This window comes from Plectropomus leopardus, chromosome 14 (genome assembly GCF_026936395.1).
Source record: "Plectropomus leopardus strain MGB_pleo_1.0 chromosome 14, ASM2693639v1, whole genome shotgun sequence".
NCBI classification, from domain to species: domain Eukaryota; kingdom Metazoa; phylum Chordata; class Actinopteri; order Perciformes; family Serranidae; genus Plectropomus; species Plectropomus leopardus.
Genome location: NC_142189.1, coordinates 21,394,495 through 21,628,502, shown reverse-complemented (window position 1 = coordinate 21,628,502; position 234,008 = coordinate 21,394,495). Strand labels below are relative to the sequence as shown.

Below are 234,008 nucleotides of genomic sequence, written 5' to 3'. Positions count from 1 at the left end.
GTGTGTGTGTGTGTGTGTGTGTGTGTGTGTGTGTGTGTGTGTGTGTGTGTGTGTGTGTGTGTGTTTGTGTAGCCTGTCCTCTTTCCAGATTTCCATGGTGGAGAGCAGGTGTGTAGTTACACCTGGAGTTGCCATATTCTGCATACATGTTCCACAATTTATCTATACATTTGTCATCCTTCTAAAATGTAATTTTACTATGTTGTTTTTTCTGTATGCACAACATCTATTGCATGTCCATCCATCTGGGGACAGGGACCCCTCCTTTGTTGCTCTTCCTGTGATTTTGTCCATATTTTCCCCATTAATGTTTTTGTTTTTTGGGGGTTACTTATTATTTTAATCAATGGGCAAATTTGTCATTTACAATATTCATCAACGGATGATTGACTGTATTATTTATTTGTGTGTCCTCCTACCCCGGATGGAGCCCAGCCTGTATGGGTTTACAAGACACTAGACAAGAACAACCAGTGACCAGTCATAACTACACTACACTACACACTATAAACTTTCACAAATTGAAAAAGAAAACATGTAAAAGCATTGCATGTTCAGTTCCAACCTGTGGTCTCTCCCACATTTCCTACAGCTGTCCTGTCAATAAAAGGTGAAAAATGCCCAAAAAGTCAAAAGTAATCTAAAGTCAATAACAAAAACATCTTATTGTGATGGATACAATAGGTTTCCATGTATTTTTAATATTTTTGCAAAGGCAAAAATCTCCTCATGAAAAAGCCAGCACAATATGCAGATAACCAAATCAAATCGGGGTTCCTTGAGTGATTTTTTTTTTTTTTTTCAAACAAATTATCCCTCAACGCACTTTGGGACAATGGAACACAAAATCACCACCAAGATGATAAAAAAAAAGACAAACGCTGCTCTTTAGGAGTACTTTTTTTATCCAATTGACAGTGTTAATGTACCAGTTCTTTAAAAAAAAATATCTTGACTATTTTGTCCCATTTGCTCTTCTTGCTTTCACTGTCTCCTTCATTTTTTTAAGTACGCATTTTGTTATGTTTATATAATTTTTCTGCAGCTGTAGGAGCATGGAACAGTCAGTAAGGAGAACGCATGTCCACGCCTGCCTCTGTGCAGCTGATCTTGCATTCACACAACTACTGAAGGTCAAAACAGATGAAGTGGTACATTATAAAGTAGTTTCCAAAAAAGTGCCATACACTGAGACTTTAATGAAGTCGAAAATAGGAAAAGAAAGTCTTAAGTAGAATTGCAAGTACTGTTTTATACTTGCAATTCTACTTGCAATTTTTCTTTCTCTTTGGTTACATCCTCTCGATTTTGAGTTGCAGCTTTTTCATCTCTCATGTCTCAAGGCGTCTTTATATTTGTCAGCCTTACTGCAATTTATAAATTATAATTTCTACAGCTCCTAAAAGCCATATCAGTCTGGGATGGTGGCTTGTACCTGAATTCACTTCATCGCTGTCCTCCAAATCAACACTGCTGCTACTGTTTCATTTATGTTGCGTATATATCAGTGCCAGCCTCCACCGACTCTACATTTTGACATATAAGAAGAAGCATTTTTGTGTCTAGTACAAAACAGAGAAGGTCTGGCTTGCAGTCTGTGTGAGTGACACTTTCCTCACGCAGCACAACACCACAGCACTCAAGGGAGGCCTGTGGCAGAGCCGCAGCCCCAGCTCTGAGCTGTGTTTTTGGGCAGTGCAGCTCGGCTCAGGTGAGGGATGGTTGTCAGGTGAGCACCACACTGGGCCAAACCTCGGTCTCACTGCGTGGCGCTGTGTATTGCAGCTGGCCAAAAGACAGACTGTGAGCCCTGGCTGTCAACATCTGCTCCAGAGACTGTACCATCTGCCCGAGGCCCGGGGGGAGCATCCCTCCCGTCTCAGACCAGCTGCAGAGCCCCAGACGTGGACCTGAGCAGTCCTGCAGAGGCAGAGAACACGGCCAAGACGCAGTCAGAGCTGCTGTGTGCTGGAACATTTGTCACACACATTTAGCTGTGTTTTATCTGTAGGGTGTGATCACAGTGAGGTTTAAATAAACAAAATAGAGCTTCTTTACAATCTTTCACTGTTTATTGATGGTAAAGGGAGAGTAAAGGGACAGCCCACTGATGTAGCAATTGCAGCTTTAAGGAACTCAAAGTCATATATGCTGGATAGTAAAAACATCCAGACAGATATGGCAAATTTTACTAAAACTGAATTTTAATGCAAGATAAAGTCATCAGGGAGAAAAAAAAAAGGAATGAAGATAAGGAAGAGCATAATGAGGCACAAACAGACTAAAAAGGACATCACTGGGAAAACACAATCCATAGGTGCACATGGGCACAGATATGCAAAGACCTCATCCCCTCCCCTGCACATGGGTAAAAAAAAAAAACCCAAACAGATTTTGTACTTGTTTAGCCTTTTTCTGTTGTTTTTTTTGTGTTTTTTGTGAGTGTTTTGTGTCTCTTGGTGGTCATTTTATGTGTAGTCACTGTGTGTCTCCTTGTTTTGTGTGTGTTGTCATTTTGTGTCTCTTTGAGGAATCTTTTTCTTTCGGTTTTGTGTCTCTTTGTGGTTGTTTTTCCTCTTTGTAGTTTTTTTGTGGCTTTGTAGCCATTTTGAATCAGTTTTTTTGTGTGTCTCTTTGTAGTCTGTTTGTATCTTTTTGGAAATTTGTGTCCCCTTTAAATTATTTCTTATCTGTTGTGGTCATTTGTGTCTCTTTGTAGTCATTTTAAATCATTTTGGTCATTTTGTGTCTCTTTGTAGTGTTTTTTTTTAATTATTTTTTGTTTGTTTTGTGTGTCTTTGTAGTAATTTTCAGTCTCTTTTTGGTCATTTTGTGTCTCTATTAAGTCATTATGTGAATTTTTTGTTGTTTGTGTGTCTTTGAAGTCATTGTGAGTCTCTTTGATTGTTTGAGTCTCTTTTTAGTTATTTTGAGTCGCAGGCCGTGCCTGTGCCCAGCAGGCTTGCTCAGTAATCCATCCATGCATATGCAGTAAAAAAAGATGAAAAAGATGCAAACGTATTTTTTAGAGTCAAATACTCTTCTCAAAATTGTAATTCCTGTAAATTAACTGTGGGAATGTGTAGACACAGTTATCAGTATTTCACAGTACAGTTTATTCAGCCAAGGATGACATTCATTTGTTATTTCTTGAGTTCGTCTTCAAGGGCAGAGCTGCAAGATGTCACAAAACTCTACAGTCTACACAGCTTTTTGTTAAGACCTTTTATTTCATCAATTTGAAAGAAACAAGTAAAAACAGTGTACAAAGTTTATATTATTTGTTTACTAAAGCTGGTGTCCTCAGTCTCAGGAATATGGGAGGGCAGGTACAAAAAGAGTTTGAAATAAAAAATAAAAAGTATAAAATGAATTTCCCTATTTTCAGGTGACAGCAAAAAAGGTGAGCGTGCATAGGAATAAGTAACAATCAAAAACTGAACAAAAAAGTTTGCAAACGATTGAAGTGAAAACAATATCATAAAAACCATTACATTCAATAAGGTATGCACTTTTGAAAAAATGATTATCTGTAATCTTTAAAAAAAAAAAAAATACTGAAGCACTTTTCAAAACTTCGTAGTACACTTTGAATTAAGAGTCTCCGTTAAGCCTCAGCTGTCTGTAAAAGGGGTGTAATCATTCAAACAAGCATTTCTTGTTTTATGAGTAGCCACAATATTTGAATTTACATATTAAAGAAGCTAATTTTGTCTTTACCAACCACATAGTACAAATAAGAGTCCAAATACAATCATTTTGGGGGCATCAAAGTGCATATCATTGGCACAGTTAAACTCATTTTAGTCAATGCTGGTCTCATATAAATAACTCAGAAGCTCATGAAAAGGACAGAAGTCCCCTAAAGTAGCAAATCAAAGATGACTCTTTGTGTGTGTTTCCCCTGAAGCCCAGTTTGTTTGCAAAGTATTCCTAAAGAAGTGTATTGTTAAAGTGACCTCATTGAGGCTGCAGTGAATGCACTGGGTGGAAAACACCCAATACTGTACTGTACATGGAGGAAAAACCCAGAGGAGAGAAGAGTTTCTGATGGGTCAGCAGTGAGTGACCCTGATCAGAGGGAAACCAGGTGGTGTCTGCAGCACAGCATCAAGATAAGAAGGCATCAGGAACTATAAGCACTTACTTCAGGGGGGAGCTATTTATTATCCTGAACAGGAAACTGGGGGTCTCTCAGTGACTCTGAGGTGCAAACAGTTAAGAGGAGGCTAGCTTTTACCTTTAATGATTAATCGCTCTGCATTTTTTGCTGCCATTCCTCAAATCAGACTGTATTGCACAATTGATTCATCAGACTCATTGTGGTGTAGCATGATTTTAAAGACCTATTGATGTCAGTTTTGCATCAGGAATCGTAGAAAAGTGATAAAAATCCTCTCCAGAAGCTGGTACTTCAGTCTCGGGAGAATTAGCCATGTGTTAAAACAGGTTATGTATGCAGAAAGATTGACTTTATTTGATACATTCACTTTTGAAGCCAAAAAAATGTCTTGATGTCTGAATGGTATTTGAATTGTTCAGAAGTCTTATTAGAGAGAAAAACATGTATTTATCACCCACTCAACAAACAACACACTCTCTGCTCACGTGATGTTTTTGGTCCAAAGTTCGCCTATATCTATTTGAAATGGTTGATTCATATTCAGTTGTATATTCTCAATACAAAATTCACACCAGTGGCCTAATTTGTGCATAACATAACTACATTTCCTCGTTCATTATGGTGTATGGATGCCTGCTCAGTATACAACATAACAACAAGGAGATGCAGGGTAGTGTTAACTCTGTTTCTCTCCGTGGTCAGTCTTCAAAGGCCTCACAGAACAACCACAGTTATCTTTGTTTTGTCTTGAATTTCCTCCTTCCTGGAAAAAACACAACTTGCGCATTGGAAATGTTACATCCACCAACGGCATCTGCAGACAATGCTGGGAGGATGGGGCTGTGGCCCCGGTCTTTTGAGAGTGCAGTCGGGTGGGGTGAGGGGAGATGGTGGGACCAGAGGAATGTACGAGAGTCGTTTAGGCCGTCCCACTGGCGGAGTAGGAGAACTGGGGGAAGTGGGGTCTCCGCTCACTGTCGAATGACTCCATACTGTCATCTGTGGATAGAGGGCAAAAAACTGCTTATTTAGTCTAGAACTTGGGAGCGATATGACAATACATACCGGGAGAGGATAATATCGATTTGTGTGCTGTCAGAGATTTTACCTCACCACTTATATCTGTGTATCTCCCCTTTAAAGCTACAGTTGGTAACTTTTGTAAAAAATAACTTTTTGTCATATTTGTAAAAACTGTCATTATGTTCTTGAAGAGGTACGACTTCTTTCATCTTTTAAAAGCACCAGGTTTTTAACCTCATGACATCAAAACATTCATTCAAAAATTATAACTTCATTTGATTTTGTCGATATCACCCAGTCCCATTAATCTTATATACTGTTGATGTATTATCTTATTATTTTTCTTACATGGTGTCTACTGCCCATTTACACACTGGCTGTAATTCACATGCATTTAATGACTCAGTGAAGCGTGATACTTTTAATGGCACTGGCTCTCCAGAAGAGGGGAGACTTTGTACACTGCTTTCATTGCTCTCATTGATAAACTCCCCAAAAACTGACTCAGTCTTCACACCAAAAACACAGCTCAAAATTCTGTACAGATGAAAATACTCAAGATAGCTCTTCTGACTGAATTAATTTGTTCTGGTTGATTCATACAAGCTGTTGTTTGCAAGAGCTTACATGTTTATACAAAATTGAAAATGAAAGGAGACTGTGACAACCATTTCAGGGTTTTCACATGAAAACTAATTCAGAAACCAATTCTTTAAAGGATCAGTAATTCAGAAACCTTTGGCAAAAAAAAAAGTCTGCTTTCATCTTGAGTGAATTGAAAGTGTAATTCTAGGGGAAATTTATTATACAGGATAGGTGGCAATCCATCTTCTTTTCTAAAGATCACATAAGCCTTACTGTTACCTTCAAACACTGATGTTCGACAGTAAGGAGCAGTCTTATCATTTTAAGTTGCGTTTTACCACATAATCGATGTTGTGCAAAGTATATTGGATGTGTGAGTGTGTTAAGTTTTGTGCTACCTTGTCCGGGTGGCGTAATAGTGATGGTCTGTGCTGTGAACTCCTCGTCAAAATATCGTGTGTCCGTCTCCGAGGTAACTTGGGGCTTAAACGGCGGGACCAGCTGTTGGAGAGCAGAGGAGACAAACATATCAGCACATCAGCGGCGTCAGTCAGTTTGTAACAGTTGTCCTCTTGATGACAATCTTCATCTTTTCTAGACGGTGGTGCTTCAGCTGACGTAACTTTATTGATCCCTGAGGGGATGTGATGTTTATCTGAGCTGGGTGTCCTTTCAGTGATGACAGTCTTAAGAAAATGAGGGAGAAAGAAAGCAACATGAACATTTGAATAACTGACCTTCTTCTCATAAACGTCTTGCCACTCAATTCCAGCGAAGAACTTGTGCTGCATGATTTCCTTGGCATCGTCAGGCCCTCCACCTAACCTGAAAGACAGGGACGCAAGAACGAATCATTTTGCGTTATGACACAAAATAATCAATATGGTCAGCTGATAATTTTGTTGTTACTTCTGATACATCCAATTCCTCTCTATATTTATTACACAGCATTGGAAGAAGTATTCTGATACAAATAAAAGTCCTGCATTGAGTCATTTTACTTTGGTAAAAGTAAGGAAGCATTATAAGTAATAAGTATTTTAACTATTAAAAGTAAAAGTATCCAATGCAGAAAAATCCATTATTTAAAAGAATATAAAAACAGCCAAAAAGCTAAAGATTTTATTTTAAAAAAAACACAAAAAAATAGAACTAAAAAATAAGGAAAAGAAAAAGTCCACATAACTCGATATTTTAAGAAAAATATAGATTTAAAAAAATATTTAATTAAAAACTTTAAAATATTTTAAAAAAGGAAAAAAAAATACCCACAACACTCAAAATTCTAAAATAAATAAAGAAACTCAGAAATAATAAAGCAAGAAAAAGACTTCAATGTTTACCAAATAGTTGGCAATTAATTGTATGTCAACCGACTGACGGATTAATCAAGTAATTGCGACTGTACTTGTATAAACTGTTTGGTAATTTAATTTCTAACAAATATATTTCCTAAACTCTTCTTATGTTTTTACACAACAATCTTCATCTGTAAAGTAACTAAAGTGTTCAGGTAAATGTAGTGAAGTAAAAAGGACAATATAAAATGCAGTGGAGGTATAAAAATATAAAGTGACATGAAAAGAAAATACCTCAAACTTGCAGTTAAGTACAGAAATTGAGTAAAGTAAAGTTATATTCAGCCACTGGTATCAGAAATCTGTTTTTGCATCATAAACAATGTGATGATTTCCATTTTGAGATTCACTGATGAGGAAGACACAAAGGCTCCTCACCTCTGCATTGGTTCTTTTTTGAGAAGGCCAGAGAGCAGCGAGCGCGCCTCGGGGCCGAGCGTCCGAGGAAAGCGGATGTCTTCCATGAGAATGAGCTCGAACAGCTTCTCGTGGTCCTGGTTATAAAAAGGCAGTCTGCCGCACATCATCTCGTACATCACCACCCCCAGACCCCACCAGTCCACAGCACGGCCATAGTCGTTGTCTTCTAGCACCTTGGGGATGAGGAGGGGTTAAAAGTTTATTTAATGCAGCTGTTGGGAAGCATAGTGTGTAGGTATTACATTCTCTCATATGACAACATTACTGTCTTATAATACAGTAAAAAATACATCTCATCTACCTTTTGTCACAGAGTATTTATTTAACAAGCCAAAAAAAATGTTTAGCTGCTACCGTTTTATGGCTATAGTTTAGAGTTCAAGCAACCAAATTGTGTTTGGACATCAGAGGGCTGTGAAGACAGCACCTCTTTAGGCTGTACATACAGACCCTAAACCAACTGTCCCCCCATCACCCCACCCCCACCAAAATCACCTGCTCTCCCCCCTGGTCTGGGCTTTTGAGGCAGCTCCAGCCAGCACTGACTCACATCTCACATTAGGAGCAAGGATAGAGTTTCCCCTGGAGCCCTGCATATTTAATCACCACAGGGCCTTCCACACACACACACACACACGCACAGATCAACAAGCTGCAGAGGTGTGGGTCGCTTAAATAAGCAAATGTGTGGCAACAAACACAGACCAGTCCTACAAACAAACTGCTCAATGAACACAAGCAGAGAGGGGGAAATATTTAGCCTTATTATTTCCATAGGATGACTTCTCTCGACAGTTCTTAATGAGACAAACTCCTCCAGTGTTGTGCTCGCTGAACAGCGCAACCTGTTGCATGACTAATGTGCTGCTGAGCAGAGTTGTTCCAAGGTCTCTGGGGACATGTACTGGATTCTACCTCGCCAGGCGGATGTTGAAGGTGAAATCAAGACAAGGAGAACAGTCTGTTCTCTTAAACCTGGAGCAGCGTGATGCTGGGCGACTCAAACCTAAGAATAGAAACTTTGGTTAAAAGACGTGGGCGAATTAATAGTTTTAGATATGGACACAACAGTCCACAGGCCGAGAGAGAGAGGGTCCCGGAAAACAGATGGACGGATGTGTCCGTAAAAGGAACAAAACTACTGTGTGTTTGTGGGTGCACGCGCACGCAGCAGCCCATGTGTCTGTGGGCACTCCGCCTGGCGCTGCGGTGAGTGGTGAGCATCAAGGAGGAGGACTGGGAGGGCAGGGGGAGTAACGTGAAGCCGGTGTGGGGCTAGGATTACTGGGCCGTCTCTATTTCCAGCGCCGCTGTCGTGTGATTCACACCGTGCGACAGCTGGGCCCGCAGCTGCCCCATATATGTAGAAGAGCGCCACAGCTGTGAAGCTGCCAGGAGAGCAGGAGCCAAGCTCATCCCTCATATACGTAACCAGGACTGCCTGCCCGCCTGCCTGCTTGGGCCCCAGCCCCAAACTAATACTGTTACACTGCCCCAAAGGAGCACAGACAGAGGGAGGAGAGAGCAGATAGAAGCACAAACACTTGCTGCTGCTCTGGAGCTCCACTCTGTATACTGCACTTTTTTGCTCACAAAAAAACTTCTGAACGGACACGCATTTATCTTCCAAGCTTGTGAATCTACATCAGTTTCAGCGGCGAGATTAAACCTGTCCAGATATTCCCTAAAAGCTGAATCCCTCAGCCAATAATGATTTTCTTCTTGTAACTACTTAATAAAAGTGACATAGTGATTTTGTCCCACACCTTACTCCAGAGACAAACTGGTCAGGCAGATTGGGTCTTTCTTCCCCCCTCTGCTCTGGGTGGAATATTCCCAGACGTTACAGCATTCCTGTGCAGCACACACAACAAGGTCATTGTTTACTGCAGAACAACCTGTAACACTGCCTGGCCCGCACTCCATAGAGACACTCGCCAGCGACCCTGTTGCCATGGCAACGCCCCCTGATGTCTCCCTGCTCTCCGCTGCCGAGGCTGGAGCTGTCATACATTGTGCTGCTCAGTGAAGGAGTGAAGTGGACTAGATGGAGTTTAGGACGGACAGGTGTTTGGGCTCTATAAAAAGGTTTATAGAAGTATAGAAAATAAACATTTTTGTATGCTTTTCCAGGTGTGACGGGGTAAATATTCAGACACTATCCTAGCCCTTTGTCTCGACAGTTAGAGGCAGATTTGGTCTGACTGATGAAACTAACAGATATGTGTTCCTGTAAGGCAACCTAGCCTGAAGCATTGTGGGATAGCTGTGCCCAGGTCAGTCGAGGCATCCAGGGTAGCGTGGCTCCTCTGGTGCCACAACAGCTGTAGCCAATGTGGTCTTTTCTTTTCTTTTTTTTTTTTTTTTCCAGGGGCGGAAGCTCACGTTTCCTGAGATGCTGCCAGCCAATCCCCCCTCCTCCACCCACAACCAGAAAATTCCAAATGGAGGCTAAAAACAACGATACGACAACTGTGTCAACACGGACACCCTTCTCCCGGAAAACATTTTTACGGCAACAGGCAAGGGGGCTAGAGCAAACACTCATGTACTTACTCACACACACACAAAACGCCAACGCTCACAATGCAAGATCAGGTTACACAGCCCACTCCAACACTTGTCATACCTGCACGCAACAGGGAGTAGCCACACCCCTCCCCATACAGCAAATATGAGAGCAGGCTGCCCTGCCCTGGGCACACTCACACTCATTAACTTAGAGACTTCAGCTGGAGATTAGACAGGCATTTTGGGACAGCTGCCCTTCCTTCCACATGCTTCTCATCCACTGATATTCAACAACACACCACACATTTCTGTTTGGTATCCTCTCATGTTGTGTATGACAGGACTAACATTCATTTTTGGCCTACATATCGTGCTATTCTTTATCTACTCAAAATGATCAAATTTTATTTTTGTAAATGAAGTCACACTACAGCCATGAATGTAATGAGCTCACAATAAAAAAAAACACTGAAGGCAAATAAATATATCAAATGCACATGCTTCCTTCAGGGGCAAACAGGGTCACTGGATGGTTTTATCTCAAACAATTCAAAGTCCTCCACTATCATTAAAAAATACTGTTCATCCCACATCACAGTTTCAGAAACTTTAAAGGTGTTCTGGCAGCTCTGAAGTGACCTGACCGATTACATCATGTTTGTTTTTCCTTTAATTTGATCTATCTGCATGTGCCTACATAAAACTGATCGTGTTGCAAGAGGGCAGACTGAATCACTGTAGTGGTTACCTCAGGTGCTAGGTACTCTGGCGTCCCACAGAAAGTTTTCATGGTGGCCCCGTCTTTGATCCCCTCCTTACACAGGCCAAAATCTGTGATCTTTATGTGTCCGTCTTTGTCCAGCATAAGGTTTTCCAGCTGAGGAAGGAACAGAAGTAAGACAGATATAATAATTCTGGAAGGTGATGGGAATATGAGTTCAGAAATGTACAAAAAATACAGAGAATAGATCATGATGATTGTTTGGGTAATTGTTAAAAAACATTTAAAAAGTACAGATGAAACAATAAGCTACATCAGACTTTATCAAGAGCATGGTCTTTTAGCTGCGGGGCTCATTTAATACAGGCGAGATTGACAGGGTTAATCCGTGGTTAAAGGCGTATTTTAAAAGATCGATCTCAGATCTTATGAATCAATATCAGGTCATTCATTCAAATGAATCGATTCTTTTAACCCGGCTCTAATGCTTACTGTTTTCCTTTGTGGTTTTAATCTTTTTTTAAATGAATGAATGAATTGGTTGCCTAATCCACTGTGGTATTTTTATGTGCTGCTATGGTTACGCAGCAGCACATAATATCTTTAAATAAACCAGCTTACTTAATTTTGATTTTTAAAGGTTTACTCTACAGAACTGTTAGTAACTATTTGTAAACACATTCGCCAGTGAAAGTGCAAATAAAAGCCAACCCCAGATTCACTCTTCTATGGCGTTTTGCCTCACTATATTTGCATTCTTTGGCACCATGTCACTTGGATGTCTGCTGCATACGGTCTGGCATCTGGTCACTACCTTTTTAAAAAGCTCTGATCTCACCTGAGTGCTGTGGGGGTACGTGCCCATAAACATCCCGAACACAGAAAATAAGAAAATTCAGGCATAGGGCCTAGTCTCTGCAGAAAAAAAATACCACCACACACTTCTAGTGGGTCATAACAGATGATTTAGAGGGATTTCTTCTGTATGAGTCTTTAAATTGTGTTTTTTCTAGTGGAGAGGAGGCATGTAACTATGAATGTCACGAATAAACGATGAAAAAGGCCGATATGAAAGAACTGGTTCTTTCAGTATTTATCACATATTTTTTTTCAACATGCTAACTCTTTCACCACAGACAAACTTTTTTTGCAGAAGTTGAAAATTCCGCTAAACACAGGCAGGTGGAAGCATATGCAGTGGTTACATGCAAATTGACCTTAAGGATGTGCATCATGCAGTGTCATGAATTGAGGCTGCCGGGCCTTTTAATATCAGTGTGTCCTCCCTCCCTTTCTGTCTCTCTCTCCCTCAGTTAAAGTCACCTGGCAGCTGTAGCTCACACGTGGCCAGCAGCGCCTGGCCAGAGTCAGCACATCCTCCAATCCTGCTACCCTGGCATTTTCAGGAGAACCCTAGCAGGCTGGGAGCCTGCCTCATAAACCCAAGGGAGAGAGGGAGGGAAGGAGGGAAGAAGGGAGGGAGGGAGGGAGTGCTGTGCTGACCTGGCTGCTATAGTTTTATCAGCTGGAAGTAGTAGGGCTACATATGCCCACTGCAACACCGATAACCCCCACAGCCCTCCTGACACCCAAACATGTCCAATAAGTCTGTAGCATCCATCTCTGCTCACATCTTTAGAGAGTTTTGTTTTAAAAAAGAAGCTGCTAAGTCATCGCTGTGTCTTTATTATTTATGATGATAGACATTTTCTCTTTCTTAAGTAATAGTGCTGTTGTGCCACAATACAGAATCATGTCAATCAAGCACCCAGTGCCCAAAAATCACCCACTGAGAGCGCTGTGTGCATGCTATAACGGGAGACGGTGGCGATGTGTTCAAAGAGGGACTGTTGGTTTATTTCTGTCTAGCTGCAGTAAGCTTACGGACCGAGCCTCCCTCCAGCTGCAGTGAGGTCTGGAGACCGATCTGGGGGAGGCAGATCAATAAGGCCTGGCCACTGCCACTGCTCTGGATGGAGGCAAACCCTATTTATATCCTGCCAGGGGAGAAAGGAAGGGAAGGGGGGAAAAGGAGAAAGACAGAAGAGAGGCCGACAGCAAGGATGAGAGACAGCGAGGATGTGTCTCCAAACCTACCTTTAGATCACGATAGACCACGTTCCTTTCAGCATGCAGGTAGTCCAGCGCTGACACTATCTCTGCACCGTAGAACCGTGCCCGCTCCTCTGAGAATACACGGTCTCTTGACAGATGGAAGAAAAGCTGAGGGGAAACAGCAGAGATTGACAGTGAGAAGGCAGAGGACAGATGAAGAGTTGTTTAGTTCAGGGAAAACAGGAACTTTCTTCAAACATATTTGGATTCAGATGCAGGTGCAGATTTAGTGTTAAAATGGTTTACCTCACCACCGTTTGCATACTCCATAACAAAGCACAAGCGGTCATGTGTCTGGAAAGAGTATTTCAGTCCCTGCAGACAGAGAACAACATGCTCAAAGCAGAACTGGGGGATGTTTTCAGCTAATTCAAGAGGAAGCTGGTATTTAAACAGCTGATTGTAACATAAAACATCTCAATGCAAATTGCACCTTTGACCCTTCAGTTATATTTTTAAACATAAAAGTCTGATGAAAGAGGTTTTTTTTTAAAAAAGGCATCATGTATCCAGTGAGTCTTTTCAACAACTGCTGTGTGGCAAACATTGGTCCCATTCATTACACTGAGCACATCACATTATGTGTTGCCTCCACCCACCACTTAGGCCGAACATTTTGGAGGAGCTTTTCAAAACAACCCACCTCAGACTTACAGAGAAAGAGTTAACTGATAAAAAAGGGAACGTCCAGCGTTGCTATAAAAGGCCCAGCTCGACTGCAGCCTTTGTGAGACCAGCTCTTCAAAACATTCCTGGTATAGCTGCGCCTTTTTTTTCTGAATGGATGCTGCTGGGTTGTATTGAAAAGGCTCCAGAGGATCTCTGCGAGTTAAAATAAGGTTTGGTTTAGGTATATGGAGGGGCTCCTTACTGTCAAGAACGGATGCTTTGAATTCTGGAGGACTCTGTTCTCTGTGAGTGTGTGTGCCACTTCATCCTGAAAAAAAAAGCCACAAAGAGTGTTTGTGTAACTCTTACAATGGCTAACCATTTAGGTATCAGTCATTGCTCCGCTGCCCTCCTTGCCAGCATCTCTCCTCCCCTTTTCTTGCTCATTGGCATCCACTCACTTTTGCTACGATCACCTCCTTCTTTAGGATCTTCATGGCATAGTAGCGTCCTGTGGCCTTCTCCTTTACCAGGATAACTTTGCCAAAAGTGCCTTTTCCCAGGAGTTTGAGGTATTCAAAGTCGTGCATAGTCTGGAGAGCAAGAGGAGAGAAAGTGGCGTCTGGTTACAAACAGAAGCATTAACAAACTCATGCTCTAACTACCCGGGGCACACAATCCCACTGACAACAACACAGAAGCATTTAGAGCACCATTTCAACGGCCATGCAATTTCCACTCCTCTAATGGTTTGGCCTATATGTGGTTGTGTCTCAGTTAACCTCTGACCCCGGCGCTAAGGAGAATGTTGAAAATGGTTGTGTGGGGGACATCCAATCCGGCGGCCTTGGACCTTTATGTCATGACACGTGGGGGTTGTGAAACCTGGTGGACATACTATCTGGTGCTAAGCCACCCACGGCTGATGTTAGGAAAGTAGAAAGTAGCTGGGGAGAGGCGAAGATGGTGGGCTAAAGTGGTGTAAGTGCAAATAAGGCAAAGCTGGATCTAAGAGCAAAGTAATGGTCAACTTGGAAGACGGGCTGGTGTTCAGTATCCTTTTTTTCCACTTAGGAAGGTTCTGAATCGAGTGAAATGACCCTGAAGTATTTAAGTGGAACTTAAGGTGACCAGGCAGTTGCGGTCAAGGCCCCTCAGCTCTGGATCTTCCTGCTTAAGGGTCTGAAGCAGAATCAGTGACATCTTTTAAATCACTTCTTAAACCTATCTTTTTTTAAAAAAAGATTTAGCAAACTTTTATTTTCAACATGTTTTATTGGATTATTATTATTGTTTTAATCTTTTATTATCATTGGGTATTCTATTCTTTTATCTTTTATTTTTGTGTTTGATTTTATTTCCCTCAGTGCAGTCTCCAAGCCCGTTAACTGCCGACATCACTCATCTGTTTTATTGTTGTTGTTTTTTTATTGTTCTTTTTTCCTTTATTCCATTTACTTTTTATATTACTTAAATTAGCTGATTTTATTTGCTTAAGCCCTGAAATATTATAAATCCTTGTTCAACCTTGTGAAGTACTTTGTAACTTTAAAGTTTTTATTATTGTTGTTGTTGTTGTTGTTGTTGTTGTTGTTACTATAATAACAATAATAATAAGAAGAAGAGCTGGTCAAATTGTCTAAATGCTAAGGAAAGGTACTTTAATGTTTCTCATCTCCTTTAACACGGGATACTGTGGACAATCCTTTACAAAGACAGGACATAATGCTGTCCCACATAATGCTGTCGGCAGCAACATTTATAGCAAAGCACCATTCAGTTATTCATGACAACATGTTTTGCCTATCTTGGATACATTTAACAATTATTTTTAATTCAATCATACTAATTAGGATTCATGTAGCTCAGTGGTTCTCAAACAGTCAGGCCAAAAAAAGTTCACCCAGGGAGGCCCACCCCACAGTTTGAGAACCACTGACGTGGATAAATATGAGTGGACAGGAGTGTGTGTGATCCATTCTCAATATGACAACCACTTCTGTTCACTTTTGTGACTGGTAGCCTAAATATTGTTTTGTAATTTCTATTTAAACTTTGGCAATGACGTCATATTTTTCACTGGCCGGGTTGTTCACATTTATATATCCTGCATGAAACAACACGGTTAGAAAAACCAGGATGAAGTATCAAAGATTTCATTTGTCCATCTTAAAAATAATGGAGGTGAAGTCCGATTCTGTTATAACTGCATATGCAGGCCAGGATTTACTCAGGGTGGGAAGAAATAAAGGTGGTTGACTTAATAGTCTATGGCAGGGGTCGGCAACCCTTCCTTCCAAAAGAGCCATTTTTGGGCAAAAAAATCTATCTGAAGCCACAAAACATAATTGAGCCTTTTAATACAGGAAACAGCCTATTTAATCTAATTTAGCCTTTCAGCTAACTACTAATAGGTCTTAATGAGCATACATTTATGCTTTACGATGAGGCGGCTCCTCTGCAAGTAACTATTTAAGATTATAGTGAACTCAAACTTTTAAGCATTGGCAGGGAAAGCAAACAAATGAGTCGCTGCAATAATAAATTCTCAATTTTACTCCGACTATTTCCGTTTTTGTCTTCGGAATCCAGCCTCGCTAGGGAGACTCAAGACAAGCCACCTCTATTGAGGATTGGCAAAATTTAGAGAAAAGGACGCCAGGTTGTAGATGTATGATTCAAATGTTAGTTAACAAATGTTATAACAATTCTTATTTGGTGTATAGGAGGTATTATTGTAGGCCTAAAACAATAAAAAGTGAAAGTTGTAAAATGTAAAAATATATCTTCTTTTTTTCTTGTCAAAGCCACAAGGAGCCACTGAAGAGAGGTTTAAGAACTGCATGTGGCTCCTGGGCTGCAGGTCGCCCACCTCTGGCCTATGGTTGTGTGTCAATGAAAGGACAGCTGAGAGAAGAAGATACACAGCAGAGTGTAAAATGGGCCGTACCACTTTCTGTCTGGGTTTGGTCAGGTACACCTCCATGTCCATGGGGTCAGGAGAAGAGTCCATCATCTCCTCCTCTTGTTTCTGCAGGCCTTCAGCCACTGCTTGGATGGCTTTAGTCCATTCTTCCCTGAGGGAGGCACAGGCAGCAGAAAGATTACATCAGCCCATTTACAGACATGCAAGCCCAGCAGCCCAATCATGTAATTGTCTTCTTATCAACAGGAAGGCAATTTCAAGTGTGAGTTCTGCCAATAGCCAGTGGACCTTGTTCAAGTGCATAAAAATGATTAAATGTGTATGTTTGTGTGTGCTTCTACATGTTAGAAAAACAGTTGTTAAGCAGCTTTCTAGCAACAGGGGCAAAATTCTCTATATGCAAATGATTTGTGTTTTACTGCTCTATGAGCAGAGAGGTGTGTGCTTCTCGCTTGCCTCTCCTCGGGGGTCTCCACGTGGAAGGTGCGCTCGATGACAGTGGTCCACTGCAGGCAGCGGATGATAAATGTGTTGGGCTTGGGCCGTTCCGTCTTCATCAGCTGGCACTCTGACCACAGCCAGGGAGGAAGGGAGGGAGGGAGCCGCCGAGAAGGGCCGGCGTGTCGGGGAGCAGAGGGGAGAGACAGACCCACAGTTATAGCCATTTATCTTTATCGCCACCCTAACAGACACTGTCGGCCAATTTGGAAAAGAACAGGTGCACTTTGGTGGAGGAAAACAGCTCCGATCCTTAACTTGTCAGCCACCTAAAAACTTTTATTTGCAGGCAACCCGATAGCAGAGTGGTTAGAGCTAATACCACATCGGCACACATGCCTTGAGTAGCAAGTCCCCGGTTTGATTCCCGGCTGGTCAGGCCATTAAACCATGTTATTCCCCTACTCTCTTTCTCCACTTTGCCTATTTCAACAACTATCACTTTTAAATAAAGACAGAAAAGTATCCCTAAAAAATCAGATATAACAGCCCTCCAGGATGCTGCAATGTAGTGATCACTACAGTTAAGGCAAAGTCAACCAATCCTTGTGAAATTCTGTGCTATTTTGCAATTTTGCCAAATCACTCAAATTTTTCCTCAAATTTGCCCAATCAGTTGCCCGTGAGTCACCAAATTCACATCCTTGTTTCTGCTTCCGAACATCTCACATTTACATCTACAAAAAAAATGGTAGAGACGTGCCAGGCAAATTCCTAATGTTCTACACAAACGCAGGGTAGACTTTTTTGCCAAGCGCGCTACGTTGTGTCAGAATACAAGTTAAAGTCAGTGACTGACAAACACTTTCCTACTGCAAAACACAACCGGAGAATCACTAAAATGCACAGGCCAAACAGATCACCATGGTAGAGGCTGTGTAATATATTTTACAAAGTGGTTTACTTTATTTACTTTATTTTACAAAGCTGTGCTTGGCTCTTTTCGTGACCAGTTGTGTCCTAGCACGCTTCTGTGATAAAGAAAATAGTTGAAAATGTAAAAGTCTTGAATAAAATATTTCAACTTTTTCAGCCTTTTTGGTAAGTCTCTTATAACACAGAGAGCAGTGTGGTTTTATTCTAATTGGACCCAGTTACCTTTGTTAAATAATTAATTATACAAAAAGAAGAAAAAATATACTATTTTTGCAATTTTAACATGCTTGCGCCATGTTATTGCAAAAAAAAAAGTCTAAAAGCAACGCAGCATGCATCGTAGCATTTTAGGTTGACAATCCCCCCAAAAAGCCTGATAATCCAGGAGGGACTGTTGTAGTTTCTGATAATTAGAAAATGTTTGGCGTGTACAAGTTTTACTTATTCTTATCAAAGACTTACTAAAAAGCAAATCATCACATCCTTTCCCTCTGTTGAACTCCATTCTCACACTTTCGCAGCAAATAGTTGTCTTGTAAGCAGTTTGCAAAACAATTACTCACAACAGTCTAATAACTGAATTTGAAAAAGCAGAGATTTCCATCTGCACCTCCCTCACATTAACATCTGTTCCCAAATGAAACATGTCAGCAAATATGTCAGAACGTGACACAAAATGGCCTCTGCCTGATAGATGGAGGACAGGGGAGTGGACCACCACTGAGATCCAACATGGCTCCATCAGGCTGAATATGTAATCCAGCTGCAGCAGCCCCGTCAGCAGCAGCGCACCATGTGTCCTCTGCGGTGGGGTCGCAGTGGTGACAAAAAGCAAAGCCACCGCTGATGGAGACGGAGCCTCAGAGCGGCGCCCAGATAAATACTTGAAATCAGGCGGCTAATAGCCACGATAACTCAAGAGTGTCGGAGAGGAAACATTTTGTTAAACAAACAGTATGCTGTCTAATTGCTGTGTTCAGTCATCTGCACAGCTTATCGCAGCAACTTTTCTCTGATGTGAAGATAGAGTGGGCTGGGCTGCTTTGGGCATTTTGTTGTTGTGCTTTTCTGTCACAGCATAAAAAGCAGGAGTTTGGGGGAGACACACACAGAGAAGAAGAACGGCATCCGATGTATTAATGTCAGGAGCCAGACATCTTGTGTGCACGTTGACAGAGCTTTGCTTTGCCCTGGAGCGGTGCCCCTATTGAAGGAAACTTGCAGTGAAGCTGTTGAGGAGATACTACAGCCAATTTGGTAATGTCTCTATTCATAATCATTTAAAATGACTTACAGTAATTAAGGGATATTTTGTTAGAATATCAGACAGGATTTACTTTCATTCTTTTACCTCATATACACCTCGACAAGCTGTTATAAACAGTTTCTTCCTGTTAATGATTACTATTCAGGGTGGACAGGGAAGATATGTAAAAATCATCTATTTGAACACATTTGTTACAACAACGCAAGTAAAACAAGAAAAGCAGCAAACAAAAAAAGGGGTAAAACAAGCTGCCAAGAAACAGAGGGGAAAAAATGCAGTGGTTTCTCTGAAGCAGATACTCACGTGCGACAGAGAAGTTATTTAAGGGGGTTTCCAGCTGGTCAACATCTTGCGGTCGCTCTTTGTAGCCAATGAATGTACCATCACTCTTCAGGAGAAAATACCTCGGCCTCCAGGTCTTGATGTATTCTCCTGATATGAGAAAGAGATTGAAAAGGGTCGCTGAGTTACAGGAGACGAGATAAAAACAACATGCGAAAGTGTCATAGGGAGTTTCAGAGGGTTTCTGCTCACGGACAAACCTTAAATGAAACATTCTCAAAATGCTGAGCCATGCACAACCGTTTTGTTTACATTGTGGTTTCATGATTAATGACAAAACAGTCCTTTCTCTCTTGGTTTTAATTCCCAGAGGTGCAACTCATTTCCTGCAATCTAATTACTATGCTGTTCACCAGTGCTCCCTAAAATGACCACCTTGTCACCGTCTTTCTCTTACTGTAGGTCAGCTGCAGGACAAATGGTGGTTTTAGTAGGAGTCAGGACCCTTTCCCCCTGTCCCGTCTGTCCCCTTTCCAGCAGTCACTGGCAACGTAGACTCAGGGAACATTCAAACTATCCAAAAACTGTCCCATCCTCCCACTGTGTTTGTGCATTGTAAAACCAGTGTGATGATTCTCTCTTGACCAATCAACAGACTGCAGCGTTACGAGCACCACCTTTTAGTATCGGATCAGAGTGCTAGCTAATAAAATGGGACAGAATGCAACAGTTCTAATGAAAACAAAAAAATAACCATTGTACTGTGTAACGAAATTAAGAAAAATGATCCAGACTTTAAAATAAAAAGTACAAAAATAAATGCAGCAGAAACAGAGATGGGTAAAACCCAGCACGCACATTATTCACAATTCCACTTGACCTTCAAGGCCATCAGTTGGAGATTTGGGTACGTTTTAGTAGTTGCAGCTAATGTAGCCTCAATCTGCTTTTTTTTTTTAAATGATGATTTGATATATGTGACATTTTAAAACAAATACATGAAAGGTCACATACACTTATTAAAATGCCAAAGATTACACAATAAAGTTAATTTTTTTTTCATTGTGGTCGTGGCTTCAAGAAGATGGTGTTCTTTGGATAAAGAACTTCAAATTCTCAGATTTTAATTTATTTTTTTAATTGATTTTTTTTTTTCAAACTTGTAGTTTTCAGCCTCAACCAACTCTTACTCATTGTCAAACTACATTAATTGAGGAAATTTATCAAATTTTGTGCAGCTAACTCAGTAGCGTGAGTTCCCTTTTACATTTACAGCTTTTGGCATCTATATTTTAGTTCACTATTTTATGAACCACAACCACTCTTCTGTCTCTTTCCCATCAATCACTTTCTAACACCAGCATCATGTTTGCCAAAGCCTCAATTCGATTTTCAAATAAAACTTTCCACAATTCCAATTTTCTGGACAACACCCATAACCTCAAGCCATGCGTGTGCATCCCATTCACTTAGACACACCAGCATCACACAAATGAATCTCTCGTAGGCAGACAAAACTCAATTTATTCCGGTGATGCTTCAGGAAATGTCGTGCCAGATGTTGTGCAGACGGGGAAAAAAATAGCTTACATACCATAACAAGGCAGCAGCACACAGTGGAGAGGGACTTGAATATTTATACAGGAAAAGTGTAATTTATTTTTAATTACGGAGCCGCATATTAACCCCATGCAGAGCTGTAGCAAGCTGTCCTTAATTGCCCCATTTCCTCCAACACAGAAGTGTGGTGTGTGTGAGAGAGGGAGAGAGGGTGTGTGTGTCTGTAAGGGAGAGGTAGGAGATCTGTCAATATGAGCTTCTGTTACTCTCCTTTAAACACACATATGAAACTGATAACATATCATGTATGAGACATTGCAGACCAAACAGCAGCTCGTCATGACTCCTCTGTATAATGTACCTTCTTATAAAATATTTAAGGAGAAGACAAGAATTTACAACACTGGCTGAATGTCACGTTTCCAGATTTGTCACTTCTGACACCTCAAAATTATGAACTTCCTCTCCCCACTTCTTTTCTACATTTGAGAATGTGATAACATGAGGAGCAAAGTCTAATAGGACGTTTTCCATATGGCTTTTCTCTGTCAACATTGAAGGTTAGGAGGAAAGGAACAGGACACTTTAGAAAAGCACATTCTAGTTGACAACATACAGCAGGGTGAAGCTTTACAGGGTTGTACCGAATGTCATTTTTTAACATTCAAATCTTCTATTTAGATGTTAAAGCTTCAAATGTATAGCCCCTTTCACACATGCACTATAAACCTGAAATTATCAAGACATTACAGGAGGAGCTGTATGTGAGAACGCAAATGTCAGAATAAGTTGGATCAGACATTAAACAGACTTTATCCTGTCTGCTTCTTTCAGAGTTTGTGTAATATCCGACTGAGCGTGTCATTGTCCAGAGAATTCATAGCAAGAGAGAGGATGTGGTGATGATGCTTCTATCATGTGGCTCACGCAGAACTGGAAGAAAAAAAAACATCCAAGGATAAAGAAGAAGGGTCATTTACACGAAAGACGATAATGAAAATGTCTGAAGAGATGATGAAATTTGGAAACTTCTGACGGTAAAGGCTGGATCTGAAACTAACAAATTTCAGGAGGGGCAAGTGACACTGTGCTGTGAAAGACTGGTAATTCGATGCAAGCATCCTTGAGCAAGATACTGAACCCAAAATAGCTCCTGATGGCTGGTCAATTGTTGTGCAAGTGTGTGAGAAGGGTTACTGAGTGGCAGGTGGCACCTTGTACGGTAGCCTCGGCCAACAATGTGTGTGAATGTGTGTGTGAATATGACATATAGTGGAAAAGCGCTTTGAGTCTTCCGAATACTAGGACTTACTTACTTAATACCAAATTACAAACTGGCTACATGACCACGGTGTAATTGGCGTCATGTCCTGCATCCTGCACGCTCTACCCAGGCACCACCCCTCACATAAACCAAAAGAAAAATATGTCCAGTGGGTGAGAATACTTCTGACGTGTGAAAGGGAAACTCCTTAAATCTCCAAACTTGATTCTTCGCACTTGGTCCGGAGTTCACATAAGAAAATGATATTTTGATAATTTAAGGTGCTGATAGATTGCTGCTAGATCACCCAGTTAATACAAATGCATGCCTCCTTTTTGTGCGGCAAGCAGGAAAGCAAACAGGGACTGCAGGGATAATATTTTTGAAAAGCTGAACACCAACAAATATGGAATGAAGCAGTTACACTCTGTCAGATAAAAACATTTAGCTAATTATGGAAATGATTACATCTTTTTTTGGTCTTGGACAATACTCTGGAGTTATCGGAAATGTTTGGATCCCACAGGTCAATCACATAATCCTGCGCTGCCACCGCTGGAATCTGGGCTAATTCTAAAAAGAGCATAATACTTATAATATTAAAATAGCATATCCTTTTCTGCAACTGTGCATAAATAGCCAGTTTAAACAGAATAAAAAGCCATGCAAAAAAAATCTGAAAGAAAACAAAAACTCAACATTTTGAATGAAGCTTCATGCCTTGTAAAGCGGCTGTCTGTACATCAAGCCACCCATACCAGAGCAAACAAACAAGAGTAAAAGCACCTGAATTACTGCAACTGGCAAGGTGGTGGCACCAGCCACCACTGTAGAGGGAACATCTGCCCCAGAGCACAACATACTTTACTCTTCAGTCGACGAGCAGATGTCCAATACGTTATTACATTTTTCATCACAGCACAGGAGGAGATTTTTCATCTGGTTTCTGCAGAGTAAGTGTTTTCACACCAAACACAGCTCATTGAGAAATTAGCTAACTGAAGTCTTTGTCAGCCGTCAGATTGCCACTCTCTCCACCTCCCAACAAAGCTGCTTGCACTGGAGGTGCTGTCCTAATTAAAACACACATCGGCAGGAATCCGTTTGGTGGATTTCCCTCGTGCCTGTTTCAATGTAACACAATTACTGTGATGAGTCGTTTGTCTGATTTTAAACTACGAGCCTCACCAATCAACTTCCACATCAGTCACCTACACGTGCACACTGGCCTCCAGAGAATCCACGTGAATCGTGTTATTCATCACAAGCCCTCAGAATACTTCTTTACTTCAGCATAAAATCAAAGCACAGAAAAGGTGCCATTTAAGAGTACATGTAGCCATACAAATATGAGCTGTTACTGTTCAACACAGACATAAGTTGCCAAAATCTTTCAGACTATGGCCAGAATGTCTCCTGAGCCTTTTCGTACCGATCCTTGTTTTCCTCAGCTGGGCCCCAGCTGGTGCCTCGTTCTGTGGTCAGGTTTTGGCTGACCCATATCCCCCTGCTATAGTCCATGCCAGCCCACAGTGGGGACAGTATGTGCACAATGCAGAGACACCATAATGAGCCCCCTACCTGACACCATGACACCAGATGAAGGTACATGCTTGTTTGAGCGTTAAAGACTAAACTTTCAGTTTAGAAGTTTTGCTTTGGCAGCAGGAATGCAGCAAATCACTTCCAGACTGAGTGAACACCTTAAATACATCATAGCGTTCAGATCCCAATGGCCAGAGACAGGTGTTTATGTGTACGCATGTATGTGCTTGTGTGTAAATACATTTGTGTGTGTACACTGATCTGTGAGCAGTGAAAGGTATTTGTGTGTTCACAGATTAGAGCAACATCCAGTTTGGAAGGCTCTGAGCTTTTCCTGCCAGCTCCGCTGACGCACAGCACCCACCAGAAGTAGCATGGGTGGTCATACGTGACGCAGCAGCGCATGGCATGGCGTGTGTCAGCTTGACATTCCCTTGCGCTGAGGTGGCCTCGGTCACATGGATGTCGGGAAGATGACAGTGCCGGCTCACTGTCCTCAGACACTAGAAGCTTTAAACAACTGTCACTTTCTTGAATTATGCAACTGTGAAATGAGGGAAATTATGACAAGTCTGCAGAGTCACTGGGGCGAGGCCACACAAAGAGGTAAACAAGCTCATGTAGAAATGTGACACTCAAGGTCTAAACTGTTGTGATGTTAATGAAATGGTTAGTGTGATAGTGTAACTGCAAAAACTGTTTGAAAAGGACAGTTCCTCCTAAAATCAAAACAGAATGTTTGAGATTTCGGCCACAGAGATCTGAGATGAGCTTTCTCTCAAACATAATGGAACTGGATGGTACTCAGCTTGTGGTCCTCAAAGTGCCAAAAACATAAATTTGAAAAACTTAGCAGCAATGTCACAACAGGTAAGAGTAAAAATATGATGATATGACTGATTTTGGTGTGAACTGTCCCTTTAAATTACCCTTATGAATGTAAAACAGCAAAATCCTATGTGTGAGGGGTTTTTTTTTCATCTTTCACAAAGCCTGTCACAGAGATGCAGCACTATGAGATGAAGTAACTCTACATCTGCGATGCACATCCTCAACAAGAACACGCTCTTTCTAGACAGGAGGACACTGCAACTTCCTCGTCTGGGACCACAAACCAGGTCACATGACAAGTGTGGAAGCAGCTACATCCGGTTGTCTGTGTGTGTGTCTCCGACACTCTGCAGCCAAACCCCCCACAAACAGTCTGCACTCAGAGAATAGACAACAAAGATGACCCTTGTCAGCTTCCTATTTATACCCATTTCCTCTTCTACTTTTATTCAGTTCTACTTTCCACACTGTGGCCTTTCTTGAGCACTGACATGACAAGAAAGTGAAACTGACAGCTATTTGGAGAGTAAATGTGGAAACAGCATTATTTTATGGTATAGCTGTAATATAAACCAGCAAATAAATCAAGACTAATCTATGTTCACTGACTAAATACTAACCCTGCTCTCAAGATTTTAAATGTCTCGACTTCAGTGCATTGTAGAGTAAACCCCAATTACATCCTGTGTACAATGAGAGACACGGTGCAGACTGCTGACAAAAGACAATGGGCCTCGTAACAACACAGGACAGCCTTCTGCTTTTAAGTCAGTTCATCATTTCTGATGTAAACTAAACCCTTTTTGATGTCAACGTGTTCTCCAAAAACAGGAAACTGGCCAACAGACATACTGGCCACAACCTAGATAAGATAAAACCTGCTTCAAGTGTCAGGTCCAACTGTAACTGCAGAGACACACTTAACTGTGAGGAAATCCTCTAACGATCTGTGTCCCAGAATCAAAGTTTTTCTAATAAAAGTCAAGTGTGACAGCAGACATGTGGCTGAACTCAACCAAATTAGGGGAAGGATTTGACACCAGATGAGAGATGAGAGAACTGGAGGGGATGAGAAAGCTACGCAGTGTGCAAAGAGTTGTGCTGAGCGGAGTGGTAGTGAGACAGATCACTACATATGTTCCTCACATATGTAGGACTGTGAGTGGGGGGTGTGAGCTCAACTGAAGTGTGTATGAGCCATGCGCACTGTGTGTGTGTGCCTTTGTGTGTGCATGGGAGGAGCTGTCAGGGCCTGATAGAGTGTCTTTACATGACAAGCAGCTGCTGAGGTCTGGGATGCGCGCTGGGCAAAGTGGAAAATAATGAACGGAGAACCGCTGCCAAACACAACAGAATTCATCTTTATTTGCCAACTGCTGCATGGCCCTGTATGTGGACAGCTCCAGCCTGCCACTGCCACGCCCTCTATACCCCAAACACAAACACACACACACACAAAACAAGGTAGGGCTACAGCTGTACATGGTGGAACGTCTTCTTCTTGTATGCTCATGCATGTGTGTTACCAATCATAAGCACTGAGTGCCTTTGCGTACCAGTTTGTGGTTTGAAAAAGTGCCCCAAGATAGTTTGCCTTAAAGCAATGTGAACCTTTATCAAGGAAATCTTTAAAAATTTAATCAAAGGACCTTTTCTTTTTTAAAGATATTTTTGGGGTTTTTTTGCCTTTATTGGGCAGGATAGATATCTCGTGAAAGGGGGAGAAAGAAGGGATGACATGCAGCTAAGGGCTGAGGCAGAACCTGCAGCCGCTGCAGCGAGGACACAGCCTCTGTACATGGGGCGCCCGCTCTCCCAACTGAGCCACTGGATGCCGCTCAAAGGACGTTTTTTACACTGCCTGTTTAAGGCGGGAACATCATGGCACTATGCAGCCTCGCCATTCAGTATATAAGGTACAATTGCAAAGGAAAAGATCAGCCGCAGTTAAACACAGACAGTAAATGATTGTTTTTGCCATTTTATGCCATTTTTATAGTTTAGAAAGCGCGGGCACATATGTTTTATGTCTCACTAGAGGCCGATGCCGCTGTGTTTGACACCACACCCATCATGCCTCTTTTAATTCTGCGATGCTGGCATGCTGTCTAAAATCACACACTGGAGTGGAATGATGAAGCCCTTGTTTTGTCCAAAGGAGGCACAAAAAAGGGACTTCTTAGCGGCCCTATAGCGCAATCTCTGTGAAAAAGGGCTGAAGTGATTCGCACTATTCCAGATGCTGAGATAATCACAAGAACTCGCAGCTTCACAAATCTCAAGGTTTCACCTGACTCCTCAAGGTCTCAAGGATTTAAATTTACATTCATGTTTTCTTTTTGCTTTAAAACCATTTGCAAGTTAACTTGGCTTAAGACTCCCTGACAGAAAGGGCAGCCAGACAGGCTCATTGAGGGGTCAATAAATAAAAGGAAAAAATGTGGAAGGCTTTAGACAGAAGGGGGAGAGAGAGAGTGACAGAGGTTAGTGGCTGTTTCCGAGGAGCGTCCTGTTCTGTCCGTCTCTACGTGACAACGACAGGAATGTTGAGGTCCCAGCTGCTGTGGCTTGTTGGCTTTTAATAAGACACATCATGCAGCATTCATCGTGTGGCCCCCAAAAGGGGAGGCCACAGTGTCCTAACAATGTGTCCAAACTAACAGCTTTGCTGCACGTCATCACTTTATCTCCCCTCTTGTATTCCTTGTCTTTCTGCTTTGAAGGATTTTAATAAAATTTCAAGAACAATAATTGAAAAAGAGAGGCCCACCTTAGTCATCTGGCACTAAATAAACTCTGCACACACACACTCACACGACATGTGGTCCAATGTAAGAACACACACACACAGTGAGACGAACCAAGAGAGGGTCACACAAAATGCGCCTCTCAGTGCCCACACCCAGTGGTTGGACTTCCTGAGGGGGCTGCTGTTGGGTTTTGTCCCCGTCTGGCCATTCATGGCTTGGGGATGGGAGGAAGGGAGCCAGTGGTAACTGCATGAACTGTGCATGTGTATGTGTTTGAGTGGTGAGAATCGGATGAGAAGGGGGGGTAGGCGGAGGTTGAGGATTAGGGAATTAGAACTCCAAAGCGAGGGAGGAGGGGGGAGTGGGCTGCGCCTTTTGTTGGTTTTTCCTCAGCCGCCCCCGCCATCCCTTCGGCCCTTTTCTGCCGGGTTCTGCCTGTAGGCTGCAGCTGCGGCCTGCCACCCTGTGCCCTGCATCTCAATGAGCCACGGGCCGCCCGCTCCAGAGGAGAGGGGGCTCCCTGATGCAGGGTCACCACTGAGCCCCAGCAACCACAAACTCCGCCCCGCACCATCCGCTGCTCTGAGCCGCAGAGCTCTGAGCTGGGCTCCTCGTGCTGCCCGCACACCAATCTACCCATTTGCCCCTCTCGCTGTGACCATATAAGGGAGCACCAGACTCACATGCCATCCTAAACTGTCCAGGAGTTTGGACTCTTACATCCCCCCCCCCTTCTCTTTATGTCTTCCTGACATCCCCCTTCTCTCCGAACCTCTTTTGTTGGCCCCTCTCGCTCCCATGCAGCTGGATGGGGTACTCCATTGCCAGGGCTTGGCATCAGCATCAACAGGTTGCAGGGAAGGGCCACCCTGGCCTCCAATGTAGCCCTCTCTGTCTCGTCCCCCTATCCCTCTCTCTTTCTCTCTGTCACTGTGGTTGCCGCTGCTACCCCAACAGGAAAAAAAAAGCAAGGGGGGTGGTGGGGGGGTGTGATGGAGGCTGCCCCTCTTTCTCACGCTCGTAAGAAAGCCCTCACTTCTTCTCCGTGGTGAGTGACACCTGCTGATTACCATAGAGACACTGTGGGAAGTTCCCCCCTGCCACACTGGGGCTGAGATTTGCCCCCTCTCCCTGGGTAAACAAGCAGTCCATGGATTAGTTAACTGGGTTACTGCATGGCAAACAAATAAACACACATTATTTAGAGCAAATTAGTGCCAATGAACTCTCAATGACCAGTGTAAGATCAAAGACCCCTAAACAACGGATCTGTGGATCCATTTTTTCTGACAGGTAGTGTCCAGCTGTGGAAAACTGTCAAGTCCAACTTGCATCTAAAAGTGCAATAAACCAACGAATAACTTGTAAAATATGTTGAGAGTAAGACAGCAAGCTGATGTAGAGGATATGTGGACATTTCCGAGCATACAGTCAATTCTTAGTCTTCAGACAGCTGAGCATCCCCTTTATCTCTCTGTCTCCCCAGCCCTCCCTAAACTGGAGAGAGGTGCCAGTGATGTGATTGATGTTGGAGACTGGGAGCTTTGCGCTGGTCCATAGCTGCTTCCGCCATGGGTCTGGGTTGTCAGCAGGGTCATTATCCTAGCAACAGGATGGTGGGGCTGTGAGTGAGGAGTGTGCACTGGAAGTGGGGGAGGACCAAGAGTGGGTGAGCTGGTGGGGGCGGACAGAGGCAGAGAGAAAAGAGGGGAGTTAATAGCAACAAGGAGAAGAGGAAGAATGTGGGTGTAAGAAAGGAAGAGAACAAGAGGAAGGACAGTTAGGAGGAAAGCTAGGAAACAGCGGAGACAAAAAGGGGAAGAGAGCAACGGCAGAGCGCCACAGTTGTGGCGAGCAGGCGGACTCTGCACACCAAAGTAAGCACACAGCAGGCTTGCCGTGAGAGGAGGCGAGCAGTGAAGGTGCCACCTCCCTCAGCCTCCTGGTTCCCCCCAACATGCCAGCCAGCCTGTCTGCCGACAGCTGCACCCCAGTAATTTACTTCTCTCCACCACATTTAGCAGGAAGACTGCTTCCCATTACGCAGAGCAGGGGGTCCGTGCTGACGGCCAGACACCCGGCCAGAGCACTGGTTTCCTGGTGTGACACCCTCTGCTGCTGGACTCTGCCTACAGGGGCCCCATCTCTAGATCTGCCTGGCACTTCCACTGCTGGTGATCATCTGGCTGGTGTCTGAATATCTAATCATCAAAGTGGAGTCAGAGTTCTGACTCTGTGGTAAAGTTATATGTAAAAGGTTTTTATAAAGTAATCATTTCTACATTTATTATATTATATATAGTTTCGGTCAAACCACTACATTGACCATCATCACAAAAATATTACTCAGTTTTCTCCCGACAAAAATCCCTTTTATGTCTCACTTAGCATCGATGGTTTGCTTTGCACACATATTGCCCTTTTACAATTTTTTACTGGTTAGAGTAAATATTGTAGGTAAACTCAAGTTTCAACATTGCTGCTCCTAATTTTTGAATAAAGAATGCGTTAACTGTATGTCTAGACCAAAAGAACATTAAAAATCTTATTTTTTAAGTGTCTCTAATTGAGAATTAATGCATAAATGATCAAAATCATTCCACTGCTGTACTCTGCAAATTGCTGACGAAACTTACTACTACTACTAACTAAACTAACTTACGCAGTCACATTCGTAAATTTCATGAGCAGAGCACTGCATAATTTTGTTTCAAATTAAAGTAACTGTATTACTGTGACATATTATCCACATACTTGGAAATGACAAACATTTCGGAATCTACTCAAAAAGGACTTAGTAATTTTATGAGCACTCAAGACTTGTTTATGTGCAAAAGCTCCACAATATTGGGGAAAATATCAGCAAACTGGATGAGCAATTGCTCCATTTCTGCAGAACGTAATGTGTGTGTTTGTGTGTGCTGCAGCAGCAGTGTGTGGCCCATGACAGCCATAATGAGGGGATGTGTAGGAGCTTGGGCGAGCCCAGCAGCAAAGCTGGCAGCCAGTCAAAGTCCTGAGACAGTCAGCATTGCAGCATCATGAGACATTCTTAATCAGGTGGGCCTGCTCCTTTGAAGAGCATTTAACTGTGCAGGAAACACCACATTCCCTTACTGAGATCACTAATGCAGAGAGAAAGCTAAAACAAATGTGGAAAATGCTGGCTGACTTGTTTGAACGCCTGCTCACCAGATGCACAAGGCACAGATATTCAAATGACGAAAAAATGTTTCATCTACACCGACTGCAGTGTCTGGTGTTTGAAAAAACTCATGCATGCCCCCCCTCCTCTCATTCCCACTCTGTGTCTCATGCACTCTCCTGGACCACCAACAAGGTCTCGCTTGGAGGAGCGGCTCATGGGTGTCCTTCAGCCGCATGACCGGCAAAGGAGCCAATCAGCTGATGAGCTCCAAACCAAACCGCGAGAGGGTCTCTGTGGCATGTCGCACACAACATCCATCCACTCTCCTGAGGCCGACTGGGTCACTGAGCAATGTTCTGGGAACATCACAAAGACGCTGCTCAACTTCTGTCTCTCTCTCTCTGTCTGCCTGCCCCTTTATGTTTCCCTCGCTATCAGTACTGGTGTGCCCTCTGCCTTTCCTCCTACTCCCCCCACCCCTCCTCTCATGAGCCGGAGCCAGCTGAGCGTGCTACACAAATCCAACAGTTGTTGCGGCCTTCGTTAGCCTAACGAAGGGGCCGGCTCTTTATACTTGTCAGGGAGCAAATGAGTCAAACAAACAAGGGCCAGGGAAGAGGGGAGGACAAGCGAGCGCTGTTCTGTTGAGCTTCACTGGGTTCTTGGCCGCAGCACTTCCCTGGAAACTAGGGAACCCACAATCTGCCTCTTTGATGTCTGATGATGCTCTGGCTTTGATGGAAACTTTGGAAAAACACACTTGCAAAAAGAAATAACATGCTGCTCGGTCTCTGTGGCCACTAGAGGCCGTAGGCACATTCAAAGTGTGTGGGTGCACTCTGTGAAGGATCTAAAAGGGAAGTACCATTTGGGGACGCATAACAACTGGTTATGATAGTAACAACAAAGTTACAGTGTTTTTGCAAGCCTGTACTTGCGATGCGGTCTGTGCATAAGGGCACCGGGTAATGTCCTGCTGGCTGTGTAACTTCTGAATAAATATGCTTCACACTGTCCATACACTCACTCACACATTTGCATATGCATGTCCAGACATACGTACACACTACTCAGCTGCTTTGTCTTGCATTCCAAAACTGTCCTTCCAAAACAGACAACCAAGATTACAGTCACAACAACAGATCCCAGGCCACAATCCAGACACATTACTGCAGCACAAGGCTTATGGAGAAAGTATGAAGGTGTGTCCTTCAGAATGAGATCATTTCACTGAGCGCAGCAGCCTGTCTGGAACAAATGCACAGAGCAACTCCAAGGCTGAGAATCTGCAGCTCTAATGACAGATTAGCTCTACTGGGGGGTTTACAGGGAACTAAGGCACAATTGCTTCTTGCTCCACTTTCATCCAGTAGCCTCCACACAGTTTACACGTGCAAGCTGAACATGACTAATCACACAGGAATCAAAGAGTGAGAGTGAGTGACATGGATGTGTTCAGCTGACCTGCTGGAGCTGCTGTGCTCTGTGCATGTGACTAGCCCACAGTGAAATCCATTCACCATGTAGCACCATTAAAGAGGCATTACACTTTGAGCGTACCTACTTTTGTTAAGTCCAGTGCGAATTTGGAGCTAGACCGCGTCCACAGAACACACACAAAATGTTGATGGAAATATGGAGGGCTATCTTTTGTAAAACATTAAATTGGTGTTTTGAGTGCACACATGGGAGTAATGAGCATGCTGAACGCACTTGGAAGCCATTTATTATTACGCCCACATGGAGATGTGAGTCACTTGGGTGGCGCCACCGCACAAAAAAAGCTCCGCTCAAGGTGCAACATGGGATGATAGTGGCTGAGTGGGGGCTGCCTGGCTGAGGTGATGGACAGCAAGACAGGGCTACGGCAGGTTCACCTTCTGTGCAGTGGCTCTGGGGCAACGACTGCATGACAGTGACGCGACACGAAAAGCCTTCCTGTCAAGGAGGCAGGTGGACGCCCTCCAATCAAAACACAGAGGCTCTGGGTGACATTTTGCAGGACACAGCTGCTGGGCTGCGACAGCATGCCAACTCACTATTCCTGAAGGGTGTTTGTTTAGTGTGTGTGTGTGTGTGTGCATGTGTGTGTGTAACAACTAGAAGGGTGTCACTGCTATAATGCTGTGTGTGTGTGTGTGTGTGTGTGTGTGTGTGTGTGTGTGTGTGTGTGTGTGTGTGTGTGTGAGAGAGAGAGAGTACACTTCTACCACACAAGTTGACTGTTTTTCTACCAGTCACTATTTGACTACTCTTGTAGTTATATTTTACACTGGCACTCTGTCAGATTTTTACAGTCTTATCAGCACCGCAAACGGGATGGGAAAAATGTACCTGTGCAATTTTTTTGACACAAACAGTAACGGTGTATAATGATGCTAAATATTTTAAAATTATTTGATTAAGAAAGCAGTCTTCTGAGTACCTTTGCATGTTCATATTGCTGCAAAATCCAGGGTTTCCTACACATTCACATATTTGTGGCAACATGCCACAAAAAAAAGTGTTTTTGGAGCTGGACCGTTCATTGGGGGGGTTCAAAATATATATACCATTCGGTTATTTACTGCACCAGACTCAGAGCACAGTGTGTATTCTGGGCACAGATGGAGCAGCAGAACGTCAGGTCTATCAAAATTGAAACTTAACCTTTCATTCTTCTAGGCCTAAAAGTATGCTTACACTCGCAGCAGGTGCTCCTATCATCCATTGATCTGAACACATGGACAGATCAATTTTCCCCCCTGTGAGTCACAAAGTGCTGTGGAGGAGAAGAGGAGCTCATGGAGAGCTCCACCTGAGCTGCCTTTACGGACCCGCAAAAACCTCTGAATTTAAAGAGTGGACACAGAATGATAAAAAAGGACAAATACACATATGAAAGAAACAAAAAAAATGCTGCTGTCAACACCATCGTCAACTACCACCACACTACACTCCGATTCCATGGGAAAACACTGAAATCAGTGTACAATCCACATGGAAAAGGTATATTTCAATTGCAGCTTAGAAATTCACTATATTGGCCACCATATTGGGAATCAGTGAGTTTTTCTGCTTTAAAATCTGTATCGGTTTTAAAAAATGTCATATCCGTTGGGCTCGAATAGGGAAAGGGACAAACGGCAGAGATAAATGAATATACAAAGTTACAGAACGAATGACACTTGAGCTCAAACATTTGACTGTCACGCCTAACTAAAGTAATTTTACATGTTCACTTCCAGAGAAAGGAAATTCCTGTTCTCCTTTTTTCCCTGAAGGGAGACAACAACCCAGTTTTCCCCTAAAGCTTTTGACACGTATTGGAAACCTCATAAATTACATGAATTTGATTTATAGATTTTTTATGGAGAGCTGTAGGCTATCTGAGACTGTGGCTTTGATAAAACTATATTTTTGTTAACTACTTCCAAACTCTGTAGTACTGGTCTATACGGCAACAAACCTTGTGCAAATGAAACACTTATAGCACCCAAACATTTTATCCTTTCGCTGGCTGGAATGACCAGGGTGTGTCTGCCTGAGACCAGCTGAGCCGAACCAGGCTGACCCTGTCCTAAAACAGCAGCCCGTTATGCTCTTAGGCCAAGCCTTGAGGAGGGGGAGCGTGGGCTAACACACCACAGCGGCACACTGTTCCCTCCAAAGAGTCCCAGGAACTCTCCCAGTGACCTGCTCCCATCACCTTATCCCCTGACTCAGAGTCTTGGTTTCCCCTTTTCCAGTAAAAGCACGGTTCCTTGGCACAGGGCCTGGGAGCCTTCAGTGGTTTTGGAGAAGTTCCTTATCCTATTTTGCCCCTGGCTGGTGGTGGTACAGGCGGTGGTGGCGGAGTGGGCTCCGTGAGGCAGCCGCAGTTTGAAGGCAGAGTTAGTATGCACACATAAAGCTGCTCAAAGCCAGCAGGTATGTGAGGAATGCCTCTTCGTCCAAACAACAGGACTCACGCCCGACACAGAGCCATGCCACGCCACACAGCACTGTCAGAGCAGCTAAGTGGGGCCCGCTGGGGACTCTGCGACTGGGCGGATCTTTACATTTGATATGGCGTAATGCCTTTTTAAACAGTGCTCAATCACCTTGCGTGCCTCATCATCATCATTTCTGCAGCATTTAGAAAACAAATCATGAACTACTGTAAACTCTTGCTGGTCCAAGTTCTTTAGGAATGAAAGTGATGGGGATTTAAGAATTATCTGGACTGACAGAGTAAAAATATACATTTTTAAAGTGTATAAAATGTATGCACCAAAACACAAAGTAGTTTATGATTAACAAGAAACCTGTGTTTATGTATCCCATGAAACCAAACGTGTCTTTTGCAGTTTAAATTCACTTCCATGTATCAACAAGGGATTTTAAAATATTTGCATAACTAACATATTTTAGGCTCTTTGCAAAGTTAGAGTATGAGGTGATCATAATTATACGAAATATTAACTGAATTGTAAGAGATACAAAAAAAACAAAACAATAGCACATACAGTAAATAGGAAGGTGCATAAAGGCAGTAAAGTAAAGATAAAGTAAGATAATCATCTTATTTCACTTTGCTCTCAAGCACAACAAAAGCTCAAGTGCAGTTACATTTTAAAACAATCTAAAATAAAATGCTTTAAAACTGATATCAAATCAAACTTTATCTGTGTATTTACCTCTTTTATGCAGCCACCCCTCCTTGACAATCACCACATTGGTCATGTTGGTGGGCAGGGTGGAGGATCCAGGTTTCCCACAGGGAGAGACACAGCTTTGTTTCCCAAGTTTCCTTCACTCAGTTCTGTGCAGGGGCCTGGAGACGAGGTCCTGGGGTTTACAGCTGCCTTCTCAATGGTGGTTACCTATTAGGTGAAGAAGAGTAAAAATTAGCCCCATATTGAGGTGAAAGATTTTTTTCCACTTGTCTGAATATTAACCCTCAGGTCAACATAGTAGAAGAGAGGCAGTGGAATCGAGAGGATCCAAGTGTTTTATGGCCCAGTTAGTGGAGGATATGCTAAAACCACAGTGCAGTCCCATTCTCATGTGGAACCTGCAACACTGCAAGGTTCAAATATCTGTGTTGGGCCGTGGTTTTTGGCATTCACAATGACGACTCCCCGCTATTGGAAAATTCCATACTGTTCACACACAACCATTCCTGATAGATTTTTCTACTCACAACCAGAACGGCAGTGAATTTTTAAAAAATGACAAGTAATTTCTCTCATAGGCTGCTTAAATGAAGGATTTTAAAACGTATTTTGCAGTTGCACAGGCTGTTTATCCTAAATATTTAGCCAACAGTATGTTTTAGATCCTATTCAATTACATGTGCCCCTGATTATTATGTAACTTTATTCATTTTGCAAGATTTTTGTACTGTAAGCAGAGGAAAGTTCAAAATTCAAGGGGTCTCATTAAGCAGTGTGATGAGCATTATGTTTTTGTTTGTGCTGAGCATACTGTGGGATATGAATTTCTAAGGGAGGCGTCAGAGATTATTATCCCACTTGAAGATTTGCATTTTGGCTAAAACTTGGCCTGACTTGATGATGGACTTAAATGCCCTAAAATCAAAATGATTTTCCAACATCTCAGTTCTAACAGGTCATTTTCTTAGGTCTCCATTGCCTGTGCTCACCAAAGTGAAGTTCAACATGAGCGTGGAATATGCTTAATTAGTCATTAAAGTCTCTATATTATATATTTCTGATCATTTTGCACCAACAAAGAAAAAAACTTAAGAACCCAGTAGGGCTGTACCGAATAGTTTAAAGCTTTGTTGTCAAAATTTATTGGGGAAAAAGGGTGTCAACATTTCCAAAAAATCCCAGCAAAATATCTTACTTCTATCCATATTTGTGGGTGTATAGCCTTTCAAAAATATTATTTTCACTGCAGTCAAAAAAGAGATTGCTCTCTCACTTGCTGCAAATAAAGGGAGACACACACCTGTATTAGCAGGCTGGTCTAACAGCAACAACCAGACACATCAAGGTAATCGACCACAAACAATAAATACTGAGAAGAAAAAGTTCACATGAACATTAAAAAATGTTTTTCCATCTCCTAGTGGTTGAAATTTACATTGTTTTCTTACTAAAAGTAATCTATACTGAATTTCAGTGAAATAATTAAATGTGAAATCCATTACAGATTTGCCACCCCTGCAGTGAGTTTCCTCAAAAACCAGAAAATCCCTGTATGTGTGTGGCATTATTCAACCTGATTTAAAAACACAACACAGTTCACATACAAATATCAAATTGAATGATGAAGACTGTGATGATGATCATGTGATGTTATCAAACATTCAAGAACAGCTAATGCTAACAACAACAGCTAATAATTGTGTTGACTTTTTGTCATCCAATTTAAGTATTCAGTGGCTAATAAAAAAAAAGGGAATTTCCAAACAGTACAACTCCATGACAACTAGCCAAACAACATCAAATAAAAAGACTGTGTGACGTGATCAAAAGCTCCAGAACAACGATTAAATTGACTTTAAGATAAGATGGTTTTGTAAACTGTTAAACAAGTGCAATGATTTTACATCAGCAGACTAAATCTGCAGTGGCTACTAAAAAAAGGATTATCCCAACCACACAACAACTCCATATAATAATGATGATCATGTGATAAAATCAAAAGCTCCAAAACAGCTACTAAATGGACCTTGACTTGAGGTTGTTCTGTTAATAAAATAAATACGCTGTGAGGTGAAAGTGCACTGAATCTCTGAGTGTTTTTATTCACACTAGACCTGTGGTGGACGCATTACGGAAACTAAGTATGTACTGGCGAGGCAAACTGCCAGGCTAATGTTTACAACAACATGGGCTCCTCCTCCTCCTCCTCCTCCTCACACATTAAACAGGCATTTTAAAAAAATGGTGTCATATTTACATAGTCAAATATGTGAAAAGATCTCCAGAGAGATGTCGGGGTAAAGTGCAGCATAAAAAACAAAAACAGGTAAAAAATATCAAACTACTTCAATAATCTTACCTGTTCAAACTGAAGTCAAAAAGTATGATGGGATGAGACTGCACTGACAGTAAAAAGATACACCAAACGGGGCTGAATTCCACCACAGACTTATCGGTTATTCATCAAAGGCACACACACCAAACTCCTGCAGGCTATCATAACCAAAACACTTGACCTTTTGATTCATTCAGTAATTCTTTATGATATAAAGACAGCTTTGAATGCAGGGCAGAAGCAAAAGAATGATCAATTGCAATGCTTGTTCACACAAATGTCACATACTGCACCAGGCGATCTCTGACCATCAACTGAAATCAATTTTGCCTGCTGCAGCTCTGTCAGAGTAAGGCCATCAAAAGAGAGCTCTGTTTGAGTGGCCTCATCCAGCTTACTGGTGGGGACAACAACAGGAAGTGGATGTGACTATTGACAGACTTCGAGTCATATCAGTACAGCCCCAGGCTCGAGTACGTCTGTCAGTGAATGTGCGATCAACACGCCTTTTACTGCCATTCTTCTCGCTCCCATCAATGAGCAAAAGCGAGTTTGTGAGAGCACAGTTTATTTTTGCTCAGTGTTTTTGTTTATTGCACTGGGGTTGTGGTGCTTGTGTCACACAGTCGATGCTTGGAGAATCTTGGAGAGGGATTTGAAAAAGCACACTGAGTGCTATTCAAACTAGGGATCACACAAACCGTTGGATCTCTCCGGCATCTTAGTGTGTACTCTGTGACACAGGCGCGCACACATTATATACACATTGGGATACATCACACAAACAAACTTGAGCGCACACACCACAGCCAAAAAAGCAACACATGCACAAGACCGGCTCTGGAGCCACAACAGAGCGCTGCTGTTTTAATGGGAGCGACCTGTTGCTACTGCGGCCTGTGTGGAAAAGCTGGGCTGCTGCCAGCGCTGCAGCCAGCAGCCACTGAATGAACCCAGTACCCTGACAGCGGGTCACATGGTCCTCAGGCCTCTGGGCCACCGCCTGCCTGCTTGCCTGCCTGCCCTGCTGTCAGTGCGCCTTTCAATCATTCATCTTTCTGGCTCCGGCACCGGGGGCCATCCCATTCAATGCAAATCACCCTCATGCTGCAAAGATGCCACACACCGAGCCTGTCACTGGGCCACAGAGGACAGTCCTGTGTGTTTACGGCAGGAAGCAGAAAATCAGGCCAACATCACCGCACTACTTCCTTCATCACAGATCGATAGATACAAGTCTGTTTTTGCTCTATTTTCTGCTGCCGCTCGGGTAAACAAGAGAGTCTGCAGCTGGTTTACAAAGACAGAACGTTACAGTCAAATACTTAAAATGAAACAACGAAATGAGAACATCAGATATGCTCACCTGGAAAACAGTCCCTGAGGCAACACTTGGTTTGTGTTCAAATGGCACAGTGGAACCAGCAATAGTGAGATCTACTGTGCCAAGTTCCTCTTTCAAGTTCCCTGAAAACACTAATGATAAGAGTATTGTGGGTAGGTGTAGCTGAAACCACAGCTACTGTAATCTTGAAAACTAAGAAGACTCACTACTTTAATCCTGTGATGACATGAACAGCAACCTCTTTATGACTCATGTTGAAAATTGACTGATTTCCATGGTGTTGAGACAGGCCATGAACTAGTATTGATGGATCGCAAGGCGAGACATACTCAAATATAGAATCTACACCAGAAAGTCCTGGCGTCTTTAGTTTGCTTCAAATTAAATGTTGAATGTGAGCAACTAGTAAACAAGTTTACTGAAGCAACAAGTATGTTAGGCTTCAGTGTTCTCAGTGTCGTGACACAGACAGAGAAGAGTACCACTACCGTCATGTGATGCTGACGGTGGGCGACCATCGTTAGAAGCGTATCCTTCTCAGAGATGATAAATCTAAACTCCTGTGGCGCAGGCACAATAAGTCTGCCTGTATACAGGGGCAAAATTTCAAATAACATTCCTCAGATTCTGCATGCAACTGGTGGCACATTTGCGTCAATGGGGCTGCAAAAGGGGACTGGGTGGGAGGTGACTGGTATTTTCTAAATAGAACAGGGACAAGTAGTCACTGGCTTGCATCACTACGCCAGCTTGTTGCGTCTTCCCCAGTCACATGCCCAGTCCCCCTGCGTACACACAGTGGACAGACGCAGTCTCGTGTCTCATGACTGGTAAAATCATTTTGACACTAAAGGCATAACAGGGACCGCACGCCTGGGGTCAATATTCTCTTTGCAGACTGTACATGCATGTTCAAAGAAGTAAACAGACCATTAGTAAAGTGAGGTTTGTCTCAAGTTGGACATGCAAGTCTTGCATCTTTCTTGTCTATTTTACGTGTGCTGCTCAGATGTGAGGCTGACAATAGAAGTAACAATGATTTAGTTAAGAAATGTATAACTGTTACCATTGTAGGTGGGATGATAACAGTGAGAACAGAAAAACCCACATGCATTTTGCAATTGCACTGATTACAAAGGAGGAAAATAAGAGTGCAATAGCTTACATTTATGACTTCCCTGATGTTTAAAATGTGGACCTAAATGTCCTCAGGAAGACAGTACATGGTGGCATCTAGCCACAACAAAGATGTACTACTTTGTATCCCTGAACGTGAATGCATCAACTGAACAGCAACAAGCTAGCAGAGCTAACGACCAACTGTACAACTGTCTGGCCATAAATTTCCCCCTCAAACAAGTAAACAAACGCAGTGGTAGTCCATAACAATGAATGAGCTGCTCTCTTGTTGAGCTCATTTGTTTTCATTTGCCTCCTGGGCCGTAAAGTACAAGCGAAAACAACTTTCTCTGAGAGGTGAACCGTTTAAAGTAACATGACTGCAGATATTTTGGCCTGAGGGCTGTGTCTCAAAAGTGGTCATTGTCAGGAAAAAAAATGAATGGCTAACTGAAGAGAGACTCGCTGTTGTTTGTAGAAAAATAACAACGCATTATTTACTACTTGTAAGCGCTTGGCTGTACGGCTAAACAACTTGTGCGGCGGAGTGAAGTCAGGAAAGTACCTCATTTCAGGTTTGCATTTAGCGATAGAAAGGATATGGGGCCTAGCAGGGCAGCTTGGGTGAGAATAACCGCATCCCATGTAAGTACAATGGGGACCTACCCTGTCTAGCTGTCGACCTCTTGTAGTTAACCATGCGAAGGAAAGGCGGACATTTACCTGGGCAGGAATTCAACAATGTGTCCGTCTCATTATTGTGAGCTGTTTCGGCGGTATATTAAGTTGATAAGTCCTTCAACAATCTGGACAAAAGTGCTCTCATTTACTCCGTTTCTTTGCCTTTCTTCCACTACACCTCCCAAACGCGCTGTCTGCAATGCCTCTGTGGCAGCCCGCTCTCCCGGGTCCTAGCGCCGCCCGCTTTATGAGGCTGTCAGCCGGCCCATTGAAAACCCCTGCCTGCACCGTTTCTATAGGGGCGTATTAGGGTCTGCATGGCCTCGATGAACTCTGTGATGTTTTATCTGTGCCGCTGGTTTCCAAAATAGGGTGCTGGGACCCACGGAAACCCGTGTAAGGTTTCCAGAAGATCCTTCGTACAATGGAGCATAATCTGGTTATCACTTCCTGAAACAACTGCACGAGATAATTTCGTAGACTGTACTAAAATGACTGTACCAGGGCTGACAGAGTCAGGGACTTCCTCTAAATTACTTCTTAAAAAACAATTTTTATAGACTTGCTTTTATGTGATGTCGTCTTTTTATTTAGTCTGTATTTTTTTGTCTTTTTTTATTGCTTTTATTTATTTATTTTTTAAATCTGTTTTACCTTTTAAATTCATGTTTTATCTCTTCTTCCCCTTTTATTTGTATGGGTTTTTTTTTTTGTTTTGTTTTGGGTTTTTTTTCTGTTATTGTTTCTGTTGTTGTTTTTGGTCTGTTTCATTGTATAATTTTATACAGACATAATAATAATAATAATAGCAATATCAATAATAATAATAACATAATTTATAATCATAATTTAGAGTATATAATAATGTAATAATAATCATTTGTCCCCTGATTTTAATTTTATTTGAACTCTACCCTATTTTACATTTTTAATTCATATTTTATCTCTTTTATTTCCTTTTATCTGTGGTTTTTATGTGCTTTTATTGTTTCTGTTTTTGTTGTTCTTGATCTATTTCTTTGTATTTTTCTATATTGACATTATGCATCCTGCATCTTGCATTATTTGTCCTCTGGTTGTAGTTTTATTCTAACTCTACCCTAGTTTCTTCTCGCATGTGTTCAATAGGACTGTTTGGCTCTCTGTTGTTTTATTGCTGTCTGTGTATCCAATTTCTGCTTTGCTTTGTTTGTTTGTCTCTGTTTTCAAAGGTGTTATATAAATAAAGTTATTATTATTAAAATAGCATGTACAAGACTGACTTTTTCAGTGTTGCATTATGTACCTGAAAGCCATACTTGAGTAAGAAGTATGGTAAAAAACCAAATTGCATATCAGAAAATTACTTTTAATAGAAATTAAAGTCACCTGTTATAATTTTAGGCTGCTTGAGTAAAAGTCTTAGATGTTTTCTTCTTATATTATTTTTTAAATTATTTTTATAGTCTTCTATTGCATTTATTCTTACATTTTCTAAAACTTTATTCATAGTGCTTAAACTACCTATCAATATCTGCCTGTTTTATTTATTCCTTTTATTTGCTTTATTCTTGTGGACCTTTTGTTCATTTTATTTATTATTTTCTGTCCCTGCCTTTGCTTTGTCTGCAAAGCATTTTGTAAACAACTGTTTTTAAAGGTGCTATATAAATAAAGGTATCTGATGTTTACTGTGCTTAAGTATCAAAAGTAATTTATGATATTAAATGTACTTAAGTATTGAAAGTAAACGTACAAGTAAATGCTGGTAATTTAAAAAAAAAAGCAAGAGCAGAATTTTGAGAATTATGAAATGTATATCTTCATAACATAGATCTAAGCAGTATACTGTAAGCATGGATGTGTTTCTACTGTCCTTGTGTTTCTTTTTCAGTTCTCAAGCAGCCATAAATCAGCTACCAGAGGCCTGCTATATGTGGAGACACTTGATTTGATACAATTTCAGTAGTAATGCTAAAAAAAAAATCTTTTACTCTGCATTGCTTAGAGGTGAAAAGGCCTATTGACATTTCCGATAAAAGGTACATCAGCCATGAGGTAAAGTTCAGATTCAAACGTAACCTTTAGATTTCTTACTTTGTGGCCAGGGGTAAATCCTAGTGAATGTATTTTTACGACCATTCTTGCTTCCCTTTTTATTGCACCTGAGCACATTAGTTTTCCCCTGGTGAAGACTGAACAGGTTTTTTTTGTGGCACTTTCCACCACATCACATAATCTTCATCAGTGGATGGAGTGAGATCATAACTGAGCATGCATGTAAGCAGATCCATCTCCTTGATAAATTCAGCCACCAATGAATATTGCATGAAAGTGCTACAAAAAAAAAGCTAGTAAGGGGACCTTGTATTGACATTGTTTTGTCAAAGTAATAATTCCAGGGTCAAGACTGTACTCTTGCACTTATTATTTAGGCGGACTAGAGCTATGGCTACTGGGGCTCCAGCCCTAAATGTTTTCTCAAAAGCCCCTAATCTTTAAGGGTTTTAGAAATACCTACAGCTTTGTGTCATTTGGATAATTAAATATGCCCATTTTGTTTATCCCACTGTCTATTATTACTGAGTAAATTTTGGCCAAACAGAAAAAAGTACTGAAGACCATATTTACTTGGCATTGTTGGGGATGCTTGGTTTGTGATTAGATCAGCCCAGATTATTATGGGATGGATTCAAATGTTGCAGATTTTTTCATCTGAAACAGTTTCTTAACTTTACAGCAGTAGTGTAACAAAAATATCAAGATTAGTAATGCTGTTTAAGCCAAATTCCTACCCTACATTAGTCTTCCTAAACACCCGTTGTGTTATGGTTTTACAATGATAAAGTAAACTGAAGAACAAAGATACAAAATGTAGGCTCTACAGGATGATTTTTTGTTGTTGTCGGCAACTATCGTGTTTTTCCCAAATGATACAGATTTTGAGACAATGCAGATAAAGTTGGAGGGCTTTGGAGGTACTCTTGGGTTAAAAATGTGAAAATAATTGTAAAAAAAAGGGCTAAACCAAGGCACTCTTCTTATGATAAAAGCTTTTAAAAAAAATCTTTTAAAAAATCTCCCGCTTTGGGCAGAGCCCCAGATGTTTGCAGCATCTTGCTCCACCCCTGGACATCGCATGTGTCCTGATGAAAATGCAAAAGAAAAATGGAAAAGCATTAAGATGTATCTTTGAGGTTATTATAACCCTGCTTTTTGCTTTTTTTATGCCAAATTATTTTTTTTAGATAAACAGTCATCTACAGCTCCAACAAAGTGTCTGCTGGGGAGGTAAGAGTTAAAGTGTGGGACAGGTACAGACAGGCCAGCTCAGTCAGGCTTAAAAGAAGTCAGGGTTCCTCTGTATCAAACGAAGCCCTCATATGACTGTCTATTTTTAAAATCACATTAAATGCCGAAAAAAAACATTATTAAAACATTTTATAACCTTGCTCTATATACAGTTATACTGTATCTGTGATCTTTTTACTCTCTTTCGAGGACACATTAAGTATCTTTACATGTGTGAGGACACCGTCTTTATCAGATTTGGCACAAGTGCAGTGAACCAAAAGTGTTTGTGAAATAAAAATGCAAGACAATGCTTTTGAAAGGTTGCGCAATGCCTGATAAATAATATGGCAAGAGCAGGATAGCAGGGACAGCTGCCAGCGTTCCCTCCGTGATGAAAAACTTATTGGCCTCTGCCCTCCGTCTCTCAGCCTCCTCTGTTGTCATTTCCCCTCTTTGTCACTTACACTGTAATGTGTTTCTCACTGCTACTATGTGTCAGCCTTGCCAAGCTGTTCCTGTCATACAAACAGAGCTGAGTGAGGGTATCCCATATTTTCTGCTGCTGTTATTGAGTGCTGCCCTCCTCCTCCTCCTCCTCCTCCTCCTCCTGCGACTCCTCTCCCTCCTCCTCCTTGGCTGTCTCTGGTCCAGTGATGGGAATGCCTACTCTGTTGTTTTGGAGGTTCAAAGAAAAAGTTGCAAGATCAAAGAGTCAAAGTGAGTTAATAATCCCTTTCCTGTCAGAGACTCATCTGATCTCTTTTCTTGTCTGCTTTGCAGGATCTGGCCAGAGAGTATAACAAACACAACAGAACTTAATGGGCTGTTGAAGGAGAATAGATAACATGCGGCAGCAACAATTAGACACAGAAGGGCAGGAGGGCCATAATAGGGAGGAGGTGGTGGGAGGTCTGACCAATGCGCTATCTCCCAGCAACTGCAGAGCAATGTTACTACAACAGTCACATTATTTTCCAGGATGTATTATCCACCTGTTATGCAGATTTGCCTGCAGCACCAAAGATTTCAAGTTCAGAAAGTTTGTTGCATTGCACAAGAGATTTCCTTGCTGTTTTCCAAGTTTGCCATATAAAAGAAAACCTCAACTCAAGACAAGTAGGGGTGGGGGAAAAAAACTGATAAACCATAGTACCATGATTTATTGTGTGGCAATATTGTATCAATACACAGATGACAATAGTATTGATTTATTATTGCATAAATTTTTTATATTGAAAATACAATTTAAACTTTTGGTAGCTTACTGGAATACTAATCAATAATAAAATCAGCTGCTTTTGTTGTCCAATAGAAACGTTTTGCTGAAATAAAATGACTGAAGTGAGATGAGCAGACTAAAAATTGTTATCTTTCGAATAAAAACAGATGTAGACAGTTTTTTTTCCTTAATTTGAAATTTAACCCTTTGAAAGCAGAGCAGATTTGTTTGAGTTCTTTCAGAAACATGTGGAGAAGTCCTAAACTTTCAAGGATACCAACTCTGTTATGCTGAATTTTGTGAAAATTTGTATAAAAGGATGTTCATGACATCAAGGTTGTTTCTACTCAGTGGAATGGTGCAGCTGAAAAAAAACATAGTTGGGTTTAAATATTAAGAGTTGATACACAGTGCAATAAGACAGTGTGCAATACTCAGATTTTTCCAACATGGGAAATGGAAAAGTTGTATGTAAAGAGGTTTTAAGGATGCATCACAAGCATCCTCAGACTTACATCTCCAACTCAGCTCAAGCCCACCCCTATGGTGAGACTTTGGTCCAGCGGGGAGAGTGATGTGGTTCAACTGTGGCTGGATGGCTGGCTGGTTGGCCGGTCAGGCTACACTGGAATGTGGGGTCTTTTGTTTGTCTGAGAGAGGAGTGGGTCAGGGGGAGAATGCCATTGATGATTGCAGAGAGGAAGAATGAACCTCCAGGAAGTGTTCTCTCTCTCTCTCTATCCCCGCTCCCCCACTCTCCCACTCTCATTCTCTCTCCCTCTCTGTCTCTATCTTTTTCTGTGTGTGAGAACCTTCACCGTGCCGAGCCTCTCTCTCTGAGGCCACGGTCCCCAGGCACAACCACTGCTTTGTCTTGCCCCTGTGAACACACACCCCTCCTCTACTGGGAGCCCACGTTTGCCAGGGAAACACAGGGCCACTGCTCCTATTCTTATCCACATCGCTGCTCCTGCATGGATGGTGTGTGTGTGTGTGTGTGTGTGTGTGTGTGTGTGTGTGTGAGTGAGTGTGAGTGCTGAATGGTAAATTGTTTCTCATCTGATGCTTCTGTATAAACATTTGGTTTTGTCAGAGGTAAGATCATTTTGTGTCTTGCGCTCAGCTTTTAACCCAAATAAAGAGAGTTTTTATTTAGAGAGCATGACACTGTCTTGCTTATGATCATCTGGACATGACCAGAGTGCAGATATCCACCCTCTGCAGCAGTAACAGCCAGACTAAAAATGGAATAAAGCAGTAAGTGGATAAGAATCTAGCCGGTGGGCCCCTTCCGACCAGTGGCTGCCGCCTCCCGTCACATTGCTCATTCCCCTCTGTGTCAGAAGGCTGTGAGGAGCTGCAAATGGCCCTTTCAAAACACACGGCAGCTGGAACACAGGGCAAAGGTGACTGAAGCAGTTGGGGGAGCACAGGGAGGGACAGGAGGGGGGGCACGAGATGAGCAGCTGCAACCTCAAGCTCCTGTTTCTCCACTGTGCCACCATCTCTAGCTTTAACAATTACAGAACACACTCCAGTGACTGTTTTTTTTTTTTGATAGTGCCTGATAGTCGAAAAATTCAAATGTAGCCAACATACATCAGCATCATTCAGACAATTTAGGCTAAAAAAGTCAGAGCCAAGACCTGGTGTGGTCTGAGAAAACAAAAGGCGCTGGGTGGTGTGGTGCCAGGGAATTCCACAACCCAAAGCAGGATTAGAGAGAACAGCACTTAAAAGTCCCCAATAGTCCACTGACCCTCCAAATGAACAAAGCATGATTTATAATTCTTTCTATCAGTTGGATGCTTTTACATTTATCAAATCTTTGTGACAAAACACTGTTTCTTTAGTTCACATAAAAAAGGCAACATTTTGGGAAGCTTGTGAAGAAAAATGTACATTCTGGATTTGAACTTTTACAAAAAGGCATTAAATGGTCAAAAGAGACATAAAATGACCTCAAAGATATAGAAAAGAGACACAAAATGATGAAAGAAAAAGACACAAAATTACTTCAAAGAGAAAGAAAATGAATACAAAAAGCCAGAAATGACCAAAAAAGACACAAAATTACCACTGAGACAAAAAAATGAACACAAAAGACCCCAAAAGACCGAAAGAGGCATAAAATTATCATAGACACAAAATAACCAAAAGGGACACAATATTACTACAAAGACATGCAAAGAAACCTCAAAGAGACAAAACCACAAAAAGATGCATAACGCCATCCAAGAGATGACAAAAAAACAAAAGAGAGACAACACCACCACAAAGTGCATGTCTTGCTCCTATCCATGAGGTGGTGGAGCCTCTAGCATATCTGTGCCCTGGGACCCGTGGTTTAATAAACCGCCCATGGACAGAAAAAAAGCGCAAACTGTGCATCAGATAACACATTTAATACAGCTTTTAATGATTAGACTGCAACGCCATATCTTACAAAAACAGATTCCTAAAAGTCCAAAACTATGTTGTCAGTTACTCTATTTGTTCATTCCTCCAGGTTGCCTTACTTCCGGTTCCCTCCACACTGAAAGCTCCCCCAGTTCACGGGACAGGTGTTTTATTAAGACAGCCAATTGATGTTCCCAGTGTACTCTGCTACTTGCTGCCGCTGTGTGAATTCACGGAGTAGTACAGAAGTTATTGTGGGGCCGCGCGCTATCGCGAGACTTGTGCCATTATCAACCTGCTTGACACACAGCAGCGCTGAGTGCAGCCTGCCTTGCCAGGGTCGGACTGAAGCTCAAGAAACGACAAGGAGAAGCGAACATCTGGCCGCACATCATGAAAGGACGTCGGGGCTGATAGGAAACAACACGACAAAGCGGGAGGAAATCAATGTAAGTGCAGTCTTTTGGTGCTTTGGAAACGGAGGAAGCGAAAGTTAAAGAGTGTCCCCCCTCGCCGCTTCGTTCAGCGCAGTTGTGAGTTCCTCTGCTGTTTAAAAGGCTCCTAGCAATGCGTTTCCCAACACGGACATGGAGCTCGGTTTACTGCGCCCTTGGCTCCCCCGTATCCTCTTTACACTTTTCTTTCTCTTATCAAAATTGTGCGCGCGTAATCATACTCGTGCACATTCTTCTCGGCGGCATCAAAGTTTAATATCCATAGTTTTTTCTCATTCGCTTTTAAATCACCCAATTTAAACAAATATTTCACAGTTGTGCGCGTGTGTTTGACGAGTGCGTAAAAGGGACAGAAAGCGTTTTTCTCCTCCGCGGTTGCTTTTTTTGGTGATAAATCGCCCGATTAAAAAGTTCTAAATCCCGTGTTATCTTGTGACACTTAGAAATATACCTCTCTCTTCTTTATTTTACAAGTTGTGCGTGTAGTTTGGACTGCGTAGCCCCAGAGTTAACATATGGCATAAAGGGGAGCACAGCTGGAGGTAGCGTTTCCATTGCGGTGATGTCAGAGCAGCTGACTCCACAGCTTGCAGTGTAATTAGCAAACAGAGCACCAGTTTACTCACTCTGCACTGGTCTTATTTTTTTCACGTTAGCCTCCTTCCTCCCACCCCCCTGACGGACGACTGCTATCATTCCCGGTCCCGGTTGCTTGTTCTGTAAACACCGCTGGGTTTTTTGTGTGTGTGTGCGATCGGAAACGCGCTTGTGCGTCACTTCTTTTCGCAAAATTTGGAAGCTCAAGAAGTACAGCTACACACCGGAATACTTTGGAGAATTTGGATCCGTTTACAGCGGGATACATGGGTGGGTGAGCGCAGCGTAGCGTATCCTGCACCACTGGAAAGAATGTAGGATTTATGTTCTCAAGTTGGATGAAGTTATTGAGGTTGAGGTGGATTTAATCTGTCTGAATAAAGTTTTCTATTTTGGATTTTATATTAACTATACTCACGGTTTAAGGTCTAGTGTGTTTGCTCATACTTTTAAAATAATTTGCGTATTTTAGCTCAAGTTATTCCGCACATTTTCTCTGCTTTTGGTGACTCCGTGTGTGCCTCTGATACGCAGCGCCACTGTGCCCTCTAAATGGCTTCATTCGTTTATCCAGTATCCTGTTTTTCCTGTTTTTCATCAGGTTATGAAGGAAGAATGGAGTTCCCAGACCATAGCCGCCAGTTGCTGCAGTGTCTGAGTCAGCAGCGTCACCAAGGTTTCCTCTGTGACTGCACTGTTCTTGTCGGGGAGGCTCGATTCAAAGCGCACAGAGCCGTGCTGGCCTCCTGCAGCATGTACTTCCATCTCTTCTACAGGGACCAGCTGGACAAAAGGGACGTTGTGCATCTCAACAGTGACATTGTGACAGCCCCGGCTTTCAGTCTGCTCCTTGAATTTATGTATGAGGGGAAGTTGGAATTCAGCTCTCTCCCGGTGGAGGATGTCCTGGCAGCAGCCAGTTACCTCCACATGTATGATATAGTGAAAGTGTGTAAAGGCAAGCTTAAAGATAAGGAGCTCTCCTCTCTGGATGAAAAGATGAGCGAGGGTTTGGGACTCAGCTGTCTGGACAGGGAAAATTCCTCAGACGGCGAGCTGCACAGTAAGCAGCTCATCCGGCGACAGCCCCAGACACAGTCTCAGGGGCTTCACAGGGCCCCCCCAGCGGAAGAGTTTGACATGGACAACAGCGAAGTCAGGCTGGCTGTCACAGATTGTGATAGGTCTGTGCGGAGCAGGCAGAAGGCAAACGGTCACTCTGGCAGGTCCCCGGACCTTGTAGGTGTCAATTATTTGTCAGCAGAGGCCGAGCCCTGCGTCCAAACAGCTGGAAAAACAAAAGCTGATGTCAGTAGTTCCACCGTATCGCTGTCCCAGAGGTCCCGGGCTTCAGATGACATGGACTGTGCACTGGATTTGTCTTTCAAGCCTCTGTCTAGCAGAGATCCCTTACACCCCTCCTACGTCTCTGGACAGCTGGCCCTCGACAGCCAGCAGCAGGGCACTGAGCCACTTGTTAAAGACGAACACGACTTGCTGTCAGAGCAGGAGGACAGTGAGCCGATGAGCCCTGAGAGCCAGCGCTTTGGGAATAGTGCCAGGAGCTCAGTGGTGACAGGGTTCGCTGCCCTCTTCCCAGGCAACAACGGCTCCACAGCCGCCCTGCTCTCCCAGGAGGAGGACCTGATGGACGAGGAGGGGGAGGCCTGCAGAGGGAGGGAGGGCGCCCCGGGCAGGGAGGTAGAGGAGAGGAGGGGGAGGCTGCTGGGGGACAGCGAAGAGGAGGAGGAGGACGACTTGGCCTCTTCAGACATCTCCACCTCCAGCGGGGTGCTCCTGCCCCCGGGGCAACAGGTGTGCGTGTGCCCCCTCTGCAGCAAAGTCTTCCCCAGCCCCCACGTGCTGCAACTGCACCTCAGCTCACACTTCCGCGAGAAGGACGGCGCCCGCTCCAAGTTGTCCCCCGACGGCTCGGTCCCCACCTGCATGCAGTGCAACAAGACCTTCTCCTGCATGTACACCCTTAAGCGCCATGAGCGCACACACTCTGGCGAGAAGCCATACACCTGTGGCCAGTGTGGCAAGAGCTTCCAGTACTCCCATAACTTAAGTCGGCACGCTGTAGTTCACACACGTGAGAAGCCTCACGCTTGTAAGTGGTGCGAGAGGCGCTTCACCCAATCTGGGGACCTCTACCGCCACATCAGGAAGTTTCACTGTGGCCTTGTCAAGACTCTCGCCATTGGATAAAACTCCTCTCACCAGTGCCATGTCATTAGACAGAATGTCTCTCCACACACCGAATACTACTACTGAACACTTCGCCCGTTAGTACACACATGTTGGCAGTTTGTCGGAGACTTATCTTTTTTGGATTCTACCCCATGTGGCATTTCGCGAGTTAAAGATGTAGCAAAACTGGAGCTGCTGTCTGCACCAGACTGTGTCACAGGCATACCATGATGGTCAGAGGCAGACAGGTGAAGGTGCAGCAAAGGCTGTTAGGATAAACACGGGTGCTGTAAAAAAAAACAAAAAAAAAAACAAGCTGGATCTGTGTGGACGAAGGTGAACAAATCAGATGATGCACTTGTTTGTTTCTGTCTCGTTTGTGTCAATCTGTTGAGTTTATTTGAGGAGCATATTTGCTGAAAGAAAAGTTTGCACCCTGTGGGCAAATGGGTGATCGCTATTGCTAACATATGTTAATACAATCGTCAGAGTGAGACTTTTATTTGTGCACATGCGAGATCAGAACCGTCCGTGAGTAGCAATATATGATTTTTTTTTTAACTCCTACATTATTATTATTTATTTTGGGGGGATTTGTTTAGTCCTTAACAAGTAAACTGTCATAAGGCAGCAAAACTAATGAAGTCTGACTACTGGAAGTATAATTTCTTTTTTCTTTTAAATGGAAGTAGAATCTGTGGTTGAAATGAAGTTGGTTACAGTTTTATGTTGGAGGCAAGCAGACCATCAAATCATCTTATTTCTTTTCTGCCTCGGGGTGAGTTAGCAGCTGTTTAATGTAAGATAGCACATATCGATGGGATGGCCTTCTGATTTTAAAAAGAAGTCGAATAGCGAGGAGAGGAGGAGGAGGGATGGAGAGTTAAGCCTGTAACACTGGTGCCTACTGAAATTCTTAAAACTTCACCTCGTGTACTTACTTAAACAAGAATGAGATAAATCACGATGCCTTCTTGTGAAATTCAGTGAGTTTTCAGGCCTTTAAAAAAAGAAAAACTGGATTACACTCCACATACCAGGTGGTAACAAAGGCACTCTTGAACGCCAACTGATCCACGAGTGTCCTTAATTAAATAATTAAGAAGAATGTAATAAAAGTACTTAAATCAAGGTCTCTAAATTACCTTGTTATTTCCTTGTATGGCATTAAAAGTGCACTGACACGGTGTTGACAGCAAACCTTATCAGGCAGGGAGGGAGACAGGTGGATATCGTTGTTGGTGCCATTCAGCTAAATCTACTGACTTTTCTTTCTTTAAATTAACCTTTCTCACATTATCATATCTTACTGTACGTGTGTATTGTTACTACTGATGAAGCTGGAGCCTTTAGTGATGCTGTCCTTGAAAGAATCATTTTTTGGGAGGGGCAGGAAATCTTTCTGTCTCTTCACATAGATCTGGATTCTTAGCCAGGGGGCGTAGCACTAAAACGCTCTCGATATTTTGTCTAATCTGTCCTGAGAAGACTTGATCAGAATTTATTTATTAGTTTGGTTCAGGGTTTACTTTAGGGGTACTTCTTGTTTCTATAAGCTTGAAAGATGCTGCGTCTTGCCTAGCGATCTTGGTACTCATTAACCGGTATTGGGGCTGTCTGTTCATTTCTGTGCAAATCCAGTTACTGTAATTGTATTTTTAATATACCGTGTTAGAAACCTCTGCGGAGTATTCAAGATTTGTCACATGGAACATAGAGAAGCACTTGTTTTTAGCATGCATATAGTTTCAACACTATTGTCTAGGCTGCTATTTCTTACTATATGTATATTTAATGTAAATATATATTCTATTTATCAGACTGTTTTGTTTTTTTTTTTTTTTTTTTTTCCATGTTATGACACGTGTGAGATGGAGGGAGTCAGGTGTCTTATTAAGGCTGCAGGTCTCTTAAAGTGTCACGTCTTCCCCAGGGGGAGTTTGGTCCGTTCTTCATATTCAAAACTCTAATCAGAACAGCTAATACCGCTCCGACTGCTGTTCCGCCACAGGAAACAGTTGTTCACAAGCACAGCCACACTGATACGGCATTGGCTACCTATAGAAAGGAGACAATACAGGCATTGTCCCCCCCTCCACCACCACCCACCCACCAAATCCCAGGTAGTTCTCAAGGGATCATTGTGTATCTCTCCAGTAGCTATGTGAAGAAAAAGCAGCGCAAGTCTCTCTTTGCACTTTTCTGTATTGAATGGAGCCATTGGAATGTGAGAAATGTATTTAGCAAAGGGAGACCAAGGACACTGTAAACAGGTGTATTGTTTTAAGGCATCAAAGAACAGCAACCCCTCCCCCCAATCCCAGCATGCAGTAGATAAACGCTTCATTGTTGAGGACACACCATGGTGATTTGCTTGCACATCTGTCAAGAGAATATCATAATTATCGGAGCATTGTTTTCCAAGTGCTAAAAATTTGTTGAGACTGAAAATATGTCTGGCAACTGTGACGACACAGGTGAAAAGCAGGTGCTGACTACCTATCCATTTCAGCGTAATGCACCCGAAGGTGTTTTGTTTTGTTTTGACTTTTTTTATGTTTATCACCAAGACTTTTCAGGACACAGAAATGAATTCACATGTGATTTCTCAGCATTTGCAATGGGCTGTCGGCATCTCTAACGGAGATGGTGGCAAACAAGTCAAAGCATTTTTTGCAGAATTACTGCAATTTGTTTTCGTTCTGACCTGCAGTCAGTGAAGGGGCTCGAATGATGCTCGTGTGTAATATTTGTTACAAGAAATGTTCACAAATGCCGTTCACATGCCCTGAATTCACTCTGGTTAGACATATGCCACATACATAGCTGTTGTGTAGAGTTAATAATGTACATTTCAATCAGCACACACAGGAATGTAGGTTTTGTCACTTTCAGTTTTTTTAAAGGAGCATTTCTTATGTGGTGCAAATTAAATCACTCGATTCTCTAATGTACATGTGTACAGAGGTAGAAAAACTAACGATATGTGAAGATTTCTTCCTTTTTATTGTTTGCAGTCTTTATTTATACCTCCAGGATGATCACCAAATGTGCCTTGTAGACACACAAATAGGTGTTGCATCTGGAGAAGCCCTTTTTCTATATTGTACATTTTTTTGCCCTCGACTGCGGTGGTAAAGTTCACATCACAGCGACACAACTGTTGTTCCTGTTTTGTCAAAAATGTTAAATCAGACAAAAAAAGTCCATTTATTTTTGCTGCTTTGCCAGAGATTACATTTGAGATTTATTTGAACATTTTTTGTTTATGTGCATAAATCTGTTTTGGACGTGAAGACAAGCATTCTTTCGTGGCTTTTAGTAGCCAATACTACTGGGAACTTCCAGTCTGTTCCTTTAGTTAATGTCACTGTTGAATGTGAAACACTGAGATTTTTGATTGTTGACTTCTATGGAAACAGTGCTACTCTTGATCGAGGGCTATGTTTGCCTGCAACTCATGCTGTATGATCTCTAAGTCTAAAAAAAAATGACTTTACCGATACTGGAATTTTGTCCTCTGCAGGTTACAACTGTGAAATTGTGTATAATCATGAGAAATATTTATTATTGCATTTGCTTCTTGTGCAACATTTGACTGTCTCGGTTTCAATTTGGTTAAAAAAAAAAAGCTTCTAAATGTCAAAATCTTTTTAATAGAATTTGTAGAAGTGCCATTAGAATTTAATATAATTTTTTAATAAGAAAGGTATATTTTATAGTAATCAATGCTTCAGTGTTAGTGGTGTAGAGATTAGAGGACAATCTTTATGCAGAAATTGACATTGCTTAGATATTGAGGCAATTTACTTTTGATCTATAACTGTATGTGCATTTTCTTTACGCTTTTTTTGGAGTGTGCTTGTGTGCGTGTGCTGTGGAAATGTGACAATCTTGATTTAGGTCTTTCTTAAGATTATGCATAGAATTAAATGGGACAACTTTCTCTCTTTGTGTGGATTTTATTCATTTACTAATCACACTAGTCTCAATATCAGACAAAACACTGCAGAAGATGAGCCTCTAGTAAGAAACGTCAAACTCTAACGCACTAACAACAAAAGAACATTGTAGAGGAGCCCTCGTCTGACTCGCAGCAGCAACAGTCAGCCAGATAGTGTGTGTGTGTGTGGGCAGCGCTGCAATGTGTACAGAGACAACAGAAAGTGATAATACTGCTGGTCTTACAGGCCCTGTCCCTCTGAAACCATAAACTCAGCTCAAGGACGGAGCAATTTCAAGATGGGCTCCTATTGTTTCTGACCTGTTGCCAATACGCTCCAAAAGAGATAAACATGTGATAACAAAGCTAGTTGACTTTGTTCTGTACTTATTACTAAACTTGGATCACATGTGCTGAACACACACACATTTGGAAGCGGGAGCGTAGGTTTCATTTTAACATTTGAGGGGACACATATAAAAATGGGAGGTTTAGGGGTCCTCCACTAGAAAATTTTGAGTGCCAAACACTTAATTTCCTGCATTCTGGTGATTTGTTTTTTTAAACAGAGGTGGATAAAGTATTACTAATACCACGTTGTGAAAATACTGCTACAAGTAAGAATCCTACATTGAAAATGTTACTTAAGTAAAAAGAATAATCAGGAGCAATCACTTAAAGTATTAAAAGTGAAGCCCCCCCCTCCCCCCATGCATATTTTGCATCCCCCCTCAAAATCCACGCCTATGTTTGGAAGTAAACAAACCTATCAAATATATGTGTCTACTCCAGGGATTTCATGCCAGTTCACCGGACACTTTCAATGGCAAGAACTTTTAATTATTTCCCCGCTGCACCATGAAAGAAATCCAGCTGCTCTGCTACGTGATCCCAATGGGGATGTGCTCGGGTTCCCACCACCCTCCCCCCAAACCCAACTCACCCACTCTGGGAACTCCATATAGACAAGGGCCGCATCCAACTGCCCCTGCCCCCATCTATCCTACCTCCACCCCCACAGCCCCCAAAACCACGGCCCCAAACCTCGGCCTCATCCCACCACTCTATTGTGTGCGTGGGTAGTAGCTCAGCCAGGCTATTGTCTGGCCCAGCTCCCCAGCACGTACTTTATGCACAAACAGACGACACAGCGGCGCTAGCCAGGCAGCTCCAACATAAAGAAAACAATGTCCTCCCAAGATCATTCATAAACACCCTGAACAGCCTCGGCCAGCTCACAGTAAATAAGGGCCCTCTGCAATGCTGCGGCCACCTCGCACTGTAAACATCCACAGCGGCAGGCCTCAGAGCGCTCGCTGGCACCAACATCTCACATCTGCCTAACGGGACCCAGGGCTTAGACTGCCTGGTGTGTGTGCTTTTCTTATAGACCCAAACCTTCACATGGAAAGTCGGGGCCATGTGATAGGGCTTAGCTGCAGGGTGACGAGCTCGGATATGTGCGGTGTAACTCGATGGTGTAATAAAACATTCCTCTCCGAGGCTCAAAGCCGGGCTCATTTGGCCGTTGAGTGGTCTTGTGTGTTTGTGTGTGTGTGTTTAGAGGTACTTGAGAGAAGTTGAGAGGAAAGTTGTAAGTGTCCACCACCTCAACAAGGCCAGCGGTGGGAGCCCTTGACCTCTGAAGGGACGGACTGCCAGGGACAGCTGGTGTGGCCTGTGTTTATTTATTTATTTCTTAACAAAAGACAGGTGGTCACACTTGAAAAGGGCACACAAACACAGTCACACATGCGCTTGTGTACAGACAATGCGCACACACACACACACACACACACGCATGGGTAGTTTTCTTTTGCTCTTTATTCGTATGAACACACATGCATATGGTTATCATCCACTTAATTTGTGGGGAGGAATTCATTTTACTTTTAGGAAATCCAAATGCACCCAAGAAATGAGAACAATTGAATTCCCAATTAATAATGTAACTGTAAATAAGGGACCATTTTTGCCAAGTCGAAATCAACATTTGAAGCAAAACAAGTTCGACGCAATCTAAAGCTGCAATCTGAGCTGTATATACCACACATCAGTTGCTGCAAGTGCATAAATACATATCAACTAGTGCTCTCACACTGGGTTTGCCTTTTTTGGAGTGGCTCTCCCTGACAGTGCCAAGACAGTGTGTCCTTGGTCCACTGTACAGCTGTCACTTACTCACACTCGTTGACGCATATTTATAGCAGCAGCATCACTGGGCTCGACGCTCGCCGCACTCAGACCACAGCTGGTCCCCACAAGAATGGGTGAAAGACAAAGCCACGTGCTCCCGCTGGCCGACTGCAGTTGGTCCTGTCTGGAGCGCCGTGGGTGATTATGTTGCCCCCTCTTCTCCTCACAGACACCCAGCCCTATCCATACATGCACCAGAGAGGAAGATGAGGACCACTGGTGGTTGGGGGGGCAGCACACAGTGACCTTTTTTTCTTCTTTAAGTATCACGGATGGGGATGTGCTGAAAACCTTGACAGCTGCACTTTGTTGTTTTTGAAGGTACATAAACACATAATTATGGGGTTAACAGAGAGCAGGGAGGGGAGAGGAGCTTTAGCATCCTTCCCTTTAATAAGTCAACACTGAATATGGGAAATGTTTTGGACGACAGACAGGCAAGTCGCCTCTAAACGACTCTGTATTGATCTTTATTTGGAGTCCAAGTTTTTTTTATGGACTCCTAATTTTTCAGATTTGGAAGAGATACAATACAGCCACTACTGCCAGTATCACCAAAATGATTTCCAATAAGTATTGAGGCATTAGATGAGATTGAAGTAAAAAGAAACAAGTTTTCAACCCAACCCACTTCGAATTTCCAAGTGGTATTATTGTTGGCATCGCTGTCACAAAGACAAAAGGATCGATTCTTGTTCCTTGGAGCCTGACAACAACCAACATCACAGGACAGACTGCAGTTTGTTTTCCGTAGTTACTTCAATTGTGTCACCGTCCACCATCTCTGCCACTGAGGATAGTAATGGCAAAAAACTTACATTACCAGCTGCCAAACAACATCCTTAGACATTGATATCTGGTTAAACTTCGATTGTGATGTTGGGTGACCCAAATTCAAAGTCAAGACAAAATCATTCGCCAATGTCAATTTGATGTAGAATGTTAAAGATGGATGACGTTGATATTTTGTTAGTTTTAAGTTGCTTTGTTGACCAGAATCTAAGGTCTTCCAAATGTCTTGTGCCAATGTCATCTTGACTTAGAATATCAACATGTAGTCATAAAGTATGAAGAACAAACCGTCTGAAAAATCTCATAATGTTAACGCCTGCACAATGTAAAATTTCTAATGTTGTTAGACATTTAAAACATCGCCAACACGATTTTTATTCCAACCCAAATTTAATGTCTGTCTGATGTAAGAGTCCAATGTCTTTATGATTTCATACTAATGTCTGGTGTCAGGTGGGTTGATACTCTTTGGGAACTGGGGATATAGCTACTGGGGGAAAAAAAACAGAAGAGTACTATCCTCTTCTTGTTTGTTTAGGCAGTAGCTGAGGCACTTAAATCAAGCCCTCGTTTTCACAGGAGAATGTACCTGCAAACAGGGGGCAGCTGTCCAATAACTGGAAGGTTGGTGGATCGATCCCCAACTCCCTCTGTCAATATACGGAATTATTTTTGGGCAAGATACTAAACCCCAAATTCCTCCCGATGGCTGTTCCATTGGTGTATGATTGTTTATGATTGGTAAACAGAGTAGTGGATGGCACCTTGTATGACGTGTGTGTGAATGTGACTTGTAGTGTGAAAGAACTATGAGTGGTCAAAACAACTACAAACAGGGTTATACAAGTGCACTTTAGGATAAGTTAAAGCACAAAACGTGTCTATTTCCACTTTAAATTGAGGTGAGTCATGATATTGTGGTCTTTGCGTCCTTTTCTCGACTGTCAGGCATAACATTACTCCCTTTGTTCTGGATAAAAGGGTATCAAAGGGAGGTCTGATGCAATGATGGATCACAGGAAATTGGCTGAGATAACTGGATAATGAAGTGTCTTTTTGATGGTCCAAACAGGGCTTTGAATATTTAAGAGTTGCGTTGACTCATTATTCCTAACTGTGTTACTCAGCTGGTGAAGACAAACTCATCACCCAGGTCAGAAAGGAGCAGAGGGATGCTCGCTCTGACACTGGAGGGGGCGACTAATAGTTTCTTTCTCTTTTGTAACTGTAACTGTACATGTGCACACATACAAAATGTTTCATTCAGCAAAACTTTACATTCACAGTGAGTTTAAAAGTACAAGTTTAGCTCTGCCTCAACAAAGAAAGTCATCATTAGGCTGCACATCTTAGAGTTCTGGATGTCAACTTGACAATATTTATTCATTAATTAGCACAATACACAGTCGGAAATGTTATGGATTCATCTTTGATTTTACATATTTTAAAGGAATATGTCGGCCACAAAATGTCCATTTGTAAATCAAAAAGTCATGCCGTATTACCTTAAATTTTTAAAGAAAATGTTTGTCTCGCAGGCCTCCATGGAAAAGGGTGAACAAACTGATTTATCCATGTTTAACTACAGTAAAGCTATATCAAAACATCTTTACAAACTCTTACACAACTCATCCAGTTTAATCCAAGTCTCATTTATGAAGTTGTATGCTCAGTACTTCATAAGCACAAGCATTTTACTAAAAGACCTAAGCATTGGAGTCTGGCTTTAAGAAGAGCATAGATAACTTCCACTTCAGGTCGGTTTTAAATAGTGAGGATCTGGCAAAAATGCATGTGTGTTGGAAAACTGAGCAAACTGGATAAATGAAACTTGGATTACACTGCACACGTTGTGCAACAGTTTTTGAAAAGACCTTTTGATGTAGTTTGTTGTTGTTAAATTTGGAACCCCATTTAGTTTAATTCACGAAGAATGTTTGCCTTATTTTGATTCTGTTCACATTGGAGACATTTGAGAAAAACAGTCACACACAGTACACAAACTGTCGTTTTATGGGTGAAATATTCCTTTAATTAAAAACACATTCCTACTCTTGAGAAACGGTAAATAATGAATATATTAATTATATATATATTTTTTTTTTCTTGATAAATAACTTTACTTCATAAACCTATTATCAAACGGTACCTGACTAAATGTCTCAGCCCTGTAAAACAGAATTATTACAATTAATTTGCTCACAACACATCCTCCAGCTTTAGAGTTTTGGACATTTATGGTGGTTTCCATCTTTTATCTTCAATAAAAGCAAATAAAAAATGGCATGCAAACTCAAAAATATATCTTCCGCACAAGTGTTTTATGTCCACCTCTCAGTTCCTTATAGCCTTATCAAGAAATGTGCAGACAACTTGACGCCTTGCCTGCCAGCAGCTGTCTGTTCATTCAGCCAGAAATCAAGCAGTGCCCTCGAACACCAACTGCAGAGCTCCCCAAAGACTGGAGCCACAACTGGCCTGCTGAGCAGGGGATGTGACTCAACGGCTCATAGGCGCACTTGCAATAAGCTCCAGGAAGTGCACTCATCCAAGCTAATATCTATAACACCATGTCATGTGATTGATTTCAATAAAGCAGTGTTCAGGACTTCTGCCACCAAGAACAATTACTCACAGTGTACAATACCTGACCCTGAAACCAGTCATCATCAGCGACGAGCCTGAGCCAAAGAGAAAGTGATGACTGCACCTCAAGGTCATGTCCAGAGGGGATAATTGTAGCCAAACTGTCTGCTGCAGAAGCCCTGGTTCTCTTCAACTTCTCCTTGTTTTAATAAATACATTTGAGAGCAGATTCTCAAGGTCAGCCCAGGAAGGCTGGATTGGAATTTCATTTTCATTGCCAAGTCAAGACAAAACTTCAACTAAAAGGCTGAAAATGTGCTTCTTTAGCATAGTGAGATAAATGTATTCATCCGATAAGGGAGCAGGGTTTCAGTATTACCCTGAATGTGGCCCAACCTGAAAGGAACTCATCTCTCAGCCGAGTCCTTGAAGTGTGCTGCCACCTGCTGATGTATCCGCAACACTTGAAGTAACCTTTTGGCTAATTGGCTGATTTTCATTCAGACACCGAGTCCTGCATTATTCAACACTTATGTTACTGGACCCCTTAATTGTTCAAAATACATAATGACTGTAGTAAAGATGCACTGAAGAGATCTGAACATTTAACTGTTTACAAAAGAGTTCAAGTTTATTTCAGTTACTTTTGGGATGCAATACATATATACATGAAAACATTTGGATCACATAAAAAAAAAAAATCACAGGTATAAAATGCAGTCTTAGTAATATCATGTAAGGCAACTACATATATTCAAGCATAAACTTCTGATTCCTCCAAGAGTTCCTTCACGTTGAGCAGCTGCAGCACAGTACTTCGTCATATTGCCCACTGTAGCTGTGGAACAAAGAGAAAATATCACATTACAATTATTTAGCAAACAGTTAAAAACACATCTTTTATTGATTTGACGCATATTGTGAGCAGTTTGTGTTTCAGAGTCTTATCTGAGGCGTGACCTGGTTATTGAATCACCAACTCTGAATAATGCTGCATTCACATGAAATCAGGGAGATGGTAGATGGCAAACCAAACATCATCAAGGCCCGCACAGAAAACTGGCAGTACAACAAAAGACGGCATTGCCATTCAAAGTCAAAGAATTTTAACTTTTTTCCATCCCAGGCACAGTTTGGGTTGGCTGCAGATTTCCTTGATGCAGCAAAGATTATACAAAGCTCAAGAAACAGGAAAAAAAATACAAGCACACCATGTTTTAAGGACTGGATTGATCTCCTGAATGCTGAAGACTCATATGAGTTACTGCTTGCCAAAGGAGGATTGAGAGTCAAGATTCATTGAAATGTTTGGTTGTTTCAGAAGATTTATTGATAGAAAGCCACAGAAGTATGTCAGGTGGAGTGTTGTGTGCTGTTGGGAGTGGAGGTGGGGTCTTTTAATTGTCATGCTGTGCTGTTGTTTTTTTGTTTCTGTTTGTTTTGTGGATTTTGTTGCCTGCAGACTACTGCATGAAAGCTTGTTTTGTACTATGTTGCGGGCTGTTTGAGAAAAATGGAAAAAAAAAATGAAATGATGAAAATGAACTTTGACATTCTCTGCAATCAAATTTATAACCGGGTGTCGCATAACTCTTGTGCACAAGGGGAAAACTGGGCAATTACTAGTCATTACTAGAAAAAATACTTAATATAATAAAGACAAACTAATCCAGTCTATTTGATCCCATTCTTTGTAAACAACATGTCATCACCATTGCAACATATCGTGATGCATGCTGCGTTTTACCCTCCTGCCACACTGTCTGACTTTGTTTGTTTAATGTGTTGTCCATGTGCCATCTATCGGCTGTGTGATTGCATGTGAACGCAGCATAATGGCTGACCTCTTCTAACACCTTAGCAACCGCCACAAAACATGATGCGCAAAGCCAACAAGGTCTATAAACACAAACATGTTGCACTCCAGAACTCTCAGATCAGACACTGGTCTCCTAACTGTGCCCATAATAACTAGTAAATCTGGTGAGGGCGCCCTACTTTATGTCATTTTGTGTGTAAAGCACATTGAGGTTACATTGTATGAAATGTGCTATATAAATAAAGTTGACTTGACCACTGCAAAGCTTGCGTTTAATGGAATGGTGAACCTTTAGTGAACGAGGCTTATATTTCAAGCAATGATGATGGAAAACTATCCTGCACATTTTCACATGAATAACTTAAGAGAAACTATTCTCTAACAGATTGCCTGTCGGATAAAAATAAATCTTGTACCAAAGCCTGCTCCAAGAAGTTTGAGTTCTTTAAAGCATCAAATACTCACCCCCTGTTGACTTGAAAGGTGGCTGCAAAAGTGCGTAGTTGCTTCTTCATACTCGAAAGATGAATAAGCAGCTTTCCTTCCTTTTTTCCATTGCTTTCTGGTGTACTAACATCCAGCAAATTCACTTTTAGAGCTCTGTTTGCAACTTAGTGGCATTCCAGCCAAAACTGATTAAAAACCACACAAAGTTTAGGGTTGAGCCGGGTCATGGTTTTGGCTTGTCTACGGGTTTATTCACGCACCAAAGCCGATTTTCTTTTTGTCAAATGCAATAAATCTACAGGAGTTTTTTGGGCCAGTGGCATTGATGCACACAACCCTACAGTACTGCAGTCTGTACTCAGTCTGCACCCACAGTACGAGCACAGGAAGAATGCCTTTAACAGAACAGATGAGAAACAGCTTGCACCCCACACCTTGTATAAACATGTCTTTAATCCTGAAGCTAGTGATTTTCCAAGTGACACCTAATTAACCTCAACGTGCACAGTCTCTCAGTTTAAAGGGGTCTAATGATACTTTGAAGCTGGCACGACTAGAAAAAAAAAAAGAAGAATAAGAAAAAACACTGCAGCTGGATCGCAGCAAGGGATGCAATGAACTGTCTTTACAGCCCTATTTTCCTGCCCACACTTGCTGAATACAGGTATTGCATTTTAATGAGTCACAACATTAATGCATGTGTGGAAGAGGCATGGCTTTGCAGACACGCCTAATTATTCAAATTTAAACTATAGAAATTTTAAGTTGTATCTATTTTAAGTGACAAATAAAAAAATGCCACTGTCACAATTAGCCGTTTATGAGGAGAACCAATTATAACAAAGTAGATCCTGCTGGTTCGCTTTAAACGTGGACTTACTCTATGATGGTGCAGACAGAGCAGCAGAGGCTGGAGCAGCTGGAGCACTGTCGGGTACAGGAGGAACAGGCGAGACGGTCACATTGAGAGCATGGTGTTCTGGACCCCTGGCTCTTCTGACACACACAGCAGCCTGCAGGAGCTGCTGGTGCACCTACACATAAAGCACACATACATCCCGAAAAAGAAAAGTGACCAAACGGAGCATCCAAATCTGTTACAACTCTGACATCTGCTGGTGAAAAGCATGAAATGAACTACACATTAGATTTTGGAATCCGAAGTGGCTCCTTGTACTCTGGCCCATTTTTTAAGTGTTTCCTTGTGGAATTTTATACTAAAAATACTATAAAGGTACCCACTTGATTTTTCTAACTCAGCCTGGCGAAGCCTTGTTACAGCTTAAGCTGATTTTTTTTAACAGGGTAAAAGATCTGTGGATCTGTGTTTTGTACACCTTCACTTAAAATGAACTGCTTTAGGAAGGGATCGCCCCGGGACCAGTACAGACAGGAGGAATGATTACGGTGATGTTTAACTCTTCCAATGTACGTTAGGTGTAATGAATGCCACTTGAGTGTCAACATGGTGACATCACACTCCCGCTTTTGGGAGTGACCTTTACTTTGGCTAAAGGGAAACAATTGAGCCATTTTCTTTCTTTTTTCTTTTTTAATAGATTATTTTTATTAGCTTTTATGGTCTTTATAGCCATGACAGCTATAGCGGAGAGGGAGCAAGAGAGAGCGAATGACCTGCAGCAAAGGGCCGAGGACGAAATCGAACCCGTTGCTGCTGCGGCAAAGACATAGCCTTTATACATGGGGCACCTACTCTACCAGGCCAGATACTGGGCGCTCCGATTAAGCTATTTTCACTAGATTCGTGTTGTAAACCTCTTTTTGGATGCTGAAACCTTGACATGTATTGCAACATCTGCCCACAAACTACAGCTGCGATATGGAGATTTTTGTCTGGTGTTCACCTATTTACTTGACCGGCTCCCCGCAGACCAACTGTATCTCTACCCTGGGTATGTGAGTATTGTACTAAAATAGATTTGAAAATGTGAACCTGTATATTATGTTAAATCTGCCACATGAATCAAATCAAAGAATCACAGCAAAATAACAAATTGAAGGTTTGGCGGAGACATATGAAACCATTTGCCAGTTATCTAGAAGAAGATTTAAAAAACCCACTTTATCAAGGTCATTCATAGATGTTAGTTTCTCATTTGAGCAGTTCATTTCATATGCAAAAGCTTTAGATGTTCATTCAATAATGGTTCCTTGTAATCCAATGTGGGACGGGCTAAATGATTTGTCGCGACACAAAAATAATGAATTAATATGCTAAGTATATTTGTGATGATCTTGGTCGAACTTGTACTCTAAACTGCGGTTTAACAATATCTGTCCTTGTTGAGCTACAGGATTTCCACTCTGTCAGCTGTTTGACAGTAAATACAATCTTTACTCTACACGGTTGACTATTTTAATATGAATATTCATGTGGACCTCTGAATGCACCCTCAGGTTTGAACTTTGTAAGGTCTTGATTGAAAATAAGCAGGTTAAACAAGTGAGTAAACAAGTACTCCAAAAAATCTACTTCCACAGGTTGTGTCAGAGTACTTTAGAGGACTAAGCTATTGCTCTTACATCAGCAGATGTCACTGTTCTCACATGTTTGGACTTTGTTTACTATTTTAGTGTCAACCCTACTGGGGCTTTCTGTCTCAGTGACTACCATTTAGCCTGTCACAGACTGTAGGAGTTGCCCAAATCTAGTCTGGGGGTTAGGATAAGCTAATGTACTGTGATACCTTACAGAGGACAATAATAAGAAATAAATGGGTGAAAAGACTGGCTACTGTCTTCAGTCAATTGTTGAAGAAGGTGCATGCATGGCAACTGGTGCTTAGGAAACATAGTAGAGATCGGGGATGTAAGGATACATCGATTTGCGTCCAAGTGCACCTCCTTCCTAAACATTTAACAGCTGTCTAGCAGCAGGCACATAATGAGAAGCATAAAAAAATACAAAGTATAACTAATTATATTGTGGCTTTGTGATATTTGCAAATATATTGTCAGAGATATCAATATAATATAGTGTCATATTGAAACTTGTGATTTATCCCCACAATTAAGATACTGTTTTACATATTAGAATATATTTTTCATGCTGAGCCTTTCGGTGTCGCCATTTCTGTGTGCTCAAAATCTATCTAAACTGTAGTCATCCTTTCAGTAGTTCAGACTCACCTGGTGCAGGGTTAGCTCTTGTCAGTCTCCCATCATGTCCAATCAGTGTCTGTCCTCTCAGCAGTGTCTGGTTGCTTACAGGTGTATCAGGTTGTCCAGTTTGCTGCGGGTCGGTGCATCTCTCCTCTCCAGTCCATATTTTGCCCATCACAGCTTTCGCACCGTTGAAGAGCAAGTTCTTTGTCTTTTCTATGAGGTAAAATAGAGCCAAAAGTGAAATCACACGTGACTAAGTCAGCTGACCGCCCCGGGGCGCCCGAGAAACTAGTGTTTACGAGACATCGAAACCAATCAGACAGCATTTTATCAACATCATTGTAGCTCAGAGGACAACTGTCACTACTGGCAAATAGACCATGAATACATATCTCATTTAACAATCGCTAAACTCTTGTTTTGCACGTGACAACAATAAACCCTTTAAGTTTTGATGTAAGCAGGATCCACTAAAGAGCTCACATTAGCTGTACACGACTAATTATTAAAAGAACATCGACAAAGGCACCAAAAGTGACAAATGCGACTGTTTTTAGGTTGTATACGTGAGTCTTAACCGACCGCTACGCAGACAAAACAACCAGCAAATGGGCGCATCGACGAAGCTAGCATTAGCTAACACCATAACGCAATGATATAACGGGTCCTTACCGTAGATTTCTTGCCTGTATTTGTTCCCAAACACGCCGTAATTGTTCAGTTCCCGTTGTCCGACGTGTATTTTGTACTGAGAGGAGAAGGTTTCCGGGAAAGGACAAGCTCGTTTCGGCATTTTCTCAACGAAAAAAGTCCCGCCGTGTTATTACGGACCTCCACACTTCTTGCTTGTTGCGGGAAAATTGTAGCGAGACAGCAACGAGCCAATCACATTCATCCTTTATTGCCACGTGAGAGCTCAGAGCCAATCCCACAGCGGCGCTGCTGTCACGTGATTTTTGTTTCCACATTTACCTCGTCCTCACCGTGCTGCCTTCAAGGGCTGCACGATTTTTTTCATTTTGTGTTTACATTTCAACCTGTGAGAACGTGAAACACTTGAGTAAAAGTACACACATTAACATCACAACAACAAATCCGTGGTGGAGGGAGTATTCAGAAACTTTACTTAAGTAAAAGTAGCTACTATTATCACACTGTAAAAAATACTCTGTTACAAAAAACATGCATTGAAAATTATACTTAAGTAAAACTAAGTATAATCAGGAACGTGTACTTAAAGTATCAAAGTACCAAAAGTACCAAATCCAGAAAAAACACCCCCAAAAAACATATTATTCAATATAAATTAAATGTTTATCAAATATACTTACCAATTATTTTTTTGTTAAAAACAGCAAATTGATTAATAAAAAATCACTAGTTTCAGGTGTACTTGTACTTGTGCGCAGTTTAAATTTCAACAAAGCCTCATGCATTTCTTATTGAAAAATCTTAATTTGTAAAGGCACTAGTAACTAAATCTTTCAGATAAATATAGTAAAGTAAGAAGTATTTTCCTCTGGAATGTAGTGGAATAGAAGTATAATGTGGCATGAAAAGAACAGACTCAAGTAAATTACAAGTAACTGAAATTCATACTCATGTACAGTACTTAAGTAAATGTACATAGTTACACTGCACTACTGCAACCAATGACAGGATGAAGAACTTCTCCAGATGTGTGAAATTCCAAATGCTCGCCTCTCTTTCCATCATATTGATGATGACTTAAGCAAGCAGATTAAGTTTTTTTTTCTCTTGATTCATTGACTTAAAGTTATCATTAATCCAAATACACACAACTCTAAACAGTTTATGGACAATTGCATCAGTCATTTATATTTTCATTAATCTGTTAACTTTTATTTGAAAACATTTGTGCTGGTATAATGACACATATACCTTATAATTAAATCTAATAGCCTATAAAAATGACAAGAATATTTAACTGCAAAAAACCCCAAAACATACCCATCACTGCTCAAAGGTGACATACATGTTTTATTTATTAAGTAATGGGGAGAAAATCTGTTTAGATGATGAAAAGATGCCACGTCGTCTGTGATTCCATCAAGAGGAGATAAAGGTGTCCGTCTAGAACATCTGGATCATGCACTCTCTGGACTTTCCAACACCAACCCACTTGACTAAAAAGAGACAAACACAAATAGAAAGATAAGAAAAGTGTACAAAACTGCAGCAGTCACAACTATCCAGCCTAGGAAGGATTGTTTTGTTTTTGTTTTTGTTTTTTGAATTAATAGTGCCACCTAATGGATATCATGAAGTTTGTGCATTACTATTTATTTTGATTTGGAGGCCTTCAGGAAACATGTCGACTGTGTACTCTGCAAAGTAAAGATATGTAAGTTTCGTTTGTGTCAGACATACTGGGAACTCCAATGTGGTTCTCAATGAAGCGGATGTAGTTTTGTGCCTTGGCTGGGAGGTCGTTCCACTTCCTGGCTGCAGATGTGTCCGTCTTCCAACCAGGGAAGGTCTCATACTCAACCTCCACTTTGTGTAAAACGTCCATGTTAGCTGTTAATGAAATAAATCAATTATTACTTATCAATGTTATCCATCATCTAACAAAGCAGACAACTTTACAAAGTCTTCTTCTACATAGCGTTTCTTCTGCTAAATCACCTGGGAAATGGGGAATTCTCTTTCCGTTGAGTTTGTATGCGACTCCCACTTTAATTTCATCCAGCACATCCAGAATGTCGAGTTTTGTCAAAGCAATGCTGTAGGGAAGGTAACATCGGAGAACTTTTTAACATGTGCTGTTTAGAGCATGATTTATGATGGTGGAGGGGTGAAGAGTACGTTTGTAGGGTAAATGTGTGTCAATAGTCAAACATAACCACAAAAGAGCTGATGATTTGTTTAAAATGTTGTAATCACTCACGCGGTGAAACCATTAATCATATGAGCGTATCTGACGATGACAAGATCCAACCAGCCGCAACGTCGCTTCCTTCCTGTGGTTACACCGACTTCATGACCCCTTGTCTGCAGCAGCTCTCCTACTGGCTATAGTCAACAGGAAAAAAAGTTACTTTATTATTTTAGATTATTAGACGCCTGACTTTAAAGGGACAATCACCCTAAAATCACAAGTTATATTTTACCTCTTCCCTGTAGTGCTATTTAATATTAATATTGTTTTGGTGTGAGTTGTTGATGAGATATTGGCTTTAAGTTGCCTGCCTTCTCTCTGATCAATTTAACTAGATGGCACTCGGCTCAAAGCCCCAAACATGCATTAAGAAATCTCAACAGCAATGGCTCCTTCCAAGAATAGCAACCCGGCTACTCAAGGTGATCTGCAGACCTGGTTGTGAGCAGTTATGTGCAGGTTCTTTCAATGGAACTACAACCGCCAACTGAATCACCGTGCAGAAGGAAGTGTACATCTACTGCTAGTTCACTTAGCTCCATTGAATTAGATAAAATTACAATTCAGCTGAGGAGTATGGCATTTAGCCTAAGTTTACATCTCAAGCTGTCACGAGCACAAGCCTCTTGTCCATAAGAAGATGCACTCTTCCTTTTTTTATATCGAACTACACGCATCAGTTGTATCACAGGTGCAGAAGGAACCATGCATCTACTCAGGAACAAGAGGCTTGTGACACACTTCCAAGGTCTGTGTATAATCTTAAGTAACCAGGTCAGGATTTCTGGAAAGAGACACTGCTGTTGAGTTTTTCAGTTGTGGCTACTCATTTTTTGGTGCTTTGAGCAACACAAGCTGAGTGCCATTAAGTTCCTTTATATTCAAGAGAAGGCAGACATCTTTGTGGCTGATATCTCCAACCCTTTGTACTCAGACCAAAACAATTTAAACTGATAAATAGCATTATGGGTTGAGAGGAAAATCTGCTTTTTTGATTTTAAATAACATCAGGCATTTTATAATTCTCCAAGAAACTAAAAACTGAAATCAGTACACTTACAACACAGCTGAATACAATAAAATATCACATGGACTGGGGGAAGGGGGGTAAAGTTTTAACATCTTGACCTATGTCCCTATGCCCAGCTCCCGTGACAAGTAACATAACCCCGTCTAACACAGTAAATATATCCCGAACCCAGACTCTGGCCCTAAATTTATCCCTGTGAACATGTGACCTGCATAAGAGGTAAAGAGTATTTGAGCCAGTCTCTCACAAAATTTGACAGCTGCACTCGGCCAGAGAACACCCACTACTCCCCCGCCCCCCTGCCCTGCCGCCTGTGTGTCAGCCACATGATCACAAACAAACTGTACATGTCAAGCTCAATATCAGCGAGTTACATAACATGTCATGTGTTTCCTCTTCATACAATATGAAGGCTAAGAAAGCATGTGACATCACAGAGTCTACATGTCCCAGTAATCTTACTCATTTTTTAAAGTAACTCTTACATTCAGTTGTTCTGTAGGAAAGGCTCCGATTCCCACTCTGGTGGTGTAGGCCTTAGATACACCAAAAACATCACCAATATTCAGCGGAGGGATGCCGAGACCAGTGCACGCCCCGCCCACAGTGCAGTTTGATGATGTCACAAAAGGATATGTGCCTAAAGAGAAGATTTTCATATGTATCCATAGCATTGACTCCATCCCAGATCCTCCAAAATCACAGAACAAAATAAATATTATCACTAATAACCTTACCAAAGTCAATGTCGAGCAGAGCAGCATTGGCCCCTTCAACCAAAATCTTCTTTGGAGATCCATGAAGAGCTTCATACATGTAATAGACCCCGTCTCTCACCATCGGCCGCAATCTCTCAGCGTATTCCTGCATGATACAAGGAACACAAAAGATGAGTTGTGTTGCAACAATGCATCACTTCTGTAATTTCATCAATGTGCACCTTGAGTTTTCTCAGTTGGTCGTCAACGTCAACTGTCAAGGATGGATACATGGACTGATACTGGTGGACAAGGTTCTTGAATCTGAAAGAAAAAAATGAATTATGCCACAATTGCACATAATGATATTTGTGTTTGGCATGTTCCCACAATCCTTACTTCAAAGAAAAGTCCTTAAAGTCACCCAGGAGGTCACATACACGTAGGCCGGTGCGAGATGCCTTGCTGGAGTACGCAGGTCCAATGCCCTTCTTGGTTGTTCCAATGCTTATATTTTGGCACACAAAGAGAAAGATGTAACATAATGTATAAGATTAAAGTAGATTTTTAGTAAATGTCCTTACTTTTTTCCCTCTTGTGCTTGTCTCTCAGTTTCCTGTAAGCCATCCACAACCTGGTGGAAATCAAACACTGCAGAGAGACAGAAAGCAACTCAACCTTCACAATCTTTTGCTTATTTGAATGGTCAGACTATAATCAGTAATATATACTGTACATACCAAGGTGGGCTCTGTCTGAGACAATTAGTCTCTTCTCCCAGCCTTTCAGACCTGATCAGGAAATACAAATATGTGAGTATATGTACATGAATGTACACTAGCGCATGATGTGTGATTTTCTTAAAATACCTTTTTTATCATTTTTATCGCCCTCTTCAAACAAGCCGGGTAGATGTATAACCACTCCATTGCCTACAAGAGCAGAGGAAGATCAATATGTTGACTCACTTATAGTCTTATTAAACATGTGGCCTCTATAGAGCTGAATATTGAAGCAAATACCAATGAGCGATATGCTTTTGGTGTTGATGATTCCACTGGGGAGAAGGTGGAAGTCGTACTCTTTGCCATCCACAACCACCGTGTGTCCTGCATTGTTGCCCCCCTGTAAACCAAAGCAGGGTACATATATGTATACTGTCAAGTTTGAATGACAATGCAGTTAGATCCAGTATGGCGTGAACACCCAGGACCACCACATAAGACTCAGCCACATGCACACGTCTCCTCTGATTTTTGTGAGACAGCGATAAGCCACCCTCTTCCCGATTTCCAGCACCTATTTTAACAGACTTGGCTGGTGCTGGTGGACCCTCCGCTCCATTCCCTGCTGGTTAAATCCTGGCCTTCTCACATATCAAGCCACCCTGAGAATGTGACCTCTCTCTAGCCGGTGGGTGGGGCTCTCAAGCCTCCAGAACACAGGGTGCTAGTCCTGTCAGTGGAGCAAGTAGGACAACAAGTATAACACAGCAACTGCTGGCAGGCTTCACTGTGTGTGCTCGGTGTTGGTGTGACCTCTGGTTGTGTGTCCTGTGTGAGTGGACAGACACTGACCTGTCTGGACTTGTTTTTATTAGGATTTTTAATGCATTTTAAATTCAGTCTCTTTGAATGAGTGAGTCAGAGCAACCTCACCCTATAACTTTACAAGAATTAACAGAGAAATCATGCTTATAAATTGCACATGCACATGCTAGAATGATAGACATTTGGCATCTGCAAAATGTTTTGAAATTTGAGTTTAATAGCCTCAATTCCCCCGATGCAGCATTTAAATCATTGACTGCACCCCGATGAAACCACAGCACATGCCAAATGCGGTTTATTGTAAAAGCCAATAAGGTTTCCCAGCTAATAAATATTCCGTTAAGTATCGAAGAGGTTAAGTGTTTCCACTCTGAGCACCTGTTGCGCTTTAACACGCTGCCAGTTATTGACAGATCCCATTTTGAATTCAGAAGAAAAATGGCATTCAGCAACAACACATAGACACACCCCTGTGACAGCTCATCTGAAATCACGATTCCAAAGCATTTACCTGACATCTGCACACAATGTCCGCGTCAGTCGCCAGCAAGTCGACGACTTTCCCTTTGCCCTCGTCTCCCCACTGCGCGCCGAGCACCACCGTCACTTTGTTCCCCGCGTCGTTGCGCGATCGCTTCTGTCCAGCCGCGGCGGGTTGATTCATGTTTTTGTGGTCTTTTGCCGTCCAGGTGAGCGACATGATGGTGCTGGCTTTAGCCTGCCCGTCTCAAGAAGACTAAGCCGTCTCCCAAGAGTGGCATTGCCATATCTGTAACTCCATAGCCGATGATGTCAGAGCCAGACGCACAGGAGTGCGTGACTTGTCTCCAAGGCTGTTAAAGCAGCGAGAAAATAGCCTTTACACAGCGATCACAGCGATGAATGAAGGTACATTCACCTATTAAAGCCTATTATAACATTTATTCACTGTAGCTTGCATCATTCTATTTGATTATTCTTGCCTCGCCATCGGTGTGAGTAAAAACAAACGGCTGAACAGTAAATTCACGTTTATTAAAATATATCTAACATTAAAAGTTACAATCCATTATATGCTGCCCCTTATATTTCCTGTTAGAGCTCTGGGTAATATATAAAGAAATTAAGACATGACATTTAAGCACTTTTGTTTTGATGAGTTAAATATCTTGCACCAACAACACTGCATCTTTCCTTCTAAAGGTGCTGTAAATATAGCAAAAACACATTCACTGCATATTACAACAATTATACAAAACATATAAAGCACATTCAACTTTTTTTTTGGAATAGTTTCTGAATCCAAATCACTCATATACACAAAAACTAATTTACATAAAGTGACAAGTTGGCATTCACACGGTGTGAAGATCCCAGCCTTAGATGTGTTTACTCTTCTTCAACAAATCATTGCAAAAGGAAGACTTCTGCATCCTCTTGGAGGAGTCAGTGCTCACGCAGGCTCACAAAGTAAAATAGTCCTTCCAGTTCACAACTCCATGTGTAAAATTAACACGTTCTTTTTCCTCTTGATTTCCTTTTTCTGGAGTCACCTACGGAAACAAAGACTAAAATGAATAGATGGAATCAAATTATATCTCAATAAAAATACTTTAATGCCTTTTATACTTCTATTTACAAAACTTTGACTGCACTTGGCAGAGATTTATTCACATGGTTGTCTGACAAACATAAATACAATGGCTTTAAAATCTTAAAAGATTATTTTTTAGTGGTAAAAACATTTTTAATGCATCACATACAGCATCTCTCATCAAAATCAGATCAAAAAAGCACAGTTTACAGGAAGCACACGAGACTGCGTTAGTAGATTAACAAAGGTCCCAGCTGCAGATTCGGGAATGGACAAGAAAATATGGAAGGAGAGACACAAAAGTGACGGCTTTCATGAAATAACTCAAGTCCATGATGACTTCACAATGACGTCACAAACTGCAAGGCTGTTTGAGATCACAAAGCTGTGATGTTAAATCACATGATCAGCTGATTAAAAGAGGATTAATTGCTGTACATAATGGTACTTTTAGGGTTAGTTTTCCCCAAGTTTGACTGACATTAGAATCACCTCAAGACATACAAGTTAAGATTTTGGCCTGATGATAACTGAATTGGAAAAGTGTTAAAGAGAGCAAAGGTTAAAAGCTGGACAACAGAGACAAATGAAATCCAAATTCCAGTTAGACCGACAAATGACGTGTTATTTGGGACAAAGCTTCGACGGTGATTGAGCTCATTAGGATGATGTTCCTGCTTACAGTTTGCCATCCCATCGATTTGACCTACCTCACTGCAACACACAGCCTTTTTTATGTTTAGTGTGTCCTTTCCCATTGTTACCTTGTGTTTCAAAGAGTCAGAAACAGAGCATTCAAACAAAACTGTCCAGAGTCAAATCCATTCACAATATTAAATCTGCAAATCAAGTGCTGCAAACTGCATCCAAACTCTTTAATAAAAATGCATGTCAAGCTAAAAAAATACTTATGAACACACACTTAAAAAGCCCATACATAAAATATAAAATGTTAACTGCAATAAAAACAAAGCAAATAAAGATTTCCCTTTCAGACATGTCAAATGACTAGCATACCAAACATGTTCTTTATTGAGGTTAATGGATAGATTACCTTGGTTACTCTTCTTTTTGCTTCTTTTAAAGAGACTCTGCTGTTTCTTTGGTTCAGGCTTATGGGATGGAGGCACTGCTTCAGACACAGATGGCAGATCTTCAGATTGCAATCCATCTGGAACGTCGCACCCCTTGATGCTCTCGTCGACTGTAGTCACGACCGTTTTTACAATAACGCATTTCCGCTCTTCTTTACCTTTCTCTGGTTCTGCAGTCTCTTCTAAATGGCTTATTTTATTACTAGTTTCAGCTTTTCCATCTCCCGTTATATTGCTTTCGCTACTCTGTGTCACATTGTCTGTGTTAGGTAAAGGGCATTCCGTGATCTGGACATTCACACTAATGTCTGCTGGCTCCACTGGCGTCAGCTTCTCTGATTCCAGGCTGGGAGTGCACTCTAACGCCACCTCTAGCAGGTCAGAATCGGAGAGGGAAGATGGGCTGAAGACACTGGTCTCGGTGGAATCCATTGAAAAGCCGTTTGTGGGGAGACATGGCTGATGTTCCGCTTCAACCTGAGGCTGAGGTTGTGTCGTATCTAAAGGTGGCACTGTGGGTTTCTGTGGGCGTTGCCCATCCTGCAGCGATGTAGGTCTTTCCAGGGGTGTCTGGATTGCCATGGCTGGTTCTCCTGGGAGTTCCTTGGGAGGTGGAGCTGTGCCGTCTTGCACCACACTCTGCGGAGCTGGTGGAGTCTCTTCTGATGGACTGATGAAGCCGTTCATTTTGTCTGCGCTGGGCTGGTGACCCTCTTTCTGAGGTTTGGTGGGAGCGGATATGGTGACTGGCTCTGCGGCTTCTTCGTCTACAGGCTTCACACTTTTTTCTGAGGATGATAAGAGGGTTGTATTGATGGTGAAGGTATGCTTGGTAAACGAATACTTCACTCCCCAAAATAACCATTTCTATATCAATCACTCAACCTGTGTTACGTTAAATTAGTGAAGAAAACTTTTTGTCGCATGCCTCCAGTAAACAGAGAATCCAAGAATGGAGAATTCCAGTGAAAGGGGTCAATGTTTAGGAACAGCAAAACAATGTAAAAGCATCCCTTTACAAACTTATGCAGCCTAATCCAAGTCTCATTTAACCAGTCATTTGCTCAGTCCTTCCAAAACAGACATCCTAACAAACAGGGAACCCAACGGCGAGCAAAACTTAATCTCCGCTTTCTTCAAAGCCAGACTCCATTGACAAAAAGTCATTTTAAACACAGGAGCAGCTGGTTCATGATTGCTTCGATCAGTAAATTAGGTTTGTTAATGTATGACAATGGAGTTTTTACAAGTTAGTTCGGATTCACCAAAGTCACACAATAACACAAACAAACCACAGATCGGGGCAGTGGTAGACCAGCAGCTCCTGCGTTCAGCGAGGTAAAATTACTGTTTTACTTTCCATTCAGTTTCCCATCGTTAAGGACCGTCTGTTTGGGAAGTACCGAGCATACGACTGGATAAATGAGTCTCGCAAGAATGTGAAAAAAGATGTTTTTTTGATGTAGTTCAGCTGTAAACTTCGCGGTAAACTTCGATCCCTATAACTTCAAATCATCAAGAATTTTCTTACTATTTGGGAGTCGTAGTTCAGCGGAGACATACAAGAGTAACTGATTTACACAAAGGTCATTTGTAGGTTGAGGTATTCCTCTACGGCTGATGCTTTCATTGAAATGGGGTGATGTTTCGCAGTGAGCAAAGCTACACGAAATAACGCACCATGCAAACAAATGTAAATGTCGCTCGACACAGCAACTACACACTGAAGCTAGCTTAGCAAGGTGGAAGCTGTTTAAGCACACATAAAATAGCCTAAAAAAAGCAGCAAGGCTGTGCTGTGGCTTGCACTGAAGCGGCTCTGGGGTGGAGCTACGTACTGCGGATGGAGGCCACAGTCTATTGTCCTTACCAGATGGGCAGGTATCCCTATGCTTTTCACTAGAAGGGGGGCTTTCCGAATCGCACCTTGGCCTGGTCTTTCTTAGGCTGAAACCTTTCCTGATATCCGCTAGGAGGTGGTCGATGATGCAGCCGTCATTCTGTGGCACAAAGCCTTTCTTGACTGGTAACAAAGAAGTAAAAAGCGAGGTTGAAACACATGTTATTCAAATGACATCTTAGGTAGTAATTTGTAGTTCACAGTAATAGAAAAAAGAAAAAGAAGACAGAAAGGGCTGTTCTCAACTTACTGATTTTTCCATTCTCTCCCTTCTGTCTCTTGGACTCCTCTTCTGCCAGCTGCTTCTTCCTCTTCTCAGCCTTGGCTGCCTGCTCTCTTCTGGTTTTGTTTTCCTGTTATCATGAAAGTAAGGATGTCACTCACTGCCAAGTACAGTGTGTATGTAGCAATTTGTCTTTGTATAATTTGAGCAGAGGCATATTAACATTCCAGTTTTTTCACAGTAAATTGATACTTGTGTTCCAAAGGAAACTCTTCCCACGGACTCAAGACGAAGACGCAACTATGCACTGTGTGTATACACTAGTACACAGTATGTCCATGCACAAACACTACAAACACTCAAAAACTTACACAATATAAACGTACAGTGTGAAAAAGCCTCCAAATGTATATCACAAAAACACTCATTTAATGACTAAGGGGCCCTGACAAACCGAGCTGACTGTCAGCTGTCAGTCAAAGTCGCTGAGCATCTGTGCCCTAGTTTTTGGAGTGGGTCCCGCACTGTTGGCACTAGTCTTCTCTTCTTGGCTGATTTTCAGCCATTTCGGGGTCAGAGATGGCTGTCGGTAAATTAAATTAGTCTGATTGGTAGTTAAACTCAGTGCACAAAAAGAGATACAGAAGGAAAGCAAACAAACAATTAAAGTCAAGAGGATGTGAGATCAGAACGCACTTGTTATATTAGGTGAGACATATATATATATATATACATATTTAAGCCACTGAGATCTTAAGCAGTAACAATTTGCAACTCTTTGTGTTATTGTTTATGAGCTCACAGTAAATATAATTTGTTATTTCAACATAAAGATGTGTGCAAACTGGCTTACTAGTGTTTTTAAATCCAACATTCCTCCAGTTTTCCTTTTTGAATGACGAATACAGACTACTGCCACCTGCTGATATGGAGTTATTTACTCTTAACGAAGGCACAGAATGTATGTGTTGGTTGGCTGTAGTCTTTGAAGTGTGTTCGAGTGCAACTTTTTGGCTGAGACACAGGCAACGGAACAGTTGGCCTTTGTTATCACTAGTTATTTGATGTTGGCTTGGTGTGTTTGGGCCTTAACATCCACACAGTATCCTCACTGACCTTCAGCGCCTTGATGAACAGTCCTCGGAAAGTCTTGATAGTTCCAAAGAGTTCCTCGAGCGACAGCTGATTGGAGTCTTCACATAAGTAGACAGCTAGCTCGCCCTTCTTCTTGTCCATCGCTGTAAACCTTTCACATAAAGCTTGACATGCCTCCAGACTTTCCTGTAGCAAAGAAAACAGATAGATTTGGATCCAGCATCGAAAACATTATTGTGTTATTAAATTTTGGCTCAATTTGTAGACAAAACAGAGATGATCATCTTACCTCAAGAACCTTTGCGTATTGCTCCTTGACCTCTTCCACAGAATTGGAGACCTTCTTGGTCGTGTCATTCAGTCGTTTTAGTAAGGCACTGGCTTCCGACTGAATAGAGTCCAGATTAACTCTGAGGACAAAATTTGAAACCATTTCTTACAAGTATACCACAAATCCACTTAGGTCTAATTTAAAAAGGAATGAGCTAAAGTAGATGTGAAAGCTTTGTATACCCCGCTGCTTTTTCACAGATCTCTATGTCATCTGGCAGCGTCAGCAGCTCCGGGTGGTTCGCCTCTGCTTCCTTTGCAAAACAAGCCATGCAGTGGGCAATTAAACAGATTCATAACAGAGAGAAAAAAGAAGTTATGGCAGCTGTGAGCTACTCTGTGTACCTCCAGGATGTGATGAAGCAACGTGATGCGGCTCTTGTTGGCCTTGGTCTCAGTAAGCTTGAGCAGAGAGCTGATCTTGAACCCCTCGGCGTTCCCTGTGTGACTTCCCTGGAAGTAGACCGATGATTAAAAATGCAAGCTCTGTCTAAATGTCATCTGAACGTTATATATACATGAGAAAGAAGAGGTTCTTACATAGTTGAGAAAATTCCCTACGTCAAGGATGAGCCGGCAGAAACTGGGCATGAGCGTGCTTGTTCTGAGAGCTGAGAGATTTGTGACGTGCGGTTAATTTGATTATCTTGAGACAGAATGACAACAGCATGCATGTGAATAAAGATGAGGGCCCATGTTTACTTACACTGGCAGGCCTCCTCCACCAGCCCAACTTTAGGTTTGAGCATATCCAGCACTGATGAAGTCTCTTCACACAGCAACATGCACTCAATCCTCAACTGATAACTGGGGGAAATAAGCCAGAATTCAAAGTAAATAAAGAGCCAAGTATGGGAATATCAAGCATGCAACACTCACATAATTAACACTTAGAAATAGGAAAAAGTTACCATGGCACAGTGAGTAGGGAGGTGTAGAACCGGTCGACATTTGCCAACTTGTCTTTTTCTCCTTGGAAGGACTTCAAATTTTCAATCTACATGAAAGTACAAGAAAGTGACTCAGTATTTTCCGTTTAAAAACGGGCTCTTAATAACAGATACTTGTGCAGACAAGTCTCTAGGTAAGCATGGGGATTTATTTAAGAATACACACCTCATGCTTCTCTGGTAGGAGCTTAAGAAGCTGTTTGAGCACTTCTACATCAAACTTGGTACGGTCCCCATTCTGAATCATGGCTACAAAATCCTCATTTTTGCTGGGCAGAGAATGTGAAAAATATTGAGCTGGAAAATAACAAAATACTAAATAACTATTTAAAAAAGCCATCAGAAACAATGTGTAACATCTTACCATTTGAACTGCTTTAGGAATATGTTCAAATTCAAGTTTTTCTTTGGATCAATAAATGTAATCTGTGGAACAAAGAAGTTAGAGAGGCATATTGATTATTCAGCTTTGATAATCAGTGTGTGTTTATGTTGAGTGCTGCAGCTCTGAGGAGCCGTGTTGTGCGTTGACCAAGAACACCTCTTTAGGCTCCTTCTTGACAGGAGCAGCTGCCCCCTTGTCTTTGTGCTCGGTCACCGGGAGACAGAACAGCTGCTCGATACTACTGTAGTCCGGCTCCCGAGGAGGAGGCTCTTTCTGAACCGAGGCCCACATGGAGTGACCATCTGTGTGTGCGCAGGAAGAGAGGAACCTGTCATGAGCTCATGTGGCTCCACATTTTGTATTAACATCTTACCACAGCAAAAGTCTAGGTAATCCTCTGCAACACCCACATTAAATAACACCTAAATGTGGAATAATGGTTTGGTTCAAATCAATTATCCATCTTGATAAATTATTCTCTACACAGACGCCTACTGCTAATGTCAGCACTCACATTTTCCATAATTCTGTTCTATTCAAACATATAAAAGGGCCTGAAGGGGTGACTAATATCTTGAATGATGGAGGGAAAACTTTCTTGAAAAAGTGATTGAGCATATTTAAAGTCGGCTTGACACTTTTGTGATTAGTTTCAGCCAGGGCATGCTGCCTTCATAACATAAATGACAGATTGAAAGTGAAATAATTTGAGCTTTCACAAGGATGCTGCACCCACTCACCAGTAACAGAGCGCAGTTTCTGCCAGTTGAGCTTTTTCATCCTCAAGGTGGGACATCGGTTGGTCTTCATGGGTGCAGCGTACCCCAGCACTTGGCTACTCTGAGCCATGATCATGCCTGGGGGAGGGGGAGGTGGAGGTGGCATGCCAGGTAACGGAGGTGGTGGTGGAGGACCACCACCCATCCCTGGCAGGGGTGGCGGGGGAGGAATGCCTGGACCACCGGGCAGTGGTGGTGGAGGTGGCGGAGGAGGAATGCCTGGACCACCGGGCAGTGGTGGTGGAGGTGGCGGAGGAGGAATGCCTGGACCGCCGGGCAGTGGTGGTGGTGGTGGTATTCCAGGCAAGGGAGGAGGCGGTGGGGGTCCACCAAACCCTCCTGGTAATGGTGGAGGAGGAGGAGGAGGTGGGGGTGGAGGTGGTGGTGGGCACTTATTAGGAGTCATACTAGGGGGCAGGGGAGGAGGTGGGGGCGCAGGGGGAGGAGCAGGAGAGGCACACAGTGGCTTCTGAGAGGCTGTTACGCTTTTGTCTTTGTCCTGATGATCCAGATCAGTCTGCACAGCCTTATCCACTTTCACGAGCTGCCCGTCCACTTCATGACGACCTTCACAGCTCTTTCCTTTGGAGAACATCAGCCGCTGCATGATCTTCTCACTGGACTCTATCTGAGCTGCAGCACAAACCCAAACAAAAACATACACATGAACCCCCAATCACTAAAACTAAACCAATAAATCGTTAAAACAAAAGCTTTCAGCGACTCTGTCAACAACTGCCTCTATGATCTGTTTTCCTGGATAATCACTCCCCTTCACTGAGTCACAGAGGAGGCCATTAGCCTCTCCATTAGCCTCTCCAGAGAGTCGACCTAAAGAGAATATATTGCTGCTTCAGGGATGACTCACAGTCCTGGGCCAGCAGTATGGCTCTGTTAGTGATGGCCTCCAACGCTAGCCAGATATCAGAGCGGCCTGGTCCCAGCACCAACAATGTCTGCAGGATGGACAGCAGCTGGAGAGAGGCTGGAGAGCTGCTCACCTGCATGCACAAATCAAGAGGGCTGGTCACATTTACATACCTAAGTCTTACAATTTGTGCCATCACCATAAAAACTACAAGAAACTTACATTTGAATCAAAAAGACAATAGGCCTCATTCACTAATATGTGCGTGGAAATGTTCTTTCCAAATAAGTGAGTGTGCAAAATTACCATCACATTCAAACATGAGGCACTGGCCAGTTTTGTTCTTACCACTCTGCATATGTTAGTGAATCAGAATCATTCTAAACTGATAGGTGTGTGCCTGCTATTTGCACTCAGCGTGCTCCCATTTCTCTGTGTAAGGAAATATGTCCCAGCCCAATCTGCTGTTTCCTACTCTAATGTCCCTACAGCCAGGAGACGGACGGTGGACAAGACTTGAATCGGGTGAGAGCGATGTGTCCAATGATAGCTGCAGCGAAATTTGTTTTGGCAGTCAATTCGTCACTCTCTTCAAATGTGTCACGTCAGTCTCTCAAGATACACTCCCTCATGAACGCACAGGCTGCATATCTCCCAGCAAGGCTAGATATCTAAACACCATGCAGGTAGATCAAGAGTCTTTTATATTAATGAGTTGGCTAACATTTAATATTAGAAACATATGTACAATTTCATGGCAATGGAAACTGTAACATTTCAATAAGAAGTCTCATATGCTCCACTGTAAGCTGAGTTTTTATAGTTACAGATTTTAATGATGAGAATAATTAGTGAGGCTAAAAGGTTGTCAATTTTATTGTTATTCTGGCCAACACATCAGTAAATTTTTGTGTGTGCATACACATGGTCTGAGGCATATCATTTTTTTTTTGCAGAGTACAAACAAATTCAGGTGAAAAAATATTGATAAATCCAGGATTTGTTTTAGGCACTGTTTGTGATTGAGGCCCAATAAGAGGTATTTTACAGTTTTAAAACGTTTATTCATTCTGTCTCCTTTTTACGGCACTGTCTTAGCTATTTGTAGCAGATGCTAAAGACAGCAGGACAGTCAGCTCGTACCTTGTTAAATAGTGTAGTGAAAACCTCCAGGTGATCACTCATGTCGATGCCCCCGTAGAGCCGCAGCAACTCCTCCTCATCTTCAGCCATTGCCTCTTCAAAAGCTTCACATTGAATAATCAAGTCCTCATCTTCCTGTTCCCTGCACACGCACACGCACACGCACACACACACACACACACACACACACACACACACACGCACACGCACACGCACACACACACACACGTGCGCACACACACACACACACACATACACACACACACACAAAGATTACTGGTGGGGATACTTTGTCACATTCAAATGCCATTTTCAATTTTTTTTAAAAGCAATGACAAGAGCGTCAAATTACTGTCATTAACGGACTCAAATTGCAAATGTCCTTTCCTAAAAGCACCGTTTTACCTTCAATAATCGCAGACTTCAAAATGATCTCTAAAACTTGAACTCAATGGCGTGTAAATATGTTGCATAAAATCTGTAAGAGGCTGACGAAATCAAATGTGGACAACAGAAGGAGGACTTACCTTAACTTTGGCAGAATATCAAGTAACTGGAGCCCTGCAAGACGGCAATAAAACACAGGCCTGGGTATCACTGCACTCAATTTGAAGTTTTTCAAGACAATTTATCTCCAACATGTGTCACACACCTCTCAACAGTGGCATATAATAGTTTTGGGGAGAATTTGGCAGGAAGTCACAGGTGAGCAATCACACAAGAGGAGTGGCCAAACAAATGGCTGATTGGTCCAAGGTGGTGGGTGGCATCTTAAAGAATTGAGGAGGGTTTATATAGCTGCAAATATGACATATTTGTCAAAGTGCTTAATAGGATTGGTTCATAGGAAAAGCCTCAGTCCAAGATTAATCCTGTTTTTGTCCAGTATATGCTGGGACAGACTCCACAGGACATAAAGAAGAAAAACCCATCACAGAAAATGCATGGATTGACAGTGAGTTTCATTCAAAAGATTTTTATCAAAACCACACAAGGTCAGTGTGATTTAATCAATGTAAATGTGATAAGATTTCCTGTGAACTAAAACTTTTAATAGTCACTAGTTGTGGTGTAAAAAGCATGAATAGACAATGCTTTATACACTTGAGGTTTACTCAGTTCTCAGGCGTTTTGTCAAAGTGAGAATGAGGCCATTCGACCTATTCTTAGACAGACCTGGTGACAGAGATATTTGTAATAGAGCTCCTGCTGATGGCCCGTTTTCCCATCTGCCGTCACTTTCATCACAAAGGGGACACGCTGTTGCAGTCTACCACAGTTTGACCTTACTCATGATGGGACTCTAGGCGCCTGATTGATCTTTAAAATAGGAGCCGAATGGGAGAACCTACCGATAAACTGCTTTCTCATCTTATCTCTCTGCCTGAGGTCATCTGTGCCGAAGATGAGAGCGTTGATGACACTGAGAAGTGTGACCATGTAAGGGACGTTATCTGTGGCCTGTAGCTCGTTCATGATCACACTGAAGCGATACTGTTGCGTCTTCACACCCTGAAGAGGAAATCAAAGACTGTGTAAGACATCAACTTCACTGAGGAACACTCCACAGAATTATGATGCTTCTGCATGCAACCAACCACTAGAGGGCATTGTTAAGGGTATAAACATTGAGAGTGATGATGTAGGATCATGAGAAGTAAACCAGGTAACAATTTTCCAAAATATGTGACTTTTCTCTTGTCATGTTCATTTTCTTGCCTTGTAGTGATCCAGGGCATCCAGGGCCAGGGAGTGACCATCTGCAGAGAACACGCTGAGGGCAGCAAGCAGCTCAAACACCTGCTTCTTCACCATGGTGTTGGAAGTGTCCAAGGCTGTGAAGCATCATGATTACACACATCAACACAGGTCGAATTCTCATATTTTCCATCCATTTCTCTCAAAGCAAAAGCCCCTATCTTGTCCCTTTTCTCTTGCATGTAGACCAAAGCAGGATGCTTTGTTTCACTGCCTTTTATGTTACTTAACTTGAACTTTGCCCTCTGGGGATGTTGTTGTTCTGTAGATAAACGTGTGTGTGTGTGTGTGTATGTGTGTGTGTGTGTGTGTGTGTGTGTGTGTGTGTATGTGTGTGTGTGTGTGAATGTGGGAAATCCAATATTCACAACTTACTGTGATGCTACATTTTTAAGGATGTGTCCCCAAGCAGCCCTTAATGACTCATCACTGTGCATAAAGTCGAATACATGACTGGAAAATTCAGCTCTGCACAGTGAGTCACAGAGAGTTATGACCAGTTTAACAAAAACATTACAAGTGTTACATAATACGGAGAAATGGGTGCAATAAATGTGGCAATTTTTTCACAAAATGAAAGGTATAGTCAACCTTGGGAGAGCTTCCGAATGTATCCTTCGTTCTCTATAATGAAGTGGATCCCTGCAGAGGAGTTCATGACTGCCCGCACGCAGCTGACACAGGTGAGCTGCAGGAGGGCATCTGCAATGCGAGAGCATCCTCGCCCAGAGAGTCGGTCCAGAGCCTCCAGGAGGAGATCCAACCCACTCAGCTCCAAAAACTGGACCATCCATGTCTGGTCGCTGCCCTCCAGGCGACGCTTTAGCCCCGAGTAATTGACCACGGTGGGAACTTGCAGCAGTCTGATGCACAGCTCTGGGTCTGCGCTCTCCAGGTTGGCCTCCTGCTGGGAATCCGAGTCCTGCGAGGAGCCCAGGCGACCCCTCACTGCCGCCCACTTCTTTTTCCCATCTGACTTCCCTGACATAATGGCTGTGGAGGACAGAAGGGAAACAAGTTCACAGTTTTGTCACAACTTTTAGCTATTATTTTTTTCAGAAAAAAAAATTCTGTTAGCTTTGGACTACAGATGGCAGTCTGTTTGCATTGATATCCAGTGATATGTCCAGTACACAATGTCGCCATTGCTATCCAGACAAGAGGAAACAGGCCAAAACAAGGCCTTATCAGAAAGGAAAGCAGAATAGGAAATGATAGCTCTGCACTTTTGTGGATGCGCAAAAGATATGTCAGCAGTCCAGTCACCACCAGCTCTGCCAAACATTCCTACATAATCCTGCTTGAAAGAGAAGAGGCTCGTTGTCAGTTCGTCAAAACTCTCTTCAAAGCCGGGCTCAACCTTGTCTGGACTGTGTGTATCGCAATTTGCTGTAAAAATAAATGTATTTTCAAGATAATTACCGGGATGTAAACATTGGAAAACATGCACAAGGCGCGCTTGTGAACAGCTAGAAGTAAACAACTGCAGGAGGGACATTCCACAACATTATACCAACATATTTGACACTGACATGAATGCGCACATTGATCCCAAAAGTGCCCTTTTCTGGCATAACCTCAGAGCAAAGCCCTCTCTTTTTACCATTCTGTCTCACCCCCAAGCTTCTAAAAACTACCTACTGAAATGCATTTTGCTAGTATAAACATGATCCCACAATCTAATAAAACCATCAGGATAAGGGCTAGGGCCAAAAAAGGGTATTTCTTTCTCCGCGAGTCTAAAAATACTTTGTCTCTGTGCTGAAGTTGTGATATTTGGTAGTTCACAATAAAGGCACAAGCATGAGTGGTTCCTCTGTCTCCTGTTGTTGATTCCACACTTGGCAAACATAAGATATACAGATGAGACATTGAGTGATGAGCATGAACAAACACAAAGCTGTGTAAGACGGCCATTCACAGAGCCAGCGTGAAAGGAATTGTGGCTTTCTAGTCCTTTATTTTACCATCCAGACAATGTAAGGCCCCACTCTTGCTTCTTTTTTGTTTCATTTTGGTTCTACACATAAGGAGCTCAGTTAACTAAATGTTAGTCAAATCCAATTTTGTATCTCTCTCCTCTCAAAAGGTAATTCACAGAAGTAATGACTTGTGAAAAATCCGACAAATTGGATTTCTGTTCACTCTGCACAGTCAAGGTGAAATGACGCTTTTTTTTTCTCTCACATACTCTGGCGAGGCATTTGTCAGCTCTGACTGCAGCATTTTAGTCCCACTGCCAGTGTGCGAGTGTTACCGTGGCAGCGAGCAGACAGACAATGGTGTTTTACAATGGGCTTTCTCAGTACTCTTCAAAGAGCTGTGTTCATTAGCCATAAAATGGATGGAATGATCCCTGCCTCCCTTTCAGACCATCAGGAGTTATGCCCAGCAAGCGGGTTAAACACTTTCTGATTCAGGAGGACATTTGGTGTTTGTGTTCGGTGTGAGCGAGGAACAAAAGTTGCAAGTTGACGCCTGCAATTTGGAGAATTTTCACAGTCATGGTCACTTGTGAAACTAATGGGGTTCCATTGGAAAGCACTGAGAGTTTTGTTTTATGGATTCACATCCTGCAAAGCCATTGTTGTAACTTAAGACACTTCAGAGGAAATACTTTGTGTAAGAGCGTGACTCCCCCTGTATGGCTCAGGAACTTTTCATAGGGAAGGAAAGGACTTCCCAGGACAGGAAACTTGGCCCAGAGATAAACACGTGGGTGTGACAGCTCATGTTCCTCTTTTGAAATTTTAGTTTCATTTCTACTGATGATCATTTCACCCCACAAAAAAAAGAGGAATATTCTGTTCCTGTGGAAATGTCTGGGTTACATGTGAAACAGTGTCAAAGATGGACTGTAACGGAAAACATCTGCACATTCTTTTGGGCACTCCTCAAATATAAGCAACTTTCCTTTCGCCGACCTTGTCTGCCAGGTCTCCCACATGTACCGCTAATAGCAGGCTGAATCACTGCACACAGGACAAACCCACTCATCTGTCCTCTGGATAAACCGCCCACACGGCAGCCCACTGCCACTGAACAGCATCAACACTTCTCAATGCGCAGAAACATCTCCTCTGATTAATTTCCTGTGAGACATATGCACGGCTTGCTTGCCTGATTAATTTTTTTTCTACAAATGCAGTAATAAATGAGTCAATAAACGAATACATTTGAGGACATTAGACAAATCTCATGGACCAGTTTGCACATTTGTCTCTCTTCTCACTTTGTTTTCTTCTACTGAAATACCAGATATTGCTGGGGGATAAAAGATGGGAATTATACAATTAAATTCTACCTTTTGAGAACTGAAATGGTGAGAGTGGATTTCATGATTAAACATAGAACATTATGCTGCTTGGAGATTGCATAATTACAGATAGTTACTGAAGCTTTTTCAAATGCTATAAAGTCTTCTACAGCATTCACAGAGCAATTATTACAAAACAGAACATCTGGTAGCCATCTAAATGATATCCAAACCGCCTCTCTTCCACTGTACTATTTAAGGGAGTGACCAACATGCCTGCAAAGTCTACAAACACATCCTGTAGTTACAAATGTATCTTGTATTTATAGTTTCATGTATTCCCAGAATGTCTACAGATTTCTCCAGCACTTGTCAGACTGATTTAACATCTGCACAGTAATTTAAAAAATGGGAGTGACAGTCCGTATGTTGCAACAAACAGCCTTAAAACTGGAAACCCCAGTTCAAGTGGATTTTGGCAACACAGCTTCTTTTCCCTCACTGCCGTTTTCCTCATTTTGCTGTCCGAGGCAAGGAGGTTTAGAGGGAACAGCCACCTCCAGGATGTTTCGACAAGAGTGTGATACCAGAATACAACTACACGTTAGCCATTCTGCATCATGCACAGCCCATTATGGTGCACCAAAGACCTGAAATAGCGACATAAACGGTGCAACATCAATACTTTGCGCTGCGAATTTCCCCTCACATACCAGAGGACATAACGGGACTGGTCACCTTACTGTGGCGAGTAAAAGACAGCAGAAAACGATAAAGCGTGTTACTGTTGCTGAGACAAATGTCACATATTAATGCCCTGTTGCATCGTTACAGATCACCTATGAGCTCTAACACCTTACCTGGTATTATTCCATAAATATGAAGACACTTGAAGAACCGCCTCCTTTGCTGTGTTTCAGATGGGAGAGCACTTTGCAGTCATCCGGACAACCCTTTATTCTGGCAGAAAATGAAACGTGGACTAAAAGAAATCGGCACTGTGTGGCAGGTCAGACCCTGTGTGGTTTGCGGATGGCACCGTTTTCAAATCGCCTCTGAGCTTTCACTCACTTGTGAAAGACTGATAGCCTCAAAACCATAGTCAAGACAGCAACGACCCTGAGGTAACACATCCGGTAAATACTTTCAGAATAAAGACTATGACGGGTATGCATTTCACAACTGCCTGTTTGCAGTTTAGCTTTGAAGTGTTTTACTCGAAGAAAACTGCAAATATCCAACCGCTAAATACAGCAAACTCCAAAGATTGTCGCTATAATAAAACTGAACAGAGTTTAAAAAATAATAATAATAATAATACAACTAAGCTACCTGCCAAGTTAGTTAATGTCCCTTTATGATAAAAAAAAGTGTCACTAATAATATATCTGGTCCTCAAAATAAATAAAATAAACTAAAAAAAACTCCAAAGACTGTGGTTGAGATAAAATTCACCCTAAAATATAATGCAATAACTTGAGTTGGATCATCATTGATGTACAAAGTTACCGTGGTTTCAAGAAAAGCTAACCGTTGCTAGCTGTCTGTCAAATTAGTGACATTGTCCTTTTATAAATCAAGAGATGAAACAAAGTGCTACTAGTTATCTATCAACTAAAAATAAAAAAGTCCACAAAAGAAATATAACGGTCTTCCGCCTAAGAACAAAATTAGCCCTGCACAAGCTAAATTAAATTTAGAATGTAATGTAGCATAACATTAGTCTCTCACAACTAACATCAATATGGCAAACTAAACAGTAAACTAATCACATACAAATTCATTTGGCACCTCAAATTAATGTAGGTGATAAAATAAATTAATGAAAAACAACCAAACATACGCAAAAACAAAGCAAATAACAAAGATTGTGATTACAATAAATACCCCCAACTAGCTACAGAAGTTTAGCTAGGCTAAAATCAAAACGTTCAACTAAATATCACCAGTTATCAATCAAGTAAACTAAAAAATAGTCCACAAACAAAAAAAAAAGGTTTTCCACATAACATATAGCTAAATTAGCCCAACAAAACCTTAATTAAAAGTTATCTGGAATGGTGCCACACATTAGCCTCCAACAGCTAACATTAGTATGGCTAACTAAGCAGTAAACCACAATAAAACTCATTTAACGCCTCAAATTACACAAAAAATACACACACAAAAAAGTATTATTGATGGAATACCTACAGAAAATGCCCCAATGCAGTATTTGGATCCTAGATTTACGCATAATGTGTCTCTGTTCACATCGGCTTTCTTCTCATTTTGCCAACAAAATAGCAACAATGTCAGTTAAACTGCAGCTGCCATGGAACTAAGGGGTTACCAATGACAACAGATCATTAAACTGAAAATAATCGAGGAACAACTTAATTTTGTTTTTTGAAAAATCTTGATATTTATAATAATAATAATAAATAAATAAATAAATAAAAATAATAGTAATGATTATTTAATATTGATAATAATAAAAAATAAATCTATTTATTGTTTCATTTATTTATTTTGTTAGATTTTGCATATTCACACTCAAAGGTCTTTCTATGGTCAGTAGTTTATTTTGAAGTCACATCAGTTGCCTGATTTCCTGTCTTATCCTCCTGCTGTTCTCTAACTTGAAGCTGTTTGTGATGCTGAATGCAGCCAGTTGTTGTGGGCCCTCCTCCCACACTTCCCATCCTATCATCTGGATCTGACCTCAGGCAGACAGTCCCTGCTGGAGGAAAATTATCTTGGATTCCCTGATTCTTCTAGTCAGTCGTTCTGCGACTCCCGACTGTACAAGATGCCTGTCGCAGTAACAGAGTCTACAGTCTATTATACTCTTGAGTTAATTTGGTTTCTTCTGATAATGCAGACACTATGTCCAACCTTGAGGGTGTCTGACTATCCCGAGGAGCCTTGTGGGACAATGGAACATGCTCCAGCATTTCTAGTCATAACATCAGACTTTCAGATCTGTAGCCTATTATGTAAACCTATAAGCCTATTACCTAAATCCCAAATTATCCTTTGAATGATTTAAATCAGGATCCAGAATCCAGGTATAATCTGGAGAAACCCAGACATAGGCCTAATCTTTCCACTATGATTTGTTTACAGGCTTCAAGGGTTTGGATCACAAAATCTTCCACAATTTTGATACACTACTTTAAAAAAAAGAAAAAAAGAAATACAGGATAAGACAGCATAAGTCAACCTGTGGCATATACAGTACCAACAAAGCATGGAGAAAATAATTCAGCCATTCCTTATTTATCTTTGATTTAAGAATCCAAGTATGCCTTAATGGAAAATGACTAAGGAACAAAAGCAACACAAAGTTCATGAACTTAAAAAACTGTCCTGCGTGTGTTTGCATTTCAGGGATCAAGGATAATGTGATTATTGTGACTTTTAATTATTTGGCTTTTTGTATTTCTCTTAGCACTGTTTGTATAGTTCTGCAAAATATAAAGACATCATAAACTTTTTATTAAGTATCTGCATAACACAACTATTATTGTCAGCATGACAACACTGAGTTTTGTTTGGCTGCAGATTTTTTCGTTGAGAAATTGTTTATCATCCCCCCTGTGACTCGAGGCCATTTAGCTTGCTAGAGTTTCACTGCCTCAGAGAACAGAAACTTTACTATAATTGTAATGTCGCGCTGCTTTAGGTCCCCTGAGCCAAAGTGTCATAAATGTAAGAGGTTTTGTTAATCTATAGGAAAATGGGGCTTCTATCGGGAGACCACATTAGAAGCATCGAGTTACAAAGTCAAAGATTATGCAGGGTGGCTGCATGCCCAGCCTGTCACTTTGAAAACAATGGCTACACATAAGACTGCTTTGTTTAAACAGAGCAACAAAAGCTATTGAGCAAATATCATGCACTCATTACAGTCCACAGCTCTGTTGCTAAACTTGTTGAACGGGATCGTGAAACCTAGTTGGAATCAATCTCTCAATAGTTAAAAGTCAACATCATTTACACTTTTGGTTATGTTTACATGTATACACAGGTGATTTTCAACCATTAACCTACAAGTCCTGCTGTGAAACCTTTTACCATATGGACCTCTTACACAAGGGTGTGGCAGGAATTATAGGGTTTAGTTCTACTGTATTTGTGAGGTCAAATGACCACAAGGGACAGAACATACTAACCAGTTTGTGAAGAGTTTACCTTGTAATATGTAGCAAGGGTATATATTTTGGTTCAACATTCGAAGGTACAGGTATGAAATGGAGGTTGTGGGGGTCCTCCGACAGAAATCTTTTAGTGTCAAACACTAAATTTCCTTTAATGTTTAAGCAGCAATATGAATATTTTCTGCATCAATTTCTAAATGCACAATTCTAATTCAAAGGGATGTTCCCCCCTGAAATCTACACGTGTGGCATTTAGATTTTTCATACAGTAACCTTTAATTTACCTACTGTATTTTACATGTATTTATTTATTTATTTTTTTGAGCATCGAATATCACCAGCATCTTCACTTTATGGTGTAAATTCACAATTTGTAATATTCAGGGGTAAATGTCCTCTGTGTTTCCCCTCCGTCTTTAATTTGCCTATGACATTTTACAAGAGAAATGCTCTGTGACGTGTCAGGACATGTTCTTGACATGGATCCCACTGTCTACGGGAAATGCTGCAACAGAGGCTTATCACGTAACTGCAGACATATCCATATCCTGTAAACAAAAACAGCAGATCATCTCTCTTTTGGAAATTTTATTAGTGTTAATAAACAAAAATGAATTCAATACAAATGGTATAAATTTTGTCCCAAGGACCCTTTTGTGAGATACCAGATGCTGATTTGCATTTTGGGTGAGACTGGGCAGCTGTTTGTTCACCAGTGCAGTGTAGTAGCATAGTAACAGTGGTGAAAGATGCTCTTGGCAGAAAAGCAGATTCTTTAATATTTTGTGAATGTTCCTGTCTTCAAGTCAAAGAATGATTTTTTTTTAAATTATAATTCAACTAGCACTGCTCATCTTACTGGCTATCCCCAAGTGCCCATTAAAGACCCCTCAAGAGTCTATGGATCCAAATTTGGACTGGCACAGTCACAAGAATAAATGTTGGTATTGTATGTTCCTGCAAATGACTGATATGTAACATTTGTATGTTTCATATGTAACAGATGTGTTGAAACTTTATGTTTTTTTTTATGTTGAATTGTACACCACACTGACCTCAACCTGTATATAACCCAGAGTAGCCATTATAATTCAACAACAACACAAATGAAATGATCTTTAACAGTAGCTCTGAGTTTTCAGTTTACTTTTGCAGTTTATACAAGATGTTGTCAGCTTTAATTAGTAAGTACATCTGGAGGCTTAAGCAGATTTCACCATGCCTGAAATGTAAACAAAGGTGGAGCCTGGCTGCCAAAAATAACAAAGGTGTAAGCTGTATTAATATTTATTGAACAACGTGTCTGATCCATTGACAGGAAAGAACTTCAGATATTTTTATGGATACAATGTTTCTGTAACATAAGTTGTCCACCAGAGAGAGCTCTGTTGAATACAACAAACTAATACACCCACAGACAGGGATGCACTTGAGTTGGCAGTGTGCATTGCAACTGAGCAGATCAGTTCATCAGCCTATTCAAATATTAAATGTCACAACTTTTTTATATAAAGATTTGACAGAGCATGGGTTCATGTGAAAAAATTAAAAATAAATCAAGGCCGATTCATCATTTTGGCCTGCTGTTCTTTTTAACTCCCAATTGTAAATATCTGATACAGCCTAAAAATCCAAAGCGTGATGATGCTGTAAAAAGTTTGACATATCACAGTTAACCCTTTAAAACCTGGAGCAACATCACTTTCCTTGTGCTTTTACATACCTTTCACAAGTATGCAAACCTCGAGCAAATTGATGCAATTTCTTTCAAGTACATGGGAATAGGGGAATGAGCAACTTGGTAACACAAGTTTCACAAGTTGCAAGAAGTAGGAATATTTAGGAAATTATTCTAAAAAGGCTATGGGGGGAAAAGCTAGGGAAAACTATATTCAAATAATTTTCATAATTCATAAATCATTTAAAAATGTTACAAAATTATTCTAATTTTAAAATACTTCTTCAAATTTGTGTTTTTTTTTAACTCTCTTTTATTGCTATGAAATCAATTTGCTCAGGTTTTATAAAGTAAATGAACAGACAAATACTTGATTAAAAACAAAATGCAGATCTACAAATGGATCCATTCATCTCTTGCCACCAATATAGCTCAAACGTAAATAGCTGAAAATGCTTTTTGATTCAGTGACTGATGAATTATGTGTAAAACAATTTCACACCTGAGATGAAATTGCCTGCAGTGAAACATGACATGCCTGATTTCTCTGATCTCCCTTGTTAGCATCTCACAGACACTACAAATCGACTTAAAAAAGGGTTAAGATATATTAAACCTATTTTCGATGTAAATACTATGGTAAAAACGCTCATTCTTTATGATAACAACTGCGACAGTTGAGCCGAGCGGCAACAAAAACTTCATTTCCCAGGTTGCAGTGCACATCCTAGTTGAAAGGTCGATTACGTCAAACGCATGCTGCCTGGAACAGGACGACAACAAACCGCTTAAATAGCCAAACGCTGACATTGCATTTACATTTGTCACTTTTCTGTGTTGTTAGTGTAGCTCCCTGTTGGCAGAAATGTCCGGAAAGGCCAAGGACATCCTACAGATGGATCTGTATGGTTTACTCGGTATTGAAAGCACCGCTACGCCAAAAGAGGTGTGTAAATAAGCTAGCCGTTAAGCTAGTTAGCTAGACAAATAGCCGTTACTTTTCAAGCGCACTACTGGCTGACAGTATGTTGTTTTGACAGACAGTTTATCCGAGTGTTAAATAATGTTTAATGTGAAAAAAGCAGTTGTGTTTGCACAAGGAGAGGCTGATTTTGTGTGGCAATTATGCTTTCAAACAAGAGACTATGTTAGCTTGGTATCATTCATCTTGTTTAAACTTGTGTTTTTGCAATGTGTATGCGTGCATAATATCATAACACAAGAAGTCTTTGTTGTCTATCAAGAGAAGCACCATGTAAGTAAACCAAAGGACTGATATTGTAGGTCCAGTGAGAGCCTCAGGTAGCAAGAAACACCGGGCTAATGACTGATTCGCAATGGTGTGATTTACTGACAAGGCCACTGGGTGGCAACGTTGCATTAGTTTAGTCTGTGGTATCTCATGCCTTTGAATGAGAGTGGATGTAAATTTTAGGGCTGAAACAAATTTTAATTATCAGTTATTCTGCCAGGTATTTTCCCAAATAACTGATTAATCGTTTGGTTCATGCAATACTTAATTAGGTGAACAATCTTAGTCACAGTTTTGCACAGCTCAGTGAGATGTCATTAACCTGTATGATTCATATGACAAAAAATCCAAACCCCAAAGATATTCAACTTACAATAAAACAGTGAAAAGAGGGAAACAATCACAGTGGATGATTTAGTAATACTTCATGCATAGCATTTTATTTAAAATATCACTTTAAACAATTAATTGTTTATCACCATGGTTGCCAATTTTCTATATACAGATTAATATACTAATTGTGTCACCTTTTATACATTCAAAAAAGAATCATTATTAAATAACTTTATGGTTTTGAGTCTACTAAGTCTACAAATTCTTCATCTAAAACTAAACCAAAGCATCAGATCACGTTTGGGCTAAGCTTGGAGTGGTAATGTGATTACACCTAATAAGGCCTGCACAATGCTGTATGACTATGGACAGCGTGTTTACAAAAGAATGCATCTGTTTGCTTACCTCAGCATACTACAAACAGAATTTTTCCTGAATTACGCTTTGTGCCTGCATGGATTTTGAATCAACTCCTCTACATGTCATTTCCCAGCCCAGAGCGGTTCACCGTGATGTCCTGAACCCTGCCTTTTCCCTACGACCATCTCTTTACTCACAGTTTCCAGCATCTAGAATCCACAAGCCCAAGGGAACTTAAAATTATAGCCAAAACGAGGGAAGTTAATTTCTTAATTGGATTTCAAAGTCCTGGCCTCCCGAGAGGATTATCCTAGAGGAAGTAAGCGGTTGTGGCTTGGGAAGAATTGAGAATCCAAAATGCAGAAGGCTGGTTTTGTGAGGTCTGCTGATGTTCAAGAGTGATAGTGAGGGTGGTGTGTGTGTGTGTGTGTGTGTAAGGAATTGAGTCTGGGGGGGCTCAATAATCAATCAAGTGTGTGAAGACCGATGTCATCAGAAGGACTACTTACCCACTGCTCCACCACCATCATCATGCATGTTATTTATCACAGAGGGAGGCGAAGAAGCTCATCCCAGAGCCTGTTTGTGTGGGCTTAGCCACAGCTTGTAAAACATTGCCTTGCCTTGGGAATTTGCCTTCTGCATCTCCTCCTGGTTCTATTTAGCATCTCTTTCTGTTATCACTGCTATTGACCCTCTTCTGGGCTGGGCTGGGCTGGGCTGGCTGGTAAATGCCGTGGAAACTGGCATGTGAGAGTCTATGATTTAATGACGATGGATGACTGGGGTTTGCTTTATCCTTGTAGTGCTGAGGGAGGCTGTTGCTGAAGGCAAACCATCATTTAAAGAGTTCATGCATATCAGCAGGGCTTGGATAATAATTGCCTTGGTGTGTGTGTTTTACCTACCACAGATTGCTTGGTGAGACAATGTCAACAGCAAAGACCACACAAAATATCTTGTGGTTTATTCAGTTACTCAAATTGTAGTGTACCTGGTGTGTTGCAGTATATGCAGTTACTACATGCCTGGATAATTTACTTCCATACAAAGCATCCGGACAGGACAGGTGATTGCATTACATTGTAGTAGTGTGTTGTAGAGCCATTGCTCTCAGTTTCTTCTTTGAGCATCTAATTGGTCTGGGCAGTAAGATTAACCCTTTGAAACCTGGAGCGACATCACTTTTCTTGTACTGCATTCAGATGCCTTTCACAAGTATTTAAACCTTCAAACCCCCAGGTAAATTAGTTCAATTTCTTTAGAAAAATAAGGCAATGAACAACTTGGCAACTAATTTTGTGCTACATTTTGGGTAATTCCGTCTTTGCTGATTGCCTTCTTCACGTTTTTTAAAGAAATCAAGCCAATTAGCTCAGATTTCAAAGAGTTAAAGGTATACTATGCAGAATTGTCCTGTGCTGAAAAACCGCGTATATGGCAAGGCAAAACACATAGCTTTCACTTTCGCTGGTGATACTGTAACAAACAGTAGCAATGCACCAATTTTGAAATTCTGGGTGATACCAATGTTTAAAATAACAATCTGGCCGATAGCCAGTGTTTTGTGTTGTTGGTGTTGTTGTTTATTTTGTTTTTATTGTTATTTATTCCCCCCTTAGTGCCAGGAAAACAAAGAAATCTTTATCTAAAAAAGGTTACTTGTGGTCACCAGCTTCTAAAAGCTAACGTGAACTAAGTTTCAACACGGATTTGATGTTCACCGTGTAGCATTATCAGGGAAACATTAGGGTACATCCCCAGGTGCATTGACAGAGACCTTACTAACGAAACAAAAAAAACCCTAATAGTGTCCTTTGGTCCCAACGGCGACAGAATACCATTAGTCTCAAGCCCTGCTTTTTAGCCATCACAAAATTGATGTGACACAGTGGAAAACATTGGCCATTGCCATTGTGAATGTCATCTTCTATGGCGACAGGCTGATGACACTCTACAAGGCAGATATTGACTGATATCAATGTGCGGCCAATAAATCGGTGCATCCCTAACAAACAGTAGCTGACATTTCGTGAATAGTGTACTGTTAAGATTATTATTTAATTCTACGATGCACGGGGGCACATCATCAGTGATGTGCAGAACTTTCATCAGATAGCATGCCTCAGGCAGATGATTTATATTCAATGCACTGATCTGAGTTCAACAGTTATACAATTATTATTGACTGATCGATTGATTAGCAAATCTCTTGACATGTTATGCAAACAAAACACATTTAAAAAACAAAAGTACACTGAGCTTGGAATCATTAATTTGGTCAACAAAATTTTGTAAACTGATCACATCTTGATACCATTCCATGAAAAGTTAATATTGTTCAGTACTGAATTAATGCTGAGTTTGTTTGGATGTTTGGCGGGGTTCACAAACACACGGGCACATGGAAAGTTCATCACAATATCTCACTGTTTCTCTTCATTACATCCAGTTTTTCTCCTTTCTTTTCAGTCTCTTTTTCTCTGTGTGGTCATGTCCTCTTTGCCCATGTCCTTACCCCTCTTCTTCCTCTCCCCCGTTGCGCCTCTTATTATTTTCCTCCAGCTGATAATGTCCCGTAAATAGCAGAGCGTTGTAATTACGGAGGATGGGCCCATGGCAGATCAGGCAGCTAATCAGCCACACAGGCTTGGGGCCCTACAAGGGCTGTGCCGAAGCTGCACTAGGACCAGTTTGTCAACTATAATTGGCACCAAAGACTGGTCTAATGAGGACAAGATGTGGACATGCAGTTAAGACTGTGGCAGACAGGGATCATGGAGGCACAGAGAGGCTGTTTTTAGCCAGACCCTAACCATTAGGCTACTGTTGGCCTGCTGCTGCATGATCAGAGTCTTTCCTTGATTTCTTGGTTCCTCCTCCACAAATTCAAGTGTGTGAAAAAAAATAAAATTTCTGCAATTCAGCTTGTCCAGCATATGAGACAAGAAAAACAGGCATGTAACCATATAGAGTCATTTGAATTGCAGGAGATGGAAGACGCAGCAGCATTAAATACTAACATTTAGCTCATCAGTAAGCACAACGGACAGCAGTTGGTTTCAGACCAGGAGTCCTTCTGGTTTTCTCTTCAAGTGGTCTCATATTGATATAGGAGCCAATCCTGAAAGGTCATGGTGGTCTGCACAAAGATAATTGCGACAGTAATTGACAGGATTAGTCTCGGGTTAGTCCGGATTACGAAGATGCCACTCTCGATCTGAGAGCTCTTATCCACACATGTGCTAACCTCTTCAAAAGCTGGCCTGCTTAGGCGTCTATTTTGTAGGACCAAAGAGCTTCAGGGTCTTCCAGCATCAATTAAGGCTTGCGTGTTACGGCATCGATGGGAATAATCATGTATTATTTAACAAAACAGCACTGGAGGAGCAGTAGATAGAGAGAAGATATTTTGAAGGATGCTAGATGGATGCTAGAGGGACTGAAAAGAAAAAGAAAGAGGAGGAGACGGAGAGAAAAGCAGGTTGGATAATTAGTTGAAATGCAGAGAAGTATGTATGTTATTTACATCTTTAACTGAACTCAGTGAGACAAAGGTGATGACGTGCCACATGGCTGCTCTCCGCCAGAACAGTATCAATGATGACAGGTTGTGCTTGTCAAACAGCTCAGCTGGCCAGACTTTTGCCCTGACAATGAGAAACATCTGCTGTGTTTACAGCAAATGTGGAGATGTGTTTATCTTGTCAGCTGGCTGCAGGTGATGATGAACATGAGAAGTAGTATAGTACGAGAAGAAGTGGAGTGAGTGTGAACTGAGGACACTGCATGAGCTTTTAAAGGACTATAGCAGTGAATTTGCGGGTTTTAGCCCCCTTTATTTCAAATCACACATACTTAACTTTACAGCTGCAAACTGTTTTACTCAGGTTTTTGAAAACGTAAGTTTTTTTCCTGCTATTCTAGGCATCCATTGGTATAACACTTTCAAAACCTGCGTGTCTGTATAATGCATTACAGTGAACAGGTGCAGGTTTTTTCCAAATGACATTATTGTTGTGTGAATGCTGTGTCAGTGAGGTAATGTCTTAAACTGCATTACCACACTGATACCACTGACCAAAAATAATACAGACTTGTTCGCTCTGATGAACTAAACAACTCACGTGAGATAAATTTAGCATCATGTGGAAATTAGCACAAATCAGTAGCTGCTTGAAGCAGAAGGCAAAACAAACAAAAATAATGAATGTAATACTAGGGGATACCTCAATTTGGATCAGTGTATTGATTCAGTGATCAACGATCGAGTATCATAGATGCAAAATGAAACCATTGATATACCACATATCACCATTTCCATCCAAACACACCTCCATCCTCAACAACAGAACAGTGCTAGCAGCCTAGCACAAGGCAGATAAGTGAAAGTGACCAGCAGACAATGAAGATATCTACTGATATCATCTCATTTTGATCTCAGGCCCCTGGCTTAAATCAAAATCTTTTTTGTGTCAGACTTTGTCATAGCAGAAAAGTGGTATTGTTGCCCGAGGAACTGACATGATATTTTATGGAAATGAAACTTGTGTTTAACACTCCTATCAAAAACTGTCACCTGAAAAACTCAAAAACTAAACACTGATAGGGCTGTGTAAGACAGGGAGTTCCCCAACTTCTATCACTACCTTTACATTTCTCAGAACGATGTCTTTTATAGTGACGAGCTAAAATAAAAACTTTTAAATTAAAGTCCAACTAATTTGTTAATCAATTAATTGGTTTGAGAAAAAATGTATACTGTGGTTCCATCTTATTAAATGTGATTATTTTCTGGTTTCCTTACTGATCTATGATAGTAAACTGAATATCTTTGGGTTGTGGACAAAACAAGACATGTGAGGACGTCATCATTTTTAGACTGAACAACTACTCAATTAATCGAGAAATAATCAACAGATAAATAGAAAATGAAAATAAGCTTAGTAAGACGGTCAGTTAATTGTAAGCCTAATCATTGCCTTCTTACCTTTTCGCTTCATCTTGAACCATGAAGGGAACAGCATTGCCTTCCTTTTGTACCTGTGTATTGACGAGTGAAAATACATTTGAAGTTGACGTGGAATTTTCATTTCCTTTAGTGTACCTTACCAAAAGTCGGAGAAAATTGGACAAAGCTATAATAGCGAGCACAGAGAAAAAGAAACGGGAGAAACAGACGGAGAGAGGCTAAAAAGGGGAAGTAGGCTTAGGCCTCACTAAGCATATGTGTTTGGCTCAAGTCCACGGCTCTGTGTGTCAGTCTCAATCTGTAAGAAGCCTCTGTGTGCCAAGCAGCAAGACTAAATACTTCTTAATGATGTCTAGTCTCTCAGAGCTCTCTCAGTGAACCAAGATCTCATTTACTATTGGAAAAAAAATAGATGTTGATGACCAAGAGAGAGAACACAGGACTTGTGACATTTAGGAGCCCTTGAGCCACGATAAGCTGCAGAGAGTTCACTGGAGTCTTAGCTTCTGGACTCCAGGCATCCAGCCTAATGTGCCTAAGTTGACTGTCATGGAGACTCATTGAGGTTGCCGTTAAAAAAGGCTTGGACACTGATGGATTACACCATTCTGCTCAGTTCCCTCAGAGTTTAGTTTCCCCCCCCAGTAAAGTCAGCGCTGTATGTTTTGGCGTGCATTCTAGAGATAAAATTGTGCAAAACAACACACAGGGAAACATTGCGCATGCCAGAGGACAAGGCGTCCAATGCAAACGCTTCCCAGACATGAAGAAAGGAGCTCCCAAATTCTGTGGCCCGTAGCATACTGGCAGCACACTGATTTGCGCAAAGGGGTGTATGTGAAAACACGCAGAGCGTTGGCATGGCTGATTAGAGTGGTGAGAAAGTGTATGTCAGTGTGTGTGCTTGTGTCAGAGCATAGATATAGTGGGGATTTATGTGCCAAATCCTTAGCATGCAATGCATATATATGAGCGTCCGTTTTGAGACTTCAGCGGAGCACTCTACAGCCCCCTCTGGTCTCCGCGGAAAGTTTTCCTGCTTCCCTTGTTTCTCCAGAGGAGCAGTGATCTAATGAAAACCACCTTGTCATTAACTGGTCCCTAGAAGGACCAATGAATGGTTAACATTCCAAGCAATGACCCAGAGTTAAAAAATCAGCTATAACTAAAACCTCATATGACATTACAATACTCCAAAGTATTGTTTTGTTTTTCCACTTTGGTTCTCTGAACCCCCCAAAAGTTTTGGCTACCTGCCTAAGATATTAATGGCGGCCTTCTCAGATTTGTTATAGACAATGGCACTCTGTTTGTGTATGTTATTGTAACAGTTTTTTTTTATGTTTAAATAAAGATGGACTAATACTAGGCTGCAACTCAGGCCACATTTATCTTGCACACTGGCAGCGGGCCTGAGAATAGTTTGGAATTCTTGTGCGGGTAATTCGCTGCGGAGTATGTGCCGAGGTGGTTAGATTCCATTAACAACATGTCAAAAGGACACGAAGCAGAGGATCAGCTCAGGTGTTGATTTGATCCAAACAATACAATCCCCGATTTTTATTTAAATGCAGACCACATTTCACCCCCAGTGCTTTCATGTCAGCCTGTTACCATTTGTGCCATTATTTCAATGGGACCATCGTTTTTTTATTCAGACTTTGGTTTTCTGGGCCAAGGACGGCAGGATAAAGATAATTGGTACTGAGAGTAAGAATTGACTTGGCCAAAATCTGTGCTTAAGTGGATGATTCGTTCTCTTTGTGTCCTAATCAACATTTTCCACTCTACATAACTCTAGGGGTTCTTCTGTTTTTCTCCTAGATCAAGAAAGCTTATCGGCAGAAAGCTTTGACATGCCATCCAGACAAGAACCCAGACAACCCGAAAGCAGGTGAGTGAGCCAGCTAACGTGTTTATCTGTTTGTTTCTTCTCACGTTCTCCCCATTCTGAGCCACACATCTCCCATAGATGCCTAGTAGAACTGGAACAAGATTAATTATTTGTGAAAACAAGATAGCGGTGTGCTTGAGGGCTGTTTGTCATATGAAAGTCGAGAAGGAAATAAGTTACTTCCCATTTCTGTGCGAAATCATTCTATTATCACTTGTGGAGGCGTGCGATGTTTAGCGTCACCTCTCATTGGGTATGGTCCATTCATGTGCGATGGTGCGCCACTCAACACGTAACAGTGAGGGCTGGGAAAGCTGTTTAGATGGATTGAAATCTGTCAGACAGTGGCAGCAACCACATAACTGTTAGCTGACAAAACAAGCAACGTCGGTCTACAGGACAAAAGCCACGTTAGCATTCCTGGTTGACAAATAAATGCATGATTGGACAGTAATGTTTACAATATGATTTTATTTAAGCCCGAATGGGATTCAGCAGTTTGCTATTTTATCAATTTCTCTTGGCTTTTTTGTATTTGTATTGGACATATGGTCGTAGTAATGTATACGCCGTTCTTGATGCTCAAGTTTAGCGGTGGATCCCGCGTATCTGTTGGCTACGATATCTGTCAAATGGTGTGCAGACTCCATATACTTGGTGCGCTGCAGGCGTAAGCTGGTGTGCTAATGGTGGGCACCCAGTGTGATCCACTGCTGTTACCCACCTGCATTCACTTAACACATACTTCTCTGCATTTCAGATAAACTAAACTAAGTTTATAAATTATTTGCTTGGTTCTCGTTCCTTCCATGCACCCTGATGAGGACCAAGTGTCGAAACCAGTTGGTATTTTTATACAAATACTCATGTTCTGAATAAAGACTTTTAAACCCAATTCAGCTTTCTTTATGCAATTTCTGCATTGTTTTCTGAAGACTTAGAGGCAATCGTTTGACTGAGTGGCCATCAAGCTCCAGAACGAAAAAGTTAAAAAAAAAAAAAAATCTCTGGAGTCGCGCTCTCAGCAAGTTGTACCCTGTCAGACAGCCCAGCCACATCACTCTGTAGGAAGTCCAACCAGCGCCTGTCTCTCCCGCCAGCTTTTTAGCCAGAGAGGACCAGCCAAACACCAGCAGCACCACCATCACCACCAGCATTTCCACACTCCATCCCTCTTTGGCTTGAGTCCTTTTGCGGCCTGTCGCCAACCAGCATGTCAACAATTAGACCAGGAAATCTCAGTGTAGCTTTTTGTCGAAATGGGGGAAAAAAAAGGCACCTTGGACAAAAGACTGGTCATGAGGCATGTTTTCAAGTGAGGTTTATGTGGTTGCTGGATGGTTCAGACAATTCCTGATTATGTCAGGAAAAAAAAAACTGGGAAATTGGTCGGGTTTTCAGGGGGTTGAGAGGGATAATACAAAAGCAGGGGGTCGGTTTCCCAGAAATGGAAAAGAAGTGGTTTGGAGGGCCTCAACACTTGAACCCGCACATGGACAGACTCTGTCTCTATCGCACGAGAGCGGAGCAAGTCTTGGGATTTGCTGCTCCTCAGGGGAAAGTTGTATGCATGTAAGAGGTGACTTGGGGGTCATGATTCCTCACTGACTGAAGACAACCCCCCAAACTATTCCCTCACTTTCCTCAACCCCCCATGTTGTGACACTCTGAGCTGCCTAGTGGGCATGGCAGGTCTCTCCCAGTTGGATTTCATTCCAGCCCATTATATGCGTGTAGGTAACCTGAGCGCCTCTGCTGGCAGCATGATCTCCAGAGCCTCCTGTTAGTGTGCACTGCCAGTCCCCACAGGGAGTAACAGTATCGGTCTGTTAGGCCTCCCATCAGTGAATGATTAAGCCTGGCTAGTATAGTGCAGTAGTGTGGCGGTTGTATGACGGAGAATGGGATTGTGGTCTCCCTCTGTACTCCCTCTGTGTGTGTGTGTGTGTGTGTGTGTGTGTGTGTGTGTGTGTGTGTGTGTGTGTGTGTGTGTGTGTGTGTGTGTGTGTGTGTGTGTGATGACAACTGGGGAGGTGGAGTCTTGCGTGGTAGTGGTGATTGTGGCCATGGCCCCTCGAGGTGCTCTAATGGAAGATAGATGGAGAGGCCAAGAGTTTGTGTGGGAATGCACATCTGTGTCACTGGAGGAAACCGGTTTCGTGAGGCTTATGGCACCTTTTTAAAGCATAAAAGATAAAAGGCCTCAGTAGGTTTCAGCCCGGTGTCTCAGATATCATGCTGAGCACATAATGCCTCGTTTGGCATAAGCCTCCTCCTACATGTCATGTTTCCCTTTATGTCACATTACCTTCTTTTCTATCTCTTCTGTATTCATTTTATGCTGATCTATGCTATTTGGGATAATTGAGCAATTCAGAGTAGAAATCTGGGGTTTCAGGAAGTGTTAAACACTACTGTTACTGCCCCCATACAACTAACTCTAGCTCACCTGTTGCCAAACAGTAACACAAAGCACTGTAGCCCAGCTAGCCACCTCAAATTAGCTAAGCCTAGCGAAGAGCTATATACTATGGGTCGGAATTTAAGCAATTTTTATTGCAGCAAAATGTATCTATCAGACTGGAAAAAAAGCTATCCATATTATTCTAGTAGGTTATTAAAGGTTAAATTTTTGTTTACAATATTGATAATTTATTTGGGCTAAAAAAAAGACAATTGCCATCTTTGTATTGATACAATATTGCTACAAAAATGTTGGGATACAAGGTACAACGTAGATTTATCAGTCATTTTTTAAACAGTCCAAAAAATGAAATTAAAATTTGTCCTTGATCCTTTTGGAGTTGAAGGAGGAGTTGAGGAGTCTCACAGCCTGGGGAATGAAGCTGCTCTGTAGTCTGATGGTATGGCAGCCGATACCGTTTGTCTTTTTACAGATGGCAGCTGGGAGAACAGACTGTAGCTGGGGTGGCTGCTGTTTTTCAGTATCTTTAAGGCTCTGTGCACCTCATTGCACTGATGTTATGATGCTCTGTAGATGGCTACCAGTGATGTTCTGGGCAGTTTCAATCACCTGCTGTAGATGATGCGATACTATGCTGTATTCATTTTATTTCCCAACCCTACTACATACCATCATCACCATCATCATAATCTGTAATAATGTTCAGTGTTAGCATTTTCTTTGCCGACAGTGGGAATAATTACATGAACACTGTCAACATGTGCTTTTGTATGCCAATGCCAACCAGCTGGTCTCACACACCCCGCAACTCCTTGCAGCTCTGAAAACATTGGTGCAAATTTATCCAGTAGGTCTTATTTGGTAAAAGAAGTAAAATTATCTGAAATCTACACAATTATTGTCACACTTGAAAAATAATAATGCATACTGACAGTTTAATTTTTAGCTTAAAAAATGTTTTTTGGCAGGTAAGTGATAGTAAAGCTGGTGACACTCAGCAAATTAATTACACTTCTACTCTAAAATGGAAGTTTACAAAATGTTCAGATAAAGGAAAATGTCAATTAGGTGCCAAAGGTCAATTTGGGCACCCAGTAACAGCAATTTCACAGTTTCCTCTCTCTCGTCCCTCTCTTTCAGCTGAGCTCTTCCACCAGCTGTCCCAGGCTCTTGAGGTGCTAACTGATGCTGCTGCCAAGGTACATCCACTGATGCCTCTCAGCCTGTCATACGTGCAGATACACACTCTTGCACACACTCATGAGTCATCATCCTGGTGTTTGATATTGTTTTCAGGCTGCCTATGACAAGATTTGCGCTGCCAAGAAGCAAGCAGAAGAAAGAAACCGGAAGCTAGATGACAGGAGAAAGAAAATTAAGCTTGGTGAGTTTATCTAAAATCATACAGCATCTCAAGGCTCCTGGTTTATTGATTTTTATTTTTAGGTTTTGTTTGTATTGGTATTGTAAAGGGTTATATCAAAATCATTTTTTGTTGTATACAGTAATCCAGAATTTATACAACATCAGCTAAAATTAGTTTTTAAAGTGATGAATTGTCTAGTATAGAATTAAACAAGAGCAGCTGTTAAAAAATCTATTTATATAGCACACGTCTGTTTTCTTGTTGAAAAGAGATTCGCTTTGAGTATATGAAGGACATATCGATTGTGTGTGTGTTTTTGTTGCTTTTACAGACTTGGAGACCAGAGAGCAACAAGCCGAAGCTCAGAGCCAGGAGGAGGTGCAAATCACTAGAACACTTGAAGAAGAGGTACGATAATTTATAGAAACCATATGAGAGATGACACTGCACCAAACATTGACCAGAGAAGATGTTAAAAAAATAAAAATAAAAATTTTCACTGTGCTACAGGCCTCAGCAGTGTACTGGGAACAAGGTATCCCAGTGCATCCAGGAAACTCTGAGGCACACCCAGGTGCTTCTACTCTGTTTTTTGTCAAATATTCCCGTCTAATTGGGTTGAAATCTTCCAAAAACTTGGGTCAGGAACAAAGGCTCTATCTGAGAGCAGCCTTTTTTTCACTGCCATATCATAATTATCAGTAAACCTATTAGGTGATATTGCATGACTTGATGCACTTTGTTCAGGAAGCCAATGATAAATAAAAATGGTGTGTGTGCTTCCAAGGTGAGTCACGGCATGTGCTCAATGTGTTTAATGCATGTAAATGTCTGTGGCCTTGGGGGGAGGAGGTAACCAGCAGGTGGCACTGTTCCATTTCTGTCTCATCTCAAGGGGTTATAATTTTAACTGAAAAAAATAAGGTGGTCTGCACACTCTCCTGAAAACACAGAATATCAGAAAGAGTGCCGAGAAAGCTATTAATGACATCAGTGCTCAGTAAGATGCACAGATGCATAATTTGCTGTCACTCAAAACCAGCATGTCTGTTGTGCACATTACTGTATTGTATGTGTCTGTTTCTACCAGATAGCCCGTTTGAGGGAAGAGGGGTCCAGGCAGCTTGAGGAGGAACAGAGGATCATCAGAGAGCAGATACAGAGAGAACGGGAAGCCCAGCAGCAGCAGAGAGGAGGCCACACTCACAGAAGTATGTCCACTTCCAAGATTTAACCCAGTCCAATCTGCTCAAGTTCAGGGTAAAGGGAACTAGGCTTATTGTCAAAATGTATTCTTGTTATTCCTATTGTCTTAGTCATTCCAAAAAAAATGATTAACATGAACAACTTTCTCTCAAGTTCAAAAACTTTAGTGCCAAAATTCAAATGTATGATATAATCAAGCAAAAAGACCATTCCATAGACCATAAATGGGGAAAGATGTTATAGATGTCCAGATGGAGGGCAAAGACTACCAGCAGTGCACAAATACTTATCATTTGCACTGTTTATCGACCAAATTAGGCAAGAACAAGGGCGAAGGGAGAAGTAATAAGAAACACCTCAATGAGAAAGAGCGGCAGGTCTGAACCTCTGTTTTCAGTCTGGAGGGGTGTAGTAAAGTAATATCAAGTGTTAGCATTTTGTGACTTAAGTTTGATACAATTACGGTAGAAGGTAGAAAATAGTAGCTAAAGTTAGCCAGCATTAGCTAGTAATGTTAACCTGACGGCAGTGCATCCATACATAGAGTTGAAATATACAACAGTTATACCCCAATGCACTCACTCAACAACAAGCATTACCACGCTGGGCAAATTTGTCAAGTCGTGGGAAAAATCACTTGGTTTGTTGATTGCATCCAACATGAGTTTCAATCCTCTGACGATACCCACAATCTGCAGGTTCATTTCCAATTATAGCAGGGTGGTGATTTATCACCTCCTGCCCTTCATCCGACATTTGTGCATCTAATAGTCACATGATTACAAACAAGCAAAAAAGCTTACTTGGGCATAAAAAAGAAAACCGGAGCAGCTTCAGACTTTATACTTGATGCCATCACAAGTCTGAAACTTACTTCTCTGCTTTCTGGCTTTGAGAGAGAGTAGCTCATGATCACAAATATTGATTGAACTTTTCTCGGCTATGGAAATAATTTATTGTAATTCTTAATTCAGGCGGCATTGCCCTTTAAACATACCAGTTCTCCCTGGATAAATCCAGTTTGATCGAGTGAAGCGCTTTTACTGTCCTGAAAGCCTCAGCTGAGTGAACCCCCTGTCTTTCCCAACCATCATACTGTCAGTCCAACCACAACAGTCACCAGGCTCGCTGTGGTTCACCAAATATTATTCACATAAGAAACAATAACAATAACTGAATGTATGTTTGAATAAATGTTTTGCACTTTGAAGAGCTTCTATTTTAGTTTCTTGGCAGTAAGACAACTTGGCAAGATAACATAGGAATGCCAAGCACCACGTACACACATATTTGTCCATCAAACTTTTAATCTCTTGATCATATTTTAAAGCTTTAGTGTCTCCATGCTGCAGACATAAAAAGTAAGAGTCTTGTAAAATAAGGCTATAGAAGTGTGGGTATTTAAGGGAAGTACTGATTCTTGGCCCTGGACTAGACCCCTTTTTGTGGCTGGACAATTACTCATGCATAGTCAGCACGTCTTTTGAGTCTCTTCCATTCGCAGGGAGTCAGCCCTCCATTGGATCAGCGCTCTGTCTGTTCCATCTTGAGATGCACTCAGTGGATCATCAGACTGTTGCAAGCATACATTTACCATGTGACAGCCAATTTAAAATTACTGTCCATCTGCATGAGGCACCTCAGCTGCTGTCCTAAACGCCACATTTCCTTCCTCAACAAAACAATTGTGTCCTTGTCTTTTTGCTTCATTGTTTCATCTTCTCCTATTGTGTTTTTTTTTTTCTCAGACCCAGGAGTGGAGAGATGTTCACAGAGTAGCGTGACCCCCAAATTAAAGGTAAGGCTTGCAACTATTGGCTTTTAATCAAGGGGTGAGCCTGAGAACAGAGGTCGGGACAAGGGTTGCAGTTCTTGTAGAATTAAGCAGGAAGATGGAAAAGAGGAGCTGCTCCATCTGAGCGAAAGTGCAGGCAGAACCTCAGTGGGGACTTTGATAGAACTTTAAACATTTGTAATTCATTATTTGGAGACCACATACGCTGTCTCACCACTGAGTGCACAGGCTGTTCTTACGCCCATTCCTCCAGAGTAGGCCCGACGTCGTCAGGAGACCTGTCACTAAGCCAAGAGAGGGCTTATTATATTTCCTCCTGGAAACTGCCTAGCCTGTGCATATTAACGGACACTGGGGATGTTAGCTAATGTGTTTAGACATTAAATCTGGTTTTAAAATTTGATAGCCATCTAGTGCAGCAGTGTACTCCCCGACATTTGTGTATTCAGCTAGAAAAACAAACAGCCGAAAGATTGACAGTATCACGGGTCACGTTCAAGGACATGGGAACATGACTGCATAAAGCTATCTCAGAGGCTGTTGGCTCTCGTCATGTTGACGATTAAAAATAAAAATCTCTGTTGTAATTGCATCCTTTTTTTTTTAATTAATGTATTTCTTGTGTTGTCTCTAGACTCAGATTGAGAACAGTATTTACTCTTTGGTTTTACCTTTCCAGTAGAAGTAATCATTTGTTTTAAACCGATTAAAAAAGCCCCTTTATTCAAGATTTAACCTGATTTTTCCACAATAAACAAATCTCTGGGACTATTAGACAGCTGATGGCCAGCACAATTATTGACTGTGATGTGGACTGTTGCAATAAATCTGACATCAGTTATTCCTTCACGGTCCTGTGTGTTGGATTTAGGGAAATATATTGGCAGAAATTGAACATACAATTATAAGTATGCTTTCTTTAGTGTATAATCAGTAACAACCTCCTGAACAGTGAGGGAATTCTAACTGGGAGAAGTTTCAGCTAGTTGCAATCTGCAGTCCTCACCATGAGACACCACTAAATCCCCTTAAATCTTACACACTTTACTTTTTAAACAAAGTTCAGTGATAGTAAAAATTTCGATAGTTCTTTGAGATTTTACTTTCATTCTAGACTTTATTCCTCGAAGATATTCTGAAATCTAGTTTTAGCGAAGCATCAATACAGAAAGAGCCAGTTGGTCTGGTTCCACTAATATTTTTCCTTTCCTTATATTTGTTCAAACTAGGAGCACGAGAGTGTTGTGGGCTAAAACCGCAGACATCACATCATGCAAATACTTTAACATCTTATTTGAAGATTAATGGGTAAGAAGGTTATCAGCGGGTGCAGGAGACTGCTCTTGGAAGGAGAATGTACATTTTTGACCGTAATTGTTGGTAAAAGAGGCTGTGTAGACATGGAAATTCCCAGAAATCCTGTTTCTTTGACAGGGAGCAGAATGCTGGAGCTGAGTCAACACTTAGTGCTTGCCATTTATAATTCTACTTTAAGCAGTTAGTGTGATATTGGCTGGACTCTGCTGTTCTTTGAACATGGATATGAGAAGTTGCACAATATCTTTTTTCAGAGTACGGGAACAAGAATCAGCATTTAGCAACAGGACTCAAAGCAAGTGAAAAATGTGATAAATGATCTTTTTTGTGGAAGATGTTCTTTGGAGCTGTTCAGCTCTTATGCAGAAAATGTTTTTTGGTAATATCTAAAACAGCATTTACACTGTGCAGTATGGCAAGCATTAAGACTTATGTAAAGACATAGAAATACTGTTACACAAGAAAATGCTTTAGACACAGTTCAAACATAAGCATAGCACATCTTTTTGCCTATGTCAGAGTATTAGGCGACTTGCTTTGGATTACTTAGTCTTTAATGGGTCTGGTGTTTTCCTTTATTCTGTGGAGTTTGAGTTAAGCAGGTGAGTCACCATGTATTCTGTGGTCCAGGGCTTCGCATGTTCATTTTCACCCACTTTAGCTGCCCAGCACTCTTGGTATGAATGGAAATTGACTGCAGGTCTCACAGGTGGTGCTTGAAATTTGTTCCAAGAGTTTAACAATGTCTCTCCGTAACTCCAGTCTATGTTGATGGTTATGGTAATCTGCATGTTATCATAGCCAAGCCTACCTGGCACACTGTGTCACCCCATCAGCTGAGTTTAATCAATTGTTCTCTAATGATTGGACATCATCATGTGCTCCTTAAATTTCAAAGGTCCTCATGACTAATATAGGTCTCTCCTTTCTGTCTCCTTTCTCATTCCAGTTAAAGTGGAAGTGTAAAAAAGATGACGGCACAAATGGAGGCTACTCTCAGGACATTCTTTTCGGACTTCTACAAAAGGTACACGTCCTTAAAAACATGATTTCACACTGTTACAAGACTAATGATTTATACAGCAGAGTGGTATGCAGTTGGCTACAATTGGCAACCTCAATGCTGCCACTCAATCCTTCAAACTGCGTCTTTAAAGGGGGGCTATGCCAATTTTCAGCATTCATACATGCTAGTCCTATGGTCTTTACAGTCCAAAAATATTATGAAACATGGAGAGCTCTCTCCCAAATTCAAAAGTAAGAGTACTGAAACTCAAATTTGTCGGCATTAAGTCTGGAGGTATTCCATAGACAATGAATAGAGTGCTCCAGGGTTATTTCCTGTAGGCTAACGCAGAAGTTAGCGTGGTTCCCTCATCAAAAAGCCTATGGGATTTTTCCATTAGATTTTAGGTTAATGCAGAAAATAAGCTCTGTGACAAACAAATGTTTATGATAATTAAAAGTTTCGTTCAACAATGTAACCTTCACAAATGAACACCACTTTTATGATTTTAAGGCCTAAATGCAATCATTAGAAATAAAAGCTAATGTTAGGCTATAAACAAACCACATTATGGCCGAATGACTTAATGTCACCACCACAGCAAGGCTGTAAAGCCGTACTCGGCGTGATGATGTTCTGTAGTCTCATTTAGCAACTTGTGTGGTATTTGCTGGTGTATTTAATGTTGTAGAGCAAAATGTGAAAGTCCCTTACTGTTGTTTAAACCACAGACCTTAATTCAGGCACCTAATACAAAACCCTTTAAAAAACTAATTGACCCTGAGACACGGGAACAGGGAGTGCTAAAATGCTAAATCATTTTCAGGTTTGAGACTCATTCCTGGAGCATCCTATTGGTAAAGATGCTCTAGATGACACTTAGAGCAGCCAGGGGAATGTTCTGAGAACACTACAATAGAAAAAAAAGCTTATCTGGATATAAAAAAAGAAATTGAACACTCTGTGGGTCCACGAAATCAGGCCTCCATTCATTGACTGTGGAGCAGTTACACACTTATACCCTATGACATCACAAATTTGAGACTTACTTCTCTGGTTTCTGGCTTTGAGAGAGAGTAGCTGAAGTAAAAGAATTTTGATTAAACCAGTTTAGGCCACAGAAATAACATATTGGAATTTTTCTTTGGGTGGTGTTCCCCTTTAACTTGGCTTGTCTTTAGGTCGCTGTCTTTTCACATAACAGAGTAACAGTGGGGCATGATTTTGGGTTGAGGAATGTACTAAAATGTTCCTTGAGGCTACCGAGGTAGCTTTCCCTTCAATATGTCTGTATTAGGACATTGCAGGCAATGTTGTAAATTAACGAGCAGGACTGCTTTACAGGAATTTTGCATCGATGTGATGATTTAATAAGTGAGGTATTTAATTGACTGGATTAACCAGAAACAGACATTTCCATCTAAGTCTTTAATCAATTTGTTGTTTCATAATGAAATCATTTCAACATATGAGGATATATAGTGCTATTACTAAAATTGCATATATTGTATAACGATAGAACCCTGTTTATCCTTGCCATCCCAAAATAGAGCTTCACTGTAACAGACTTGCCTGCAGAGTCCAGCCATATTTGAGGTCTGGATGACATCAGCGTTGTAGATTGTTTTATTCTTCCCCTTAAACAAGGCCCATTAAGTTTTGTTGCAGTGAAAGTGCTGAGGGCAATGTTGTAGTGCCCTTTTAAAGCCATGCACGCCATTGTTTGTGGCCCTCTTACCAGGTGATTAAGCAGTGCCAAGGGAGGCATCAGGAAATGTGCTCTTCTCATGCAACCCAGTACCACTTTATGCCCTGATCCGTCACAAGGGCTTTGGTGGGGCATAGGTTGGCCTGAAATGAGGATAGGGCAAGTGTCACTGACGTCAAGCCACCCGCAAAAAGGCGTATGAATTTCTCCTCTGCACGAACTCAATCAATATGCCTCCAGGCAGGAGAGCTGTGTTGTAATACAGACTGTGGAAAAAAAGTGTTGATCCTTTTTAAAAATTCCTCAGCAAGGGGAATACATTTTTAGGAAACGATTTTGTTTGAGATGGCAAGCTCCGATGAGTGACAGTTAATGGTTTGGGCAAGTTGAAATAGCCACCGCTGTGTGGGAAAGTATGGTATGTGTATACTTGTGCATGCGTACGTGTGCGGACTTGCGTACTTTGGCCGCCTAAAATAATACATCTTCTTTTAAGGAGGGAAAAAATATGTTAAGATATTTATATTCTCTGAAACAGAGGCCTTTTGAGAGTCTCCTTTGTCACTGTTGGCTTGCTCCAGAGTGTCCTTCGTAGACTTTAGCATTCCTGGACTTCCTGTTCCCAGAAAGCTACATTTTCACAGGATGAGGTTCTCTGAGGCCACGTCCATCCTTTTCTTTGCTCCCAAGCCCCTGCTTTAGGCGGGGAGAGGTTACAGTGTGGGTAGTATGTGTAGATAAACTGTGGTAAGCTTCCCTCCATCTTAGTAGTGCCTAGATATTCCTTTTCTGTGGCAAAACTCTTTAAATTGATGATTATATGTCATTTGGCAGAGTATCAGCGGCTGTTGCTCAAACTTCAGGCTGTACTTCTGAATTTTCCGCCACCTGTGGCGTCAACAGCACAAACAAAGAGTATACAGCTGATCAAGAGTTACCTGCCCCTCTTTTTTTTCTCTTAAACTCTCCGCAAAATTTGATCAAATGGTAAAAAGTGCAGTGCTCATCAAATATAAATCAAGACTATGTCACTGCATCGCCTGTTTGTTTCCTAAAATGCATCCAGAAACACATTTAAATATCATGTTTGGCTGTAATAGTGAGAGTTTGTGAACTGGAATTGGGCGCCACACAGTGAAAATGGAGGCCGAATAAACGGAGATCAAATGGCAAAACTAAGCAGCGCTGATCAAATATAAAGTATGATTCTGTTCCTGTGTTTCTCAGCTCAGAAACATGTTTAAGCTTACCGTTAAAGTGTAATATGAGATCGCTGTCGTTGTTTCACATGGACCAGTCTACAGTACATCACCCATCTGGTAAGGCGTGATGCATTCTGGTAGTTGTAGGTTTTCCACCTCTTGAGCAAAAGTGTCCCTTTTTGTTTTCTCTGGTCACGATTTGAAAAGTATTTGCCTTTTTTACAGCAGAGATGGCCTAGTTTTATGTGAGGATTCTCTTTATATCAGTGAAATACTTCATTAATGACAAAAGGCCTCAGTTGTACATACAAACCTAGAGGAATAAAAAAAAAAACAAAAAACTTTGCTCTGCTAATGGCTGTCTTCAATAGTGATCCGGTTTTTGTCTCCCCTGCTAAGATGTGTTTCTATCCTTCCTTTTCCCTCAGACAGAGATCAGAGAATATCAGAAAAGTTCTTTGCCCTGCTCCCCCTTTTGGCCAACATTTTGTCCCTGTTCTGATTTGTGGCAGAGTTGGATGACAGCCACATCTAATTTCAGCTTTCATGCCAAAAAAATATTGTTTATCAGATGTTGTCATTTCAAAAGGAGTAGCTAAAACAATCCAGTATTGCATCTTGTCTCTTTTAGGAAGCCACAGAGGTCTCACTTTTGTACATGATGTTCTCTGCAGTATTACTGGCTCAGTCCCAAACATACGAACCCTATCATTAGAGATTAGCTTTAATAACCAAACACATATTGAATCCTAACTTTTATTCCAGGAGTCTGTTATAGTCACCCGTGTTTTCAGTTCTTCAGTCTGCATATGCTTTGTGTTTTCATGGTTATGTTTTGCGCTGTGAAAGGAAATACTAATTTGAATGTTCTGCATCTCTCCTCTTCCTCAACTTTTCTTTTATTCTCCCGTTTCTTACCTCCAGTATGGGGACGTCTTGAATGTGATTGTATCGGGGAAGAAGAGAGGAAGCGCTGTGGTCGAATTTGCAACTGTGAGAGCAGCTGTAAGTACCTAACTCTGCCCGGGCCAGTGTCCTCAAAATCTTTGCCACAGCAGACATTTGCATGCAACCACATTTGTTTACCACTCACTTGCCTCGAAGTCTCAGGTCACCTGCTGAGTTTGATTATTACCAATAATGACACCTGTCATACGCTCACCAGCCTCAGGAAGAGTTTCGGCAACCTAAACCAATGTTTTAGTTATTCTTTAGTGTAGAGATCTCTGAGCTGATGGGAACCACTGGACGGAAGGGCTCGAGCCGCTTCATTGTTCCACACTGTCTGGATCCTCAGGCCCTTTGTCGTGATGGTGTACTTTGTTTTGTTGTGGTTTCTTCACCACAACGTGTGGTTTTCCTCCGGAGAAAATGTCTGCCAGTCTACAGGGATCTGGGCACAGGTTCTGCGGTCTCTGCCTGCCCATCTCCAGCTCCCAGCTCTTGCTCTGGGAGTTGGCCCAGTTACAATCCACCTTTGTCCTTGTCTACATGTGTTTCTCATATTTATATAATACCCAGGTGTAAGATAAATACAACACATTTTACAGCTTTCAGGAAAAAGAGAATGTTTTTTGTTGTTCTAATAAAATATTGGTAGAGAAACCATTAAAAGATCCACTCACAGAGTATTTTGTGTTTTTAGGAGCTGGCAGTTAAAAATGAGAGTGGCCTGAGTGAAAACCCCTTGAAGATTTCGTGGCTCGAAGGACAGCCTGAGGTTAAATCCCCAGCATCTCAACCTGGCCTGTTCATGTCTTCACAGGTACCACTATAACCCAAAAATGCATTTTTGTAATTCCCTCCCTCTCTCATAAAGCAGCTCTATGTTACAGAATCTTCCCACGTACACAGCTTCCAACACAAATACTGTTGCCTAAACACGGTCCCACAAAGAGAAGTATGTAAACCTTCTGAGGTTTTATTTTCGTATCAGTGGTGCAGATATTACCCCAGTGCATGCACTCCCCCCGTCTGGTCGAGAACAATGTGTTTGGTTAAATGGGCCTCGGTTTATTTGCTTTGGAGTGGCGAGGCGCTGGCCCGACACTGGCCCAGGCCCCTGGTCGGCCACTCATTAACAAGCCTGACCTGGAAGACCCCAGGAATGCTGCACTTCGCATGGCAGGAGGAGCAGCATGCGATAATGGTAGCTTGGCATGTGAGACTGGCTAAATGCCCCGCATTGGTGCCAACTTACCCTGTGTCTCTATATTGCTATTGCTGATATTGAAAATTCTATGTTTTTCACTATTGAGATTTGAGGAATGTGGACAGTGTTGGAAAGTACATTTACTCAAGTACTGTACTTAAGCATGAATTTAAGGTACTTGTACTTTGCTTGAGTGTTTTCTTTTCATGCTACTTTATACTTTTACTCCACTACATTTCAGAAGAAACATTGTACTTTTTACTACAGTACACTTTATGGGACAGCTTTAGTTACTTAACAGATTACAATTTTTGCATAAAACATAAGAAGGGTTTATAAATTAATATATTTTGTCATAAATTAATTTACCAAACAATTTATACAAGTGCAGCTGCAACAGGCAGTTGATTAATCAATCAGTGGATTTAAAGAAAATGAAATAGTAAATATTTGAATAAGCATTTAAGTCTTTTTCTATTTTTTTTAATATAATTTGGAGTTTTGGGGTGGGTTTTTTTCTTTTTTTGTTGCCTACTTAGTAATTGTGAATTCGGGGACGTTTTTTTGAATTATTTTTTAATAAATTTTAGTTTTGGTTGTTTCTTCTATATTTTAAAGAAAAAAAAGATTTTAAGTTTTTTTGATACAGGTTTTTTTAAGGTTTGTCTGCATTGGGTACTTTTACTTTTAATACTTTCAGTATATATATAACAATACTTACTCTATTTAAGTACGATTTTCAATGCAAGACCTTTACTTGTAACAGAGTATTTTGATAGTTTGTATAATACTTTTACTTGAGTAAGGGGTCTAAATACTTCTTTCACCACTGAATGTGGATTTACTTTCTGCAGGCCAAATATTTTGCTTCACAAAACCAAAATGTTTTTTGAGAAAGACCATTTCAAAACATATTTCCCCTTCGATGGGTTGCCTCTTGCGATTTGGAAATCACAGTAGTACTGCAGTCTTTTTTGCACATCTAATATTTTGTCTTTCACTACCAGCCCACATGTAGACACCAAAGGCACATTAACTCCCTTCCTGTCCAGGGATAATCTCATTTCAGCTGTGTCCTCTGAGAATCTACAAGGTTGTTCTTTCTTGTCATTAGATTAGCATGAAGTAATGTCTTTTAGCCCCTCTGTGTCCGTTTTACTTCCCTCATGTTGTGATCTTCACCTGTGAGGGATTGCAGATCAGTAGACTCTCTGCGTCTACTTATCCATGTCTCTAGAGCTGCTGCTGAACTGGGTTTCAACCCAGTGCGATGTCTGTGACCCCCCTTGTCAAGGCTAGCATGTGAGACTCAGCCTGCACACTGGGACTTGTCATGCTAATCTCTTTAAATATTATTATGGTAACCCGGTTTGCTTTACAGATATCCAAAGCTGATTGCTTCATCTTTTCGCTATCTTTGTCCTGCACCCGAGAATAAAAACATCACTATGGCCAGTCAGTTTTCGCATAAGCCCTCAGCATGAATACCTCGCACTAAAAAGGCCCCACATGACATAATGGACGAACTAGTGTAGATATTAGTAATGTTATTCCACATCTGGCCTTGGGGTCAGATGGACATGGGGGGCATTTGAGAAAGAGAGATGGAGGTAATAAGAAGCTAGAGCTTTGGAGGTCCTTCTCCCCAGACTCAATCTGAAATATTAAAATCAGATTCCTCTGCTGTCGTCTACACCTCCTCTCCCCCCGCCGCCGCCGCCGCAACCCCACACCAGCCAGCTGCAATCACATAGGAGCAGCTTGGGTGAGGACTTGCTTCTTTAACCTCATCAATCCAAACATAGTGCTCAGAGAGTCAGGGTCTCACTACAGGGAGCTCAGAGACACAGACGTATGACTTCAGCCTCAGCTTCAGTTCCAGCTCTGCTGCGCTTACTAAATGAATCTGGGGCCAGTGTTAAGGCCTAATGCAGAGAGGGGGCCACAAATCCCCCTTGAAGACCCCCCTCGGGGTCTGCAGACCTTGAACATTACTAACTATACCATGATGTGTTAGATTTTCACTGCTCTCACAGAGAGACACTGAGGAGACCTGTTTCACTGTTGGCTCTGTTTTTGTTCCGCTTGTCCAGAAAGCAGATATGACATGATTTATAACAGCTCTGTGTCACCTAGTTTTACTCACCATGGATATTAAACATTTCAAAATAGGGAAGGATCACATCTTCCACACTGTGTGGATTGCTCCCCCTGCTCCTGACTTAATTCAGACCCCTCTTTTGGGAAATGATCTAGTTTCATCTCCAAACTGTTCTTTGTTGTGTCTTTACCATTTGACATAATAAACTGACATAGTGAGAGATTATGAAATTGGCATTTTGATTAATCCTTTAAAACCTGCAGCGAGATCACTTATTTTATGCTTCTCTGAGATGGCTTTCACAAGTATTAAAACTTTTGAACGCAGAGCACACTGATGTCTTTCAAAACATGGGAAAAAAGGCAATTAGCAGCTTGGTAAGAAATGTTCTAAAAATTCCATGAAAGTAGTAGATGTAGGATTTTTTTTTTAAAGAGAGGAAAGGTGAAGTGTCCTTCTATTTCTTTAATTTAATTTTTTTTTTTATTTTAATTTTTTGATTTCTTCTTTTGTTGGGTTAACGAAAGGGTTAAAAATTGCTTAAGTAATTCTCATTATCACACATCACTCATCATTTCTTTTAGCATTCGATCGTATACTGTACAGTTGCAAATCTCAATGAATTCTGAATGGGGCCTGACTGAACTTAAAGTAAAGATAATAAACAGTTGTTTATTATGGTCTGTGTGCTAACAGAAACAGCGCAGGCCTCGAATACTGTACATTTAAGTGCAGTGTTTCATGCAAGCTGTGAATGGCTGTTGCATCATGTGCGGCCGGTTTCACAGAGTCATGTCTAATGATTTATATCTCTCCTTCCAGACTGTCTCGGATATGGATTCACTATCTAACCATTTGCTTTGTCTCTGCTTGACATAATGTTAATGTCTCCGGAGATGTGATGCCATCATTAATCACTCTGCCCTGAGTTTGTGGTTTATTGCGTAGTTTAGCACACCATACTATTTAACATGAATCTATCGTAAAGGATTTGAATTTGAGCTTCTTACGCCTGCTTCTTCCATCTAGAGCTGGAGAGCCATCGCAGGCTTGTCACGACACAAACCAGATGCAGCAGATCAGCTATTCTGGGATTGTTTTTCCAGCCCGCCGGTTTGCTAGTGCTCAAAAAGTGCACTCTCACCTAAAATAGCCCCTGAATCTGGAAGAGATGCGCTGTATGTGGCAGTGCTGTTGGCACATTTAACCCTGGCATGACCTCCTCTGAGAGTGGAGATAGAAGGCAGACCAGCAGGCTTATGTACTTTGCAAAGATAAGACCCAAAAGGAGTTAATAATATTTTTTTTATTGGTTAGTACCTGATGTTAATATTGTGTACTAAGCAGGTTTGAATGGATATTGTAGAAGAGACAGGCAGTATACCTCATAATATATGAGGTGGGAGTTTTTGGTGATACATCATAAATGTACAATGGGACCCAGAAGGAACAGAAAACCACACAGTTTATACAAACACTGGTTTTGGGTAGCATGAAATATATAGACATGTTTTTGAATTTTCCCATTAGACAGGGAACGAATTGCCTGGTGTGATTATGGTGTGGTCAGAATTTCATAATTATTGTGTTACGCCCCAAAGACGCCCAGTTCATCATGCGTATCATGATAGGGGGTAACTGTTGTGGACTGGCACGGATCTCACGATCTACAGTTCGATAATACGTTCTGACATGATACAGACAGTGTAAACAATATCAGTTTCACAAAAATCCCCCTTTTGTGTGTGAAACTGTGCAGCATATTTAAGTAGCATCAGGTTGTGCTGGGAGATGCAATTACACTAGACGGACACATCTCTTATTTGCCAACACAATATTTTTAGCTTTTTAGTTAGTACCTGACAAAATAAATAACTTGTAAGAGCTACTCTTTAGTGAGATGACAGGGTTTCTTGGTATTCTGTATGACAGCGAGTTTAGATTTTTGGAGCGAGAGAAGTGGTACCAGATGTGATTGGGATACTTCACAGCTCGGCCAGTTTGTGCTGCGCAGACAAGATAATTTGTCCTCAATTACAGGCCCTTTCTTCTCACATCAGTCATGCGGCTGAACACTTGTTGAGCGCAAGTTTGTGTGATTCTTCACTCCGAGAGCTCTTGTGTTAATGACAGAGTTATAGCGGGAAGACTTTTTCCAGAAAAAGCAGACAGGAAATGTTATTTTTTGAATGTTACAAAGAATAAGTGTGGGTTTTCATAAAACGTTTCAGTGGCTTTCTTGGTCAAGTATAGCTGGGGTGGATGAAATAGCAAGATTTGTTATTTTTCTTTTTCTTTTTAATTTTTTTATTTAATTATTTCTTTTTTGTATGTTTTTGGGCTGTCTGTCTGTCCACCTGTTTTGTATGTATGTACAAATGTTCTGTATGTTCTTGTGAGTGCAATATCTCCCTTGAGGGAATTTATTTCAAATTTGGCACAAATGTACACTTGGATTCAACAGTGAACTGACTAGATTTTAGTGTTCAAAGGTCAAGGTCGCTGTGACCCCGTCCGTCGCTTTGTCTTGAACACGATATCTCTAGACCTTGAGGGAATTCAGTTAAGTTTGGCACAAACATTCACGTGGACTCGAGGATAAACTGATTAGAATTTGTTTGTCAAAGGTCAAGGTCATTGTGACCTTGCATCCATTTCGTTAATGTGATATCTTAAGAAGGCTTTCAGGGAATTTCCGAATTTAACTTAAAATTTAACTTAAGAATTCATACCTTAGTCATGACAAAATTTCACACAAATGCCTAGTTTTTATATTGTTTTTATAGGTTTATTTTTTTTTTACTCTCACTTAGTAATGTGATAATTTGTTTTCAAAGTGTCTGTCTGACATTGCACAGTTCTTCTTTCATTTGCTAACAAATGAGGCTTTGATTGTTTGTTCATTGTTGCAGACGCGGAAACACTATCCAAAGTAAAGTCTGTGTGACTGAATAGCTCTTTCTCTTGCTTATCTGCAAAAAGTATAGAAAAGTCTTGACAAATTGCAGGCACACCCTGGTTAGCTATTGAATGTCACCTCCTTTATGACACAGGTGTGCCTCAGAGTGGGGCAAGCCGAGCAACTCAGCAGCCGCCTCAAAGTCCACTTCACCGTAATACGGTATTTGCGACTTCACACGTATTCCTGCTTGACATGCCTGTCTAATTTAGGCTTGTGTGTTTCTCCACCTTGAAATAATGTTGTGCTGCATGTTGTGGTGGATAATCCAAGGCTATAATTTTTCTAGAAACTGTTAAGCAAGGCTTGTTGCCTCTACAGTGGCTTCTGACAGTTGAAAAGCCAAATAAATGTCTGTCTGTCAGAGTGTGTAAACAATCTCATACGAGCTCTCTTAAAATGTTGACACGAGCACTTCTATCCACAAAACCACCAATCTTGGAGTATGAAAGATATTTTTCTTTACTTCCCCAAAATACATAACAGTACATTTTTCAATACAAAAAAAAAAAAAAAGTTTCACAATGTGTTATTGTCATAACAAACACAAGACAAATGGTCAGTGATATCCACTAAAATGAGAGATGGCAGAGTAGATATACAGTGCAGACGTACCCACAAACATTGCTGTTTCTGTTTGGACATACATAGAATTCTAAATCTATTGCTAGACGTGGGACACTTGTGGTTCGTATATTTTGCAGCATGAGCCGTGGGGAACTTAGGAATTCGACTTGTTCTGGGTTTGCCCCACAGCCTTTCCTGGGAACCCCCCACAAAGGCACAGACTGAGGCTCTGTCCCGTCTCCAGACCTGAGAAAAGTGGACCCAAATTGTCTGCACAAATCTCAGTTTACTGATGCGTGCTTACATATGCATACAGCACACGCGTTTTCCTCCTGTGTGCCAGTGTATGCAAGATTTTCTCATACTGGGGGTCTGTTTGGTCAGAAGGTAGTGTTTAAACCCTCATCAGGGCTTTTGCTGCAGTAATGAATGTCTCTGGTCCTCCTCCCTCGCCACCCCCTGCATATGTGGAAGTATCACGTTACCCTTTACCACTTTTCCTCTCGTGCGCCACTCACCAGAGCATCGCACTCTTGATTTGCAGCTAAGAAAACAGCCTGCTCCTGCCTCTTTTTTTTTTTTATCTGAGGTCTTGGACCTGTGGCCTGGCTTGGTCTGCAGCCCAACCTGCCATCACTGGCTGGGTTTTATTGGAAGCAGAGCTAAGTGTTTGTTTTCACTGCATTGTTGGGAATGAGAGATGGGGGGTACCTTGGTCTACCTTTCGCGTGGGGCCTCTGAGATGCGTGCGGACCAAAAATTGCCCTCTGCACACAATAGATTGGCAAGCCCGCCAAGACATCACAGCTCGAGGACCTTGGATTCCAGCCGCAGCTTTTCTTTTCTTAAACACAACACTCTTAAGTCTTAACAGCCGTCTTCAGCACTGTGCAGTGTGGTTTTGGGGCATTACAATAGCAAAGTAAGAAAGTAAAAGAAGGTGGAAATGTCCAGCTCAGAGTTTGACATCCAACAGAGTTCAATTATTAACTTCAACATTGCATTCAACTCTGCAAGGGGTGATTTTAAGGAAAATATTAACTTTGTGTTGTCTTTTTTTTAGTTAAACCTTTCAAACGAAATGTTTATCTTTAACAAATGCTGTGAACCACAGTGTGTTATAAATACAATATTTGGTGCGCTAAAAAAAGTAAGCTCCTTATTCTAGAAAGGTGCTGTAATATCAGATATAAAATGTCACATGCTTTACAGAAATCATTAAAAAAAATGCAGAACTTTTTTATCCTGTATCAGTTTTATTCTGTGTAGTAGTCCATTAAAACCTAGGTGAGGCAAGCTTTCACCGAAGGTTGTTTGTCTGTACTTGGCACCTAGAGATCATAAAATCAGATATCTCCAGATTTATTCCAGCAATAACCATCGCTTTAGGGTAGTGGTTTGTCCATTCTATCAGGAGTGTGTTCCCAAAAAGGGTGTGAAATCTGATCTTTTCTTCAAACTCCAAACTTTTAGTGGCTAATATGTTGTCTAATCGTGGTGTTTTTCCATCACCTGGAGAACATCATCCAGGATTGAAGGGCCCAGGTCGAGGCTGAATGAAAAACCACTCTCCTCCTCTTTATGCTGTCCAGCAGTTTTATCACAGGTGTCTGTGGAGTCTTCATCCTTGTCTGAACTCAGGCTGCCTCGTCCAAGGCTGCGAGCCATATTGGGAGTGACATTATTCCCTCTTTGGTACCCACCCTCCTTTTCCATCTCTGCTTCCCCTTCCTCACTATCCAGCAGCGGCATAGAGCTGCATTTCTTTCTTTTCTGGGATGTGTTGTGCATGTGGCCTGCACGCCAGTCGGGGCTCTCTGAGCCCTCGGCATCATCCAGGTTCAGCCGAGGGGGCTTTGGCGGTGGAGAGCAAGCCAGGAAGAGATTCTGCTCGCTCTGGGAGCTTTGAAGAAGCAGACCGTGGCCCATCTTTAAGAAGGACAGGTCTCCAAAGCTGTCTCTCTGGGCATCGTTGCCAATATGTGAGATGTGGCGGAAATCAGCCAGTGGTAGGCTGATCATGTTGACAGACAGCACCTCCCTGCGCTTGGAATTCCTGCCGGGCCAACGACCAGAGGATGGCTTTCTGTACAATGATGTTCTCAGTGGCATCTTGGCAGATCTGGCTCAGATAGACCAAAATGCTTTTATTTATGCTTGTTATATATCCTTAGTCTTTATATCCTTTTGTATTTCCTCCTTTTTCAACGGTGGATCCTTAGCAAGTGGTGACAGTTATGAGCGTAATTCCATCTGCATCAAAACACGAGAAAAGAGAAATTATAATTGTACAAACTCACATCTAATACCAAGTTTCTAATACTACATCATATATCTGTTTGATAATCCAGGATCCCCTCACACCATGCTAGAATATGAAGCATGCCTGTGCTTGTCCTTGTAATTGAGCACCAGATGTAAGTACTGGACTGAAACAGTTGGCTTGATGCAAATCGGGAGCCATTGTTTTGAGGTTGCACCTGCTCCACTCGATTTTGATTTAATGAAATTCAGTATTATTTGGCAGCAGAGGGATGTTCCAACAATGCTTTGAAGCTTTCATTTCTAAATATTTACTTTTCCGATCCCTGTGTTTTTCTCATAAAAGCAGGTGTGGTCCGTGGCCTCTCTTCCAAGGGAAGTTTGTCAACCTACTTAAGACTTCCAGTAAAGAAAGATTCAGAAAATTCAGATTCCCTAATGGTAATTGTTGTCCTGCATGTAAGTGAAACATATATCTTCACATTTTGTTTTGGGGGGAAATGAGGTTTTACCGTAACTTCTGTCAGAAATCATGATAACTTCACTTTTGAACATATGTTTCCGATTTTGAGAAAAATACAAATAGCTGGTATGCAGTCAGTTTATTTTGCTGTAGTGTTAGAGTTATGCAGTGGGACTCCTAATAAAATGAGATATTTTTAGTCCATCGATAACATCATGCTGTGGGCATTTCAAAATATGATATCTGTTTTTGTAATGTAGTTTCATATTATAAAAGTTTCACATCCACCAACGAAACTTAAGAGAAGACATTCATGGTCAAAGTGAATCAAAATAACACACAAAAAAGTAATTTTGCGTTTCGTGACCTGTAATCATTTTATTGAGTAAAGCAGAACTTAGTTCATCAACACTGGCATGTCGATTAGATAATCTGCTCAGTGTCTGTGATTTTACGGTCTTCCAAACAGCTTTGCCCACATTAGACCTGTGTTCGTGACTTGAAACACTCACTCTGTAAATTTGTAAGCCACTACAGCAAACAGGTTTTGTTGGCCTGTAAAGGTTTTATCGGCACTTTAGTAGCAGCGGGAGATTGGAGAGTGCGGACACAACAGCATTCCTTTCCAAACATGTCAGTTTGGCCAAGGAGGAGTCTTAGAATTTCAGCCATGAGTATCATGTCCAGGAAACACTTCATGGCCAAGTAGAAAATTAAAGAAGCCCATTAAAACAGATTGGCCAAGAAACAATTTTTAAATTATCCTCCTCAACGCTGCCATAAGTGATTCACCTTTGAGACAGATCAGGAATTCGTCTGACGAAATGGATTCAAAAGAAACTGATTTGAAGGTTTTTCCTTTCATGCAGTTATTTGTCACGTATGATAAATAACAATAGAATAGACAAAGATCGATTAGTTCTTACCTGGCTTTCTGAGCAAATACAGGACATTTCAATCCAACGCATGCACACACGCCTCTGTCAGGGAACTAGGCAGCGTCTACCTGCACACTCTGACAAACTCTTCCTTGACATGATGGGACTTGTTCAGCGGTTACAGAGAAGATTGCGCAGCCTTGAGACAGAGAGAGACAGAGTCGGGGACTTTTATCCAGTGACACAACCAATCAACTTTTACATTAAACTATAGCATTTAACTGCCAAGAGAGTGTCTCTTACCTTTGTCTATCCTGCTGCTTAGGGGAGTGTTTTCAGTCCTTGGACATTTGATCCTTTCTTTTTCTTTTTCTAAACCCGTCCCAGAGTAAACTCCCTCTTGCTTTGCAGAGCCCTCCAGGTGTTTTAGCGGTGAAAGTCTTCTTTGCATAAGAGATAAGCCAGGTGAGGTCAGAGTACAAGAGCTTCAAGGCATCCAGGTGAAGGCGTCTTTGTAATTTCTTTCTTAATACTTTTATTGGTTTATATTTTCAGTCATCCCTCTTTAGAATGGTTGCCAGCCGTCAGATGATATCATCCTGTAAGCGGTGTCAGTTAGCCTAGTAGTCACAAGTGTTAGTCCTGCTGGTTGGTTAGCTGCACCCATTACCTGCAGACAAGTGAGTGCAAAACAGGAAATGCTGATGTAATTCCTGTGATATAGAGAAATTTGAGAAACTAGGGTGCACAGCTGTGTGAGCAGCGTGTGAAAGAGTTTGAATAGGTTAGCAGCAGGTTGTGTTTGAGAGTGTGTGTGCTTGTGTCTAAAAGGAAGTCATAGTCAGTGAGCAAACAGGTCAGCCACTCAGAAGGGGGGGGGGGTTAACTGATCTCTAATCTCCGTGTCATTGTCCCTGTGCTCTGCTGATTTCCTGATTTCCTGCCTGCTGTTGGCATGTCCAAAGCCCCGGACTCAAGCCCACCCTACAGGCCCTTCTGCCTGACTGGAGGCGTATAGCCCATCTATGTAATCAAAGCACACGATCGCACGCAGACATGTATGTACAGGCACGCTGGGGTTGCACAAGAGAGAGATAACTTGTTGCATTTCCAATTCTCACGCCTCCAGCATGTTGTCTTTGCCTTTGGAATGCTATAGCAACACAGGAATGGAAATTGTGTCCGAGTAGCAATTTTTTTTTCTGCACTATGGAATTTGTTTGTGTTAAAAATGGCAGGGTACAAGCATTTTGTTGTGCTCTCACAGGCGGTAATTGTTAGTTGTGTTGATCATGCCCTTTTGGTTGTGTTATGGTTTGGAGAGATTCTTTTTTCCAAATATATAATCTTCTATAACCCATGTCCCTGTGTTTGAGAGTATATTAAAATCAACATGCCATCATGCTCGGATATCCCAACCAATGCTGTGTCCCCATTCAGATAGTACGAAATCAAACACCGCTGTTGATTGCAATATTTGACAGCTTCTTCTCCATCTTTTTTATAATGGAAAATTGCAACTGGATGGAGGATTACTGCAAGCATTTCACAGAGACTGTTGCCTGCCAAAATATCTGCCGGCTTGTTTGCTCGTTCGAGCAACTGCCACTGCTGACGCTTCCTTGGCTCTAATTTTCACAAGTTTGGTGGTATGTAGCTAAGATGGCGACCACTAACACCTCATCCTAACTGGACGCGATGCAAATAAGCAAACGTGAGAGCATCAGTTTGTTTCAGTATTTCCCCATGGAGATGTCCTAACCTGCTCCAGGCTAAGCGACATGCGGCTTGTTAGAAAAAAATAAAAACAAAATCACTTGAGAGGCTCCCTTAATGTTGCTGGAAGTATATCTATATACTTTTTTACACTCCATCCACCAGAGTTCACCTGCTTGCTGTATTTTAGGAAGAGGTGTGAAGGTGAGAAGTATCCAGAACTCCACGTCTTTTTGATCATTGAGCACACCACCCGGTTATTCATAACGCCTTGCATTTTGCTGTACTTTTCAGTGTATATACACTTATACACTCCAGATAGCATCTGTGAATACAGAAGAATGCAAATTGAGACACAGCACAAGTCTTCTTTTGAACCATGTGTTCCTGCAGGAAGGAAGACACGGCTGTGTATTTTTTGTCCAGAGCCTTCATGCCTCTCCACTTCACTAAACTTAAACATGCAGGGTGAAAAGGAAATGGACAAATTGTGTCTTTCACTGCTCTTCCAGTCCTTTCAAATCGATCCAACAAACAAAAGGCGTGCCGCCTGATCCTCCCTTGTTCTCCCGCTCTGCACACCAGTGCCAGAGCGGTCTGAAAGACCAGACACATTTACTCACGCAAATGAAATTATCATAACATTTACTCAAGACTGAAACAGAACGTTTTTGAACATTTCTCTTCTGAGAAACCCCCTCCTTCTTCCACCTACGACCACACTCACACTGCTTTCATGCTAGAAGACAATCAGGGTGAAAGCTGGTGTTATCTGCGGTACTGAAATGACCTCACAAGACCCTCTGTCTGACCGAGGTTGAGCTCACGCTTTGAGTCGTGTTGTCATGCTATGTAGCCTTTGGGCTGATGCGTTAAGACCAAGCTGGATTTCTGTATAAGCCTCTTTTCTAAGGCCTGACCATAGCGGGCAGTGTGGTTTGATGCAGCTATGCTGGGCCTGAAATCTGGGATGCTGCGTGTTTTTGTTGTTGCAGGATAAAAAGTGTTTCCAGATATTGCTTTGACTGGCGCTAGAAGCCCAAACTGAGGCTTTGCTGGATATTCTTCTGGCCCTTTGTTGTGTGTTCTTCAGCTTCCGCTATATTGGGGCCCTCAGACAGCCAGCATTTAGACTTGATTTACAGCAAGAACTGTCTGATTCTTTCATATCAAAAACATTTTTTGATAATGTAATAATACGATAATAACATGGGACACGCTGTGCTTTGAAAGTCAGCTTGTAGTACATCCATGAATTACCCAGATAATGAAAGGAGTGAGAACATACAGTCAGTTCCTTGCTTGAAAATGGGCGCTCTATGAGGGTTTGTGAATCTTTTTCTACAGCAGTTTCCAGTAGCTACTCTTTGTAATAACTTTTCATCAGTTCTGAGAACAGCCAAGTTTGGCATTTGTCATCATCCTCACCATTGTCGTCACTGTTTGTCTCCAAAGTTATGAGTCAGTGATGGGCTTTTTGAAGGCGCTCCCACAGAAACTTGGCAGTCTGGCTGCTAAGAGGAAGTGCATGACTGCCACATGATAGAGATCTGACACCAGTCGAAGTCCAGGTGTTATGTTATTCAATACCAAGTGCAGACTCATTAACACATGACAAAGCCTACAGGAGCCTCTAATCAACTAAATAAGGTCATGTCAGGTCCAACACAGTAAGGAGGGGAATAGGCTGGATGATTAATGGAGAAACATACATTTCTGATGAGGTAATGTATGCTGGTGACATATATTAACAGCATAAAACAGGATATTTGCATGTAGGTTTTAGACATGGACGTGTTGTAATGCCTTACACTTAAACAAGAATTAACAGCTTTTGATTATCTATCACATATATTGTGATTTTTAAGAAAATTCGAGTGGGCTATTGGTGTAAAATTCAAGAGCTGCAACATCGTGCTTGAACAGAAAACACATGTTATGTAATGGTATATTTGTGCTGTTATAAAGAAAAATCTTGTACTTGTTTTGATCTTTTTGTTGCGCCCACAGACTTGTAAAATGTCTTTTGTGCTTAATGGTAGGTGCTCTCCATTTAGTTTTCGCACATCTGAGTTGAAAAAAATGTATTGTACATATGCATAACTCATAGCATACTGTTTCTTTCCAGTGAATGTGGGCGGCCGGTGTAGGCTGGGAATGTACTGATGTGTCTCCTGGCACTAAATCAATAGTAATTATAAAATCATGGTTGGGATATTTAGATTACTTTGAAGAGAGGAGATATGTTGTAAACAGTATACAGCAGTATACATTCCACTTGCTGTTTTTTCTGCTCAGATAAGGACCTGTGTTAATTTGAGAACACATACAGTACATACAAACACAGAGAGCACAGACAATTTAAATTTTATGTTTGGAACCTTGATTTAGTTTTTTTCTCCCCTCATCATGCCTGAGTTCTTTCTGACATCGCCAAGGTTCAGACTGCATTCTTACCAGTCCTGTGGCCACTTTTGTTTTAATGGGAAATCTGTTGCAATCAGAGGGCTTTTCCCGGAAGGCCAGGATGTGAAAGACATAATTTTGCTTTTACAACAGTGTATTGTTGGATATTAAAGAGGCCAAACCCCCACATCTCCCTATTCTAGGATCCCTGAGCTCATCCATCATAAAGAGAAATGCCAGGGCACCAGGAGTTCAGGTCTCTGGTGCCATTTCTCTTTTCACTGTTTATTTCCCTAACTTTAACAGTTTCCAACGGCGCTCTCTGTCTCCATCCAACAGACTTCCATTCTGTCCAATACCGTGACCACGTACAACCACATGGCGTACACGTCCACACATACACACATCCACCTACATGGCACCTCATATTCACTGCTGCCTTTTTTCCCTACCTTTCACCTTTGAAAGGTTTTGGCTGAATCTGCAGTCCACACGCAACCTACTACCACCACCAGCACAATGTTCGATCCGGCAATGCTCTTTCTTCTCCTGATAATGTAAAAGATCTGAATTTTTTTATTTTGTTGACAAGCTTTCGAAATCAGTTCTGTGTTTTTATCTTCTATCTTTCTGACTGTCATTTATTAAACTTATAATAAACTATTTTTATAGAGCACTTTTCAACAAGGGATGCAGGGATGCAACAAGGGAAGTGCTTCACAATTAAAAATGTAGCGCAAAAGGACAACAATATTAGACTGTCGATGATAAACAGAATATAAAAATGCAGGTAAAAAGGACAGAGGCCACTAATGAGAGAATTGATGTGAAATAATTACTAAAATTACATAAAATAGAAGCCAGACTAAATAAAAAGGTTTTCAGCTGTCTTTCACCAAGCCTGCTTTTCTTATAGCTTTTGGAAGAGTATTTCATAATTTTGGAGAATGATTAACAAAAGCTGAGCTGCCTGTTTTCTTGTGTGTATAATTAATTAAAAAACCCAGCAGCAGAACTTTGAGAAAATAAGCATATTTTCTACTGCAACTCAACTTTGTTTTTTGCATTTTACATACAGTAATTATCTCTCCTAGTGCAGTTTGAGGGATGTCTGTAAATTCTGCAGCTTGCATCCATAATAATTTTCACAATCAATGATCTACAGATGTATTCATAAAGAATACATCTGCAGATATAATTTTGTTTTTGCTGTCAAATAAAAAAAAGGTCTTGTCTTGGAGTTGGATTCAAAAACCAGATGTTTGCAGTACATGTGCATTTAAAGGGTTGAATACAGGAAGTAGATTTGGGCCTTAATCTCTGTGTAGTGTTTGTCCTTCACTAACAAAAACAGTATAATAGACCAGACCTTTGGGGTTTTATGTCTGCCGAGTCTTATAATGAATGATGACTAATCCCCCCAACATTTACAAAGCTTGAGTTTTGTCTGCAGAGGAATTTCACCTTGGCTCCAGCGTTGCATGTGCAGTACTCCTGCCTGCTGCCTGTTTGTTTGAGTTAGCAGGAGTGCTCGATAGGCACCCCCCACCCACCCACACACACAGACACACACACAGACACACACACACACCACACAAATGATTTTTAAATAAGTGTTCGCCTCTCATAAATCAACTACTGCATAGGTCCGTGACACACACACATATAGGAAAACACACCGCACCACCACACACGCTCCAGATAAATAGCTCCTTGATTAACTTCATGAGAGTGCATTAGAGGCAGAAATGTTAGCCGGCACCACAGAGCAGGCCTGTTGAGAAGAAGACATTTCTTCTCTTAGCAGAAAAGTCTGTGAAGTCTCTTCTTGGCTCTGTGACCATCCAGTTAGTTATATCTGATGGATGATGGTGTTAATGAGCAATCCAGTTATCAAATACAAATTGTTAACCTCTCAGGCTGCAAAGTTAAGAGACAATAAGCATGAAATGGTATAAATTTGAAGTATATCATCAAGAAATTATTTAAACTTAACTACAGAGCCTGTTTACATCTGGTATTATCATGCATTCTGGGTGATCGGATCACAAGTGGATAGCTCTGTCTCATCATACCTGGCATTTGAATGTATCTCCACATTCATCTCAAGCGACCACTTGTGATCAGATCACACTTTCCCACTTTATATGCAAATATAACAAGCTTGAGTAAAAGTGCCAGGCTTTGACGCCAATTTAACATAGTGGCCAAAAGTGGATTTTCACCGTAGGGGTCTGTCATGTGATGCCATGGGGCCCTGAGAGACTTTAGACTCTGTGAATGAATGGATACATTTTTTGGAGCATAAAGTCCCCCGCAAAATGAACTTTCATGATTTGTCACGTTTGTTCCAAAAACATTTTGAAAGTCTTGCTGAGCTACAAGATTAAATTATTTGATCCCCAGTCAAGTTAGCAGAGTGCTAAACCGAAAGTCAAACGAAACTTTTGATGAAAGTTAGCTGCTGCAGTCTCTAGTGTGCATGCTCTATGAGTCCCATAATGCGGGAGATGTGGGTACCCAATCACATCACATGGCTAATGTTACCCAGCTATTACTAAGGAGTTTAACAACAGAGTCGAACCGTTTCGGTGTCGGTGTGAGTTTGTTAGGACTGCTAACTGGGCAGATTTTGAACTGACCATTTACTGGGGTCAAAGTGATCTGATCTCAAGTTGCATTGAGGAAGCATTGGGTGCATTCATATTTGTACTTTGAGCTTTCCACTTGTGATCCAGTCACCCAGGTTGCTAGATAGTATCAGGTGTAAACAAGGCCACAGTGTAGTTTTAGTTTCTAAAATCAGCCAAAAGGCATTGTTAAACCAAACACTCTCAGGGAGATGTAAACGTAAAGCTTTTTGTCTGAGGTTAAATACTTGTATGGCTTTCTTGTTTATTCTGTTGCTCCCTTGTGTTCATATATACTCACATCTATATTTTAGGCATAGAGTCGATGTTTCTAGTCAGACTGAGACAGAATTTTAAGAGCCAGCATCAACAGCAATGTTCCTGACGACACATCACAAAATAATCATGAGCTTTGTGCTGTCTGATTTTAATTTGTTAGAGAACAAGTAAAGAAAAGGAAAAAAAGCAGAGAGGCGAAATAAGGTCTTGTTTTTTCTCTTGCTTTTTGTGTGTCTTCTCTTTCTGGATGGCACTGTAGTTGTGTGGTTTCCTGTTTAGGTGCATCAATGAATTACACTAACAGAAGACAGGGACTTCAGCTGATGTGGTCTTTGTGTGGATGCAACAAATTAACTGCTCTGAGATCTTGTGACTGTTCAAGCTCATTTTTACTCCCTTGACATATGAAAATAGATACGTTCATATCAAACACAAGAAACTGTCTCTGCCCATGTACTTTCATGCATCCCTTACGTTGGCATGAACATATCCACTGGAGGGCAGCGGTCTGTCACTACTTTTTTTCACTACCATCCAATTCATGTTTGATTTAATTCACATCCATTCTATTCCCAGTTGTTATGTAGTATCGTTTGTCCCTGTGCCAAGCGAAGTAACATCTCAAATGTTACAAATGTCTTTGTCGTGTCTCTCTTAAACTTCTGGCTGCACTACCCCTATGATTTCCAGTCATCAATTTCTGTAAGCTCTCAGAAAATGCACATAAATAAGGACAACATGAACACAGATGGACACAGGGCCCCATCTGTTTCTACACATATCTATCACACATACATATGTAAAGTCGAAATTAAATAAGGCTTCAAACCATTCAGTGTTCCTGAATGCCCAACATCAATTATGTTTCTTTTCTCTTTTTAGTGTTTTTATCAATTAATTAATCAAGTTATTAATTCATTTATTTATTTTTTTAATTCATGAAAGAGTAAAAAAATCCCTTCTTGTGCTTGTGATAGTTTGCTAGAAAAAAAGTCTTCTCTTTATTTCCTATTTTGTAGAGATAGTGGCATCTTGTAGCTACCCTAGTCCGCACTCTTCCCTCTCAGTTGCATTCACACTTTCATTTCCTCACAAACTCATTCACTTGTGCTCACATGCTTACATTCTCACACACATCTCACACAAACACACTCAGAGGAATGGTGTAATGTGCAGCTGATCTGACAACTTGTGTCGAGGGAACACAGTGGCCACCTGTGCTTCGTGATGCCTCCTGCTGTGTGTGGGAAGGAGTGTGAGAGTGTGTGCGTGTTGCCGCCTGACTCACAGCACTGGTGGTATTCATGATGTCATAACTGGCCCGAGGTCAGACTGGGGTGTGCTGGTTGGAGGCCTAGCCATGTGCTGATGTCACATAGCAAGTCCTTTGCTTGTTTGTGAGCGTGCCGTGTGTGTGTTTTACTGCCATCCTACCTCTGCGGCGGCCTCGTGCCCTCCTCTCTTGGCTTTGTACGGGGGCCAGTTGTTTGTGTTCTGTGGTTTCCTACTCACCCGGGGCCCCAGTGTTACTGCAGCACACACGCACGCATGCATACACAACCAAGTGTTTGGTTACAGAGTGATGCACTGGCTAAACATGTACATTGTAAGTTAACACCCGAGGCAAGGAAACATCCCTCATCCTGAGAAGAAATGCGTCACACTGCCCATAAAGCACCTGTTAATGCTCAGAATTCCCCTGCATCATTAGACTGGTACAGTCCACCCTTGACCACACCGTGTAGAACACTGGTTCCAAACTGGCCCAGCCACTGGGTCCAGATTTCTCTTTAGTTATTAGTTCAAGGTCTGCACAAACAAGAAATTACCACATATTTGATTCTATTTCACAAACTATAAATAACACATGGGCTTCAAAACAGAAAGGAATAAAACATATTGCAAGAATAAAGTGTAATTAACCAGGGGCATTTCTAGGATTTGAAGACATTTAGGGCTTAGCCCAGACCTCTGTAGGAAAAAAAGGCAACGTTTTTAAAAGAAAACAACTTCAAAGACACCATTTATCACACCGAGAACCTGTAAATTCTGACTTTCCTTGAACACATAACGTGGGACAAACACTTAGTGCATTTGACCCAAGCCAGAATACAAATCACCACCAGAAACGGTAAAAACAGAAATTTTCATAGGATGTTCAATTTTCTGACCATCATCATTCAACACATCGTATGGGACGAATTCCTAATGCATTTTCCCAGAGTCACTCAGTGAGGCTCACGTAAAAAAATTTGTAGCTTTGGCAAGGGTACAAAAAAAATCCAGCCACCCCCCTTCTCTAATAAATAAAGAACAGTCCCTTAAGCCTAGTCTTATTTTTGAAAAAACAAACAAACAGGCCACATAATACCAAGAATAGCCCAATAAAATAATTACTGTTCTTAAAAAAACAAAACAAAACAAAACAAAACAAAATAAAAACCTCACTCTACAGCAGGACACTGCACTTCAAAAATCAAAACTATATGCAGCAAATTCCCTGTACTTAAAAAGAAATGTGTTTTCCACAAACTTGACGTGGTCGCGAGTCACTTTTTGACTGCGACCAACCAGTTGGGAATCACTGGCGCAAAGTTAGACCAATTCTGACTTGATATTTTTCAGGTGCACTTTGGTGTAGTGTCCAGTAGAGGGCAGGAAAGAGTAGAGATGTTTTTGCTGAGGAAGAGGAAGCCTGCTTGTATACTTGCTTGTGTTTTGTTTAATTTGAAGATGCAAGACTTGTTTATTTACCTAATGGCGTTTGCGTGATATTTCAGAGTTACGTGTCAGACAAGGGCTTGAGCTCACATTACTGGAATGATAATAGCAGCTTTCCTCAATCCAGGGGTGGAAGGGGGGGGTTAAACTTCCCCTCACCGACCCTCTCTTCTCTTCTTCCTCCATACTTACCCTCTTTCTCTCAGCACATGGATGCTGGAGTCCCCGTGATGTTTTCCAGATGCCTTAGCTCAGCGAACGCATTGACAAAAACCTACCTCTCACTCGCCCAGTCCTTCATGCATACACTCACTGGCTCTCTCTCCTGCAGCTCACTGTCTTGTTAAAGGGACACTTCCTTGGCCCAGCAGACTTCCTGGATATAATCCTATAAAACAATGGCTTACTCTGTGGACACATGGCCTCCCTCCGCTCTGTCTCTGTGAGTGTGTGTGTTATATAAGAATGCAAATATAAGCATCATCGTAGGTGCATTTTTTTAAAAGTGCCTTCTGTAGAGTTCCTCTTCTTGTGTGTGCTGGCCTGTGTGTGGCATTTGTGACCGCACAGATCGTGACCTGTGTGTGTAAGACGTCTGGCCCGTGTTCCACCCCTGCTTGATTAGCCATTAGCCAGTGGCTGCCCTCTCCGATTCCCCCCACAGTAAGAAAATCTCTCGCCGTCGTCATCCAAGCCCTTCAAAGAAATCACACACACAGTAAGAGGCCAGGCGACTGCCAGGCTTAATCCCAGCCCTCATTTTGGGGTTTAATGACCTCAGGCAGCGGAATTACCCTGTCACAGTTGCTCCGTGGGCAGCTGTCTCATACATGTTCACCCTGCCATCATGCTGGTGGTAACTGAGATGAGAGCATCTGTACAAGCCGGCCTGTCCTCGGCTGTGTACCCACAGGCCTTGTCGTGAAAGCAAACATACAGTGGACGGTGACAGTGGTGTCATTCGCTCCATGTGCTGCCCCGAGTCATCATGATGTAAAATACAGGCATTTTGGATTTTTTATGACTCCCTTCCAGTGTAATGGCTCACTAGAAATTTTCCTTGAATATTGATTAAAAGGCCACTCCACTCCCGTGAACACAGTTAATGTGATGTCATCAGGGTTATCTTGGCTTGGAGACTACAAATTTATACTTATGAAACAAAGTGAAGGAGAGGACTCTGAAAGACATGACGCGTCAGACTAACTGATGAAAAGGTTCTGGTGGCTGCATTATGGGAAATGTAGGATCCGAGGGTCTTGGAGCTTGACCCACACTTGGAACTAAAAGTCGAGATGTCCCAGCCTCTGCTGCTTAGATCTTGATTATTATAGTTTTAATCTGTCACTTTTGAGTCCCCCAACGTTATGGAAGTGCAATGCTAAATTGCTGGAGTAACCTTTCAAAAACAGGCCAATGCTGACTGATGTTAGGGATAGGTGATATGTTTAAATTTTCTACCTGGCTGCTGTAACCCTGACAACTACAAATTGCTGATATATTCACGTGTTTGTGTACGTGTGCCACCCTACACCTGCCAGTTTCAGCTGGGAGATGTGGTAGAGCTGTAAGTTTGCTACCTTCCACAAGCTCTCTTAGCTGTTTTGGTCAAATTAGACAATTAGACAAAGTAAACACACAAAAGGTCAACAAACACATCTTTTCCTGATCAAGCTAAACAATATAACTGTGCACCTATTGAATTCAAATATCTCTCTTACCAAAGTGAGACCAGCTTATCTGCCACTCTGAAGTCATCATAAAAAACAGACTTAAATGAGCTCACAACTCTCACTTGTTGTTTGGAGGCTAAACATCAAATTAGTAAAATAAACAATAAAAATGTCAGAAAATAATAAAAAAGGTCCTATAAACCCAAGCTAATTTTTTCAATTGGCTGTTTTGTCCTATCCAATATTCTTCAAGGGAAAACAAAATCAACCACCGCATACTGAAGAACTTTACTGAGACTTTTTAAAGTCATAAAGTACCTGACGATTACACCGGCTGTGCACAGGAGTTTTGTTCACTGTTCCAAAATTATTCAATTTCCAATTATGTAAAACATATTTTTGCATGAAAATGACCTGAATGATTAATCGATCAAAATAGGGAAAAAAAGTTTTGCTGCTCAACTTTTGTTTAAAATTAAATAATTGTTCATGAATCTTTTTGCTTGTCAATTTTTTTTTTTTAGATAATTTATGAATTCTTAGTTTCAAATACTGACATTACTCACTTTGTCTGCATTGACACATAAATTTCAAGGATTGGGACTAAAGATTATGATATGTGCTTACAGATCATACGCAATCTTTGTAAAACTTTCCATGTCATAGTGACCTCTCTCTGTGACTGTCTCCCTTTCCCACAGGGCTCCCTATCAAATGAGCGCGACTATGAGAGCGTGGTGATGATGAGGATGAGGCAGGCCGCCGAGCGACAGAGGCTCATTGAACAAATGCAGAGAGAAGACGACGAGGAAGCTGCCGGGACTCGGTACTAGCCTGCAGTTATTCCATGAATACCTGCTTCAGGCTTTAGTTTCATAAAGCCTCTTTTTTCTTTGTTATAACGTTTTGTATGTTATACATTGTGTGGAAAAATAAATCTTTTTAATCACTTAAAAGAAACTTTTTTTTCAAATCTGTGGTTTTAATCAGCATGTTATGTCTTTTCCTTTTTTAAGAATGTAGGATGACTGAGGCAGATACAGAGTAGAGAAGAAGTGAGGGCTCCTGCAGTGTGGATCAGAGGTAGGAGTCCTAACACTCAGGCTGCAGGGAGGGATCACATCACATTATCTAGTGCAACCACATTGTGTCAATGCTTGGATGCAACTGATATTTTGATAACTTTTATAGATATTCTAGTTGCAGATTGGACCTTTTGTACAAAATAAAAGGTACATGCTTGCAGCATGTTTGCAGTTCCATCTGTTTCAGGTGGATAAAAAAAATTTAGTTTGCTGCAATGAACTGAGATGAGCGAATAAATCATCAACAGTTATTTGATTTAATTTCCACATAATCTCATTAGTTGTTCTGATCATTTAGGAGACATAATTTCCAGTTGTAAAAGGAATAATATGCAATATATCTTAATACAGTACTCAGCGTGTCACAAATCCTAATATGAATCTCAAAAGTACTCCTAGTTTATGCGTCATAATAATATTGTTCTGGGGTCCCTCTCTTGATTTTTACATCTAATCATCGCACCAGCCTTAAGCACTAATATATTAGTTGGTAAGTTATTGAAATATTAATGGACCCAGTGAGTCTTTGTTCATCATGTTATAAAAGAGCCTGAGGGGACTAGCCGTGCAACACCACATGTAATCGAAGTTGTGAATTATTATGTAATTTCTATCTGTGTGGTCAGCAGTGACACCTCATTACCTCAGTATTATAGCCATCCGAGTGTCTTCATACACATTCAGTTTCTCTGTTAAGCGAGTCGGGAGTTGTGGCAATCCGGACAGCAGACCACGCAATGTGACTACGTGGATGTTAAACCAGTAATCACGCTGAGATAGGAACACTTGGTAGGCTTTTGTGGGAATTCTTGTGGCCTTGTGTGATGACGGGTGAACCTAATTTGAAGGCTCCCCTTTGTAGATCTGGTGCTTGAGATGATTGTACCCTGGGCTTTGTATACAATATATCTAACACCCTACTCCAGACTAGAGAGGCCGTGTGGACTGCACGATGCTGTTCATTTAGTGCTGGGTTTTTATTCCAAGGTTTTTGTCATCTCCATGCAAATCAATTATTTTATAATGCCGTTCAAAATAATGTAGAACCATGAGGTTCCCAATTAGGGAGTCGAGAATAAATCTGAACGGTCAGAAGATTATTAAAGGAATAATACAAGACAAAATGTTTTTGTTAAAAAAAAAGTTTTTCTTCTAATTTTTGTTTTTTTTTTTCTTGTGAAATACTCTCCTGTAAAAACCATTCAAAATAAGCAATCCCAAGAGGATATAAACATTCTTTGGTTGAACTGCTCATAGCGGAGCACCACACTAATCACACAAACCTGTGATTAGTGGGTAGCAAGTAGGCATGGCTTCATTTTAAGGAGCCACACGCCAAAAAGCTCTGGAACTCCTGAAATGGATCGTCAATATCTGATGCAGAAAAGGCCCTCTTGGTGACTAAATATCATCATGTAACAATTTTTAAAACTTTGGAAACATTGGAAAGCAGCTTGCTCGTCTCTGTCCAACTATAAAAAAAATCCACCTATGGTAGCAGCAACTTGAGATTAATAAGGAATATGCTAATTAATATGTTTTTTTTAATTATTTTTGGGGCATTTTCCACTTATTGATGATAGGACAGCCTCAGATAGACAGGAAAGGAGGTGCACACTCCACCAGGTGAGCTCGAAGTTGCCCCATTAATACGTTATGTTAAGTTTATTAATCTGTTCAAAAACCAAACTATAAAAACAACAAATTGTGGCTTGAAAGGAATTTAGGTACTGTACATTTTCTTGGCAAGGAGAGATGACTTTTCTGGAGTCTTGTTGTCATCGTGAGGTTGCCAGGCAACCACCAGAGACTCCTGGAAGTTACTGTTCCTGGCCAAAAAATTGTCTGGCACATAACCTCCCATACAATCACATCTGGTTCCAGCTTCAAATTAAATGGACAGATATGAGAGTGGTATCAATCTTCTCATCTAAGTAAGCAAAGAACTATTGTTTTAATCATGAACTAAAAGGCTTTCATTAAGTAGCCATGAAATCATTTCTGAACAACTTCTACCACATGATTAAAGCTACACTAAGCATGAACAGCGCACCTTTCATGGTATGAAAGATGAATGATATGAAAGATGGATATTCGTGCTCTACTCATGCTTAGTGTAGCAGTGATGTGCGAAAATAAGCCAGGATTTTGCAGTAAAGGTGTACTTGTTTTTGAGATAGCCTGGCCACATCACTGTTTTTATATACACTTCACTCTTGGTCCTGATGGATCCTGTCACATGCCGTAGACCAGCTTAAATTTTAGAAGATGACACTAACTTCAAAAACTGTCTGTGTTCTGTCCTATGATATTAGCCTTGACAAATTTCCTTACAGCTATTATTGTTCTAAGCTGGTTGTTTCACAATAGGCTTACATAACAGATACCTAGAAGATATTCTGTATTGCTCTCTGAAGTGACACGCTACCGCTCTGTGACCCACATTAAGTCAGACGTTACAGTGCCAAACTGTTGCGGTCACCCTAAGTTTTGTAACAAGGTCTTCTTCTGCCTGTGGAACATCCATCCATCCAAATAGTCCTATTTTCCTGTCCCTTGGGGGGCTATGGCGTAATGCTGTGTCTGTATTTGTGGGCCTGTGTGGCGGTGCTTTCTCCTGTCATTGTGTTATTTCGGAGCCACATGGCAGCTTCGCAGCATCCAACGCAGTCATCCATCTCCCTACCACTCCTGCGCTGCCTCACCGCGGCTCTGTTACACAATGACCAGCTGTGGAGCGGAGCAGTGTGGTGGGAGACATCTGCTCCTCTCCTCCTGCAAAATCCCCTCATCACATGGTTTTGTTTATGCGTAGCCTTTTTCATATCCCGGCAATGTGAAAAAAAAAAGAAAGCCCAGAAACACACAAACTCTGTCCAAATGACAACAGAGGAAATACAATTACAGGAAACACATTCACCACCAACCCTGCCCTGAGCCCACAGTGGCTTGTGCTGCATGCAAACCAGGATGAGCCTGTTGAATGCTCTGTCCTATCAACAATTACAGCACAGCCTTGGAATCCTCGTAGTATCTTCCTCTGCTCTTTTCTCCTATATTGTCCAAGTCGAAGCTGTCACATTGATGTATGCAAACAGTATCTGGAATCCCCGCGGTCACAGAACTGGGAAGCACCAACATCTTATGATCTTAAGTGCGGAGGTGGAAGCTAAGTCATGTGTGAGGCAGCAGGACTGGTAAGAGTTTGGCTGTTAGCTGACTGGCAATGTTTCTGGTTTGTGGGTTAGTGATCTGGGCTGGCCAGACATGTGCTGGCAGACCTGGGGCTGTACTGAAACCACCCAGCGTTTTTTGGCTCTCACAGGCCGACTGCTTCACTCTGTGTGCCTGCAGTGTGAGTGCCTCATCTTGGGGACATGCAGCATCTCTGGAAGATGCCACAAAGCAGCAGGGGCTCACAATAAGTTTATTTTTTCATATATATATGTTTGTTAAGTGTCTCTTTATCAGAAGGGTATAAGCTTTGCAGAGCAATTGCATTTTTTTTTTATTAATAAGTACACAATCAATCCACATTACATCATTTAATCATAAGCACATGATACACTCACAAAAGCATCTTTACACAGGGCGGTAAGAACAAACTTACTTAGCATGGTGTTTCATTTATTGGACAAAAGTTAGGGAGAACTGGTTGAGGCCTTTTGCACAGGCTGTATTGAAAGACAAGGCTTTAATTAAGTTTTACTGCCAAGTGATACACTAACCGTAAAACTGGCCCTCACTCCCTACACTCCCACTTGGCCACTAGTAGTAAATAGCAAACAATATGGTCAAAGTGTTTTATAAAATCTCTGGAATGTAGTTCGATATTCTCCTGACATTAGTGACCTGTCAACTATAATCTGAAACCTTACGTCTGGGATAATCTCAACTTTAAGACTTTATTTTTTTACTAGAAAATGGGCTTATTTGTAGCTTTCCGTGTGTCATGTAGAGGAGACAACTTCAGTTTGAAAAAAGAAAAAAAGTTGACCTCAGCACGATTCATTCATCCTTTCAAAGGCTTATAGTGGTATTTTGATACAGTCTACACACGCTCCATGACAGATCACTCCGTCTCCTTGTGGAGGCACCACACCAGCGTCTGTCCCACCCCCGTCATCGTCAGCACGCGGAAGCCGAGCGTCTCCAGCTTGTTCAGCACCAGCCGAGGTGGGTCGTCCACATGGTACTCGGAACTGAATGAGCATAAACACAGAGTCATCCTACTTTTCCACAGATGTGGGATTTCTCTCTCTTTCAGTAAACTTTGCTTGGAGAGTAGAATGCTGTTAATTGTTCTGGTGCTTGTTCACTTCCTTCCACACCTTGGTTCATTTCCCAGCAGCATTTGAATCTGATTGCCAATGACAACACTTCCCTGATCTGTATTCCATCAGCTTGAATGGTTTATTATAAATCTGCAAAGCAGCAGCCTTCCCCAACCACATCGGGAGATTTTTTTTTTCTCCCCTCCATGTGACCTGATCTCATCTCTGTCGTCAATATGTACACGTTAACTGCCAAAATGAAAGAAACACCAGTGTTAAGTGACTAAATATGGAAATATGGCCCGCTGTGTGAGCACATTTACAGTACACCTGGGAGTTGATTCTGCACGTTTGTGCAGAGCGCTGCGTCTGTGACTCCACAGTTTACTCTTCCCTGATTGTGAAAAAAAAGAGATGGTTCAATAAAAATGATCAAATCAGGATAGAAATGGTTCATCCTGTGAACATTTTTTAAAGGGGAACACCACATAATTAGGAATTCCACTATGCTGTTTCCATGGAGAGGGAAAGTTCGATCAGTATTTGTGAACATGAGCTACTCTCTGTCAAAGCCAGAAACCAGAGAATGAAGCCTCAAATTTGTGATGTCATTAGGGTATAAAGTCTGGAGCATAGACAATGACTGATTTTGTGTAACCACAAAATGTTTGTTTTTTCTTTTCTATACCCAAATGAGCTTTACTCTATTGCAGTGTTTTCAGTTCTATAACCAAAAATGTACCTATATACTTTCGGTGCTCTCAGTAGTCCTTTTTACACAGAAAGTGTGCCGGCATGAAATCCCTTCTTTAAGCCTCCTTGGCATTTTTACATAGAACCAAATGATGGCAGCATCATGTGGCTCCATTGTATCATTTTTAAATGGTTCTGGCAGTGCCTAACCAAAAGAGGCATGACGGGCATAAAGTTTAACCCAACTGAGTCAGCCTCTTGTGTGACGTATAACATTCGCATTGCCAGCTCGTTCTAAACAGGAGACTACAGAGTGTCCGAATATCATTGTTTTTCGCATTTGCAGACATTTATGTCCGCTGTTCTTCCTTTTTGAGTCAGCCATTACCTGCTGACAGCTACTCTCTAAATCTCCCACAATGGGTCACACACATAACAAGCCATCAAAACATCACACCCATCCTGTCCATGGTCCTGTCCTGCCAGCTGTCCTGCTTACACGGAGACTGTTTCAGCACTGTTACTACCTACCGGTGTTGCTCAAGGGCAATACAACTTGGTCCCCCCATTGAACAGTCATACCATACATACATAACGGCAAGGCTGCCAAACAGCGGGGTATTCCTGTCTTGAACAGGCAGTGTTTAAGTGGCTTGTCTAATCCATAACATCTGTCTCAGTTCATTTTCATGGAGCAGCTCCAGACTTTATACCCTACCACAAAGTTAAGTTTTAGCAATCTAGTTTTTGGATTTGGGAGATATCATGTTTATTTATATATTTTGAACTCTCCCAGACCATAGGAATTACATGAGTCAATTTTGAAAACAGGTGTAGTTCCTCTTTAAGTCGTGGTGCTATTGTGGCTGAAGTTCTAAGCTGAACTATGCCTACATATATCTACTTTCTATCTTGAGATATTGCCTAATTGTGACTAGTTTTGTGCCATGTTTATGTCCACCCACTAAAATAACTTACCGTCCCCATTTTCAATACTCACAAGTTGTTTCCCAGCACGGTTATTTTCCTTGCTCCGAGGTAACTCATTACTTCTGGATCAGAATATTCATCTCCCACATTTGTTGGACCATTCTCCTTTAAAACATAATTAAGCACATTAACCCTTTGAAACTTGGATTGACATCAGCTTCCTTGTGCTGCGTCCAGACGCCTTTCAAAAGCTATTCGACCCGTTGAAACCTGAGCAAATTGCTTTGATGTCTTTCTAAAAGATGGGGAAAAATGGCAATTACCAACTTAAGAAATGTCTCACAAATTACAGGAAATTACTCTCAGAAAATTAAAGGTACCAAGTATTTTTTAAAAAGAGGGGAGAATTAGCAAAAAAAATGGGGAAAATGTAAAAAAAAAAAAAAAAAAAAACTACATTGATAATATAATTTCATAATAATAATAATAATTAATTATTTTTGTTAAAAAAAATATGTAAATATCACTTTTTTCTTTTCTGGTTGCCTTCTGCCCATGTTTTTTTTTTTTTTTAAAGAAATCAAACCAATTTGCTTGGGTTTCAAAGGTTTAACTATACAGCTGATAGTTTGCTCAAGGTTGCTTTGTGCAGCTCTGGTTGCAGATCACTGGCTACACCTGCAAGCCTCCTGGCAGGTGCGGATCATCTCTAATAACTGCACAGTCTATGAATAGATCATCAGATATTTATAGGCTATAGAATTAGGTTGCTCGAGACAACAAAATGAACGTGCGCAACAAGAGGCCGACAACTGGGCAACATGTGTTTTTCATTTAGGGCACTATGGCAAAATCAAAGAAAAAAAAACATAACGCAGGTTGCTTGCTCCGCTTGTAGCCTTCACTGTTTGTTGTTTCCAGCATGCAGAATATTACAGGCCACTGCGTAACTATAATCTGCAAGTGGCGACCTTGATTGATTAGTAGTGCGCGCTGTGTTGCTCGGCCAAATAAACAAGTCTGCAAACTCGTCTCATCTAAAAGCTCGACACGAGTCGATTACAGATGCGGGATACACACCAGTCGGATCTGCGTGCTGATCAACATGTAAGGCATCCCTGCTCCTTGGCGATGGACGGTATTCCTCTGGGAATGAATGAGGAGGTCTCTTCTCAGACGCGACGGTCCCCTCTCCAACTCGCGCTTCTGCTGACAGCTCCGTGCGGAATGCGGAAACACCCACCGCCACGGACCAATCACAGGCCTCCTCTCAGCATCTGCCAGCCGCGTTGCTTGCTCAGTGCATGAAGTCTTGCTCAATCAGTTGTTTGTTGACATGAGAAATGTTGGCCAGTGTGTCTAAAGGAAATGTCTTTCATGCAGAGTTCACTGACTTAGTTTATCATTCAGAATTATACGTCCTCAAACCAGGAGTCCCCTGTAAAAAAGTATCATCATTCTGTGACTTCTTTTTAAGTCAGGGGTTGTATGAGGTACTTATCCAAAGACAGTACAAACCCACTGAACAATAGACATTATTTCAACATCGTCTCCAAGCATTAAGATTTATCAGCCAGACATTGCCAGATTTTAGACCATATTTTAAAATAGTCATCAAATATATTAAAAACATAAAACCTGTAAGTAATTAACAGAAATACTTCATATCCTTGAGTTAACATTATGAATGTTTTTTTTGTCATATACACAGAATCTGTTTACTCTTTCATCTAGGCTAAGACTAGACCTCTACTAAACTTTTCAACCTTGAATGACCAAAATCCAAACGTCTAAAGACAATTACACTTATAATAGACATTTATTAAAGTTCTTTTCAATGATAAATTAAACAGTTGGTTACCCACAGGAGATGTCAGTTGGCATGTCCCCAGTTTTCAGCGCAAAAACATTATTTCAAATTAGTCTGCACTGAGTTTTATAGAGAGACTGAATAAGTAAGAGGTATAGAAAGAGAGGTAACCATCATAAAGTTTGGTGTGTCCATGCTGCTGCCTACTGTTTAACTCCGCCCTGCCAGTGACGTTGAACAGACACACCAAAACAACCCCCACACACATAGAAAGGCATACTTGTCTGCGGCAGCACCACGTTCAGAGCTCTGCTCTAGTGGCAATGGGAAAGTTGTCTGTTGCCTATTTTAGTGGTATTATCTATGTTGAAAACCCATATGCATGTGCTAATTTTGGCAGGAAAGGGGTATTATTGTGTTTGTGTTATTGTGTGACTTTGGCATTTAAAAGAGTTAGTTTGGATTCCCCAAAGTCACGCAATAGCACAAACTAACCAACTGATCGAATCAGCAGTAGACAAGCACTTTTTGTCAAAGGAGTCTGCTTGCTTTGATGAGAGCATAGATGAGGAACTGAGGCTGTTGATGGCTTTCTCGTCGTAGCGGGTTGTCTGACAGAATGGTAAAGCAGTGAAAATACTCTCAATATAGCCTACACTTAAACTGGTATTAATTTTTTTGTTTGTCTAAGTTTGGGAAAAGTCATGGAATTTTGTTATTTGTAATGAAGTTAATGGTAACAGTAATCTTCTGATGTAACATACTGGCAATTTTTGTTTTCTGTAAGTTAGCTGTTTGCATGAGGTAGCTTTAAACATGCATTGACTTAGGGCTGCACAATATGTTGTTTCATCATCAATGTGTTGCAAAATAGTCACACCGAAAGACGTGCAATTTCAAGTATGGCAAATTTTACGGAAAACTCACGTTTCTCATTTTCCATGACTAATACTGGCCACACCTTCCCCTTTAAGACAGGTTACGTGTATATGTATTGTAGTGTGATAGCATTTGTTTTAGGTAGCAAGACTCTCCTGGAAAGTGCTGCAGACACAGTGAAAAATATTTAGTATTTGTCCTTGAAAAGTAATGGAAAGGTTTTGAAATTTTGTCCATGAAAGTGTTGGAACCCTGGGGTTGTGTAGACAGACATCTACTGTATGTAATACTCTGACTATGGATAGGTACCCCATACAACCCCACTTCAAAATATGCAAACTATCCCTTTAAGTTATTTGTGAATAATTTATAGACTCATAGACTTGAGATTACAAAATGATATAACACATGCGGATGAAGTGTTTTCCTTTATCCCAGGCCATATTTTCTTGCTTCTTGCAAAGAAATCCACATTTCTGAAGCATTAAAACTTTGCTCACACTGTTCACACGGATTCAGTTTACGCAATACATTTGCTTAAAAAAAAGATACTTGTGTGCATGCATGTATGACACTGAACCAACACAGTCTGGAACTCTAATTTCCTCCTCAGAGATTTATTAATTTCCTCCCCAGTGCAACAATAATAATTTTGGATCAGTCTTGTGACAGAGGGGGGAAATGAAAGACATAGACCCAAGGCAAACAACAATGGCGGGGACTTTGATAAAATCAGCAATATGAATGTAATGTCCCACTGATGCCAGAGGAGCCTGACGGACTTTCAGTGAGGCTTTGCATGTCATGCTCAGTGGGAAGGGTGATTTAAAGCCTGATCGCAGCTTGATATTGTGATGGTAGGCAGACATGAATCAGAGCAAGCCGGAGCTCATTCAGAAATGCCCTGTACCACATGTTGAACACATAATCCTCGCCAAAGTGTTTTACCATCAGATAAGATGTTTTTTAGTTGAGATTTTATCATGTATTGTTGCTAGATTTGGTACAGCTTTGCACTGTGAGTGGATGAACACTGTTTGTTTTCTGAGGAGTGCATCTGCCATCACAGTGTCATCACCACCTACTGAAATGATCCGCAGCCTGTAATCTGGAGCCCCTTCTTTCACAGGGACACAGGTGCTTGCTGAGGACTGGTGAAAAGATTGCCACCTACTGGCTTCCAAGATCATTGTCACTTACTTTGTGGTGCTTGTCTCTGATATTTCCACCACATCTTTTACATACTGAAGATCAAAATTTTAAAAATCTGTCACATTCCATCCCCCTTTTAAAAACAGTCACGTGTTGAATGTCAAGCTTTAGTTTTTGCTTTCAGTAGTCTTTGACAGTGGTTCCCAACTGGTGGGTTGTGGGTTCATTCTGAATGGACCATAAGTGACTTGTGACCATGTCATATTTGTGAAAAATACACTTTATTCTTAAGTATGGTGAATTTGCAGCATTGAGCTTTTATTTTGAAGTGCGGTTTCCTTTTTTTTTTTTTTTTTTTTACGAGAACAGTAACTATGTTATTGCCATTTTCATGGTATTATGTTCCCTTTTGTTTTTTGGGTTTTTTGCTGTTTGTTTGTTTTGTTGTTGAGTTTATTTTTTCTTTCTTGAATTTCCCCTCTGGGGATCAATAAAGGATTATCTTATCTTCTTCCAAGGAATTGGCCTAAGGGACTGTTCTTTAGTTATCAGAGGAAGGGTTGGCTGTTTCATTGTTTTTTAGCCTCCCCAAAGCTACAAATATTTTCCCTTAAACTTCCCTGAGTGACTCAGGGAAAATGCATGAAGCGTTCGTCTCTCACTATGTATTCAAGGACAACCGGAAAATTTAAAATCCAACGATAATTTCTGTTTTTATGGTTTCTGGCTGTGATATTTTGGCTTGCCCGCGCATTTTATTTCAAAATCACAAAGAACTTAAAGGAAAAATAAAAATCAAATAATCACTTTGAGGGGGAAAAATTGCCAAAAAATTAGAGAAAAAGAAAATCCCCCCGAAGAAATTAAAGAAAAAAAAATAAAATCAAAGCCAAAAAAAATTAAAGGAAAAGAACAGCAAAGACTTTTTAAAAATCACCTAAAGGTTTTAAGGGGAAAAAATGAGGGGAAAAAAAGGCATTTTCTTCCCTATAGAGGTCTAGGCTAAGCCCCCAATGTCTTCAAGATCCTAGAGACGCCCCTGGTTTTAAATAATTGCACTTGCAATATATTTTATGTCATTCTGTTTTAAGTCAATGTGTTATTTACATTTTGTCAATTAAAATTAAATATGTGGTAACTTCTCTTATGTGCAGACCTTGAACTAATTAATCTGGACCAGTGGCTGGTGCCAGATGGGAGCCATTGGTTTATGAGCTGAATGAGCTTCCATCTAAATCCTTTATGGTGTGAAAAAAGAAAGGGGTGTTCCTCTGGAATTTCTCTTTTCTCCTGTTTTATCTGTCCCGGCTAACCTGAGACCTACTTCAGGAAAGAAAACAGGAAAGGAGCAGGGTTGTCGCCAAGGCCCCAAAAATAAATCAGAGACCCCCCTCTTGCCAAAAGAACACTCCCTCCAAACATGTTCCTACCCGAGCCACTTCCTGGACTCCCGCGGTGTTTTCCTGCGCAGGCTCATCTGCTGCTGGTTATTGGAGTGCAAGGTCACCTCTTCTGTGACCTGCAGTGACAGTGGAGCACATCCCTGGTGGGTCCACAGGAAGCAGTTTGATCTTTTGATGAGGCCTTTGCCTTCACCTTCTCAGCTAAAGTGTGATGGCCTGTTGCAAAAACGCTTTCATCAAATGAGCTACCATTGTCATATAAAGAATCTTGTGCAACTGAAGAAATAAAACCTCATGGAGTTTAAACTTTATTGTCCCAGAGGGGAAATTCATCCTGGGCACAGTGCTACAGTCCACGGCTTCATATAAAGAATGTCACAAAAACAGCAAAACACATGAGACATGATGCATTTAACATTGACAACACAACATCTTATGAAAAAAAGATAAAAACGTGTGTGTTGCCCAAGGAATGCAGATGAATTAGCTAGTATCTGGCTCAAATGAGCTCTTCTCATTTTTGAGATTTTTTTTGAGCATGGTCCTTGTTAGTGGCAGTCCTAGCACATGTCTGGTGTGCTTATAAGGGGTACAAGCCCAAAGGGCTTAAACCCTATTGTTTTTGTGCTTATTTATCATAATTATCATTCAGACATGTTTTTGCAAATTCTCTGTAAATGGCACATTGTAGCTAAATTCAATTTTCACCAATGACTGGAAGTTGTATGCAAATGTTGTCCAACAAATATGATGCCAATTGGATATAATTAAGGCCCAAAATTTAAATTTTTGAAGGGCCACGCCCCTAACACGGTAACTTGGATTGACTTGAAAGTCAGCACACGTGTCCACCTCAATGTGCTCTACAAATAAGCTACAAGAACCATAAGGTCTGCCTGAGAAGATTTTCTACCATTTTGAATTTGAAACATTTATTTTTGACATTTCCTAAACCATAGGTTCAATTTGTATAAAACTTTCTGTGGATCATCATTGGATCAAGTGTTTCAAAACTTATCAATAGCTTGTTGATGTCTCATTGATTGGTGTGTGTGGGTCAGCATATAAACAGACATAACTCCATAACTGCTGAGCAAATCATCACAAAACTCACAGAAAATATCTACATAAATAGCCTACCAGCAACATGCCCTGAAAGCTCCATTCAAATCAACCAGTATAGTGCACAGCAGTGCAAAAAATGAGCGTGCCATAACACAACTCAAACGATAAATCAAGATTGTTTGTCCAATCATGACAAAATTTGCAGGATATTTTCAATAACAATGCGGAAACACATGTGTAACATTATTTCGAAATCTGTCTATAGGGAGTGTCACCAGCTGCAAACAAGTTCATTGGGATTTTTCAAAATTTGGCCATAAATCAATGACAGTTTGTCCAAACATCACCAGACTCAGTGGATATTTTTTAATTACGCTATTGACGTATGTCTTCAAAATATTTCTGCAATTCACCATAAAGGGACAGTGTTTCCAAAAAAAGAGCGTTGCCATGCAGAGATCTGGACATTAATTGTTCATCATCTGTCCAATCATCATAAAACCTGTTGTTTATCTTAAATGAGGTGTCCTTCGATCCTTTTCAGCTTTCAACTTTTCAAGGTCCATGCTGGCTTGGACCCCTGGATCACTACTTGTGGCTATATATATAATTTTTAATGCATTTATTACTAACCTAATAAGAAATTAACACAAACAAACAACTTATCAAACAAAAATAATAATAATTAATTGCAAACAATAAGAAAATATGGTGTGTACACTTTACACTTTACTTCACCATTATATTCTATTTTTCTGAAAGAGAAATACATTTAAAAAACATTGGACGGTGGTATCATAACAGCTGGTAATCTGGCTCTAGCCCTTAAATAGTAGCAAATAGAGAGCAATATTCACATACTCCTCATATATTATAATATAATTATTGAAATGAAATAACTAAATGCATCTTATCCTGCAACAGTTTCAGGAGTATATGAGGTTCACTTTCTTCTTTTACTGTCCTGTCTCTAAGGACATAAGATATATGATTCTAGTAAAATGGCATCCTTTTTATGTTGTTTTCTTTTAGCTGGATGACCATGAAAAACGTGAGTTGTGCTCCAGTAAATTTGTCGCAGCAACAGCAGCTATTTATTGGTGTCTTGTAAACCCATAAGGGTTGGACTTTTTTGTGTGCATGATCATGCTCATAATGCGTGTGATCACCACTAAGAGTCAATAAAACTATTCAACTGTACTCCAAACAGGACAACCTATTAAACACGTTGTAGTCAAAATAGAAACAAATCATTCTCAAATCAACACACACAAAAAACCTTTATGTCTAATGCTCGTTGTCTCAGACATCCCACACACAACATCAAGCTTTTTGTGATGAATATGTCTGATGGATTTACTGGCTGTGAATGTGTGTGGGTGAAGACCAGCCCTGGATAGCTGCGCTGCTAAAGCAATCGCTTTAAATCACTGAGTGGAGACTGAATGGGAATGAATTACACAGCAGGCGGTGTGTGTATATGATGATTTACCGTAGGTGTATGTTGGAGTTATATTCCATTATTCAGCAGAGAGATTTAAACTGTGGGAGAGCAGAGACAACAGGCAGCTCTCTGATCGATTGGGTGTTAGGGTTACACTCTGTATAGGTTTACATCTGCTTAATTGTGATGAATCGCTGCATTGTTGAGCCATGTATTTCTTGTCGAGACTTTGTGTGTGTGTGTGTGTGTGTGTGTGTGTGTGTGTGTGTGTGTGTGTGTGTGTGTGTGTGTGTGTGTGCGCGCGTGCGTGCATCTGCCGGTGCAGTGCCATTCCCCTCCAAGGAGCTTCACAGTCCCTTCTCTGCAAGGAGATACATCATTGACCTCCTTTTCCTTTGCTGTTTTCCAGATTACAGCCTGCAGCTTACATAAAATGTCTGCGAGCTGCAGAGATATTACCCAGCAGCCTTAGCAAGGTTAAATTCTCCTTTCCTCCTCCTGTCTCTGTCTCTTCTTTTCACCCTATCTCACCTCTCTTGCTACTTTCTCATGCTGAGCTCACCGATAGATGATACTGCCGGCTCTAGGAATTACACAACACAGCACTGCGTACATTGCTGTGAAGAATTTCAAGCGCTGTCACCAGGTTAACATTTTGTTGAGAAACACCAGGATGCGGTTTCAGCGGTCGTGCATACTAGAAGGGTTTGTTTAGGGAGACTTTCTCTCAGTGATTAAGAAGAATGTCATCAGAAATTTGGAATGACGCGTTCTTCCACACTGTGTCTTTTCTCTCATCACCTCGACTCAGAGCTTGATTTTGTGCAGGGAGCATGTCTCTGTGGGCTACCACAAATGGGATCGATTGGACTATTAGTAACAGGAAACAACATGATGCGTAATAAACACAGAGGAACAGAGGAGAGATTTAAGACGGCTTGAATGTGTCCAATATATAGCTTAGTTTGTTGGTCAGCATTCCTCATCCTCATCTGTGTTGCATCCCAGTTTGACCACAGTAATGTGCATTTAGTAAGACGAATTATCACTGCTTAGACAAAGCCGACTGTGGATGCTTTAGTTAGACAAAAAAAAAAACAGACAGAAAAAATTATCCTCTTTGTTAATTGTGAATTATCTCGATCTTGGAGTTATTAAAGTTCATCCAAAAAGCTCCAGGAGCATAAATCCTCTGGGTTTCATTAGTAAACTAGTGGCATTCATATAAAACAACCATGCGCTTTTTCACAAGATGATTCATCTTCTGATCTAAATGTATGAACTCGGTGGAAAGTAGTTATTTAATGGACTGAAAGGACTCTCAGTTCTTAGAAAATTGGATGGGCTTTTTAGAAATCTGAGTTTTTTAACGACCCCATTCCGACTACCACTTTTCAGCTCATTCACTAACTTTTATGTCCTCTCATTACCAGATCATAAAAGTGTTTACTGCCATTTTCACCAAAGTGAATCATTTGTTTGAATATTTTAAAATTACAGAAGAATTAAGAGAGAACAAAGGTGTACGATTATGATGCTGGTTAACATGTCTTACCTTAAGAACTGCAATATCTAAATGATTTATCAACTAGTTGTCAGCTATTCAATTTATCGGCAACTAATTTGATAGTCGATTAACAGTTTTAAGTAATTTTTTCAAAAAATAAAAGCCAAAATATTTTGATTCCAGCTAAATGTGAATAGTTTCTGCTTTCTTTCCTCCTCTGTGACAGCAAACTGAATATTTTTGGGGTGCGGAAGAAACAAAACATTTTATGATGTCATCTTGGGTTTTGGGAAACACTGAAGCTGTGCCATCCATGATCCCGTCCTGCTAGCTGTCTCGTTTATACAGACACTGTTACAGTGCTGTTACTACCTCCCTTGGCGGCCTAAAGGTGAGACCACTCTGTCTCCCCATTTCATGATCGTACCTTATATACAGAACGGCAAAGTGGTAAAACGGCATGATATTGCTGCCTTGAACAGAGGATATTTACTGCTAACGTCTCTTTATCTCTGTCTGATAGACAGAGATAAAGAGAATCAAATCAAATCAAAATTGTATCGTGGTAGACTTTGTGATATCCGTAAATATAGTATCATTGTTCAAAGAATCAATATAATCTTATATGAAAATGAAACTTGTAATTCACACCCTGACTGGAGAGTAGTATATAAGGATGGGGGATGGATGAAAAGTCTGAAAGAGACGACTAATTGTATAACAACATGTATGCATACCGCAAGTACTGAGTCACATCATGGTTCCCATCAGGCCTGTGGTTATTATCATGTTTTTTATTATATGTTGCGGCATGTGGTTGTTGTTTATGAACAAGTCCGGCAGAGGTAATCTGCTCAGTGTATCACTGCAGCTTCACTACACGAGGAATGGCTGCTCCTAGAAAAACAACTACGACAATGAGCTTGGCAGGAGCGAAGGGACAGCTTGACTTTGTTTAACACGTAACAACAATAGCAAAACTGCAGAATAGCTGCCCTGGCAGTTGCCCCCAATCATACAGGCAGCTCTGAGAAGTCGACTTACACTGAAACATGTCCCTTGTGTGTTGTGATGACATTTTGAAAAGCAGCTGCTCAGCGAACAAGTTGATATAGACGTGGATTCAGGTCTTCTTTATCACCCACTTACTGTTAATGACTTCTGGTGATCACTTGTTGCCATGGTTTCTTTGCTGTCTGAGGCTAAACTCGACCTGATGTGAGGGCTGAAGTGTTTGTGATTTATTAGGACTGTTAAATCCTAAAAAGAGTGTGCGTCAGCTACAGAAGCAGACATTACAATGTCCAATTCAAAGGCCTAACATGATTTTCCGTTAATAAATCAGGATATCCTTGAAATGAAGAGCCAGACTGTCTGCTAAATATCCGGTTGGGGACGAAGTGTATGAACAGAATATCCAGATGCATAGTGGTCTTTTAATATCACAGCCCACAGTCAACAGTATAATCACGTGAAAGAGAAAAACTTCAATAGCTGCTGCCTTCTCTTACCCCGACAAAAAAGTAGGAAAGAGAGTGACGGACGATGAGAGTCAGTTATGTGACAGTGATGTCATGGTGGCTCTGATCAGGGCCATATGTCTTATGGGGTTCCCTTACTCAGTGCCATGCATCCTTCACATCACAACCTGAGTGTTCAGACTGAGAGGAGTACAGGTGACTCAAAATCGAAGCATGTACAGCGTTGAAAAATCCATCAGTAAAAACAAGTTATCTTATAACAAGTTATTGCCGCAAAACACCACTTCAACGCAGGACGACGATAAGTTACCATCTGGCAGTGTGATTTTATTGTCTTGTTGTCACAAATAACAAGCAAATTACCATCTTGGGTCTGACTCCATGAAGGGAATGCATCCGGAATTTGACCATTTGACACGATTTCAGGGGTTTGAGGTACCATAAGGCCGGGCCGACTATCGTGAGTAACTCAGTGGAAAGTGGAAATGTTATGGTTTTACAAGATGATAGATGGGGCTGGGGGCAGAGAGTCACATTCTTAAATGTAGTGTGGTTGGGATGGTTGCTGTGTTCCCAGACCCATAGCTCACTGACACTTATCTAATTCATAATTTGCTGCTTTATTATAAGCTTCAATCGAGGCACGAGGTCACGGGGGGAAACACGGACACCCACACTGCTACACACACACATAAAATTACAAGCTGTGTGCTATTTATGTTTGCATTTTCACTCTATTCTAGCGTCTGTCTCTAACCTTCACTGTATTAAATGGACTGGGAGGTTGAGTAATGAGGCTTAACATGTGGTCCAGACCTCCCTTTCTTATCTTTGCCTGTTCTCTTCTTCGTTTTCATCCTCAACCCGTCCCCCTACCTCCAACTGCTTCTCGGAAAAGTCTGGGTCTGGGCTTCTACACTCCTCTTTTCATCTTAAACCGAAATTGCATTCCACAAAGTCAGATACCCCTTATCTCCTATCAGCACTCGAGATAGTGGGTCACTGTAGGATGTTGGGACATCCCCAATGGAGCATTCTGCTGTGTTGCTCATGAACTCATCTTGAATCACAAGTTTGGAGCTTATGCAGAAGTCAAGAGCAGTAAATTAGATTACTTTTGGAACATCTTAAGTGATGGCAGCTTCCTCCATTTGGCCTCCCAAAGCTGCAATATGACCTAACTGGAACAAATATCCCCCAACTCAGAAAAGTGCAATGAAACATTATTCTGTGCCAGATTAAAGAAGAAACACATCTTTTCGTTGTTATATACATTTTACAGACAATTCTGTAGATATCAACTTACACCATATAGAACGAGCCAAATCTGCACAATTTAATGGGTATTACTGTTTTGTTTACGAGAGTGCTGACTCACTTCTAAGTCATAGATGTATGTATCAGTGATGGGTCAATATTAAGTGCAGGCTGATGTGAAACACTCACAATAAGTCAATTGTGGTGAAGTTCCATTATCAGGATAATCATGAATATTGTGTCCAGCAAAACAGGCGTCATTCACACCAACCTAAAAAAACCCCAAAAGATCTTAATCAAGTATTAGCACATTTCACATCAAAAGATATGGTGCCGTCAAATAGTTGTAAAGCCTGACTTATAAGACTTTTAAGATATTTGATTTTTGACTAGAAATGATGTTCACGTAAAAAAAAAACTGTATCCTATCCTATGAAATAAAATGTTTAACTTAATTTGTAGCCTACTATGTGGCTTATTCATCAAATTTAGACATTACCTTTGTTAGTCAGCACAGCTGTTCAACATTGCATGGGTGTTTCTTCTACGCCCGGACGCTGGGGACCACAGAGGTTAAGAAGTCAGAAATTTCAGCAAGGAACTTCCGATGTCCAACTTTAAATGGAACGGTTTTATATTTAAGATTCTGATTAGTAACATCAAGTTAAGAGGCCATGCTATGGAATTTTATTTCGTTTAATTACAAGTTTCTATGTATGTGGAATGCAAAGGGAATTGAAATCAGACATGTCATACACAGCGTCAAGTAAAATTAGCTGAAACTAAAAAGAAAAGCTATGAATGCAAAATACAGCTTCACTAGTATCTTATTGCAGTCACTGGCTGCGTTTCTGTATTTTCTGATTTAATCCACAGTATGCTCATCTGGAGTACGCTGTGTTGGCATGAGTTCCCCGAGTGCTGCATTGCAGAGACAGGATACTAAAACAATTGACAAAGATGTGTGTAAGATGACCTCAGATAGATTAGCACAAGGCATTATTCTCTTTCGTGCTGAGTGCTCCTGTGGTGTTCCAGGAAAGACGAGCTTGTCTGGGAGCTGTTGTACTGTTGACTCAAAGCCACAGAGGCTCCCCTTTCCCCCTCTCCTCCATCCCTCCATCTCTGTCTCCTTCATTCCAACCTTCTTCTCTCCAGCTCTGCCTTTCCAGTCCTGCGCATCCGTCCCTGCCATTTTAACTCCCCCACCCTCCCGTCACGGCCTTCACGGGCTGCTTCCCATCTTCTCCTTCGTCTCGGTGCACACTCCAAATGCACCAGCCCGGGGTGAGTGGCTGCTTCTTATTCCATGTCAGAGCCATCCCAACTGGGCCACAGCCTAATGAATCATTTCCTCCAAGATACGGTGAGAAAATCACTTTCAGAGTTCGGAACGAACAATCGATGCAGCATGACGCCCATATGCCCTCTGCTCTCTGTGGCAGAGCCAGGCGCAGTTTGTATACACGTGTGCATACAACCGGTCACACACGCACACAGACCTACACGAGGAGGGCTGATGTTGTGTGCCTCTTGTAGTATTCTTTGTTTCACAGGCAGCTACTAAGGCTCCATGGAGCCACAAATTGATTAAAATGGTTTTAGCCAAATGAGCATATGGATATCAGATGTTGTGCCCTCTGTCTTCTTGAACCGTCTTCTCTCTCCTTTCCCTTTCATGAAGACAAATTCCGTCGTTTATATACGTATACCTTCATGCACAGAGAGCGTTCTTGAGAGCATTCACTAAATATCCACTCTGGCTCCTCCAACCTGACACACACACACATTCACACACAGCCTGCTCTCTGTCACGTACCATCTCCCTCTGGGTTTCTGGACCTCCCTGCAGCTCAAGCTGTGTGACTTGGCTGTACATACCGTGGCACAGAAAACGCAGCACCCAGGAGGTCAGGGGGTGTGTGTGTGTATGTGAGAACGAGGGGAAAAGGCAGCAGTGGAGATACTGCATGCTCTGTGCGGTGTGTTTTCGCATGAGGGCCAGCGCATTCGTGTGTGCTTATGTTTGGGCATGTTAAGCACCATTAAACAGGTGTCTCCATATCGCTGTGCAACCAGACCCTGAGGAAACACTTGTACAACTTCCAGGTTCCCTCCTGGCTTTTTTCATTTCTGCACTGTAATGGCATTTGTCTCGCCTTGTCCTGTCCACACTCTATATACTTTATTTGAACCCCCCCCCCCTTCTGGCTATGGCTTCCCCTTTGCCTCCTTGGGCTGATTGGCTTGGCGGCTCGCCTAAATTAGTACACATTTTGTCCCCCAGTTATCACGGTCATTTGAGAGGACTATTTTCTTTCATGCATGTTCAGCATTCGCCCTGAAGTTCCTCCATTTACTCCCCCTCGTCCTCCCTGTACCACTCCATTTAACTCCATTCTCTGGCAGCCGGGCAAAGGAATGAGCCAGAAAAAGAACATGCCACATGGAAAGCTTTATCTGTTTCCTCCCAACACTCATCTGAAAGAGATGTCACAAGCTTATCCAGAAAATTGGGTAAGAGTTGCTGCTCCCCTTCCCACATCAGTGAGGCTTAGATAAAGCAATTTTCTAAAGATATGGTTCTGTTTTGTTATGCCTTAAACTACCCTGTAAAATACAAGCTAATGTCAGATAATCACACACAATATTTTCATTGCGAGCTGTTTGACCACATTAAATGGCATGTAAGAGCGGTATCCAAGGGATTCTGAATTTCAATCCAAATGCAAGGAAAATGCCAGCAAAAGCCTTGTTTCTCGTGTTGCCAGATTCTTGAAAACCATGCATATTTCTTCTGCTGGTTCACCATTCTTATATTACCAAGGTGAGGACCTGCCAAAGTGGAATATGCCTCAAGATTTTTTCTTTCCGTTACCCTTTCAAGTGAGTAACTTCCCTGTCCCGTTCCACAAACCCCTGCCTGCTCAATCAACCATTTTGGCCGAACAGATTCTCACGTTGGCATCAAACTGCTCTTGTGTTTAGCCGTTTCTACATCCAGTGATAAATGTCCGTGGCCTTTATGGAATTCCATCAATCCAACTCCAGTTATTTCCTCCCATGTGTGTTATAGTTGGCACGCAGAGCAACAAGGTCTGCTTACATCTAATTAGCACTCTGACAAATTAACACTCCTTGTGCTAAACAAATGTCTGCCTTATTTCCAATCACAGCGTGAGTGAGCGCAATTCCCAGAAATGTGTTGAGCTATGGATGGTGCTGGCTCTCCTCGTATTGCACTCTTTTCCTGGCTTTGTTGTCTGTTATTTTGATTCTTTTCAGCCTTTCCCTTTGTTAAATCATTCATTATTGGTGCAATTTCTGAAGACAGCAACAACGTCACAAACCACTGCATTACCTGACTGAAAAAGCTATGGTAGATGTCAGATGTCAAAAAGATTTCCAAAGCTTGAAGGCTGGTGTACTGGAAAATAGTGTCATTTTTCCTCAATACTTTTTTACCTTGTAGAAGTGGCATATAACAGAAGTGTAATGTGGTCTCCTGAGCCAAAAAAAAAAGGAATTGGCCTGTTTTCCTTCATTAACAAGAGCAATATCTCCAAATTTTGATTTAAGTTTTCATGAAAAAAGTCTGCTCTCTCTTATCTGAGATTATTATGTTGTAAATTTTGTTTTTTCCCTGAATTATTAAGATTATTATCTTGCAAATTCTTGTTTTTCTAAATTAACAATTAAAAAGATATTTATCTTAGAATACCAAGAAAAGTTATCATGGAAAAATACTCTGCATTTGCTTGTTGGAGATTATGATCTCACAAATGCAGGTTTTTTTTTTCCAAATTAAAGAGATTAAAGAGATTATTATCTTGTAAAAAATAAAATGTTCTTGTAAATTCTTGCTTTTCAGAATTAACAAGATTATTGTGTCATTTTTTTGTTTATCTAAGATATTCTTATTAATTCAAAGACAAACGAGTATTACAGAAAAACAAGAGCAGATTTTTTTGTCCCATAAAAACTTTTCCAAAATCTGAGATAATAATCTTGTTAATTCAGAAAACCAGAGCAGATTTTTTTTATCTCATGTTAATGCATCACGCTTCTATGAATTATGGAATGGAAAACCAAAAATCAATTCCGTTGAACTTGTTTTGTTGAAGTCGCTGGCCTCTTTCTGCTGTGCTGTATGTGTAAGGTCAGGAGGTAACAAGCGTGAGTCACAGAAATGCTTTTGCTCTCTCTCCAGCTCTTCTGTACTATATCACTCACATTCAGCCACTAATCTTTTCTAAAAAGGCTAAATTGACACAAGTCTAAATATTGGACTGTGAGAAAAATAAACAACCTGTAAAACTACTACTCTAGGCAATCAAAGCCCTATATTTTAAATCATTTATATTTGTTGTTGAGCTTTTTTTTTCATTGAACTTAAAATGTATGCAGAGATCTTGCACTGCACTTTTTCAACTCAATGCGTGTGTGTTAGAGAACATGATTGAGTGTTTCATAAAAGCTAATAATCATCAAATCATGCCTGTTTTTTAATAAGGCCGCAGGATAATGGTTAACATCACTGTCATGCTATTAAAACCACTGTGTGACCACACAAGCTTTATAAGTAGGGACATGGTCACACAAGTCACCACAGCCATTAGGAAAACAGATGCATTGCGGGATGAAAGCTAGCAGCGATTAACATATGTAGGTCTCTTAGGGATAATAGCAATATGTTGATTTGGTTGCAGCGTTTGTAACAGAGCCTTTTCTTTAAATTACTATTTACTGTACTGTACTGTACTGTACTGTACTATACTGAATTTTACATTTGAATACAGTGATAAACTTCAGATATTTATGGGTAGTTCTGTAACAGTTATACTCTAGCTTCTTTCAGCAAATGTTACTGGTGTCATGGGCCAAGACTTTGATCGTTATAAGCAGATATCTGCATATAAATTTAGATAAGTTTTTAAAAAGCTAAATTGTTGTCAGACAACAGCCGATAGATGTAGAAATTGCCTGTGCATTAATGCAGTTATTCTATAGTCCGCTCCTGTGCCCCCCCTTTTGCCAGTTGTCATGAACAGTTAATCACCTGTCCTTTTGCTCATGACGAATCTCTCCACAATATCTTATACATGTCTGTGAATCAATTTCAGAGTTGTACGCCTTTTTGTTGTAGGCCACTCCCACACCATTGTAGCCAACTGACATGAACATACACCTTCACACATATACATATGACCTCCATTCCAAAATTCAGCCTACTAAGGCAAAAACTGTGGCCGCCAAAGGGTGAAGATATGTATTTGGACTGACCAACCGAAATGATCAACCAACAGAGCGAGCTATAGAGCTGTTAATAAAACCTTTAGTCCACAATCACCACCATGCTACTGCTACTGCTACTGTAGCTAATACTCATTTGAACTCACCAGGTCTAATGACATGGTTGTGCTTGCACATACTCATTTGTCATGCCTATCCTGAACTGGCCTCTTTGATTTAATGCCAACAACAGCAAAAAATCGTGCTCGCAAAGGGTAGCTCAAAGCAAAACACACAGTTTCACCTGGTTTATCCACTCTCGCTCCACACCAACACTTCCACACTGACACAGGCTTATGTAGTCCTTGTAGGGTGTAATCACACAGCAGCTCAATCAGTTGTTTGATGATTCTGGCTAACAGATCCACAGAGATTACGTCATAGTGGAATTGGTCTTTCAGTCACCCAGTCAAAACTTTCTGCGAGCTTACCATGCCTCGTAAGAAGACTTGTTTCCTTTGCAACATTTACTGTACTCAGTGCCAGCTCCCATCAATGTTCATGAAGTCCAGTGGTCTGTAACATGATTAAAACATGGCATAACAAATTATCTGTAGGTTCATCGCTGAGTGCCACCCATTTCGCATTACACATTTGATCCACTGCTAGTATAAATGCAATAATCATTCCTGTACAATTGATGTAAATGTTTTTAAATGTCGAGTTTGCACCTTGTTTTTTTTTTTACTATTGCACGTTGTTTTTTTACTATTTATATTGTTCTTGTTGCTTGCTCATCTTGTACACATCTTATCTCATCTTATCTAAATGCTGCTTAAAATATTTACATATTTAAAAATCTTAGCCATTTCAGATGCGATACTGTCCCAAAGGTTGGGAAAGAATGAATGATTCATTGTGGCAGTAATAGATCCCTGAGTTTCTTCTGTCATGTGTTGCTAAGTTTCCAAAAAAACTGTGCTGGTTGTACTGCAGTTTCCCATGTCATCCACTTTACATGATGGGATTGGATATGACTGAACTATAGCGCTAAGTATACTTTTTCCTGCTTATCTCGCTCAAAAGCTCAAATGCTGCAGCAGAGTCGGCACTACCTTTTATGACTTGTCGTAAATCAGCCCGTGATGTACTGCATGTTAAACTCTTCCCTTGCAGTGTGTTATGAAATGACGAGTAGGTGTGATGTCAGCTTTCGGCCAAACCAAATGGGTGTCATGGGATGTGAGCGATGGAATTTGAAGTTTTTATGTTGCGCAGTGTGAAGCGAGGAGTGTTTTCTCAGCTGGTCCGCTCAGGAGGACGCAGGCAGCCGTCCCTTTGCACTCAAATGTTCACATGTTTGACTGGACCTAAAATACAGATGTGTCCATTACGTCAGTGAGCATTTAAGCCTTAGTACGTTCAAGTTGGTCTGCCCCAATATTGGTGACCTACCACAAGCACAAAGACAGATGTCAAATACACATGCATGTCGGTTTGATATTTAAGTCCTTTCAGATCTTTTATTAGAAACTTACTCAGTTGATGTAAAGGTCTGTAAAATTTGCAGACATTAAAAGACATGATGCTGAACTAATTTTAGGCTAGAGCTGGTCGTTGAGATCATTGGAAGGCAAAAGCGATGAACCGTTGAGCTTGAGGGACGTCCGGATTTCTCCTTACAACAAATGCTTAAAACCATAATGACATTTATGTGTTGTTTTTGTTCTTTTTCACTCTGTACGGGGATCACATTCCCCCCAAAAAGAATAGAACTAATATCCTCTAAAATTAGAAAGTCTTGTCATTATTTTGAAAAGGAGCTGCTCAGGGATTAGGGGTTTGGAGCAGAGTTATAATTAGATCGGGTTAAAGTTAGGGTAAGGATTACTGTGGAGCATTTCATTGTTACGGTTAGGATTAGTGCCTGGGGTTACGCCATGAGTACGGGTCAATTACACATCCCCACAACTGTGTGCAAGCCCATCTCAAAGTGTATCTTCATGCCAATATTTGTATGGGATTTACCCATAACTGTGCTAATGATACTGACTGGTTCTTTTTTTTTAAGTTCAACCTTGGACTGGATGTATCGGTTTTCAAACATCACTACGTCCAGATACTCTACAGCAGAGATACTCAGCATACTTTGTTTAGGGGCCACTTTTGCAAAATGACAGAAAGCGTGGAGCCAGTTGCAGCAGTCCCATATATATTTAGATAATTTAAGGATGTTTCCAGTATTTTAGGATGTTTCTCAGATTTTAGGACATGTCTAGGATTTCAGGACGTTTCTTGGATTTTAGGACATTACTGAGATTTTAGGACATTTCTAGGATTTTAGGGTGTTTCTTGGATTTTTGGACGTTAGGGGCTAAGACCTCTTTTGGGATTGTGGGGGATGCTCCACTCGCACTTTTTTTTAAGCTCTATATTGATCAGTCAGTAGTCAGTAGTTTTATACACTCTGAACCGTTATGTATACTAAAAATACAAAAGCAATTCCCATTATAAATCACTTTATTTTTATTGTGAATTAGAAAATGGTTGAGGGGCCACCTAGCACCCCATCAGGGGCTAGATTTGGCCCGCGGGTCGTAAATTGAGTATCACTGCTCCACATCCCATGAAATTCCCTATCGCCAACTTAACAATAAACACAACAAGTGGTCAGCTTCTATGTACATAGTAACCTATCTCAGACAACACACACTGACAGGCACTTTTCTACATAAATTTTCTTTGTAAGTAAATTTCTCTCCGAACCGGGGGGGGGGCAAAACAGAGTGTAGCTGTTGGCTGCAGCTTCTGGCAGCTCTCTGACCACTGTGATGCAGAGGGACTTGTGTTGCTGAGACGGGGAGGGAGAGAAGGCGAGAGAGAGCAGAATGTCTTATTTTTGCTGGCAGGGGAGAGAAGTGCTACCTTGGAGGCGGTTCTCTGCAGAGGCCCATACGTCTTAGTTCCTGGCACCCGAGCCAGCAGGGGGTGGGAGTGTGCGTGGGAGGAGTAAAAAGGGGAGAGAGAAGGGGGGTGGGGGGTTTCTGATGAGGGGCCTATGCTGCTGGGGAGTCAGCCAAAGTCCAGGCCTGGCTTAATGGGTTCTCCTCTGCTATGTGATCCCAGTTTGGAGAATTGGAGCAGACACCCCAACTCCTGTCTCCCCCAGCTCTGCCTACTGCAATGGGGCTTGGCATATGGGGTGAGATGAGGGGTTGTGGATGCCTCTCTGTTCTCTGGTGTGTCCTAGTCACAGGAAAGTCACTGGTTGACAAAACCAAAGCCACCTGTGTGCGTGTGCAGCAATCTGAGTCACTGGCTGTCATTCATACCAGAGCTCCCCCTTCCTCTGAGTCATCAAATGGCATTTCACTGATTTGAACTGTACACCTCCCGAGTGAAACTGCACACTCACACTTCTTTTTTAAAGACACAGAGCAAGTGACTAAATCATTGCCTCCACGTCTGGTGGAGGCAGTTAGGTTTAGGAAAAGAAACATGGTCGTGCATCATTACATTACATACCCTTTTTTGTCTTCACAGATTTAACATAAGGTTATGTACTTAACATAACCTAAAATAAAGTTAAGTCTCTATCTCTATCTCTATCTCTGTCTCTATCTCTATCTCTGTTTCTCTATCTTAAAATAAAGTTGCATAGGTTAAATTTAGGCAAGTAAAGTTAGGTAAATTATGTTTAGGAGAAAAAAAATGGTGATAACTTAACTTGAAATAACTCAAAGTTCACTTAGTTTCACACAGGACACAAACACTGGTCTCCTGGTATGTCATGTGTATGTTTGACCCATGCACTCCAACCTGCACCCTTTCATGAACTTTAGCTCTTTATATTACCTCCTTCTTTACTTCCATCAGTGCTTTGGTTAATGTTGCCTTCCTGATTGCATTGGCTATACACAAATTATTAGCTCATAGTGAGTTGGTGAGTTGTATACAAGTTGTAGTGCATTGGTTTTTGGTAATTATATGTACAAACAGTGCAAGAGAACAGCCTGCACTCTTTGGCCACCAAAGCAAAGAGAGGAAAATCGTAATTAATCCTCCATCACATTGTTATGATTCCTATTTAAGTCATTTATCTTCATCTAAAGAAATTAAAATAAAAAAAATTTGAAGTAATTTTGGTTAAGGGGTACAACTTGCACAGACATATAATTGCATTTGAAAGCTGAGATGTAGCCCGATGTGAGAGGTCCCACAGCCACTTTGGTTCAGACAGAGGTGGCTCACTGCAGATGAGTTAACTCCTTCTCTGCCTAAACTGAATTATGTAATCACGAGAGCTACTGCACTGATGCACGAGAGTTTAGTGATTTAATCTCTTTAGGTTTATGGTTTTGTTTTATGGTAAACATGAAAGCTATAATTATTTCAAAAACATTTTACTCCCCCACCTCTTTTAAAGGCTTGGCATGGGATTGTAATTGGGGTAATCAAGTTGAGTGTGCTCAAAAAACTATTTCCAAGTATGGCAGGCAAAGAAGAGAGCTGCGTGCTCTGCGGCATGCACCTGAATGTCTCCCTGCACTCTGTCTGAGGGTTTGGCACGGGCACCGCTGTCTTACATAATGCTATGAGATCACCCACCAAAGATTTTAATGCTGTAATACGTATTTGTTGTCATCAGTCGCATTGCATGGCTTTACACTCCAGTAAACTTAGTATCCATTCAAGTGTGAGCTGGAGATGATGTGCCGGTATGCAGAAAATCCCCCTGTTTTTGCAAATCTAAAATATTACCATGACTTTCTAATTTCTCTCTGGAATACTGAGTGGATACGATGCCACCGCAAAAAACACTCTGAACATGATTGGCTTCTGTGTCCTCTCAGTTTTTCCCTCCGTGGGATCAAGCTCGGGCTCCTCGCACTGGAGGAGGAGAGTAACCACTGGCCAAGTCCTCTAATGCCGGCAGGCTGAGTAAACGGTGTCTCCGGAACCTTGTGTTAGCCCCAGCATTTCCATAAGCACCCTTCATCCCCGCTCTGTTATTCTTTATGATCCGCACCTCCGCTCCAATTCACGCCGTCTTCCAGGACCTCTCACACTGTCCTGAGTGGCCCCCCTACACCCACTCAGACGCTGCTTTACAGCGTGGATTCCCACACAAAAGGGTCCACTGGATGTATTGTCCTGCAAACCAGCTGATAGCTGGTGTGATGAAACTTGCAGAGTCACCCATTTAACATCCGGTCGACATCTGTTTTCCAGAAATTTTTGGATGCTTGTCTAACTGAGTATTAGTGGCGGCTGTGTGTGTGTCCAAGAGAGACAGGCTTTAGATTCAATTATTGGACTCTATTTGCTGCTGATGAAAGTGTTATGGTAAATTTGCTGTTTCAACTATGTGTTGTAGGAAGAAATGCTTTTTTGTAATATTAGTCCCATCAGCACTCATGTACCCCCATGAGCACTGATCTAACACATACAGGAAGACAGAAAGAGAATAACTGTCAGCAGGACGTTGAACCGCCTGTGTACTTCTAGTACCCAGTGTGCTGTCATGAAGCTAATGAGTGCTAAATAAACCATAGGGTACACAGTGTCTTAGCATGTCTGTGTGTACGTGTGCGTCCACATGAACAGAATTGAGCTCCAGGTACTGACTCCTACAGATTTACCAGCTTCGTCATCGAAGTGTTGTTGCTGAATTTTTTTATCTAATCTTTGCAAACAGCACAGTCGCCAGAACAAAATGTTGGCACTGAATGTTTCTGCAAACAACTGATACTTAACATTTATTTGTGTTATACGTATTATATCAGCGCGGCACGGTGGCGTCATTGTTAGCACTGTTGCCTCACAGCAAGAGGGTCCCCGGTTCAAAACCCAGTTGGAACGGAGGTCTCTGCGTGGGTTTTCTCCGGGGTCTCCGGCTTCCTCCCACAGTTCAAAGACATGCAGCTCAGGTTGATTGGTGAATCTAAATTGCCCTTAGGTGTGACTGTGAGCGTGTATGGTTGTCTGTCTATCTGTGTCGGCCCTGCGATAGTCTGACGACCTGTCCAGGGTGTACCCCGCCTTCCGCCCGATGACAGCTGGGATTGGCTCCGGCCCCCCCGCGACCCATACGAGGACAAGCGGTTACAGAAAATGACTGACTGACTGACATATTATATCAATGTTTCTAAAGTAATGTAGTTCTAATTACACGTACAAGAGTTCGTCATCAGGGGGTGGTGGGTGGCGTGACACCTAGGTGAGACAGCTGTCTAGCTGCAGACCATTGTTGGAGACAAATATTGGCGGCATTTCGGCAGCGATCACGTCACCAAAAGTAGGTGTTAGCAAGGCACTAGGAAAAATTTGCGCCACCAAAAGTGGGTGTTTTTGAGTGCAACCTAGGTGGCATTTTCAGCAGCAATTGTGCCATCAAAAGTGGGTATTATTTTGTGAGACATTGGTGACATTTCCAGCACATATTGAGCCACCAAAACTGGGTGTTTTTCAGGGAGACACTGATGGCATCTCCAGTGGTGATTGTGCTGCCAAAAGTAGGTGTTTTTCAGCAAGACATCAACGCCGTTTCCAGCAGTGATTGTGCCACTAAAACTGTTTTTTTCTATATCTTTTTTTGTGAGACATCAGGGACATATCCAGCTGTGATTGTGCCATTAAAACTGGGTGTTTTTTAGACTACAGCAGCATTTCTAGTTGTGCTTGTGCCAGTCAAAGGTGGGTGTTATTTGGCAAGACATTGGCAGCAGTTCCAGCAGGGATTGCGCCATTTGGGTGTTTTTAAGCAAGACATCAGTAACATTTCCAGCTGTGCTTGTGCCAACAACGCTGGGTATTTTAAGCACAGACATAATGTCTTCCTAACCATAACCAAGCGATTTTTGTGCCTAAACATAACCACAGGTTGACCACAGCTTCATTGAAATTCAAAGAAATGTGATTATTTTATCTTATTTTATTTAACCTTTATTTAACCAGGAATAGTCCCATCGAGACTCAGAATCTCTTTTCCAAGGGAGTCCTGGCCAAAGCGGAAGCATAAAGAATTTCACATAAAAGAATAAGTAGACTGAAAACACAACAACAAAAGTTAAAACAAACATCATAAAAAATTCACACACAAGCAAGAGGCAACAAACTTAAAACAAACAGCCCATTAGCAGCGTTCAGAAACCGAACATTTGCATGCAGTGTCCAAAAGGTCCTTAATCCTGTTTTTAAAATCCCCCAGGCTGATAAAAGAGTCTAGTTTAAGATGATCCTGCAGCTGACACCAAGATGATGTCAATGCAAACATTTATCATGGTGATTGGTTTGTTGCAAAAGAATCCTAACCCAGAAAGATCAATATATTTTAGCATATGAACCTGAAATGTGTAAGAAGAATTCTTCAAAATGTCAAAATATGCAGTTGACATTTTTCATTGTTTTAAGTAAAAGTGAACCCCCTCAAAATAGGCACATGCAGACTATGTGAAATTGTCGTTTAGGATAACAGGAACTGAAATATAACATCTCACACTGTCAACTGGCCAACATGTTCCAAGCGTAGACTGTTCCAAGTCTTATTTTCAGCAGAGTGGTCAGCTTCAGAAAACCCTTCTTCTCTATGTGAGTGGGGAAATTCTGACAGGCAATCAGAGCCCACTACAAAAGGAGAATGTAAAAACAACTGAAAATGAATCCCTACGAACGCAAATAGCTTATTGCTAAATTGTTTTGGTCTGGCGTAAAGCAGTGCCAAGAAGAGGGCTTGAAGTGGGATGGCGTGAAAGCGAGGGATGGAAGGAAAGGGGCTCTGCCGCAGCGGAGAGCAGAATTATGGCTAGCTTGTTTGACATAGGAGTATGTGACATTTTTTTGTCAGGGGGATGGTTACAAGATATTTCATACTCCCATACATCAGCTAGAGTTTCAGATACAGATACTATAAAAGAAAGAGAGGAGGAGGGAGATAATGACAGATGCAGGGTCATTACTCTTTTACCATTGTTCATCGATTACACAAACACAAGTCTGCCTTACTCTTTTGCCGTCATTTCTCTGAAACAGTGGATATGAAAGACCGCATCTCGATTAGCTTCCATGTCAATGATGGTAATATGTTGCTCTCATTGTTACTAGTGATTCTTGAATATTACATATTCATTGTAAAATCAGATAATTACCCTCTGCACTGTGCCAAGGCCACTGTTTCAGACCACAGACTCATGGACTGGCAGCAGCTTAGGATGTTCAGTCTAAAATTAACCACTCGTTGCCTACTATGAGGTCAAAAGTATATGGACACTTCTATGTCCTTTTGTGTACTTTTAATTTAGTTTTTCAGAGTTTGGGCTATGGTGGGGAGACAGTCAAATATTGCAATATTTTTTAACCAAATACCGCAATATTGATATTACGACGATGATGTAGGGTTGATTATTTGTGCTTTCACAAAGAAAGGGAATCTTGTCCAGGGCCCAGAATGTTCTGGGTGCTGTTTGCGACAAGCTGAACAGCATCAGAGAAACACTGATTTATTGCGTGAAACTGCTTTATTCAGTGTTTTAACAGGTTTTATTCACATGGTCTGTGTGGTTTGAAGAGGAAGAGACCTCTGTGGATACTCTGGCTCATAATAAAAACTTTCTGAACAATGAACACTGAAAGAATCCTAACTGAAAATTCACATGGGAGAAGTTCTAGCTAGTTGCCTTATGCAGTCCTCACCGCTAGGTGCCACTAAATCATACACACTGCTCCTTAAAAAAACAGCAACACTTGCAATATTATGATATATATAAAATCTAAAATGACATCATCATACCACAATAATAGTGATATATTAACCAACCCAAATAAATTTAAAATCTTAATGCTACAGCATTAAGTATTTTAAACAACTGTGGCTTCCAACTTTACATCAGCAGTTTGGTGAAGGCCCTTTTCTACATCGGCATGACAATGCCTCTATTCATCAAGTCCATAAATAAATGTTTTTCCCTGTTTGGTGTGGAGGAGCTTTAGTTCTGACCTCAGCCCCAATCCATAATCTTTGGGATGTATTGGGAACTGATATTTCCAGTGATATTTCGATAATTTCTAATAGCGCCATATTGTGAAGATATCTGTTCCATGCCCTCTTTTATTGTGTGTGAGAAAGAAGAATATATTGAGAATGTTAGAATGTTGCTTGTGTGTGTGTGTGTGTGTGTGTGTGTGTGTGTGTGTGTGTGTGTGTGTGTGTGTGAGTGAGAAAGAGAGAGAGAGAATAAAAACTTGAACTGCCCGTTTTTGCAAAATGGACTTTTAATCTCATTTTGGGACATCTGTCTCTATATTATTGTGAACCGTTCCTCTGCTAGCAAACACACTTCTACCTGCTTGAGCTTTCAGCTTATCTTTATTGACAGTTGTCAACAGCCAGAACAGTCACAGGCTGTAGCAGGACCATTAATTATCTACACGTACTGTGTGAGTGCTCAAGATTTACTCAACCTGTGGGAGAGGGATTAAACAGCAAACTTTTAAAACAAGCTCAAATCACACAGTGTCTGCACAGCTTTACTAAACTTTTATTGTTCTGTACAAAATATGAATTTATATAAGTCTTACTTTCAAACTGTTTAAAGTTGCACTTATCTGCACGTCTTCAAGTTATCTTCAAATCTCTCTCCCACTCATGTATGGGATATTACCCTGTTAAGCGTCTCCAACATTCTTATGTTACCTAAAAAAATACACACAGCAATAATTTGATTTATTTCCTCCCTTTTCCAAACAAATCAGATATGTCTGCCTTTCAGAGACACTTGTCTCTTGTCGAGGATGTAGTCTGGGTTACAGAAAAGTGGTGCCAGTGGTTTGTTATCGTCTGAGCAGACAGCACTCTGATACCGCACAAGATTGATGGTCTCTTGAAGGTGCTGGACCTACAGGGAAAGACTAAATAGTCTGAAGGTCCACCAGAACTAATTTATCATGAGGTGGATGAGATCACGAGCTATTTGCAGGAGACATACTTTAATTTGCTTTCTAGGTTTGGCAAGTGAAGAGAGAGTTTTTGTGTTTGCTTGAGTTAAAACTCACCAAGTCCTGTTGTTTCTGACAGTAATTAAGGAAGTGCAGCTGTTTAGACACTGAAGAATGTGAATGGTGCAATCTGAGAATCACAAAAACTGGAAATCTTGATGCAGCCTCAGTCTGCATATCAGCACGTCAGTGATGGAAGACGGCAGACCAGAGAAGAGGACAAACTTCTCCAGCACCATAGCCTCCACGCCCTTCTCATCTCACTCCATGAACATCAGCGCTTCCTGTACTCACAGTCAACATTGCTGTTTAACATAAATCAAAGGAGACAGGGTTGCTCTGTTACCATACCAAATGACCACTTAGACACAGTTAATATAAGTGACTGTGTCAGACCGTGATGTAAACTCCCATCCATGAACAAAAACCACATGCTAACCGTGTTCTCATACTGACCATCACGGATCACTTCCCCCTGTACTTCCTGAAAATAATTGTTTGTTATATGGAAAGAAATGTGGCAAATGGAACCGCACATTGTGTTATTTTATATCAAAGGTCCTCTCCTTGCCACCGCTCCAAAACACAACCCCGGCGTGGACAAAACAACGAGCACTAACCGTCCCGCCCTGTAATAATGAGCTGGGTCATTGTTTATTGAAAAGGGTCACTTGACATGTCTTTATGATGGTTGCCTAAGGTTGTATTCCAAAACATTAAGTGAAGGGTCACTAATTGTTGGATTTTTAGGGATGTGTTAAAACACAGAGTCTATACAGGTGGCACAACTTGATTATAATGTCAGCTGGAACATTGTTAGAAGTCCTGTTCAGTGTTTATGTGTATGACATAATTCCACAAGGGGGTTCAAAAGAGGGAAACTTTTTTTTTTTGTTGAGCAAACAACATCACACACACACACTGTGGAATATATTACACTGAATCAGAATGCAAATCATAAAAAATTCCATTTTGTTTTGGATACAGTTGAGTTCTTTGTGCACTACAGCGTGCTCTGATGACAGGATGACATGCAAAAGATGACTTTTCCCTTTTGGGGTCAAATTACCGCAGAGAGAGTGTTTCTAGAAACTGAGGCCAAATATCTTATTAAACCTGTCGTATGAATATGCTACTGTAAATAAAGAGGGGAGAGACTGAGTGTTTGTCGACCTCTGGGCAGTGACTGTTATTTGACTTGTTGGAAATGTCACCTTTGTCCGTTCAATGTGTTCTCTGGGAAAAAGTTGATTCATAGTTACTTTTTTTCCATACAGGCTGTTGGTTCTTGTTATTCAAAGAAAAATGTTTATTGGGATATTTCTTTTTTGTAACAGAATGATTAATGATCATCTTTGATGTCTGGGTTAGGACGAGGAGCATACAGAATTACAGTCATATTATTTGTCTGCAACATTTTGGATTGAGAGTGTAGCTGTGGTCAGCGTGTTGGTGTTGAGGGCGGTGTTATAGGAAAGACTGGCTGAGTACGAGCACAAGGACGTTTCCAGCTCAGACACAATGTTCCGCTGTGTTGCAGCAGATGATGGCAATGGACAGGGGAAGAGATTTTCTGGAGAATTGCATTTGTCTGCTTCCAAGTAATTCTACCTCATTGTGTGTCATCTAACAGTGACTGCAGTTTGCATGTCAAACTCGGAGCTGAAGGAGAGGGGGTTTTGGAGCTGTTTCTGGTGGTAGAGGAGAGAACCTTGTGGGAGGTCACTCTGCGGCTCTGCGTACGTGCAGAATGTGAATAACCTCAGCTTGTACGCTTTTCTGTTTTCCTTTAAGGAGTGAAACTCGGCAGGTCAATAGGCTGCGGGGGTATGCGGAGTGGAGAGCGGGTGACTCGGGGTGAAAGGGAGTCTTTCAGCTGGACACATTTCAGGGATGTTTTGGGAAGCGGCGATGGAAACGGGGGAGTTTAGGCGGCCCGTTCCTCCCTCTAGGGTCCTTGCGGTGTCAGAGCAAAGAAAGAGAGTGAGAAAGCGAGAGCCCTCTGCAGTACAGAATGTCTTCAGCCTGCTCTGTATTAACCTCAGTGAAAACAAGCCTCTGTCAGAGTTCACCCACAGTGCTGCTTCTGCAAGTACGCAGGTAGACTCTGGAGCATAGGAGCACTCACTCAGGAAATGCTCCCATGTGGCAAGGGGAGGGAGATAAAAGGAAAAGGGGGGTGGAAATGATAAGCTGCTAAACCACACTTAAACTAATATTTATGTACCATACTTACAGCAAGGATAAATGTTGAGCATTGGGTGGTTTTGGTTTTCCCAAAATAAAGAGAGTCAGAGGAGGGATTTTAGAAAGCTTGTTGACTGTTGGAACAGATAGATCTCATGTGATTGCCACTGTGTGATACTAAAGGTGATATATAATGGAAAGCTTAACTTGGCGGACACTAGTGCAAACACAGGTGGGCCGTGTCAGTGTGAATGTCCGTTAACAGCTTTTGACAGCCATCATTGCATTGGTATGTGAGTTTGTGTGTGGTGACAACTAACATTGGTGGAAAAAGTACTCAAATCCTGGGGTGCACGGTTAGCTCACAGGACAGAGTGTGAACCATTAAGGCTGAGTTCTTCCTGCAGCAGCCTTGTTTCAAGTCTGGCCCAAGACCCTTTGTTGTCAGCCTTTCCCTCACTCTTCCCACTCTCGTATCTATCTCACTATCACAGTAAAGCATAAAAAAAACTTTTAAAAAGTAGTCTTTGAATAGCTTAGGATACAAAATTCACTCTCTGTATCCGTGAATGACCAAGAGGACTGTGTTAGTAGGAAAAGCACGGGTGAAACTGATAACATTAAAAATGGCTCAGTTCCACTGAGTGTCCCAGTAAGCTATTCCAGTGAGCCAGCGTGCACAATATCAGGGCCTCTCCTGAGTGGATTGCAGCCACAATTAATGTTCTTAGATACAGCTAGCTGTCCTTCTCCTGCTGTATGTCTGCTGTAAAAATGGTCTGTGGCGTCCTCCTTGGCTGAGCTATAACATTAGCAAGCTCAGTGGTGCTAGGTCAGCTAGCATTTTTGATTTGGGGGTGAACTGTCTCTTTAAATAAAAGTACCGATACAAAAAAATAAAAAAAACCTAAAAACTATAATTTAAAACCCTTCATTCAAAAATGTTACCGAAGAACCGAAGTACTATCAGCAAAGTTCACTCATTTAACTTTTTGCTTTTAGGTGTCAAAAGTAAAAGTATCCTCTCTGCAGACACACAGTTGACATATATTGCTTACGAGCTTACAAGCTAATGCAATCCCCAGCTGAGTGATTCTGTTAACTCAAAGTTTGTCAGTTCTCCATGAAGTGTTGCGTGTAATTTGCTTGCTTCCTAATGCCAAAGTTGTAATATTTTTATCTCTAGTCTTTAATATTTCACACTTTTTTTATTGCTTATGATGTCATTTAAAAGAAAAAGTACTCAGTGCATTGATACATGGAAGATAACACTGACTGGGCTGAAACTGAATGTGATCATTCAGGGAAAAAAAATGACACAGCAGTCAAAAGTACAGCGCGGCCCATGTTAAATATTGACGAGTGAACCTTGTGGCTGCTTACCGTTGCCTGTACTGAGTCACAGCCTGCTTGTAAGGGGTTGAGAACAAGAGCATGCACGGCCTGTAACCCATATTAATCTTTCACAACAACACCGAGACCAGACATCAAGATCTATTATTATCCCTTTGACCTCTCTAGCCTCTGCAGTTCTCAAAACTGGCTGTTCTGACTGATACACCCCACAGGTTCAGTTAGAAATCAATACAAAATGTTTATTGTGCATAGTAGAGAACAGACTGTATCACATACAGCGTATTATTCTGGCAATGTGATATGCCTAATAAATCATGTTGTACAGTGATGTATTACGTGTAGGAAAGGAAGAAGACAGTATAACCAACAATTGCATTAGTGGCTTTTAGACATACATTATATGTGACATAAGTTATCATCAGGATACAACAGTATTATGCATGATTTAAGAGTACATGAATGTGGGTGACTTGCACGCTGCATTAAGCTCAAACATAAAAAAAGTTCAATGCAAAGATAAATGAGTGTCTGAGTTGAGACCACACAGATGGCACATGATTTCTCCCCATCAGCGAGAAAAACAAAATGCTTAAAGTGAATTTATTCATCACCACCGGTTTATGTTGCAATTTAGGGTGACTCTGCTAAATACCCTCATATAAATAACAATACATACTTATGGTTTATTATGAATTGTGGCTTTGGGCAAACACATCAAAAGCTTTCATTGCATTTTTTCTTGTTTCTTACATGATGCGGGAGAGCCACTACAGATATATTTAGGTTTTCTCAGTCACAGTTTTTCAGAGTTGAGGAGTATAATTGCTGTCAAGTCCAGATATGACTCACATTCTTTCTAACGACATTTCCAGCCATTCATTGTCTTGTAACAGAGTGAAATACCAGTTATGTCTTTTGTCACAATTTTAAATGTCAGTAGAAGTAATAAAGCTTATCATTTGTATTTTTTTTTGTTAATATATGCTTATTACATAAAAATCCTCTGTTATACAAGGCATAGATATTTATTCTATAACACATACCTTAAATCGCATTGTTGTTCTTTAAGTGGAGAACCATGTTCAGAGTTTTATTGGCCTTCAAGTAATTTTCCCCTGAGTTTGGCAGTGATTTTGTAATCTAAAGGCTTCAGTGTTAAACCATAAGAGCAGTTTAAAGACAGGTCCTCATTAGCACATTTTTCGAAGCTACACTGATGGAGTAAAATCGCAAAGAACAAAAATATCTCCACTTTGGCAATCTGGTTCCCGATACATCTTCTCTTCCCCGCTGAGAAGATCATCACATTGTTGGTGAGATCTTTGTCAAGGGAGCCGTTTTCATCCAGGAAGCGTGAGGGGTCAAAGATATGTGGATCCTTCCACATCAGGGGGTCATGATTGATGGACCACTGATTGATGAAGACCACCGTGTCTTTTGGGATGTGGAGGCCTTCGATCATGACGTCTGAGGTCGTGGAGTGGGGGATGGTGACGGGGACGAAGCTGGTAAAGCGCATAGTTTCGTAGATGAAAGCGTCCAGGTAGGCCAGGCTGCTCCTGTCCTCGACAGATGGCAGCCTGTCTCGCCCCACAACTTTGTCAATGAGGACATGGAGTTTGGTTTGCTTTTCAGGGTGTTTAGCCAGCAGAAGGAGAAGCCAGTGAAGAGCAGTGGAAATGGTGTCTAGACCTGCACCAATCAGATCTGACACCGTCCCCTCTGTGTGGTCTTTGGTGAGACCATTGTCGCTTTCAGCCTTGTCAATCACGCCAATAATGGCATCACTCATATCCCTTGTTACCTCAGGATCAAACGTCTCTCTGTGCTCCTCGACCTTGTTCCGCACAAACCCAAAGAACTCTTGGTTCAGGTTTTTGAAGTCCTTGAACATCCTGCGGACTGGATTAGGGAAAGACTGAAGCCATGGCATCACATCTATCAAGCTGCCAGCCCCTACTGTCTCTCCAAACTTATTTACCTGCTGCAGCAAGGCTCTAAACTCAACATCGTCATGTCCATAACGCTGTCCAAAGCACAAGGCACAAATCACATTCGCTGCAGCTACTGTCAGCTCATGAGCTGGGTTGAAATACTGGTCCTGAGCACTGAGTTTTAGGAAAATCTCAACCAGCTCTGTGGCTTCAGCCACAATTTGCTGCTCAAAGGCTTTTTTGGTCTGGCTGTTGGCAGATGAGAATGCTCTGATCGTTGATTGAGCAATTTTCCTGTGCATCTTCCACTGTTTGCTGTAATTGGTGAAAGTCAAACTTTTACCCCCTGAGACAGCCTGAAAAGAGACAAAGTTTGGTCTGCCTGCAAACTCTGTGCTGTGCTGTATGAGAGCCTCACGTATCGTCCTGTCTCCATTCAGAACCACTATATCGCTATAGCCTAGCCGTATCTGGTACACGTTGCCGTATTTTTTGGCAAGCTTGGCAAAGGTGATGTGAGGCATTTGGCCCAGTTGCATGGCGTTGCCCACCACAGGCCAGGCAAAGGGTCCCGGCAGTCTTCTCTTGAGCCTAAGGTTCCTGACCCACAGACAGGCTTCAAGGCAGAAGAGGAAAACAAAAGTGGCGACCAGAGCAGGCTGTACCTGTCCGCTCCATTCCCTGATGATGCTGCTGCCCTTCATGCCAAACTCTGCGTCCACTTGAGCCATTTTGTTATCCTGTAGTTTGTCTATCCAATGCGTTCAATGAAAAAGCAAATTTCACTAAAAGCAGGAGACCATTTCAAGTGATCTCTCTTTGTGCAGTCTTAATACATTAAAATATAAATGCTTTATGATTTCTCATTCTATATAATAATCACAAAACATCCAAAATAAAAGGAATCCAAGCGGCACTCACATGCTGTCTCACCCCTCCACCACAGAAGCTAGTGAGAAAGGCTCGATCAGGTTCAAGCCTTAACACTTCGCTTATATGTATCTCTTTGGTGGGAGGGGTCAGCGACTCAGGTTTTTTATTATCTCTCCCCTCCCATTTTGACCATAGCATGCAGACCTTATTCCCACTCAGCCCTCCTTCCAGCACCGTCCCCTTGCAGGATGACGGAAAAGCAGAGCAGCTACTTAATAGAGCCTGTTGCCAAAAAGCACAGATTTACCGTTTTATTGCCAAAGAATGAAACAGAGATTACTGTGACACTTTAAAGATAAACAAACCCACATATTCATGTTTGCCCTGAGGGGTATTTGTGACGAAATATGTTATATAAAATTGTTAATGTTGAAAAATGATGCACTTACTGTGATGGAGCTTATAGTTTAAGTAACGGACAAGCTGGAGTTGATTGTTTTTCCGCTGGGGTTAGATGCTGTTTGCTCTTTTCTTATGGACTTTCCGTAGCCATTTAAACATGATTTGTTTTCTGTTATTTACAGCCAAGTTGTTAATTATAACCATGCAGAGGAAAAAGGCTCTGGGATATCACCATGAAAGCTGAGGGCTTTAGATCCAAACTGAACAGATACAAACAGCACCATTTATTATCCTCCACATAAGACATATATACAACAATATTCTTGGTATAATAGCCCTTTAAAGAAAGGTCACTGAGATAATGTAGCTGTTAGGGTTTGCGGATGCATCAAAATAGTTTTAAAGAGAATTCAGATGAAAGGAGTTTTGCTATAAATCTGCTTGTGTGGGTGCTTGTGCAACAAAAGGAAGAACTTAAAAAAAAAACATGAGCTTTGGTTTTAGTGATGTTCAGCCACAAGTTAAGAGGTTTCTATTCTTGCAACAATGAAGAATGACAGACATCTAAACAGCGGTGGGGCCTAATATCACATTGCTGGCACCGATCTGACAGTGTCAATTCTTTAGACTGAGAATGGAGCTCATAGTCAGAGACAAAGCTCAGCATGTGTAAAGGAGTATTGTGAAATTTTACTGGAAGCAACAATGAAAAGGACACATTGGCCATTGACAATTCACTTTATTTATTTCAGATATAGCTTATTGTTCGATCATATAAAGCCAACACTTCGATAACAAAATATCCTCCATGAGGAATGTTTAAACATTCGAGGCAGAGAAACACATCCCTTGGGCATTTGTAACATTGACTCCTGAATGCAGAGGTTTAAAGAGAGTGCAGTGACATCCATGTAGCTTTGAAAAAGTGACTTTGTAAACAAACTTGTTTTTGAGAATGCCTCATGAGTGAAAGAAATTTGCTGCACATGTCTTTTTTTAAAAAAAATTCTACTAGTGAGACTTGTGTGTTTGGCACGGGATAGCTGCAGTGTTTGTACAGTAAAACTGAGACCTTGATGCATAAAGTTTGTGAAGCCTTCATGGTTCATGGCAATGTCTCTGTGATGGACGTCCCTTGATGAAAGACTTCCTCCTTTTGAAAACATGTCAGCTTTTTTCCTTCACTTTGATCAGTATTCTTTGTTTAGTGTGTTCGTATGCTTTGAGTACAGTAGATAGTGAAATACATTAAACTTCATACATTTATTGTCATACCTGAAATATGAACTTATAAAAAAATATCTTGTAACTGCTTAACGTGGCAAAGGTTAAATATATTCTTACACATTACAAATGAGAACAACAAAGTCATTAAGTAACTTCATAACATTCACAAGCATTTCATATACAGTTATATTAGTTTAAATTGACATTTAAGGGATGGAGCTATTTCCTGCACACACACCATACATGTACATGCGCATTAGTGGATGTAAAACAAGCACACAACTCAGAACTATGTACAAAATCTGGTCAAGTATAGAGTATTTTGTGAAGCAGAACTTGAAATACCTTTGCACTTATTCCAACAATCTTAAATTCTCGCTAACAATACATCTTTGAAAACAGCCAACAATAATTCAAATACAAATTGTGTAAAGATTAAATATCATCATTAAATATGAAAATTATACAACAGTAGGATTTAGTGCAGGCATGTTGATACTCACTGTTAAATGTCATTGGTGGAAAAAAGTGTTTGCTGGCCTTGAGTCACAGTATTAGGACGTGCTGTTCATGCAGGGGAAACTAAGCCGAGCAGCTTCCCCCTGAGCTTGGCGTTCACACAGAATCGGAGCGGCTTCAGCGTGAGCCCGTAGGAGCAGTCAAGAGTGGGGGGCTCAGAGGGGTCGCTCTCAAAGCTGCACTGGTGCAGCAAGATGGCTGTGAATAAAAACACCTCCACCTTGGCAATCTGGTCGCCGATGCAGCGTCTTTTACCTGTTGAAAAGATCATCACACCGTTGGTTATGTCCTTATCAAGGGAACCGTTCTCATCAAGGAAGCGTGTGGGGTCAAAAATGTGAGGGTCTTTCCACTTGAGAGGGTCGTGGTTGACGGACCACTGGTTGATGAAGACCACTGTGTCTTTGGGGATGTGGAGACCCTCGATTGTGACGTCTGAGGTTGTGGAGTGCGGGATGGTGACAGGAACAAAGCTGGTGAAGCGCATAGTTTCGTAGATGAAGGCGTCCAGGTACGCCAGGCTGCTCCTGTCCTCGATTGACGGCAGTCTGTCTTGGCCTACCACTTTGTCTATGAGCTCCTGCAGTTTGGCTTGTATGTCTGGGTATTTGACCAGGAGCAGGAGGATCCACTGCATGGTGGTTGAAATTGTGTCTTGACCGGCACCAATTAGATCTGTGACTGTCGCTTCAACAAACTCCTTGGTCAGTCCACTGTCCTGCCCATGCTCGATCACATTGATGATGGCGTCACTCATGTCCCGGGTCACGTCGGGGTCAAAAGACTCCCTGTGCTGCACCACTTTGTCTTTCACATAAGCGAAAAACTCCTCGTTGAGACTTTTGAAGTTTTCATAGACGCTGCGAACAGGGTTAGGGAAGGACTGAAGCCAGGGCATGACATCTACCAAGCTACCTGCCCCTACAGTCTCCCCAAACTTGTCCAACTTTTTCAACATGGTCCTGAACTCCAGGTCTTCATGTCCGTAGCGCCTCCCAAAGCAGAGAGCGCACATGATATTAGCAGCAGCTACTGTGAATTCATGAGCAGGGTAAAAATACCGTCCATCAGTGCTGTGGCGCAAAAATACCTGCACCAGCTCCATGGCCTCAGCTGTAATATGCTGCTCAAAGGCTTTTTTGGTCTGACTGTTTGCAGAGGAAAAGGCTCGGAGGCTGGACTGCGCTATTTTCCTGTGCACTTTCCACTGTTTGCTGTAATTAGTAAATGTCAAACTCCTGCCTCCAGAGATCATCTGGAAAGAGACAAAGTTTGGTCTGCCTGCAAACTCTGTGCTGTGCCGCATGAGAGCCTCACGTATCGTCCTGTCTCCATTCAGAACCACGATATCGCTGCAGCCAAGCCGTATCTGGTACACATTGCCGTATTTTTTGGCAAGCTTGGCGAAGGTGATGTGAGGCATTTGGCCCAGCTGCATGGCGTTGCCCACCACAGGCCAGGCGAAGGGTCCCGGCAGTCTTCTCTTGAGCCTAAGGTTCCTGACCCACAGACAGGCTTCAAGGCAGAAGAGAAAAACAAAGGAGGCAACCAGAGCAGGCTGTACCTGTCCGCTCCATTCCCTGATGATGCTGCTGCCCTTCACACCAAACTCAGTGTCTAGTGCCATTGTGACAATAACCTGCACACTTGTTCCTCTAAATAGAAAAAAAAAACACTTTTCAGCAAAGTCTGCTCAGTTGTATGTTTGGAAGACAAAAATTATATCCATATCAAATGAGAAAAGATATGTCAATCAATGCCAATAAGGTCATATTGATTAAAAAAAAACTGATAAAAGAAGTGAAGTTTTTTGTCTTCAGTCTTTTCATCAAGATTTAAGACTTAAGTGGCTGCTTTTTGCTCCACTCCAGCTTCTTATATGTTTTGCAGTTGGTGGGCAGGGCTCAGGGTAACTTTCATACTCCTCCCATTGTGGTAGCCCTGCAGACCCCACTGTATCATCTCTCTGTTGTCGCTCGCTGTCGGGAGGCGCGCGCTTTCTAGCGTGGTGGGATACTGTGAGCGTGCAACGTGAACGACCGCTGCAGAGAGAGAGAGAGAGAAAAGAGAGCCAGCAACTGGTGACCGATTCAGTAGGAAACGTGTCGAGCCAATTTGTTTTACTAATTGGAGGACTGGCAGAGTTTTCACGTTTCAAAGTGTAGCTTTCTAACATGATTTATTTTCTGGCTGCAGAGGACTCCGCGGGCGCACTTTGGCTTGAAAAAAGTGTGTGCATACGGTTTGTGCAACTCTAGACCGAGTTTATACTTGGATTAAATTTGAACTAAAACGTAATTATGTTTAAGTTACGTGACATTATATATTTATCCAGCTAATTCATCTGTATTTTTGATCTGCTTATAACACAGTTTGCATGCTCACTGTGAGTTTAACCAGAGGTAAACTTTGCAGCAGCATGTCTTTAATGACACGTTTAAATAAAACGTTTAGTCTATAATGAGCAGTTCAACGATTTCAAAAGCCAGTATTGTCGTTTTTATGTATCTTTCTCCTAATTTTTTCACCAAATGCCCCAGGGGTTAATTGTTAGTGTGTCATAAATAATGTAATTAGTGCCCAAGATAAAGTTTAGATAAAGTTGCGCACCATACAGCTCGACTAATTTTCTTTGTTCAGCTTTAGTAGAAAATATCTCTCATTTAATTCTTCTTTTTTTAAGGTTAATACAGAAGATGGCAAACTTTGATGATAAAGACAAAAAATCTAGAAAGTCATTTACAGCTTTAACAAAAGAAAAATCACACTCAGATAAAATATAGAACTTATTAAAGAATTCACATGTATACATATCAAAATCAGTAATGATCCTTGTGGAAATATGCTTTCAACTAGAGTTATTTTTTCACCCTACAGTGGCAGAATAATTTGACTGAAATCTCACACAAACTGGCAGCAACAGCTCGGTGCAGACAAGCCATGAAATATTGATACTTGAATTTGCTTCACCGTTTGAACTGCAGTTTTGTATGACACTCCAGCTTACATCATACCACAACAAACTTTAGGTGCCCCCCTTAACAGTTCTCGATCTCCTTCAAGCTACAGTCTCCAAAAATATGTTGAAAGCATATTAAAGTGAGGCCAAAGAAAGGGAAATCTGAGGCCAAATCTTGGTCATATTTAACTTTCTTGCCTCAGGTAGTAAATCACAAGCTGTGGTTTTATAGTTGCACAATCACAAGATAGATAGATAGATAGATAGATAGATAGATAGATAGATGACTGTCAGAGGCATGCATAGTAAGTAAGTTTTATGGAAATCTTTGATCTGTTGATTCTATTTAAGTTTTAGTTCAAAGTGATGCGATTTCCCAAAGCAAGACATTTCCCTTCTCTGTGCGAAGGCCAAATTTGTTTCTTGTTTTCCCACCAACTGTGAAGTTTATTTTTGCAGGGAGGTAATGACCCTAATTGAAGGTACTAAAACATTTCCGAAGCAAGGCGGCACTAAGGCAGAGGGACAGAAACTTCACTACCACACAAGCACAGTCCATCATTATCAGCAGGAAAAGAGGAGAGGGAGGGGTGAGGAATGGGGGAGGATGATGGCAAATGTTAAAAATGAATTAACTTTATAAAAAATGTGTTTTACAACAATTATTGACACTGATTTATGGGTCTAGACATATTGTAAAAACAAATGATAAAGACAATGAGGCAGGAGAATGCGTTATTATATAAGCAACACGCATATCTCATTAGTCAAATCAAACATTAACCATGCAGGCTCTGTGTAATTTACCATAGAGTTAAACTGCTTCTGTGACCGTGGATGTTTAACATCTCTTAGATTAAGTGACTGGATCTGCAAAGCAAACATTTCACTGCCTCAACAGATATAACAGAATTTCCTTTTTATTAACTTATGCCTCCACAGTCCAACCATACACCCCCAAACTGTTATGTATAACTGATTTAATAAACTGATAAATAACAGATCTTATGGGCACAGCATGCTCAAATTGTCAAAACAAACAGGAAAGCAACAATAAAAGTAACTTAAGTGTAACTACATTATGTGTTATGTGTCATTCTTTCACAATAATGGTCCTTAAACAGCCTTTTACAGATGTCGAGAGTTGTGCTGGTTCAGAGCTCTGCCTGAGAGCTGTTTGTCTTGAGAAATGCGGTGTGGCTGAGCACCAAAGCCTCCAGAACGATTCCTCGGTTAACCAGAGACATAGCAATGTCTTCGGATACACTGCCTGCACTGGGGATGACTGTTTCTTCTCTCCTCTATTCCTATAGGGGGAATCCCCCCCCCTCCACCTCCACCTCTCCACCAACACCACCACTACCTCCTCCTCCTCCTCCTCCTCCTCGCCTGAGTCTGCTCCTCATACACATGTGGCCACTCGCATCCCCATCACGCTAATTAGAGCCAGGTTTGTGGCTGGGGAAGGGGGCGGTTGGGGGGGGGGAGGGAGGGGGGGAGTTGTAGTTTGTGTGTATGTGTGTGGGAGGGGTGGAGGCTCCGGGCTGGAGGGGTGGGGGTGTCGTGTGTGCATTTTGCGTGTGGCTGCTGTGTTTGCCTGTGATTACCCCTTGTAACCTGGCTGTGAAAGGTTGGCCCTGACCCTGCGTTGACTCTGGCTGACGGGGAGTCGTCGGAGGGGTTCGGGGCTGGGGGGTTGGAGGCGGGGATGGAGTCTATAGGCCGCTGCATGTCATGTGCTGGCGGGTGGGTGCTCGCTGTGCGGAGACAGGGCCAATGGTAGACGAGGCTGCTCCAGCTCTGGAGCTAATCATTGTTTACTAGTCTCATTTCCACTTCTCAGTGAGCTACTGTCACGCACAGCACCAACAGGGAGGAAGGAAGAGGGGAGGGGGGGGTGAAGGGGTTTGGGGTGTGAGGGTGGGGGTGGGGGCAGCGAGAGGAAAGCCAGGGGTCCAACAGGCAGTTGGGGAGCTGTTGGGACTTGGGAAAGGGAAGAGCAGAGAGAATGCAGGATTCTGAGTGAAGATTACACTTTTTTTTCTTGTGAGAACAAAGGTGAGCCAAGATCAAAAAAGATGCAGCCAAAAACAACCCGACAAATCAGTAAACAGACCAACAAAAACATCCTCTGGGCCAGAGCCATCTCAGGCAGCCTGGAGGTAACCACCAGACATTGCTAGTTAGAGATGGTGATGTTTGAAATGAGAACGTTTTCGCTTGCCAGACCACAATACGAGAATACTTGGTCACTGTCTGACATGATTGTTGTTTGTGTGTAGAAAGCCTGAGAGAAGACGTGCAAAGGCGCAATTCACTTTAGTGGGGTCATGCCAAATGGACCGGTGGTTAAAGGGGTACAAGTATGCAGTATTTTCACATTTATGCACAAAAGAGATCAATTTCACTCCTAAGCACTTCTGTTCTTAAGTCTTAAAGGTCAGGGTTAGGGTCATTGTTTAACTTGTTGATTAAGTCAAAAATTTAAAAAGATACAAATCAGATGACCATAAACATAGCTAGAAGGGGTCGAGTCTAGACGGTAACCCCAGATTCGCCAAAACTCCAGCAAGATTTCATGTTTTCAAGGTTCAAGTGATCATTTTAATCCCAACCATTGTCTTTCTCCATCCCTTACCAAGTGCTTTTTGTGCTTATACGACCTTAACCGCAGCATTGTCTCGCCATAAAACGGCAAGACAAGAATATTTTTAAGTGACTTTAGAGGGTTTTGCAAATCTAGGATTACCATCTCGCCACAACCCTCTGAATCCGAATCTCGTTCCGTTTCTCCTGGGTGTATTAAAAGACAACTGTTTGCTGACACTTTCACAATAGCAACTCTATAATGTGGTAATATGTCACTTTTCTCTTTCCAACTTGTTGCGCTGCTTTCAAATGGTCAAAAACATCAATTGATGCAGATTTACAATGGATTATTTATTCAAAAGTGCTGCTGTGGAAAATGCCTGTTTTACAAATCTTTAAATGGTAATCCAAAAATGAAACACTGAAGCCTCATTGCAGAAACTTCCTCAGTCTGAATTAGGGTTGCGAGGGCATGAGATTTTTGCTGTTGAGCTTTCACGCAGCTGAAATGAGCTCCTGGACCTCATTGTCTACCGAATTTGCGGACATTTTCAGCTGAAGTTCATCATCCCTAAATTAGTTGCTAACTGTATCAGCTGTTTTATAAATCAAAAAATCTTGCGGTAGGTCACACACATAATATGTTGTCAAAACGTCACACTCGTCTCGTTAGTGGTACCGTCCTGCCGGTTGTCACTTTTACACTGATGCTGATTCTGCACTGTAACTAGCTCTGCTGCCTGCTTAAAGGCGAGACAACTGTCTCCACGTTCCCCTATTTTACCCTTTATAAAGAATTGTAAGGTGGTATAACCGTGCAAAATGCTTGCCTTGCCAAGCGGTGTTAAACGGGTTAAAGATACAGCTATGATAGGACTATTGAATAACAAAACCTCCATGTCTTCACCCGTCTAACGGGCTGTTTCACAACAGTCAACTTGATGTTTGATGGGGAGAATTACAGTACTACAGCAGGTCCAGGGTTAAATTACACTGTAAAATCTGATAAGTTGATCTTACTTAAAATAGTCCTGGAAACCGATTGCCTTGAAAAAGGAATGCAAATTTAACTATCAGTCTGGATTTATGTTTACTTAGTATCTAATTAAGTTTACTCAAAATGTAGCTGTATTTACTTAATTTTGTGAATTTGTTGCAACTTCAAAATGACAGGTGTTCTTTCTAAGTGTTAGCAACTTCAGTAAAAACAAGTCAGTCTGACTTAACTTGATCATGACGAAGAGGATTTTGGCAATGATGAAGTTAGCAGATCTGCAAATACAGTTTTCTCAACATGTAGAGTATACAAATATGATTGGCTAGTTTGCACCCAGCAGAATACAGAAATAGCACTGTATACTTAGTTTACTTAAGTTGCTGAAACTTAGACAGATTGATTAAATTAAAACTTGTAATTTTAAAGTTCCACCAACTTCTTCAAACTAAGTACATTAACTAAATTATAAATAATGTTAGCAATTAGATATAAAGGAAACAAACATTTTTAGATGTTGGAGTAAAAGAAAGAAAATAGTATTCCAAGCAATCTCATTATCTCCGATTGCTCGGCTGTGTTTGACTTGCTGTGCCCAAAGACGTGTTGCTGAAGGCAATATCACACACCCCACATAATATATGTTTTGGAAAATGTTTTCCTGGAGTGATTTAAGGTCCTTGATTAAAGCATAAAGACATGGATTTAGACCCTTCCCAAAAGTATGATTTTTAACCTTAGTGCAATATTTTCTAACACAAACTGCACCTTCATGTGGTCTCGTAGTTAAATAAAGCAGCGACACATTCAAGGTTAGGCGTGTGATTCAATCCAGTGACCACCCACACAGCACATTTCACACTTTTCTGCAGGGACATTTAGCAATTTTTGTATGAAATGTTCTTTCAAAGTGGCACACAGTTATTTCTTTCAAGATGATGAGGAATGAAAGTTGTCCTTACATGCACTTAACCCACAATCCTTGGTTCAAATTTCTGCAAAAAATATAACACTAAAGGTGTATTAAACTTGCAATAAAGTGACTGAGAGAATGAAGTTACGTCATAGGAAAGTTCAGGATGAGTGGTTGTTCAGGAAGGTCACTCTGCAGGCAAACTCTTCCATTATTAATATAGTAACTTATTAGGATAATAGTCTGTTTTCCTCTGTTCCACACTCCTCCTGGACACTCCCTCCTCACTGTGTGCAGGCTGCGTGATAGATCTTCACTTAATGTGGCACCCAGGACAGGAGCCATGTATTATGTACAGTATAGGGATATTTGTTTCTAATCCCGTAGAGTTTTTGCGTGCTAGGGGGAGCAGAGCGGGGATGAGCTTGCGTGCCATGCCGGGCTGGCGTGCGCGGAGCTCGGTCACTGAACTCCGGCTTCCCCAGGGAGCGGGGGCGGCGGGGGAGGGGTTGGGGGAGGTGTGGGGCTGCACTGAGAGATTAAAATGAGACGAGGGAGAAAGCACAAGTAGAAATGGCTTCCAGATGACCCCAACTGTGTGAGCTCATCAAAGACAGGCTGAGGAATCGGTAGGACACAGTTCATTATGCATTTCCCACCTCCTGCCTGACCAAAGAACTACATTATCTTATACTTTAATGGAAACTTCCACAGTGGCAATATCATGAGCAGTGCGGAGAGACTATATAAAAAGTTTTAAAAGAGAAAAAAAAAGAGATTTGGTCCAACTTCCCACAAAATGTTGTTAAATTCCAATTCAGAAGAGCATTTAATGAAGTAATCTATCATGAGAGACGATGTTAAAATGACATAAAGTAAAGCATAATCTGGAGAAACTTTCTTCAGACATGCCACTCAAAAATTTACTTTGAACTTTCATTCCCCTCTGCATTTTTCAGCTCAGTCATCCATGTAACTTTGCAAAATGATGTGGGCTGTGTCTCATGACATTCTGTATTTTATGTTGTTTTTATCCATATTTCTTTATATTCTGGTTTTGAAAAAAAAAAAAAAAAGCTTTGTTTTTGAAATGACAGCTTTGGAACTGGGGTCTTCCATTGCCGCCAGGAAATGATTTTTTATTATTTTACCAGGGTTCCTAAAGAAACTAAAGAGACCTCATCAACTCTTCTTTAGTCAAGTTTAGGTCTTTTCATATTTTTCACCTAAAATGTTGGATTACAACTTTTTATGATAGACCCCTTTGTAGCTTTTATGCTGTTGAAATTGATAATAAGATTAAATGCCCAGGTAGCTGCTGTTTGTAAAGGTCAAATTATCTTAGTCTTAATTATTATTTCATTGTAGTTGTTATTTTAAGAGTTTTTAAATGGATTTGATTTGCTTTTATGGTCAGCTGACAGATTTTTTTTTGTTCCTGCAATTTGTACCTCGCACTTTGTGCAGCACATTGTGAGTGCAGATTTTACTTGCTTGCTTGATTATTATGTCTGTTGCCCATCAACCATGAAATGCAACCCTCAGTGGTACTTTACTGTTATACCTTATAATCTTTACATTGTAAAAATATATGGAAGATTAACTTAAAAAGCTTGACATAAATAAGGTGCATCTTTCATTAACACACAGTTCTCCGTAATGCATACAAAGTTATGCAAAAAATCTCACAGCAGAAGTCCAAATTTACGAGTCTTTACGAGTGTTCAGTACGCACGTAGTCATATTTATCACTTTTTAAGTGCTGAGACAATTCCTTAAGTCTTCATATAAGACAAGGCAGAACTGCATTTCATGAACATTTTGCAGTGAATCTTTCATAACATCTTAAAACAAAATAATTTCAACAAATTAAAAGATAATGTTGCATGGGACAGGAAAGGATAGCACTTGAAGGATTTAAGTATACCTATAGAGGACAATTTTTAAATGTACCAAAGTTTTGAGAGCCCTACACTTAACACAGGTTTAGGCAAAATGGACAAAGTTAAAAGTAGCAGGATAGCATCAGAAAAGATCAAGAACAAAATACTTATCACATTTGCCCTGGTGTAATTCTACCCGGGGCCCTTTGCTGCATGTCATCCCCTCTCTCTTTCTCCTCCACCGTTTCCATCTCCCTTCAGCCTTCACCATCAAAAAAATTGACAAAATGTCCAAAAAAATAGTAATCAAAAAAAAGAAAGGTCAAGATCCCAAGCTTACTATACCGTGGGTTTATGTACTGTACTCTATATGATCAAGATTTGCCAGGCTGTGAGGCCAAACATACATATTTGGAAGCTACTTGTTCCAGATCTTTTACTGCCTCTCTGGGACAAAGTGCTCAAAGTGATTTTCCAGAAACTACTGTCTCGCTCAACACTCTTTTTCACTTTCTTGCTGTCATCAGTCATTATACAATGTTTTCTGAATGGTGCAATGATATTTTAGTATTTCACTTTAATTATATCCACAGTGTATAAAATTGTATTTTTACTCCACGTTATTTATAGATCCTGAACTGCTCATTTGCACGGACTACAGGGTCTTGAAAATGTGTTTGTTGTGTGTCTATACATACAGTATGTTAACCATTTATTCAACACTACACCAGCGGCAAAGTTAGTTATCTTCTGTCTTTAGCGTGTGCACCAACCATCACCACTTGTTGCTGCCTCACCTTTAATCCTACTGGCATACCAAGTCACCTGCATTAAGGATTGTAGAATATAGGAGGAATAGCCTAAAAATAAGAGTTTAAAAAGGAGACCATAATGTTTATAAATTTAGAATACAATGTCTTTATGCTTTTATGATAAAGGGCTTATTTTATAGGAGAAAGTTTAATCTTGAGCTTGGAAATATTGTTCCCAAAGTCAAGAATGAATGAGCTATGTTTATTTCAGCTGAGCAAACTTAGATGCAGTTTAAAGTTTTTTTTTTTAAAAAAGACCTTGAGATAGGATTTTATTTAATTTTTTGTCAATCTGAAGCGCAGATTATTCTGAGACTCTGCATTTGCTCTTGAAGTTGCATCCCAAATAGCTAAAATAATGTTACATTTACTATTCCAGTGGCACCAAATCAGTGTTTATCAGGATGCCTATCACTAAAATTAAAACAGTTAAAGAAAGTATTTGCAGTTTGCAGGAAGTGTCTTTATGTTATCCATACTGGGGTTTCTTTTTCAGATTTAATATGGAGAACTCCATCAAATAGTGGACATTTTACATCTCATCCTTTTGATTTGTATCTTCAGCACAGTTTATTCAGTATTTATCTAAATTGTTAAAATGTGAAATAAATAAATGCATGAATACTTTATTGAAGTTCACCACAATAAATATTTAAAGTGTCTATCAATAAGTACACAGAAAGTACAGTTATTCTAATTTCTGCTATTTCTCTGCAAATGCATGCAAGGCTTTCTCAACATACTCTGTTCAGGTTAATCCGGGTAGAGTTTGTGTCATGATTTGTCAAATCATTGCCCTCCTGAGCCCTGTTTAGTGAGAATGAGCATGACTCAGAATGAGACGCTGTCATGCGAAATGTCGGTGTGTTTACTGTTACAATACAATGCAAAACTTTTCTTCTCCTTCTCCATTAAACTTGGAAACGGTTAACCATGACAGCATTTTGTCTCTTGATACTCCAGAAATCGCATCATCTGTAGAGCATCTGTTCAGATTGCTCTGATAGGACAATGAAGTCGTTTTTCTTTCTTTGGGTATGACACAGGATGTTCCTGTTTCTTCTCCATACTTTTTACTGACTCACATATTTATGAGCTGTTTTGTGTCTGTGTCTCTTTGAGACAGTTTGTCCCAGGCTGGGAGCCCTGCAGGTGGGGAGGCTGAACTGGTCTGATAGAGTCTCAGCCACAGGCACACTGAACATTACGTGCAGTATGGATACTACCAGCGGGTTGCTCTTCTCATTGTGTAATTGGGCGGATAATGTTCCGTGATTCCCCTCTCTTTTGCACCTCCATATGTTCCGCTTGAGCAGCTCGGTGCATTTTAGTATCCTGAAAATGAAGCGGGGTCAGCGAGCGGTCGGGTTACCCCCCTTCACTGCTCCAATTCTGCAGATGAGCCGATGGCAGCGGGACAGAGACCTCAGAGGGCAGAGTTCATTCACTGTCCTGGGGTCTGACGAGACCTGCTGTAGTCTCACTGCGGCACATGTTGCAATAAGGGGAGAAAAAATAGCTTTTTTTAATGATTTAATTTATCCACAATTTAATAACAGAAAAATATAATTACAAAGACAAACATAAAATATGTGAAACTTATTCTGTTCTGAACTATAAACAGGCTCACGACAGCAGTGCTACATCACACTTTACAGCCCTGCATTTCTGGCAGTGCCAGACACAGCACATTTGGTGCCCTTAGCCACCAGCCGAAAAAGTATTATTTTCCAGAGTGTACCTCACTCATAATTATGTCAGTTCAATACAAATTACAATTCGTTTTGTTATCCATATAATTAAGTATGAACGGGGTTCAGTGGGATGGTCAGTGTGATCACAGCATTCACATAATATAGTTAACAAGCTAACAGCGCTAACAATGGCTCGCAAATGTGCAACAACATTTTTTGCCTATGCTAGATATCAAACAAAAGACAGGGACTGCAGCTGTAACACGCCATCAAGAGAGCAGGAGAGCAGTCTTTCTCTCCATCCGTGCCAAGTATCTCCTCCGTGCCTCAGCTGCTTGTATCGAAGAGTAGTGTGAAAGTCAAGAGCGCTCACTCTGCAGGAAAATCTAGAAACCAAAACATCCCAAGAAGTGCACTGCCGAGCACACCGACTTGCAATTGCTTGACTTGAAGCAGTCTGAGTCGACTAAGGGGTCTCCAACTGATTATTCGAATCTCAAATATTCAGGAGTCAGCCGTAGTTTCTGTTATATTTTTTGTATTTCTTATTCACATACAAGAGAAAAAGATACTGTCAAATCAACAACTTAACTAACTATCAAACACAGACAGCGCTGCTCTGTGGCCGCCTCTCCAGCCACCTCTGACTGGCGTATAGCAGTGATCCCCTGCAGGACCAGGATAGCACCTCACATTCCCACTGTCAAACCAGTCCTTATTCACCCTAAAGCCCATCTCGCCAGAGTCCTCTACCCTGTTGGATCGCCATATAAAAAAAGTCACCTGGTTGAATGGTGCTGTTCATAATTTAGATAAGTTCAGGTGACTCAAAGGATATTACAGTCCCTGATATCCCTATAGAAACTGCTACAGCACAGAGTCCGTCCATTTTATTTTCTAACATCTGTACAATGGCTTGCAGGATGCTGGTGCTCATGCTTCTCCATATTTTGTTTACAGATGTTTACATTAGAAAACCTTGATCTGGCTGGCCAGCAGAAGTCAACAGAAGGGGAGTTTACAGATTGGTGAGTTGATTTCTTCTACCTGATGAGTGACTCTCAGCCACACGCCACCACCATCCAAAGCCATCCAAAAGAGGCACCACCAAGACTTGCAAAATAGACATAACAGTCTAAGTTTTGCACAAATTTGGCACAAATTTAACACGGAATTCAGCACAAATTTGGCACAAATTTAGCAGAGCTGACAGAGAGGCGACTGGAAACACCTGTGTCCACATACACTTCACCATACCCATCAATAGTCTCGCAAGTTCTGATTGTGATGATCACTCATTGAAGAACACATTTTCTGATTGGTCCAATTAGGCCTGTGTGGCTCCCAGTTTTGCCATATTTTGTCATTTTTCTGCACTGTGACAGCAGTTTAAGAAACACTCAGACTGTACGGTTAAGGCCATCTTCTTCACACTGCTGCAGCTCCTTCAGTTGTCTCAAAGCTTTAAGTGTTTTGTGCGACTCACCTGCTTCTACTTATCTACGCTCCCTCGTTTGTGATTGGTATAGATTCAGTGAGGGAAACTGTCTCTAAAACCTTCAAATGGTTGTCAACTCAGTTCAACTTTATTAGTTCAGTTGAGGTTCTCACTTACTGAGGAGACTCTCATATGAGCCGCAGACATTCAATCCTCTCCTCGCTGGCGCTTGAGGAGCCGAGATCTCTCGAACACGCCGCTGAAGTGTTTATACGTCTGTCCACAAATACAGAGAGAGTGATTACAGCTCTCAGAGCAAGCTGATGTGAAATAACAGCGTGATCCTTGGAGATGAGACAACTTGTATAGGCCTCTTGCCCTCTGGTGCTCTCCAGAAGTGAGAGCTTTCATATTTGGCTTTAGGTGACAGATGGCCGAGGGTCAGAACTTCTCTGCGTCAGAGAGGCAAAGAACAGCAAAGAGTCACTCTAAAATGATTTACATGATGAATTTGTCTGCAATCCAGACCCTTTGTTCTCTTGTTGTTTTGCTTCAATGATGATGATGAGGAGGAGGAGGAGGAGAATATAAAACAACATCCTCTGGTTCACAAGTAACAAAATTAATACCAGATATTTCTATTATTCTGCCTTCTTTTTGTGTGGTTTGCTTGAGCAATACAGCTACGCTACTCTTGCATGAAAAGAGATCAGGAGGCGAATGCTCTGAGAGTTGACATCATAGCTACAACCTGGATAAATTAGATGACCACACTGACATTTTCTCATGTCATTAGGTCTGGCTCTTGTAGAGAAATGAAGACTGACATCTGACTATTAAGTCTAGGATACAAGACAACGCCAAGAACTCTGTTTACTTACTAAAGGCAATTTCTGTAATATGTATCCTATAGCGTCATTTCATACAAATCACCACTCAGTTTCCAGGCTTTATTTCACTCTGGCATGTTCTGGAGTCCCGGCTGCACTGAAGTCCATCTCATCCTCTCTGTCGGACTACAGCGCACCCTGTGGCCCGGCCCATGTGGAAATAACCTGGAGCTATTGACCTGTTCAGCTGTTTGGCTGAAACAAGCTGTACAGGCATGCATACTCATGCATATGTATTTGTGCAGTGCAAGCAGACATAAGGATGCTTTCAGAGCAGTCGTCCACATAGACACAAACAGACACGTGCTGTTTGTGTAACAAGATCTGCCAGCATGATTAAAGCTCTTATATCACTGTACCTTCCCTTTCATGTATAGTCAGGCTGAGAGTCTCCGGAATTTCATGATGGAGGAAAAAAAATACATTTACAGTGATTGTATCTCGCCCATGTTCTTTGTTTAGGTATGGGACAAGTTCAAATGCTACACTCTGTGGATTTTGTCTATATAAGGCGTGTTCTTTTCGGTGCTACAGTCATTTATGGGGGAATGTAAACACATAGCTGTTAGTAGACTAATAGCTATTGTTGAAGGAGAGAATTTCTAAACTGACACGGACAAAGATTATTTACTGTCGCTCATGTAGTGTGATATGGTAGTCCTGATTTTACACCAAACGTTACACACTGCTGCATCATGAATGAAGCTGTAGACTGCACTTTGTTTATCAGGGAGGAGGGGTAGCTTTAACATGACTTCCTAACATCATGTAAACATACTGACTGAAGAGTGTGAAGAGGTGGTGTGAATTTGCTAAACAGACCCCAGAATAGTTTGAATTATGTTCTTTTTAATGGTGTTTTAAATGAGCTCTGCAGGCCTGGAGTGGTGCTCTGTCATTGTTTGGGAACAATTTCATAGACATGTGCAATGAAGACCTATGTTGGCCTTCGATTTCATATGAGATGATATGCCTTTTCCTCCACATTCGATATGCTTTGGTAAATCATTGACATTATTATAGGAATTTTGGGAGGGAGCTGCATTTAAGGCAGATGTGAAGACCGAGGCCCATATTTTGTGAAAAATAGATGGCCAAATAAAGAGGTCATGTTATTCTGATGTGATAAGGTAACAAAGCACAACATATGAGTGTAAGTTTAGGCCTGCGGATAACATTCTGAATGGTGTCCTTTGAGACATGAGTCCTGCCATCCCTGGGCTTCCCATGGAGGCAGACCCAGACACAAACAACCTTAAAGTTTGACCTTCCTACCCTGCCCCCCCTACAAACTTTGCTGTCCCCCTTTCCTTGTTGCACCATCAAGTGAAGGTGATACATTTCTAAATCTCGTAGTTTCTGTAGGGAAAAGCGGGGGCTGCCTCCCAACCCAAATAGCTTAAGAGAGAACAGTCTCGGAGGAGTCCCTCACGCAGAATGTATTCCATATGCTCACTCAGAGGCCAAGAGGCACCCTATACCTCACATCTGGCACAGACCACCTATGCTAGCTGACATGTTCCTCCTCAGACCGTCAGACTGGCTGCCTCTCAGTGGAAGGAAGCCGGCCTCATCAATGATCTCCTGCTTCTCTGACATTTTGTTTTTGTTTCGAAACTTAAGACATCCACGGATAGTAGGTTTATCTCGCTATGACTGGGAAAAATGGACACAATAACTTTTTCACAATCATTATCTCTTGTAAATGGCATTGCATTTATAATTTATGGGATTGCTCAGTGGCTGCCACATCACCCCAAAAGAGGTTTTGTTTGTCTTCTTCATTTCTGTGTGAAGTTTGCCTCTTCGTGTCCTCCGGTCTCCTCCCACAGTGTCAAGACATGCAACCGAGGTGAACTAATGACCTTAAATTCTCTGAACAACTGTAAAGGGGCTTTACATCAGTTAAGAGAGTAGATTCCCACCTGTGGGAATGAGTGATTGTGTATGTCAATCCATATATAAATCTTATATTGGCAACCTGTCCGCAGTGTTTCCTGGCCTTTCATTGCTTCAGCCTTCCAGGAACTGTGAATTTAGAAAGAGTCTGGAAGACTCCAAGCATGGCAGATGTCCTAAATGTGGATGTATTGTTGTGAGTTAAGAGGCTGTGATGTAGCTACATAGCTTGAGCATGCAGCAATAAATAACAACACCGTAAATCAGGGTTTCTGCAGATCTTTAAAAATTCCTAAAAAGCATTGAATGAATTTCAATTGTATTTATGCCCTTCAGTTTGATGATGGTGCTTCATTAAGCTATGAAGTTGACTACAAACGGAAATATATTCCGCAACAGAGTGGGAGTTGGGATTTCTAAAGTTACCTTGGATAACAAGGGGAAGTGGAAATTCAGCGAAAACTGGCTATTTAACAAAGATTTTGTGGCATGACTGAAACCGATACAATTCCGTATGCATACAAGGCTCTTTACTTTCAAGTTCTGTTAAAAAAAAAATCATGATTTATGTTAGGATAAACATTTGGGCAATTTTTTCCCTAACTCTACATAATTGATGTTGGTTCATGTTTTTGTCCTTTGTCTTTGGTTATTGTAAAATTGATCTTAAATTTAGTTTTGTGTGGCCTTAAAGAAGTCTTTAAAAGTCTAAAATAACTTTCCTCCAGCTGTTGGAAGCCTGTAAATGTGCGTCTCCTCTGAAATGAAAGTAAACATTGTGGCTACAGAGGCCAGGGACACACCATGTGGGGACAGCAAGAACTATGATTGGTCAGCTTGGACTTCTTGTGTTTTCTCCAACAAGTTTCTGATGTCCATAAGAGTTTTCATAGTGGAGACATTATGAAGCACACTGAAGAAAGATTCAATTATTTGTTAAGTCATAATGAAGTCTCCTCTGCACACCCTCTGTAATTGGACATAAAGGCAGAACTACTTGCCTTAAAAGTCAGAGTGGAGTGTCTTCAAATGGCCAAGTTAACTGGCTTTTCCACAGTTTTCCATAGTGCTTTTGAGAAAATTGATGAGACGGATCCTTGCGTTCCGTAAGCTTGCTTTTCACCGGAGGTTAACTGAGGACATGACGTGTGTGAGACCGACAGACGTGACCGCTGAGATTTCACCACCCAGACAGCCTGCCACTGCGAGGTACACTGAGGTCACCAGAGTTGTTTTGTCAGACTCTTCTAAAAGGTGAACAATATATCCTCCCTCTCACTTTTACACTCTCTGAGGAGCAGGAGGGGATTGCTCCTCTCCTCACTTTCTCCTCCCTTTTTGCTCCCTCGCTTTATTACCTCCGTCAGCCCTAATTTGGGTTGATGGGGTGGCTGTTGCATGACAAGACATATGTCTGGGCCCCTGCGTGAGAAGGCTGGCTGGCTCTTGCTGGGCTTGTTTTCTTTGCGTGACCATGTCCCTCCCTCTGTCACTCCTGGCACCTCCCGGCGAGCCCCCCCTCTGACCCTGTTCATGCCCTCGTTAGCTGGCATGTGGCTGGTTTATTTGCTTTGGCCAGTCGCCCGTGTGAAATACACATTTTGACCACGCTCAGGGAGGAGTTATCTTAACAGTGGAGCAATGGCAGAGGTGTTGGTGTGTGTGTGTGTGTGTGTGTGTGTGTGTGTGCGGAGGTGGAGACAATCTGAGTGAGGGGTGGTAGGATGAGCAGCTGAAAGAGCTCTGTGCCTTGCATGCGTGGTTGGTATATTCAAGTGTGTGACATCCCTGCCTGGTCAAAGGGAAATATGCCCCACTGTAACTGCTTTTGAGGAATGACATGCACAGGCGGGTCACTCAGAGTTCACCGTCCCGGTTGCCGTCCACAGAGAGTGCCGGAGAGAAGGGAGCAGGAGCAGGATCGTGGCAGCGTGCGGAGATTTCACTTGTTCCCACTGAAGTAATCCAACAAATGCTCACGCTAACATTCATGTCTCTGCACATTCTCTCTCCTGCCAAATTTCCTCTATTGTAGTCTGAGTGGGTATACAAATATAGATATGAGCAATGGGACAGGACTAACACGAATCTGCAAAAGAGGGTTCATGCGAGGAGAGTGCATTGAAAGTCTCCTTCGCTGCTGAACTTTTTACAGATTCTTTGCGGTCCCACAGCACTCCATACAGGGTGGAGAAAAACCTCTGTAAATGTTAAAAAATAAGTTAAACTTTGAAGTTAATTAATCTCATTACAAACACAGCTATGAAAATTGGTCATATTAAGCTCTGATACAAGTATAAGAGTAACTTTACTTACTTAAAAGGTAAGGTAAGGTAAAGTAGATTTATTGGTCATTTTTAAAACAAAGTTTAAAAAAACTAAGTTTCATTGGTCCTTGATCCTGCTACATCTTTGAGTTGAAAGTTGAGTTGATTAGAATCCGAAATTTCACTCCAACTCTAAATCTTTAACGCTTTTCTTGTGTAATTTGTCTTGCAAAGTGGAAAATTACAAAAGTGCGAGAAATAAATGTCGCGGAATTAAATTCGATACCAACATTTTATTTTATGCACTACCAACAACTGACCTGTCGAAATTCCCGCCCCCTGTGCTTGACAAAAGAAAACATGGTGACATCGATTCCATTTAGCCGCAGTGTGTATTAAATCGTTTCGTTTCATTGCGGAGAGAGAAATGACTACAGTATATGACGAAGATTTATATTTTCACGATGGGTTGCTAGAAGCTATCCAAATAAATAACACCAGCCTTAAAGAAAAAATATAAACAAAGTAACAGTATTTTTACCATGTCTGGCTAACAATGATTCATGCCTGTGGCTATTAGTTAGCAAGTTAGCTCGCTAACATAAACTAGCTCAAGATGTGACAATGCAATGTGTCCGTGAAGAATGTGACACAAATGTAATGCGACTTTACATAGTAATGTTACCTTTGAACAGATGTTGGCCTTGGCGGTGATGATGATGATGTTCAGCTGATGGCGAGGTCAGTTATTGCACATCTTAATTCACTTTTTACATTGGACAGAATTTGTTCTCGGTTTCGGGAATGTAATAAAGTCAGTGCCTTCTGCACAGTCAGGGTATCAAATGTCACTTTCCAGGTCCCCCAGCAGCATCTTTAAACTGTCTTCAAAATTCGGATTTCTTTTAAACATGTATGAGCCAAGCCGCTACATATCAAAGGAAAGGGGGAAGTTGACCATGTTCTGCTGGGTACCAAGCGAGTGAAAAGAGGAGGGACTTAGGATGGGTCAGCTCTTGATTTCCATGTGATCTTGATCTGACATGACCACTGTACTGCGTGTTGGCATTGGATGTAAATCATGAGGCCAGAATCGTCTAATATAGATGTAATCTAGTGATACTGGGCTGGCTCTAATATATATATGGTCTTATCCCTGACTGCCTGACCTTAGGTTGCCTCTTAGGGGCCATCAATGGAAATCCAGCATCTTCAGAAACTGAAACATTTAAGTAAGATCAAGAGCACTCATCATGCAAAGGCATTAGGCTATTCTATATTTTGCAATAACTAAATAAATGAAGACAATGAGAGCAGGAGAAAACAGAATGTACCCACATGTGGTCCTAATTGTCTGCATGCAGACTGAGTTTCTGTGGTCGTGTTGATTTGTCTCTCCTCAGTGTTTAGTGGACTATCATTAACTCAACACAACAGCATAATGAGATTGGTCCGGGAGATAGTTAGTGAAGCTGAAGTGTGGGAAATAATTTGCCTGACTAAGTGCATCTGTTTCCAGCTGGTGCAGGTGAAAACACACACACACACACACACACACACACACACACACACACACACACAGACACGGACACTCAGACTTTTATGGAAATTATGAGGGTAGACAGAGAAGCAGGAAACCTCAGCTGACGTCACTTCCCGCTAATCCCTTAAGTCAGAGAAGAGACATGGTGAACGGCAGCAAGATGAGGCCCATAAATCAAGCAGGATGTCGGGACAGCAGGATAACACAGCCTGACATAGTCACAAGTGTGTTCCAGATTAACCTCTGCCACCACTTCAGTCAATACCTCTGCTGGGATGGAATCACTTGGAGCTGTCTGGCTCTGGAAGCTGGAAGTCATGCTTCAGCTGTAAACACAGACACTAGTCTCTAACGAGGAGCTGTGGAACAGGAGGGAGTCCACCAAGTCATGCTGCTCTTTGGTCTCTTGGTCCATATATCTTATATTCACGGCGCAGAGTTGTGAAATTCTCACATGATGATCTTTTTAATATGCGATTACTGACCGACTGCTGCATCACAGGGCCGTCTTTCATTACATGGATTTAACGGACACATTCAAAGCAGAAAGTTAAGAAGATTTATTTGCCCCAAATGAACACTCATCAAGCCGTAATTGTGTGGTTTGTCCAATAGCATTTTGTGCAAGAGCCGGACCACATATTGGGACAATACAGGAATGACTTAGAAGAGCCACATCCTTATGTTTTGAGACTGCCATAAATGACAAACAAGAGACATTAAAAATGAGCCATGGAGGGGATGAAAAAAAAAAAACTTCCTCTGTTGCTCCAGGACTCAAACTTTTCTGGTGGTCCTTCACATTAAACTGCCACTAACCCAAATGCAAACACACAGATGCAAACAAGATCTGATTAGGATTGGCACGAGAGTGGATGCTTTCCGTACTTGTCTCCTCATGTGATTTTTGTTCATTTATTTGGACTGAGAAATATAGTCTCACACTTGGATGTAAAGAGGGGAGCACTATAGGGTGATTAAAGGCTCCCTACGGAGTGAGAAAGAGGAAACAGACAGAATTTATCATGCTTGGGCAACAGTGTAGCTTAACTGAAATCAGATCCTAGTGGGCTCGGGATGCACGCACATATGTGTATGTACACGTAGACTTAAAACACAAAACACTTATACGCACTCTCCCTCTTTGGGTTTGTCACAAGAAAGAAAACAGGCCATGTTTTTCCACAATAGTCTCATGATGTGACTTTGCACTAACTCTAAGCCTGTCCATTGATTTCTTGGCCACTTGGGGGCAGCAGAAACAAGCTCTAAACCAGCCTGTTGTCATGCACTGTTTGTACATTTTCCTACAAAAATAATTCGCAAAATGTGCACGTATACCACATAATGATGTCCCAGCATTCCCTGCATAACTTGTTTGGAAGGCTGAGATCAGATGACTAATGCACTAACAGGAGTAAAAAAGGAAGTGGTCCTGAGCAGTGTAGTAAAGGAGGCAGGTTGGGGCGGTGAATGGGTCAAAAAAAGATTGGACTTTCACCTGTGACTTTGTCAAACCATGTAAACTTTGAAAGAACTTTGAGTTTCAAGGAACGTCAGTGTTTCTTTTCCCTAAATCTAACCATAGTAACTTAACTTGCTTAAAACTAACCTCTGAAAGTTTACTATAATTATGTAACTTTATGTTAAGTGGAACGCTAATTTGTAGGATATCATACAAACAGTTGTAAGAGGATACATCATCTAAACACAACACTGACATATATTTACCTTATATAGTTGATAATAACTGCAAATTCTTAAGTTCATTTTTGATTATTATGATATTTTGCTATTTATTCCTAGCTGGCAGCATACCTTACCTTAATATGATGTCAAACAATATTTTAATTGTCTAAAAATGTTACAGTGTCATATTGTGTGGACATTAGCATCATGACGTTTTGCATATGCCAGGTTTTGCTTCCTCACAACTGGATGTAGTTATTTTATATCGAGATAATGTTGGCATGAGATGTTTGGAAAAGGCTGGATTTTGTTTACTTAACAACAAAAAACTAGGTGCTCCTTTTCTACCTGTGAAGATTTTGCAGCATTAAATCAGCGGGTGAAACAGTCCTCGTAGTAAACTCTCCATGGTTGTGGGAAAGCCTGCACCATTTGTGTGAAGCAAATACCACAACTTCACCAAGTGTGAATTTTAAAGGCCAAACGACAGCCAAGTCAATAGCAAGCAAACTAGGCGCAGTATGAGTGAATCCAGACGGATTTAGCTTCTTAACCATGAGCTTTCATGTCTCTGAAGTGTGGGACCAGACTGGTAGTTATGAGGTCTGTTTAAATCCTGTTTGAAAGAGGAAATACTTCAGAGTGAAATGCTGGCAGCAGTGTCTTCTCAGAACCAAGGATGATATACAGACATGTATATGTTGCATGTAAATGAACTGCATTTTGCAGATTTATCACATGTGTTATCAATATTAGATGTTGACAACCGCTTTTATTTGTTCAGCCTGCTCTGAAAGCTCTGCGGCAACTGTGAAATATGACTTTTCTTGCTGCCCCTGAAAGTTACTTCACAAGTGTTTTTTTTTTTCAAACAATGTACAGTAACAAACATAAATTCTCCTCCTGTCTCTATTATTATTTGTCCTTTCTGAGGCTTGAACAAAAATTACAGCAAAATTACCGCAAAATTCTTTGCATTTTTTGCATGCAACACATGCAGCAAAACCCCATACTTGTACTTGTCAACTGCATGATAGAGCGATTGTGATAAATCTAGTGGCTTATGATGAGAGATCTGAATGTGTGAGACTTCTTTAGCTTTCTCCACTTTTATCAGGCACTTCACGCAGCGGTGAGTGAGTGATGAAGAGCCGCAAAGGTCGAGAGGGGACAAAGAGAACCCTGTTACGTGATGTGAAGGGGAATGAACCTTCCTGCTGTTGCACATGACGTGAGAAGGGGAGACAGGCAGTTGTAGGGAGGAGAAGCTTGAAATCCAGAGGTCAAGTTTTCAATCTAAATGTTTCAACAGGTCGTGCCCTCAGTCATCTCCCCCTCCTTTCCTCTTCTCCCCTTTCGTGACCCGTCCATTCTCACCCTACCTGATGAAAGATGTTGATGAACAGCAAAAGCAGAGCTGGAGTCAACTTCCAGGACGAGACAGTTCATCTCAGTCAAGTGCTGTGCATGCAGCCATCTGGCCACCCCTCCCGAATCACTAGGCGGTGTGTTGTTTGGAGAGTTTCCCAAGTCACGGCCAGTAACCTGAAAGCACCTTGGATTTTTCTCCCCCGCCCCCAGTTCTCTCCTCTTTTTCCTGTAGGAAGAGGCCTCATTTCGTGCTCCCTGCTAAAGTAACACACTTTCTCTGACATGCTGCAACCGCCCATCATAAATCTACACACTTAACTATGGGCCCTCAAATCTATCAACCTGAGTGCTTTGAGTCTGGGGGCCACATCGTGACATGCAAGGAGGCAGAGGGGGTGTTGCTCAGTCACGCAAGCGCTGCCCTGTGCCTGGACCTTAGCCTGATTTTACTGCAGCCAGCGGGGAAACCAGACGCTACAAAGACCCCGGGTCCACATCAATTTCACGAGCAAAGTTACTAGGAAATAAATCATTTTGGGGAATTATGAAAAAGGAGAATGGAGAAAGGGGGAGGGGGTGCTGCTAGGAAGTGCCTTGACCTAAAGAAAACGGCAAAATAGGGGTGCATAAAATAAAGTCCACTTACCATTCTCATATCTTAAGAATGCTAGAAGGGTCAAATTTTATTTCCACGCTGATAAAAGCCAGTTATAAAGCTGCACATTATTATTAGGTTAAATAAGTGCTACATCTACGTGCATGAGCAGCTATATTTGACTAATCATATTTCCTCCAGACACGCAAGGTTCCAGGAACAAGACCTCAGGCTTTATAGGTCATTTGAGATCTGCAATTTGGTTTTTACAGGGCAGGATTCAGTCCAGACTCCATTTAATAAAATACACGCAAAGCTGATGTCTCTTTTCCTGCACCTGAAATACGCCAATCATAAAGCCAAACCAATTCACACTTTGGCTGTTATTAGGAGCTGTGTTATTATTATTGTTCCTGTTCTGCAAAAGACTAATGATCTTTCATCAGAAGGAGGTGAGAAGGACCACATGATGGAAATTTTGCATTTTTGCAAGAACAGTTCTCTTCTGAGTATAACGTCTATGCGTCCCAGAAATCCACCCATGATTTCACTCACCTTTACTTCAGTATCCTAGAGTATTTTGTGTCATTTGGCCTTGGTACAAAACCCAAAGATGTGTTCTTGTTGGTGCTCCTCCAAACTGCTACTGTACATGTGGTTTGAAAATGAGAGCAATTAAAAGTGCTGTCTCAGATTCCCTCCACATAAAGAAACACATCTACACATGTTCAAATTTGATTCTGGAGGCCACATTTTCACTCTTCTAACAGACAGTTTTATAGCATAGCGTGAAAATTGAACATTCTTCGCCCTTCTCATTTTGAAATCAGATTGACTAAATGTTCCCAGAAGCTTGACACATGGGCGCCTCTTCATACATGGCTAGAATTATGTTTTTAGGAAAGCAGTAAAACAACACTTCAAGTCATAATCTCTATGTGGAAAAATTGATTTTTGATTTTTTAAAGTAATGAGCAAAACGTAGCGTTGTTCACCTTTGGCTTTGGCCTGTCAAATATCTTTTCTACAGTGGGTTTTACCATCATGTGTGATCTCAGTTCCTGGCTGGAGGCTCTGCTGTGGTTTACCTAGCGATCTCTAACACGCGGACACACACAGGTACATCATAGAAGCCTGCTGTGCTCTGCATGAAAGGCCTTTTTTGGGGGGCAACACAAATCAGATGTGTATGGCAGTAATTACCCTAGTTTTCAGCTGGCACGCTGCGGTCATTTAGAAGATTAATCAGTCATGGACAAATAAACAGAGTCCGCTCTCTGAATGTCACCCCCCACCCTTATACACCCAGCGCTCTGCATATGGAAAGACTACTCTGGTGTCCATGTATGATAGCTTAAACTTTATTGCACTGTACAGTTTAATTCACAAAAGCAGTTACACATTTGTCTGCAAATGTGAATTGCTGAGTCGAAGATCACACCACACTCCATTAAAACAAACCTTGACAACCCATTATGATCACAAATAATAAAATAAAAGACAAGACTGTGTTTCCTTTAATTAGAATACAATAAAAACATAAAAAGTGTAAATAGCAAATAAAACAGATATTTGTTAATAATATAATAATAATTCTCTATATCCACAAATATATAACATGGTAAATGTTTAAAAGACACGGTTACCTAAAAAAAACAAAAAAACAATTTCCTCTTACATGTAGTACTATTTATCAATCTAGATTGTTTTGTTGTGTGTTTCTGAGTATTGGAGATGTCGACTGTAGAGATGTCTGCCTTCTCTCCATTATAATGGAGCTAGGTGGCACTCAGCTTGTGGTGCTCAAAGCACCAAAAATATGTTTAGAAAACTCAACAGTAATGTCCCTTTCCAGAACCTTTTGACTTGGTCACTCAAGATAATCCACAAAACTTGTGAGCAGTTTCATGTCAGAACTTTTTTCTCTCTACAGAAATGTGTCACTTCATAGAGAGATGTGTGCATCTACTGCTAGCGCACCTAGCACCACTGAGCTAACTAACATTATATTTCAGTCGAGGAGGACACCGTTAATGTTGACACCTTGCACTGTCATGAGCATGCGTCTCTCGTCCAAGAGGAGATGCACGCTTCCTTCTGTCCAGTGATACAGTTGGGGGTTGTGATTTGGTAAAAAGAAAATAGTTCCTACATAAAACTTTAATCTGTGGATAATCCTGTGCAACTTGGACTTCTGGAAAGAGACATTTCTGTTGAGTTTTTAAAATTCATTTTGCCTCAAGATGAGTGCCATCTAGTTCCGTTATACTGGAGAGAAGACAGACACTACTGCCGATATCTCCAACACTCAGCAACTCACACCGAAGCAATCCAGATTGATAAATAGCACCACTGCTAAGAGGAAAAATATATATTTTTGTTTTTGAGATGAACTCTACCTTTAATATGAAATCTGTTATGAATGTGTGTTAATGTAAAAAAAAAAAGAACATCAGATCTTAATAATATTAAGTATACTGAAAAATTGAATAAATGGATAACAACACAAATAGTACACAATTCCCAATGACCCCTGGTCATTAACGTGATGCAGATTGCCAAGATACACTTATCTTATTAAATGGTATAAATGCTAGTTAACTACAGCCATATTTCAGAGAAGAGTTTCAACATAGTAGTGTGCCCTCAGGCCTCTTATCACTATAGGTAGCCATGAGCTCATTTCTTGTTAGCCAGTTAAGACTCCCCGCACAGTGGATACTGCTCTCTGTAGGCACAAGGTAATTATCTGCAGGCACGCAAAGCACTAGCTGGCTAGCTCGGCCCCCAACACTGTAAAGAGTGTGAGAGGCAGGACTTCCTTCCACCTTATTTTTTTCTGTGTTTGGCCATCCTCTGTCCATATGACAACCACATCAGTCATAAAAGGTTCACATTATTTTTTCCTAAACATTTGCACTCTGCATTCCAGTGTATGACTGAAGCCTTGATTTAAGAGCTCTGTGATATAGTCTAAGTGACTCATAACCTTTACTGCATGCTTAGCTGTGACTAAAGCAGGGCTTCTGCTGAGTCATTAGCGCAAATGATTTCCAGGAGATTACTCCATCTCCTCCGTCACCGCTTGATTCATGACATACTTTCTTTATGAAGGTAATCCAGATTAGCCGGGTAATCAGTAAGAATGAGAAAAATAATTTTTTTTAAAGCAATTTAACAGCACCTCATTCAACAGAGGCTCTGCTTGACTATATGATATAAAATGCTGCCCTCTTGTGTCTAAAATAATCTCAGAACCCTTTTCTGTCCCCACTTAAAGGCAAAGAAACTTTATCAATGTGGAGGTGTGACATCTGTGTTTGATGTAGCAGTGCTGCTGCTGCTGACTATGGAGTTTCTTTCCTGTGCAACAATCTTGCTGGAGTTGTAATAGTAGATGAACAGGAAGAAACCTGCAGAAACATTGAAGACAGGTTACACTGAAACATTGAAAATATGTATTTAAAAGTGCAATGTGTATGGCCTGGCTACATGCTCTAAACCAGTTGTGTACCAGGTACCAGTACCAAAGCTTTAAGGGGCGGAGGAGCAACACTAGACTTTAAAGGGTATAAGAAGTCTTTTTTTTTTTTTAAATCAACAGGTCTATATCTAAAATTGTTTCATGCCTTTCTGTGAATACATGTACATTAAATTACTCATCTTGAAATTACGATATAGTCTTGTTTGAAAAAATGTCATAAAAAAACAGAAAATGATACAAAGAGTTCCTAAAACCACTAAAATCAGATAAAAAAAAATATTCACAGGAACCAACCTGCTTAGAATTCATTCTAATTGCTTGTTTTACACAAACCCCATGCATTCATTCAATTTAGTATTTGTTAGTTATAGTTAGTTTATGTCATTGTCATAAACTGAATATTATATGAAATGTCTATAAAATATGTCACTTATTCAGGGGGCTTCAGCATGTCTCCGCTGCAGGAACTGTCCCTGTAGGACAACTTTTGAGAACTTTTGTTCTTGATCAAGTCTTTGGTTGACTACGTACATTTCACTGAGCAAATAAGATGGGACCAAAAAAAGGCTTCTCCGATTATGAAAGAGAAAGTCGGTGACATAAAATGATCCCTGAATTTTATGTTTGAAGAGAATGCAAGTTTCTCAGAACAACAAAAAACAACACTGGACTTGGCTTCTTCGTCCTTTCATGTTGGACTGAGGCCAGACAGTGACTCATGGCCTCTCTAAGTACAAGTAGTTTTAGAAGACAGGACGCAACAGGGCTAGCTGGTTAGCATGCTTATTTCATTAGATATCTCTGCATCACAATACAGCATCTTTAAGATAATTTCAAAAGTATTCTTTGCATTCTGTCGATATCGTTAGTTCATTTTTAGGTCCTTAACAAAAAATCCTGCCATTCCTTGAAAAATGAATTAGAAAGTTTGAGTATAGTTTAAACGGATGTGTCTCGGTCAGGACTCTACCTTGAAATGAGTTGAGGATGGTAAAGATGTAGTAGGAGGGTATGCGCAGAGGTCCATAGCTGAAGAAAGCAAAAGCCCAGGTGATGCCGAGCAGGAGGAACAGGCCTATAATGGAGAAGGAGTTTGTCTTGATGGAGCTGTGGTTCTGAGCTTTCCTTGCCACGGGCTTAATGAGAACAATCTGCCGCACAGTTATGATGAATACCACAAAGGTGAAGATGAAGACTACAGCATAATAACCAATGTTCACCCCCTGGTGGACCACAGCATCAGGGATCCAGCACCTGAAAATCATGAATAATGATCCACTTAGTGACATGAATCTCTCCTTGTGAATAAGAAATGACACAGTAGCTAATAGGGGTTGCTTACATTGTCGCTGAATTCCCATCATCGGTTTGAATTTTTATGTAATCATATTGTTTTGAGGCAAGGAGAGCGATTACCACAACAGCTGGAGTGACTAAAGAGAAAGTATACGTTTGTGTCATACTTTTGTGGTGTGATAATGATTCTTTTATTCAGCTTCTTATGGTTCAGTTCTCTTACCCCATCCTGTGACGCACATCTTCATCATGTAATGTGTGACTTTAGTCGGAAGCTTCCACAGATTAAAGTACACATGTAGAGCCTCGATGAAGAACCAGTTAAAAGTGGCCAGCATGGTGTAGTGCATAGCCATTGCCACCGCCACGCATGCGCTGAAGTTCCCCAGTTTGGCGATGCTCTCATTTACCAGGAAGGACAAGTTCAGAGTGAACATGGCAACAAAGAGGTTCATCAGGAGCTTAGTCGATTGGCTTGCCTTCCCTCTTCTGTGGATGAAGTTAGTTTTGTGTCAGCAAAAGGTAAAAGATGTTGGAAGTGGACAATGACCATTTTTTGGCTTTGATTTTTCGTTATGAAGTAAATGTTGGTTGCACAATGTTAAAGCTCTAGAATGGCAACACCATTGGCTACATATTGGTCTCATAAGCCTTGCACAGTGATGTGAAGTGCGTCAATCACTGTGACACCAAAACAGGAAGAGGATAGTGCTATTCCAACCAGTAGCAATAGATACATGGCGCATTGAAGTCCTGCCCCCATTGACTTTGTACTGTGACGAGGTGCCTCATTGTCTACATCTGCTAGCAAAGAACAGAAAAGATGCTGTAACGCTGCTGTGTGGTGGGATGAACTACTGTCATGGTAAGATGGTAGACCTCCTGGTTAATACTGTACCTCCTGAACACTGACAGAATCATAACTGCGAGAAGTTTCTGCTGGTTGCAATCTGCAATCCTCACCACTAGATGTCACTAAATCTCCTTAAATCTTGCACACTGGACCTCGAAGCATAAGATGGGAGACATCAGCAAGAGGAATGAAACTTAAAACCTGATACTCAGTAGGCTACATGCAGCAAACATTTTGCTACTTAGACCAGACAAACCCTAGAGGTTAAAGCTAACTAAACTGCAAGTTCTGGTTTTGATCTGTTTTTAGGTTAAATGATGATCTTACTTGGTAATTTGAATAAATAGTTGTAAATACTTTTTTTTTAAAGATTATTTTTTGGCATTTTTGCCTTTATTAGATAGGACAGATCAGCAGTGCGAAAGGGGGAGAGAGAGGGGACGACATGCAGCAAAGGGCTGCGAGCTGGACTTGAACCCGTGACTGCTGTGGCACAGCAGTGCCATTATACATGGGGTGCCTGCTCAATCCACTAAGCCACTGGATGCCCCTAGTTGTAAATACTTGAGTATTGTACTGCTGACCATTCAGTGGGATCATTTTTAAAGTGAAGCAGTTTGAGTTTGTCAATATACCTTTCTCTGTCTTGTTGACATAGGATGCTAAATAATCCCTTGACATGCGGAAATCTGATGTTTATAGCTAGCTGCAGACATTTTGTTAGTGTGCAGCCCTCAGTTGCATCTTGGGACCCACATTGTTTTTCCCTTCTGGTGAGTGTGATTTTCAGAGTGTGAGGCATTGTGATCTGCATTTATTCCCAGTTACCAGTTTCGATATTAGTTCCTTACCTCATAAGACAAAACATGAAGAGAGCGATTGTCAAGAAAAACATTGACAAGCCACAGCCGATCGATGTGATATAGGTCAGAGACTTGAAATCTGAAGCGCTTATGTTTCCAGATTGGGGTGACTGATATAGAGAAAGACATGTTAGATTATGTGTGAAATTATGAAACTGGATTGATTTGGAATGCCATCATTTTACCATCAGTATTGCAAAAAATGTCAGATGATTGCACTGGCACGTGATGCTGTCACTGGTCTCGTTTGTCCTACAGCCATGTGTGACCCACTTCGCCTTTTTCCCTACAGTAGGAGAAAAGTGCAGTTGACATTAATGTCCTTCAAAGTATTTTTCACAATAATGGATGAAAGAGGTGTGACAAACACTTGGAAATTGTTCAAGGTAATTTTAAAGTATCAAAAGAATATTTTTAGTCCCATTTTTTAACTTCTGGATACCTGAACTTGATAACTGATTGTTACTGACCATTGCATAAAAAATAAAAAAAGCAGCTGTATATTATAAACCATGTGTGGATGTGAAATAATTGCTATCATTGTTGTATGGCTTGGCTCAGGTTAAACCCCAAACTGGTGGGACTTTCCAGTGTAAAATATTGCCAAATTGCCAATATTTTGTTAACTGCTAACATTAGTGCTAACTAACATTACCAGAAATAAATTATTCTTGGCTGCTCTAAACAGTAGTTGCCAGTAGCTTTTCAGCACAAATTGCTGTGTGGGCTATACTGTTTTAGAGCAGGCTATTCTTATGCACTTTTCTCTATGAAAAGTGATGCACAAAAATGTGTTCATATCCTACATGATCATGAGCTAGTAATTCATGCATAACCCACATATTTTGGAAGCTGCGATCAGGTGACCACTGCGCTAATAGCAGTAAGGAAAGTAGTCCCAAGCAGTTAGGTGGTTGGGGTTGTTCTTTAAATAGTTAAGTTATTATTATTATCATTATCATCATCATTATCATCATCATTATCATTATCATTATCATTATTATTATTATTATTATTATTATTATTATTATTATTATTATTATTATTATTATTATTAAACCTAACACAGTAACTTTTCTTGCCTAAACCTAACCTCTGTAACTTTCCGTTAAGATTGTGACATAAGTCATGGGGCACTAAAAAGGATATCATATGAGGTGTTGTATGAGGATACATTGTTTAGAGCAGCAAAGAAGTTTTGATTTTCAGTTCAGTTTGATGCAGGTGAGAAATAATTTAAAGCTAACTGATAAGATTATGTAGTATTGGATTGGTGCATACAGTTGCACACTGGCCAACACCCAACCCAGCATTTTAAGCAAATGGTATTGAGCAACTCTGTTTTCTACAGTACCTTTTCCATTCCACGACCTGCAAGAAGCAATTCTTCCATTCTGTATCAGAATAAAAAAGTAAAAAAGTCAAATCAGTAAACTCGCTCTTTTCATAATCAGTTATTATTAACTGATATATCGTTTAGGTGAGTCATCTCTTTTACCTTGTCCACACCACTGTATTGAATGTCAATGGTATTAGAGAGTCCGGATATTTCTGTTCCCATTTCAATTCCCACGACCTCATCGTTGAGAAAATTGCTTTCGGGCTCGTCCTGTGTGAAGTAACGTGCACAGTCATACACAGTTTCTGGTGTGGATGTTAATATTATATTTATATTAAAGTTGTCCAAAAATGGACAACTTTTTTGACATGCTTTACCTGATGCATTCCTGGAAAAAGTAGAACTGCAGCAAATGAACCATTATTTTTTACTGCCACGGCGCTGGCCTCTGAAGGGATTTGCACTGATCGAGAGAGGCTGGGCGCAGCATTCTTAAAAATCAGAAACAAAAACAGGTTGATGTAACTCTAATATTGTTTTTATTCTTGTATGAAGGCATACTGCTTACATTCATATCACCACTTGTTGTAATTTCATAGTTGATGGCGGCTTGATTTTCAGTGGAGAGTTTAAAGATCATCCCTTTAATTTGGCCGATTGAGATGGTCGCTCTGCTGGAATTGCCGATGTCGTCCAGCAGAGAAGACATATTATTCATGATATTTCTGTAATGAAAAACAAAACAAAACATACAAATCATTTTTCCCCATGTAGTCATCGTCACAGCTCCTTGCAATGCCACACCAAATAGTAGCGGTTGTATCCCGTAATATTGCCAAAATAATTTTGATACTTACGCTGCATTCTCTGGGCTGAGCCCGGTGCCATTATTGCCGACAGGTGGGGGGACAGAAAGAGAAGGGATTGAGGTTTCTTCTGGTGGCTCACATGACACAAAATGCAGCACGTTTTCATTAACGATGGTTATTTTGTAGTCTGTTGCTGACAAATCTGCATATTAAAACAGAGACATGCATACACAAACAGAGACATTTGATTTCACAACAATGCTTTTTGGTTGAGTGATAAAAATGTTTACTGAAGTATGTTTTAAATAATCCAATGTTATGAACTTAAAAAAAATACCTTTGCAAGCTTCTTTATCATACGTATTGTTTCCGCAGAGGTCCTTTTGGCTCAACTTAATATTTGTTACACCTTCAACATATTAAAACGTGACATAATCAGACATGCCTTGTTAAGAGTGCTACCACTGCTGTGAAATATGTGCTGATATGAAATTAGGAGCTTTGCTGGTGTTTTACCTTTGTCCAAGCATTTATGCATTTCTAAAAAGAAGTCATCTAAAGGACAAATGTTGTAGAAGATGATTGATTAATAAGAGAGGAAACATTGGCTGTGTATAACCTATTTCAGTAAAGAACTTTCATGACCATTAGGGGGCAGTCGATCATTACTTTTTTTTTGCATATATGTACTCCTTAATACTGTCTGTGTGAGCAGTGTTCAGTTGCAATGATTTTTTTTTTTTTTGCATCATCATCAATATCCCTTAATTGTACAATTAAAAACAAGAGTAAAGACTAAAGAGGTGACATACATGGCATATGCATTCTTAAAAACAAAGAATTCACAAAGCATAAGGGTGTTAGCAGTACCTTCAGTTTTGTTGTGGAGAATTGATGGCAAACAACTGTACTTCTGATTCGGTGATTTCATCAGTACAATATCTTGCTTGGAAAGAATCTCTTTATTCAGAATCAGGCTGTAGTTCTTTTGGTCAGCACTTATTTTAAGGCTGCAGTTGAAATCGCTTCCGTTACAACAGGCTTAAAATACAAACCAAAGAACGGTCGCATTCATCAAGAGACCAAGAGAAACAACTGAATGGTTATTTGCAATGGGCTCAAACCAGGCTAATTATAAGGTAACTGTACCTGCATGCTGTGTTTTGTCCATCCTGATATTAAAACAGAATTTAGTTCCACTGACATTGTGATAGACAGCTTCTGAAATATGATGTTAGAGCACCGTATACTCAGAGTTGTATTTTAAACCTCAATAATAAGAATAAGAAAAATAACACAACAAACTTATATAGTGCTTTTCAGAGTCCTTGAGAACACTTTACATCGGAAAAAATTAACACAAAACAACAAACAGTCAATTCACAAGTATCCTTTGACATTGTTGTCAAGCTTACCTGTTGGAAAGTGATCTTGACTTATGTTTTTGGCACTGACAAAAAGTATATTTTTTTGTCTGCAGCTGCCATTTTCGTCTGTAAAAAGCACAACAAAAACTGATTGCACTTAAGCATCAAAAGTAAGTTTATGATATTAAGTATTGAAAGTAAAAGCACAAGTAAATGCCGTTTATTAAAAAGCAAGCGCTAGAATCTTAAGAATTATTCCATTTATTTCTTCTTAACATGTACACCTTAAAAATACAGCGTACATTACAGTGTACAATATAGACAATGTCTTCTCCACAACTTAAAGTATTTAATACTCCCTTCTTGTAAAGAAGTATTATTAAATCATTACATTGCCCAACTTAATATAATATACATGGTAATCTGTATAACAGAAACTAAGCCGTGTTGAGAAATACTGGTTAGCTTAAAGTCTTTGTTAAACATTCTTACCTGAGCAGCCACAAATGCTGTTGCTGACAAATATCCCACAGATCAGGATTGCTACAAACATCCAGCATTGCTTTCCAAACCGTGGTAACATCCTGAGGAGTAGGCACAATGTGCAGTATAGTATGAAGGATTAAGTTATCTGAATTTAACCAAAAAAAATTTTTAAAGCGCCACCAAACTGTACACCAGCTTCCATTACCTGAGGGAGGTGATTTTCTGTTTTGTCACTCTGAAGTCTCACTGACTGGCATACAGCGTACAGTGAATACATGTTACTGATAGATATACCACTAATGTTCCTCCTGCCTGATTTACATTGCAAATCAAGCCAGTCGACCTCTCACAGCACATATTGTGTCTGTTTCTTAGTAAACAGCTAGCAGAATGCCATATTTAGGTATCACTGGGATGATGTGTTCCTGTAAGCTCCTGAAACCATCATCCACATTTGGGGGGGTTATATAATACTCTATATCACTTTACCACAGGTAAACTAGTCAGTGCAAGAATGTTTAGAGCTATCTTTAAGTTCCTCATTAGATTTAGTTTCTCAAAACTATGTTTTTGTGTTTAAATGACGGAATGGACACAGTATTTGAAAGTCTCTAACAAATAGCTCAGTTATTAGTGTGCTCAGTATAGGGGGGACCGAGGGAGAGAGTAACATCTCCAGTTGCGTCAATCAGAAATGAGACAGAACCATGAACGTCATTTTCCACAAAGGCTTTGATGATTCCTCTCTGCCCGCCAAAGGACAAAGTGATGTCTCATATTTGTCAAAGTTCCTCTGCCAAGACTAATTTTTAAGGGTTGAAAGTTTTTTTTTCCATCTACAGTATTTTCCTCATACTGGATTAACCTATATTATCTATAAATCTTAAAAAATATATTTAGTTTTGATGATTGTTCTAGATGTCTGACATTTGATGTTTGATTTCTGTGGATGTCAATCAGTATTGTTACTCTAACACTGATACATTGGTTGCAAAAACAACTGATGAGTACAACTAGTTATCTTTGTCAGTATTGTGTTCAACAGGGGCGCTCCTAGGATTTGAGGACATTTGGGGCTTAGCCTGGACCTCTGAAGGGGGAAGGGGTTCTTGATGAACAAGCTCTATTTTTATGCTTTTTTTTAATGCACTGTGGCACATTATTTAGCCTTAAAAACTTTCCAGATTAATTGAGTTGTGATAAAGATATTTGTAGCTGTTGGTAATTAGTATGGGAAGAAACAGAATACTTAACAAATGCCATCTTAAAAATGTTTTGACTAGAGTTTGAAAAATAATTAAATATATATTTATATATTTAAGTTAACGGTGGTGTAATGCAACTAAGTATAGTATTCATGTACAAGTACAAACAGAATGAAACATTATTGGTTAATTTATTTATATTTATATTTTTATTATTATTAGGGCCTCTTCTTTTTTTCAGCATGCAGCCTACATTTTTAGTTCAAGGGCTATTTATTAATCATTTTGACTGAAGTCTCAACAGGCCCCAAACCTAAAGGCACCACTGGCAACCAGATAGCTCAAGAAGTTTTTGAGTAATGACTTTAAAGAAAAGAAAATAACATTTGAAAGAAGTTTTAATTTTTCAGAATCACAGGAGGAGTAAGAAACAAAAGACTTGTCTGAAAAAATAGACTTGTCTATTTTAGTTCAGGATTATCACTGCTGACAAAACTTAGCAGGAAAAAAAATAAATATAAGGCTTAACTTAGCATAAAGAGTGAAACAGGGGAAACAGCCAGCCTCACGAGTCCAATAGTAAATAAAAAATAACCCTATATCTTGTTTTTCCATCATTTCAACCTCATTTAGCAAGGAGAAACTGAAATTGCTGATTTATGTGGAAATGTTTGTGTAGACCGATGGGACTTATCTGATGCAACCAACAATACAAGATGATGTCTGACCATGATGCGAAACATTTTAATCAGTATGCTATATATCAGTGTGATCTATTATCAAGTAGGTGCTGGAACATGCTGATGAAGCGGTTGAATCTGAGGAAAAGTTTTATGGAAATACTGCGAATACTGGCTTCATGGTGTGTTTGATGCTCACGTGAAGCGTAATGGAAAACCTTGCCCTATTTATTTGTACAGTAAAAAGAAGAACTTGCATATGGATTATGTCATGCAAATGGTGTAAACAAATGACTGCCACTGCCTGCCCAGCAAGGAAATGTTGGTATGGTGGTTTAAACCCTAACACTTTGCATTCCTGTGCTGATATGAAGGGAAGGCTTCATATGTAACTTTCCGCATCAACAGTGCTCCAATTGTGTTTTTGTGTTGTGCAGTAAATAACATCCAAGAACTGAGAGTGATGTCTGAAAAACGTGGTGATGCTGCCCCCTGGTGTGACCTCGGGTATGTTTCTTGACACCATTTAACACAGTATTAGACATTACAAGCCTTTTTTGTTGTTGTTTTGATCATCTCTTGTCCAAAATGTGAGACCCGAACAAAAAGCACTGCAGATAAACAACCACAGGCCATAAATTGACGGATGACAGAACCTTTAGAGGAACAACTCCAGCTCCTCTGTGGTTGTTAACAGGTTGATAATGTCGTTACAGCCAGCCTGCGAGCCTGCTAAGGCAATTACAGCCCCAACAGCAGCGCTAAACACATTTAAGACCTGATCGCTGTCTGGATAGGCCTGCTTGGATTCATTGATGGAGTTTTTATTGACTGTTTGGAGTTAAGTCAACGGACTGAACCGTGTGGTCAGTCTGGTGATGTCATTGTTGTCTTCATTAATGTCTGTGTGGACATTAGTTGGTTGTTAATGTAATGTGGGCAGGTGAGAAAGCAAACTTCTCCCTCCATTAAACAGTCATTGGCTAGTTTGTCATGTGAAAGTATTGTGCTAATTGAACAGCCATTAGATGTGTATAGTTGGTGTATTAAGTGATTTGTGCATTGCCGGTACTCATCAATAAATAAATCAGTGTTTCCTGGTGTGAGGTCAAAGATAATTAAAGCGGTTTCTTAGCTCTTGCACTACAGGCTCTTCACTGTGTTGTTGTTGTTTTCGGGAGGAATTTTAACGATGGATTGTTGCACGATGCTGTGAGGATGAAGCCATGGGCTCGGTGCCGTATGGCAGATGAATATTTGATGGCCCCTAATGGAGCCTGCGCCCTCATGCCGTAACTGTGTTTTTCCCACCACGCGCTGCAGAGGACTGTGGCGGAGCGATGTGGTCGGCATCCATTTGGGTGCTTCCCAGGTGAATTTGGTTGCCTGTCTTGCCACACCGAACAACAGCTGTCCGTGATTTCATCATACCGGTTGGAGGGGGGGGGCTAGCTGTGAGGCTTACCAGGCAGACAACTGGTAGTGATGCTGAAGCTGTAACACAATGTACCAAATCCACACCCCTCTGCACCCAACCCTCACATGCAGCTGTATCCCTCACCCTGCGCCCTGTGCATGAACTCATCATCCTCAAGGGTCAACAGATCACCTGCCATCTCTGACAGAGCGTCAGCCTCATGTTACACATCATCACATACATCTGGATACATGTGTCAATATTTGTGTCCACTGGGTATAAAACATTGTCGGCATCAATCCTATTGAGGAGATTAAGATCTTAACTCAGGAGCGATATGACCCGGCCTGTCGGTCCAATTAGAAGAGTGACAGTGAGGCAGAGCAGCTATGTGTTTTCTTGGTGACCTCATCCTCCATACAGCACAATCCATAACTATCTGACAGAGAGTTACCTCCCACTAATGTTTCACTATTAGTGTAAATTGATCCTACAATCAAAGTGTTTGGGAGTCTTAAGAGCGTCAGATGAAGGGTGTGAGGAAAAGGAGGAGCGGGCTCAGCCTTGTGCTGGAATGTGGGATATCAGAGTTTGTGTGCGTGTGTGTGTGCAAGGCACCTGTTTATGCTGTCTTTGCATGTTCGAGCCTGTATACACACACACAAAATCACAGCTGTCCCTCACATTACACAGCTATTTTTGATCTGCTCAGTCAGCCTGAGGCATGGTGGGGACAGAGAGGTCAACACTTTCTCCTTTGGGTAGTAACACACACTTACAGGCATGGCATGTCCAGCAACCACACATCAAAGCTTATCCTTTAGGTGGTGTCTCTAAAGGGACAGTGTGGAAGATTTACAGGGATTTCGTGGTGTCTGGTGGTGAGGATTGCAGATCCGTCTCCCATTTAGAATTCCTTCAGTATTCATTGTTTAAGAGGTTTTTAATGGGAGTGGAACTGTCCACATGGGGTCTTCTCCTTTCCAAAACAAATGGACACGGTGATGTAAACCAGAGAAAATCCTTTAAAAAAAAGCAGTTTTACATTACAAATCAGTGTTTCTTTAACGCTGTTTGGTATGTCGGAAATTGGGCGCTAGCCTTGCACCTGCTTATGTAGTCCATTCTCGCTCCAAGCTTGTCAAATATGGCAACTTTGTCAGTGCCGGTGTCAGACGCTAACACAAAGAAGCATCTTTTGTGGCAGTATGATATGCTCTGGGCTTGTATCTCGGCCGGGCAGCATTAGTTTCTAATGACGCAGGTAACCACCGTAATATGTGCCAGCGACTGCTTCTTATGCTGTCTTTTTTATTTTTTATATATTATTTATTGAATGTAAAGGCAAACCCTGATTTTTTTTCTCTAAAATGAACCATGTGTTTTTGTTGCACAAGGAAATAATCATGAAAAATAACCGTATCTCCATTGTAAGTGTAAGTGTGTTTTGAAATTCACCGTATGCATGTAATGAGCAGAAGTTGTACATTTCCTCTGAAAACAGAACTGTAGTTTGAAAAGACATACTGGATATGCAAAGTGTAAATTTACATGCCATTCCTAAATGACAACAAAAAACATGCAAGGGAACCTAGTGCATCAAATTTAGACGTGAAGGTCTACTGACAAACGAGCAGTATTTGATGAATTGGAATTGTCCCTCTCCAGGACAAACAGACCAGGTGATTTAAACCTGCACAAATACTGAATCAAGCTGTTTTTACGTTACAAATCTGTGTTTCTATGATGCTATCTGGCATCATGCAGACGGGCTGCGTGCTTTTTTCCTCTGGTTAGTCAAGATCCAGACGTTCAAAAGGATTTTACTAGGAACTGAATTATCTACAGAGATCTCTTCCGCTCTATATCAACAGTACGCAAATCTGCGTTTTGCAGAGGGGCTGCTAAATATGGTGGCAGATGCAATAATGTAAATGGCCCTGTCTAGTGCCAGTATTTTGTTTGTCCATTTTAAACTACTGTATCATCATGGTGGTGCAACATGATGATCTCAGTGGATAAGGACCTACTCATATAAATGGCCAAAAACGAAAGCAAAACAATTCTTATTTTCAGGCGATTACACACTAAAGGAAACATACTTTTCATATCATATTCCATTTCTGCCAATATAACCCCCTAATTCCTACACACTGAACCTACAGTACAGTCAGCGAGTGTGCACTGTGACTCTTTGTTCACCTCACAGACTGTGTGTGACTCAGTACAACCATGACTGATGTGGTGAATTGTTGAGCTCACTGATTGCTTTACAGCCTCAATGTAAAACCTGATCGGCATGCGGCTAAAATATTTCACATTAAAGATATAAATCAGTTTAATGCTGCTAGGTCGGTCTTCGGTCACTATAATACCACACCTGCCAAGGGTCTCCATACAATTGTTTAATAAAAAAAAAAGGAATAAATATAATTTATGAACTGTGGAGATTCTGAAGTGCAAAAGAAAAAAAACAAGCGGTCGTGTTTCTCACATTAATTTTTCAACACTTCTCTTTTACAAGGTCACACCTATACTGGCCAGCGCTGCACCTCCCCAACCCTCTACCACCTCACCAAACAAACAAACAAAAACACGGACAGACGAATACTTTAACCGTCTGATGCGGAACGTCTCTGTGGTTGACAGGAAGGCATTCGTCACTGTCCTTGAATTACAGTAGGCGCACTCACTGGCACCTTCGCCAGTCACGGGACTTTTGGGAACATCTTTACTGCTTTTGGCTGTGGTGCTGGGGTATGACAATAAGAAAAAAACGAGACGATACACAGTCGCTCTTTGATGTCAGTTTTGACTAATTCCATCCCTTTGTTTATGAATTGCACCAGATCCAGTCTCATTGCATCAATGAAAATACACACAGTAGGGGTGACATTATCTTGCTACACTGACCTCGCCATCATCTGTTTAATTTCAAACACATTCATACACCCATCTCCTCCAATCACCCATCCACCAGATTTTCAAGCACACTATGACATCACCAGTCTGCAGCGTGTCCCTGAGGCGCCTCGCCATGACATCAGCGTCTGCACCCAGGCGGGGGGTGTCTCTCTCCTTCTCATGACCCAATAACTTACCTCTTCATGCCGGTCAGCGACCCCAGTACAGTAACCTTATCCCGGACTTCAGGCTCTACACAGAAGGGGGGGTAAAAAGGCGGAGCAGCGTGTGGCGACACTGGAGCAAGGTGAAGAGTGAGAAGAAGTGAGGACTGAAGCAGAGGGAGGAGGGGAGGCGATGGTCAGCTAATCTCCTTTCAGGTGTGGAGGCCACACTGAGGTGTGAAGGGCCTGGGTGGGAGCCAGTAAGGATTAAGATTACAAACCACGGAACTGTGTAACAATAGAGGCGTAAAGTAGGAGATGAGTCTCGCCGGGGTGTGAAAATGGGGGAATAAAAGGGAGGCAATGTGGAAGTGATGATGAGGAGTCACTGGGAGTGTCAGGCACATGAGAAATACTAACAGTTTGTTTTGATATTCTGAAGGGTCACAAGGTTGACTTTTATTTCTTTGAAGTTTCACCTTTTTGTGAAAATGCCTCAGAAATTTAAGTTTAAGATTTATGTAAATGAAAGAAAACACAAGGGGAATAATAACCCAGTCTATTCCTCTAAATTTCACCGCAGTTATCAATTTGTTCGAGCACACTTGACCACATCCCTTCTCTCTGTCTCTAAAATGCCCCCTTTGGTAAGTCAGAGGCACAAATAGAGAAAGGAATGATCTCACTGTGGGAAACGCCTACAGATCCGCTTTCATTATGAATTGACGATTTCATCACACAGTGGTAGAGTTACATGCTTAATGTGTGGCAGACAGGATACTTCAAGGCAGTTTGGTTGAAATGGTTCTTTGTGGTGCGGCGCTTCCCTTAACCATTTACAGAATAGGTGCTTTGTGGTTTGTCGCTGTCTTTCACATAGGCCATTTTTTCTAGACAGCTGTGTTAATAACAGCTTTGTATTTTGCACTTAGATGAGCAAGTTCACAAAGGATGGATTGCATTCACTGATGGCACCATGAATTGTAAGTGTTGCAGCTGCTATCTGCTCTGTCTCAAGGTCCCATTCACAAAAGATGGATTGGACGACGTTGAATTATAGCACAAATGCACCTATAAAGTTTTGCAGCTATATAATTTGCCCCTTTTTGCATCTGATTGCAATCATCCACATAGCAAAGTAGAATTGTTGCTTTTGCACCAAGAAGTATGGAGAACAATTGCAGAAAGAAAAAGACAGCTGAAATTTTCAGAATGGCAGCTACAGGTCAAGATGCAGAGGCATTTCTCATAACCTTAGACAAGGTCGGATCAGTGCTGGGTGTGACACCCCTTTTAAGGTGTGCTTTAGTAACCACCTACTCTCTACAGATGCTAATAATTACACTGTAACTGCATGTGTTAGTTGGTGCTGATCTTTGTAATTTGGAATGTTTTTGTTATGAGACATATTTGTATAGACAAAAAATATACATATTACCTAATATAAATATATGCAAATTGCACAGGAGCATGAGATGCTGTGTGCTTGCCTGCGTAGTTATGTTATGAGGTATGTTTCACCCTTGCAGATGCTTTGTGACTTAAGACCCTTTGGACACCAAGTCCATAATTTTTGTATGCATTTTTTTAAAATTAATCATCTAAAAAAAATGTTGCACATGGAATCTGGTGCCTTTCATTGTTCTATTTGTTGTGAAAATTTGCAGTATGAGGCAAAATGGATAGACACATTTGCTCCCTTGCTTCTCAACACTGGTGTAACCTAGCAAGGCTGTTTTAAAGTGTACTCTGCTGTAAGCATCATCGATGCTATTGTGCATTTATTGTGCATAGGCTGACATTACCTTCTGTTGACATTCCTTCCATATATTTTCACAGTCCAGTTCTTCCCTGTTCCTCTCTCTTGTTGCAGACCATGTGCCCCACAGGTTACACTACACAAACAACTCTCGGCTTTTGACAGATGCAGAAAAAAAGAAAGATAAAAAAAAAACAAAAAACAGAAATTTAACCTGTCACAAAAACTTAAATGATCAAAGAAAATTCAGGTGTATAAATGTGATTGACACAACGTGAGGTCCTATTTATTTTTAATGGTGTGTGAATATATGACTGAAAATATGGACTCAGTGCACAAAGACCTTTACTTGGTTTCACTTTGTTCTTTTCACACAGGTTTAGTGATATTTAAACATGCACTTTGAAATGAAAGACATAGATAACTGACAAAAAGCAACTATTGATGGCCTTAAGTTAAAAAAGCAGTAACAATGGCTTGAAGTTGAGTTAATCTGTACATTTAGCAGTTCTTGGGTCACTCAAGTGAGTAGACAAAAGCCTCTGTACGATAATGATCAAGAGTTGAGTGTAAGCACAAAAAAATAAATGGCACATTTCCACAGACAACTAATATAATGTTTTTTAGGACTAATTACAAACGGACCCACGGTTGCAACACTTCACCTGTGCACATGCATGAAGTCTGAAACTGATGTAGCACTTCACTGATTAAAAAAAAATCTCTTTTGTCCATACACCACGCCAAACTTTTGTCTCCAACTTGCACTACTAATGCCAATGTTTGTAAAATATGGCTTTACTTCAAGAGCTTTCAATACAATTGGAAATAAATATTAATGCCATAAGCCTCAACATGTTAGACACTGCTTTTTTTTACAAACAGCCTCTGCACAAGCTAAATCTTGTCAGAAATGTCCTAGTGTTGCCATAATTTGAATTTAATGGAGGTGATGATGGAAGGAATCCTCCCCCCTTGGGATCACTGTAAAGAGGTTGCCCTGCTCACTGCCCTGATGTAGGGGGGTGTAAACAGCCATCCCAGCTTGACCTCTGAGAGGTCCTATTATTGAAGAGAATGTGATCATTCCTGGGCTGTCCTCATCTGCAGGTGTCCAGGAGCTCCCTGCTGAGTGCTGGAGGATCCCAGCGTCAGCACATTAGCTTGTCAAAAGGAGCAGATTAGGAAACCAGGGAGGGCTTGAGGGAGGGACCCCTGCACCCAAACTCGACCCCTGACTGCCGCTGCTTTACAGCTGCAAACATTTATGATTGTTTTACCAACTTATTTTTAGGCCTTTGCGATTTACTTTGCTTTTTGTGACTTATCTGTTCTGGCACTTGTTAAAGATCGTTTCTTTTAAATGAATGTGTTCTCAGACCGAATTTTACTGTAGCTCTGCATTACTGTATAGACAGTTTCCTGAGAAAATTCAGATTAATATTCAAGGGAAAATGTCAAGGAGTTCTGTAGACGATCTTCAGCGAATTAATGAGGCAAATAAAACAGCGGTGTATTTAGAGACTCATTTCCCTGACCAGTTGGATGGAAATAAACAAACATGACCTTCCATCGAGCTCACACACACTGAGCCAGCAGCAGGTGGGGGGTACAAGGCTTGAGATGGGAGTCAAGAGAAAACTTCACAGCACATTTTTTTGGTCTGAGAAATCAATAAAAGCTTTCATGTGAACTTCACGGGAAAGAACGACCCTGAAACACTCACAGAGGTTCATTAGTGATTATGCCTGCCTTTCTTTCTGCAGAGGGGAGACTGCAAGTGGTTGCCTTTGGGCAAAGTGAAAAGGGCAAAAAGACAGAGAAGGAAGATGTTTTTATTGCAAAGCCTATTGGCGCTATACAGTCCACCTCTTCACCATATGGGACTGCCAACATAAAATATGCATGTTAATCCATATGTTGAGTCTTTTCCCATGAATATTTAACATAAATCCACATCGAGGGATATAAAACAAGGCTTTACATTGTCTAATAACAGTGGAGAGTTCTCAGAGTGCATTGCCAATCTCTTTTTTTTCCTTGATTATCATGGGCGTCCCGATCAATAAATCATAGCTTTTGACAAGCTGAATCAAAAGAAGTGAATTTCAGATGTCGGTTCAGCTGAAACACAACCAAAAGAAAACTTTTTTGGCCACCTGAATGAAAACATGAAAGAACAAAGGGACTCCAGGGGGTGAAATATTGATCGAGAGCCACAGAGAGGTGTGGAGAGTTCAGGTGCATGTGAATATGGATCCATAGTTTGGGGGGGACAGATGGGGGGGTTATATGGAGGTGAAGGTTACAGGTTCAAACTCACAGCTGTGGACCAATGTTGTCTGAAGGTTACAGGAAGGTTACGTCTTTTGTCAATGCAAGAATGCATCTTTTCAAAACAGGTTTAAGCAGCATCAACTACCGGAAACAAAAGCTTTCGTTTCACATGTCTTTAAAAAGTAAGAATTATAAAAGCATTTGAATACCTTGAGGATGTTATTTGCAAAAGATGGATTTTGTTTGATTTTCATTATCTAAATTCTCTCCCACTTGAAAGGGGACCCTTCCCCTCCATTAATAATTGACATCTTATTACTTATCCCCACTCGTCGTGGCAGACGCGCGCTTTGATGTGAGCTGCGTTCTTTTATCAGCGCGGTGCTACGTATTGATCGTCGGGCAGATAGGAGCACTATCAAAGGGATTCCTCGTGGGGCAGTCAACACCCGGTCACCTCATACTCCTGGCATGTGGTCAAGCACCGCTCCGGCTCATTCTCGCTATCTCTTTGCGTCCTTCTACTTCTTTGTTAGCTCATCTTGTCGAAGAGCCCGCTTATCTGGTTAAATATTCACAAAGAATAACAAAGCTATTGGAATGACATCATCTGGAGTGTAAGGAGAGGATGTGCTCAGTAGAGAAGGGGGGTTCCACCAAAAGAAACTGTTCTGGCTGAACATTACAGCGGATGATGATCTCATTCATAATGCGCATTATGGTTCACTGGAGATGCTTATCGTCCGCTGAGTAACAAACAACTGCAGACAGAATGTAAACAGTTTATATCGCAGCATGTTGCAGCGCTTTAAATCTGGTATTTCTCTTGTTAATTGTAAAGAATGTGACTATTAATCTTTTATTACAATGTGCTGCGATTGGCTTGTTTTCACACTAACAACAACCAACCCAAACAATAACCAGAGAACAACAAAAAGCATATTAATCACACGTGAGCAGTATGATTCAAAAGCTACACGTGCGTCGGATTATAATTTGAGGAGATTTAAATAATCCGTCCATATTGGCAAACACAGAACCATCTTGTTTATCCTACCAGACGCTCTCCCATCTAAATACATTTCATACATTTTAGACCTATATGCAGCTTTAAAGGCCGGGCATCGATTGTCATTCGACACTCTGAGACCAATCGTCAAAAGCACTTACAATAAAACACAGAGTCATAATGAGCATATCCTATTTAACAGAAAATACATTTTCACTAGTGAACACTTAGAGACCATTAGCAGCACTAGTGTAAAAGCCAGGCGTCTCTCCATCATCAATATCCCATAAGTGGGTCGCTGCTTGTACGCTGAGAGCCCATCCTGCGCAGTGAAATTCTCCCAGGCTGCTACTGGTGCTGCTGTTGTTGATGACTTGTCCGGCCTGACTGACAGCACTTTTGTTTTCCGCGGATTAGCCAATCTGACTTCATCACGGTCCATGAGGGGGTTCACGTAACGCTGCCTGGAGGTCACTACACCCTCGTGACCCCCCTGCTGTCTGCCGGTTGCCCCGATGACAGGCCGTCAGCCCTCCAGACTGCGACTAGACAGTGGACAGAGTGACCACAACCCTGCACAAACACACACACACACACTGTCTTCTCCATGCACACGCATACATGCACGTACTTGACACGCCGACCAGAGTGTAAATTTTTAATGGAATATACATTAAGGAGCATTCATGGGCTGATATATGATGTTTCCCCACAGCTAATATTTCAGCAGACTGTGTATCAGATCAGGATTGAATGATTGATTTTCGGGCTTCTTTTCTTGAATGAATAATTCAGGTTCATAGCTCGTGACACATTTAACATATTCCGTTACATGCTTTTCAGCAAGATGTGCAGTTTAATTTTTGAAAATATTTGTAAAAAATGGCAGAAATTGATTTAAGAAAGACTTAGATCAGATGACTTTATCTCCATAAATGCTGCCTCAAGTATGGTTTTGTCATAGTTTTGTACTTGTATATTTCCAGATACATGCATTCATCCATATGTTTCTTTGATACTACTTTAGGGAGTATGAGGGGTATGTGTACGTGCCTGTTGATGACTTTCTCTCTTGGCCTCCTGTCTGTGACGAGAAATGAGAGACGGCAGTGTCTGAGGTCACACAATGATTACTTGTCCCTGCATGAGGTCAAATGACTCCTAAATGTTTTGTTTACACTTCTACAACCTCTAGTAGGCTCTGAACCAAGTACAGTGAGGCTTAAGATTGCATAAAACTGTGCGGTGACCACGTTTTCTGTGATCTCGTGGCCACTGTGTCATACAATGTGACATGAGGAAAAACATGACATGACTCTGGGGACATGTAACAGACTTATGAAAGACACAGATGTTAGTGAAAAACAGGACATCCGTGAAAAAATAAATGTGACAAAAGTATCCACAAAAGACATGTAACCAAATACCTAAAATAACACAGATAATGGAATCTGTGAACTGCAGTTCTTACCTTATAGTTTTAATCTTTACATACAGTCCGTTGTTTCACTGCTGAGTCAATTATGGCCTGCTGTTTATATAGGTTTACGATAAGTGCCTAATTTTCACCTGGGGACATTACAAGTACATACATAAGGAAAAAAGTAGTTATTTGAAGGAACAATACTTTTTAGGTCCTCCCTTTTAACTGTAATTCTACTATTTACTATTATTTACCCTCTCCTTTCTTTCTCTCTTTTCTTTTTGAAATCGCACTTACCTTTCTTGGGGAAAGACATGACAGTGTATGTTGGTGCTCCAGCTGCATAAACAGTCACTCACTCAACTCTAGCTGTGTTTAGAGACGAATCCTAGTGCAGGGGTGCACTAAACTTTTTTGCACCTTTAAGGGATGAGAGGGATCTAAGAAAACTTCCACTATTTTTTAAAAATAGCACAAAGTTCCGTCTCTCGATCGATTCATTCAGACATTTTTTATTTAGTCATGGTAATAATTAAAAAATAAAAAAATGCAAACAAAACCAAAGCTCCCCCACCACCATTACCAGCCCTGAGTAATCAGTACAAGTTATCCAGCAACTACAGTACCCATGACAATTCCTGGCCATATCTGGTCACATTTTTTATACCAAAATCTAAAAGACAACAGTCACATGATGTAGTACCTTCGAAAACCACTGAGAGCTCTGCTTTTAAAAAAACTCCTCTTCTAACCTTTGCAAGCACGTTAGAGTAAGTTGCACATACTGTAGGTGAAAATACAGTTAGCTAGCTTACATTAGATATGTTAATTTTCCAAGTGTAATGACAACAAGTGCTGTTGTTTAATTATTTCACAGTGGCCGGCTCACTCTTAAGTTTATTCACATGGAAAGTACCTTGTACTTTGAGTAGTTTATTAACCAGGTACTGTACTCTTACTTGAGTAGGTTTCAAGGGCTGAGATCGGAATCGAACCTGCAGCTGCAACAACTAAGAGAAAGCCCTTGTACATGTAAAAAGCACTCAAGTAAAAGTGAAAATTACGGGGTGCTGGCTAATTTTCACTTTTACTTGAGTCATTTTTAGTCGGAGTAAATGTAATTTTACTCGAGCATAGATTTTTAGCACTCTGCTGACCACTGATTTCCACATCTGGATTCATAAAATCATAAAGGGAGAAATCAGTTGCGAGGGACTACATTTGTGTGTTGATTCACAGCTTGAAGAAACAGGATACTGCAGTGTTTTTTGTTTAATAGCTCCTGCATCTTTCAGGAGCATCTTCAGTTTCAGCTGGCTAGAGTCCTAGAGCTGGATGAACGAGCGCTGGATAATTATCCGCACCAGTGTTAAGTACAAATTGCACAGACTGGCTCCTGAAAGGAGTTGCTGAAGCACATCAGATACAGTAACTCAGTTGGCTGCTAACTCGCGACCTTTAACTTGTGCAAACACAAGCAAAAGAAGAACACTTAAAAGACAAGTGAAAACAAACACAAATCAAAAGACATGACACTGATGATAACCTATCATGAAACTGTCTCTGTTGCTCTATAAGTTAAGAGCATGACTCAGTGTATTCTGTTTCACCTGCATGACAATAACAAGGACAGGTGTCCCGAGCAGACCAAAGTCATATTTGATGTCCAACATCAGACTACTCACACCTGAAGAGTGTGACATCATGATGACTCTAAGCTGATAACCCGGCAACACACCAGCGGTTGTTGTGAGGATAAAGGATTAGCCTCCGTTTGCTTTTGCTGCTCTTTGAACCAGAAAACACTGAAAAGAAAAGGATCTCACATGAAAGGACCAACTTGCTGAGAAAGCACAGAATCGGGGCGCTACCTCTCATCAAAGAGGTTGAGTCACTTTAAGAGTGGAGACCTCTTCCTGAACACCCGTTGATGGGGGTAGGGGGATGCTTATGCGCTGCTGCTGTTTGTCTTTGCAGGTGACGGTTTGTGTGTGTGTGACATTTTCTTTTCTGTCTGTATGTTGATCATGTCTGTCTGGCATATCAGGTAAGGTCTCTGTCTCCTTCCTACATTGTTGGCGGATAATGAGGTGTGATTAAATATGAATGCAAAGTGTTTGGTGGCTGGAGCCCAAAGCTGAAACCGGATCCAGTCGGGGCCCACAGGCTGCATAATTAGTAGCTGATGATAGATGCCATTAATGGTGCTTTTCCACACACAGCTTGCAGGCCTCTAAGCTGGACCTCCACACAGCAGCGGGCTGCCTCTTAGCCATCCACACTTAATTAACTTGCAAATAAATAAACCCTGATACAGCTGCGGCGGTTTAGTACTCTTAAAAGGCAGATTGTAATCAGCTTTATTTAAATTCAACAGTGATTAAATATTAAGTCATTTGTTACATTTATTTGATGTCTTTTTTATTATCACCTCTGGGGGATTTCATGTTGAAAGCATGACGAAAATCCTGCAGAAAACAATATCAGCATTTCAAAGCGTAGAAGGACTAGTGTGACGCCTTTAATGGTGGAGAAAAGCCCTTTGTGCGTGCTTGAAGGGCCGTGTTGGGTTTTTGAGGGCTCTTTGGATTGTCATAACCCTGGTGTGAGATTGACTCATTCATGGCAAGCGGCCTCTGAGTCTTCATCCTATGCTTCGTCGCCGCATGGCTGTGTGGACACCGCTGTGCCGCCTCACTTCAGAGAGAGAGACGGAGTCATGTCCACAGCTGTTAGGACATGCCTGCTTTGAGGTGCCGTGGCTTTAATGTGTGGAGCAGATTAAACAGGGTGCCTTTGTGGAGGCGGGATAACTGGTCGGCTCTCCTACACAGTTATCCAATATTCTCCGCTGTGTGCGTGGTCGTGTGTTGCCGCCACACATACACTCTCATATTCTCCGAAGAGCGAGCAGAACAGCTTGACACACCAGTCAGGCTCATTAAGTGAGGCCCAGAGTTTTTGAGGCCACCCCTGCCTACGATTAGCCGACGGGCAAAATACTGCAGAATCTTGAAGACAGGCCTCTCAATTGATTCTTCTCGCTTGACATGAAAGTATCACCTGCAGTCTGTGAGTTGCTGAGCTTCAATGTGTCTCCGCTACAATATAAACTCCAACGTTATCATGCAGAGCTGTGCAACGCTGCCTGCAGTGAAGATCAAGTGGTGGTTGGTTCAGGGAAGGGTCAGCGTATGTAGAGCCGTTACACATGCCACTGTAGTTCAGTTTTTCTCTTCTTTCCACACAGGAGAGCCTTCATGAGCGGGGATTAATGGAGGAATGAAATAAACATGTCTAAGCTACAGACCACAGTGCACGGACACGGTGGCTGTGGTTCTGTGGTTAGCATCATACAGTCCTGACACGGTCCAGCAGATCCGGTTTTATAGGTTAAACAGTCTATCAGAAGAGAGCAAATAATTTATTTTTTGTCATTCCCACATTTAAAAGTATAATGTGTAACATTACCACCTCAAAATGACCATAATAACAAAAAACAAGATCTATGCTGTATATTTTGTTCAGTTGTGTTCTGCCATTATTCCAAATGTTTGGAAGATTGTCTGAATCCTGTTTTTTTTTTTTCAAGGTTAGTGTGCTTCATTTGGATGACTGTCTAATGAGCTCAATATCTCCTTTACCCCCTTTTAGCTGCTCTAACTTCTGGGGAAACATGGGAAACACCAGATGATACGTCAGAGAGCGAGGAAGGAAGTCAGTTATTTATTTACTGACTGACTGATTACATTGATATGTTATTTTAATATCAGTCTTTCTTATTGTGATGTACAACTATGAAAAGTGACGCAAAAACCACAAAGCTAATATGGTATGATTTTAACATTACAACAACATTCAACATGCTCAAACCATTTTTTTGGATTTGTTTTGACCGCAGATAACAGTGCAGTGTGTCAACACGGCACAACAGCATAGAATAGAATAGATATTTATTGTCCACCAGGGTGGAAATTTGTCTTCGGCCCACAAAACGCCGAAGACAACATAGTAAAAAGCAGACAAGCAGCTAGTAAAACAAACATATAGACAAGGATATTAGAAACACTTACATTAAATTCATTCATGTCACTGTCTCACTGTGGTTTAAAACTCATCAGTCACTTTGTTGAGTTTAGATTGAACTTGCCACATAATGTTAGCTACAGCAGCGGTGCGGGCAGTCGATTCATTAAATGCTAATGTTAAATTAGCAGGTTAATATTCTGTGAACTAACATTACTTGTGACCACTTCATTGCAATGAAAATATGACTAAGCGTAACATGAATAAAACTTGTATGCGTTTCCTTGTTAATGAGAGATTTTCACTGGCATTGGTGGCTGGTCAGTAATGAAAACAACAACTCCCATGAGCCCACACTACTTAACGACATCATCAAATTCTATCTTTTGTTATTGTTTTGACTGATAGAGCCCTAGTGGCATAAATTGTACTGTACACAATTTATTTAGACTCAAATGGCTGTATTAAAGGATTCTATATTCTATTCTATAATCCCGTCAAAAGACCAAAACCAAACATTTGTCAGTAATTTACAGCTTCCATACCATGACTCAGCTTGAAGCCCATTTACTGAAGATTTCTGTCTTTAAAAATTCTCCATGTATTAAATGTACGCATTATTCTTTGTGTGACCACGTTTTTGTTTTTTTTTGTTTTTGCATTTTCTAATTCAATTCGGAGGTAAAAATGTATATGAAAGTGCCATAACAGAGATTAGATTTGCTTAGCTCATCCATTCAGTTACGCAGTCACATAAACATTACGTATGTTAGAATCCGTTCATATATCCACTTTAAAAAAAATCAAAATAAGTGAAAATAGAATACGTACATCAAGGGAATTATACATATACCTATATATTCAGGATAAAACCCAAAATATATGTGCAACTCAACTCATATAAACACAATTCCATCACAACTATCTGAGCTAGAGAGAAAGTAAATAAATAAATAAATAAGAAAATATATACACATATCGACATCTTATACTTATACATACATCAACATATCACATATACACACATACAAACATAATTTTCTAACCCTCTCAACTTTGATCATGAATTTTTATCATAAAATGTATATGTTGGGCAGCTGGGCACTGTAGTTTTCAGCAAATATTACTCAAACAAGAATAAACACGTTCACCCACATTTATGGCTGTGAAGGAACTCGTCACTGTGTAGCTGCTGGGAGGTCTATGGCACAAAATAAAAACATTATGACAACGGACAATTCATTTGTTGACAAAGTAACAAATATAGAGTAAGACCAACTTCCTGCTTTACGGGAAATTTCAGAGTGATGGCGTCTTCAGTCGTCATCTAGACTACTGGAAACACAAAGAGGTGGGGTGCTCCTTACAGTAAATAACTCTGATGCAATGACCTCATTCACTGAGGGGTCCTGAAACATACATTTGGATATTTTTACACAAAACACATTTGGCTTCTCCAGTCTGTATTTCTCCTGAGAATGAGTTGTGTTAAACGTGAGATGATCCTCCACAACAACAAAGGCCTTTGTATCTGAGTCACTCTGAGAGTGTGAGGTTTGGCCAGTCGTCTACAGCCAGACGGGGATGTATGATTGCCAGACAGCCCTTACAAAGGTGGCCAATGCTCTCAGTTACGGCAGTCAGATCAGGTGTCATTGCTCTCATAACTGGCCTCACCTTCACAATTTCTAAAAGAGGTTCAAGCACAAAATTACCCTGCTCCACCTCTCCACGGCTGCTGTATTATTCAGTCAGTCTTCACCTGAGAGGACCTGTGAGGGGTTGTAGGGCGATGGAGGCAACAGTAACCCCCCACACTTTCACCATTTGTCCTCTTTTCATTTAGCTGTCATTTATGATTTTTATTGTCTTAAACCACATCCGATGATAGACATGTAAGTGCACATTTTTATATGTCATGTAAAGGGACTTTTTTCTTATGCTGGTGGTTCTAGTACTTACAATATACAGTGTTTACAGTTTGACAGAGTAAGGGCAAAGGTCAGATATTGCATAAATTTCTCCAGGTCACTTGACTTTAAAAAAAACACCACAGATGACTCTGATGATATAACAAACCTAAGGCTATTCCCACGGGAGGTTTACACAAGTGTGCACATGGTTGCATGTGCATGTGCTTACTTAACCCTTTGAGACCTTTAGCAACACCCCTTTATTGTGCTGCTTTCAGATGCCTTTCGCAAGTATTAAAACCTTTGAAACTGGAGCAAATAGGTGTGATTTTTTTCAAATGTATGGGGGGAAACTTGGTATGAGATGTTCCACAAAGTGCAATAAATTAGTAGATTTAGTAAAATTATTTTAAAAAATGTTTAGGGAAAATAAAAAGGAGACTACTATATATATATATGTGTGTGTATATATATATATATATATATATATATATATATATATATATATGGTTATAGTTCTCTAAATTGTATTGTTTTTTTAAAACTTATTTTTATGTCATTTTCTTTCTTTTTTTTTTTTTTTTACTAATTTCTCGCCAATTTTTCTCTCATTTCTTCTTTGAATGCTCACTCTTCTTCTAGTGTTTTTGAAATAAATCAAGCCACTTTGCTCAGGTTTAAAAGGACTAACCTTACAGCTTCAGATGGTGTCAGATTCTTTGGTCCAGATCAGGCTGGCTGATCCTGATGACATCACCAAGTTACTATCTGAACTACAGTGATATCTGTGAGGTATTTGGGTCTTCCATTAGCAGAAGTTGACATGACGAGTGCTGGTGAGGGCATAAAGCCAGCCCCCTTTTGTTATCAGGTCACTGCCCCAGTCTGATCTCAGACATTGGGTCAGTGTGCCACACATGTCTCATCTAACTGGCTGGCAGTCAGGATGCGGTTGCCATGGAACGTGTCCAGTTGGAGCAAATGAAATCCCTCCTTTCTAGTTTCCGGGCAGGATTCACATGGTCACATGGAATGTTTTGGTGGGAGACAGGCAGTGTGTGTTCGTGATAGATGAGTGTGCACATGCATATACAGAGTGAGATATCAAGAGGGAGATTGGCCTTTTGAAGTTACGGAGGAAGTAGGGCATGTGATTGTGCAGCCATGTGTGTTTGCTCACATGCACGGGTGTGCGCATTCATGCTTCTGGAAGTGTGTGAGGGCATGCATGCATCGCTCTTCAGAAACAGCTTTCTGGTGTAACATAAACTGATGCCGGTCTTCTCTCTCCCAGGGTTCTCAGGCGTCGATGAGAACGTATTTATGAACACTTGCTTTCAACAGTGCAAACACAGGTTGATGACAGTCAGTGGTGAAAGAAGTATTCAGATCCTTCACTTATGTAAAATTACTCAAACCACCCTGTGAAAATACTTAAGTAAAAGACCTGTATCAAAATGGTACTTAAGTGAAATTGATATGCATAATGAAAGAATGTATTTAAAGTATTAAAGGTAAAAGTACCAAATGCAGAAACACCCCCCCCCCAAAAAAAAAACCTACACCCAAAACACTCAAAATTCTTTTTTAAAAAAATGAAAAAAATAAAAAATATATATTTTCAAGAATGTGAAGGAAAGAAAACAGGAAAAAAAAAAAATTAAAATATTGGGCAATTAATTTTCTGTGAATTGACTGATTCGTCAACAAATTGTTGCAGCTGTGCTTTGTATAAATTGTTTGGTAATTTAATTTATAAAAATATTTTTATGCAAAAAAAATTTGAAAAGTAACTAACGCATTCAGATAATTGTAATTTTCCTCTGAAATGTAGTGGAGTAAAAGTATAAAGTAGTATAAAAAGAAAATACTCAAGAAGTGGGCTACCTCAAATTCATACTTAAGTGCAGTAGTTGAGTTAAT

At 41.1% G+C, this 234,008-nt stretch overlaps 9 protein-coding genes, 1 long non-coding RNA gene and 2 pseudogenes across 15 annotated transcripts; 3 read left to right on the top strand and 9 right to left on the bottom strand.

Annotated features, from left to right (window-relative positions):
• Positions 1-3,210: 3,210 nt before the first annotated feature.
• akt1 (AKT serine/threonine kinase 1) lies at positions 3,211-40,763 on the bottom strand. Of its 2 annotated transcripts, none has more exons than XM_042500282.2 (14): positions 40,515-40,763; positions 35,071-35,256; positions 19,336-19,464; positions 16,848-16,959; positions 16,416-16,542; positions 13,927-14,058; positions 13,728-13,793; positions 13,103-13,171; positions 12,839-12,964; positions 10,769-10,897; positions 7,468-7,682; positions 6,469-6,556; positions 6,130-6,232; positions 3,211-5,122 (listed from the first exon to the last, which is right to left on the bottom strand). In XM_042500282.2, the coding sequence occupies exons 2-14, from the start codon at positions 35,114-35,116 to the stop codon at positions 5,043-5,045; spliced, it is 1,422 nt and encodes a 473-aa protein (XP_042356216.1). In that variant the 5' UTR covers positions 35,117-35,256; positions 40,515-40,763; the 3' UTR covers positions 3,211-5,042. The 2 variants fall into 2 exon arrangements, with proteins under 2 accessions (XP_042356216.1, XP_042356215.1); XM_042500281.2 differs by having other exon boundaries at positions 40,572-40,762.
• Positions 40,764-47,556: 6,793 nt separating this feature from the next.
• On the top strand, positions 47,557-54,612 carry zbtb42 (zinc finger and BTB domain containing 42). Of its 2 annotated transcripts, none has more exons than XM_042501346.2 (2): positions 47,557-47,870; positions 49,075-54,612. In XM_042501346.2, exon 2 carries the CDS (start codon positions 49,089-49,091, stop codon positions 50,682-50,684), a length of 1,596 nt encoding a protein of 531 aa, XP_042357280.1. In that variant the 5' UTR covers positions 47,557-47,870; positions 49,075-49,088; the 3' UTR covers positions 50,685-54,612. The 2 variants fall into 2 exon arrangements, with proteins under 2 accessions (XP_042357280.1, XP_087943809.1); XM_088087683.1 differs by lacking the exon at positions 47,557-47,870 and adding an exon at positions 47,880-48,743.
• Positions 54,613-60,787: 6,175 nt separating this feature from the next.
• On the bottom strand, positions 60,788-66,469 carry siva1 (SIVA1, apoptosis-inducing factor). Its single transcript, XM_042501476.2, has 4 exons — positions 66,248-66,469; positions 65,600-65,788; positions 63,330-63,483; positions 60,788-61,021 (listed from the first exon to the last, which is right to left on the bottom strand). Exons 1-4 carry the CDS (start codon positions 66,366-66,368, stop codon positions 60,973-60,975), a joined length of 513 nt encoding a protein of 170 aa, XP_042357410.1. The 5' UTR covers positions 66,369-66,469; the 3' UTR covers positions 60,788-60,972.
• A 1,087-nt stretch (positions 66,470-67,556) lies between these two features.
• Positions 67,557-72,607, bottom strand: adss1 (adenylosuccinate synthase 1). The gene is made up of 13 exons (XM_042500683.2): positions 72,267-72,607; positions 71,228-71,330; positions 71,075-71,137; positions 70,946-70,996; positions 70,790-70,856; positions 70,605-70,712; positions 70,448-70,529; positions 70,245-70,371; positions 69,993-70,147; positions 68,487-68,611; positions 68,225-68,322; positions 67,967-68,116; positions 67,557-67,722 (listed from the first exon to the last, which is right to left on the bottom strand). Exons 1-13 carry the CDS (start codon positions 72,453-72,455, stop codon positions 67,670-67,672), a joined length of 1,371 nt encoding a protein of 456 aa, XP_042356617.1. The 5' UTR covers positions 72,456-72,607; the 3' UTR covers positions 67,557-67,669.
• A 141-nt stretch (positions 72,608-72,748) lies between these two features.
• Positions 72,749-88,191, bottom strand: inf2 (inverted formin 2). 3 transcript variants are annotated; one of them, XM_042500473.2, is made up of 23 exons: positions 87,970-88,186; positions 84,445-84,846; positions 83,815-83,930; positions 83,448-83,607; positions 82,623-82,656; positions 82,096-82,237; positions 80,953-81,085; positions 80,046-80,717; positions 79,462-79,607; positions 79,285-79,346; positions 79,087-79,189; positions 78,882-78,967; positions 78,677-78,777; positions 78,511-78,581; positions 78,316-78,423; positions 78,154-78,224; positions 77,930-78,050; positions 77,662-77,826; positions 76,573-76,675; positions 76,293-76,445; positions 74,383-75,210; positions 74,039-74,092; positions 72,749-73,287 (listed from the first exon to the last, which is right to left on the bottom strand). In XM_042500473.2, exons 2-22 carry the CDS (start codon positions 84,839-84,841, stop codon positions 74,040-74,042), a joined length of 3,825 nt encoding a protein of 1,274 aa, XP_042356407.2. In that variant the 5' UTR covers positions 84,842-84,846; positions 87,970-88,186; the 3' UTR covers positions 72,749-73,287; position 74,039. The 3 variants fall into 3 exon arrangements, with proteins under 3 accessions (XP_042356407.2, XP_042356408.2, XP_042356409.2); XM_042500474.2 differs by lacking the exon at positions 74,039-74,092; XM_042500475.2 differs by lacking the exons at positions 72,749-73,287; positions 74,039-74,092 and having other exon boundaries at positions 74,754-75,210; positions 76,349-76,445; positions 87,970-88,191.
• On the top strand, positions 82,921-84,438 carry LOC148187475 (uncharacterized). Its single transcript, XR_015778621.1, has 4 exons — positions 82,921-83,050; positions 83,485-83,630; positions 83,822-83,964; positions 84,249-84,438. It is a non-coding gene; the product is annotated as an uncharacterized LOC148187475 (long non-coding RNA).
• A 5,459-nt stretch (positions 88,192-93,650) lies between the features above and the next one.
• Positions 93,651-137,610, top strand: dnajc17 (DnaJ (Hsp40) homolog, subfamily C, member 17). 2 transcript variants are annotated; one of them, XM_042500967.2, is made up of 12 exons: positions 93,651-93,875; positions 101,671-101,740; positions 105,306-105,364; positions 105,462-105,549; positions 105,863-105,939; positions 106,622-106,742; positions 108,486-108,535; positions 110,799-110,876; positions 114,690-114,770; positions 115,411-115,530; positions 137,274-137,398; positions 137,589-137,610. In XM_042500967.2, exons 1-12 carry the CDS (start codon positions 93,795-93,797, stop codon positions 137,593-137,595), a joined length of 957 nt encoding a protein of 318 aa, XP_042356901.1. In that variant the 5' UTR covers positions 93,651-93,794; the 3' UTR covers positions 137,596-137,610. The 2 variants fall into 2 exon arrangements, with proteins under 2 accessions (XP_042356901.1, XP_042356900.1); XM_042500966.2 differs by lacking the exon at positions 137,589-137,610 and having other exon boundaries at positions 137,274-137,532.
• On the bottom strand, positions 121,416-125,964 carry LOC121953753 (cdc42 effector protein 3). The gene is made up of 3 exons (XM_042500968.2): positions 125,451-125,964; positions 125,196-125,346; positions 121,416-123,797 (listed from the first exon to the last, which is right to left on the bottom strand). Exon 3 carries the CDS (start codon positions 123,654-123,656, stop codon positions 123,033-123,035), a length of 624 nt encoding a protein of 207 aa, XP_042356902.1. The 5' UTR covers positions 123,657-123,797; positions 125,196-125,346; positions 125,451-125,964; the 3' UTR covers positions 121,416-123,032.
• A 3,577-nt stretch (positions 137,611-141,187) lies between the features above and the next one.
• Positions 141,188-144,794, bottom strand: gchfr (GTP cyclohydrolase I feedback regulator). Its single transcript, XM_042501124.2, has 3 exons — positions 144,635-144,794; positions 143,625-143,719; positions 141,188-141,859 (listed from the first exon to the last, which is right to left on the bottom strand). The coding sequence occupies exons 1-3, from the start codon at positions 144,668-144,670 to the stop codon at positions 141,730-141,732; spliced, it is 261 nt and encodes an 86-aa protein (XP_042357058.1). The 5' UTR covers positions 144,671-144,794; the 3' UTR covers positions 141,188-141,729.
• A 29,744-nt stretch (positions 144,795-174,538) lies between these two features.
• On the bottom strand, positions 174,539-177,231 carry LOC121953866 (cytochrome P450 1B1 pseudogene; annotated as a pseudogene).
• A 1,017-nt stretch (positions 177,232-178,248) lies between these two features.
• Positions 178,249-181,132, bottom strand: LOC121953969 (cytochrome P450 1B1 pseudogene; annotated as a pseudogene).
• Positions 181,133-204,150: 23,018 nt separating this feature from the next.
• LOC121953890 (adhesion G protein-coupled receptor G5-like) lies at positions 204,151-213,646 on the bottom strand. Its single transcript, XM_042501151.2, has 18 exons — positions 213,514-213,646; positions 213,315-213,406; positions 212,871-212,948; positions 212,605-212,676; positions 212,326-212,496; positions 211,972-212,010; positions 211,793-211,864; positions 211,504-211,657; positions 211,215-211,371; positions 211,024-211,137; positions 210,806-210,916; positions 210,662-210,701; positions 209,493-209,593; positions 209,296-209,417; positions 207,815-208,080; positions 207,638-207,728; positions 207,266-207,549; positions 204,151-206,224 (listed from the first exon to the last, which is right to left on the bottom strand). The coding sequence occupies exons 2-18, from the start codon at positions 213,403-213,405 to the stop codon at positions 206,106-206,108; spliced, it is 2,082 nt and encodes a 693-aa protein (XP_042357085.2). The 5' UTR covers position 213,406; positions 213,514-213,646; the 3' UTR covers positions 204,151-206,105.
• Positions 213,647-234,008: the final 20,362 nt, after the last annotated feature.

Excerpts from the sequence above, each read along its gene's own strand:
- akt1 (XM_042500282.2), bottom strand. The coding sequence starts at position 35,116 with ATGACCAATGTGGTGATTGTCAAGGAGGGGTGGCTGCATAAAAGAG. Across the intron at positions 16,960-19,335 it reads AAATAACTTCTCTGTCGCAC|AGTGCCAGCTGATGAAGACG; the intron begins GTGAGTATCTGC and ends GGCTGTGGTCAG. Across the intron at positions 7,683-10,768 it reads CAGAGTACCTAGCACCTGAG|GTGCTAGAAGACAACGACTA; the intron begins GTAACCACTACA and ends CTCATCCCCAAG.
- siva1 (XM_042501476.2), bottom strand. The coding sequence starts at position 66,368 with ATGCCGAAACGAGCTTGTCCTTTCCCGGAAACCTTCTCCTCTCAGTAC. Across the intron at positions 63,484-65,599 it reads AAGAGCTAACCCTGCACCAG|GTGCACCAGCAGCTCCTGCA; the intron begins GTGAGTCTGAAC and ends CTTTATGTGTAG. Across the intron at positions 61,022-63,329 it reads TCTGTCTGCACCATCATAGA|CTACAGTGGGCAATATGACG; the intron begins GTAAGTCCACGT and ends TTTGTTCCACAG.
- adss1 (XM_042500683.2), bottom strand. The coding sequence starts at position 72,455 with ATGTCGCTCACCTGGACGGCAAAAGACCACAAAAACATGAATCAACCC. Across the intron at positions 71,331-72,266 it reads ACATTGTGTGCAGATGTCAG|GGGGGCAACAATGCAGGACA; the intron begins GTAAATGCTTTG and ends TTTGGTTTACAG. Across the intron at positions 70,997-71,074 it reads CGATAAAAATGATAAAAAAG|GTCTGAAAGGCTGGGAGAAG; the intron begins GTATTTTAAGAA and ends TTTCCTGATCAG.
- inf2 (XM_042500473.2), bottom strand. The coding sequence starts at position 84,841 with ATGTCAGGGAAGTCAGATGGGAAAAAGAAGTGGGCGGCAGTGAGGGGT. Across the intron at positions 78,424-78,510 it reads TAGGGAATTTTCTCAACTAT|GGAAGTCACACAGGGAACGC; the intron begins GTAAGAACCTCT and ends GTCTACTTCCAG. Across the intron at positions 75,211-76,292 it reads TAGGGATACCTGCCCATCTG|AAAAAAGTGTGAAGCCTGTA; the intron begins GTAAGGACAATA and ends TATCATCCTCAG.
- dnajc17 (XM_042500967.2), top strand. The coding sequence starts at position 93,795 with ATGTCCGGAAAGGCCAAGGACATCCTACAGATGGATCTGTATGGTTTA. Across the intron at positions 105,940-106,621 it reads CTAGAACACTTGAAGAAGAG|ATAGCCCGTTTGAGGGAAGA; the intron begins GTACGATAATTT and ends TGTTTCTACCAG. Across the intron at positions 110,877-114,689 it reads TTTTCGGACTTCTACAAAAG|TATGGGGACGTCTTGAATGT; the intron begins GTACACGTCCTT and ends TCTTACCTCCAG.
- LOC121953753 (XM_042500968.2), bottom strand. The coding sequence starts at position 123,656 with ATGCCACTGAGAACATCATTGTACAGAAAGCCATCCTCTGGTCGTTGG.
- gchfr (XM_042501124.2), bottom strand. The coding sequence starts at position 144,670 with ATGCCTTACATGTTGATCAGCACGCAGATCCGACTG. Across the intron at positions 143,720-144,634 it reads TCAGCACGCAGATCCGACTG|GAGAATGGTCCAACAAATGT; the intron begins GTGTGTATCCCG and ends TATGTTTTAAAG. Across the intron at positions 141,860-143,624 it reads ACCGTGCTGGGAAACAACTT|TTCCGAGTACCATGTGGACG; the intron begins GTGAGTATTGAA and ends ATGCTCATTCAG.
- LOC121953890 (XM_042501151.2), bottom strand. The coding sequence starts at position 213,405 with ATGTTACCACGGTTTGGAAAGCAATGCTGGATGTTTGTAGCAATCCTG. Across the intron at positions 210,702-210,805 it reads AATACAGTGGTGTGGACAAG|AATGGAAGAATTGCTTCTTG; the intron begins GTAAAAGAGATG and ends ATTCTGATACAG. Across the intron at positions 206,225-207,265 it reads CATCCTCAACTCATTTCAAG|GTTTCTTCCTGTTCATCTAC; the intron begins GTAGAGTCCTGA and ends ATGTTTCTGCAG.